The following is a 286,228-nucleotide window of genomic DNA, read 5'->3' as shown; positions in this document are numbered from 1 at the left end:
CCATCTTCTGGACCCAGAAGTGCTGTCTCTTTGACAAACACATGAAACTTTGATTAAAATTCTTAATATTTTTTTTAAAGATCTACAAAAATTTAAAATTTTCAGCAGTCTGAACAGTGAATCAAAGCCAGTTTTCACTGCAGGGAGTTCAGGGAGTGAATCGGGAAACATGTTTCCTCGTGAAAGCGTCTCGTACATATATTACACACATATTCATAATGCAGGACTGCCGCACTTTGTAAACTGTAAAAAAAAAAAAAGATGTCAACAAGTGTTTCTAGCAGGCCACTGATTATGTGTTACTAACCCCTGACTACATCAACTCAGGGAAAAAAGGGCCTCAGGGCTCGCTGCAATAAACTCGATCACATAGGCAACGAATCACCTCCAAAACAACACATCGGTGATTTGAATGACTTCCTCGGTAAATGGGTTTATTGTTGCTTATTTGCTTGCTACGGACAAAAGAACATTACTGTAGAACCTGAAGTGATTCTGCTCCTTTACCCGAAAAATTAACTTTTTGGATCAAGTCATTCACAAACAAAGCCTCATTCCCAGAAACACAAGCGGCATCATGGTTATTATTTGTCCTTCTGACATCCCTAATCCAATTTAGCCTTCCACAGTGGATGGATTTTGCTCGGTTGATGACATTTGAAGACTTCAATGCAGACTTTCACTGTGAAAAACATCCTGACATTAAGGCTGAAGTTAATAGGTCAGTGCTTTATATTTATGAGTGTCATATTAAATTTCATGTGCCGTGCTGAAGTTTGGAAACACAACAACAACAACAACAACAACAACAATAAAAACAACAGAGGAGTTACTGCTGCAGTAGTTTTCACTGGGATGGAAATGAATTATTAACACTAATTGGCAAAAGGTTGGTTTCATACATAAAAATAAGACTTCCTGTTCTATGTAGCCAGCATAGTTGGGTTTTTAACACACACACACACACACACACACACACACACACACACACACACACACACACACACACACACACACACACACACACACACACTTTAGTGTTGCATATGTAATAGCCATATCAATCTTTGCACACTCTGAGTTAACATAAGAACATTATCTATTTGTTTCTGAATAAAAGCCCAACTATTTTTCCTCCCACACTAAGTCGCAGTAACTTTTTTAACTAATTCCACTAAATCACCAATAAATCCAGATATATGGAACAAATCACAACTTCAAATCAGTTCAGAAAGAGCCTTATTAAGTGCATGCACTCAAATGTAACGGCACTCTTTCTTAATTTTCTTTGTAAATATCTGTGCATCCTTTATTTTGTGAATTAAGGAGGCTCTTGTAGGAGTCGAGGATTATTGACAGAACAGAAAATCTGGCATAAATATAATAAATGAAGCACTCTAAAAGCTTTCTATTAATCTTTTAAGGTTCGAAAGACATCTTAATTCCACTCTGGTAAAAAAAATGTAAAAAATTCAGCTCTCTGACTTTGAATATAACAGTTTTGGGTTTGTTTGTTTTTTTACCGCCCTTTCTTTCATTCTTTGTCTTATCTTAGAGTCGCACATGCTAGAGCCAAATCAACCGCCTGCTTCCAGAGCATCGGAGTGATGTTTCTTCCCTCTGACAGTTCTTACTTCCTCCCACATTAGTCCCTCATACTTTGAGGTGTGCGTGGAAAGCCATGTAGTTTTATGTGATTCACTGTGGCACTGCAGAGAGGATGTATGCTTTATTGCTACGCACACTGTTACACCATCTGTTCTTCAGAGCATCCGTCATGCTGTAGTACGTTTCTTAGCTCGTTATGTCGGGCTGTGTGCTCTTCTGTGCTCTGTCACTATTCTGTCTATTTGTCTGCCTGACACAAGACTTTGTCTGCAACAGACTGTCGAGCACCTGGGACTGCGGCAATATTGCGATACATCAGGTGTTGTATCTGCCTTTGTCTAGCACAAAAATACAGGGCCAGTGAGATGTACCTGTCGGAGGAGGTCATTAGTCACTCAGTGAGGTGCCCCCCCAGGGAGAAGGGCGATCATCAGGCCCGGTGATGCAGTCTCTCTGGATGTGCTGGAGAGGGGGTTGGGGTGTGGTGGGGAGACAGTGGTTAGCTTTAGAGGTGACATCAGCTGCTTCTGACGCCAGCACAGCAGCAGCTCTTACACAAAGAGATTTTAATCAGCAGCTTTCGTTCTTTCTCTTTTTTTCAATATGCCACATGGAAATCTTTTGACAGATCCCTCTGCTGCTTTCATATTTTTACCCTAAACTGAATTATTTTAATCTCTCATGACAGTCTCTCGGCCCAATTATGAAAGCATATTAAAACATGATTACGCATGTCATATCTGTAGACGTAAACCACATTAATGTCATTAATGTGTCCACAGCCACGGGAGATAATCCCTTTTTGCAGGGTCTTCTAAGCCGGTTTAATTGATTTTAGTTTATTTCCTTTCTTTCGGGTATTCAAATGAAATGTTATATAAAACTACACAAATAGTTTTGCGCAGTAGGTAAAAAAAACAACTTTTGGATGAACTGTCATGAAAAGTTTTTACAGACATTCATCATCCAGTGAATACATCCTACTCACTTTCCCCGGGGGCCACCATATAGCCTTATATTTGTTATTTTGAATGAAATTTTAGATGGATCACCATGAAATTTTAATCAGAATGTAGATTGTATATAAAAGTTGGATGTAGCCACTGGGTCTGAAAAAAGAAGTAAATGCAGAAGCGTTTTAAACCTGCAGACTAACGTGATGGATACAGAATCATGGCGAAAGTCATGTTTCTGGAGCCTTTTTTAGTTCTCATCATTTGCATTAGATGTCAAAGGTGAAGAGGGAAGATCTGACTGTGAAACCAAGGAGTGCTGCAATCTAATACAGGCATTGCTGTGCTGGAAAAACACACCAATAAAGTTCATTTGAAAGCGGCGCGCCATCAATGTGTCAATCCCCACATTCTCACATTGGACAACCATAAACTGTATATAAAAGATGGCAGTAAGCTCCAGGACTGAAAAGTAAGCATCTTAAACCTGAAATCTTTTTGATGACCAGCAGGTGGCGACTCTTCTCATTACAAAAAACTATCTATATTGCTGCTGTGAAATTACCTACTGTTTTGCAAAGTGCTGCAACTAAACCTTCCTTGTGATTGCTTCGGTTGGTTAGCATCTTTCCATGCTAATGTACCTGCAACCACTTGCAAAGTACTCATGTGGTAATAGTGAAACTGGGAAAAGGGAACCTATTAAAATGCTTTTATTTTAGTCTGAAAGCAAAAGTTCTCCATTACTGATTTGTGATGCACTTTTTGAAGTTTCATTATCACTTGGCCAGCTGTTGGTTAGTGTTTGCAGAAAAGTCAGCGTCTTCCATCCAAACTATGAGCAACTGTGGGAATCTTCTAGACCTGTGTGACTGAAGTTTTACCAGGTTAACGAGCATGCAGGTGTTCTCAGTTAAATAATAAATAGATATATCCATCTTTTATATATAGTCTGTGATTTTAACAAGGGAGTCTATGGGACTGACTCACTTTTGGAACTTTAGTTTCAGCCTTTAGCTTAGTGTGCCAGCCTCAAATAGCTGCTAGAGTCAACTTGTAAATGGTAAATGGCCTGCATTTGTATAGCGCTTTACTCAGTCCCTAAGGACCCCAAAGCGCTTTACACTACATTCAGTCATTCACACACACATTCACACACTGGTGACGGCAAGCTACATTGTAGCCACAGCTGCCCTGGGGCGCACTGACAGAGGCGAGGCTGCCGGACACTGGCGCCACCGGGCCCTCTGACCACCACCAGTAGGCAAACACGGGGTTAGTATCTTGCCCAAGGATATTTGGCATGCAGCCAGGAGGCAGCCTGGGATCGAACCACCGACCTTCTGGTTAGTGACTGACCTGCTCTGCCACCTGAGCTACAGCCACCCCAAACAAACAAACAAACCTTTGCTTTAATCTGTTAGTTGCAGGCATTTGCCGGCATCTGATACACCAACTGTTTAATCTGCACTGATGCTTAAAATGACAAGCTCATATGACGTCAGTGTCTGACCTGACATGACAGAAGGAATGAACCATCAGAAATGTCAGAGTGCATCAGCAAACACATCGTGTGTTAGTGCAAACAAAACAATGGGCTTTAAGTACCTCAGACAGGTGCCGTCGATGTGCGCACTGTAATAAGTAGGGCAACTGTTAAACAATAGGATGCTACACAACCACACGAAACAACAAACAACTCTGTAGTGTGAACTATTTCCTCAAGCCCGACCTAAATGCCTCACAGCCCCGGGATGATCACTTTTGATATATTATCTGCAGACTTGACCTGACATAACCCCCACGAGTGTGTCCAAAGAAAAGTCACATTATTATGCTCAGCTCATTGCAATTTAAGCTAGCAAAACAACAGAGACATTGTGGGAAATGGATTATGTTTATTATTACACTTTGAATCACCACCTCTAAATGAATGCACTGACACACTTGTGCAAAATGCCCACAAACTTTGCTTTGATGCTCATGTTCCTCATTTTATTTGACCGATAAACTAAGGAAGTTGTACATTTCCTAATGAGCCGTTTAGTATAACAACACCACCTTTGTTTGCTATATAGAAAAATAAATGTCTACACTGTCTGTCTTTAATGTCAGCCTATATGGCCAGTTATGTTCTGTATCCTCTTTATTCGACAATTAAGGAGAAGAGATGTGCAAAAACAACAATTTATTTCTGATTTCCACTGCTTTCTACTTTTGTCCAAAATATTTAAAAGTTCTCATGATATCTTTGTTCAGTCTGCTGTGTGGCAAAAACTGTCCTACAAAGTTATGTATAACTATGTATAACTGGTCATGGCATCACCGTGCAGGGCTGCTTTCAGGCAAGTTTGACCTAGTTAGTAACCAGCTTTTGCTTTGCCTGTTGAGGGCACACACGCACGCACGCACGCACAGATGCCTGCACACGTCAATGACTCTGACAACAAACACATATTCTCCTCCTCTCACATGATTCCAGTTTGAGAGGGGAATAAAACAACGACAGGAAGAAAAACAGCACTGCGGTAGGGGTGGGTTTTGATGATCGATTTAAATCGATTCTGGCTTGGATAATGTGATATCGATTCATTAAAATCCTGAATCGATTTTCTAATAGAAATTTATTTTGCCCAAAACGCCAGAATCTCAGGTTAAACCTCACAAAATTTCAACAACCACCAAATAGCTAAAACAGTAAATGAGAGCAGGTACACGGATTCTGCACAAAGACGTAAACACAAAGCGCGGACCTGCCGACGGATCAGAATCACCCGACGGCACGGACACGGTCGGGGCTGAAAACCGACAGCTCGCTGATTCTGATGTTTCGGTGGGTCCGCGCTTTGTGTTTATGCCCTTTTTGCGCTGATTCTAAAGCTGTTAGTTTTATCTCTCTCCAAACAATATTGACCGAACCATCAGCAAAAGAAGATCCAAAAAAAAATCACCTTCATGTTTTTCTGTGTTTTACCTTCAGCTACTTTTACACAAAGGCATCTGCTGTGACGCTTACACCTTTAATAAGGTCTTGCAAGTGTCAGCTTCCTTTTTATAGATATAAAAATATGCAAATGTACTGATCTGAATTATAATATTTCTGACTGTCTGAGGCAAAATTTCCCAGATTCAAATCGAATTGAATCGAACTGAAGCGAATTGTGGATCGAATCGATTCGGGACCTTGTGAATCGGAATCGAATAGAGTTTAGAAATCAGTGATGATACCCAGCCCTACACTGCGGGCCTGTACAGCTGACGATAATATAGCCTGGTGACGTTTTCCCAATGAGCACCTTTGACCCTGAGCTGCACTGTTGTGTTTTATTCTTATTTTATATCCTCCTCTCAAGCTCCCACAGAATTTAGAGTGGGTGATTAAAGACCACCGCAGCTGACGCCATACCCCCCTTAATTAAAACAATAAACACCATTTATGAGTCTGCAGCTGAGTTTTTGACACCCGCATGCACACTTGCGTTTGCTGCAAGACACTCGCAGGTTTAAGCCAGCATAGTCCAGTTTTAAACATGACATGACACCTGTTATAATCGCTCAGCCGTGTGCACTAAATGCCAAGGAGGATTATAGCAGATGTCATGTCGTGGATTACGAAGCTTTATGCATGTACGTGTGTGAATCTTTTCCTGTCACCTACGTGGAAATGCCACGGGCGACCACTTTAATCTCGTTTGTCTGTTTGCGTGTTGTGCACACGCATTGTAGAGCATATCACCATTTCTCCAGAAGCAAACACATAGCTCTCTGTAGTGTTTTTCTTTCCCAGTCCCAAAGCCTGTCTGGCTGACTCTCATAGTATTGCAGGGGGAGGGATGAACCACAGCTGCTGTCTGACGTAAATGCAGCACAAACGCTCTGTTTGTGCGGTCACAGCCCCTCTGACAGCTCTAACCAGTTAATGGGTTACCTCACACTCCCTTCCTCTCCCCTCCAACTCGCTTCTGCAGGGCTGCTTCTGCAGGCTTAGTCAAGCCTGAGCTGACGCTAAAAGCCCACTGGTGATAAAAAAGAAGCAAACCATAATCTGTCTGTAATGATGCAAGTTAAGGCCACTAAGTGCATGTTTAGCTTGAGATGTATGTGTAAAATCAGTATGCGTTGTCCTAGCCAAGTCACAGCAGGAGCTCAGTTTGGAGTACTATTCACTGTGTAAATATTACATGCATAGTACCTTTTTTGACAACTCGATGAATAACCTTAACGGCGTCATTAAATTTTCAGCACTACTCAGGTCAGTCAGTCCATCATTTTGGCAAAGAGTGAAATATCTTGACAACCAAGTGATGGATTAGCTTCCATTTGCTAGCATTTCTTATAGCACCTTTTTTTTCCTTTTTTTTTTCTTGGACTGGTTCGAGTACTTTTAATAAATGTAGGCATGCTAATATGTACTGAAACAAGAACTGCTAAATGCTGTGCCTTAATACGTTTGCTTACTCGTCTTAATCTAGCACGATAGACACTGGAAGGCATCAATTTTGAAATATATGAGTGACCTAACATGTCATATAACAACATTTCTAGAGTTCTACAGTAATTCAGTGATATAGAGACATGCATGGGGTTTTGAAGGTTTATATTTTAATTAGTAACTATTACTTTATTTACCTTTTTGGGGATTGTGGGTAAATAACAGCATAGCCATGTGTGAAAAAGAGTGAAAATGTAGCCATCCCTTCCTATTTCTACCCTCAGACTTAAAAGGGTAAGTACAAGCTGGGTGCTGCTGATCAAATATACTTGATTGGCGGTTCATCAGCGAGTGTGAGCACCTCTATAAATGCAGAGTTTTTGGCAGTTTGCAGATCTGGAACATTCAGGTTTTTTTTAACACAATGCCAAGTCTGGGAAGGGTTATAAGGTCATTTCCAAACAATGTGAAGTCCATCATTTTATATCATTCTAGTCTTAGCACATTCACTTTAATGTCAGACAGATGACACCAAAGAGCACCATGTTTGATGAAAACCAAAAACAGAATATCAGCACAAACAACTCAAACCAGCTGTCAAGCACGGTGGTGGAGGGGGAGGGTTTGGGTTAGTTTTACCGCCACAGGATCTGAGCACCTTGCAGTCAGTGAGGCGACCATGAACTGGTCTGTGTACCCTCAGTTTCTGTTAAATAAATAAATAAATGACACAATATAATGCATCATGTATTGGTTTTCATTTGAGATTATATTAAATCGTTTTAGATCCTGATTAGGAACGGATATTTTTAATTTTATTTTGTCCTTATATGTAAAACTTTAGCACTAATTTTGATTTTCACATGACTATAGGCTAACCAAAGTTTGCACCACACCCCACGCTCTTGTTTGTTTATTTTTCCACAAAAAAAAATTTTTTTTATTCATCTTAGCATCCCTCTTTATTTTCATTCTAGCCATGCACACCCAACTGCCCCACAGCAATGCCTGCCCCACAGTTTGAGAACCACCTAAATACATGAAATCACAAGCAATTAATAAAATAATGCAAAACAGCCCCAAATCAAATCATTTTCCCAGCAGACTGTCAAACATTTTCCTTGTTATTCATTACCACCTGCACATGTTTCGAGTCTGACGTGTCTTGTGCGACAGACTGCACACAGATAAGTCTGTGAGCATGACTTTATTCTGGCTGTAACATCAGCTGCTTTGTATCTAGTCAGTCTATTTACCTGCCTCACTGACGTATTTCACCCCTCCCTTTATCTCTCAACTTTCAAAGTAAGTCTTGCACGGCTGCATTGAGGTCAGTGTTTATGCTACTGTATAATGCAGTCAAATATAAATGCAAACCACAGTCTTGATGACTCATGTGACTGGAAGCCCAACACACCCAGTAACTCATCAACCCTACAATGAATCCTTAACAGGAAGCATTAGAGCTGTTCTGCAGCAAATTCAAATGAGGAGTTTATTTCTTTCTCACTAAAAGCCTGGAGGGAGGAATATGATGGATTCGCGCACGTCAAGAAGGCTTTAGTCACCTCCGCTGATCGAACACAAAACCCTCTATTGAGCCATTTCAAGGTTACACATAGTTCTTTCGTGTATATGTGCAAGTCTCTTGCTTGCACACAGGTGTGCCTGCATCCCCTTAGCTCGGGGTGCTGCACATTTGCATAGTGGCCACGCTTCTCGGTGAACTGAGTGATTGAACTGGAGGAGATAATTGACGTGCATAAACAAAGACACACTGCTAGCAGTGCAGATTTGATTAGTGCGCAATGATCTCGATGAAAGGCTCAGTTCGGTTAAGGGGATTGTAAACATGCCCCTGAGACTTTGACGCAGGCTGCTGACATCATTGCCCATACCTCCTTTTGACCAAGCAGTCTGTTCACCGCTCACGCCCATGGAGGAGGAGGAGGAGTGATAGTGAGGCTAATATCTACGAGGAAAAGGGGCTTGATTTGAAGGGATTAAAGGTAGAGGAATATGAAGAAACAGATGTGGCCTGTCAAATTTAGATGAAGGAAGAAAATTACTGGGATCGTGTGGCATTCAGCCGCCCACCTGACTCCTGTGACCAGATATTTATGTTGTCAGTCTTGCAGCAATATGATTCCATACCTGCAGAGCATCATTAAGATTGCAGAAATGTCACCGTGCACCTGACGGTAATTATTTATGCACAAGAAGTATCACACTGAGATAATGATATTTGGCTCAGAACGTAGGAGGCTGGGATATCATAAAAAAAAGTTTCCTGTGAAGTTGCAAACACTGCACATTATCTCATTGACGTCATTAATGCTATAGCTGGAGGTGGTGCTGCCCAGAAGAGGACAGAAGTGTATGCAAGCAAATGCTCAGGAAAGAACTCTATAATATAATAATAGTTTAGAGAGAACTGTGGTGAATCAGAGCCTAGGAGCTCTCTTATCTCTGCTGCTAAAATAGGCATATGGTTCGCTTTAAGCTGGGGGAGCAGATGCTGCTGCACAGTGTGGCAGGTGACTCCTCTGGCTGCTTTTCTTTCTTAGATATTCATTTCCCTGCCCTAAGTGGCTAGCATTTACTGGCGTGCAGAACAGGAAGAGGGAGAAGATAGATGGGGGACGGAAGAATGGCCGTGGGAGGGTGAACGATGATGAAAACAAGAAGGGGTCTTTGTGCCGCGGTTAATCTGAGGTTAATGATTATAGTGAGCGGTGGGTGGCTGGGTGTTGAGTGATGAGAGCAGGTCCGGCTGGACGAGGAACAAAGAGGGAACTGTGTCAAACTGCCTGTTGTGCTCTTTTATCTCGTGACAACCCTAGCAACTAAATAAAAACACAATACAATACACCCAAATGAGGAACGACTGGAAGGCTCCCTGCTCACTGGTATGGCCGACAAGATGTTAGGCAGCAAATACACACGCAGGACACAACCGGTGCAAATGTGAAGGTTTTGCAGCATTCAAAACTGCAACAACAGACGCTGAATCTTACCAAATCTTTCCTCGTCCCCACAGTGCGGCTGCCTAAGCAGATTTATGTCCACAAGTATTGCAAGTAGACACAGTTTCAGCAAACAGGGGTTGGCTGAATTGTTTTGCTTGTGATGAAATGGATTTCATACATGCGACAGCCTAAAGCTGAACCCGATAAAACTCATGTATAACACAAGTAAATCCATCAAAGCTCCACCAGACTGCAGGGCGGAGAAGGGGATAGGGGACTGAAGCTGTGAGAGCATTCAGGATTGAAAGGAACTGCATGGGAACAAATGGCCTCATGCTGTCTGTACCAGGTTGACTACCCAGTACCAGATATCATGCCGGAATATTCAGAAGGATTTGATACATTTTATTGAAAGAAAATCATCCAAAAAAACAAAAATGTCACTTCACAGCTATTTGCCAAATTTCACCTCAATACAGCCCAAAGTTATTTTATAATTATTGATGATTATATCAAGTACAGCAATAGTTGTATTTCTGTTTAGACTAAAGTCCTGAGTCCTGCTGCACTTATGCACTGTGCATTATCTCTGTCAAGACATGATTTTCCAGTATGACTTGGAAGTGACATTGCAACAGTCCAGATGGAAAGAAAGTTGCGAGTTTTATCCCTCCAGGTGGTGCTGCATCTTGTGCTCCTGATCTTTTTGCTAAATGTCCATATGGCCTCTCAGCTGGGCCCTAAAGCTGGATAATAGTCTTTAATCATCAAAGGAGAGTTGTAAGAGAAAGAGAGAAAGGAGAGAAGTAAACACAAAGATATAGAGAGAACTCAGTGAAATATTAACAGATGGCAACTATCAAACTGTTCATCTACTCGTAACACATATTGCCCCAGCTCGTGTGCATTTGCCTTAACCCCTCTCCCTTTGCCGGACTCTAATTTACTTTGCTCATTTCCTCATTTTCTTTGGGTAATTTCTCCCACCTGACCTCTGCCGTCTCATTTTGCAGCTGTCGCTTCAGAGCGGCAGGTTCAGAAAAAATGTGTTTGCGGGGAGTTTGAGCCGAGTCCGTCAGAGAAAAGAACAGCTAAACGAGGATTAGGAGACCTAAGCTGGGTGAAGGCGGGTGTCTAAGAGGCAGAAATGACGCCGAGGACGTGTATGTGTTTGTGGGCTCCAGCCATGTGAGCGCTGGAGCTTCCAGCCTGACGAGGCTACACGGGAGGGGAGGGGAGGGGAGAAGTGGAGATCTCCTTTTGCACCAAGGCCAAAAAAGGAAAGCCAGAGCTGATGTCCAAAGGTCAATCCTAAAGATTTGTAGGATGAGTGGTGATGTCTTCTAAATTTAATTTCTGACTAAATAACACCTGAAGCCGTTTTAAAGCAAGAAATCCTGGAATCAGGAAGCGGTTTAGGTGAGGGAGCATGAGAAAGACCACTTATCAGCCATTATATCAGCAAGTGAACATTATGTGCACGGACTTTGTACTTGCACGCCCGCAGGTTTAAAGACAGTTTAATATCTGATTTAGCTGTGTTGGGCAACAGGAAACAAACAGAGTTTTATTGACCCATCTATTGACCCATCTAGCCACCCCGAATGACTACAATCACTAAAGGTGTGTGTCATAATGAAAACTATGTGGCTGCATGATGTTTTTGTAGCTGTTCTTATGGAAGTGCAGTCTCACAAGATAATAACATTAGCAGGCAATTAAATTAGTGACTCATTTCTTCTAAATACCAAGTATTGTGCGTTCTTTTGTTTAAATTAACAATTATGATTAAGTTATTTGCTACAACTATTTTTGTATAATTGAAGCAGCCAAACAGAAAGTGATGCATGAACTTTGACTCTTAACAACGGTTTCATCTTCAGCTTCCTCATTATCTTCTTTGAAAACTTATGCAATCACTTGCGAGAAAATGCACACACACACACACACACACACACACACACACACACAGCAGCAGCGAGTGCAGAACATATTGCTTGTTTCTCTCTCGCCGGCTGACTCTCATGTGCTAGAACAATAAATCCGGAGAATGTTCCAGCTTCCCGTGGAGCTAGCTGGAGGAATGTGGGATCAGTGAAGCTTTGATATATATTTTTAATTTAATTTTGCTGCGCTATGCTCAGTGAGATTTCCCTGATTTAAAGGGACCAGATGTGTGTTGTTTGTAAGTTCTGACTGCGCACACGGCACATTTTTGTTAGAATACAAATTGTTTTTCACAGCCACAGAGTGGCACAAGTCCAGGTGGGGTAAATCATTCAATTTCAGGTTTATCGCTCATGAGTCTCGGGAGCGTGAAAAAGGGCAGAAAAGAAAGGGAAAATGAGAGTGATTCAGAGGACACACACATGGATAACACAGGGAGTTGTGTATGTATACACGGACAGCCCAAAAGGTGCAGCAAGGGAAGCAACTTTGATTAATGGAAAATCAATCAAAGTGCATGAAAACAATTCAATGTGAATGCCTGTGTGGTTTTTATATGTGACAATGCTGTGCTTGCTGCACAAAATCCTGCATGTGTGAATGAGCAGAGTGGTGAGAAACAAGACTAAAAGTGACCCAGACTCTCTCTTTGTTTTTTGTTTTTAATCCTTTCACTCTGTCATTTTTCGGAGCAGTCGAATAAGAGCATTACATCACCAAATCACTATGAAAGGTGCACTCTCCTGCTCCACTGAGTGCTGACCTCTTTCTAATGCTTTCCTCGTCGCGCTCTGTTTGCGTACCCTTTCCTCCCCGTGCCATCTCCCACTTCTTTGGTTAATGCTGTCGTTTACTTCCTGCTTTTACTCTTTTTAATTACATGCACTCGCTGACTGCCTGTCATCGTGCTTTATCTCCTCCTCTTGCCACTCTCTCTGCCAAGCATACTATCACCTGCCTGCACAGCCCCTAGCCCTCTTCTCCTGTCGCCTTCAGCTATGGATAATAGGCTGATCTGTGGTGTGACGCACATGGCTCCATCTCCAGAGGGGCTTCTGCGCACACAAGCATTCATACAGGATCTGTGTGGCCTGGTGAACAGATACAGGAACTGGCCAGGTATTTACATCTTGAGATAACTGTCACCACAGGATTACTGTATCAGCCTTACTTCTGTTAGCACAATACACTGCATTCTTTGGCAGAAAAAGGTTTTTGTTCCTGTCATATAAACAGATTATGTTAAAGCCACCAGACGTAAAGAATGGCGCTGAAGATCGTTTTGCTTTTCCCTGAGTTCCAAGTGTGATCTTTTATTTATTATTAATATATAACTGTTTGGCTACTATATGTCAGGAATGCTGGATGGAGTGGACTCAATGGCAGGACTCAGAGGGGTTTAGTGCATTTATTTACAGTGAAACGCCAGGGTGATATATACAGGTAGTACGAAGGGGGAACAGGGGATCCACACTGACTCAGCTCAAGCAGTCTCTCCAAGAACTCCAGGACAGGGAAAATCCAGGGAAGGTCTGTATACAAGAGGAAGAAGGATGAGATTAGTTGCGAGTTTATAAAGGCAAGGAAAAGACAAAAGAGCCACGGCTTTACTAACAGCACAGTTCAACGATCCAGAGAAGAATGAACCTCAGCCGCCCTCTTAAATAGTGCTTCTTAACGAGATCATCGAGAACAGGTGATTGATTGTTGCAGGTGTGTTCAGCCAGAGGCGGGAACCCACAATGAGTCCTTCCCATGAACATTGACACAGACACACAAGCACACAGAGAGGAGAGAGTGAAGGACAGAGAGAAGGCAAAGCCTGGAGCAGGCAGGACAGGAGGACTGAGGGACCAGGACACTGTACCTACCATTCAGGAACAACAACTAGAGAAACCTCAGCAAACCTGTGGTAAAACAGAGGAAGAGATCCATGTGTTTGGCTCCCACTCCACCCAGATGACTGAGCAGTGTGGCATTGTGACATGGAACAGTGGTCTAACAGATAAAAAGCAAATGAGGACAAACAGACTATCGCCATTGTCAAGCTGCTTACATGTGTTATTATTTGATTGATTGACTGTCCTCTCCAGTGTCCACTGCCCACTGCACTCACTAGAGTTGAGGCAGTGTCCAGCTGAAGATGGAAATGGAGTGTAATGAATTAGCAGATACATCTGATATCAGAATGTCTGTATTACATGGAAAACACCAGTACAATCATTTAATCTGAAATAAAAGGAATCATAAAAGAAGTCTTACCTCTGCCAAGGAGGTTATTTTTTTGTAATGTTGCTTACTTGCGATTCTGTCTGTAAACACAATAGCTTAAAAAAGTTTCAGTGAATTTTGATTAAACATTGTAGGGGTGTAGAGTGGAGTCATGGTAACAATCCATTAATCCGTACATGCACTAAGGTCTTCAAAGTCACTTTATTGATTAATTGAGTATTGATTGAAAATTGAACCTTATAACCTAAGGTTATAACTTAGTAACTATCAGTCTTACAAATGTTGTGTGTTTTCAACATCCAGAAAGTACCCTACAAAGATCAGAAAATATCATGTCACACTTGAACTCTTTCGAGTTTAATAGATTAATCTGAAGGTCAATGTGATAATAATGCTCTCAATAAACAATAAGAGGTTTCTGACAAGAACATGTGGGCATGGGATACTTTTTTGTGTATAGTTGTTTCATTTTATTATGGATTTATATACATTACAATAATAGGTTATAACAGTGTAAATATACAACAATTTGAATACATGCACCATGTTCCTGAATAAGTATTAGTTTTACTTTTTTCATTTTTTTTTTGATGCAGGGGATTTCCTCTTTTCACCTGATATTCATTAAACATTTAAACTAATTAAACAAACAGTAAAATGAATGCTACACATGTACACACATGTGCCCTCCCGCCCAAATGGAAATGGGTTTCAACAGGGGGGCAAATAACATAAACCTGCACTTAGCACTTGATTTAATGCACTACAAGCATCCTACAGTACATTTAAAAAGACCAAAGAAAACAAAATGATTAGATACAACACACAATAAATACACTATTGCATTCAAAGTAAATACTGTCAAGAGAGCGAGCTGCCTTGGTGGAGGTTCGTGCTCTCTGAGTGTTATCGTAGTACTTTACTCACTCTCAGTTTTGTTTACTTCCTCCGTGTTTGTTTAAAGATGTCTTGGCAACCATATCATCACCCATGTAAAGTTCTGTTTTGAAGGCTCAATTTTAGTATCTAAGCATCTCCAGCTTCCTTGTTTTGAAACCAAAGTTACCATGTTTGGATTAAAGGGCAGAGCGCTAAGTCACTCGCTAACACTAGCTAGCATGGTTAGCAAGCTGTATCTGCGCGTTATCTGGCTGAATTTTGATTCCCAGAATTAGCCTCAGACTACTTCTTCAAGTTGTGGTTACCTGTCTTTTTTGAAATTTTAATATCAGCTAATTTTTTTGTGTGTGTTAATTTATTAAAGGTCTTCTTTACTTTCCTTTACAGCGCTGCTTGTTTTTAGTCCTGCTTTTGGTTCCTCTTCCTTGAGCTAACTGAAACTAACACTGTTTGCTGAGAATTATAGTGTTGTAAAACTTCCTGTGATGAAAGAAGTGGCACTTTTAAGACTGCAGCAGAACTTATTTACCTAGCACACTGCTGCCACTGGACCAAAGAAACTAACTAAAACCACAGCTCTTACCTCTTACACAAACCTTTCGTTGGGTTTGCATGACAGCGATATGTGCAGATGGAAAAAAGGTGTATATTAATAAGGTTCCAATGCAGCTGCAGTAAACATCCCTAAACTCTGCAGTAATAAAAGCTTTAAAACGTTTTAATGACTTATAAACAATGACAAACATAATGAGCTACCCAGGATGCTCTCACAGGGCATTGCATCAGTTATCTAACCCCTTTTTCCTGACCCACAGTCCAGATACATATTGGTAAGTGGTTACCAAGGTTATTATAGTTAAAGTAAAAACTAAAACAAAGTGTTAAAAACATTTTTGTTAATCAAAATAAGAATAAAGCCATGCATTTAAAAACTGAATAAAAAAATCTAATGGAGATTAGATACTTATTTTGGTGAGGTTTGACCCTGAGGGGACTTTGACGCATTTGTTTATTGGGACTTGAGATGTAAGCATGACTGTGAGTCAACTGCCATAAAAACATGTTTGTGTTGTGTGTGTGTGAGTCTAAACTTCTTACTTCTTGCTGCTGGAAAATACTGATTCATAGTTCAACATAAAAAAAAATACTAGAACTAACATTGGAAAATGTAAAATAAACAAAAAAACAAAACCTACATTTTTTTAATCAATAAAAACTGAAATGAAATAAGGAAACTCACTCTGGAAACTACCTAACCAAACTGAATTGAAAACCACGACTAAAAACCAAAAGAGAAAGAAAAACTGACAAAAAATTGACAAAAATTGCTGTTCTTTTAGTCCTCTGGTCAATTTTAAATAAAAGACTGATGGTTACCCTTTACGGTTACTGCTAACATTACATTGTTGAATCACTAAACCTCAGTGAGCTGCATTGGGCAACTTTTCCCAGAAGTTGAATCCAGGTTTATGACAACACTTTATTGCCATGGTGAACTTGGTTAACACAAACTAATGTTCTATTAGCATGAATATTACTACCATTTGCTTTTTAATTGTCATTACGAAGCACTTGGAACTATTGGTTTTCCTGAACAGTAGTCATTAAACAATAATTATGCTATTAATGTGCTTGGGGTTACAGTGTGTGGTGAAGCTGTTTGCCCACTAATTCCATATGTTGGACTGCCTTAGGGAAAGACACTGAACAGCAAGTCTTTCATATGAGGCTAAATGATTAGATTAGATTAAATTATGTTATTTAAGTCCAGACCATTGCCCATTCATCTGTGTTCGGGATAAATAAATAAAGTATTTACATTTTTTAAGAATTTATAATACTGCCTTTGACAAATGGTCTATGTAATTGCCATGTAATTAAATGTAATTTCAAAGTATTTTATTGGAAATTAATAATTTAATTATATTTACCTACAAATACCTGAAGGCAGGTATGCTAGAGTAAGGGGGTAACAAGTCAGGAAACAAAGAAATAATTGGGAATAATTACCAGGGGAATTACGCCCTTAGTTATGGGTCATGTTATAAAGTGTTAACCTGACTATAAATGGTTTAATTACATGTAAATTTTCAATGTAATTTTATTTCATGAGCAAAATGTAACATGTTAAATTTAACAGAATCTGGAATCTTATACATCTCGAATTATGCAGTAATTTGAGGGCTATTGGGTGGAAACTCAATGTCCACACCACGTGGCAAATAAAGCCAAAACAGAACTGCAGTTTTTTCAGAGGCCACTCAAGACTTGTTCCAAAAAGACTCCCATGTTAAAATATAGCGTGGTGCCAAAAAACCCCAAAACAACAACAACAACAAAGAACCAGAGGTGCCACAAGAGGAACTGCAGTGTTTGTTACATCCGCATTGTCTTATTTTTTCAGCTCCAGAGGTTGATGTTTGTTCTAGTTTAGTGGTTACCTGTTGGTAATGTGCACGATGTTCAAAATGCACTTCAGTGAAAATATCTTCTTGTTAACTATGCTTCTCAGTTAGCTGTTCCCTCCTCACCATTCACAACCAGCAAATGCTTTAAGTATTACATTTAACCCTTGTGTGGTGTTCGTATTTTTGTTGACATATGAACAGCAAACATGGTTAATTTTTTCCCTTTACCTTTGTTAGATCACATTTATGAATTAATGTGCTTCTCGTTTTTCTTTTATATAAAATGTTATAAATAAATCAGTTATAATCAAGTGGAGTGAGTGGAAAGACACAACACATTTACACGTGAAAAAATAATTAATTGTTTAATTTTTCTTTTGAAAAAAACTGAACACGGGTCTCACAGACCCGAACACCATACAAGGGTTAAAAAAAAAAAGTTTGGCTATATTCGCCTGTATGATTGTTAATGCTGCAAAAGCCATTCGCATCAATCAAGCATTTTGTAGCTCCAGGCACCCTCGGGGCCTGTAACACTGAACTGCTGCTGTGGGAAAGTATCCAGCTGATTACCATAATATATTTACTATATAACAGATCACAAGTTGATGGGAAATTTTGAAGACAACTCTGTAATACTGAGAATATCTCCACCAAAATGAGAGGATTTTTCATTGTGAACTCGATTACTTCCAAATGGATAAACAACTCAAGCTCAAATTAATGATTTTTTCCCACATCATTTTTATGGGAATTACAACCACAAACTCTAAAATCAGAGAGAAATGTGGACTAATGCGTGATTTTGAGCGAGTCAGAGATCTGTAAGGCCCTCATCACTGAAACTGTTTGTTTGAGCAGAGCTAGTCCTGGACCTCCTGGATGATAGCTTGACGCACAAGCTCACGAGGACAGCCTCTGCCTGCCAAAGTCAACAAGCATAGACAGACCAGCGTTAATTGCCAAAGAAGAATGAAACCCCTGTGCTCCACAAGATACAATGACACCGAATGATCAGACAAAGAAGCTTTTCACAGACTGTTGAAGTTTGCAAAAACAAGGAGCCGAATAAATGAATAAATGGGTCAGGGTCAGCGAACAGCGCATCGGCTGTGGACGTCTGTCAGTGATGTGTGTGCGCACATGTATGTGTGTTTACACAGTTAAGCTTTCAAGTTATTGCGAACTCCCAAATGTTTTGCACATGTGCCTTAAGAACAGGCCTATTATTTCCTGTGGTTTTGCCATATTTATGAGAAAAGAGGCAGGACGATAAGAGCTGCATGTTTTAGCATCTAAGGCTATCAAAGACGAGATCTCACAGCAAACTTCAGCTAAACGGCTTCTGCTGCTTTTCCGACAGGTGTTGGCTCATACGTGTGACCGTAACACAAAAGCTAAAGAGTGTGTCTGTGGTGATTACGAAAGCCAGCTGCTGTTCAGTTCATGCCAGACGTTTGACATGGATGCAGGAGGCAGTTATTGAGAGCCACTCGAGGGGGCAGAAGGGGAGTGACCTGAGAGAAATTGAAAGCAATCAGGACGGCTACATTCAGAACAGCGCAGCGTGTGTTCTGTATTTTGATGAAATTTCACAGGGAGTGAAATTACAGTTTAAAGGTGTTTACATACCACTGTGCGCCATTTGTGACCACTGAGCATCAGTCGAAAAACAACAACGCCAACGGCCTTTCACTAATTTGTATGTCGTGCATGACATTTAACATGGAAACATTTCAGTGTAGCGATCACTTTGCGTGCAATGCATCTACTTCTCCTTTTTCTCCTTTTGTTCAATTTTTCCTTTTCTTCAAATCTAATTTATGAAGCAGCAGAAGGTCTGCTTTAGTTGCATCCTCACTGCTGTAAATACTCTTTTTGGTTTAGGCAGGGGTGCTGCTGTCTCATTGGAGCCTGCAAGTGGGAAGAAACGGGATGGCTGTTCATTTGCTGTAATATAACCTGCCCATTCCCACAAATTGGTGCAATGAGGCATCGCGCAGACTTTGTACTAGTGAACTGACAGGTTAACTACTGGTTATTTGGGTAGTCTGAAAAAGTCCTCACAGGATGAGTTATATGTACAGCCACAGACACGGCCAGCCTGTGGATTTGAAATCAGGACTTTCTTCCTGTGAGACAAGAGTGCTCACAACTGCACCACTAAGATGGTAAGCACACAGAAAAAGCAATACACTGTGAAATCACCCGAACTCCCTTACTGTGAAGCCATGCTGTTGTAATAGATGCACTTTAGCACTGACTTGCTCAAATATGCAAGGATGAAGAAGACAGCTTCTTGATGGGAACACATGTTAATCTAAAACCTGTATCTACCTTTCAAAGCTGATGGTGCCTTTCCAGATGAACATGCTGCCCAGCATAGGCACTAATGCATTCCTTATACCATTAGAGATGAGAGAGGCTTTTGAACTGAGAGCTGCTAATAAGTCAGGTGGTCTCTTTAGTCCGGTGTGGCTTTGAAAAAAGAATTTCAAATTTAAATTTGTCTGATCACAGAACAGTTTGTCACTTTGCCTCAGTCCACTTCAATCGAGCATAGGCTCGGGGAAGATGGCAGCATTTCTGGATCATCTTCACATATGGCTTTTTTTCTTTCTTTTTTGCATGATTGCACTTTAATCTGTATTTGTGGATGCCACAGTGAGCTGATTTCACAGGCAGTAATTTCTGGAAGTGTTCTTGAGTCCATGCAGTAATTACCACAACAGAGTCATGGCTGTTCTTAATGCAGTACTACCTGATGTTCAGCCGTGCCTCTTATACACGTAGACATTTATCCAGGCTATGAATCTTTCATAATATTATGTACTACAGATAATGAGATATTTAAAGTAATATAAATTTTGTATTGAAGATTTTGTTCTTATTCCACAGTTTGCTAATATTGTTTTTGCCGATGGGTGAACCAATAATTTTGAGTAGCTCTGCCTCTCAAAGATACTCTTTTGACAGATTACTGACCCGTTTCTAGTTCATCTAAATGTTAAAATTGGAGTACTTACTTTTCCAGCCTTCTGAACTGTGTTTGGGAGATGAAGCTGCCTTTAAATCAAAGTGAGTTAACGTTTTTCATGAAATAGTAAACTGTCTCAATTAAAACATTTCATATGTTTTGTATGCTGTATTGTGAATATAACAATGTTGTGCATTCTTATTTTTACACAGCATTAAAAAAAATTTCAGAACAGGGGTTGTAGAGAGACCCGACCAAAGACAACACCCTGCATCAACTCTAATAGTGACCATAACTTACAAAATAACCATCACACTGTATTCATTAAGACATGATTTCTCTGACGTCATCAAAGGCTGAAGGGTGATTTTCCCAACAGGCTGCTATGCTTTCCAGCATTTGCAGTCAGAGAAGTCACCCCCACCGGCCATTGGAAAGAATACAATTTTAAGGCACTTTGGTACATTGTCTTTTATATACAATCCATAGGTAGCGTGATAGCTCCCAAAATATCAGCATAGTTTAAATAGCATGGACCCCTGTGAGTAAATGCTATCTCAATAAGCTGTTAGCATAGCTTTAGACCTTTAGTCTTCAATAAAATACAACCTACTATATGCATTATCTTTAAATAGTTTACATGAAGTGGAGGAGAATAAAACAACAGCTTAAAAGTTTGGAAGAAAAACAGCACAAAGTAAAGGTACTTCTCATTCAAATGCAAATTGCAGTCTAAAACAACCTTGTTCTAAATTAGCTTTTGCTATCAATTGATTGCTTCCCTGTAGAATTGTGAGTATTTTCTTCTGTTTTTACACTTACGCTGTTTTGGAGCCAGACTGCCAGCCTAGAAAGCAAACCTGGGAAATCATGTAAAATTCGGAAAGGGCCGGGATAACTCTTTAGATGGGCAATGTGAGGTTCAAAACACATTTCTGTGAGCACCGTGTTACAGTTAGCTGTGATGTGTCACACTGAAGTCTCTGTGGTGTGTGGTGAGAGGTCTTTAAGGGGACAGTATACCCCATAGTAAAACTTTTAGAAAAGTGATTTCACAGCGAGATGTTCACTGGATGTTGAAGGTTTGAAAAAAGTAGTACCTGTGGCCTGTGTTCATATTTAATCATCCTGAAATATGTGTGGTTTGTTTTCTCCCCCAGCATTGGGCTTAATCTTATGATGTAGACACACACCTTGCTATCAGAGGATTTTCTGCTGTCTTGTGATCCTGACTTTGAAGACCACGCTGGACCTCGATATGTTTTATTTGAAGACAGCATCCGGGGACACTTCAACGTTATTAAATTTAGTTAGATGTGATGGCACGACAACCGATTAACAGAAGCAAATGTTTGATCTTCACTTTGAGGGAATCACATCTTTTACCTTCTTTGAAGTTCGCGTTCCTGCTGTTATTCACATTTTTCCGGTGATCTAGAGAGCACTTAGTGAGAGGGTGCAACCTAAATAACTCAGCATGCTGCAGAAGAGAAAATCCACGGGTTTGAAGCTGTGACTCACGACTTCCTGTCATACACCCCCTGTTTACCGTCAGTCCGCAATATTGAAATAAGTGCTAAAAGCAAGTGAAATATCCCTTCACCTTGACCTTTGCGCGCCCACCTTTGATTAAAGGGCAACAGGAGCACATGAGAAACCACCCAACTAAATTCGTGGCTCCTCATCTTTGCGGCAGCACACCATGCAGTGTAATGTGCCTGATTAGTCACCTGTTTCAGTATGTAACGATAACAGATATCACTGAGATAAAGAACCGATATCAGTAAGATAAAAGAAAATCATTAGTCAGTCAAACATATATGCGTCCTTTGCTGATATTTTGCAAACGACTGATAGCAGGAATTAAAACAAATTCTGTTGTGCACACACAGGAAATACCTCAACCTTAACAGCATCAATGTTGACACGATAAACACTCACACGCAAGCACAAAGCCACACTGATGAAAAAACAGCATGTGGACTGTGACAACTCAGATCATGAGAAACTTTGCAGTGTCTGTGTGTGTGTATTTGTGTGTGTGAAAGACAAAAAACGAGCCTCACGCGTGCAAAAGGGATCCCACTCACGTCATTTCCAGAAAGGGAAGTTGTTTCTCTTTGAGAACGTGCCAGTGGAAGTGGCAGCAAATAAAGGGCCTCACTTATGCTTATAGCAGCATATAGGAGGAACACTCACACAATGATTTCCATCATTAGCATGTAAATATATATGCACATTTACCTTACTTCTGCAATGCTGTTTCTTCTATGAATGCATGCACAATTATTCTCCTTTAAAGTCACTAAAGTTATATGCATATGGATGAACCCATTGCACCTTGACTCTACAAATAAGTGGGAAATTAGGAAAAAGTTGTAAGGTTTTACAATGACAGTTGTGTCAGGTGCAGCTTTCTTTCTGTTTTAACACCCTTTTTTTTTAGCCAGTCTGAACAGCAAACTAAAGTTAACTTGATCTGAATTGATCTAAATTAGACCTTTTGATTCAAATGCCAATCTCATCACTCTTATAAGGTCAAACCTTTCCTGACGTTGTGACTTGTGTGAGCCCAGAATCTCGACAAATAAAAAGGTGAATTTAATATACTGTCATGTGGCCACCGTTGTACGCGTATTAAATCCAAAAATTTCATGTGAAACATCAGGATGCGCTCAGACAAGGGAGCTCTGGCACCAGCACGACACAGTTTATATAACTGTGCCTGCCTGCTTTGCACACACTCAGGAAATACAACAACTGCAACATGCAAGTGAGGCGCACATTCAAATAACATCAGGTAGACATTTGGTTATGAAACTGGCGTGATGAGAAGCAGAGTGGGCTGTGTGGTTTTGTTGCAAGTGTGCATCAAAATATTGTGTGACCTTTCAGTTGGGACATTTTGCATGTGATTTGCATTCCTTTAACATTTCAGATTGCGTGAGCGAAGAGTCTACATCTCTACTGAATGCGATATTTGGTATTTTACACCGGCTTTTATTCTGAGCATACTATGCGGCGTTACATGTCCATTAATATAACATAGACTCTGCAGGTTTCTCCTTCTGTTTAAGTTCTGCCACTCTTTTTCTAACTTTGTCTTTGGCCATCATCTTGTATATGTTCTCGGTTTGACTGCTTGGTAATCAGGAGTACTTTGCATAGCAACAGCAGAAACACACTCAACCACAACATCTTTAACTTGCATTGGATGTAACCTGGATTTATACTAATGACCTCAGCTGTTTTCTTTTCCCCCCATGTTGACTGGCAAAAGTGCACGTCTGCAGGAAAATCCCTCAGTAAGCCTTAAGCTGCAACTCAAAGGGAAAAGGAAAGGAAGACACACACAGCTGCTCTGATTGCTGAAACTCGGCAGCACACATCCACTGGTCTGTGTCCATCATTTCCAGGGAAAGGCGATGTTTCACAAACAATCCAGAAGCAGAATAAATTGGGGGGGGGGGGGCTTAGCTTACCCCAAGATCCAGCGTGGCGTTCCTATCGGCCACCCACAAGTTCATAAAGAAAGAAAAAGCAAACAAAAAAAGCTTTACTTGTAGCTCACATAATCTGATTCATAGCAAATGAATAATTTCAAACTTTCAGAACCCATTACCATTTTTACTAATGGTTTACCAGCATTTTATGTGGATCATGCCACATGTAATGATCCATCACCTCAAACTATTTCTAAATTGTATTTAAATTCGATTAAATTTCCTTAACCTGCTAAGTCAAATGGTCAAAGTGTTGAGCAAAGGTTTTTATTATAACTGACTTTGCTTATTAAATGTACTTTACTATGTTATGGTTTGCACACACACACACACACACACACATATGTGTGTGTGTATAAATTCAGCCTAATCGGCTTACAGTAATTACTGTAAATTAAAATAACGCATTCAAAGTCTGACTGCATTATTTGAATTTACAATAATTACTGTAATGGCGCACTTATTGGCTCTGTGTTTGTATTTTCCGAGCCCAGCAGAGTCTAAAGTGCTCCGTGAGCAGCAGAGACCGCGCGGCTGACGAACACCAGTTGCTTTCTGTTTCTGTTCCTGTCGGAGCCGCGCGCGCAGCCGCTCTGTGGAGAGAGCCCGCGAGCTACGAGCCCGGCAGAGGGAAACATCACATGGTGACACATCTTTACGACTGACGTCACCGTCCCCATCTCCAAGCAACCCCTCCATCAGCACTCGCGTCACCGTGCGCCCGAGCCGCGCGGTTGCCCAGCAACCCTTTCCTTGCGCTCGGGTCCGGCCTTGCCTTGCACCCAGCTCGAAGCTCTGACGCGGGTGTGACGTTAATAAGGTGGGTATCAATTTGTTATGGTGGCGAGGAGAGGAGGGAGGAGGAGGAGGAGGAGTTCCCCCTGTGAGTGCCGAAGCCCTCAGCTCTGCATTCCGGCGGAGCTTACAGGCACACACACCGGCCGCAGCCTGGTCCCGGCCTCAAGACTTGTTGTAGAAAGTCAAAGGAAAAAGTTACCCCGCGCGTGTTGCCTGCAGTTTTTCCTTTTTGTCTCGTTGTTTATCCGGAGCTCTGTTTGTGGAATGGTTGACGTTTCGTCCGAGAGCTGCCTGAAGTGTGAGAGAAGGTGGTTATTATCGTTGTAAGGTAAGAATTACTCTCGATAACTCACATTTTACTGGCTCATTGTCACTTAATAGAAAAACTGGTAATTTTACAACTCAGCCAAAGTCTCTTTCTCTCTGCCTCTCTCTCGCTCTCTCTCTCTTTTTTAGTTTTCTACATGTATATATATACTATTTTTTTTTACGTATTATTCAGCCTCTTTTTCTTAATGGTCGTGAAAGTGTCGCTTTTTCTTATAGGTTAGTGAAACCTATTTGTGTAGATCTCTTTGTACCCAATGAATGAATATCAGCGGGCTTGTTTATATATATTACACGTATTTGTACACCTGTAACGAGATTGTAGTCGTATTTCCAGCTTAACTCGTTTATTACACCAACAATGTTTCGATAAAGTGATCATATAATAATTTTAATTCGTCTGTGTTTTCAAACAGTCAGGACCAAATGCTCGTTACACGCGGAACAAAAGCTTCTAGCAAGTGAATTTTTACACAAATGCAATAAAATGAGTAATGTGCACCGCTGTCTCTGCAGGTTCGTTTATCACAGTGCTGTAACCCCAGTCTGTTGGTACGCCATGGTAATCATGACAGAAACCAACCGGGGAGCTCAGTCGAGCCCTGCCCAGGGGAGGCCGCTGCAGGTCGGCTTCTATGAAATCATCCGGACCCTGGGGAAAGGGAACTTTGCAGTGGTGAAACTGGCCAGGCACAAAGTCACTAAAACACAGGTCAGCTGCTTTAATATCATTGTTAATATTATTAATTTCTACTTGCAGCTTTTTTTCTGGCCTTTCTTTTGAAATTTGCAATTTTTAACCACGATTCCCCCCCCCCCATTTTTAAGGTGGCAATCAAGATTATCGATAAAACCAGGTTGAATCCTTCCAACCTCGAAAAGATCTACAGAGAAGTGCAGATAATGAAGCTGTTGAACCACCCTCATATCATCAAGCTCTACCAGGTGTGTATTGTGGCTAACCTCTCTCTGCTCTCTGAAATGTCGTTGTGTGCAGTGCAGAATGCTGCGTGTGTAATTCAACCTGTGTTACGCCCTCACGGTAGCCAGACTGTATGCTGGTCTGCAGGGAGCTGGTCTAAATGCATGCATGAGCATTTGAGTAAAATGCTCTGGTGTGGAAGGAAGCCTTTGCAAATTGAGGAAAAAAATATTTTCCCTTAAACAGCACTGGTGCGCTGCAGAGCACTGCCTTTAAGGACCATTTGTTGCCTGGTTTTAACCAGCTTGCCGATTCTCAGAGTATACTGAGTCATAAGTACTGCAGAACAGCATTAGTGCAATCCCCTTTGACCTCCCTGTATGCGTATGTGTGCTTGTTAGAGAGAGAACAGTCATCGGTACCAGCCGCTGCTAAGAGCATTGCATTTCTAAGATTTCTTCAGTTGTTTGAAGGAAGAGGTGATGGCAGAGATATGGGAAACAGAGCAGGCAGGCGACTAATTACCAAAACATCCACAGGTCTGGACTTTAAGCCTAATTAGCACCTGTTTAAACCACTGCAATGTGTGTGCATGTCACGTGAAGGCTACCCCACAGCAAAGCGCTGCTTTACTGCTAATCAAATTGAAGACTTAGTCGAAAGAATCCGCTTTTCCCCCCTCAGCTGACCTCGCAAGCACCGCGGCACGCGTCTGGCAACAAACACACACCCATGCAAACAGACACACAATGCCCTTTCTCTGTTTTTTTTCATTCTGGATTTTTTTCTGCCTTTTGCTTTGTTCTCTGTTGTTTGCTACTTTTCAGGATTCGTTTGTATCTGGTTTTAAATGGCTGAGCAGCTCTTACCATGAAATCATGTCTAGACTGCAGAAACAAGGGGATAATATTATTCCTAGGAATTTCTATAAGAGAAAAAACGTAATAAAGAAATCGAACATCATAGATGTCCACTATTTTTTTTTATTTTTTATTTAGAAACCTCCTTCTATTCATCTCACAAGACCACACAGACATTTTTAATGCTTCACACTGATGGTACAAACAATTCAAAGAGGATATCAAAATTTTTCATATGTTAAAAAGAAAAAGAAACATCCAACCACTCAACAAATTAACCATAATGCAGACAGAAAAATGCATCACTTAAGATGTGTAAGCACAAATAAAATAGAAATTGAAATCCCCAGTACATGATCGTCTCTTCTGACACACACCAATATGCAAAATAGTTTAAAGGCATTCATGCTTTATACATTATTCAGATGCGTCAAGTGAGTGTAAAGACAGATTAACCATGAACGAAGCCTAACACTTCAGTTAGATTATGTGGAAAAAACATGAGATGGAATTCATTAATTTAAAAGATAGAATGATAATAAAAAAAACCAATTTTATTTAAAAGACCATTTTTGATCTGACAGTCTTTGTTTTGTGATAGAGCGAGATGATAATCTGTAGGTTTGTGGTGTTGTATCACTGCTGTGCTGTCTGTCCTCTGTCCCTTGTTAATTTCTTCCTGGCCTTGGGTTGTTCAAGGTGATGTTAGTCAGATGGTTGTTAGCAACCCTCGTCACCTCCTCTTTCTCCTTCCTGCACAAAGGGAGGGTACTGACATAAGACCATCTTGTGATCTGTAGATTACATCCTCTAGTATCCCTGCAGTTTATTGGGAGACCTCACGATAAATCAGCTGCTGCTTCCACTTTGTTTTTGTCTCACGGGAACCAAAACAATTCCTCTAAACTGAAAGGTCATTGAAGTCTCTCTCCCGCTCATTGTTTGTTTGCATAAACCTCCCGTCTTATCGCTTTAAATTCCACTGGAATCTCATGGATTTTTTTTCTTTTTTTAATTTTATGCTCCCATTATGCAGCTTTTAGCAACCTTAAATTGACCTTATGGAAAACGAGGAGTCCAATATGGATGTTAAAGGGTTTATCTTTATTCGGGGGTGACTAGGGGCCCTTGACGCGCCATGGCTGTTCTTCGCAACAGTGACGTCAGCTGCACCTCAAGGTGACAGGGAGCTGCCCTATCTCGCAGATAAAGACTTGTGCCCGCTTGGGGACCTTGGTGTATTGAATCACCGTTGTCTGGTTTTCTAAAGGACCCGGTGGCTGAAAAGAATTAAGCTCCGCCATTCACTGGAATTTGGTGACATTCAATTTAGGAGTTGGCCAGCAGCTTTATCCAGACAGGACTTTGTCATCTGACGATAATTGCTTTGTTGTGCAACCTTTTTAGCTCAACTGCTCTGTCCCTGAGGGCTCTCATGGGAAACGGAGGCCTTGTGTGAGCTCCAGGAAAGAACCGGGAATTACGTCTTTCCGTCCCACAAAGTGCATTGAGCTCTGAGTGATTGCACTTTGAGTGTTTCTGATACACCATGTGAACAGCCCATGTGAATGTGCCCCGCTCTGTTTTCATAGATATAAAGAGATAGGGGGAAGCTTGAAATTCAACACTAGCATCCACTGCCAGCTGGTATCAGCCTCAAGAAAAACATTCCCAAGCATTGGATCAGCTGGTTTGAGTCTGAATGTTACGCATTCCTTTTTGGGTCTGTATTGACGTGTGTAAACGGGTTTTAAGACATGAGGAAAATGCGCACGGGAAGTCACTGACGGTTTACTTATGCAACAGGGCATATAATGGAAAACAGGGTGTTGGTGTTTTTTTAATTTTATGTGTATGGAGACATTTGCAAATGAGGAATGTGGTGGTTATAAATGCTGGAATGTGCTACAATGAAACACTGGGAACAACTTGAACTTTGAAATATGGTTATCCATGACACAGTTACACTCATTGTTTTTTTCTCTTTTTCTCTCTTAGGTCATGGAGACCAAAGACATGCTGTATATTGTGACAGAGTATGCAAAGAATGGAGAGATGTTTGGTGAGTGAAGCCTTAAGCCTTTTCATTTGCATTCACAAAGGTACATAGCACACCCAGAAACACAGAGGTTAATTTTAACCCTCCATGACAATTAAAAGGCCACTGGCAAAATAAAAGCATGGAAAAAGGAAGTAACTTCATAATAGACCCTCCTAAGAGTCTGATCCTGATAGTCTGGATCCTCTCTCCCTGCAGACCACCTAACCTCAAATGGCCGCTTGAGTGAAGATGAAGCACGAAAGAAGTTCTGGCAGATCCTTGCCGCGGTGGACTACTGCCATCGGCACCACATCGTTCACCGTGACCTAAAAACTGAGAACCTGTTGCTGGATGCCAACATGAATATCAAACTGGCCGGTAGGTCGATCATATTCTTAGTGTTGGCTGGTGATAAGATGCAGTGTTAATGGTTTTTAATGCAACAACGTCCTTCTGTACCTACTTGCTGTTTCTGTATTCTGTTCAGTTTACGCCTGAAGAACGTATTTGGTGCTCTGGGATTCTAATTAAATCATTGTTGTGCCATCTATGTGCTAATTAAATGTTAATTATTCACCCATTTTACTAAGACAAGCATCAACCAGAGGAAATGAGCTCAGCACACAATCACACGCTTTTACATGAAGAAACTGTAGAGCCAAATTATCAGAAACAGGAAAACAGTCAGTCTTTTGTATGAGAAGATATGTTAACCCGAGCTTACTTTGAAGTGTTGATGAATATCTCATGATGATAAATTACGTAACACACCATGAACAGTACTAAATCTGCGCTATAGGGCCTGCAGCGCTTCAAGCTGGAATGGAAAGCAAACAAGTTTGATTAAAAAAAGTTGTTCTACACTTGTGTCTGTGTGCAGACTTTGGATTTGGAAACTTCTACAATGCAGGGGAGCCTCTGTCTACATGGTGTGGCAGCCCGCCTTATGCTGCCCCTGAAGTGTTTGAAGGGAAGGAGTATGAGGGGCCTCAGCTGGATATTTGGGTAAGCTCCGGGAATGTAATATGGCATTACTGACAGAGGAAGCGATGACATTTACATAATCGTGATTACATTCTCCTTTTTGCTCTTTGCTTCGCAGAGTCTCGGTGTCGTGCTTTATGTCCTCGTCTGCGGCTCTCTTCCATTCGACGGAGCCAGCCTTCCCGCGCTCCGGCAGAGAGTCACCGAGGGACGATTCAGAATCCCTTTCTTTATGTCACAAGGTATAAATTATCCCAACAACAGTTACCGCAAATTACTAAAACGGTGTAAACTACATACAGAGACTCATTCACTGTTTGCGTACTTTAGACTGTGAGAATCTGATCCGTAAAATGCTGGTGGTGGATCCAGCCAAAAGGATCAGCATTGCTCAGATCAAGCAACACCGCTGGATGATGGCGGATCCGTCAGCTGCCCACCAGATCCTCAGCCATCCCCTCACGGAGTACAATTCCAACCTGGGCGACTACAGCGAACCCGTGCTGGGCATCATGAACACACTGGGCATCGACCGTCAGAGGACTATCGAGGTGACTGAACAAGAATCAAAATGTGTTTAGTGGTTTTATGAAAGTATTGCAGTCACAGTAAAAATACTCAGTTTACGGATTTACAGGCAGCGGGTAGGCTGCAGCTAAGTTTTCATTCTCTCTTAAGTTGAACCTACATTGTATTCCTTCAAAGACCTTATTCTGTATTTAAATATAGATTTCTCACTCTGTCATCTCCAAATATATAAATGCAGATATATGCAGCTATATTTGTCTTTCCCTTAAAAGTTTTAAAGAGGTGCTAAAGAAAGCTATAAAGAGAGAGCACTGGTTATAAACTGTCATTACAAGCCACAGAAAGTAAACAAAATGGCAAAATGACTAATCTTCTGACCTTATCTTCAGTCTCTGCAGAGCAGCAGCTACAACCACTTCTCTGCCATCTACTACCTGCTACTGGAGCGAGTGCGGGAGCATCGTGCACAGCAGCTGAGCCGCCAGTGTGGAACATGGAGCCAGAGACCAAGGAGCACCTCCGACTCCACAAGCCCAGAGGTCAGCACTATAGCTGCATGTAGCTGACTATCAATCTCCATTCTTATTTGCATGAAGTTTAATAATCTCTGTGCTTTCTGCTTCCTTCTAGGTGATCATGGAGTCCACTGAGAGTTTTAGAACAACAGCGTTTTCACTTCCAACCAAAAACACCCCCCCTGTGTACTCAGAGGTAGAGTGTGACCAAGCTGGATTGTTTCAGGTAAATTTCTTAAATAGCACGCTCTCTTGCATCTATATTAATAGACCAAATGCAAAAGCTGCACCCTGCCCTGCTAGCAGTCAGTGGCTAACAGTCAACCTCCTTCCTTTTCAGCGTGTAGTGTTTCCAGTGGAGGCCAGTCTGAACAGATTGCTCTGGAACCGCTCCATTTCACCCAACAGCCTGCTGGAGACAAGCATCAGCGAAGAGGTGCGACCCAGAGACCTGGAGGAGGAGGAGGCGACGCAAACTCTTGGGCCCCTGCTCCCTCCAACCACCACCTCTCGCAGACACACTCTGGCTGAGGTCTCCGCCCGTTTCCACCAGTGCAACCCTCCATGTTAGTATAATATACATGCGCACGCATGTTCTTCATTCTTATAGCGATGCAGAGTCTTGACCTCTCCTGTTTCTTTAGGTATCGTGGTCAGCCCCTCAGACGGTGCCTCCTCTGACAGCTGCCTGAAGTCTTCTTCCAGTCCTGCCCCCACTTTGCAAGCTGCTGTAGGTGGGGTGGCAACACTTCGGGCCTCGGGGGCTGAGGGAGGAGCTCTGCTGTCTGCTGGAGCTCCCCTGGCTCTCTCTTCCCACCTCCTGCCCCAGGCCCAGGGCAGCCTGCCCCCTGCCAGCTTCCAGGAGGGTCGCAGAGCCTCTGACACCTCCCTCACACAAGGTACACACGCATGATCGTGAAATCATTTCCTGTATGCCACCTGCCTAAGCTGGTATTCAGGTTTTCTCACACGTACCATGTAGTAGGATCAACGCTGCATTGCATAACAGTTTCCCATGCCTTCACGCAGGCCTCAAAGCTTTCCGCCAGCAGCTGAGGAAAAACACGCGCACTAAAGGACTTCTGGGATTGAATAAGATCAAGGGTCTGACGAGGCAGGCTGCCCCATCACCCTCCTGTAACCGCGGTAGCCGGGGGTCACTGGGTCCAGCTCTCTCTGAGCACCGCAGCATGCTGGAGGAGGTGCTGCACCAGCAAAGGTGAGTCACATTATTGCAGGAGCACAAAGCATTATGGGATTGTTAATTTCATAAACTACAAACAATTGAACCCCAAGTCGAGCTGTTGATAACAAATCTCATCTCATTTCCCAGAATGCTGCAGATTAAGCACCAACCACAGCCTCAGGTCCAAGCCCCTCAGACAGGACCTCAACAGAAGCCCCTGCTCTTCTTGGCACACCAACAGTCACCATCTCCTCCGCCTACTACCGTGTTTGCTTCCTCCTCCATGTTTGACAACCCTGCTCAACCCGTCCTGCCTGCTCAGCAGGCTTCAGTGGGTCTGCAGCAGGGTCCCTGGCAACAGACCCTCGAGACCTCCGCCACAGGCTGCTCATCCTCACCCTGCTACTCCTCTTCTCTGTCCCCCGTGGCCTCTGCTGCCTACCTTCTCGAGGCACGTCTACACATCAGCCAGCAACCCCACCCTAACCACCACACTGGCCTCCGTCAACAGTCTGCAGCACAAGGCAATTTCCCCATCCTGTCCAAATCAGCCATGTGGAGGATGGGCTCGGTCTCTGGCACAGACCTCGACATGCAGGAGCTGGGTATGTCTGGACAGCAGCAGCAGCAGCTCAGCAGCTGTGTGATGGTGAAGTAAATCATCGGCCAAGCGAGACCGGCGAATGTTCTCTTGGTGGAAGAGCCAAAAAAGACTTGATGCTGAGCGCAGAAGAAAAGAGAGCAGAAGTGAAGAACAACAAAAAAAGCAGACGCAAGTGACGAATTTGTCTTTATGGGGTACACGTGAGAATGTGTCTGCACACGTGTTCGCTGTGTGTATGTGTTTTTTCTAATCGTATAAGCTAAAGACTAAGCAATAAACCAAACTCTGGATGAAGTGTTCGATTCGTAACAGCCAGAGAAGCAATAACAGACTGACAGACTCTCCTCGGCTCCGATGGACTCACTTGAATAGCTGACATTGCTGAGTCACTCTCATATTTTTATGCTGTCTAGATTTACTTTTTGATCTTTTTTTTAACAGGAAAGTTCGCTCTTCCATTTTTTCCTGTTTGTTTTTTTTTTTTTTTTTGCCACTTGTGTAAGCGCTCTCAGTGTTTTTCACTTGCCTGGACAGAAGACCAAAATTCATATTATTTTCAGTCTCCCCACTTTGTTCACCTTCCTGAAGAGACATTTCTCTGTAGCAGTGCAGTGAACACGCAGTATAGTAACCTAAGCTTACTCACACCGAAGGAGACGATTTTTATTTTTACTGAAACTGTGATTTTTTTTTTCCCCGTTTGTTTTTTCTGTGCAAGATTGTTAATTTTAGTGACGCAAAACGCTGCTTTTACCTCAAGCTGCAAAAAGACTGCTACACCCTCATCAGCCAAAACTGAGCGAAGACGGTGTTTCGCTGGTTGAGTTAAAGCACAGCAGGTACATCAGTCAGCCTGGTAGCACCCTACATGTGTGGATCCATACCCCTCCCTCTCCTTTGTCTGATAAGCACCTTTCTTTTTAGATGCTATTACTACCTCCTCAGGCAACAATTTGGAAAGGTTAAGAAAAACCTTTAAATGCTAATGAGCAAGTTGAATATCAGAGAAAGAGGGTTTTTCGTACGGAACAAAGACTGTGGGAACAGTGCAATATTTTACATGAAAGAAACCAATGGAAATGAGGCTTAACATAGGATGGTCAAAAACTCCACGTGTACTTGCCTGAGGTTTTGTGTTCGTCTTTCTTTTTTGTGTGTGTGTGTGTTTCATCTTGCCGTGCTAGCTAGCTGACTAGAAGAGGTACTTCTTATGATACTGTAGTGACTTAGAGAAGAGGCTCGAGGCATTTCAAAATGCTGTTTTGTTTTGTTTTTTTTGTTTTTTTGCTTTTTTTATTCACACAGCATGCTTGTAGATCCGAAAGGAAGAATTTGGGTTTTACCAAAGACTCAACAGCACAAGAAATAGAGGATCTGTCAAAAGACACACTACTGACTTTCCTCTTTGAATGCTGTCTCCAAGATGTAGCGTGGTGGTGTAGCGAACCAATTTCACACGATCTCCTTAGCCTTTTGCTGTGAGACAAAAGAAAAGAAAAGAAAAACTCCCGCTGCCACCAAATCCTAATGCTACGTGTATTGTGGGTATCTCTAGCTGTTACTATGAGGACCATGGTAGTGTTTGTTTTGTACTTTTCTAAAAAAAAAAAAAAGAAAGAAAGAAAAAAGAAGAAGAAGAAGAAAACAATCAGAACATAGCAATACCATAATGTGCAGGAAGTGGAACTTTCTTCAGTTGCTCAGTAGTAGCTTGAAATAGACACAGATGTCCTGCACTGAATTGCATGTGCAGGCAGTCGAGTTAAGGTGTTTGAAAGCTGTAACAGATGTGTATTAATGTGAGTGTAGTTAGCTGTCTCATGTCTGTGAAACATCTTGTAGGTGAGAGCTGTGTCTTTTCGAGCTCTTTTTTTGAAATTATATTGACCCCCCCCCCCTTCGGTTTATTGCACTCACTTCAACACCTGTGCCTTTGCCTGAACAAACTGCAGTCAGATTGCCCCACCCCCAGCCCCTCCTCTCTGATCCCCACATTGAAGAAAAAACGATCGATGGCTCCATTACAGGACATTTCCTCAGACGTCCCCTTTGATATTTTCTTTGACCTTTGAACTTGCTATCTAAACAAGCGAGATTTGCACTTTACTCATATTTCTTTTTTTTTTTTCTTTCGTTTTTTTCTCATGATGGGAAAAAAAATCACAAATCTTTTGAAACACTAAGACTTTCGATGCAAACCTGTAAAATTACCCTTGTGATAAACTTTGGATAAGAAGTATTTCATGTTTTTTTTGTTTTTTTCCTGATTTGTTACTTGACTGTGTGAGCATGAGCACGTCTTTGTGTGTATGGATGCATGCGTGTGGATGTGTGTGTGTGTGTGTGTGAGGTTATAAAGAGGAACAGAAGGAGGGAGGAAGGAAGGAGAAGAAATGTTAGTTGAAGAAAGTTGTTTATTTATGTGGCTATTTATTTAAATAAAGTTCACTTCCTAAACATTTTCTTTTGTGGTCTGACTTCTTGTTAAACCGCAGGATGTGTTTTTTAACCCCCTCTATACTGTTTACATTTCTGTAGATGACTAATTTTTTTATTTAGATCTCTTTGATTCAAGATTACAGCTTAAACTTTGAGGTTAAACTCTCAGAGATTCAGAAAACACCTTCAGGCCATCAGGATGGAGAATGAACGTCTCTAGATCTGTCGCATTGCCTTGGAATTAAGCAACATTTAGTGGCTGCACACTCACGTTCTAGCATTTCAATATTCATATACTAAACTAGAAGTGAAAAACAAACGTCTTAATCACAGAATCATTGACACTAAGATGCTTCACCCTCTTCCACTAACTGATGATGATGCATTAGCACCCCATCGTAATGGTGTGATGCACAGCGATGATGTCAACGATGACTGCATCGGGCCCTGATCAACCTCCTGCTGGTCGATTATTCATAAACATAAGACGGGATAGGGCTCTGATGTTTGACAGGAAGGGCTATGTGGGAGTCAAGCGACGAAACTGAAAAAGAGAAGCCAGAGCCTGCTGCCCGCCTCCACCCGTCCAGTCAAACCAGACAGAAACAAAACAGAAAAAGGGGAAATGCGTGGATTTGCGGCTCGCTTCATGTGCAGATTTACACCATCTGGGGTCACTCACATTTACACGTGTAGCATATGGTTGGACATTTGGCATTTTGACTGTCGGGGAGCTGCTCGTGAGGGCTCAGCCTGAAAGGAACTGGATGTCCAGCTGCTACAAACACATCCGTCATCAGCTGCTGCCTGCTGCACAAGTGACTTTGTCTAATAAAATTTTTGCAACATGTTCACAGCAACTGTGTGACCATCTGCAGCATTTATGACGTGCGACCTCTGACTGCTGCTGTCTGAACTGGAGAACAATATAATTGTACCGGTAGTCATCTTCACTGGAGGTCGTTTTTTTTGTGTTTTTTTTTTTATCTCAGGGCTCCGTCGTATCCAAACAAAGACATACTCAGTCTTGACATTAACTCTGATATTGTGCACTTACAGGGTTTCTTTGCACCGTTTATTCACCAGAGTCAAATTCCTCTTACCAGGAAGTGACACGACCGGCTTGAAAAGAATGAAACAGGTGGTTTGTGAAACAAAACCACTTATTGTTTTCTTTGCTGCTTCACTTGGGGCTTGATGAACAGGTTTAACCAGCCTGTTACAACAAATTGTTTGTATAGGTTTCTCTTTATCGATAGGAGTAAGTAAAAGTCTGATGAATGCCTCAACACGTGTTGAGTCAGGCTGTACTGCATTGTGATTTGTTATCACTGGATGTAGTAATAATCTCGCTGGTAAATCAAGGAATTTCTATCTACATGTACCTGTGTATGTGTATGTGTGTCTCTGTCCCTCACTGATCTCAACAGTACATCTCTGGTGCAGTATGCTTCTCTCTGCTGTATTTTCCCAGTCCCCAAAGAGACAAGTGTTTATGCCTTGGGTTTTTCCATGCTTATACATGCACGATCACATTGGTCAATAGAATAGTCCCAATATGTAATGTCATGTTAGTAAAACTGAATACATAAAGTCATATGAAAAAACAACGCTTCCACAGTACTGAGTGCAGTCCTGTGAAAAATACTTACTGCTTACGTGGGATTTAAAGGGATAAGTAGCAGCCAGATGCTGATAATCAGCTATTGATTACAATTGATTATTGCTGAGTGTGAGCACCTCAAACACAGCAGAAAATCTGCAACAGAATGGCTGAAAAAGAAAATCAAGATGGAGCAATGGTTCAGTCAAAGTCCAGACCTCAACCTGACTAAAAACACGTGACCTTAAAAAGCTGTGGATAGAAGAGTGGGCCAAAACTGTGTCACAACCAATAATCACTAAGTTTAGCTGTAGAAAAAGTCTACAGACATTGGATCGTGAAAACAGGAACTGTGGAAATCTCGACAGTTTACAAAGGAAATCACAACGACCAACACACCCAGGTAGTGTTTCTTCTTTGCAAGTCATGTAAAGAGCACTTGGATCTCAGCTGCCAGTGACTAAGCGGCTGTCGACAGCTGAATCCTGAGATATGATCACATATCACATAGGCAGGTTTGAGCAGAACAGCATGTCTGCTTTTTTGCAATTTGGGTCAGCATGTCATCTGATACAAAACAAAAAAAATATTACTCCAAATGTGGAAGTACTTACGTTTTACATGTTTTAAATGGCCTTTGAATTATTCACATGTTAACAACAATATTAACAACAACGAAACAATGAAATAATGACCATGACTGTAATGTTATGTGTATATTGGTGATAGAGGTTCAGTTATGTATAGTGAAACAAAGGCACAAAGGGGGGAAGCTGTCCATAGAGGGCAAAACCATAGTAGTACCAGTCTCTAAATGGTATTTATTGTCATCTAGTTGGATAGTTTAAAGATACCAGCACTGGTTTTACAGTCCATAGCTGCTTTGTACAATCATCAGCAGGCTGTTGGTGACCCTTGTTCAGGCTGCGGTTGGTGTGTTCAGCCTCTGCACGTGGAGAAGACAGGAATTATATTACACAAATAACTTCTTTAGAGTGAAGTGAAACTTGGTGTTAAAAATAATGAAAACCACCTCTCATGTTGCATTTTTGATCTTTGATGGGTGTTTTTCGTCTTCCTCTTTGTGGTGAATTCTGCTGTCACTTCCTTTTCTGTTCTAAATTTACAGACACCTGTACTCTGTCTACACATAATAGCCCTGCCATCAGGCTACACACACTTGGCTTTTTGGAGGGCAAACTCATTATTATTGACTCTGCATACAGTCATGTTAAAAAGAAAGTGCATCCTATTTCTATTGGAGCTAAACATCTCTGAAAACTAACTTGGTAGCATAAATTCCTGTTAACAAGGGAGTCTATGAGGATTTACTCGCTTTTGGATCCAGTATCGACTGGCCATGAGAGGAACTGCAGATTCAGGCACTTTGGTTTTGGCTTAATTAAAACTGGAATGGCCATCTGTCTGCCATCCAAACCTTGGCCAAACTGGTTCATGCAACAGGACAATGACCTCAAACACACCAATGAACACAATGGCCTAGTCAAAGTCCAGACCTCAACCCAATTGAAACACCATGGTGGGATCTTACTTGCTTTTGGATTCCAGTATCAGCAGGCCATGGGAGGAACTGTAGATTCTAGCACTTTGCTGTTGGCTTGATTTTTTTAATTGTTTGATCCACAGTCACATCTTGAGATGTAAACAGTCCTGGAGTTTCGGAAAGGCAGGAAGACAAAACATTTTTCCTCTCTTGTATACTATGTGACACATTTAGCAGTGACCTTCCACACAATCAGATTGAAATTTACAAGGAATTGTAGGAGAAGCACTTCAAGGAACATATCCAATGTCACCTCCTGCTTACTCAGAAACACACACATGCACACACACACACAGGCATTTTCTTGAGTAAGCCAGCTGTCAAAAGTCAAAGTACATGGAGCAAAAAGGTTTCCAAGAATCTGCATGGGTAGAAGCAGCAGGGCGGGCGGTTGTGGGTGGGGAAGGAGATGATACTGAAAAAGTGTAATCATACTAATGAAATGAGAAGTAACTTCCCATTCTAAGGATGAGCTACTGATAAGAGGGAAGGAAGTTTATCTCTGACTATTAAAGAGAAATTCATACTCAAAAGGTCAATGATACTAAAGTCGCAAAAAACACTCCATAAGAAACTATAAAGTTTAATGTTTGGTGTAAACAAAAAGCCCAGAACATGACGAAAAGCAAAGAAATATTGGTATGAAGGCAGCGTAAAAGCTTTAAGATCTCGCCCCTTGCTGAAAGATTAGCACACTCCTGATTATGTGTACGTGAGCGAGAAACTGTACACATGCGTCACTGCCAATACTTCAGCTCTCTGGCAGGACAAGCATGAACACCAGAGGATCTGTGGAACTCTTGGAAGCTCAGTGCAAGGTAAATAAACAACACAGGAAGTGCTCATCATGACTCTGCACAACAGAGTTGGCTGGACAGATCATTCAGCCTTTAATCAGGAAAAAGAGACAGTAACAAAAAACTTTTCAAGCTTAGCTTTGGGAATTTAAAACAATATGCTGAATTTATTTTATAAGCCTGAGTAGTAGTACGCACATGTTGACTGAGAAAGAAAAGAAACTACTGCAGATTTCTTCTGGGGAAAAAAAACTCATGACTAACTAACTCAAAACTAACGTAATGCAAAATAATCTGGAGGTCCAGGACAAGTTAGTCAGTGTTTATTTTTATTAACTGGTTTTCCAAGTCTTTGCAATCGGGGAACAAATAAAACAATAATTTCAACTTACACACATTGGAAATTATTTACATTTCTCACAAAAGGCAGTTTTAATTTTCTCCAAAAATACAGGATTGTCACCTATGATGAATATAAAATCGTACAATGTTAAATCACTGAAGTTCATCTAGTTGCTTGTGCTAGCTCTGTTTCTACAAATGTCCAGATGGTAACTGATCTCAGAGCAGTGAAACCAGGGCCAGCAGCAGCCTGTCTAGCCTGGTAGTCTACCATCAATCTCCTTAATGACAGAACACTGTTTGAGATGAAAGGAGAGAGATCACATTCACTTGAGTTTTAATAGTTGTCTGCTTTTAGAGTTCAGCGGGCAAGCACTGCCTGCCTTGCTTGCCCCCAGTGGAGTGCCACTGGTTCAGCAGTGGTAGTGTACTGGCAGTCTGCTGGCAGCTACAGACTTAGCAGATAGCAGATGGTCTTATCTGCTGCCAGATAGAAGTGTCTAAAGTATATAGTATAACTGGTTTGTGGGCTACTTTTGTTTGTGCTCCGGTAACCAGTCTCTGAGACGAATGAAGTTAAAGCATGCAAAATGCTAAAGTAAAACCAAGTGTTTAAACCAGGGGTCCCCAACTCCAGGCCTCGGGGGCCAGTGTCCTGCAGTTTTTAGATGTGTCCGTGATCCAAACCAGCTGATTCAAATGGCTAAATTAGCTCCTCAACATGTCTTGCAGTTCTCCAGAGGCCTGGTAATGAACTAATTTGATTCAGATGTGGTGACCCAGGGTGAGATCTAAAACCTGCAGGACACCGGGTTTCGAGGCCTGGAGTTGGGACCCCTGGTTTAAAACAACGAGAAGTATCCATTTCAGCCTCAGCCTGTACTTTTCATTCTGTATTTTTATTCTTTGATGTGGTGTTTCTTTTTCCCACTCTTGCAAAGTGCTTGGTTTGATTGGTGAGGTTTTTCTCTTAATATTGTAGGGTCTCTACATTCACCTTGAGGTGATTGTTGTTGTGATGTGATGCTGTGAAATATGAATTGAATATTGAATTTGAAATCAATTAAAGTGAATGAATTAATAAATTTTGATCTTTTTCCATTCCTGGTGAACTCCACTGTCGCTCCCTTTCCACTTTTCAACAAGTCAGCATTCTATCAACATGTCATCCACATCATGTATCACATCATTTAAACCCTTCTCCATAAGCTGTCCATATGTAATATATAATCAAATTATAAATTAAGAATAGTCAAGTCTTCATCCATAGAGATTTTACATTACAATGCACCAACTGCACTTGAATCACAGGCACCAGATTTCAAGTAGACTTCTTAGAAGTACATCAGGAATGACTGCTTGGCCATCGTGTCTCTTGCTGTCCATGTCTGTCAGCAACGGGGAATAATCAGGCTTTAGATGTTAGAGGGTTAATAGTCTTGTCTCTTTCATTTGGTTTACTTTTTATAGCTTCACTGAAGTGTATAGCCAATATCAACTCATTTTGTCGACCTCACAATAATGGTTGACACTTTCTCAAGCCTGAATGAGTTATAACATTGCTCTTTGAAGTTTTAATGATCCTCGTCAAACCTCAAACCAGGCATTTGATCCCATTCGCTGGTGGAGTATCTTATTTTCATTCCTTTAAAAAAAAGAGAGACTTTGTCAGATGTTGTTGATGGTGATGATGATTCCAGGCTGTAAAAACCGACTTGACCAGAATGAACAGGAGGAAGTGTATAACAAAGGCGAGGAAGGAACCCTCATGTCTGTTTTTGTTAACATGGACAGGTTGTTAATCATGAAGCGTGACAGCACAGAAGTTGCAGGGGGGTTTTATAGTTTACTTCTCTGTGTGTCATGTCACAGGCATAACACACAGAGAAGTATGTTTTGAAGCAACATTTCACAACAACACCTAAATGTCATTAAACTTGTAGTTTTTCAGTTGGATTTTTCAGTTACTGCCTGCAGCCGCAGCAAAAATGGTGAAGAAGTATAAACAGGTGATGAAGGAGGAACAGATGTCTTAACAGAAGTGTCACCTTAAACACGCACTGATCTATCAGAACAATCAAGATTCATTGTGTTGTGTTGGTATTGGTCGTATCCAGATAGGATGTCCTTGTGCCGTCAGAACTGCTTTAATTTCTTGTAGCATAAATTCAACAAGGTGCTGGAAAATGGGATTTTCAGACTTCAGTCTGGGATTTTGTTCTGCATATTTCATGATAACATCCCATACTTGCGCTACATAGATGATGCTTATCTCGTGTTGCTCCGCATTCCATGAGTAATCTATGGGATTAAGCTCTGCTGACTGTGGAGGGCACTTGAGTTCAGTCAACATATTGCCATGTTCAAGAAACAATTTTGAGAATATTTGTGCTATTTGATATGGCTGATTTGTACACTGAGGTCATAAGGGTATTGCTGTAGCTCAGGAGGTAGAACAGGACTACCTGTTAGACTCATGGATTAACTTTCCATGATTGGAAAGTTAGTACCGGTAGTTTGATCCCCAGCTGCTCCAGTCTGCATGCCAAAGGATTCTTGAGCAAGACACTGAACCCTAAGTTGTTTTCTGATCTAAATGATAATAGAAATGCTAAAAAGATATACACAAACTAGTCTATTTACATGAGGGGTCTCGAACTCCAGGCTTCAAGGGCCGGTGTCCTGCAGGTTTTAGATGTGTCCGTGATCCAACACAGCTGATTTAAATGGCTAAATGACCTCCTCAACATGTCTTGAAATTCTCCAGAGGCTGGTAACGAACTAATCATGTGATTCAGGTGTGTTGACCAAGGGTGAGATCTAAAACCTGCAGGGCACCGGCCCTCGAGGCCTGGAGTTGGACACCCCTGATTTACATGGTCAGCATCAATCCTCAGACTGTGATATTGTGAAATGATGTTCATTTGGTTCTAAGAGTACCAAGGTATAAATTTACTGGGGAGCCAGTGCAAAACCAGTTTCATATGGGACATTTAAGAGGAGAAGATGGCGAGTAGAATTCTGTACCCCTTTTGTAAGTGATGATTTGCTCAGGCAAACAATAATGACTTAGTATAACTTAGGTGTGATGGAATAAAAGCATGTAATGTATAATTTCCCTTTCACAGTGATACACAATATACTGCAAATAACAAAAACAAGACAATCACCGTGTTCAACAATACCTGTATCACCTTACAGTTGGGAGGAAAGAAGATCAAAGTCGGGATAGATCCATGATTTCATGGTGTTTTCATACCAAACTCTGACTCAGCTACCCAAATGTTGGAAATCAATGTACTATTGTTCCATTGTGGTGAACTTTTGTGAATTGTAGGCTCAGTTTCCTGTCCTCAGTTAACAGGAATGCCATCAGTGTGGTCTTCTGCTGCTGTAGCCCATCTGCTTCAAGGTTTGAGGTGTTGTGCATTCAGTGATGGATTCTGCATATCTTGGTTATTAGAGCTACTGTTTCCTTCCTATCAGCCTGAAGCGGTCTGGCCTTTCACTTCTGACCTCTGACATCATCAAGGCATTCTCACCCTGAGAACTGCTGCTCACCAGATGTTTCCTCTTTTTTGTATCATTTCCCATAAATGGTCTAATTGCGGAATCAGTCCACTGATTTTGCCAGATATTACTTTGCACATCAACGTTTTCTTTTTCCATTCAATGATTAATAAAGAACACACAAGGAGCTTAGTTTTCTGTAAAGATTTTGAGTCATATTATGGGAGAAGGTAAAGGTCTGACCTTTAAAACAACCCACACGATAAACCAGCTAACAGCTGTAGAAAGATTGTTATTAGTAGGATAATGCAATGGTTGCACCTGCCTTTGTGCCCTATTGTTCATCTGAAAAGGGAAGTTCTCAAATATTTTTGTCTTTTAATCCGCCTACATTCACCAATACATTTTTGGCTTTTGTATTACTCTTGGTACACTTTCCAGTACAAAGAACACTGAAATTCGCTTGCACCAGCTTGCACTGATGAATGTCTCCAGTGACTGGCTCAGACGACACGTATTCATCCATGTAGGTTCGAGACCAGTTGAAAAAATAACCAAATGGCTGTTCCAGTTGGGTAATGTCCATGTTCATTTTCACTCAGACTCCAAAAACAATATCTATTATGCTTAATGTGAACCGTTTTTTGCCAACCCACGAGGCACAATAGCCACATTAATGAGGAACTACTCTTTAAATGTCAACTTGTGCACAACTTCTCAAAATGTCTACTATAATAACTTGAATAGCTGCCTTCACTTTTTAGCTTTGAAAATCATCGTCATCATAATCACCCCACAAAGTCGAAAAAGGACCAGGAGCTATTATATCTTCAATGAGGCCTGAGGAACCAAAACACCACATAACTAATTGCCTTCTTTATCTCACACTCCATTCATAGCTCTAATCTTCCACGTAGCACTCACCCCGCGCATTACGTTAATGTGCAGCGCTGCCATTGTTCTCGTCACTATGGAGACGCCACCCAGTACTCTGATTTGGAGGCTCATACATCAGCACAAGACTGGTGTGACACTACAGTAGAGAGAGATTAAAGGGAAGAGCATAGCACACACACACCCAGTGAAAGAGACTGTCAGCTGTGAGAGCTATGACGCACGTCGGGCTCCGTTAATATTGTGCAGCAGGCTTTGGCGTCTGTGTGAGCATTCCATTACAGGCATTACATTCCAATACTGGCTCACACTGAGCTGTGTGCTGAATTAGCCTCTCTCCCAGTCACAAACACACACTCAGGTTGCTCAAGTTCTTTTATGCTTTGTATGGTTTTTAATTACCAAATCCCTCACATCAAACAGTAAACTGACCCAAGCTTGTATCTCTGCCAAAGACCTCTAATGTTTGTCTGTGCACATGTTAACAGAGGAAGTCTAAACTCATCGTGTTGACGTGCTTCACATGTACATTCACCATCTGAACTACTGTAGTAATCTGCAGGGGGTTAATGAAAAGCTTAGGTTTTTGCTAGCGTTTGTGCGTGTGTCATTCTTTCTGTGCGTAAACACAATAGCACACAATGCAAAGGCTTGAATCAACTCTGACCTCTCCTTCAAGATCAAGATCCAGGTGAAAATACAGTATTATAGATCCATTTAAATGAAGTTTCCTACTGTTTTTGCTTGCGTTTGCAACATAGAGATATATACGGGGATTCTAACTATCACGTTGCCTTGCACCTCTGACCTTTTCTTCAAGGTCAAATAAGGTCAAACATTCCTAAAATGTCTTTTATTTTAAAAACTATCATTGAACTTCCACTGCCTTTGTCAATACTGACAACAATTAAGAAATCATGCAGCTATGAGGGCATTATAGTGCATCCAAATACCATGTCACATTTGACCTCTGACCTCACTTTTGCATTTCTCATCTGGCTTTCTTTCAAGCTGACCCCAAAGTGTCTTACATCTTTATGGAAGGTATCGTTGAGAGAAAGAAGAAGCTGCCTATACTTAGAAATATACTGTAGTACAGGGGTGGGCAATTCCAGGCCTCGAGGGCCGGTGTCCTGCAAGTTTTAGATCTCACCTTGGGTCAACACACCTAAATCACATGATTAGTTTGTTACCAGGCCTCTGGAGAACTGCAGGATATGTTGAGGAGCTAATTTAGCCATTTAAATCAGCTGTGTTGGTTCAAGGACACATCTAAAACCTGCAGGGACACCGGCCCTCGAGGCCTGGAGTTGCCCACCCCTGCTGTAGTATAATAAGTTCCAGGTATTCATGTCCAGTTATCTACAAATCAATACCTGTTATTCATTACCTACTCCTACATAATGTTTGTGTAATCAGAGCAAACATCAGTCATGCTACCCTTATCTGATTTTGACTACACTGAAAACGTATTATGGTATGTTTGAAAACAAAACAAAAAGCAAAATAAATTCTGCTTCCTTAAAAGTAAATACTACCCAGAGAGTGAGCAGCCTGGGTGAAAGTTTGCACTTTCTTTAGTTTAGTTGTTAGTATTTGCTAACTAGAGCCTCAACACATGACATATTACTGTGTCCTTACTTATTAAACAAATCTGAGCCGAAACGCCAAATTGAAGCGCTTCCCGTGATTCAGTAGCTTGTAGAACCACCTTTAGCAGCAATGATTTGGAGTAATTGTTTTCTTTTTAAATTTATCGGTCTGTCATGTCATTGCAGAGGAATTTTGGCTCACTCTTCTTTGCGAAGTTGTTTCAGTTCATTGAGCTTTACAGGCATTCATTTAAGCACAGCTCTTTAAATGTCTAGCCACAGGACTGACTGGGCTGTTGCAACACCTTTATTCTTTTCTTTTTCAGCCATTCTGTTATAGTTTCTGCTGTGTTTTTGGATCATTGTCCTGTAGCTACACCTAGCTAAGCTTCTTCTGGCAAAAAGATGGCCTCACATCTCACATACGGTTGACTCAATGACTGCAATGTGCTCAGATCCTGTGCACAACGAACCCAAATCATCACTCTTCCAACCACTGTGCTGATAGTTGGGGTTTGCAGGCTCTCTGGGTTTTTTGCAGTTTCTCTGAGCATTGCACAATCTGACCCGGGGGTGACTTCACTGGGACGTCCTCTCCTGGGAGGGCAACTGTCTTGAATGTTTTCCACTTTCTGTAGAATGATGAATGATCTTATAACCCTTCCAATCGCTGCTGATGTCTTTCCCCAGTGACACTGAGTTTCCACACACCGGCCAGTAAACAAATAAAACTTTTAATCGACGTGCTCGCAATAGCTGATGATCACATAATCAAGTGCATTTGATTACCAGCACTCAGCTGCTACTTACCGGCCTATGAAAACAGTAAGTGTGGGCTTAGCTTTTCATGCACTGCTTTAAAATACTTTGCATTTTGGCTTAATTTGTGTTTAATAGAATACTGACACAGTGTAATATATATGACTTTTATTATGCTTTAACATATTAAACCTTAGTAGTGGGTGTACTTTCATTCTGTACACCTATTAACCACTTTACTATTGTAAAGCATATCAAACATTGCTAAACATTGGGGTGGCTGTAGCTCAGGTGGCAGAGCAGGTCGACTCAATGACTGCTCTGCCTTCTCTAATCAGAAGGTCGGTGGTTCGATCCCAGGCTGCCTCCTGGCTGCATGCTAAATATCCTTGGGCAAGATACTAACCCCATGTTTGCCTACTGGTGGTGGTCAGAGGGCCCGGTGGCGCCAGTGTCCGGCAGCCTCACCTCTGTCAGTGCGCCCCAGGGCAGCTGTGGCTACAATGTAGCTTGCTATCGCCTGTGTGTGAATGTGTGTGTGAATGGGTGAATGACTGAATGTAGTGTGAAGCGCTTTGGGGTCCTTAGGGACTAGAAAAGCGCTATACAAATGCGCAAATGCACCCAAAATGTCCTTAGGTGTCGGTATCACAGCAGTAATGTGGTCTTGTGTTGGAGTTTTTGAATCTTTTTTCCCAGTCAGTGTTTATTTTCACTTTCACTACCTCTTTGTTTACGGTGTGACCCATCAACCCTTTTCATTGAAAAAGAAAACTCATGAGAATACCCCAGGCTTCTAAATGTGGTCCCCCAAACAAATATGCTTGTGAGATGAATTGGTAATGACACCACAGTAAAGTGATAAATAGTGATTGTGATAAAACAGTCCCAGTAAAAACCACATGATGTGTTGTGCATCATGTGATTCACTGCATTCTTCGACCTTTTGTCCGGTTTATTTAATTCTCAATTGAGTAATTTCCTACTCCGGCAGTTTCGTCTTTCTCTGCAAGGACTTTACGTAAGAGAAACGATGAGGAAATTGATAAACAGAGTCACACTGACTTGCTGCACCTCGTGTTCATGTCATGACACAGGAGTGTCAGAAGTTGTGCTTCTGTGGAAACTTGGAGGACTTGAGGTCAGATAGCGAGTGCGTCAATGAGACTCCTGCTCCTGTTACACCTGGCGTGTAACACCAGAAGCATCGTAACGCATGTACGCATCATGGGTATCATCAATGCTTGTCACCTGCCATCCCCAGCGCCACACTGCTGCACAAAGAGGCCTGTCTGTAGTCTCTGAAGCGGTCAGACCAATAGGACTTATGATGGAATTAACCCTATAAACTCTATAAAGTGCAGCATAGTGGTGCCATGGAAGACGTTAGCATTGTTGCCTCACATCAGTAAGGTCTTGGTTTTGTGTGGAGTCTACATGTTCTCCCTGTACCTTGTAAGTCTGTAAGGTTAACTGGCAATGCCCATAAGTGTGAATGTCAGCAAGAATAGTTCTCTGGTGACCTGTACTCACCTAAGACACTGACAGCTGAGACAAACTTAAACTCAACCCCGAACCTGAATTTGTTGAGCAGAAGGAAATGGATGAATGTAAGCTGTCATAGTTCTGAAAAACTGTGTGCAAAAGGTTGCGCAATGGCCTCGGTTAGCATGTTAAGTTTTAACTTTCGTGACAGTACCACTCGAAAAACACTAAATAAGTATGGCTTGTTTGCGATGGTTACCAAGGGAAAACTTCTTCTACATACAAAGAATGTGGCAGCACAGCTTAGGCTTGGAAAAGTTACATTTGAACTCCTGACTTTTCCCCTAGTGACAGATTTGTATTTGTAACATGTCACTGTTGGATCATTTGTCTTGAAATTTAGTTCAAACAGCAATCTTTTACCCAGAATAATATTATAATGACTTTCTTCTTTTCTTGGAGTTCCTACCACATTTTAAAATTTTTATTATTTTGTCAAATTGTATATAAAATGTTATTTCTGTCAGTTCCTCTATTTCTTTTAGGATTTGTATCGGTGATTTGTTTTTTGAAGATAGTATTAATTAGCAAAGAAATATTACGTTTTACACATTAGCCATTTGCCACTGTGTACAAGGGCATAAAACTCAGAATCATTGTTTTGCACAGCCACAAAGAGCTGCTGTAGATGCTTATGTTCGTATACTTTCTTACATAGACTGGCTATGCGCATAAAGCCACGTGAAATGTGGTTCCTTCGAAGACCGAGAAGTGCGAGGCTGTGAAATGGGACGGTCTAGCCTTAAGATTTGCGTCACCAGTTTAATAAACTCAGCCGTCTGCTCCTTGCTCCCTAAAATATAGGGAGCATTTGTTTGTTTTCATTTGTTGTTTGAGTGCCTGTTTTCATTGTGGAAGAATGTCATATTTTCTATGGCCAGAGGTTCAATAAGTTTTAAATTTACACCAATTACAGGGGTGATAGTGCAGCAGTTGTGGATAAATGCAATTCTTTTCCAGTGTTAAATTAACACTGGAGAGTGTCTATATGGGTCCACACCTCTGAGTGTTAAATACAACACTGTTGTACCTGTTGAGTGTTAAATTAACACTTTTGACAGTGTTATATGTTTAACCCTTGTATGGTGTTCGGGTCTGTGAGACCCGTGTTCAGTTTTTTTCAAAAGAAAAATTAAACAATTAATTATTTTTTCACGTGTAAATGTGTTGTGTCTTTCCACTCACTCCACTTGATTATAACTGATTTATTTATAACATTTTATATAAAAGAAAAACGAGAAGCACATTAATTCATAAATGTGATCTAACAAAGGTAAAGGGAAAAAATTAACCATGTTTGCTGTTCATATGTCTTGTAATTGGGGTGAAGTAAACATCTGTTGAGTAATTTAACATAAAATTGTTTGATAGTGTTAATTTGGAAAGCCAAAACTCTAGCGGGTCCACCAGACCCATGAACACTGGCTGAGTAACAAAAATACGAACACCACACAAGGGTTAAAAGTAACCTAGTCAGTTTTGAAGATTAACAATGGCTAACACTGAGCAGTGCTGATTTTCTAACACTGGAAAATAACTCAAAATGTTAGAAATATTCCAGTGTTAGAAAATCAGCACTGCTCAGTGTTAGCCATTGTTAATCTTCAAAACTGACTAGGTTACTTTTAAACATATAACACTGTCAAAAGTGTTAATTTAACACTCAACAGTGTTGTATTTAACACTCAGAGGTGTGGACCCATATAGACACTCTCCAGTGTTAATTTAACACTGGAGATTTTGCTGTGTGTTGTCTTTTAAGTTTAAGACTTCACTAGCATTCCCCTTGCTCTTAGGGTGAACTATCCAAAAGTAGACTGTTTTAGCACATACTGTGAAATAAAAAAAGATGGAGATAATTTCTGAAATGTAAATCCAGAGCTAAAGTGCCTTAAACCCATATTCCAGGGATGTCAAACTCATTTTACATCACGGACCAGTTACAGCCCACTCTGATCTTAAGTGAGCCAGACCATTGAAGCTCCCTTTCTACAGCAGATTGTAAAAAAAACATGAACTTTTCCATTATTTAAATTTTTATCTATTACCTAATTACTTTGGGGCAGCATGAATGGCCATGTGTGAGGTCTTTATCAGTAAAAGTAAAGAGTTTCTACTTATGAAAATAGAAATAGTCCAAAATTTTCCTTTCAAATTTAGCTTTAGTTTAATTAATTTTTAATTTTTAATTAATTTAGCTTTCCTTCAAATTTAACAAAGCTTTCCAGAGGGTCTAGATTGCAGTCTTTCTTTGCTTCTAGGCCTCATCTGTTGAACCCCCACCATATTATTTCCAGTAGTAAGAGAGTCAATCATGGGGGGCGACTCCTGTAGATGAAAAAAGAAGTCACATTTCTACAGAGGTCGATGGAACCCCCCCCCCCCCCCCCCCCCCCGACCTTACACACACAACACAGACATCACATGGGGATACAGGTCGGAGATCGGTAGCGTTACAGAAAAAAACAACAACACTGAAATATGCACTACAATGGGAAAGTACAAGAGGAAAAAAGAGACCTCTACTCATGCTGGGCTCCTGGGAGGTCAGCATGAGAACAGGAAACAAAAAAACTCCTGTGCACAAAAAAGCACATAAATGTCCACAGCACAACATTATGGAACACGTGACAAGCCACAGGGTCGGGTGGGCGGTGAGGAGTAATCCGAAGCAAACACAGCAGCCATCCTGCCCAGCGCTACCATTCCAACGCGGGCTCAGACCCGCCGTGTTCCCCAGGAGGGAACAAGCATCGAAGGCGTTTGGAAAGGGAGGGGAGATGAGTGTGTGCATATCAGTGTATATGTATGTGTGTGCCTGTCCAGAGTTCAGCTGAGACAGTGTCCTTCGCCCTGCCAGGCTAAGTAAACAGCCTTCCAGCCAACCCAGGTGGCCTTGCACAGAATGGGAAGGAACAGACTAAACACAGTCGTTATCAGGGAGTTTTTGTTCGGCTCCAGCCTTGAGACCGCAGCTGGCGCTGAAAGGGTATCCGCATGAAGTGATGGTGCTTTTTACTTTAGTGCGAACAACTCATATGAATTTCAAAGCTGTTCTAACAGTCCAACACTGGTCTCTCAATCTCCCATTGGAGAGCCGTGAGCTTCTCCATGATGCTATCAAACTTGTGCTCTGTGATGTTGTCATTCTTGTGCTCAAAGAGCCGATTCTGAGAACTCACGACCACAATGAGCCTCCCAAGATGTAATCCAATTTGCACTCAGAGGTGTTATTCCGAGCGAGCCCTTCCAAGATGTAATCCAGTCTGCACTCAGAGATTTTATTCTGAGTATTCACAGCAGCCGTAGCCTCTCCAAGATCTTATCCGTGCTGCACTCAATGAACCCATTTTGAGAAACTCACGCCTCTGCCCATCGTTTCAATCCCAGCGGGCAGCCTTGTGGGGGTTTGAACAGCCGGTTCCGCTTTCTTAATTCTTCGATAAGTCAGGGCCAAGCCAGCTCCGATCAGCCAGAACCCTGTTACCATGGTTCCGAAAAGGTAGATATCTTCAGCACTCAGGCTCACCCAAGCCCAAACTTCTCGTTGAGAAAGGGGTGTCAATTGCATTCAGGGACCAGTTGATCAAATCCATAATTCCTCTTTTAGGTTTTAGAGAACAGAGAGTGTTCCAGGGAAAAGTAATACAAAAAACACGAGACTAGACAAGGACATAAGAGGCTAAGCAGGAAAGCTAAGGGAGAGGAGGAGGAGGAGAAAAGTGCGACCGCCTTCGTTAAGAGCAAGAGCAGAAATACTTCCTCAATAACTTTAGCAAACATTTTCCTAATGAGGTTAGGGACCAAATCACAAGTTTCAAGATGTGTTAAGTACAGCATAATGTACATTTTGTAAACTATGGTCCCATTAGAGTCAAATAAAGGACGGTAGGGCAGGGTACACTTTAAGGAAGGCCTACCTCTAATCTACAATCTGCATGTTTTGCTGTGGATTATTTGCCACGGTTTGTGCATCACAACACACTGAACCTTAATGCAGGTCATATTTAATGTTTCATATACTCTTCCCTCAACTTCAACCTCAAAACAAATTTGTGTGCTGGTGGAAGAACAATGTTTTTGATTAGAGCTCCCAGTAAGAAACACTTTAGCTCAAAGTGCATGCAGTAATCCTCACGTTTCACATGACTTTGTGCGTGCTACCGTGATTTTTGCTCTTTGTTGGTGCGTATTATAACAGTTTAATTATATATAATATAATATAATATAAAGCCACGCAAAAATGAGTATATGCTTGCTCCAAACCAAATAATTACAAATGAACTCCAACTATTTAGTTATTATTATCATGGAGCACAGTAGCCCGCCACGCACCCTCTCCACTCGTTGCCCGGCTGCTTGTGTGTCTTTGTGTGTCACCTTTCCGTCTTTCTGTCTGTCACCCCCTGGGCTGCAGCAAACGCATGAAGTCATCGTCCTGTGCTGACGTCAGCTACGCCAGCTTCACAATAGAGCCAACAGTCTGCAAGATGTTTACAAGTCTGCCTTTCATTTCTCAGAACTGTTGGTTATACAAGACTGCAGAGATTGTGTGTGTGCGTATGACACAGAGAGAGTGTGTGAGCCTCTTTAAATGGGTCATGTGTGTTTGTGCAGCCGCACAGAGGGCAGGGAGGTGGGTTGAGCACGGGGGCAAGGGTTGGCATTAGTGGAACTGATTGTTTGAGACAAAAAGCCCAGCAGTCATGAGGCTCTGTTGTATTTGTCAAGGTAATTAAGTCTGAGCTGAGAGATTTGAGGCATTTGCTTGTCTTTTTCCATTTGCTCCATTTTTTTTCATTTCCTCGTCGACCGCTGTATGTTCAGTGTCACATAGCCAGATCCTTGCAGAGGATTTTAAAGGTGACTGTGTGACACTTTTTTAAATCCTCTGCCTTGCTGTGCGCCTGTATTTAAAAAACTCAGCTCCCACCTCAGCTGGAGAAAGTTATTTCATGACATCAACCCCAGTGACAGGAGCGAGGGGAAGTGATCGCATATCCTGTTGATGTTCAGTTTGCGTTTCACTTAGTGGACAAAATCACAAATTAGTCCACGATTTCACTGGACAAACACCTGCCTGGAAAATGCCAGGTCCTTAACAAAGGAGAACAAGGAAGCTGGCAGGCTAGTCAGGAAGTTTACTCACCGTTTCCACTGAAGTTATTCTCTCTAGCCTGTACAAAAAACCACTGGGCTGTGAAAATGCAGGCCCGACAGCAGCTCCCGGGGGGCATCGAGCGGGAAAACCCTCTCACTCAGCCGCAGTCGGGAGGCATTGACGTAAGAGCGGAACGGACACATGGGAGGATGGGGGCTCCCAAAATGGAAAAAGCTCCCAAGTTTGAACAACAACGAGCATCTTCCTTGGCATCTAACACAAACCCACACAAACCTTTATTTACATGTACACACAGCTTTTGTGCAGGTATTTGTCTTTAATTTTTTCCCCACTGAGATCTAATATTTGCTGCATCAAATTAATTGTACGCCACGCAGCCTGCTGCACAGCTCCTGGCGTGTTTAATAGCGGTCCTGCATGAGAGCAGACACATGCTGCAGAGGGATCTCACTCAGGCGGAACCAAGCTTATAGATCCCTGCGTCTGAGCTGTGTTGGTGAAAACAGAAACCACTGACGTTACATAAGCCCGTGGTAGCCAAGGTGACTGATAGCAAGCGGCACAGAATGAGGTTACTGATAAACTTTAAGAGGCACTGCAGCCAGTATTTTTAGTGCCGGTCCTTCAAATGTCAGTGTTATGGGGTCAACGGCATGAGGAGGAAAAAAGGAATATAAAGAGCCTCTGATACTATCTGCAGTTTTTCACGGGTTTTCTTTTCTTTCTTTAGTCTTTGATGATCTTTAGGCGTTCTCTACACTTATTTACAAAAACATTATCTTCTATGGAGTGGAAGATATATGCATCCCGTTATTTAATTACAAAAAATATCTATATTTTCTGAGTAACAGCAAATGCTAACTACCAAGAGTTAAGAGGGCATGCTTCTAATGGGCACATTGAAAACAACAAGTAACTGGTTGTAAAAGTAAGGTTAGAATTAATTAAGAGAAGTCTACTGGTCTTTATTAACATGCAAGTAAAGCCTATGTTTGCACAGCTGCATCTGAATAAATCCTCAAGACTTCTGGAGGGATTAGACTAAAATGGAGATGTCAAAACGCATGGCACCACATTTGGTGAAAAACAACCACAGCATATCAGCACAAACACCTTGTACCAACTGTCAAGCACGGTGGAGGATGGGTGATGTCACTGAGGTGGCCACGAACTGCTGTACACCAAAGTCTTCTAGAGTCAAATGTGAAACCATCTGTCCCGCAGCTTAAGGTTGGCTGAAACTGGTTCATGCTTCTAACAAAACCTACAACAGAATAGTTACAAAAGCAAAAAATCAAAGTACTTAGTTTTTTACAGCACTGTGTAGAGTTATGGAAAGAGTTTTTCACATGACCGAGTAATTAGTGGCTGACCCTCTCTACAATCAGAGCTACAGACACTTTGATATATTAGAAAATCTACTTTCTGTATGCCTTGCAAGTTTCACTGAATTAACTACAAAACAAGCTAAAAATACATGTCAGGGAAATGGAAACGTAAAAGGAGTTCTGATGACAGTTTCATCCTAATCTTAAGTTTTATTTCTTATACCACAGAAAATCCAATAGGTCTGCCCACTTAACCCTAAATAAAAACTGATCAAGCAAAAACTGGGAGTGCCTCGGTTGATTCTGACCACACTGAGAGTTTATAAGAAATGTAGCTTAATCAGCTAACTGTAGTTTATGGAAATCTTTAAAAAGAATCAACAAGCTGCTGATCACACATGAATGCATTTTGCTCAGGAGGACAGCAAGCATGACGAAACTGCAGCGGTGACTGTAAATGAGCAATGGAAACCATTTATTTAAATAACAGGTAGAAACGAAGCTTAAAACTGACTAAAGCACATATTGCGAATATACACTCTGACGTAATGAGGGCTGAGAATAATCTGTTAATGGACGTTTGATTTAAACCCTTTTTTTTTTAAAAGAAAATTCTGGAGCACTGTGACCCTCCTATGAAGTGCTCCACTGCGTTACCTGACAGGCACGGCTGGCTTACAAAGATGTTTTTAATACTGGCCCTTGCATGTCATAAAGTATTGAAAAGCTGCAGCGACTACTGGCCCGAACTCTGGGTTTCGTAGCAGAAAAGCCTGTCCCCTGAGAGACACCTACACACAGCCCGGAGAGCAGTGTCTGTCTGGACGAGCTGACACGGCAGCAGCACAGGCTGACTCACAGCAGCTCTACGCTCCATCTAATGCACCACCTCTGCCTTTCACTGCACATCAGCATCAAACTCCTCTCAGAGGCACGGCGGGGTTTTTGTGCTCGCGTACGTGTGTGTCTCTGTGCCAGTGATCTTCTGCACTTGTGCTTCTTTGCCCCAGTAATCTTTTTCTTTAGATACTCTGTGCACTCTCGACACTGTTACATTAGAAGGAAAGAGAAAGCGCTGAAAGTGTTCCCACCCATCATTTTTACAATTCCACATTTAGCTTGGCAGGCAGATCATGGGTGTGTGTGTGCTCCAAGAACATGACTGTGCCGGTTTGTATCATCCCTCTTTTTAATAAAGATGCTGCTAAAACTACAACTGAGAGGGCCAGACCAGATTAAACACGGAGCTTCTTTGTGCATAAAGGTTACTGCACAATTGTTCATCAGTTTATTTTCTGGGTTTGTACTGCAAGGTAAGCCCTGCCCACTCTGCTGCCTCACCCCCTCAAATTCTTCCAAAGGGACATGAGGTGTCTCCAAGCCAGCTGTGAGACATAATCTCGCCAGCGTGTCCTGCGTCTGCCTCTGGGTCTCCTCCCAGTTAGACATGCCTGAACTACCTCACATGGGAGGCAACCTGAAGGCATCCTGTCAGATGTCCAAACCTCCTCAACTGACTCCTTTTGATGTGCAAGAGTTCCTCCCAAATGACTGAGCTCCTCACCCCGTCTCTAAGGGTCAGCCCAGAAACCCTTTAGAAGAAGCTCATTTCCCACGCTTGTATCTGCAATCGCATTCTTTCGGTCACTACGCACGGCTTGTGGCCACAGGCGAGGAGGGGAATGTAGATCAACCAGTTAATCAACAGCTTCATCTTTAGTGCAGCAGCTGCAATGATACCAGTCAGTCCGTTAATCTCTTGCCCCACTCGTGATCAACACCCAAACGAGGCGAGAACTCCCGAGCCCGGGGTGAAAAGGGTCACTCCACCTTTCTCAGGCTGTGAACCGTGACCTCAGACTTGGAAGCGTTAATTCTCAACCCAGCCACGTCGTATTCGGCTGCAAACCGAGCCAGTGCAACGTGAAGGTCAACATATCATCTTAAAAAAGCAAATATGTGATACTGAGACCACAGAACCGGATACCCTCCACCCCTCGGCCGCTCCTGGAAAATTCTGTACATAAAACTTATGAGCAGACGGCGACAAAGGACAGATCTACCTAAGGAACGGAAAGTGCTTGCAAATTATGATTATGGCGTAATGGTAATCTGGACCCACTTTACCAGCTTGTGGGCCAGATGTTGCTTATGCCAATCTTGCTATAGAGAACCATGTTTGTGCACCGAAGCCCTGAACTTTATAAGAGATCACCTGAACAGAGTTGCATGGAGAAATGTGCACAGTAGCTAATCTTTGACTTGTACAAGCTCCCTTGTACAAAGTGTGCTTTCCTCTAAAGCGCACAGAACAATAGGGAGAACAGATGAAGAAGAAGATTCCTGTTTTGTGCCACATTTCAATAATTTCCCACTTTGATTCTCCCATTTCTGTCTGGAGTTCGTGTGATAAAAACAAGTTAAGACTGACTTTGTGCATTTCTCTGGTTCACAGATAGGTCCGAGCTGTCGTGTCTGTTTCACCACTGCAGCTTTGTTTGGATTTTTATGAATTTATATCTTCTTGATTATACTTTAATCTTATGTATTAAGACCTAATTCTCTCCTTTACATGCTTTTAACAGCTTAAAGAATTATATATGTGCTGTAAATAAATGATATCAGGCATATTCAGTGTAGCAGGGATTCTTTAGCTTCTGGTTTATTCCCATCTTTGACGTCAGCACTCTGTATGCTATATCTGTGCTGTGATTCATTTCCCAAGGTAACATCCAGCCTTAAGAATTACTCCAAAAATGTCATTAATTACTCATTAAAGGTTACTCACTGAAAAACAAATGATATTACTAGTTACTCATAAGCAAAACCACCTAATTACACAAAGTCATCCTTTGTTAATCGCCCAGCAAACAGGTTCACGCATGTTCGTGCCAATTATGTGCAAAATAGGTGAGGCAAAGTGGGCGAAATAGGTGACTCCCAGCTTATTAACAGTGGCTAACGTCACCAACCAAGTTAAACATATTAAACCTTTTGTATCTTCAAACCCAGAGATTGAAGAGATGATGCAAATGAAGCCTATTTGCATGAGAATGGGGCTAAGTTTGGTACATGCACTGGACAGATCAGTCTGTACTACCATGATTAAAATGGATGCTGTATTTATTGTGTTTCCATGCTGCTTCTAATTTATTGCATTTGAGACTTTTAAGTCATTGTCCACCAGATGCTGTTCTGTTGTTTTCAATAAATTGCATGCGTAAAAAAATGTTTTGTCTCACTCCCATTTCTTCTTGTTGCATGTTGAAGCTCTACTTGGAACCTTGTTAAGATCCAACCATGCAAAATATGACTTTTTGCCATTTTTCAAGTGGTCTTAGACTTTTGATCAGGACTGCATTTTATTAATATCAAATTCAGGGTCACAGGGGCCTAAAGGGTCACAGGGGGCTATATATATATTGGGGTTCACAGTGGGTTCTCCCAGATGTTTGGGGATAGTGTTGTGTAAAAACAAATCTATATGGGTAGATGTGTGCAGCTTTTTATCTTTCGAGGTCATATTGGACTGTGATGCCCTCCAGGCACAGTGGTCATTAAGAACTTTAGGTTGTATTGATGTAAATGATTAAGAAATCTCAGTTCTTCAGGATTCAGCTGCTTGGAGAGAAATCACAGCATGAACAGCAGGTGAGGGATTCAACATTCAGTCTCTCCAAAGGGACTTTGTCAAAACATATGGGAAACAATAAACAGATTCTGGCAACCAGCACAACTGTAAACTGTATCCCTCCCAATAAAATGCAAAGGTTAGCCTCAAACTGCTACACTTTCCCTGAGGGGCCTGAGTGTGACGCACAACAGAAATCAGAGCAAACGGCTGCTCTACCCTCCATTCATTTGACTTTTTTTCCTCTCTTTGATTCAGTAATTCTTTGGCTATCTGCTTGTCAATCAGTATACATTCCAGCTGTGTGTGCAGGGCTAAAATACTTTAGCCACTACACAGTGTGGCAAAAGCACGACGAGTCGCAGCAGGGGTCTTTCGTCATTTCGTTGGACGACGAATTTCTGATTTATATGTTTTGACGGAGGAATGACGCAGAATGAGAAAGTTAAAACTAGGACATGGTTTCTTCCTGTCAGCTATGTCTGCTCTTACTTCGCAGTCTATAATAAAAACCTCTCACACTCTTTTCCACTGGGCTGCGTTCCTCCTGGCCAGAGTGGCATTTCCTAACAGGAATCCCGGGACTCCTTTTCTGAGAGGAAACTGAGCGTTCTTAAGGGGAAAAGTCACTTAAAGCAGGGACCAGAGTTGCTCTGCAGTCAGTCTGACCTTGGTGCAGTTACACAGAAGTATTACTCACTGCGTACAAAGGCAAAACGCTCAAGTGGAAAACCAGATGTTTCTGTTTAAGACTAGTTGTGTAAGTGCTGGTGATGGATGAGGCGGAGAGCTGTCAAGGTGGTAAAAAGATTAAAGCTGAACGGATCTTTCACTTTCATTTTCAAACCAAATTCTGTGCCAGCTGTCGTCACAAAGGATCCCAGCAAGAGAAACATTCAAGTAGGTTAAAAAAAGACAGGCTGTGCTCTATAACTACATTATAATGACAGATATATTGAATTAGAAGTGCATTTGGGCTAAAAAAAATGTGTTCAGTCATCCAAAAACATGCAATCTACAGCTGGCTTATTACTTCTCTGTGAGGCTTTACAATAATGCTGGACTGTAAGGGCATTTTTGTCAGATACAGAACAAAAGATGAGCCATGATGTTACCCACTGGTTAGTGTGATGATGATGATGCCTCAAAATGAGGGTTTTCATAGTCACCATCTTGAGGTTTTGAAGCACAGGGTGTTCCTCCTTTCTGACCCTAATCAATACCTCAGTTTAAGAAATGCACTTCATGCATACGACCTGAAGCTAACAAGTAAAACATAAGATCATCCAGAAAGTTGAGGTTTACTAACGTTAAAGAGGTTTTTTTTAGACTTCAGTGTAAAGCTAGATTTAGACTGCAAGAAATGCATGTCTTAACTTACGTGGTAACCAAACTACTTTTAACCCTATGTCGCAACCTTCCACGCCAATCAAGTCAGTATGCTGTGAGTCAACCCAACATGCAATTACATCATGTTACATAGAAGGTTGTGGCATTGGGTTAAAATGAGGTTCCATTTACGGCATAAGGTATGACGATCTAACGCAAAGTATAATTTAGGGCTGGGCGATATGGCCTAAAATCCATATCACGGTATAATTTGAGGCATGTGCGGTAACGATATATATCGCGATATATTCTTTTCTTCTGTATAACGTATTTTCCACACTATAAGGCACACTTAAAATTACAGGTATTACAGGTACTGCACTGCAGTGGTTTGTATCATATCTATCTAATAGACTCCAGGTTGTGCATGTAAATGGAGAGTCCTCTTCACACACTGAGGTTAATTATGGAGTTCCACAGGGTTCAGTGCTAGGACCAATTCTGTTTACATTATACATGCTTCCCTTAGGCAGTATCATTAGAAGACATAGCATACATTTTCACTGCTATGCAGATGACACCCAGCTCTATCTGTCCATGAAGCCAGATAACACACACCAATTAGTTAAACTGCAGGAATGTCTTAAAGACATAAAGACCTGGATGGCCGCTAACTTTCTGCTTTTTAATTCAGATAAAACTGAGGTTATTGTACTCGGCCCTGAAAAGCCTAGAAATATGGTATCTAACCAGATTCTTACTCTGGATGGCATTACCTTGGCCTCCAGTAACACTGTGAGGAACCTTGGAGTCATTTTTGACCAGGACATGTCCTTCAACGCACATATTAAACAAATATGTAAGACTGCGTTCTTCCATTTGCGCAACATCTCTAAAATTAGAAATATCCTGTCTCAGAGTGACGCTGAAAAACTAGTTCATGCATTTATTACTTCCAGGCTGGACTACTGTAATTCATTATTATCAGGATGTCCAAAAAATTCACTGAAAAGCCTTCAGCTAATCCAAAATGCTGCAGCAAGAGTACTGACAGGGACTAGAAAGAGAGAGCATATTTCTCCTGTTTTGGCTTCCCTTAATTGGCTTCCTGTTAAATCCAGATTTGAATTCAAAATCCTGCTCCTCACATACAAGGTCTTAAATAATCAGGCCCCATCTTATCTTAATGACCTTGTAGTACCATATCACCCTATTAGAGCACTTCGCTCTCGCTCTGCAGGCCTACTTGTTGTTCCTAGAGTATTTAAAAGTAGAATGGGAGGGAGAGCCTTCAGTTTTCAGGCCCCTCTTCTGTGGAACCAGCTTCCAGTTTGGATTCAGGAGACAGACACTATCTCTACTTTGAAGATTAGGCTTAAAACTTTCCTTTTTGCTAAAGCATATAGTTAGGGCTGCACCAGGTGACCCTGAATCCTCCCTTAGTTATGCTGCAATAGACATATAGTGGGGCAAAAAAGTATTTAGTCAGCCACCGATTGTGCAAGTTCCCCCACCTAAAATGATGACAGAGGTCAGTAATTTGTACCAGAGGTACACTTCAACTGTGAGAGACAGAATGTGAAAAAAAAATCCATGAATCCACATGGTAGGATTTGTAAAGAATTTATTCGTAAATCAGGGTGGAAAATAAGTATTTGGTCAATAACAAAAATACAACTCAATACTTTGTAACATAACCTTTGTTGGCAATAACAGAGGTCAAACGTTTACTATAGGTCTTTACCAGGTTTGCACACACAGTAGCTGGTATTTTGGCCCATTCCTCCATGCAGATCTTCTCGAGAGCAGTGATGTTTTGGGGCTGTCGCAGAGCAACACGGACTTTCAACTCCCGCCACAGATTTTCTATGGGGTTGAGGTCTGGAGACTGGCTAGGCCACTCCAGGACTTTCAAATGCTTCTTACGGAGCCACTCCTTTGTTGCCCGGGCGGTGTGTTTTGGATCATTGTCATGTTGGAAGACCCAGCCTCGTTTCATCTTCAAAGTTCTCACTGATGGAAGGAGGTTTTGGCTCAAAATCTCACGATACATGGCCCCATTCATTCTGTCCTTAACACGGATCAGTCGTCCTGTCCCCTTGGCAGAAAAACAGCCCTATAGCATGATGTTTCCACCCCCATGCTTCACAGTAGGTATGGTGTTCTTGGGATGCAACTCAGTATTCTTCGTCCTCCAAACACGACGAGTTGAGTTTATACCAAAAAGTTCTACTTTGGTTTCATCTGACCACATGACATTCTCCCAATCCTCTGCTGTATCATCCATGTGCTCTCTGGCAAACTTCAGACGGGCCTGGACATGCACTGGCTTCAGCAGCGGAACACGTCTGGCACTGCGGGATTTGATTCCCTGCCGTTGTAGTGTGTTACTGATGGTGACCTTTGTTACTTTGGTCCCAGCTCTCTGCAGGTCATTCACCAGGTCCCCCCGTGTGGTTCTGGGATCTTTGCTCACCGTTCTCATGATCATTTTGACCCCACGGGATGAGATCTTGCGTGGAGCCCCAGATCGAGGGAGATTATCAGTGGTCTTGTATGTCTTCCATTTTCTGATGATTGCTCCCACAGTTGATTTTTTCACACCAAGCTGCTTGCCTATTGTAGATTCACTCTTCCCAGTCTGGTGCAGGTCTACAATACTTTTCCTGGTGTCCTTCGAAAGCTCTTTGGTCTTGGCCATGGCGGAGTTTGGAGTCTGACTGTTTGAGGCTGTGGACAGGAGTCTTTTATACAGATGATGAGTTCAAACAGGTGCCATTCATACAGGTAACGAGTGGGGGACAGAAAAGCTTCTTACAGAAGACGTTACAGGTCTGTGAGAGCCAGAGATTTTCCTTGTTTGAGGTGACCAAATACTTATTTTCCACCCTAATTTACGAATAAATTCTTTACAAATCCTACCATGTGAATTCATGGATTTTTTTTTCACATTCTGTCTCTCACAGTTGAAGTGTACCTCTGGTGCAAATTACTGACCTCTGTCATCATTTTAAGTGGGGAAACTTGCACAATCGGTGGCTGACTAAATACTTTTTTGCCCCACTGTAGGCTGCCGGGGGATTCCCATGATGCATTGAGTTTTTCCTTTCCAGTCACCTTTCTCACTCACTATGTATTAACAGATCTCTCTGCATTGAATCATATCTGTTATTAACCTCTGTCTCTCTTCCACAGCATGTCTTTTATCCTGTCTTCCTTCTCTCACCCCAACCGGTCGCAGCAGATGGCCGCCCCTCCCTGAGCCTGGTTCTGCCGGAGGTTTCTTCCTGTTAAAAGGGAGTTTTTCCTTCCCACTGTTGCCAAAGTGCTTGCTCATAGGGGGTCATATGATTGTTGGGTTTTTCTCTGTATCTATGAAGCGCCTTGAGGCAACTTTTGTTGTGATTTGGCGCTATATAAATAAAATTGAATTGAATTGAATTAAAATCCTTTAATTTTCTCAAACATCGACAGTGTGCCTTATATATGAATTCTGGTTGTGCTTACTGACTTTGGACCGATTTTATGTAGTACACAGCGCGCAGAAATCTATCAAAAATGTTTTAGTACAACTTTGGAAAGCTATGAAGGTGCACCACTTGATGGATTGCCGGAGCATTACGGAGCCGCGTGGAGTAATCTGGTTCCAAAACTCCGTCCTCTTTAGGTCCCAAAGTCAAACGAACACTGCGGCACACTGAGAGTTAAAAACTGTCTAAATTCTTTCATCTTTAATAAAATGATCAGCGTTGCTGTTTTACCAGGTGTAACAATTAAGTTTAACATCCAGGCATCCATGAAAACAGAATTTATTAAATTCAACGGAGTTAGAAGTTTGCAGGAAGTTAGCTCGCTGGTTTCCACCTAAACATGATATGCCATGTTCTGACTGAGAGATTTCTGAAAAAATGAAAACGTACAGCTCTGCTATCACTTCCAACATGAATGAAGACAGAAAACTAAACAGCAGTGACTTTTGGAGGGTTACTGAAGTTGGACTAGCTGGTATATAATGATGTCCTACGTGATTGCTAGCAAAACAGCTATGTTAGCATAACATTAGCACAGTGAAGCTGAAGGATGAACGCCAACTTTTTTTCCACTCAATAAAAGTTGACGTGAGGGTTTCTAGTTGTTAGGGACAAATGCAATTGCATGGCAGGATGCTATACACGGGCCAAACTTCAGTCAGGAGAACAACTGAGATTATTCATCCACAATACGAGGTTAGTCATTAATATACTGCAACAACATGGGAATAGAGAGAGAATTCGGCATTAATGAATCAATGGTACGGAAGTGGAGAAAGCGCCGTTTTTGGCTTTCCCCATATTCCGAAAGTGCTTCATCTCTTTGCTATTAATTTTTTTTTTTTTTGCCTGTCCCGTTTGGTTCTTTTGCCATCAGAATTGTTGTCTAAAGGCAAAGAAAGATGCCCAACTGATTTACTTTACCAAATGGACCATCCCAGCCTTGCCGTATTGGTCTATTTGAGTCACCTTTCCTTTTATTGTTTATTTTATTTTCATTTGCTGAACACAGGACAGACTTGACTGGGGAAAAGAAAAGGGAGAAAGAAAGGGAAAGAAAAAGATCGGGGAAGAGGGGCGGTGATAAGGGGCAAAAACCAAAAACCAACAAAACAAACAGACAAAAAGTACATATATCAATCACCTGGATCACATGTTGAGAAACAAAAAAGAGAAAACAAGCAAAGAAAAAGAGAGCAATATAATAAACAACATCATCACGATGATCTATGTGAATATAACAGTAAATACTAAATATTAAACATTATTGTGCAGCACGCAAGATCGACAGCGCACAGTGTGCTTTTAGGTAGCAGCCAAAAAGGGTGTAGTTTGTGTGTACACCTGTGAGCATGAGCGCGCTTGTAGTTAAAAGGTTCCTTCATGTAATGATCTGCTAGAGGGTGTGGAGAGCCACAGCCCCGTCCTCCAGGGCATGAAGCAGGTATGGAGGAGATCAAAACTCCAGACATCCAGAGGCCCGGGCCCGGGAAACCGTGCCACTATCCCGGAAAGAGCAGCGGGGGAGCTGGCCCCCTCCCAGCTGACTCCAGTAGGCACCCCCACACGCTGCAACCCACCAGGGAAAGGGGTCCAGGCCCATCCGGACTGGGCGCAGTTCAGCAGCGCCGCCCAGCCACACAGAACCCGGGGCAGCCCACCCGACCCCACCACAGAGAAAACTGCACCCATCCACTTATCTTCCAGACTACACAAGACAATAGACACCCAGGCTGAGTATATCTCTCCCCACCTGCAGAGTCAGTTCCTGGAGAGAAGAGACCTCCTGCAAGATATAACAGCCTCCCCCACCAGCTGAAGAGCCCCCCAGGTGGCTCGATGCACCGGCGGCACCCTGCACCAGGGTTGAGCCAACCAGGACCCAAGCCCCCAAGACCCAGCCAGGGCCCCAGCCCTCTCTTTGCTATTACTGTTGCCCGGCATAATTTGCAGATGATATTGTTTGCCGCCGCTGCAATGCTTTTGACCAAAACAGGTGCCGCTTGATGACACCATCAACATGCGGTAGAGCGGTATAGTCAAAATCTCTACCGTTGACCAAATTTATATCGTTTATACTGCCCACCCCTAGTATAATTCATGTGTAACTCGAAGCCTTTGTGGCAAGAAATTCCAACAAAAAAAATGAATAGTTTGAAAATACAGAATTCAAACGTTCCATCCAACTTTTGCCTCTTACCTGAGTTCAGGTCGTGGGGATTCAGTGGAAATATTCAGTCACCTATATAATAAAAATTAACTTTGCCCTTTCTTTGCATTTACACATACAAAGAGACCACACAGTGTTTGTGTTACATGTGGATTTCAGTCCCCGTGGATGGCATTCACTGAACTTTAACAGTAATTGGACTAAATCGTCCTAAAGCCAAAAATGGTTTCTAGCTACCGCTGTCTGCTTCTCCTGCTTGGATCTCTTGACTCATACATTTGTGACACAGACAAAATTTACTTTTCAAGACTCTGGGAAAGTTTTCCAAACATACGTTTTCAGTGGATTAAATCAATGAATCATCATTGGTCTGGATTAAAATGCTGAATTTTATAGTTCTTTGTAAATCTCACATGAAACCCTTTTCACTGAATTTTCCTTAAAGTCCTTCAAGATTTATTTGTAATGTGCACTTGCAAACCTGTGGGGACTGAGCCAGAGTGCTGCACTAGCTCTCTGGACACGGTGTATTCTTCATCATTAAACATTTAACTGTGCTATTTTCAACTTTATTGATTTCCCAGAAAGGATTTGCAAGGTTGCACCATTTGCTGCACTGACGCAAGTGTAACTTTCTTGGCGAGGGGTCGTGACTGCAGGTGTGTGACCCGGTGACTTCACTCTACTGGGTTAGATAATGGTGGCCGGGAGGTGTGATGTGCTGTACCAGCAGGACTGTTAGTGGCACTGGCACTGAGGGATTTGAGTCCCGAATCTCACTAAGTGACATAACTGAAGGCAACAGGCCAGTGACGAGAGTCCTCCATCACTGCCGGTAGCTGTGCACCGGCTCGGAAATGATGAGATTCAATTTGGGCCACTTAGACAGAGACATGTCATTCACACCTCAGTGTGTGTTTTCCGTGTGTGTGTCACTGTCGAGCATGTGTTGACAAGCACATCGATTACGTCTTTCCTGCATATCTCAGCATCCTCCATCTGATTCCCTGCACACTAAACAGAGAGCAGACAGGCATTTTTTTCATAGCAGTACAATCTCTGAACTCAACTGCGAGAGATGATATGCTTTGTCATATATGGGGAAACAAAACTATGGAGCCATGTCTTGTATGCAGGTTATACAGCATAATATGTAACCTTGCACGGGTGAGAGCAGCGCTTATGCAGTCTAGGGTAGGGCTCTCTAACCTGCAACTGCAGGGCTGCATGAAGCTTCTGCTGTGGCTCTGATTAAAATCTAGATGAACAGGAATAATATATAAATTATAATTTTATTTATCATTGTAAGGAAGTCTAAATTTTCCAAGTGTTAAAGGGTGTAACCTCTGCAAGTTTTAAAAATAAAGTTAGTTTTTTTGTCAGCTTAAATGTGCCATTGCTTATGCCTATCACTTTATTTCATTAGTTTATCCGAACCCATGCACACACATAAATGGCTAGTCATGACTCCTGCTATTTAATTTTATCTGTTATGAAAATTTGAATATAAAGAATTTAATTGTGCATGAATTTAACTGTGCATCAACCAACCCTGCTGCTGTCCCATGTGCATGACCTGCAGCTGGACTTTGGTCAAATTAAACTGAAAGTGGCCTATGTTTTTTAAATTTTCATTATTTTTAAAACTATTGGGTTTTTGTGTGTTTTATTTCTTATCAGTAATTTTAATAGGACTCATTTGCACAAACACAGGTAGCATTCAAATTGACCAACACAGATTAATATCTACTCCGTTTTAAATTAGGCCTATGCAAGATAATTGTTTTTTTTCCCCCAATTTGAGAATTGTTCCATAAAAAAGGAAATAGCATTTTTCTTATTTTTAGTGTTTAATTTCATTTTCAAGAAAAACATGGTATTATTTAAAGGAATATCCAAACAGTCATAAGTAGCACAGCGTAGGCATAAGTGATTATAGATTTGAATGTTTACACCACTTATAATATTGATAGTCTGATTTAGACTTAACAGGCTGGATCACCTTTATTATAAGACTAATATATTCTGTGGCTCCATACCATACATATACACCATACATGGCACATCTGTGTTTAAGCTACAGGCTAACATTGCCTAAATTACATCTCTGTGTGGATTCCTCTCATAATACATGTATGTATTGTATGTATGTTTCATATTACATGCTAGAGCCCAACAGTATATTTGCCAATATGTCAGTGTTGGTATTTTTAAGGAAAATAATTTAATAAAAAGTGAAAAAGCTGTGGGAGAAACACCCTTCAGCCATGTTACCAGTGTTGTTGTTGGATATTTTGTCCACCAGGGGGCACCCTGCAGTTTTTGCAAACACACCAACCAGCTGATCTGAATAGAGCCAGATCGTCAAGGAGTCACTTGTTGTGAAGGTGAAACGACCTTATTATGAAAAGGCATTGTCTTATTAGCTCAGTAAGGACTCATGCTGGGGAAAACTCAATGTTTGTGTGTCTCCTCCTTTCTCCGGCTCCTTGCAGGGGTCTCCACAGCAGATGATCTGCATCCATCTTACCCTATCTGTAGCAGACGTCTCCTTTACATTAAAACATTTTTAATGTACCAAAAAGTACCAGCTGATGTATTGGATTTTTAAATGACCCCTTATTTTTCTCAATATTAGTCTTTAAAAAATATGTCAGTCGGCCTAAACCACATGCATCGTTTAATGGGATGTGTTGCACTTAACAGTAATGACAAACTCTACTGTCATGCTAGTTTCTTCATTTTGTGAGCTTTTGACTGCACATCTAATATTAAATTCTACATTCTTCTGTCTATAAGACTAACGTGATTAACTAGGTCCAAATGCTTGAAAGCAAACAAGCTCTTGGAGAAGATGTTGCCAAGTTAGGTGTAAAGTGTAAAAGTGATTTCAAAATATATTCACACTATTTACAGACACTTATGATGATGTGTTAGCTTCATGGTTTCTCACGGAAGACCTTTCAGTTTCTGACAGGAAGAAGCTGTGTGGCTCAGCTTATGAACAGTGGCAAGAGTAAAGGCGCTGTTTCTTTTAGTAAAAACAGAACCACATTAACAAACAAAACAAAAAAACAAGCAAAAAACAAAACAAAACATCATATTCCAGAAGTTTTAGAAATTAATAATACACTACGTAGCTAGCTAGTAAGTTGACGTCTGTGTTCTGGTTCTTGGTATATCTCCAAAACAAAAAACAAGCCATTGCAGAAGTGACTTAAACCTGCCTTCTTTCCAGCTGAGGTTTTGCAGTGGCATGACCACCAACCACATGACGTTAACTTGAGACTTAATGACAATGCAGGGCCAAGTGAATAAGGCATCAGTCACAGTCTTTAACCATCTGGGAACCAAGGGTCACAGGGTGAGGGTTAAAAGTACCAGCTGAGAGTCAGTGAGCGATAAGAGATGTGCAGGAACAATGGGCCCAAAATAATCAGTGAAATGTGTTTGTATGTATGTATGGAGGCATGGTACATGAGGTACACTATCAGTTTATATTGTTATATTAAGCACACCTAAATGAAGGAAAATGCAATCAGACTTTTGGTTGCAGTCTTCTTTACAGCTCATCTGGACTTTGGCTGGGTCAAAGTTGGTATGAGGTTTTCCAGACGTCTTGTTCAGATGCAGTTTTGGAAAACCTAATCCATGCTGCCGTGTTCTTTTAATGCGAAAGAGGCTTCCTCCTGGCAGCTTTTCCAAACACAGCATAAGTATTCAGACTTTTTAAGTGTAGTGTTGTGACCTTTAACATTTAACATGCTAACTGAGGCCTGTAGAGTCTGAGATGTAGCTCCTGGGTTTTTTGCAGTTTCTCTGTCTGGGTCTGAGGCTTGAGTGAATTTTCTTAGGAAGATTATAGCATTGCTCCAGAACAGAAAACTGTCAAAACTAATGCTTTTATTGAGGTGCTCACAGTTGATGATGGTCAGTTATTCAAGTGCATTAGATAAGAAACACATGGCTGTTGCTTACGCTCTTAATTCTTATGGATGCAATAAGGATATACTTAGTTTTCCCAGAACTGCATATGATAATGTGATTATAACAGTAATACTCTGCATTTGCAAATGTATCTCAAGTGAGCTTGTAAAGCGGTCAGCCTGCATGAGGGTCAGCCTCAGTGGTTTTGTGGCTGAGGGCTAACGACCAAATGGGGAAGATGCAGACGTGAGAAAGGCAGAGATGGCGAGTACCAAGATTGTAAAGTTGTATTTTCCAAACATGGAGGCATTTGAGTGAAGGTCACAGGCTGATTTAACATTTCTAATCATTATGAAGAAAATGTGTTTTTGCTCACTCTGAAAAGATTGTTGTCTTTAAGCTGTTTAAGTACAATGGCATATTAGGGCCACTGAAGAGAAAAGTGGCAAATTTGCCAGGAATAACTCAGAAAATATAATTATTTCATCAAGGCAACTCATCGCTTTGCACATCTCTTTGGTGTGCACTATGCCAACATTAGATGACCTAATTACATGAGGCTTTTCAACTGGATTTAGTAACAAAGAAATACTTGTGATTTTAGTGTGAATCACCCACTTTATCATGAACTGGGTCTATTCAGAAGAAAGCACCACACTGATTTGGATGAGGTCTTAGTGTTTGTGTACCAAGAACTACAGCACAATGGGCATTTGGCACTTTAAAGGTAAAAATCTTGTGTTCCCCCCTCCCCCCTCCCCTTTAGTGGCCCTGATAAGCCGTGATAAGGAAGTGACATATGGAGAGAGAAAAAAGAAATGACAGGAAAGGACACGTTCACGATTGCGCGTCTTCCTGCTCGTGCCTCACAAACAGCACCGCACAGACAACATCCTGTATGCACAGAATAAAGGGGGCAGTGCACCCGAGCGCTTGTGGAGTGCTGTGTGACATCATTTGTGTGCAATGACGTTTGTAATTACAGATAATGACGTATAATGTTATAGACAGCGTTAGTATTTAATTTTTCTCTGCGACCTCATATTAGTCACATTTACTCTATTCACGTCTTTATTTTTAAATGGCAAACATAAACATGTCTGAATGATTACAGTACACTTTCAGTCTCTTCATGTAGGTATTACCTACAGAGTAATACCATTTTATTTGAATATTTGTTGGTCTGCAAGACCCACTGAGGTTTAGTGATTGTGCACATGCCTATTGTAGCCAATTGTTCGCAAACCAAACCATGAACTGTGCAGCTAATTACCCGAAGCAAAGCTTTTCAGTCAGAGACATAAACGTCAGTTTGCTATTTTACGAGATCTTATCTCCCTTCCTGGCGTCTCAGTTGCCCGACAGCTGCTCCCAGCCAACAAGCGTCGCAGCACATAACAAATAACCACGCCCACAAGGCCACAGCGTGGAGTTTCTACACTTTATTTTTTGTACAAACAAGATAAAAATGTGTTCATTAGTGAGCTTTATAGATGCTTGTGGGAGCAATTTGTTATTGTTCAGCAAACAGTTTTCCACTCATTTGTAGGCTTTGCATGCTGGTTGTTGCATCATATCTGACATACAAATGCTTGAGTGGTATCACACTTCTTATCTACCTGTCATGAGCAAACCATACAGACCGCATATATATGATGCTCGTAGCTACCATCATGGGCATTTTAAAGCTTTAAGCCTGGTTCTTTTAGTCGTCATGGTTTATTTAAAACCGATCATCATGCTAACATAAAGGGGTACACAGCAATAAAAGACTACTGCAGACTTGTTGACCAGTGGGGATTAATAATATTTAGTGCAAAAACTGAAGTGGCTCCCCCTGAAAATGAGTTACTGCCTTTAAGCTGCATTGTTTTTACTGGCTCTTATACAGAGACATTATAAAAATGCTTTGAAACCAGATGTGATGAGAGAGGGGCGGTCGGACTGGGAAACGTGCTTACCAATTAGCTAATGACTTCACAGTTCATGAGCCAAGGAGCATATCTAGATAATCTGGAACATAGTATGACCACGATTTACCAAATGGACCAAAATTTCGGTCCAGCGCGACCCAAAATGTGCAACTGAACCCACAAACTCATGAGGAAAATGCTTACAAAGGTCAGGGCAGGACTGTTTTCCCCCACAGACTTCCATAGGACCAGAAGTGTTCTTCAACCACAGCTATTGCTCCCAGGTGGCCGTTGAAAAGAATGCAGAAGGCACCTTTAAGAACCAGAAGCTACAGTATGTCCATCTTTTGTATAGAACATGTTGTACAGATGTCTGTAGGGGAACAACCTACTGCCCCCTCGCTGTGTGACCTGTGTAAGCATGAACTCTAGTTTATAGAAGCATTTTGTTGATATTAAATGGAAAATGTGGTCAGTTTTGTAAGTTATGGTATTTGGATAACAACTTATCAATCTCAAGCCAGGTTGGTTGCATCCATCTTTTATTGACTGGCTTTTTAAGCCAGCCTCCTCAAGGATTCATTGTTTTTGGCGTCCGACTTTGGCTTCGGGTGCTGCTTGGTCTAAGTGCTATGCTAAGCTAGCAGGCTAATTTGTATTTTATGCATGGATGTAAGTCTGCCAGTGAACACGTCTATTCATTTTAATTTACTAAGACCTTTTTAAACTATTAGGAATTATAAAGGAGGCTTTGTAATTCCTGTCATTATTATTATTATTCAATAAAGAGCCATGTCAGAAAAAAGTCAAAGAAGGTAAACGTACTAGCTGGATATAGTGGATTACTAATTTTCCCAAGGGGCCACATGAGAACTGGAGGGCCTCAACAATAAGCTGAACTCCTTTTTTGCTCAATATTAATTTTTTGTCTTTTAGCTTATTGGTCTCGCTCCCCTAAAATTAAGGCATATTGTAATAGCCTTGAAAAGTAAACTGCAAACTCTCTCTACAGATGTATTGTACTAAGTCAGGTTCTGCGTTTAAGGTCATTTAAGTGTTCCAGAGCTCCCCTCTGTCTGTGGTGTAACATTAAAACTTTGATTGCTTTTAAAAGTCTGTTTTGTGACTTCAAACACGCCCTTCCTGATTAGTAGCTTCAAGCCTGCAGGCCCAGGGCAAATAATTAACCTCCAATTCTGCAATTATCCCAGCAGGCAAAAGAAGCATTGAAAGACAGAGAGGACCTGAGCTGGAAGTGCGTCATGCTTAATTTTCAAATGCGCCGACTGTTTTTAGTCGCCAGTCACACACTGGCAGCAATCTGCAGCACTTTGGATAACCTGTTGATTCTGAAAATGGTTTCATTTTCTCTTTACGTCAAAAACCAGCCGGATCTAAACAACCATCTTTCCAAACTAAATAGACCCACATCGGCATGCAGTAGTGTTATGTTAGAGTGGGTAAAGAAACTCAGCAGGGCTTTAAAGATTGAAGACATTTAAAACAAGGAAATGAAAGTGTGAAAGCCCGTCTGTCTGTGTGCCTCTGGCACTATAACTTACTAAAGTCAAAGTATGTGGTTTTATTCCTTATGCTTGATGATAAGAAGTTAAAATTATGTGTCTTTTACCATGAAAAACCACTTTCCATGTCATTTTAACCTACAAAATATTGTTATAGCTGCTTTAGAAGGCTTTTCTACACTCAGGGGGTCACTTAATCCAGTTGGAGTTTCTGGAAATCAACGTGTAAGCACATGGATACAGCCTGGTGTTAATGACAGAAAGAGACCAGCGTCATCATGGGATACTGCCTCTGCCTGCTGGTGATGACAGATCAGGCGAGGCTGTGATGTGCAGAGGACAGTCAGGGAGAGTGTGACAGTGGTTTTCCATCTGCTCTGATATTGGTTGTGCAATGACTAGTTTGGCTCTTTAGAGTGATGGTGTTAATGGTCATTTTGATGTGAGGGTCACCTTGTTAGTTTAAAAACGAAGTCTTTTACAAGACAGGAAATAATGGTGCAGTGACATGACAGATACATCACAGTGTGTTGCTTTTTAAATGTGGTGTGCTCCTTGACAACGACAGGTGAGAATGAAGGAAGGAAGCAGCAGACTTTCAGCACATTTCTCTTTGACCAGACTCGCTGCTGGAAAAAACACGGCTGAGAAAAATAAAAGCTTTGCAGAAGTCAACAATAAGTAGAAAGTTTAAATACGGCATGTTCCTTTATCCACTTTTGCATCTTTTTGTTTTAAATCAGCATTCAGACATGACTTTCATGTCATTTCCTTCTTATTTGGGTCTTTTTGCACTTTTATCTATGTACAATAAAAGCTTTCAAAACAAAAATAAAAATTAAATACAATAAAAACAATATAAAAAAGCTGCCATTTGGTCTCAGCTTTAATTGTTGTCAAGATAGTTTATTAAATCCAAGGCAGGGCATTAAGTTACACCTTGTTACACCTTGAATTATTGACATTACTGGCTGAAGGTCAGAAGGATGACGCTCCTACAATCTGTGTGTGTCCAGGAGGAACTGAATATACAGAGAGCTGCACAGCTGGTCTACCTGTGCCAATACTCCCTCCCTGTGGTTTAGTGAGTCATTACACTTCAACGCAGAGCAGTGAGTAAAATTAGGTTTATGCACAGAAGTGAGAGAAATGCTCAATTAAAAAAAAAGCACATGCCAGCATTTATGCATGTCTTCTATTTAAATCGACTATAGACAAAAATGAAATCTAGTGTCAGATTAAGCAGTAGAATAGAAACATCCTCAAACATGTTTTGGAGCACAAGAGGGACTTTAAAAAATAAGAAAATGAATAAAACAAAATCTGACATTGTCCCTTTTCTACTTTGTTCTAAGACATTTGAACTAATGTTTGAGCAACAAATGAAAAAAATAATTAATAAAATAAGTGTAACTTCTCTACTTTATCATTACACGCTAATAGCGCTGTATAAACAGCGGAAAAGGCCTCAAAGTATCTCTGCAGAAGAAGCCGATACCTTTTGTCTTTTCACTGCATGATGCCTACATTTCCCACGGTGCAACTTGACAAACAGATAATCAGGTGTCCTCACAGTATTTAATGTAAGCTTGAAATGCAAGCCCTTACCCTCAATAACAACGCCACAAGTGACAATTTAGCCAAAACGAAAAAAAAAGTTTGAAACGTTAAACTGAGGTTGTTTCCTCCTTTAAATGAAGTAAAATGTAGAAAGCAGCAACACCAGATCACAAACCCTGTTTTATGAGCTGTGCCGTAAACTTAGTTAAAGAGAAAAGTTGGACAACCTTGAAGCTCTATTCACTTTAATTACACTGCAAAAGCATTTTTTGTGCAACAAGCTTATAACTAAGCTTAACAAGTAAGTAAGTAAAACAGTGAGCTGAATTTATCATCACTTTCTGTTTTGCAGGTACCTGGTTTGAAGGTTTCTAGGTACCTGCTAGCTAAGAGGAAATACAGCAAATTAATAAAAACATGTCACAGAAAAGCAAAACAAACCAGAATCTGTAAGGCCCCACACTTTCCGTATGGCTGAAGTCTTTAATAGTAGGAGTAAAATGCAAAGAATATAAACACTGAACTATTCTGTAAGAAATGAGACTGTAGGCCTGCTTTCCACCATTCAAAGATTAAATGTAGATATCAGACCTAAGCCGGTCGCTGCATTATTGACGGTGAAGGGAACACATTCATTTCGCACAAGTCGGAGAAAAGAGTCAAAAAGCTCCAGAAAGATGATGGTAAAGTCCCTCATACAGCATTTAAAGCTGCAAGGTGAATACACTCAGATTACTTGTAACAACACTGACAGGATTAAAGTTAAAAAAAGATAATGTTATTTTCTATTTTGCTTCAACTGTCAACAAATCCCAAAAAACAATAACAACAACAGCTATAAATATAATTACAACTTCTCTGTCCTCTCTGCGACTGTATATCTTATAATTTCGGTGACACTGTAGGTGATTGTTTGCTGTGTCTCAGTAAAATCCACCTTAAACAGGACACAGTCACTGGGTTACACTGCCTGACTTTGATGGTTGCAGTCCTGCCTCTCGTGTGTGGTGATGTAGGAGAGAAGGTCAATCGATGTCACGACGGCAAATAAAATCTCCCTCTGGAGGGCCGACCCATCGACCCCGTCTGCACAGAGACACAAAACTGCTGATGGACACAGATCTGCTAATCTCATAAACACGTATTTTATTTACAATATAGAAAATATATCAGATCTTTAAACTGAGACACACCGTTACAATAATAATACAATGTTTAAAGCGTTAAATGTTGACTTCAGAATTTGATGGCAGCATCACGAAGGAAAACAACAAAGGAAAGCCAGAACTGCAGTTAAAAGAAGAGGGGATGTTACACAGTGTCGAACACGGCCGTGTCCCAACTTCATTCAGACATCAAATTTAAAATCAGTTCTATTGTGAATAAAATATCAGCTTTTTTTAGGGGGGGGAGTAATAATTCACTCATTTAACAGTTGATTAATCCAGCCTCTGGGTCTCTTTTGTGTGACTGTAATTCAACATCTTGTTAGGATGCCTGGGTCGTCGACCCAGGGTTTTTGAGTTTATGTTATTATTTATAATTTCTAGTTTTTGGTTTCTTTGAGTTCCGTCTTATGGCTTATGTCTCTGTCGTCTTTAGTTGCTCTGTCTCCCCTATCACCTGCATCCCCTTGTCTAGTTCGCGTCTATGTGTATCTTAAGTTCCTATATCCCCGTGTTCAGTCAGTGTTTGTGTCTGCCCTGTTCCCACGTCTGTTCCCTTTGTAGTGCCTGCATGTGAGTCTGTGTCTTTGTTCAGTCTGTGTTATGTGTTTCCTGTTTTACTTTGAAGGTCTCTGTCTTTTCTCAGTGTGTTCAGTTTATGCTTCTTTGGTCTCGTCAGTTCTGATTTGTCCCAGCTGTGTTTCCCTCCTGTTACCCATTCCCTGATTGCTCCCTCTGTGTTTTTAAGCCCTGTGTTTCTCTGTGTCCGTGTCGCGATCTACCGTTTACTTTGCTGTGTGTTTTGTCATTTTTCTAGTTTAAGTTTGTTTTGAGTTTTTTCAGTCATGTTATATTTTGAGTCTTAAATTAAAGCCTTTTTGAGTTCATGTCTGTCTCCAGAGTCTGCACCTTGGGTCCTATTCCTGCCTGCACACAGCCATACCTAACACATCTTTGGTTTTGGTCCATTAGTCAGTCAAAAAAGTGGAGCCCTCGCAGCTTTGTGAATGACATTTATCAACCATGCAATAAACAGCTCATTATAAAAATGATCTGCACATAAATGTCCTGCATAAACACTATTTAGGAAATTAATTTTCTCACATTGCGTTTGATTGTGAACCACCAGGGCAAAGTTATCAGTTTTGAGGATATGGGAAAGCTTCCCCAGGTCGTCTGTCAGGTGCACCTGAAAGCACAAGTGGAGGAAGATTAAACAAGCGTGTAAAAATGTTCATTATGTCATCAAAGGTCGCCATGAAGAGCTCTGCACTCTCTGACTGACCTGTTTGAAGGCTTTGAGGAGCACCGCGCTGACAGCAGCTGAAAGTTCAACCTTCCCCGCCAACAGAGAGGACAGAATGGTTTCCAGAGTCACCATTCCCAGGATGGCCCTGTGGAAATACACAAAACCCACAAACTCCCATCAGACTCAGGTGACGAGAAGACTAACCCATCATGTCTCTGTCTGCTTATTTCAACCAAATGTCAAGATTAAAAAATGGGTAACCAAACTAGAGATGGACCGATCCGATATTACGTATCGGTATCGGTCCGATACTGACCTAAATTACTGGATCGGATATCTGAGAAAAATAAAAAATGTAATCCGATCCATTAAATATCACGAAAGCACCTCACAAAACTTGCAACACGCCGTAACTCGCCTCAGAACGTCGGAGCAGTATGCATCACGTGATAGAGCGGCTGTGGCATGCGGGACCTGTTGGTGGTCTGGATAGCATTTGGAGCTTCGCTAGCAACCCGGCATTTCATCTCCGACAAAGTTATCCTGAGAGAAGTAAAGCAAGTGTGTAAGTCCATCTCTGAATGTTTGTAAAGCATTCCTGCGTTAAGCTTAACGAGCGACTGCCTCTCGCTCTCCGGCTGCTACTTCAATCATGAAACTGCTAATGATCAGCTGATCGGCTTTTCTGTCATGAGTCTCTCTTGTTTGTTTTTGGCCCACTTTGCGCCAGAAAGAGGAAACCAGCGGCTGAACAACAGCAGCACGTTTAAGCTTGATAAGCTGTTGTTAGAATGTATTTAATATTAGTTTCTACTCGAGGATCTTTTTCTACGTAGCTGACGCTGGTAACTGTGCAGGGGCGGATCTAGCAAAGTTTAGCCAGGGGGGCCGATAGGGCATTAACAGGGAAAAGGGGGCACAAAGACATACTTTTCTTTCTTATTCTCATTTAAAATGTCTAGCTTTTAATAAATAATTATCTGACACCCAAAGTTTTAATTTGATGTAAAATGAATAGAAGTCAATTACTGTATATAGTGACTATTAAGTCTAATATATATACCCTAGTAAGCTATAGTACATTTTCCTTTGGGAAGGTACCATCTGTGCAGTCTGCAATTTTGTTGAAGAAAGATGTTGAATCTATTTAATATTTCTTGAAAAATAATTGATTTCTGTGCATTTTTTTTCACACTGCATCAAATTAAGGTTGATTACGTTGATTAAGCATCATGAGGTGGAGCGTGAGGGGTGGTTCCCTATTTTTTATTTATTTATTTTTGTTGTTGCTGGGAGTTGGAACCCTATTAGTTAGGTTGCTTAATATTTACGCTAAGTACTCTTTAAAATACCAGAATAGGGAGGATGGTGTAGGTCTAAGTTTATTAGATTGATCAGTATTGCTGAACTATGAAATATTTTTTTTGTATACAGGTATAACAGAATAGCTTTAGTGTAGTTGTTGTTTTAAACTTGAGTATGAACTTGCAGACTTGCAAAATGCAGCAAGATATTTTAAAAAACAGTTTTGTTGATTAAAAAACACTATATCGGATTCATATCGGTATCGGCAGATATCCAAATTTATGATATCGGTATCGGTATCGGACATAAAAAAGTGGTATCGTGCCATCTCTAAACCAAACTGGACGATTAATCAATATAGTTTTTAACTAGAGTTTATCTTGAGACGAGATCCAACTTATATGGTTACACACTCAAATAAGGATACCTCACATGGGGATTTACACTGGAGGGACAGGGTTGTAATGTATGTGTATATACCCATCAGACGTCCAACTGCCCACACACGTCTTTAAACTACAACACACATCTTAGCAAGCTGAATCAATTGACCAGAGGCAATGAGTAGTTAAGTCCACTAGAGGGCAGTCATCCTGGCACAAGTCAAGGACAGGACCCCAGGCAACCAAGAACTGCCAAGTACCAACATTCACAGGAAGGCAGGAACTTGTCCCATGTCCCACAGGGACCAAGGCTCAGGAAGCCTCAGGCCTGGCATTTATAATACTAACCTGATATTGAGAAGAAGAGACATACCCTGACTCAGTGACGACTGGTGCCTGATCCAGTGAGTTCTCCTTTAGGATCTCAATGGTTTTCTGGCAGGACACAGAATATGTGACAGTGAGGGGGGCAGACAGGTGTAGACTCTGAACAGTCCGGTTCCACCACCTGCAAGACGGAAAAACAGAGGTTTTAACACCAACCTGCCCCGTCATACCTCCTCTGAGGGGTATAAGCTATAGCTGATTCGGGGTGTTTTGTTATTATGGTGTTTTTTACCAGGGTTTTGGGTCCATTTGAGCGTCCAAGCAGAGGAAGCCTTTCTCACACATCCACTGATTCGTCAGGAACTTTGGCCTGCAGGTAAAAATCGGTGAGTTTGAAGAAGTCTGCTGAGGTTTGGTCAGACTTCCACCTAAAACATGTCTGACTCTAGAAAATCTGTTTTGTAATGGTTGCAGCATTTCAGTTATGGACAGGAAAGACACGTGGCTGTAAAAAATAAAAATGAAAAAACATAACAGCTGAAAGCCATCTCTCATTTTCTCTCACCTTTGTCTTGTAGAAAAAAATCCACATAAAAAAGAAAGTGTGTTTGTGTACTGATGTCTAACTGCAGAGGTTACTGATTTTTCTTTAGCATGTTTAAAAGCAGTAACATCGGTTGAAATGTTTTATAAGTTAATAGCAAACTTGTGAAATGACCATTGAAAAGTCCTAACGTCACCCCTATTTAAAAAGTATTGATGTTCATGGGCATGATGAGTGCATGTAAACGTCTGCCCACAACTGTATTTTTGAAGGCATGAAGGCCTGTGAGCACTCCAGACTCTCACTGGATTCAAAGTGTATCTGCCATTGTGTCTCGTACATGTAGTTGCGGACAGAGTCAGGCAGGATGACCACGCAGCGCTGCCCCTCCTCCAGCTGCTGAGCCATCTTCACAGCTGCTGCCATCGCTGAGCCAGAGCTGCCACCTTCAGCAAAACAGGCAAATCGATCATTTAGAGCAAACTGAGGTTGCTCATAACATACCACAACTCACTGATATGAACTTACCGCACAAAAGACCCTCCTCTCTGATCAGTTTGCGGGACATAAGGAACGTTTCTGTGTCGGTTGATTTGTACCAGACATCCACAATCTGTGCAGATTCAACAGAGACGGGCGTTTAGCAAAAATACTCACTTTACAAATGTGCACGTTAACAAAAATACTCACAGATCTGTCCAGTACTGTGGGGATGAAGTCAAGGCCGATTCCCTCCACTTCAAATGGAAACTTTTTATTCTTCCCTTCTGAGCCTTCCAGAACAGAGCCTTCAGGATCCACACCGACTACCTAAAAACAGACATGAGGAATTGGGTAAGAGGCTGCAAACACTGCAGGGTTAAACAGTTATCAAGTAATGTTTGATGGAGCTGCCAATACATGCATTGCTTCACTGATGGATATGCATCAGTGTGAGTCAGAAATAATAATAAGAAGAATACAGTAAATAAAAACCATTCATTAAAGACTGTGGACTGATAGGTTGTGTGGTGCTCACTTTGACATTTGGACATCTTTCCTTTAACTTTCGAGCAACACCAGTGAGCGTGCCGCCTGTGCTGACTCCAGCCACCAACATGTCCAACTGACCTAAAACAAAAACACATTTTCTTTTTCAAGCTGTAAAAAAGTTTTTTTTTAATAATAATATAATTTCACATTCATGCCTAATAAGCTAATATGAACGATTAGAGGAATTTTCAAGGTTTAACAAAGAGGACAAGCTATATGCCTTCATATATTCGTGCAGTTTGATATACAGCTCAGTGTTTCAGGCATGTTTCTTGTATGATTAAAAGTAATTTAATACACTTGTGCAAATAATGTGGAATCTGTCCATAGGTTTACTGTTCGTCTCCTCCCAACCGTCGACATTTTGTCATGTTTTCATGAGAAACAGTGGGAACGGGAGTTAAATGTGCTGTTTCACACGCCTCCATGGGCAGATCAAATGTGCAAGTCTAACCTCAGTGCACAAAAAGATTACTTCTGATTGGATCACTTCCAAACTCGTCCCACCTCATGTCTCCAGAAATTCTCATTATACTTTGTTTTTTGTTGATGAAAGTGTCAAAACATAATTTTGACACTTTTTTTGTGCGTTCGTTTTTATTTGGTTATTGTCTTTTCTCGTTCTTGTTTTCATCAGGAAAAAAAATATGGTTGTTGAGAACAAAATTAACGCTGCTCCTCAGAGCCAGGCTCAGACTTTCTACTTCAATGAGTGAAGGGAGAGAAAGAAAAGACTTAGTGGCAGAGCCATGTGTTTCTTTTCATTACCCTCAAAATCAGTTGTTGAATTAAACATGTACAGCAAAAATTAGACTCAAGCTAGAAGATGCATCAAAAATCAGAGTTTCTATCAGCTCGAACCATCACACTGCTCCAGTATCTCCTCAGCCGTGGTGTCGTAGTGAGCCAGGGGGTTGCTTGAATTGCCATACTGGTTGAGGATGTGCGAGTTGGGGATCTCGTTCTTCAGACGCCAGGCCGTACGTATATGAGACTCTGGTGAATCAAAAGCTGCAGCTGTGCAGCAATTTCTGCCCCGAGAGCTCTCAGGACATGCACCTAGGACACAGGAGAGGATGAAACTTCAATGCATTCCTCCCACTGAAAAGAAGAAGAAGAAGAAACAGGGCTACTTACCTTCTCCATGCTCATCTTCTCAGGCATCACAATTATGCAATGGTAGCCTTTTACTGCAGCTATGAGGGCGAGGCCAATACCTGCACAAAGAGCAAGATTTATTTAAATGACCTTTTTCCTTCATCATGGAGCTACAATACTGCACTTCAGTTTGGTTTATGTTAAACCGTATCAAACACTGAGCCTTCAACCCATTTGTTCATTCACACTCATGTACCCGTGTTTCCAGAGGTGGGCTCGATGATGGTGTCTCCTGGTTTAAGGACCCCGGCTCTCTCGGCGTCCTCCACCATGCGCAAGGCGATCCTGTCTTTCACACTGCCTCCTGGATTGAAGAACTCACACTTGGCCACTAAAGACAGTCACCCGTTAAAAAGAATACTGTCATACTACACAGATAATGTGTAAAAACTGAAATTAAACTAACAGAAATGAATAAATAAACAGATAAAAGAAACGCATGAACAAGAGGAGCCTATAGAGAATTTATACTCTCATCTTGGAAAAGCTAAATGTGTTTGGCACATTGCGTTCGGATCATCAACGTAGGTTTGAAAAGATCAAAGAACCTGGATTTTGAGATGGGCCGCCAGTGTGAAACACAGGTGGCGCAAACAGTTTTCAGCTTTCCAGCTCAATTTAATTTACAGGTGTTTTTGTTCTTTCATCCAACAGAGAAAGAAAGTCTTTCAGTCTCACCTCTCCATCCAGGGAACGAGCTGCCTCCTCATACAAAACAACAACAGTCTCACAGTAGGAAACATGATACTTCAACGCTCCCTTCTCAGCTATTTTGCTTGTTCTACGGCTGTGCCACAGTCATTCAAGGCCCTGCTGTTTACTTCTCCCATTTAAACAAGCGAAGTTTCGTGCAGATTCATTCACATAATGAATCTGCACGAAATGCATAATAATCATTCTAATGTTTATTTGGAAGATTTTGCAGAAACTGAAAGTAAAAATAGTCAAAGTGATTGTGTGCAGAGAAGCTTATGGATTCTGCTTGTACTGATATCCAGGCATGTGTGGGTGTGTCACATTTTACATTCATACTCACAGATATCACACTTGATCCCAAACTCTTTTGGGATTTTGTTCAAGCGAACCAGAGGTGTGTGTCCAATTTTCTCAAGGATGCTGGAGAGGATGCCAGAGGGCTTGGTGCTGTAATGTACGAGATAACACACAATTAACAGTCATTACCATCTTGGAGATACCATACAGCATGTCATGTTCATTACATCTCGTGAGAATTTAATTTCAAAATACCAGAAATACCGTATCAGAAGTATCACTACAACATGCTCTAACTGGCCAATTTGTTAGGTACACGTTTTTATCATTGGGTTTAACGCCCTTTTTTCTTTCAGAAATGCCTTAATTCTTTATGGCATCAAATGGGTGACATGACCCATTTGGTGCTGCAGACCAGGTGCCTGACGTTCCACCAAATCCCAAAGATGCTCTACTGGATTGAGATCTGGTGACTGGAGGCCATTTGAGTGGAGTGGACTCATCATCATGTTCAAGAAACCAGTTTGAGTTGATTTGCGCGTTGCAGCACGGTGTCCTATCCTGCTAGAAGCAGGCATCAGAAGATGGGTACACTGTGGTCATAAAGTGATGGACATGGTCAGTAACAGTACTCAGGGAGGCTGTGGGGTTTAAATGATGCTCAGTTTATACTAAGGAACCCAAAGTGAGCCAAGAAGATACCCCCCAAATTATTATACCACCAGTAGTCTGAACCACTGACACAAGGCAGGATGGATCCATGCTTTTATGTTGATTATGCCAAATTCAGATCAGGTGAAGTTTTTCCAACCTTCTATTGTCCAGTTGTCCCTGTGAACTGTAGCCTCAGTTTCTGGTTTTTAGCTGTCAGGAGAGGCATCCAGTGTGGCCTGCTGCTGTAGCCCATCTGTTTTAGGTTTGATATGTTGATAACTTAGTTGTAACAAGTCTTTTCCCTCTAACTTCTGTCATCAACAAGGCATTTCCCCCCCAGAGAACTGGATATTATTGTCTTTGTTTGACCGTTTTCAGTAAAGCACAGAGATGATTGTGTGAGAAAATCTGAGTAGATCAGCAGTTTCTGATAGTTCTGAGTCAATTAAGTCACCGTTCTTCATTCTGGTGCTCAGTTTGAACTTCAGCAGGTCATCTTGATCATCTTGATCATCTCTACATGCATTGAGTTGTTGCTGTCTGGTTGACTATTTATATGTTTGCCCATGAGTGTATGTGTGACATCTGTTTGTGAATCAACATTCTTTTACAGCTGTAATAGAGTTTCATTATTTAAAGACTGAGCTTAAGCTCAGAGCATTCTCTCCTCTACACAGCAACCTCTTTATTTTTTCCAGACTCTTACCGTGCTGAGTGGCTATGAGGCGACTCTGACATGGGCGCGCCCAGCTTCCAAGTACATCTCCTGGGCAAATCAGGACGGATCCACTTCGTCTCATCAGGAGTCTCGTCTGTGTTCTCCAGCTGACTCTCAGTGAATGATTCATCCTTATCTTCATCATCAGCAGGTAACCTGTCACCACTGTTCACAGCTGCTGTAGCCTGACACACACTTGAAGATGCTTTAGCACAAGTGACTTCTGCATTTGTTGGGTTAGCTGCAAATGTGCAAGGAGAAGGAACTTCTTCCAAGGACTTTGTACCAAAATCAGTGGGCATGGTTCATCTGCAGCAAGATGGGACACACATTACACCACATTTACATCAAGCTTTCAAAAGTTACTGACAAGTTGGCAAGACCTTTTGTTTTAGTGGCCACTTAATTTGACTCATTCATCAATGACTTGTATCAGAAAAAGCTGCACTTTAACCTATCCCAGCTGTCTTAGGGGAGAGGCAGGGTACACGCACAGGTCGCCAGCCTGTCGCAGGGCTAAGACATAGACACAGACAAGCATTCACACTCACATTCACATATGCAGGCAACTTAGAGTTTCCAGTTAATCCCTACTAATTGCATGTCTCTGGAATTTGGGAGGAAGCTGGAGTACCCGGAGAGAACCCACACAAACACAGTGAGAACATGCAAACTCCACACAGAAAGACCCAGGCCTGATGGTGGAATTGAACTCAATAAATAAGCTACACATTATTTTATCTAACCTTAAATTAATTTAAAGCCAATTTGCATGACACAGTTTGATTGATGTCCTCCAGACATAATTTTAAGAATATGTTGCCCCTTCTGTGTCCACCCACACATTGTTTTGGCTGCCACTGGCCGACACAGGTCGCTGGTCCATTACGTGGCCAACACAGAGAAAAAGACAACCGCACACTATAACACCCCCACCTACAATTTAGAAGCATCAATTATCCTAGCAAGCACGTCTAATCAGTGGAAGGAAACCCACACAGACACAGTCTGGCCTCACAAACTTCACACAGACAGGCCCCGGCCAGACCGCAGTAGTAGTATGATCCTTTATTCTGTGCTGTTTTTCAGCTTTCTGGTTGTGGGGTTACGCTTACTTTCCTTGTGCTTGATATGATCCTGTGTTCTGTGCCTTTTGTCTCCTACTTGCCTGAGTTGCTAGGTTTGTTTATTTCATTTTTCCTCTGTTCCTTCTCTCTTTGTGTGTCTGTTCCCTCATTACCCTCTGTGTGTATATATATATTATCCCTGCCCTTTGTCTCTCTTGCATCGTAGCCTTGTTCCTGAGTCCTACGTTTAGGACCTTAGTCCTGCCTGACACACAGCCTAAAGAAGAAATACATATTCCGACTCCAGTTTCAAAAGACTTCCAAGAACGCCCAGCCCGCATAATAATAAAACCATTAATATATACAGTCACAATGTTACAGTCATCTGTGGCTATAGGGACCCAACATTTCTGCTTAATCTTCATAATAAATATAATGACAATTTCATTCACTTTGTAAACCATGGAATATGATTACATACTTTATTTTGTGAATTAAATCATATACTGCACTACTGAAAACACTGAACACTTAAAAAAACAACAACATAAAAGTACTAAAAGTACACAGCACAGATGTACTTCTGCATTTTAAGGATGACCCAGGTGAGGAAACCACACCCAACTCTCGCTGGCTGATACAGTTAGCTAAATCAGCTTAGCTAAAAACTTACTAAAACATTTACTCACCAAGACCATGAGAAAGTAGTTGGACATTATCAAGCTGGTACCACAATCACTTTTACTTTCATTCCTAAACAACAAGAAGAAGAAACAACAGGCTTTTTTTCCCACTCCTGTGTTGTTGCATTCAGGTTCAACCGGAGTGGGCGGGACTTGTTTCCTCCCTCCAATAGAATTTCAGTATATGCCCTAGGGGAATCCAAACTTCAGTAATACACAAATTAACCTAAGAGCTGGAGTTCTAAATCAGAATGTAAAATAAGACACACAGAGAGTTGCTGCTAGTGGGCTACATTGTAATAACATTGTAACAAGTGAACTCTGCTTTCTGCTGATAGCACACAGGTGAGTCCTAGTTTCAGCATAACCGCAGCCTGGAGATAAAAACAGGAATCAACATGTTTCTCTAACTGTGTACTGAAATGCTGAATTCCTACTAACTGCAGTTAAAGGAGTGGTGTGCAATAACATTCACAGAAAGGCATGGAGTGACGCCCACCTCCATACACATGAACGAATATATCTTCCTCCGCTGTTTAGAAATTCAAGATAAATTGAATCAGATTAAAACATACCATTTGCACTCCCTGTCTGCAGAAAGACACAAACCTGTGTGCTGGTAGTGTGTCAAAAACTGATTTCCAATATTTGCCATAAAGATGATTGTTGGAATTTAAACAGTTATAAATGATTGCTGGCATCTAAGATATGCCAAACATATAATATCAAGTCATTTTGACTCAGCGATAACAATTTTTTGTGTATTCACTGTTATATTTCCTTTTAATTTTAATGTCTCACCAACATTAAAAATGTTTTTATTCAAGAGTGATCCGGCCATGAGGGCAGCTGAAATAAAATAAAAAAATCCAATTTCTGTGAACACGCTGAGAGACCAAAAAGAACTAGATTGATTATACTGAGTCATAAAATGTTTGCAAAACAGGTTATTTCTTTATTTTCTATATAACCACATAATAAACCCCGTTCACTACAGTCTAATTACAACGTAAGTAAATATTAGACATAAAAGCACACGAGAACAGCAGAAATCATTGTTTGGCTTTTTTGGCACAACACCAACAACATCTGATATCTCCTATTGGTGCCGTTTCTGCATCATCATCATAATATTGGTCCATGATCAACATTGCAACTGACCAATAACATTGTCATGATGTTATATGCTTTGCATTGTGAGGTACACAGAAGAAACATAATATGCCTCTGTTTATATCATACTTCTGGACATAATTGTATCTATATTCATTTATACAACATAATAAACTATTTTATCAACGTAGGCTTCTCTTAGTCAAATTTAGGTTATGTTGGTTTGCTAGTTTTTAAATGTATAAACTAACTTCTTGGCTAATGCTAAGTGACTTACACGGAGCAAATAAAGCAAATTGATAAAAACATGTACAAAAAAAGAAAAAACACTAAACACAAAGGCACCACACTTAAAAAAGACATTATGTGTGGCAGGAAAAAAAGAAAGAATAGAAATATTTTTACTGTATTGTAAGAGAAAAGAGTCAGTTCCAGAAAGATGATGGTAACGTCCCTCCAAAAAAAAAACTAAGCTGCCCTTTAACTGGAGATTTTTCACTCATTACAAGATGCACAGTGTTTAAAAAAAGAACAAAGATAGCTCTGAATAGTGCTTTACAACTTCTCTGTCCTCTCTGGAGCTCTATTATTATTATCATCATCATTATTATTATGATTATTTCAGTGACACTACAGGTGATCGTTTGCTGTCCCTCAATGAACAGGAAGTAAAATCCATGTTAAACAGGACACAGTCACTGGGTTACACTGCCTGACTTTGATGGTTGCAGTCCTGCCCCTGGTGTCTGGTGATGTAGGAGAGAAGGTCAATCGCTGTCACGACAGCAAATAAAATCTCCCTCTGGAGGGCCGACCCATCGACCCCGTCTGCACAGAGACACAAAACTCCTGTTAAACACAGAAGACTGTTGTGGTTTGTTTACTGCACAGGCTCATGAACAAAGTTTCCCATGTCGTCCACAAATACAGGTTTTAGCTCAATGATGGAAAGAAAGAGCCATATGTGAACATGATCCAGGAGAATGCAAATGTGTGATTGTAAATCAGTGTCTTTGGGTGTCACAACCAAAATGAAGCTTTGTGAATGACATTTATCAACCATGCAATAAACAGCTCATTATAAAAATGATCTGCACATAAATGTCCTGCATAAACACTATTTAGGAAATGGATTTTCTCACATTGCGTTTGATTGTGAACCACCAGGGCAAAGTTATCAGTTTTGAGGATATGGGAAAGCTTCCCCAGGTCGTCTGTCAGGTGCACCTGAAAGCACAAGTGGAGGAAGATTAAACAAGCGTGTAAAAACGTTCATTATGTCATCAAAGGTCGCCATGAAGAGCTCTGCATTCTCTGACTGACCTGTTTGAAGGCTTTGAGGAGCACCGCGCTGACAGCCGCTGAAAGTTCAACCTTCCCCGCCAACAGAGAGGACAGAATGGTTTCCAGAGTCACCATTCCCAGGATGGCCCTGTGGAAATACACAAAACCCACAAACTCCCATCAGACTCAGGTGACGAGAAGACTAACCCTGTTGTGGCCATTTTTGTTGAATGTTTATAAAATGCAAAATGCAATTTGTATTCATTTTTGTTTTTTCTTTAAAGGTGTAAGAATATTCTGACCTGGTTTTGTTATGTAAATTTGTAATTAATTTTATTGGAGAAGCTTTTGGAAAGTGATTGGTTTATTAGCTTATGGACCCTCCCATTAATCAAGAGATTAAGAGCACCCTGGATGGGTGTGGTAAAGAGGTTTTTCGTTTTTTGTTTGCCAAATGTCAGATGGGAAGACGGGAGGGTTAGAAAATGATTTTTTGACCACTTTTGAAGTTGTTAAAGCAAATTAAATTAGCTTTCGTTTAATTTTAAGTTTTAAGAAGTTATTTGGTTGATTATTGTTTATAATTTTGCACGAAATAAACCACATATGATTTTTAAACAATGGAGTCAGAAGTGCGTTCTAAAACAAACCTCCCGTTGCCACCCACGGCCTTTTCTTGGACTTTTTTGGTGTTTGGAACGTAAAAGGCCGCGACATTTAAGTCAAAAAATCCTTTTGACTCGCTTGGATGTCAACTTGGAAGATGGAAAAGCTTGCAAGATTGGACTTGGAAGACTGGATCTTCGCAGAATGGACTGAAAAGAAATGACGCAAAGTTCGTGAGTAAAAGCGAAACTTTGTTTGGATCAACCGAGATGCTGAGCTGCAACTTGAAACATTTGTATTAAACAATTATCTTTTGGACCTTGTGAAACGAATTTTCTGGTTAAAATGGAGGAACAAGAAAGAGAGCTTTTTAATTTAATTAAAAAACGCAGAGCGAAGCTTGGCGTTCTGACAAGAAAACGAAATGACATTAATGCTCTCATTGATGCTGGAGAATCAAAAGCCTCCATAGATGAACACATGAGAACATTTAATGATTATTTGGGAGAGTTTATGGACTTACAGACTTCAGTTCAAAAATTGCTGAACGATGATGAAAAGGAAACAGATCACAGCGATTGGTATGAACCTAAGCTGAGCAGTTTTAAAGACTTTCTGCATGAAATCGACACTTGGATAAATGCAGACCCTGATCCACAAAAGGATGAAGTTGCAGCCTCTAATGTTGAATCAAAGGTAGCATCTCATGACAGTGACATTGCGCCGCATGATAGTGTCTCACAAGTAGCGCAAGAAGCGAGCGACAGGATTTCTGAACGAGTTGCTAAACCTGTCAGCAAGGGCTCTAGTAAAGCGCCCAGTAATGTTACTGCAGCCTTAAGTTTAAGGAGTAAAAGCTCGCGTGCGGCTTCAATGGCGCTGATGGAAGCTGAAGTGGAAAGAGCCGCTTTTTGTTTGCACTGAAGCACCGCAGCAATTTCCTAATGTTGTAAACCTGCTCAACATTTGGCAATAAACCCCATTCTGATTCTGATTCTGATTTAAAAGCGGAGGTGGACGCACTGCAAGAAAAACATGCGCTCGAACTGGAAGAAGTTCAATTAAAAGCAAGAAAAGAAGCATTGGCTCTAAGAACTAAGTTGGTTAAGGCTGATGCAAAAAGGCAAATTCTCACCTCTGCTCAGGATCGGCAGAGCCTTGCATCCAGGGCTGAGGTTGAATCAGAAGGCGGGATTACAGCGCCTTCTGGAACATCTACTGAGTTCATACCTGCTGCTACAGCTCGAAAGGCTCCAAGAACAAAGAAAGCCCCTTTAGTTCATTCTCCTTTGCCAATGCCCCTAGAGACACATGCACCTGCTAAGGTCAAACCAGAAGGGGAAAGCCCAAGGCCAATCTCTTCACAGGTTGATGTTCACAGCAGTGCCCTAATAGAGATTATGACAAAGCAAAATGAAATTACTCAGATGCTTGTAAACCAACAGAGGTTGTCACTGCTTCCAGCTATAGACATTCCTGTTTTTGGTGGTGATCCTTTGCGTTTTAGATCCTTTCTTAAGGCTTTTGAACAAGGAATAGAAACTAAAACTGATAATATGCAGGATAGGCTTTATTATTTAGAACAGTTTACTACAGGACAGCCCAGAATTTTAGTGAGAAGTTGTATGCACATGAGTCCACAGACAGCTTATGTTGAGGCAAAAAGGCAGCTTGAGTGGAACTTTGGTAACAGAGCAAAGATAACGTCTGCATTTATAGACAAGGCTCTTAACTGGTCAGTTTTAAAGTCTGATGATGCTTCAGCATTACGAGCTTACACATTCTTTCTAAGAAGCTGCTTCAACACAATGGATGAAGCTGGGTTTCTTGATGAGCTGGAAAATTCAACCAATATGAGGATTCTTGTTTCAAAGTTGCCTTTTAGACTTCGTGATAAATGGCGACTAATAATCGTTGATATAACAGAAAAGTGCGATCGCAGATTTTCTTGAAAAGCAAACAAGAGCTGCATTAGATCCTGTTTTTGGAGAAAGTCAAAACACAAAAGAAAAGATGGCTTCAAAACCATCAAAGACACCGCTTAAAACTAAAAGCAGTAGCTTTGCTACTTCTGTTGCTGTAGTTTCAGAACAGATCAATGACAAACACAAACCGGAACGGACTCAGATAAGCCATGAAGATAAAGGGTTAGATCAAACTCGGTGCTTGTTTTGTGACCAAACTCATTTTTTGGACGTATGTGACTCATTCAAACTAAAAGCCAACAAAGAAAAGGTGACATTCCTTAAGAGTAAAGGTTTATGCTTTGGTTGCTTAAAGAGAGGCCACATGAGTAAAGCTTGTCCACATCGTTTGACGTGCCACACCTGTAACAAAAATCACCCTACTGTTCTTCACATAGACTCAAAAGAACGGCAGTGGCAAGCAGCTAAAGCTGAATGTAAGGAATCATCAGTCTCAAATGCTCTTGTTTCTTTGAACTTTGGTAGCCATACTGGGGCCGGGGCTAATGAATGTGCCTTGTCAGTTGTTCCAGTAAAAGTGAAGTTGGAAAATGGGACGAAGGTTGTGGAGACGTACGCCTTTCTTGATCCCGGCAGCTCTGCAACTTTTTGCACTGAGGCGTTGATGATGCAGTTAAATGCATCTGGAAAAAAAGTGGAAATCATGTTAAAGACTATGGGTCAGGAAAGGCCAGTAAGTAGCTATAAACTTTTTGGTATGGAAGTAGCTGCTTTGAAACAGAATGAGTATTTGAGGTTGCCTGATGTGTACACTCAAAAGGTTATTCCTGTCACTAAAGAAAATATCCCTAAAGAAGAAAACTTAAGAAAATGGCCTTACTTAAAGGATGTTGAGTTGACACCGATAAATGCTGGCATTGGGCTGCTTATTGGTGTAAATTCTCCCAAAGCGCTGGAACCTTGGAGAATCATTAACAGTGAGGGTAATGGACCCTATGCTGTGCTAACTCGTCTCGGTTGGGTTGTCAATGGGCCACTCAATCAGGGTAGTGAAAAGGATGAGCATGATGCTAGTTTTGTTCAGGTAAACCGCATTTCTATAAGTAGTTTAGAGGAAATGCTGGTTAAGCAGTATAATCAAGATTTTGTGGAGAACCAGTGTAATGAGCGTGCAGAAATGTCTGTAGAAGATAAACAGTTCATGAACATAATGTCAGAGTCAGCTGTACTTAAGGATGGCCATTATTACTTGAAATTACCCTTTCATAAACCTGAAGTAAGAATGCCAAACAACAAGCAGGTGGCTCAGCAGAGGGCGCAATATCTGCTAAAACGGTTTCAGAAGGATCAGTTATTCTTTGAAGAATACAAAGAATTCATGCACAATGTTAGTATGGAGGGACATTCAGAAATCATACCACAAGAACAGTTGAAGAATGAGGAAGGGAAGGTGTGGTATATGCCTCATCATGGGGTCTACCACCCCCGCAAGAAAACACTGCGTGTTGTGTATGATTGTGCTTCAACATTTTCTGGAACATCACTGAACAAAGAGCTATTACAAGGCCCAGATCTGACTAGCACTTTATTAGGTGTGCTGATTCGCTTTCGGCAGGGTCCAATAGCACTTATGACAGACATTAAAGGGATGTTTCATCAGGTCAGAGTAGCTGAGGAACACGTAAACTTTTTACGTTTTCTCTGGTGGCCCGATGGTGACATCACAAAACAGCTGGTGGAACATAGAATGCTAGTCCACATTTTTGGTGCAGTATCCTCCCCCAGCTGTGCCACCTATGCACTACTAAAGACTGCTGATGACAACCAACATCTGTACCCAGAGGAGGTTATACATACAATCAGGCATAGTTTCTATGTAGATGACTGTCTTAAATCTACTCAGTCTGTTGAGCAGGCCATCTCACTTTATCAGCAGCTTACTGAAGTGTGTGCCAAGGGGGGATTTAAGCTCAATAAGTGGGTATGTAGTGATCGCTCTGTCCTCTGTCAGATCCCGGAGGAAAATAGAGCCACAGGTGTAAAGATGCTGGACCTTAGTCGGGATCAGCTACCCACAGAAAGAGCTCTCGGTGTGCAATGGGATGTTGAACGTGATGTTTTCACATTCAGTATTGCGAACAAGAACAAACCACTTACAAGACGTGGTATTCTGTCCAATGTCAGCTCCATTTACGACCCTTTGGGTTTCTTAGCTCCAGTCATTCTGCCTGCAAAACAAATTCTGCAACATCTATGTAAACTGAGGTTTGGCTGGGATGAGACAATACCAGCAGAAATGGCACAAACTTGGCAAAAATGGGTTGAGGATTTAGTTCTTCTTAACAAGTTTAGTATTAGTAGATGTGTCACACCCAAAGGATTTGTGGAGATAAAAAATGCACAGCTGCATCACTTTTGTGATGCCAGTGAAACTGGGTATGGTGCTGTATCATATCTTAGGCTATCTAATAGCAAGCAGGAAGTGTGTGTTTCCTTTATTATTGGTAAAGCAAGGGTGTCGCCGTTAAAACAAGTCACCATCCCACGTCTTGAGCTGGCTGCTGCAGTTTTAGCTGTGCGCTTGGACAAAATGCTATCAGTTGAACTCAATCTTAATCTGAGTGAGTCAGTCTTTTGGTCTGACAGCACAACTGTGCTACAGTACATTGCAAACACAACCACACGGTTCAAAACGTATGTAGCTAATAGAGTTTCCACCATTCATGCTTTGACAAAAGTTGAGCAGTGGAGGTACATCAGTTCAAAGCTGAATCCAGCTGATGCAGCCTCTCGAGGAATGACAGTTGGCTGTTTCCTGAAATCTTCCACCTGGATCAATGGTCCAGAATTTCTCAGTAAACCTGTTGTTCACTGGCCTGTAGGCATGAATTGTGTATCTGTCCATTTGGAAGCTGACCCAGAAGTAAAAGTGTTGTGTGCAGCTGTGCTGAAAGAAGATGTGTGTCCCACTACTAAGCTGCTGTTGTACTTCTCCAGCTGGACAAAATTAAAAAGGTGTGTGGCATGGATCCTGAAAGTAAAAGAAAGACTTAAACTGCAAACAAGGAAAAGACAGAAGTTGCTGGGCACGCACTGTGGAAGTCAAATATGTGTTAAGCAAGATGATAAATGGAACCCTCTGCTCAAAACTGAGGATTTGTCCAAGGCTGAGGAAGCTATAGTGAGCTTTGTGCAGAGAAAACGTTTTGCTGACGAAATGACTGCCCTAAACTCTGGCACTGTAAGGAAGTCAAGTCATCTGTATAAGCTTGATCCTGTAGTTGCTAATGGTGTCTTGAGAGTGGGTGGAAGACTGAGCAAAGCGGATTTACCTGAGGAAACAAAACATCCGGCAATTTTGCCAAAAGAAAGCCATGTTTCAAAGCTTATTCTTCAGCATATTCACGAAAAGATTGGTCACAGAGGAAGAAATCACATGCTTTCAACACTTCGCCGTCAGTACTGGATTCCTCATGCTAATTCAGCAGCTAGAAAAATAATCAAAGATTGCATAGTGTGTCAAAGACAACGGCAAAAGCCAGGTGAGCAGAAAATGTCTGATCTTCCTATTGACAGAATCTCAGCTGATCTTCCACCATTTACTTATGTTGGTGTTGATTATTTTGGACCAATGGAAGTAAAGAGAGGCAGGAGTCTTGTTAAGAGGTATGGAGTTCTCTTCACATGCCTAACCTGTCGTGCGATCCACCTTGAGGTGGCACATTCTCTTGATACAGGCTCCTGCATTAATGCCATCAGGAGATTCATCTGCCGTAGAGGACAGGTCAAAGAAATCCGGTCAGACAATGGAACCAACTTTGTCAGCTCGAATCGTGAGTTAAAACAAGCTATGTTAGAGCTAAACCAAAGTAAAATCCAAAAAGGCTTAGCACAGGATGGCATAAAGTGGACCTTTAACCCGCCCTATGGGGCCCATCATGGTGGAGTATGGGAGCGCTTGGTGCAAGAAATGAAGAGAATATTATGCTCTATCACAAACCAGCAAGTACTAGATGATGAAACCTTGCATACAGTTTTTTGTGAAGTGGAGGCTATACTGAATGACCGCCCAATCACACCTTCTTCTGACGATCCCAATGATGTAGAAGCTCTTACTCCAAATCACTTGCTCCAGTTAAAAGGCAAACCTGTGCTGCCACCAGGTTTATTTAAAAAAGAGGATCTGTATCTGCGAAGACGATGGAAACAAGCCCAGTATATTGTGGATCTATTCTGGAAAAGGTGGGTGAAAGAATACCTTCCTATGTTGCAGGAACGACAGAAATGGAACAAGATTCGTAGGAACTTTTGCATTGGTGATGTTGTGCTTGTTGTTGATGGAGCTGCACCAAGAAATTCTTGGCCCATTGGCCGCATCACTGAAACCATGGCTGATGCACACGGAGTAGTTCGCCGTGTTAGAGTTAAGACACGAACAAATGAGCTGGAGAGGCCAATCAACAAAATATGTCTCCTGGTGGAGGCCATCTAGAGGAAACAATGAATGTTTGCCTCCAACTGAGCCAAGTTCTGGAACCTCTGGCTCTACATTTACACTGACACTCACTTTGCTCTACACTCCATTATGCAACATACACCTTTTTTGAATACACACAAAGCAAACACATGAACAACAGAGACTTGAAATCATAGAACATTGACCTTTCCTTTTGTTTGGTTTTTAAGAAGACTTATACGGATGGACTACTGAAGAAAATTATTGGTATTGCATTTTGTGATGGCCACTTAGACAGATATAATTCATGTTACACAGGAATTAGGGGCCGGAATGTTGTGGCCATTTTTGTTGAATGTTTATAAAATGCAAAATGCAATTTGTATTCATTTTTGTTTTTTCTTTAAAGGTGTAAGAATATTCTGACCTGGTTTTGTTATGTAAATTTGTAATTAATTTTATTGGAGAAGCTTTTGGAAAGTGATTGGTTTATTAGCTTATGGACCCTCCCATTAATCAAGAGATTAAGAGCACCCTGGATGGGTGTGGTAAAGAGGTTTTTCGTTTTTTGTTTGCCAAATGTCAGATGGGAAGACGGGAGGGTTAGAAAATGATTTTTTGACCACTTTTGAAGTTGTTAAAGCAAATTAAATTAGCTTTCGTTTAATTTTAAGTTTTAAGAAGTTATTTGGTTGATTATTGTTTATAATTTTGCACGAAATAAACCACATATGATTTTTAAACAATGGAGTCAGAAGTGCGTTCTAAAACAAACCTCCCGTTGCCACCCACGGCCTTTTCTTGGACTTTTTTGGTGTTTGGAACGTAAAAGGCCGCGACAAACCCATTGTGTCTCTGCCTGCTTATGTCCACCAAATGTCAAGATTAAAAAATGGGTAACCAAACTGGACGATTAATCAATGTCGTTTTTAACTAGAGTTTATCTTGAGACGAGATCCAACTTATATGGTTACACACTCAAATAAAGCTACCTCACATGGGGATTTACACTGGAGGGACAGGGTTGTAATGTATGTGTATATACCCATCAGACGTCCAACTGCCCACACACATCTTTAAACTACATCCCTGCAAAGTTTAACATCTCTGACTACAAGTGAGCAACACTGCTGGAAGTGTTAATAAAAACATAAATAATCACTGAGGTTTTAAAAGCTGTGGGAAATACAAGCTTCACATGTTCATATTATTTATGTTTAAAAATATTTCAGTTGGGTAGTTATATAAAGATGAAAATAAGACAAAAAGATCAGACAAGACAAAGGTCACAGACAAAGTGTTAGAATCTCTTCCTGACACTGTGATGTCATCCCGAAATTCAATTTCCACCATCAACTCGAGAACAGAGCCACGTTTCAGTGTGAAATCCTGAGATCAAACTACTGTGGAACATCTGCCGAGCATTTAGCTGCTCTGCACGAGCGAAGATGACGATACAGAGGATGAGATCTGTTTCCCTGAAATCTCCATGGAGACCACTGTTTGTGTTTATGCTGGAAGTTCCTGTCCTCTTCCTGTTTATACAAGGTCATATCCAAACAGAGCATTTATAATACTAACCTGATATTGAGAAGAAGAGACATACCCTGACTCAGTGACGACTGGTGCCTGACCCAGTGAGTTCTCCTTTAGGATCTCAATGGTTTTCTGGCAGGACACAGAATGTGTGATGGTGAGGGGGGCAGACAGGTGTAGACTCTGAACAGTCCGGTTCCACCACCTGCAAGACGGAAAAACAGAGGTTTTAACACCAACCTGCCCCGTCATACCTCCTCTGAGGGGTATAAGCTATAGCTGATTTGCGGATTTTTGTTGTTTTTTACCAGGGTTTTGGGTCCATTTGAGCGTCCAAGCAGAGGAAGCCTTTCTCACACATCCACTGATCCCTCAGGAACTTTGACCTGCGGGAAGATACGGGTGAGTTTGAAGAAGTGTGCTAAAGTTCAGCCAGGGTTCCACCTAAAACACATCTGACTCTAGACAATCTGTTATTTATCAGCTGCATCACTGCTTTACGTCAGTTTTTCTTTTTTTAATGCTGACAGCTTTATTGTGGGATTTATTGGTTATTTTAGGGATAGGAAATGGCTGTAAAAATAAAAGAAAGAAAGAAAGCATCCTAGTTGAAACACATGTGTCTCTTTCTCTCTCATTTCCTGTCACTGCTGTTCTGTCCTTAATAATGGGAAAAACATCCACACAAAGGGTTTCAAAAGAAAGTGCTTTTATGTTAAATTCTTGTCTAACTAATGGCTGGTGGGAGCCACATGATTACTGCTTTTAGCCAGACATAGCTCAGAGGAAGAGAGTCCAACTCTTTGAAACCATGAAGATCTCTAAACTGTTCAATGGACTGAATCATTTCTACACACATTTACACATTTTTGAGGACAAAGCTAAAAACTGTTGGATGGTCTGTGGTTAAATTTGGTACATATGTTCATTCACTGGCTTTTAAAGATTTCATTAAAATGTTCTTTTTAAATGGGGAAAGATTATAAAGCATACATCTTTAATCATCTAAAAAAAAAACAAGAATGGAAGCAGAAATTTTAATACATTTTCTCTCTAATCCACGCAGGATCAAAAGTATACGTACCAGCCCCTGGCCCAAAATCAGCAGCTTCAAGTTCAACTGAAAAGAGCAGCTGCCCCACATAGACAAGCCAAATGCCTTCTGAAGCAACGTTTTATGATCAGAAGGGACAAAAACTGAGCTATTCGGCCAGTAACAAGAGGTGTATTTGTAGGAATAAAGCGGAGGCTTTCACAACAAAGAAGATTATAGCATCTGTTCATGCTCAAGGGTGTTTTGCGCCCAGTAGTGTGTATGGATGCACAAATAATGAAGAAGGAAAACTACCTCTAAATTCTGAAACTTTACATCAAATTAGCAGCTAGATAAACTTGACCTGATAAAACCTGGACACATTAAGGTGTTCCAGCAGGACACAAACACACATCCAAACTGGTTTTGGAATGGAAATAGCAAACTTGTGAAATGACCATTGAAAAGTCCTAACGTCACCCCTATTTAAAAAGTATTGATGTTCATGGGCATGATGAGTGCATGTAAACGTCTGCCCACAACTGTATTTTTGAAGGCATGAAGGCCTGTGAGCACTCCAGACTCTCACTGGATTCAAAGTGTATCTGCCATTGTGTCTCGTACATGTAGTTGCGGACAGAGTCAGGCAGGATGACCACGCAGCGCTGCCCCTCCTCCAGCTGCTGAGCCATCTTCACAGCTGCTGCCATCGCTGAGCCAGAGCTGCCACCTTCAGCAAAACAGGCAAATCGATCATTTAGAGCAAACTGAGGTTGCTCATAACATACCACAACTCACTGATATGAACTTACCGCACAAAAGACCCTCCTCTCTGATCAGTTTGCGGGACATAAGGAACGTTTCTGTGTCGGTTGATTTGTACCAGACATCCACAATCTGTGCAGATTCAACAGAGACGGGCGTTTAGCAAAAATACTCACTTTACAAATGTGCACGTTAACAAAAATACTCACAGATCTGTCCAGTACTGTGGGGATGAAGTCATATCCAATACCTTCCACTTCAAATGGAACCTTTTCACTTTTCTCCTCTGAGCCAACCAGAACAGAGCCTTCAGGATCCACACCGACTATCTAAAAAAACAGAGATGAGAACTGAGGAAAGAGGCTGCAAACGGTGCAGGGTTGGAGCTGCCAATATACGGATTGCTTCACTGATTAATATAAATTTCAGAAAAACAAAACTTTTATTTCAGATTCTAGATAAGTGGGTTGGGAATCTCGCCTTGACATTTGGACATCTTTCCTTTAACTTTCGAGCAACACCAGTGAGTGTGCCGCCCGTGCCGGCTCCGGCCACCAACATATCCAATTTACCTAAAAACAGAAACACATTTTCTTTTCCAAACTACAAAAAACATATATTTTTGGGATTCAAATAAACACCTGTTCCATGAGGATTCGCAGTTACAGGAAAAACTATTTACGCCTTCCTTCATTCATGTCAGTTTGACGTATAGATCTAAGTTCCAGGAAATATAAAATACACACCATGAAATTGTAGGCAAATCATCACTTGTTACAACTAAGGTCTGCAAAAGATCATCTCTGTTTGCACAAGACAAATCTTGTGCTACAGCAGCAGAAGACCACACTGGGTGTCACTGACAGGAGTGAATGGGAAACTTCTGCTGCCACATTCGAAGGGTAAGGTCAAAATTTGGCATAAAAGATAAGATCATCTTGTGTTAATGGTTTAAGGTGGTGGTGGTTTAATGGTGTGGGGGGTCATTTCTTGAAAAAATTCAACTTCAAGCTAGAAGATGCATCAAAAATCAGAGTTTCTATCAGCTCGAACCATCACACTGCCCCAGTATCTCCTCAGCCGTGGTGTCGTAGTGAGCCAGGGGGTTGCTTGCATTGCGATACTGGTCAAGGATGTGCGAGTTGGGGATCTCGTTCTTCAGACGCCAGGCCGTACGTATATGAGACTCTGGTGAATCAAAAGCTGCAGCTGTGGGTGTGCGGACAATTTCTGCCCCGAGAGCTTGCAGGACATGCACCTAGGACACAGGAGAGGATGAGACTTCAATACATTCCTCACATTGAAAAGAAGAAACAGAGCTACTTACCTTCTCCATGCTCATCTTCTCAGGCATCACAATGATGCAATGGTAGCCTTTTACTGCAGCTATGAGGGCGAGGCCAATACCTGCACAAAGAGCAAGATTTATTTAAATGACCTTTTTCCTTCATTATATAGTTATAATACAGCCGTCAGCTCATTCGCTCAAACTGATGTACCCGTGTTTCCAGAGGTGGGCTCGATGATGGTGTCTCCTGGTTTAAGGACCCCGGCTCTCTCGGCGTCCTCCACCATGCGCAGGGCGATCCTGTCTTTCACACTGCCTCCTGCATTGAAGAACTCACACTTGGCCACTAAACACAGTCACCCATTAAAAACAAAAAAAGATATATTGCATCAGGGAGTGTTCAAAGTTAATCCAAAAGGTTTGCATTAGATAATGCGTGACAAATTTAATATGCATTGTAAATAACTAGGACTGAACCAGTGCAGAGAGAAGAATAATAGTTAATCTATTAACCTTTACCAGGTCACTGACGACCCATCTATGGTTGGTAATTTGAGAGGAAACATCTTAAAGCTTTTGAAATAAAACCTCTATATAAAACTCTAAACTTAGATGGCTCCCCAATCACCCGCTAAAAGGTTAACAAGTATGAAAAGCATGCTTCTGTCATCTGTAACTAGATTCTGGTTCCCACGAGAATCTAGTTTTTACTTTGCTATTATTTGTCCTGCTGAAAGTGCGTGTCTATGCCAGTCCACCTCTTTTATTTCCACAGAGAACAGTTCATGTCAGATCTCCCTCTGTAATCCTGACTGACTGTGTTTGAAGGAATTAGGAAATTCAATTTGTGGAGTGTGAGATCTGGATCTGCTCTTTTGCAAACTCATAGCAACACAGGGATAATGACATGCCTGCCAGCTACTGCATCAGCAACAACATGTTGTTAAGGTACCGGAACAAATATAAACTCTATTATTTCTCAAGTTTAGAGCTGCATTTTATTTGCAAAGGTTTTCTTTTTACTCTGTTGGATGACAGAACAAAGAGTCTTTCAGTCTCACCTCTCCATCCAGGGGAGCGAGCTGCCCCCTCATACAAGAAAACAACAGTTGCACAGTGAAAAAACATAAGGCCACCAGCTACATGATACTTCAACGCTCCCTTTTTAACAGCTGAGCAGGAAGCCAAGAGGGACACACTGGGTTCAACAGCCCTAGATTAAACAACGGCACCTCTTCCACTCGGATGCATCAACTTAACAACATATCCCCTAAAAGACATTCTTTTACACAAATATGGTAAGCCAGGTGAGATGTCACTCTGTAATCTGCTGCTGCTCAACTACAGTCTCATCCAAGCAGAGGTTTTTTTCACCCCACTAAACACAGTAAACTTATCAGCTTTCTCGCTGCTTAGGAGGGAGAACAATAAAGCTGCTGTTAGGACATTTAAAGCATCTTCTATCCTGAAAATAAGAAGACTGCACTCCTGCTCATTTTCTTGCAAGGACATATCAACGTCATTTTGGGGTGAGCGAAGGGGACTATTCAGAGAGAAAACTTAACATTTCACATCCATAAATATCCATAAACCCATATCTTTTGGATTAAAGTTGTAGCTTTGCAGTACAAGTACATGGATAGCAGTCAGGTTAAGGATCATGTTATTTATTTATCAAGGTTAATGTCATGTTTTATATTCTAAAAGGTTAATTCTGTTTAAATCTGTTTTGTATAGTACTAAAACTTAAAGCATGAAAAATGTGAACCTTTCTCTAAGTTTCCTTTTCCTTTCTTTTTTACTTATTTATTTAATTAGCTTACCCTGTTGTGTAATATTCAAGCCTCTGCTTTTACAAGCAAACTTTCAATTAGACTTATTTGCTTGAATGCAGAATAATAATAAAGATTTTGCAAAACCGTAAGCAAAAATAAGTCTTTTTTTTTTAATCATCTTCTTACTTTTACATAATTTGTCACATCTTTTACTCACAGATATCACACTTGAGCCCAAACTCTTTGGGGATTTTGTTCAAGCGAACCAGAGGTGTGTGTCCAATTTTCTCAAGGATGCTGGAGAGGATGTCAGAGGGCTTGGTGCTGTAATGTAAGAGATAACACACACTAGGAGATACCATACAGGATTTCATGTATCTGATGAGAGTTTAACCAAAATTAGTGGAATTGTCAGAAATATCATCACATCATACACTCACTGGGCAATTTGTTAGGTACACCTTGCAAGCACTGGGTTGGTTTTCAAAACTGGCTTGAAAACCAACCCGGGAAACATTCCTCAGAGATTTTGACCCATGTCGACATGATACTATCACACAATTCAATCACCTCACAAAGATTTTCTTTTGGATTGAGATGTGGTGACCTGTGAGCTGAGATCATCTGAGCTTTACAAACACTAAAGAGGGAAAAGTGTAAAAAAAAAAAAAACCCTGTACACTAATCCACCAACACAAAGTGCCAGAACCACTGATACATGTGATACATGGCAAGATGGAGCCATGTTTTCATGTTGTTTACATCAAATTCTAACCCTGCCGTCTGAATGTGGTGGAAAAACATTACCATTTTCCCTCATTCTGATGCTTTGTTTGATCTTAAGCAGGTCATCTAGATCGTGTTTACATGCACTGAGTTGCTGCCATGTGATTGGCGGTTTACATATTTGCATTAACCAGCAGTTGAACAAGTGTACCTAATAAAGTGACACATCAGTGTATGTGTGACATCTGTTTGTCAAATCAGAATTAAATATTGCTGGTGACTCAACTCTGCTGCAAAAAGTAAGTAGACAGAGTCACTAGTTTTATTTAAAGACACAGCGACCTCTTTATTTCTCCAGACTCTTACCATGCTGAGTGGCTATGAGGCGACTCTGACATGGGCGCGCCCAGCTTCCAAGTACATCTGCTGGGCAAATCAGGACGGATCCACTTCGTCTCATCAGGAGTCTCGTCTGTGTTCTCCAGCTGACTCTCAGTGAATGATTCATCCTTATCTTCACCATCAGCAGATAACCTGTCACAACTGTTCACAGCTGCTGTAGCACAAGTGACTTCTGCATTTGTTGGGTTAGCTGCAGATGTGCAAGGAGAAGGAACTTCTTCCAAGGATGCAGCACCAGAAACAGAGGGCATGGCTGCAGTGGGATGAGACATATATTATCATCAAGCTGTATTTTTTATTTTATCTAACCATACATTAATTCAAAGACAACTAGCATTAAACAGTTGGGTTGATATCCTCCAATTATAATTTTAAGAATTTGTTGCTTCTTCTGTCTCTGTCTCCACATTCCATTTATCCAACTTTGTCTTTGGACAGTGGGAGAAAACCCACACTGGTACAGTCTGGCCACATACACGTCACACAGACAGGCCCAAGCAAGAAAGCAGGCTTGAACCTAAGCTGTGTTGCTGTGAGGCAGCAGCACTGACCCGCACAAAATATGTGTCTGGTACAATTTATTTATATGGGGGGGGGGGGTGTCCTACATAATTTTCTAGTGTTTAATCGGTTTTTATACTTTTTGCTCATTTATATCACAGCGCCACAGTCAGTGTTGGGGAGTAACGGAATACATGTACCGCCGTTATGTATTTAAAATACAAAATATGAGTATTTTACAATTGTGATGATCTCAGCGACATATTTTCAAGGCACAAAACAAAGAGTTCTTAAATTAGTGAAATCTGAAACAAACCATTTGGCCTTCAACAGGCGTCTCCTAAAAGATTAAGAAACTAATGTAGCTGAGGGAGTGATCTCTGTGGTATTTCAACCTTGTACCAGCCTGTGATTCTCACACATCAATTCTTGGGTCAAAGAGAAAAATAACTAAAACAAAGGGGCCTTATTGAATGACAGAGTTTTCCTGTATAATGTCACTATAAAACAATATCCAGTAAATGCTACCATGGTACTAAAATACCTAACAGTAACCTTCCCAACACTGTCCACAGTGCAGTGCTTTAGACATCTGGCTAACAAGCAAAAGCACATTTTTGCTCCAGAATCAAAATCAAAACATGAATATGAATTGGAAAAATTATGATACACATTCTCCCTGATTGGCATTTGCTTCAGTAAACAACAAATCGATTTATTTAATAATTTAAAAAGTGATAGCCATTCCTCGTTTCACATTATACAACTTCAGTTTTTGGGAATTACAAGCTAGACAATTAATAGATAAAAGGCCTTTAAATTTAATAGTGTCAATAGTGTCAAAATAGTGTCAAATATAGTTAAATGTGTTCATATTTTCTCCCGACATAACAATAGCTCACGACTAGCATAAAAAAACAACGTTGTAATAACGTCGTAACATCTCAGCAGGTAAACTTGGGCTCTGTTTTTCCTGATAACGCACAAGTGAGTTCAGGAAAGCCTGGAAATAAGAACAAAACCAGTCTTTCCACAGCTGTGCACCAGAGTACTGAATCTCTGCTGTGTTTAAAGCCATTCATATTGAGCAACACGAAAAGGGCAGTGCACTCACCTGTGTGCCGGACATGAACCCTTGCAGCTGTCAGATGGACACCTGAGTTCTCTGCGCTTTATTTTCAGGTCCCTATCCGCCAATCAGCGCACAGTGATTGGTCTTGCCCCTGAGCATTTATGTCCAATAGCATGCAGCGTGGACGCTTCTTACAATGAATGTTCAGCGATCGCAGGATGCTTTTTATAGAACTCTTTTTACTTCAAAATGTATCTATATTTTCTACCGTTACTATCCAAACATACAAAGAAGTCTCTCACACAGCAGGGTTTAGCAGTGGGCTTTCAGTTTCACGCTTATGTGGTTTTGACTGTTACAAAGAAGCCATTTCTGAGAACTTTCATGTATATAACTTCTTAATTTTCAAATTAACGTGTTTTTAATCTGTAATTTTACATCGATACAGATTTTAAGCCTCTGAAAATGGGGCATTCCTAATTTAAATGAATTTAAAGGTCCGGGCTTCAACCGCATAATGATTGTTTGATTTAAAATCACAAAAACTGCCACTCTCCTAAAATATATTGTGGCATGAAGAATATATACTACGTTTCTGGCATCATTGCTGTTCACAGTGCTGCTACCGTGCATCGTCAAAAAAAAAAAAAAAAAAAATCAGAGAATCTGGAGAAAGTTCTGTATGAAAATCTGTAGTGGATGCCCGTGATGTTTGGGTCTTTGAAATGCATTAAAAGCAGACATGGAAATAACTTTCTGTGAATGCAGTTCACTGTACCAACCACAAAAGCTCCATCGTGTAAAGAAAGTGCGTGAACGTGATCTAGAAATGCTGCTGTTTTCACTGAGCCAAAGATCGTTCAAAATGGACCGAGCCAAAGTGGAAAACTGTTCTGTGATCAGATGAGCACATGTCCCCCTCCTCTTCAGGGAAGGCCTTGCATATTTCAGCAAGACAATGCTAAACTTCATACAGCATCTATACAACAAGCATGGCTTCACAGTAGAAGAGTCCACGTGCTGAACTGGCCTGCAGTTCAGACCTTTCACCAAATGAAAACATCTGGAGCATTATGAAAAATAATGATGACGAATACAACAAAGAAGACCCGGGACTGTCGAGCAACTTATCCTCTATGAAACAACAATGGAACAACAGTCCTCTCCCAAAAGTCCAGCATCTGGGTCCTGGACAACGAAGCTAGCTCGCCACATTCGGTGATATCTTCACATTATCTGAATCAACTTACCTGTAACCTGCACAAATCAAATCAATGAGCGGCCACACGATCAACTCGATAGATTAACCCTGGGTTTCCCTGCGCGTTCACATGAAAGGGGTGGCGTTAGCAGAATCTGACCAATCACAAGCGGTGCGACTGACTTCAGAGAGATAAAACTATATTATAAGAGGTTAGAAGCACGGGGAAAGAGGTTAATAGAATTCAATATTGTTGAAATTACAACTCCATCGTAAAGTCGCGTTATGCTTTTAGGGATTATAATAAATATATATATATATTTTTAAATCTTTATGCATTTGTTGTTTAAAGCGGAACAAAATCCAGAATCTGGGCAAATTTGATGTCAGCAAACACAAATAAATGCTCTATTTTGACATCGTGTATTTATAGAGCGATAATACTTTAAATTATTTTCCAGAGAGCTGATTGGTCAGTAGGGTGATTTCATACCAGCGGATCTCTAATCTTAAAACTACAACCGGCTTCAGAGCAGGTTATGGTCACAGCATAGGTTTCCATGGAGACACTCCTCCTTCCCTTGGAGGCTCTTAAGGACATTTATTGTCTTTTGAATTTTTAGTTTTAAACCATTTTCACTGTGTTGAGTGGATTAAAGCCAAATTTGTCAAAGAATTTTTTTTTTACTTTTTTTGTTTAATTGTGGTGTAAATTCATTAAATTAGCCTAAAATGGCTAAGCTACAGCAATGCATCCACCTTTATCCCTTTGGACAAAAATTGTCCCATTGAAACCCATTATAAACGCTATTTTTCACGCCAGAAAAAATACGGTCAAAGGGAAAGTCAGGTCTCCAGCTTAGGTTTTGTTTTGGACTACAGGCCTTAGAGTTGTAATTTTTTTATTTGTCCACCGGGTGGCGCCCTTGCTTCACATTTGACCTCTGCTGGAAAACAGCGGGCTGCTTGGACAGACCTGCCGGAAATGACGCCTCTTTTCCGGCGTGCAGCAGCGGATTCGCCCGCTGATCGTGCGGACCAGTTTTTGGTCCCTAGGACCATGAGAGGGTGCATTTTTTTTTTTAGTCAACAGGAAATGACGTATTTGTTGTCACGTGGTATCGGACGTGTGGGCTGGAAAAAGCAGTCCCCGGTGATCGTGCCCCGGTGATCGTCGCGACTTACCCCGGCAACATGCACTTATTTCGGCCTAGAGGAGGAGCATTTGCCGCCTGGAGACCATTTTCTGGTCCTGAAAAAAAAAATAAAAGGCGATCGAAATGACTGTTTGTGCCAATCTTTAGTCCATCTAAAGGCCTAATTATAATAACAATCAAATATTACTTCAAATGTTTTTTTGGGAAAATATTTAGTTTTTTAGTTTTTTTTTTAGTTTTTTTGTGATTTAAAGGGTTAAAACAACGAAAATATAATTAAAACTTTATATGAATATTTCAGGGAGAAGTAGTTTTAAAAGACTGACCAATTTAAAGTTAAAAAAAAAAATTAATATTTAATATTTTTATTGCACTTTTTGGGCGTGGTCGATAGTGTGCATTTTATGAAATGCGCTCCTGGAAAAAAAATAAAAGGCGATCGAAATGACTCTTGGTGCCAATCTTTAGTCCATCTAAAGGCCTAATTATAATAACAATCAAATATTACTTCAAATGTTTTTTTTGGAAAATATTTAGTTTTTTTGTTTTTTGGGGCTAAAAAAACAGGGCGCTCATGTAATGAAACTGGGATTTAAAGGGTTAAAACAACGAAAATATTATTAAAACTTTATATGAATATTTCAGGGAGAAGTAGTTTTAAAAGACTGACCAATTTAAAGTGAAAAAAAATATGAATATATAAAGTTTTTATAGCACTTTTTGAGGAATGGACATTTATTGTCCTTAGGCACAAAGGTGGATGCATTTTTAAGGTACCTCCAAGGGTTAAGAAGTGAACCACCTTAAATGTGCAGGAAACGCAGAGTTAATCCTGAAATTAGCTGGATAAAACAAAAGTGCTTCATAGTATGGGCCTCTGGTCTCAGTTCCCCACGGAAGAGGATTAGGGCCAACAAAAAACAAAAACGTGGGCACATCTTTTCTTTTTTTTCTCCTTTTCCAGATTAAAGTCAGAATTCTGACTTTTTTCTCAGAATTCTGGAAAAGAAGAAAAAGGACATACCCATGTTTTTCCCCTCGGTGGCCCTAATCCTCAGTTGTAGTTTAAACATTCAGTTCTGTTCTACTGTGAAAAAACAAACAAACAAATAAATGTTCTCATGAGATTCGCAAATCATTGCATTGTTTTTATTTACATTTTACACAGCCGGATATTGTTTTATCCGCCTATGAAACAAATGATCCATTTTCTGTCTACAGCCTATATGAGATATAAAATCTTGAATCACATGTAATAGAAATGGAAGTAACTATGGCAGCAGAAATGAGTGGGCAAGAAAATCCTGTTTTTAAAATTTTTAAACTAAGAAATTATCCTAGATCATGAACTTCTTCACGACTAAGTTCAACAACACACTACATGTGAGGAATAATGACTCATCAGTGGCTATATCTGATTTTGAAATGAATGCTTACTATGAAATATGAAATGAGACTCAGTAATCATTATCGTTTGGTACAAATTTAAATTTAATGAAGTGAAAGTCATTTTCAGAAATCAAGAAAAACCAAACTCCTCAGTGGATTCACATCTTCGAAACAGCTACCTTTCAGTTAGTCCCAAAACAGATCTGCAAGGGTACAAACTTAAAAAAAGACAGGGATGAACACAGGGAGGGCAAGTAGTCACTGCTCGAAGTTCAGAATCGCCCCGAACGTTCTCTGTCTCTGGAGCGACGTCTCTCATGGTCACGGCCGCCTCCTCGACCCCTGTCCCTGTCTCTGTCCCTGTCCCTCGAGCGAGACCGCCTGTCTCTTGACCGAGACCGAGACCTGATGCGGCTGTAGGTGTGAGGAAGTAGAGGATTAGGAACCGTGACAAAATGTGAAACATCCGAAGGTTTAACGACGTGCCTGACATGCAAAGTTTGTACCTCTTCCTTCGACGGCCGTAGAGCTCTCTCCTCAGCTCACGTGAGATGGGTTTCAGATGCATGAAGTTACAGAAACCACCACGAGTGCATTCCCTGTGGAGAGAGCACACAAAGCATATGAAAACCAGGGCAGCAAGAATCAGAGAACCCAGAGGACATATTTCACCCATCTCTCTACTATACTGGCTTCTCTTCATTGGTCCCCTCTTGAATCAAGAATCTAATTTAAAATAATTCATATACAAGGTCTTGAATAATCAGGCCCCATCTCATCTTAAAGACCTCATAGTACCATATCACCCAAATAAAGCACTTCACTCTCAGACTGCTGGTTTACTTGTGGTTCCTGGAGTAGTTAAAAGTAAAATGGGAGGGAGAGCCTTCAGCTTTCAGGTCCCCTTCTCTGGAACCAGCTCCCAGTTTGGATTCGGGAGACAAGACACCTGCTCTACTTTTAGGATTGGGGTTAACACTTTTCTTTTTTGCTAAAGCATATAGTTAGGGCTGGATCAGGTGGCCCTGAATCCTCCCTTAGATATGCTGCAATAGCTGTAGGTTGCTGGGAGATTCCCATGATGCATTAAGTGTATCCTTTTCATTCCCCGTTCTTTCTCTCCAATCACTATGACTTTATACACCACTCTCCATTTAATCATTAGTTATTATTAATCTCTAGCTCTTCCATAGAATCTTCTAGAACCTGGTTTTGCTGGAGGTGTCTTCTCATTAAAAAGGAGTTTTTCCTTCCCACTCTCGCCAAACCACTTGCTCACAGGGAGTCATCTGATTGTTGAGTTTTCTCTGTATTATTTTAAGGACTTTACCTTACAATATAAAGCGCCTTGAGGCAACTATTGTTGTGATTTGGCGTTTTATAAATAAAAATTAATTTAATTACTTTTCCCAGGAACAAACAGAAGCTTCTAGTTAGAAACTTTACCTTGAACTTAAAAAAGAAGTACTCATGAGTGGACTGTGACAGTGACTTTCATTAGGCGCACCATGAATAGGATACCAAACACTGCTTTAAACTTTAAACCTCTAAAATGAATCAGCTAATTGGCAAATAGGTCTTACTTGTGCTGATTAAATGATCAGAAATTGCCGAACAGATCTGAGTTTCTGTTTCTCTCCAGCACTTTTTTTTTTTTTTTTTTTACAATAAATAAATAAATACATAAAACAAGGTAAAATAATCAAAACTGGCCAAACCTATACTGAACAAGAATTTCACCACTGCTAAACAATATCATATTTCTACCATCCTCACTTTAGTTCAATAAAACAAATACTGAACTACTGGAAACACATAGCTGGTTTTGCAAATGAACTTGATGTTGGAAAAAACAAAAAACAGTTTAGGACACAGTCTGAAGCTGTCCTTTATTACATGTGGTACACAACATTAAACAACTGGAAATACTGTGTTGGTTTTGGCTGAAGCAGCTGGCTAAACAGAGCGAATAATAATGCAACGGGGGGGGGAACAACACACACCAGGCATCTGCTCACTAGCTGTGAATTTACCAAACTATTATAATCTGACTCTGTATCAGAAAGCTGGCCCACCCTGACTGTGTTGGATATTCCTGTTCTGGACCCTCTGTAAGGCCTTTTGGGGTTAAATACAGCTTGTAAGCTGTTTCCTTTGATGTAAAACTCACCCGATCTCATACTGGCGACAGCAGGCTTCTCTAAAGTCTGTGACAGGAGACAGCTCAGCATGGATGGGCTGTCCATTAAACCACCGATTGTTTAGGTCTATCACAGCCTTCTCAGCGTCCTCCTCTTTACGAAACTACAAAGAGAGATGGCAGTCGAAGAGAAAAGTTATGTCAGTGGATCAAAGCCAAATTTCACTACATTTCAGGGAAAGTGGAAGCCTGACACTCACCTTCACATACACGTTTCCAACTAGGTGGTCACCGAGGTTGTCACATACGTTCATTTCCTCCACTTCGCCGTACTTTTCTTCCATCTCTGTGAACACCTCCTGTGAGGAAATGATAGAGAAGTCAAGTCTGATGTTATGTGCGCAGTGTTTGGGAGTAACGGAATACATGTACCGCCGTTACGTATTTAAAATACAAAATATGAGTAACTGTATTCCGTTACAGTTACCATTTAAAAAGGTGGTATTTAGAATACAGTTACTTTGTTGAAATAAATGGATTACACGGCGGTATTTTCCTGTTTCATATTGTCGTGGGTCAGGACTGTTTGGGTTTTGTTTGACAGCTAGGTTCCAGGTGGCAGCGTTATGGTTGCCATGGTTACAGACTCTCTGCGACTGTGTGTTTCCTGGGTGAGAGAGCGCCTTTTTGTTGTTGTTGTTGTGCTAAGCTACAGAATGCTACAGGCATAGCCCTAAAAAATGTAGCATCATGGGCAGTGTAGTCTGTGCTGCAGGAAGAATGGACTGCCATACACGTTATGTGTCTGTGAGCGTGAGGAGGGAGAAAAAGGAAGTAGAAAAGTACAAGCTGTCATCGAGTAGAAACGGGAGCTGGAAGCATGTAAATATAATAATAACCACTTCAGCCAAGAAGAGTGCCTGACGAGCCCAGTTGTAAGTAAGCTATTAAGACTCAATTGTACACTGTGTTCCTGTTTTCCTCCGAAACAATAAGTTCCGTTGGAGCAGCCTTTCAACCCTCTCTCTGTCTCTCGCAAGCAAAGTTGACTCACACGACAAAGTAAAGCTAGTTTTCGGCTATGAGCCCGACACAGAACCCGCCGTATCAGTCAGAGGTCCCTTTACTACGGTTCGGAGCTGCGGACCTTCAGTAATAGTAATAAATCACACAGCAATAGTACATTCATGCAGTTGTAAAAAACATGATAATATATTAAGTAATCCAAAGTATTCAGAATACATTACTCTCATTGAGTAACGTAACGTAATACGTTACAAAATACATTTATACATTTTCGGGCATGTATTCTGTAATCTGTAGTGGGATACATTTTAAAAGTAACCTTCCCAACACTGTGTGCGCATTGTGAGCATTGACTACAACAAATCAGTTAAGAGCCTGTTAAAGGAAAATATGCACGACTCCTTTCTCAGTGGGAAGCTGAAGAAGATATCTGAACCCACTCTTCTGTTTGTTCAGTGAATGTGCAACAGCAGCTATCAGTTAGTTAAGATACGCATGTAAAATCTTTGAAAGAGCACCAAAATAGATCTTTTTCCAAATCAATGAACACAACATTTAGCTGTTTTAACCCAAGCTGTTCCCCATATCCAGTATTTATCTTAGACTAAGCAAACTAACTGCTGGTTGACGTTCACCATACAGACATCAGAATGACATCAGTTGTCATCCAATTGCCCAACAAAAACTATATTTTGCATGATGTCACACCAATCCAACAACTTTGCATCTTTTATTTTTAGTTCTTGAGAATGGATCTTCATTAATTACCTCAAACACGGTTAGAAACAAATGCACCAGTGGAAAAGCGGTGCGGTCATGGTTTGAGGCAGAGAGGCACAACATGAGAAATACTTCACAAGGGAATGAATTACCTCAAAAAACTCATCATAGTGCTCCTGCATCTCCGTGTCACTGATGGTACCTAGTGGTTAAAGATAATTCACAGTTTCAGCAACAAACACTAAGTTGCATAAAATAATTGCTTGCAATGACATCAATGGTCAGTTCACATTAACTGCTCGTTTTCAGGTGGTAAACGTAATTAACGTGCAAATGCATTTCTTTAAATTAATAGGTGTGAGTTAGCATTCAAAATATCTGATAAATGAGACTTGAGAAACACCCTTAAACAGCGTCATGAGTGGCACTGGCAACCTATGCTTGGAGCAAGAAATTAGGAACTGATCTGAGCAGAGCCAGGGAAAGCTCGCATCTGTTTGGGAAATCTGTTTATACTTTATATGCTTGAAAGTAAATAAAACATATCCACAGATATATTTAAATATTTTAGATTTTAATATCAGCAAATGTCATTATCAGTATATCGGTCTTAAAATCCCTGTACGCAGAACGCTCTTTCAGAATAAACCTCAGACTCTAATGTCTAATTTGTCTGTGATCCAAACAACACAGGTTAAACCAAGCTAACCTTTAAATGTAACAAATGTCGAATAAGATTAAAAAACAGCTAACCAACAGTTTGTTATAAATAACAGAATAAATAAATCCAGTGAATAAGTGCTTAAGATGTAGACATGAATAATCTATACACAGTGTAATTGTTGCTATATTCCAGATAGAAGACACTTTTCAGTTGGCGTGTTTCTGTAAGTACAGCTAACACATTGATTTTAATTAACTATGTAAATAAAACCATTAGAAAGGGCTTGATAAGCTTCGCTTCATTGTGTCACTTTAAACCTCAACTGCTGTCTACTCGCAGCAGCACGGGTGGCAAACAGACACAACATGGGTAAAGGTCAATAAAAATAAATAACTTTTCAGACACTCACAGACCACATTTTTAATAATAGTAATATTTTAATATATAATAATAATGGTCTATTTTTTTTTTTTTTTACTTACAGGTCAGGCCGTCCACAGACTGGGCGCTGTTCTGGGGGTTCCGGTAAATGTTCAGGAGGGCAATCGTCTGAAGCACAAACGTTGATGATGATGAGCACTTATACACATTGGGTATCAAATTACAATATTTAGCAGATCAAGCCAATCCCAAAATCAAAAATTGTGATTGTAAAGTACACTTTTATTTTGTGCGCAGTTTATTAACTCTTATTTGCCATTTCTGTGAGGTCTGTGCTGCTCTTTTATCAATTTGAATACTAGAAATAAAACTCGAGGATCGGCAACTTACCTGGCTAAATGTCGGCTTATTGTGTAATCTGGAGCAGCGGTCACCATGTCGGCAGGCACCAATTTTAAAATAAAAAGAGCAGTTCACCCTGTAAAACAAAATATATTAAGAGCACTGAAAAATGGGAGGCTGTACTCTCAGGTGAGGTAAACATAAAAACAATGTTTATTAATATTTCTGAATACAAAAAAAAACAAACAAACTGATACCCTAAAAGATCTAGATGGGACTAGAAAACATGCAACACATAACAAATAACATTAAAAAGAACAAGTATGGAAAACCCTGTGAACTCCTGGTAGTTTACATGACTACTGACATTATTTCTTATTTCATTGTATCTTCTTCCAGCTGCTCCTACCTCAATCTGCCTTTCCTCCTTCACTACATTCATCAATTATCTGTTGTTTTCCTTGTTTCCCTCCTTCCTAGCAGCTCCATATTCAACATCCTTTGTCCAGTATTTTCACCACGTCCAAACCATCTGAACCTTGCTTCTCTATCGTTGTCTCCAAATCACTTGAGTCATCCTATTTTACATATATACTCATTTCTAATCCTGTCCATCAAGGTCATTCTCAATGTCAATCTAGCATATTCAACTGTTTTTTTGTCAGTGCCATTATCTCCAAACCATGCATCATAGCAGGTCTCACCCCTGACACTCCTGCCTGCACACTCTTCTTCAACTGTTGTTTCGGATGACTGTATGGCCCAATATTTCAGAATTGTTTATAATACTGAAAAAAGTACGTTTCCGTCACCTTCGAGTTGTACCATTTACTTAAATGGTAAATTTCAAAATTCTACTGTACAAAAAATCAGCTCAATTTCTTCATAATCGCCCTGCTCTAATACACCCAAACTACTGCTGGTTACACATTCCACTTTCACTTTACATGATCATTTTACTCAGTATTGAACCGTTTTCACTCAGTATTATTATTAAAAAAATTTTTAATAACAACCCATGAAGTTTTACACGTTTTCATTTCAATGTCTGCTTTACATTTCTACGAGGCTACGTTGCTTCATTGGGCATAAAACGCTTTTTTGTTGGCGGTTCAGCAAATTAACTGTTACAACCCGGAAAGAGGACAATAGAAAAAAAAGTGCAATGAATAAAATAGCGGTCTAGACAAATTACAAAGACGAAGTTCATTTACCTAAATGCGATTAATGAGCACTTCTAGTACGTTGGAGGTTTCCATTGTTTCAAACACGTGTGAGTTTTACAAAGTATGATATTTGTTAACGCCAATAAAGGGTCTAGTTTGTGCACCACTTACGCTCAACTTGGAATGTGAATTTACTATATTTTCATTTAAAGTTACCCGCTGTGATTGCTTTCTGACCAGCTCAGCACTGTTCATCACCCAGATGTTGCTAGCTAGCTTTTAGCACGCGCGGTTTTTCACTTGCGAAAGCTAGCATATCGCGCTAGCAGATAAAGCCACAGAAGCCTAGCCAGCTGCATGCTGTAAATACCACAAGACCAAATCCTGTCAGCAAAAAGTAGCCATAGGATAAACAGATGAAAATTAATACTGAAATTACCAAGTTAACATTAAATACTTACTTATCTTTTTCTGTCCCAAAAATGGATGCTAGGTACTCCGCCATCTTGGCTCGCTTGTAGCGTCAACAATTGTATTTCCGGTAAAGGGCCTCCAAAGTAAAAGCCTAACCTCTGTCTGCGCTAATAATAAAAAAAATTAACAGTTTATAAGGCACCCATTCATAGTATCTTTGTAAAATTATTTTTTTACCGGCATAGGGAACTGTCCTTTAAATTTAAAATGTAAAACGTGCTCAACTGCATAATGGTGGCATCATTAAGTTAAATTATCCCCTGTACAATGAACGGTTAAAATTTATTTATTTATGTGTGGCTCAAGAGTTAAAGTTTCTTTTGTTTCTTGCCCCTTTTTTTAAGATTAGAAACTCCCAAAATATTCCTCAACAGAGAAAAATCATTTATATTTGTACAAAAGCCCCATACTCTTACAGATTTTACATCTGATTATTTATTTTATATCCAGCTAATTCGACCCTTAATCTAGCAAATCTAGAGTTGACATATTTCAGAATTCACTAATCAACTTAAACTTGTTTTAAATTCTGATAAAATAAGGTCTATATTATACACATGCTTATTTAAAAGTATCCAGCCAGTCCATATTGAAACAAAATGAAACTACTGATTCTTATGGATGTTTAAGACTCTGCCTGGATGCTAGTCTCATTTTTAAGACCTATGTGGAACACCTGTGAAGAAAATCAAAAGGAAAGATTGGATTCATATTTTGAAACAAATTCTGTTTTTCAATCATTAGTCATCACATAGCTTTACAAGTCACAATTTTGTCTCTGTGTTATTATGGTAATATTGCTAATATACATGCTTCTGCATCCATCTTCAAGTTTCTTGATTCAGTCTCACAGTTGTAATTTATCAAAGCAGAATCTTTTCTTATTCAACCTTGCTATAATATGAAAAGATGTGATGGTAGCATTGTGTGATGTTTATTTCCAAAGTTATACTGCAAAGATTGCCTGATTACCTCTACTCTTTGATTACTATTAAATCAAAAATTAGATTTAAATGGAACAAGCAACAAGTCTCTGATTTCATTGGATCTGCATCTGAATCCCTGTATTCTTTTTCTTTCTGTACACAAATGTTTTTGAAAAGGAGATCTCATTCTCAGTGCATCAACCTGTTTAAATGAAGGATTTAACAATAGTTCACATGTACGTGTGTGTATTTGTTTTCCTTAGAAATGGTTTAATAATTTACCGATTTAGCTTTCTTGATTACATTTTCATATTACATCATTAAAAAAACAAAATGATAAATTACTGCAACATCCAACGCCTTGAAATACATGAAAGTGATACACAAAACCGACTTGCAATGTTTTACAAATAAAATAAGGAAACATGAATGCTATGGACTTCATCAGAAGATATTTATTTAGTAATCTCTATATTTTACATGTCAAAACATTACAGGGAATCAAAAGGAAACATAACCACATGTTTAGTGGATAGATTGGCTGGTCCATTGCATTATGTTTGCAGCTCCTTTATGAAAAAAAAAGAAAAGCAAAAACACATGTAGGGTCTATACCCATCAAAGTAAATGGTAAATGGCCTGTATTTGTATAGCGCTTTTCTATAAAACTTTAATGATTTAGCTTTCCTATTAGTTATAATCCCATCAGTGATAATAATGCACATCAATATAGGCATGGACAAAAAACTGAAACTAGACCCTGAAAAGTTTATATATTTACTTATAATGTAGCACTTTTCACAGACAGACAGTCACAGTGTTTTGTACAAAATAAAAAGTAGGAATAACCAGAAATAAAAATATAATAGCAACTTAAAATGAAGTTTAAAGCAAAAAACCCCAACATGTTAGAAAAGAGAACACCAAAAAAAATGCGAGAATAACATAATCTTAGTAGAAATCTGCTTTTTACAGAGGTGGTGTGTGTCAAAGGCGGAAAATTCAGCCTACTCCTAAAAGGAAAAAGAAGTTGAGATAGAGGATCATGTGGGGATGCACACAGCTCATTTCTTTGCCCAGAGGAACTGTTGCAAATATTTGAAATAGCCCAGTACAAAACTTTTGCTTTTCACATGCTTTTCAGTACTGAAAACAGTCTGTAGCATACATTAAGGAGAAAAACTAAAAATCAGTTACGGGAGGGCATGGTTGCAGTAAAACTGATTAAATTTATGGTAACATTTTCAAGAGACTACCTTTATATTTACAGTTGGTCCTATTAAAAGGCAGTTTTATTTAGCCATTAATGCTATCTAGTCAGGATACATCTGGACTAGACATTTGTTCCTAAATTGCCACAAAGTTGGAGCTGAGAAAGGCACGTCCAGCTACTATTGAAACATTTAGCTGGCGGTTTTTCCACTACACAGACTTTAAGGTAACTACAGTCTCTCCGGTTAGTCTCCGCCCCTCCTCAGATTGAGTGTAGTTGGCTAAAAACTTGCATGATATCTCTCGACTGTGTGCATTTTTTTGCCGATTATCTTCCACAATAGAACATCAACATCTCTGAAGGTCTAAATTTTAAGAGGTATGATTATTTCAGAGACATATATGCTTGTTGTGAGGAAAATGTACCACACCGTCGTCACGTTTGTTGTATCTGGGGTGTTCCCGCTATTTTATGTAGCTCAAGCAGCAAAGCTAACCTAGCTAGCGTGTTGTTGATTCCTAGTCAGCCTGCTGGGAAGAGGCCGCCCACCTACGAGGCAGAAACCCACATTAGCCAACTTCCACAAAGGCTAGGCTAACGCTGGCTCCCTCGGACTTTTGCTTCCTCTTCGGCTTGAAAATAGAAATAACGTTGGTTGTTATAGCAGTCGCTAGTTAGCTGTTTTGCTAACAGCACAGTGGAGAAGCTGCGTACTGTCGCGGTGCTGATTACCGTCCAACCACAAACTCAGGGTGGGTATAATTCCATACGCGGTGAAACAGATTTTTTTAGTTCTTTCTTCTCCTTATTATCCATTTACACGTCTAAACGAGCGTTGTTTCAGTGTATCTCGGTCGCTTTCCTCTAAAACTTGTCGTTGGATCGATCATCGCTGCTCTCGGAAGTCTTGCAACGCTGTAAAACCTTAGCCAGGATTTCCGGCTCCTTTCCATTTGCCCTATGCTGTTTTGTTTCCGTTTATTCTATTTCCGTTTTAAAAGTTTTCTACGTGCAGAGTTAAAGTGTGCTTTAACAAAGATTTGCTGAAGTTACGAAGCACTCGGAGTTTATAGGATATTTTCACGGTTGTTTAGCACGCCGGGATCGATGGTTGTGTAATGCAGCTGCCTCGCCCCGCGTTGCTATATTGAAGCTAACTTGTTTTTTGTAGGCCTGCTTCACTGTACACGTGTAGCCTAACGCATAAATTTGAGTTTGGTGAATTTTTCCAACACGTTTTTTGGACGTGTAGTTATACGTGGTTACTATTTTCTGTAACTACTGGCCTACTAGTTGGCCTTTAGAAGCCACAGCCTCGCCCTCGAGTTGGCTAACGTTAGCAGTCACTGAACTGTTGTAGACGGCCAATGAGGAGTCGAGGCTGAGAGGCCTTTATGGTAGAAAACCCCCATCAAAGTGCCCTGTTTTATTTAACAGGCACAGTATGCTCTTTAAGTAACACGACAGTGAAGTCGTTATTGTTATTTACACTGTAGTATGTATTAGTTGTTTGTATTACTTCGATTAAAGAAATTACAACAGAAAGGTGTTATTGTAGTGATATTGCCCTGTTAATACCTAGTTTCATATTTATTTTTAAACTTTTTTAAAGAACGTAATTATTCGTTTAATAATTTATTAGTTTAAAAGATCTATTAAATATCGTTTTTCAAGTATGTTTTATTTTAGGAATTTATTAGAAGATTACAAGCTATATCAAAACAACCACTTTTATGTTTATTTTCACTTTATTTTTACTTAAATATTTTTAAGAAAGTAAGTTTAGAAATTTAGTAGAAGAATAAAAGATCAATTAAATATCCACTTTTATTTAGTTCTTTTTAACTTTAAATTAGTATTTTAAATGATTATTAGTTCTATCAAAAATCAACTTTTTTATTTTTATTTTTTTACAATTTTAGGTAAAAAATATTACTTGATTTATTTATTAGTTGATTAAAAAGATAAATTTTGTTTAATGATTTCATACTGTATTTGTTATAATTTTGTTTTACAAAACCAAAATTTGCTTGCACCAACTTTGGCTGTTTAATATAATTTTTGTGATTTAAAAATAAATTTAATTAATATTAGTCTTTACAAATGGGTTAATTAAATTCTGATTAAAATATATTTTTGTTTATGGATTGTCTAAAAGTAACTAAGGTAACAAAGACTCTTTCCCCATATAAATATATGTGGACCAGTCCTTCTTACATGTGTAGTGACCCCCAGAGGCCTACTTTGGAAAAAAAAATAATGGTGCATCTCATGTTATAAAGTTATTCCAAAAAACCCAAAACAAAAGCACATGCATTGATAAGTCAGTGCAGCATGGTGTTGTGTTGGTTAGCACCATCACCTGGGTTGGACTCCCGCCCAGCTGTGAACGTAAACTGGATAAGCAAGAGGAGATGGATGGATGGAATGCCATTAATAATCACTACAAACATCAATTTGATGTGCTGGATAGATTTTTGGGTTTTCTAATTAAAATTAGCTGTTTAATTTAACAGTGAGGAGGAGGATAGAAGCTAATTATAGTTTTAGTTTAATTTTAGCATTTTTTAAGTGATTAATTAGGTAGTGTGACCAGCTACCTAATTAAGAGTTTATTGGTTCTTTTCTTTTATGCTGATTATCTGGTTGACAGTAATTTTTGTTTAATGTGTCACTTTATATTCGTGTTGGTAAAACGTTATCTCCCAGCAGAATGTCTAAAAGTGAGCCAGAAGAGATGATAGAGATCGAGATAGATGAACGGGAGAAACAGGCATGCCTGGAAGAAGGGTGAGAGAGATGATTGCATAAATAAAACAATTAATTTGTTCATGCAGCAGCTGTGTTTTTACATTTCTGTCTCATGTTATTTGATTTGTAGTGTTGAGGAGCAGACCATCACTGCGTCAGACTTGATTCAGCAAGATATCGACATAAACGAACCAATTGGTAATCTGAAGAAGCTTTTGGAGCCTCGTATCCAAATCTCATTGGATGCTTATGAAATTTGTTTGCAGGACATTCAGGTAAGAATTAGATAATGACACCTTTCATAATCTGTTCATGATTAAATGATTTTTGTTTGGTCCTGGGTTGAACTGTTTCTCACTGCTGTCTCGCTTTATCTGTTCTTTTCCTCTTAGCTCCACCCTGATCACAGTCTCTTCGATCAGGGAGTAAAGACCGATGGCACAGTGCAGCTCAGCCTGCAGATAATAACCAAACCAGGTACCAAAAGCGTGACACATTTCATATCAAGTACTCAAGTTAGTAAAGAGAGAGTACATTTTAAAATGCATTGTTTTTACTTTTGTTTCTAGGAGAGGAGAGGTTGAACATCTTGGAGATTGTAAAGCCAGTAGAAACAGTTGAAGTAGTGATTGATCCAGATGCAGCAGGGGAAGAGGGTGCTCTGGTGGAGGAGGGACAGCTTATTGCTGTAGAGCGGTCTTCCCTGTCTGATGAGACCTCAGAGCAGGTTACACGTTGGGCCGCAGCTCTCGAAGGCTACCGGAAAGAGCAAGTCCGCCTGGGCATACCGTACGGTGAGGAATACTTGAATGAACTACCTTATTGTAGTGGAAAACAATCATTATTGTGCTAACAAACAAAGACACAAACACGGTTGGTAATGTGTGAGGTTTCTCTCCTCAGACCCTATGCTCTGGTCTGCTGATCAGGTGATCCACTGGGCTGTGTGGGTAATGAAAGAGTTTAACATTGATGAGATGGAAATAGGAAGCATTCACATCCAGGGGCGAGACCTCTGCACTTTCACTCAGGAGGAGTTCCTTCAGAAAGTGCCCAATGGAGAGATACTCTGGAGTCACCTGGAACTCCTTCGCAAATGTAGGTCTGACTCAAATGTTTGTTTCAGCTGATGGAATAAAATGTGTTTTCATGCCAAAATGAAACTAATATTTTGTGCTAATTTCAGACGTGTTGGCCAGCCAGGATCAGTCTGGAGGAGACGCCACCGTCACGATTGATCAGCGTAAGTGTTAGCGTGAAAAATCATCCAAAAGACAATTAAAATAACTGTTTACCTTACACTGAAGAACTCAAATGGATGAGTGATGAACAAATGTTCCCTCTAAGCTGCGCGTGTGCGCAATTGCGCACTGCTGGCACGGTCTCTGCGCACAGAAAATCTGCGTTGCGCACAAAATAAAATCTAACCTGAATTGAAATTAAAATTAATACTCTGACAATTCTCTTTTGCAATGTTAGTCAGTAAGTGACTGTCTGCTCCCGTATGGAATTAGAACGATGTTCTGTAAATAGTTTGCAATGTTTATTTAAAAAAAAAAAAAAAAACCCCGCCTTGGCCGCATTTTTAGGTAAACAGCTGCAAAAAACTTTGTTTGCATAACTCTTTTTTGAAGAACTATATAATTAATTGCCCAACATTGGTCATTATATACTGTATTTTGCAGACAGAGTTACAGGACTCTGTCCCAGACCACTGACTCATAATACAAGTCAGCTTTATTAAAAAAAAAAAAGAAGAAAGAAAATTTTGTTTTCAAAATTGGAGTTCCAATAGTGTTAACATACTAAACAGGTCATGGACAAGATTTATTTATTAATTTTCATTGTAAGTGGGCTAAAGCAGTTAATTAAAACCAGTCTAACATAAATGTAAATGCTGTAATTTGATTATTTTAATAAACCATGTAACTTGGATGGATTCGATGCTGGCGTGACCACAGTGTACAAGTCTGCTGTTGCTCACAGTGGTCCAAGGGACCGCTCAGGGAGTTTGTGTGTTCGCTCAGACACGTGAAAAATTAGAGGGAACATTGTGTTTTCAGTGAGAGACATTTCATCACCAACATCCAGATAAAGATAATCAACTTTATTGTGCTATGTTTAAACTTTGTAAATTCCCTCGGTTGTTTGGGTTATCTTGTCTGATTATACATGACCATGCCCTCCACATAGTTCTGCTCGTTAAACTCTGGACAAAATCCATATATTTAACAGGAAGTTATTTATTAAATAGATTCAGATCCAAAACACATGTTAATGAAGAGTTTTCCCATCTGTTCCTCCAGCTGTGCAGATAATCCCAGCTCAAGTGAGCACACCCACTGCTATAAAGGTGTTGAAACAGAACCGTGGTCCCAGAGCACCTCGCATTTCAGGAGGGGAGGAGCGCAGCTCACCTGGGAACCGTACAGGTAGGACACACGCACACAGCCGCTCTCTAGGCAACTCACTTTTTGTAAAGTCAGAAAGTTTTCAAAAGTGTTCAGGGATAGTTTTGTCACCAATTTTAGGTTTTAGTTTTTAAATTTACAATCTGACCGTAATGTTGCTTTGCATTCAAACTGAAAATGCAACGTTTTTAGCCATTTTGTCTGACAAAACCTTCCTTAATGCGCTATTTTAGACTAAATAGTTGAATACATTTAGAATTGGCAGATTTAGTAATGGTACAAAATACTCCTATTACCATTTCTAATGTTATGTTCTAATCAGTTGTGGCTGTTAAATTGTCTTTTTATTACAGATACACACATTTTATTTGAATAATCTTTTTCAAATACTTTGTGTTGTTTTTCTGTTGTCAGGTAACAATGGTCAGATCCAGCTGTGGCAGTTTCTGCTCGAGCTGCTGACCGACAAGGACGCAAGAGACTGCATCTCCTGGGTAGGCGAGGAGGGAGAGTTCAAACTCAACCAGCCTGAGCTCGTGGCACAGAAATGGGGGCAACGCAAGAACAAGCCTACCATGAACTATGAGAAGCTCAGTCGAGCCCTCAGGTTTGTGTGTTTTTGTTTAATGGCAACTTTTTGTGGCACTCTATCTAAAGTTTGGAGCCAGACATAAGCCATTACCTCACAGGCACCGCAGACAAATGTCTGGTGCAGTGAGATTGACTTTAAACATGCTGCCAACTTTCCAGTACAAAGTCGATTTAGAGTGTAGCTGCAAGTTAGCAAGGCTTCCTCCTGCAGACGCAGACAGCAGTCTTCTTAAAACAGAATATTTCCAGTAGTAGGCCGATGATGCTGACTGTTTCCCTTATGTGGTAATAACAATAATAAAAACAATAGTACATTTTATTTTTTGGCGCCCTTCAAACACACCCTTTGCAAGCCTGAACATTACAGCTAAAAGGGGGATTTTCCTGTCAGTGTAGCTAGCCAAACAACGGAGAACCACTTACTGCTTAAGAGACAGAGTGAAAGTGGACAGTAGAGCCTTGATTTCTTAACAAAAATGTCATTGTTGCAGCCAGGGACAGCAGAAGAGTGATCCCCTTATTTTCAGTTTCAGTGCCCTTTTTTCTGACTGAGTTATTGGGTTTTTTTGGGGTTTTTTATTAGTTAGCTAAAATAAACTACTGTAAGTCTATTAGCAGTAATTAACCAATTAACCTGGAGATGACACATTCTGTACTGACACAAGATGGCGCTCAAAACTTTAAACACTTATCTTAAATCCAGCTTCACAGACAGCGTGACATCTGTCAGGTTTTTGAGAGCAGGGCACCATGGTGTAAATGAGCCTTTATACATGTAGTGCAACATGCCCACTTTATAAATGAAATGGTCGTAGCTTAGTTATAGCAGGGTTTTGAGGTGCGATTTGAACTGTGTCAAAGAATTTAGGCGATAAAAGTGAAGTGGAAGTAAATTCCAAAGACAAAGTGCATCACACCTAAAGGCTCTGGCACTCATCGCTCAGCAGGAGAGCAGCTCAAGCTGAGCAAAGGGAAGGGGTGTAAGGATGAAGGAGGTCTGAAAGATATGGGGCTGCCAAGTCACCGAGAAGGAAAATCTTGCATTGGATATGCTGAGGAATAGGGAGCCAATGAAGCTGGATGAGAATGGCTGTAATATGGTCAGAGTTCTGTACCGTCTGGAGCTGATTAAGGAGATTTTCTGGGAGACCAGAGAGAGTGGTATTGCAGGAATCCAAATGGGAGGCAACCAGGACTTGAGTGCTGTGTTGAGAAAGAAGTCTAGAAATCTTAAGTGGGTGGTAGTAGGCCGAATGTGATGTGGACGATAAAGAGTATTGTTCAAGATGACTTTAAGACTTTTGACGCTTTGGGAAGTGTGGACCTGACAACCATCTTTAGAGACAACAAAATGGTTTATTTTGTGAAGTCAGGATAAGTTTTATTGCCATTGATATTTAGCTGATTGACTGTCACCCTAGTAGTGATGGCCTGTAGGCAGGAGTGACGATCCAAGATAGGAGGATATGAAGAGGAAGAAGAGAGGTTCTTTCTGCTACTAAGAGAACTTAGAACAAACCTGATTATTCTGATATTTTAAAATGTAAAGCTGCTGTAATATAAAAGAACGGATACACTGATGTATTGTCCATTATTCATTTGTTGAAAGCCATCTGCATATCTGTTGTCTCTCATCAGTTGATATACTTTGGTGTGATTCTGAGTTTTGTATTTTCATTCAGATACTACTACGACGGGGACATGATCTGCAAGGTGCAGGGAAAGCGCTTTGTCTACAAGTTTGTGTGTGACCTGAGGACTCTGATTGGCTACAGCGCTGCTGAGCTCAACAGCCTGGTGACCGAGTGCGAGCAGAAGAAACTGGCTCGCATGCAGATGCACGGCATCGGGCAGCCGATCACTACAGTGACCCTGGCCACCACGACGCTAGACAAGGACAGCTGAAGGTCGTCACATTATAGCGCTTGTCAGGTGTTGCGGACAAAACGTGCGCTCCACTGCTGATAAAAAACGTCTCTCAGACACAGAAATGCAAAGCTGGTCTCTGATCAGCGTGGATTACCACCTTTATTATTGTCATTACAGTTTGATTCAAGTTAGACTGAGACAGGTGAAGTTTTTTTTAGCTTTTCTGTTACTCTAACCAAGAGAAGAGTGTTCAGGATGAAGGGAGAATGTCTTTCTGATTACTGATTGTTGCGTGCATGTCATTGAATGCTTGAGTGTGACTGAAAAATCCAGTTAAGAGCTTTGTGTTGTGTGTTCCTTGTCTGTAGTTAGGACCATTTCCACTGTATATACCGGTATTTCATGTTTTTGATAGCCACAAGGGCAAGTGTATTTTCATATTTTCCATTTATAGAGGACCCGTTTTGTATTTTATTTAGTGTTTGTTCCCTGAATTATTGGACCCTTTTTGTCCACTGGGGGAATAAAGTGGCAAGCATTTTCTTAATAGCTGTGTGAGAAGTTTCTCTTTTTAAGACTCACATTGACAGACACCCAAATGCTTCTATGTACATTCAAAATTTTATTGATGGTATAGTGAGTGTAGAAAGCTTTTTCTAAGCAAATTGTTCATTTAACTACACACAGAGAAAGGTCACTGAATCAATGAGCAGAGGGACAAAGAGTTTGTTTCATCACTAGGCTCCAAAGATACCCAGAGTGAGCATCAATACAAATTGAAACATTTGCCTGATTAAGAGCTTCAGTCAGTGTCTATCCACGTGTGGGTGCAATGTGCAGGTGATATGTGTTGTATTTCTCATAGAAATGCACAATATGTCACATTCATGGTTAATAATTTAGAGAGGGCCATGTTTCCTCCTAATAAGTTACAGATTCGACAGGAGCTGAAATATTGAGCACAGGACAAACAGAAGCGCTGTACACGTATACATTAGTGATGTAGAAAAATAGAATGTGACATTTGGTGGAGGAATGTGTCCAGAGAGGAGAAAATGTCTGATTTCCCCACGCCCAAACAGTCCTATTTATGAAATGCTCACATACGACGTCCCAAAGTGCCGCAATGTACAATATTGCTGACACAGCAAGAAGGAGAGGATAAACATGAGGGAAGGGGGGGTTGGGAAAGAAATGACTGGCAGTGGGAATGGAAGTGAAGGAAGGTGTCGTCATCTGAATTATTTACAGCAAAGACAGTGGAATGATAGGCTTTCATAAAAACTTTCCATCTTAAAAGGTTTGAACCTCGAGCCTCTTTCTAAGAAAAATCCAAAGTGCAGCGACAGTTGGCATCAGAGACTGTAACAGCAATATTTGGTGGCAATAATCAAAACTCCCAAAAATGACAAGAGTGCATAGAACGCAAACAAGTAACACAATCATCTTCCTTTCGGATACTATTACACTTCATATATTACATACATAGAGCTTTTTTTTCTGCCCATGCAGCTAACACAACAGTGAAGCATGGAGATGAGCAATAAAGAGCCAAGATTCAGTTAAAGCAAGTCTGTGACGACAAAGCAGACCGGATTCTGAATACTCGTTTTTTTCTTCATGTCACAAAGAAGACGCCAGAAATGTACAATCCTTCTAAAATATCTAGGGAGAGGACCCCCCCCTTCCCCTCCTCGTCCTGAGGACCTTCACATACAGTATACTTTTAATCAGTCATCAATATTGCCATGCACTACATATACTTACAGCTAATCTCTGTCTTAATATATTACACGTTTAAAAAAAAAATGTTTTTCCTGCTTTTACATATTTTTGATTGTATATATTTATGTATTTTTTTCTTCATTTTTTTCTCATTTTTTGAAAAATAAACCTGAAACACTATTCGTGCGACGGGTCGCTCTGAGAGCTCTCGTCGGACCGGTTTGAGGAGCAGTGAGGGAGTAATTGGTAAATTACAAGTTTCGGCTGTGGGTGTCTTACTGCCGTGATGTCGTATAAACAGTCGACGAGGGGTTTTCCAGTACAAATGCTATGAGAACTCCAGGGGCTGACTGAAATGTGTAGGTGTAACAGGATACCTTTGTCTAACCGGGCTGCTGGGTAATGCTTAGCTCTGTACAATCAAGGGATTTAAGGAGGCTTTGTTCCATATCAGTTTTCTTTGGCCCAAACCCCTGACAAAAATGTCTCCTTTCCTTACTTTCAAAGACACAAACCAGGCTATGCAGTCATCCTCGCACCCTTCACCTCCTGAACAGGGCGCTGAAGGTGCTGGGGCTGAGGGCAAAGGAGCTGAATGGAACAGAGCGCAGGCTGACACTGTGGGGGAAATGTTGTTGTGCAGCTTTTTAGTTCTGCATCTGCTCGAAGAATTTGTAGGTGGGATTCTCGTAGCCGTTCTGCTGCATCTTGGCCAGGTGACGCTCCTCTGGCGTCACAGCTGCATCCACCTTTGGACAAGAGGATGAGGAGTTACTAACACGCGAACCGTGTTTGATCTATGAGCACAAACTGGTGAGCCTTTTACCTCGATCACGCCGTGGTGAATTGAAGTGTACTGTTTCTTCCTCAGCATCACCAAGGTAATGACAATGACTGTTGCTATGACCACCCCACCAACCATCAGCCCGATAATGGCGCCTTTATTGGATCCAGCGTCATTAGCGAAAAACACCTGACATTAAAGAAAATAATAATAGTAAGTCAGTCATAAATCCCTGAAGGAGATGATATTTGATGACTGGGTTTGCTGGGTTTTCCTACCAGTTTTTCATGATAAACTTCATATCCAGCACTCTGCCTCTCTTCAGTGTCCATCCGCACTTCTGGCATCTCCTCCGGCTTCAGGGCAGACACTGAAACCACAGAATCAATCACCCAAATTAATCCCAGAAATCGAGCACATGGATTTCTGCATCTCTCCTAAAACAGAGAGAAACAGAAAATCATTTGCACCCACAGCCATCGACCGTTTAATTCTCATCCAAATAGCAGATGAGCTATTTAAGACATATGAATTTCCCTCTGGGATTTAAAAAAAAAAAAGATTCTTATCCTTAGTCTTATAGGAAATGAAGCAGTAGAAAGACATTTAGAGGTGAAATAAAACCCCAAACTGTCTTTTAATACACAAACAGCGGGAGGAGGTGATTTCATTTGACACTGTGGATTCCTGTAAAGTCCTCAGAGTACGTGGGATTATTTGCCCCCGTATTAATCCCTCAGTATGGAAGCCCCAAACGCAATTTCATTGTTCTTGACAATGACAATAAATAAATAAATACAAATACAATACAAATACAAAATCTATCAAGTAGTTGAACAATTTTTGGTGGATCAAAGGACACTTAAAAGAGTCTCATCGAAACCCAGGAGCCAACCACATCTCAAATGAATCTCGAAACTGGATATAGACCTGCCTTGTAATTTTGAGATGTTTTTATTTGGCATAAGTGTCAACTGCTATTATCCAATTATAATCATTAATCCTTCACCAACAGCAACTGATAGAAAACTTGCGTGTGATTCAAATACAAATCATTTACAGGAAAGGATTACAACAGCTTTGTGCAGATGTTGCAACACTTTGATATGGACATATGCACACCACTTATTAATGTAACATTGTAGAGTATTTCAATCACTTTACTGCCCAGTATCTTGTTTGTGTGTGTTTAGTGTTATGAGAACATGTGTGCAGTAAGACTGCAAAACCACAATCAGCACCACAGCATGTGAGTCATGGTCTACTCTGTCTCACCCTCTTTATGGGAAATATGAGTTACTACCATAATGTCAGGAGTACAGGGTACCACCTTTTTTAAAATTTCTCAGATATTCTTCTCACCTCATGATCCCACCATCATTAGGTGTGAGTCTCCTGTCACACTGTGGTGCTCCGATTCTTGGTGATGATGTCGCTGCCGTTATGGAGCTCACTTAAGTTTATCTATGAGACACTTCTCTATCAAACACTAAATGGTTTTTTTCCCAAAAGGATCAAAAAGGCTACAACCTAATATTAAAGAAAGCCTGAAAGCTTTAGTGGAATTATAAAGACTCAGGAAACTGTAATAACTTATTGCTGTCTTTCAGCTCTCCAACTAACAGTTTAAAATCACTCATTTAAGGTTAACTTTTCGCTCCTGATGCTTTTAGACGCCACTCTTCTTCCTCCTCTCATTTCCCTCATCCCCAAACCAATCGTGCCAGAACGCTTCCCCCTCCTTTAGCCTGGTTCTGCCAGAGGTCTCTTCATCATGTGTGTCCTCACAGGGGATTCTCTCTAATATATTAGGCTCTTTTTCATATAGTATAAAGCACCTTATAACAACTGTTGTTGAACTGGTGCTTATTAAATAACAGGAATTGAGTGAAACTGAATATAGCCAGTGTTATATTATGTTCATACTCCCTGAGGTTTCTCTCTTCAGTCTCCTTCTCTCATCTGCTTAAGAGGAGCACAAGTTGCACCTGTGCTGCTGTTTCGACTGACTCTTAGCATGAGGTCTGGCAAGTGCAATGTTAGAAACGACCTGAATTTTGAAACCTGTCCTTAATATGCAGTAAATGTATACGAGTGAGGATGTAAGTATGTACTTGTGTTTCCGTTTGGACTTCACATACATACCAGGCCGTGTGGGGAGTCCTCTGTCTGGAATTGGACGAGCATCGACGGGTTCAACTACAGAAATACAGCGTGTAACAAAAATATTCAATATCAAACCACATTTTTAAAAAGTTAATAAAATTCAATTTATGTCACAAAATGTAGTGTGTGTTACCATGGTTCTCTGTGTTGGGCTGATTGAAGCTCTCAGGGTGAATGAACCCCAGCCCATCCAGGCCAGGGTCCATAGGAGCCGAGCTGTAGGCCTGATCAGGCATCAGAGCGTCGTTGCCATAACTCACCCTGCCATCCATCTGCAAACACAGAGGAATGTTAATCAGGATACGTGGCGTTTGGGTGGCTTTTTATTTATAACCCGATCAAATTATGATGTCTATGTGGAAAAGATCACTAATAAAACCTCATTTAAACAGGCGCAGTATCACAACATCATTTTCTTTGTTAATCGCTTTAATTACACTACTCCCATCACGTCAGTGGTTACAGTGACTTTGTTTTGTCATGTCAGTCTATGTGATTCCAATATTTATGCCAGAATGTCCACGTTCACAAAGAAGACTTTGCATTTGTGAGTTGGTGCAACTTGACTCACCCGACCATCGCTCTGCAGTGAAGAGACTTGCTGAAACAGCTCCGCCTGAACTCGCTGCATTATAATTGCTACAAAGAAAAGGAACAAAATGAGAATGAAGCAGATGGTTAAGTGATGACAAATCCGAGAAAGGAATGTGGCGGTTAGAGGGAAAAGCAAATCAAGGCTACACAATAGCCTAAAGTGGTGAAAGTAATCATGGCGGAATGAAACTGCATTATCAGTGTTTTAGTGTCCTGTAATCAGTGGACTTCAAACACATGTTAAAAGCATCGCTTTAATTCACACTACAGGGAGTTAAAGGGTACTGAATAAGTGTGGTTTGGATGGTTGTTGCATAACACAGATTGTATAATCTCAAGTTTTCTATTTAATCAGGACAACATAAGATCTCAGAATCTCTTTTTACATATGCTGCCCAAAGTAGCAGCACATACATAACAACAGTTAAGTACATGCAATTAGAAAATAAACATACATAAAAACAGAGAAACAACCAAAATTTATAAACTTTGTTGTCAATAAAAAATGAATACCTCAGTAAAAGTAACTGGATAATGCTGGAAACAAAGGTAATAATACTCAGGCGAAACATTTGCATCCGAGGAATTTAAAAATTGCCTTAAATTCATGAAGTTAGAGCAGTCCCTCAAGTTTTAGTTGATTCTCACTTATTTCAGGAGGAAATTCCAAATTCCGCATGACCCTTTGGGACAGGTAGAGGGAATGAATCTTGGGACCTTGGGGCCTAAAAGACAAGCTTCCCACACTTTTTTTGATGAACGCAATTACACTTGTTTTCTTAATAACGGCCAAAACTGGTCTGATTCGATATGTAGCCATCTGTAGTGGACTACAACGGTGAAACAGGGGAACTGCAAAAAACCCGATGAAAGATGCAACATTTATTATCTGACTTTTTCCACTCTCTTTTATGAGCTGAGACTCTGTCCGTTGAATATTACTGTCACTGTGGCTGGACTTATGCTTTGCCCTACACTAATGTTGAAAGGCATATTCACATTTCTGCCATTGTCAAATACAGGCTTTTGCAGTTACATATAATCTGTAGGAGTTGGTACACACCTCATGCTGTAACTGGCATATCTACATGAGATCTCCTCTGCTTCACCTTTCTTGGTTAAAACGCAAATCAAAACTAAGCTATCAGTCTTTCGATGAACCATGCTCGCCTTTATTTCTTTTTAATATTACATTCTGTTCCAGCATGGTCCCTTTGACCCATGCCTGAACAGCATGCCTTAGGAACGAATTGAGAAAGACTTTCTCCCAGCAGGTAAACTGCCCCGTCAAACAAACCAAACAAACAAACAACATAAAATATAAGTGAAAAACTTTAGTCATCGGCTTTCACAACAATTAAACAAACATGCTATTATGGTAATGGTAAATGGCAAATGGCCTGTATTTATATAGCGCTGGAAGGTTTTTCCCATTCTGAAGGCAACAAAACAGCCATTTAATAGGACTGTCAAAATAATCCCTTTATGTCTGCTGAGCACTTGTACCTCTTGCTGAGTGAGCAATCGCGTTTAGCATGTGAATAAAACAACAAGAATACTTTCATAGATTTCGCAACCTATGACCTAATTTTAATACCAACTGCCTAAAACCAGTGAGGCACTGGAAGCTACAAATGACATTTGGATGAATTCTCAGTAATAGATGTTTCGGGGATTTACTGTGATGAGTGTCCTCAACCTTTGACTTTTAAGAATAAGACATGAATAAACACATACCGACTTGGTTTTGGATCTCATTTGCCACACTTGGCACCTTGTAGAGCAGACCCAACGACTGATTCATCCTCTCATCAATGACACGAAGATGAGTCAACACCTGGAGATGAGAAAAAAAACCCACTTTGTGATTGTGTCTATTTTAAAAGCCGTAACTTATTTTTATGATGCTTAAAGACTTTGACTGTTTGATCCAGATACCTGAGGGCGGATCTGAGCAGCCTTCTTGGGATCGACTGTGCGGACATGCTCATAATGCTTCAGCGTGTGCTGCCTGTCCTTTTGCTCTGCGCGGATGTACTTTTTCAGCAGGCTCAAAACTTGACGGGGCTGGTGGTGGCACAGGGTTATGTAATAAGTGGAATTATAACACGTTGGATACGCTTCTTAAACATGTGCGCCTTGCTGATAAACAACCTCAAAAGACTCATTGATCGAAACTGTTTGGCACCAATTTAGAGTATTAAATCAATGTAGCGTTCCTGTTATTAGGATGTTGTTAGGTGTGTGGGGACGTGCACGTACCCGTGGAGGATTGGCCTGCAGGGCGCTTAGGTAATTTTCGAGAGCCCGGCGTCGGCGGCTGTTCAGCAGAGCTTCCACCCGGGCCATGTGGGTTTCCACCAGCTGCTGCCTCTCCCCCGCTGCCTCCTGCTCCAAAGCCTCCACCTTTATCTGGAAGTGCTGCAGATACAGTACTTTTTACACAGTCGGTATATGAACAAATACCCACACTGCATTACGGTAGAAACATGTGTTTGGAAAGAAGAGGTCTGTCTTATTTCCACCATTAAATACAATGATACACTTTCAACCTCAGGCCTGACAGATATATTGGCTAACAAGTATCACAGGCTGATATTGGCCATCATCATTTATTTATCTGAAATGTATTCTACAGGGTTAAAAATACTGACGACCTCCAATGCTACTCCTCAGCCTTCTTGAGTTATCACATTTACAAGATTTTCAGAAGACTTGACATGTGGACCTTGAGGTCAAGTATTTTAGTAGATGCACATATGGTATCAATTTTCAAATTTTACGTTGCCTCATTCTTGAATTGTCTTGTTCATAAACTTGGATGTCCATGCTGCTCGCCCAGCCACCCATCGGGATGACGACAGCACCCCATCGTCCTTTTACTGCTCAAGTGTAAGTTTAACCTCTCGCTGACCCTTTTCAGAATATCAGCTGACACATCGTCAATTACAATTATTAAATCTTATTTTTAGCTCCCCATCGCAAACTCCATGGACATTTAAATCCATTCAATTCATTAGGGTTAATTAAGATATAATAACTCACTTAACTGGCTTTAAATGTAATCTCCCTTATAAATGCACCCGTAACCAAGAAACTCTAAATTCTATTTCTCTTCAACTTTTGCCAAATTTGTCCTGGATAATATAAATCTCAGTTATGTAATGTATATGTATGTAATGTAACTCTTTTTGGCAATTAGACATTTACAGCAGACACTGTGGCCTGATTCCTACCTGGATGACTGCTTTCTTGTCTGCACGAGGCAGATTCTTGGCCTGCCTCTCAGCCTCCTCCCACTCCTTCATAACCTGAAGTGTCAGATTGAAAGAAAAAGCAAGACGTTTAAGCTTCTGTCATGGTCTACATCAGCGGTCCCCAACCCCCGGGCCTCGGACCGGTCCGTGAGTCATTTGGTACCGGGCCGCGAGAGTTGAGGCTCAGGTGTGAAATGTATGGTTTTCAGGGTTTTAATCGGTTTTCAGCGTTATTTTGTTATCGTTTTTATCGTTAACTCGGTTTTCCTGGGTCTTTTTACGTGTGTCATCTTTTTTTTGTTTTTCGGTACCGGTACTAGTTTTATTTTGTTGTATTTATCCGCGACACCTTAAAGGCCGGTCCGTGAAAATATTGTCGGGCATAAACCGGTCCGTGGCGCGAAAAAAGGTTGGAGACCGCTGGTCTACATCACATTGAGAGGAATGCTTACGATAAGAAAACACACAAACACACACCTGGGACATCTTTTCACGGTGTTTGGCTTCCAGGCTTTCTTTGGCCTTCTGGAAGTCTGTGTGTTCGCTGTCGTCACCGGGTGATTCCAGGTAGCGATCCACAGCGTCTGGAGGACTGGGGGCCATTGTTGGTACTGGATGAGAGTACGGGGAGATGGGAATTAAACACAGAGCAGTTGAAAGCAAACTGAGGTGCAGAACAGAGATAGACAGATGTTTAAATGCAGGAAAAACACTGAAATCGGTCAGCTGGAAACCCACAATGCATTCAGTTATAAACAATTCCACTTGTTTGATGAAAGGGTGGGTTAGGGACTTGAGAGATTAGGTACACACAGAAAATTAATGGAAATTCTATGTAAATATTTACATAAGAGATAAGCAGGATTTCAGGGGACAGAAAGTGAAGTGTTTCCCACAGTTTTGTGTGTCTGTTGAATGTGGGACCATGGAGATAAGGACTGCTCAGTCAGGATGAGGGCCGACTGTATCGCTGATGATTTCGCCGTGAGGAAACGGAAACCAGCTTAAAACTTAAAAGAGTGCATTCCCTTTTTCCACACACACCACCAACACACATCTGGTTAAGACACACCGATGGAATCTTCACTACTACAGAGCTGCAGGCACAATTTTTTTTTTCTTTTACAAACACACACTGCAGTGTGAAGCATGCAGACACACACGGGTATAGAAACGCATGCAGACACAAGGTGGCATTCACCGTTGGGTCTTCACACTGTTATGACAGCGGTGCGGGTTAGAAATGATTCAATGAGTGATTAAATGGTTTGGAGGTGAACGACTGTGTCATGGCCACTCTGCACCATGGAAACTCTCCCGTTGGCCAGTAGGATTTAAAAAACTAAACTAAACTAAACAAAAACAAACAAACAAAAAAAACAAAAACAAAACACTGCTGGCACTGAGTCACGCACTAATAAAACTGCAGTTTATCTTCATTTAATCCCTCGTTTATCATTCTAATTAAGCAGAATTAACCCTGTTTTAGTGATTTGCTTAAACCCACAGTGTCCAGAGGTTTCAGGGAGTAATCAGCCTTTTTAAATAATGAAATTTATTTTTTTCATATTTCATATGTGGGTTTGACTTATAAGGGAGTTCTCATAAAGAGGTATCTGAATTGCAAAGAAGCAGTGAAATCACAGATCTGTGAAGCCTGCTGACACGTTAACAATATTACTTATATAATGTTAAAGTCACTTTTCAATGCAAATTAGTTTGATTTGTAGGATTTCACACATTAAAACTAACTAGGAAAATAGGATTTCCAAAAAAAAAAAAAAAAAAAAAAAAAAAAAATCTACATGCCACGTTATCTGTTGTTAACGCCAGCGAGGATGTATTTCAACATCAAGCTACCACAGGTGAGTACACTATTGTGCAAGCTACACCTGTTAAGAACACAAAAGAATGTTATTGAAAATTATGTAAACATTTGAGCTGCACTCTTAGCCAAAAACCCCACATGTGTTTGTTTAACGCTGTGTTTGAACCGTGTGTGCTACAGTGAAATCTATAACAAAGGCAGCAGCTAAACTCTCTCGAGGCAGGCGTTGCCGATTTGCAACTAACATTCTGATTACCCCACATACATATTTTATGAGTTTTTTTTACTCAGAAGTACCACTGCAGGACTTGGTTGTGCATTAGCAACAAAAGGTTTAATTTGAGCCTGAGAGGGTTAATGTTAGAGTTGGGGGGGGGGGGTTCTCTTTTTACCTAAAAAACAAAATGAGCAATATTCCCCAGAGTGTCAGCAGTTATTTGGTACACTGTATGTGTGCCACATTTTCACTTTTGACTTTTGAAAGACTTTTTTTTCTCCGGTAGAACTAACAATGATTTGGTCCTTTTGAACTAGGTTTGCTCACAGCCTTGTAATGTTGTGGCCCTCTTTTTTCTTCTTCTTGTGTCTACTTTTGCTTTCCAATTCAAAAATACAGTTTCTATCTTGATGGAAAAAATGATGAAATGAATGAAACTACAGCCAGTTGTCAGTGCTCTGAAAGGTTAACAGGCCTCAGACGGTAAGGTCAGTGAGAGACAGAAAGAACGAGCGAGCCAGAGAAACAGTCTGTAGCAGCCTGAGGACAGTAATCAGGCTCCTGATGTGGACACTTCAGGTTGTAGCTTCAGTCCTGGGACTTACACGAGCTGCTGCAGACAGCGAGGCAGTACTCCTCCGACTCAAAGTTATTCCTGTTGCCCCCACAGCCCCCAAACAAGAAGGGGGCGCAGCGGCCCGTCTCAGGCATGAAGTACCAACGCTCCAGCATGGCGTGACATGGGCCTGACTCAGCACGAGCCCAACAAACCGCTGAGACATGTACACATAGGCAAATTAAACATGAATGCAAAAGGTGAGGTTTGGAATTTTATGGGAGACAGAAGTAACTCAACATAGCGACACATGATGGAAATCAAACCATGAACAAAAAACAAACAAAAAAACTTAAGGAGAGTGAGAAGAGGGCAGAACTGCTTCATTTCTCACCTCTAACGACCTCTTCAACTGACTCAGTGGTGGTGGTTGTCGTTGTTGTCATGGCGATGTTAGCGTTGGGCTCATCGCCATCTCGGTCATCCGTCATATCGACTTCCTCGTCGTCTTCTTCTCCATCCCCGTTGTCATCCCTTTCAAACGTTTCCACCTCTTCTTCCACATCCTCGTCATCCTCCCTGGCGGCCAGCTGTATGTCCGTTGGGCGGGTCATGCTGCGGTCAGAACGGGTGGTTCAGCCTTTGTATCAACAGGCGTGCACAGAAACGAGTCAAAGTCCACCTGTGATCGTACCTGTTATCAGAGTATTCGCTCTCAGCTCCGCCCCACCACACATCGGATTCCTCCCCCTGAAGCTGTGCGCTGTCTGACTCCCGTTCAGCCCAGGCCGGGCAGCACACAAACTCCACCCCTCGAAAACGGTCTATACCACATGGCAGCAGCATCCCATAGTCGTGGAGATTCATGGAGCGGTCTCCACAGTACTAATTTTAACAGCACACAGCATCCAAAATCAAACACCATAATGTTCAATCGGTTTAATCCTTATGAGAGCTAATTGCGGCAAACCCAGAAACCTGAACTATGGCTTACTGAATATAAACAGCACAGAAAAGGACAAGAATAACTCAGAAGAAAGTGCCAGGGAAGGCTGACAGCACTGAGTCATACAGTGGCGCTACCACAGAAACAGAAGGACAATGAGGGAAGCAAACAGACACAAAAAGCCACCCTCCTCACCTCTTTGGCTACAGTGTGCCAGTACAGGTGGCTCTCGCATTGATCCATACGCTCCTGGTGCAGAAACTTACACTTGTCGGGAACGAGCAGGGCGTCACTCACAAACTCTCCTACTGCAACAGAAATACACCTTTTTGCATGTATTGTACACTTTTAAAGATGCAACCATGCATAAACACACTCAGTAACAAAGGGACTAAAAAAAGCTCACCCAGACAGCGGTGTGGCACCACAATATGTGCATGACTGCGGCATTGCCTGCGGTCCTTCTTGCACCAGTTGGAGATACTGACAGGCTGGTTGGCCTCCACAACATTTGTAATCTGCAGCTCTGGGTACACCTGTGCAAACATGGGAGATTTGAATGTTATTGCTGCAATACTTCATACCTCTCTCTCTCTGCAGTGCTGTTTTACTCGGTTGAAATACCTCCTGGCAGTACTGCAGGATGCCCTCCTTGGTGCCAATGCAGCTCTTGGTACCAGAAGGGTCGGACTCCCATTTGCCGCTCTGCACATTGATGTGCATGTTGAGCTTCCCGCAGAACATGGCCACCTGGGGCTCGGTTAGCAAACCCACCGAGTCATCATCTGGCACCTGGACAGAGAAAAAGTATAAAACAGAACAATAACGAAAACTACCAAACTCCCTAAAGTATAGCGTATCCATAAATATCTCATCATGCAGCTTATACTGTATGTACCAAGTTCCTCTGAAGTCATTCTACTGCATACTTCAAATATAAAGTAGTGAGATTAGTAAGTCATAAAGATGAATGCTTTTAAATTCCTCAACAATACTACTGCCATAGAACAGCACATTTTTTGTTTTCTTAATCTGTCTGTCAAGTCTGGCTTTACTCCATTAGTTAAAGTACAATGGGAGTGTTCAGAAGGGAAAATAAAAGTAATCTACAAGGTATTAAATTCTAGCTACGAAAAACCCCCCATAAGGTATAAATAATGTCTTTCCATAGAACCGGGTTTGGCAGTCGATTTCATAGGATACTGCTATCAGCATATTTTTCCATCCTTTTTGTTTGGGACACAATTGGTGGAAGTCTCTATGTGTTTTCGCCTTTGTGAGGCCTTGATTTTCTGGCAGATAACACAAAAAAGCTGATGGTGCACACTGACAAAACGCTAGCCTCTGAGCCAACTGTTGCCAATTATTAAATGACTAATTCTGACATTATGATGCGTTTGCCTGTGAATAACAGCACATAATTAGACTCCTGTGAATATGCATGTCATAACCCATTGTTTCTAGTAGCTGTTCTGCCTGGTCTGCATTATGTTACCCAATTACTCACTTATTTATATTTCTAATTACATCTTCTTGGGGCATATCAACTGAGGATGTGTGTGGTTTAATATCTGGTGAAGGGCACATCATTCCACTCATAGCTATTCACCCCATATACTAGGTGGGTGTCTCGCTCCAAATATCTGTAGCATCAATACTAACGCTGGTACTAGTATTGGATCGATACGAGCGCAATAGGATCGATACTTTGTTTCTACCCTCCGAGTTCAGTATACAGCCCACTGAATTGTGTTAAAAAAATATTTTCTTTTGGAAATGTAAGAATAAAGCTCAAATATTAATTTTAAAAAATGTCTGAAACTTTTTGTGTTGACTGTCACATTTACTTTATTCCAGCTTATAGCACGTTTAAACAACAGAAGTTCACCCAAAGCACTTCAGAGAGGGGCAGATGTGCATTCCAGGTCTCACCCCAAAAAAGCAGTCTCAAACTACATGAAAAGCTGAAAGCTGTGAAAATCATGATTTAGTGGTCATCAAAATGTGTTCAAAAACCTTCTTGTGTCCTCTGTAGTTAAACCTAGTTTTTACCAACTAGGTCTAATCTCTAAAGCCAAGCCATACTTACCACATGAGGATCTTGAAAAACATATTCATGCCTTTGTCACATCTAGATTAGACTACTGCAACTCCCTATACACTGGTCTCCAATCTGCCCTTCTACATAGACTGCAACTTTCTCAAAATGCTGCGGCACGCCTCTTAAATGGAACTGGTAGGTTTGAGTCTATTACCCCAATTCTCTTTGACCTACAATGGCTTCCCATTAAATATCGCATTGATTTTAAAATCTTATTGCTTACTTTTAAAATCATAAAAAATATTGCACCTAGCTACCTTACTGATCTTCTCAGCCTCTATATTCCCAGGAGAGCACTGAGATCAACAGGCTTATTGCTCTTGGTGCAACCTAGGTCACAGCTAAAGACCAGAGGTGACCGTGCTTTCGCTCCAGTTGCACCTAACATCTGGAACAATCTCCCACAAGCTATTTGCGTGTCTGATTCGATCCAGACTTTTAAATCTCAATTGAAAACGTATCTATTTGGTTTAGCCTTCCTGGCTATCTAGAGTACGCTTCTTGTAAGTATACTCTCATGGAACCCCCTTTCTTCTGTTTTGTTGAACAATGTTTTGTATTGATTTTACCTTTGAAGTTTTATTTTGATATCTGCTTACCTTGTATGCTTAATTAATCAATGCTTTCTACCTGCTAGCTTATTTGCATTTGTATTTTGCTACTACCGGTACTTTTACTGGATTTTGTGAAGCACTTTGGTGTACCTCTGATTTTAAATTTGCTATACACATAAAACTGTATTGCATTGTACAATTTGCAGATTGATGATGCTTTAGATCATAAAGCAACCTCTTCTCGGTGAGAAGCCGGGGCTTGGGAGAGCCCGATTGTCCTGCGGAGACGTTTCCCATAAGGCTGGCCAACATGATAAACAATGGGCAGGGCTGTGAGTACTCAGACTGTGTTTACTGAACGCAACATGGATAAGATCTTGGAGAAGCTCATGGCTCTGCAATATGGATAAGATCTTGAGGTGACACTGCATCGGGAATTGAGAGACCTGGTGGCCAGTGATGGACATTAGACCAACTGCAAAATTGGATGCAGTTTGTTCGCACTGACCAAAACAACTACCATCTCACCTCATTCTGCCCCCTGGCACCAGCTGGATGCTCAAGGCAAAAGCTGATAGGAATAACAAAATTCTCCCTTAGATGACAAAACTGTTTTTGTGACTTTCTCCCACCTCCTTCAAGGCCACCCGTGTTGACCAAAGATTGTGGACTTTTGCCTAATCGAGTAAAGGGAGACTTCCTCTCGGCTGAACACGGAGAAAACACACACACACGCATATGGGCTCAAATTGTGGTCATAAATATTTTGTACTTTTAAATCAGGATTTGTATATGTAAAAAGAATTTGTGCGTGCGTAAAAAAGATTTGTTTCAAGTTACAAGTACGAATTTTGACCCTATTTTTCTTCCTTTCATCTGGTTGGTCAATGTCATGTCAATCACAAATTTAACTATCCAATCAGAGAATAGATGGGTTTGTCTGTCAGAGGGGCACTTTTTTGAACTGCAGGTCCTTGAAGGGTAATACAGTTGGAAGCTAGAGGATCTCTATGTAAATATCCGATAGAAGCTAGGTCCCCTAACTTTCAGTAGCTGTTGAAAGGATCAAGTTGTGGTATATCAGTGGTTAGAAATACCATTATTACTTTAGGATGAGTTTAACACAAAGTCAGGGCTGACCCGGCTGCTGAGCTCTGTGGGTTTTTGCAGCAGCTCTACCTGTACTAGATGCACCTGCTCCTTGTCGTTTCTATCTCTGACTCTGACGCTGTTGAAAAGGCTCTGGAGGTCCCTGTATTAAGCACATAAACCTGTGACACAAAACTCGGACCACCACAGACTGTTTTCCTTCGTGGTGATGAAGGAAAACGCTGTGCTGCACTGCTGGCATGTAAAAGGGCATTTATTCCCTTCAAGGACCTGAAGCTCCATAAAGCACCCCTCCAATAGCCAAACCCATCTGTTCTCTGATTGGATAGTTAAATTTGTGATTGACATGACATTGGACAAACAGAAGAAAAATAGGGTCAAAATTCATACTTGTAACTTGCAACTTGAATGCAGTTTCACACATATTTTTTTGGCTAAGCCCACACACAAATCTTTTTTTACGCACACACAAATTCTTTTTACACATACAAATCCTGATTTACAAGTACAAAATATTTCTAACCACAATTTGAGCCCATACACGCACACGTACGCATGTACACTGACACAGACCCACCCCCCGCTTCCCGCCCCCTCCCTTCTCAAACTGATTTCCTGTTGGAGCTCAGTCTGGGGGGAGTTCTCCTCCTTCTGGGTCGCTGCTCGTGTGGTCGACCGGCCAGTCAGCTGAACAGTTTTGCGTTCTTAAACGTCATGCTGCTCTGTTGTATCTTAATTGCCCCTTGGGGATAAATAAAGTCTCTCTGACTCTGATAAATCATGACACACTGCCTTCCCTGGTTAAAAGTATAGGCAACACTGGCCCTTGATTTACTTGGTATCACATTGATATCAAATTTGCGTTATCACAGCACTACCATATACTCCATTACTTATTTATGTCTTTCAAAGTGACGCTGCCTGTTTTCATATTTAAGCCTCAACCAGTTTTTCATAAAGCCGCATGTTACTAGTAAACCAATCCAAGATTACCCTAAAATAACTTAATGTATTTTGGTGCTGCAGGGCTTGTATATCATTTTCACATTACGACAAAAAAAAAACAAAACAAACAAAACAAAAATAGAGAAAGCGAAATCACTACAGCATAATAGGCTTGTGTGTGCTGGGGTAAACTAAACTGGCAAGAGAGTAAAACAATCCTCGGTATGCTTACCGTGACAAACCTCGTGGAAAATTATAATCTCTATATCGCCGGAGGCTTGGTGCGTAAAAGGCAGCACAATGCTGATTTCAACGTTACAAAACAAATGCAGCTCAAATGTCACGACAGACACGGGTATGGTGTCGATAGTGTGTACCGCATAATTTTGCTGTGGAGACATTTTCACTGCACCACACACAGGGGCTGGTGAGCCTGCAGCGTGAAAAACAACCCCTTCGCCGTGAATGTAACGTGACAATGAGGAAAAATGCACTAATTGATTTACAGGTGCCCATTCATCCTTTTTTCCAGCTGTCCTGGGCAACATATTCCTCTGTGGTCCATCAGAGGAACACCAAGCTGCAGGCGCCATCTTGCTTGTGTGAAACTAATAAGGCTGCATCCTTTTTCCATTCTCCTCAGCAGTTTCACCGCCCCGCAGCTCCGCTGGACCAGGCGGCCCAGCGCGATATTATCTACGCTATATAAAAATAAATAAATAAATAAAAGGCTGGTGTCACCGGACACAGCTGGGTTATTTACACACAACCCTTCTTGTTTTTCTAGAATGGTACTGGGTTTAAATCCGTCCATGTATTTAACAGTGGACTTGACATTTACAGCTGTGTTGTCATTTTCTAGAAAAAAGCTAGCCACCGTTAGCTCCCTACACCCTTCTCGGTGCTATAACCCGGCGAAAGGCGTAGCGGTTAAACTGTTAATACTTCTCTTAACGTAAAAATCAAACATTAATGAGTAGTAGAAGAATGGGAAAAAAAAACACTCCGTGATTAATAACATCCGACATGACAGGGCCAAGATACCAACCACTGACATCTAACGGTAGGCCGCGGTAGCATTGCTGACATTCCTGGTTTGGTGGTTTATTTTGCGCAGCGACTCTGTGTGTGTACACTGCAGGTCTGCGATTAAGGTGGATTCACAGGGCATATTTTCACCTCTGTTAAAAACAGAGGACATCCATTTATAGGATTAAAGGCTGCGTGGGCCGCTCACAAGCCCTTACATCGCGTTATCTTTGGCAGCAGCACCTTCTAATAGCTCTTATGTCATCCATTAGCAGCCACGCCGTGTTGTTATGACTCCATCTAATCTGCATATGTTATTTTTTAATAGTCGTTATGAAGATTAAACACGGTGTGTGTATGGAGAGGGGGTGTCGGGGTTAGTGTTTGACAGCTACGGTGGCATAAGAGTCTGGCCCAGGTAACGGTTAGCCGCCACAGGCTGCGGTTTCTCCGCTAAACTCACCTCGGATGAAAGCGTCAAGGTCGCCGCGAGTAACAGCAGAAACGCCGCGTGCTCCCCCATACCGTCCTCCCGGTGTCCAGCAGCGCCGTTATGTTCACGATTTGTCCGTTTGCACAAAGAGAAATGTCGGAATATGCGTCGACGCAGTCCTGATCCTGCTGATCCAGCTCCCGGTGACGGCGCGAGGCTGGAGGATGTGTTTGGATTGGTGGGAGCGGGCGGAGGGAGCGCGTGTGTGTGTGCGCACGCGCTTACATGTCATTGAGAACCTTTACAATAACAACTACAACATCACCTATTTCAAATAAGATTGTGTTGCATACATTTATGCTGCAAGTCTCTAATGTCCAAACCCACGAGTGTTTTAATATTCTTTGTCCTCAGTAGGTGGCGAGACTTTCGCCGCGTTAGTGATTGATTTCCTTTTATAGGCGTAGTGTGACGGTATTCCGGAGAGGACTTTCATTTCCCAATAACACGACGTCTAAGTGGAGTGGTTTGGCTCGAGGCGCACAGAAGTTACAGAGCTCTCGAAAATGTAGCATCAGAAAGTGTTGTCAGAAGGAGCAGATCAGGACAGCAGACTAACACAGATTATCAATCGCAATCTGGGAAGTACAGATTACCTCTAGCAGCAGTCCACCCGTGGAGGAATTATGCGTTTTTTCCTGCTCTCCGCGTTTTTTGTGGTGTCCGCAGGTAAGTCTTCATGCCAAGCAAAACATTTAAATGCAAAGAGATTTATGTCGTTCTCTTCTCATAAAAAGGGTACACATCAGAAATGCCAGTGTTGATTCTTCAATGTTAGCAAATCAGCACGACTTAGTGTTAAATTTATAACGCTAAGACCGGTGTAGAAATATTATTGGCACTGCTCAGTGTTAATCAATTAAGTAGGTCAGTCAATCTTCAACTTCAAAAGTGTTGATTTAACACAAAAAATCTTCACGATGTTTCTTGAGTGTTAATTCTGCATTATATTTGCTGTAAATGCTTAAAAGACCTTCATCTGTTAATCGGTTGTCCGTTTCCAGGTCACACTTTCATGTCAGCTTTTAACACAAAAGTAAACTCTTGAACTTAAGAAGTTAAGACTTAATGCTAGTCGTGAGTTTTATGCTTCCCTCCCTGTTTCAGCTCATAGCTGGGTTCCCTTGACCCCTCTTGGAGGTATTCAGCAACACACTCCCAGTTTGCTTGTTTATTCTGAGTCGCATCAACGGTCCATTAAGACATCTTTGGTCAAGATGTTATGAGACTTATTCTTGGGTGGAGCAATTCTATCACACTTACAATGATAGTGCTCCACATGTTTGCTTTATGTGCAAAGATCCCCAGTTTGATTGCAGGAGCTCACTCTTGGCAGCCTGGATCAGAAAATCCAGTGAAGAATTTGTGCCAAATCAAACACAGATCCGTCCACCTGGGGAGTAGCCAAAAGTACTAATGTGTGAACTAGATGAAGTTAAGACCACATTCAATGAGTAACCAAATCATAAATAGTTTAAACAATTCAATTACATGTTCTGCTACAGCAATTAAAAATACCACAGTGTAAGAGCTGTTTGAAAAGCTGTTCTTTTATAATCAAAACTGGATTAAAAAAGCTCACACACATTTTTTTTGTACACACATTATCACCTTATGAAAACTACATCATACAATTTCTAATAGTCTTATTAAGACAGTTACATAATCATGTTAATTTTCGCACAGCTCTTACCTAAAAATCAGAAAGGTGAATCACTTGCGTGGGTAGAAATGCAAAGCAATAAAATCTGTAGTGCGTGACATCCTAAAAGACGTATCAAGTCAGTTCAACCTTGACTCATTCACCCAGATTCCCAGACGTGGATTAAAACTAACTCTGAACTAAAAGACTAAAACATTTCTAGTTCATGCCTTAATCTGTGAAACTTAAGTTTTAAGACTTATGAAAGCTTTAGCTCTTCCTTTATCAAAGACATTGCAATCATTTTTTGGTTTTTTAAATCATACTTTTAGCTATGAGCTAAAGTGGGAGTAACTACTGGGCTGCTGTGGTAAAGTCTATTAGATTACTTAAGGTTCACATCTTTTAACACTCATAAAAGTTACACTTTGTTTTCCTTTTTAGCAGTGAATGTTCATAGAAAGTTTTTTCACTAATGTCACGTGATTGGAAATGTGTTCTTCTTCAACCGTAAACCACTGTTAAAACAACAAGGTCAAGTTCAGGTCTAACCTGTATAGGAAGGCAATCATTTGTTTTTAGTTCTTTCATTTTAGTATTTGTTTTAATTCAGTTTGTACGTAAGATTAAACAATCAATAATAAAAATCAAATTATGTGCTAAATGTGGTACAATTACATGTAGTTATATATATAAAACTCATACATTTTTAGTATTTAGTAATGACTAAACCTAATGCGAATCCTCAGAGATGCAATTTGAATGCACATATATACATTCTCCCCAAAAAATCTGAAACCTTTCTCATCAGAATCGAGAAATACTTTGATTAAAAGAATTTGATTATTTATAGATACAGAAACAAACACGCCTACTTTGTAAAATCCAGTAAAAAGTCACAGAAGACCTTTGCCTTGACTGTTTTAATTATTTTAGTTTATTGGAGATGACCTGAACTGTCAGGTCAGAGCTGTCTGTTTACATCGTCTGGTTATCATCAGCTCTTTCAGCTCTTTTCTTTCGATGTCTTTTCTTTATTCAATCTGAAGAAATGCAAACAAATTGAGGCTCAAATCTCTAACAAGGAGTGGTTGTGCAATCATGTATAGTTTCATGCCTAGAACATGTTGCTAAATTCCATGTAGCAATTGGCACAATAGAAGGGATTATAATTTGAATATAGAAATATTTAGGCAGTTATCACTTGAAGTGCAAAAGAACAACAGATGGAAAACATGAAACACACAAACAACTGTGCAGATGTACTGGAGATTTATCAGAAAGTGAAACAAGAGCAACAAAAGCAAACATGAGTGATTGTGTGGATGGTAAATAAAAATGTGGCGTTCCCGGGTGGATTGTTTTAAATGTACAGTTGTTAAATATGATGATTGTTAATATTTCACAGGGAGGAATGTACTAAGCTAAACATTACACAAGAACTACATGAAAACAACTAGTTTTAACTAGTAGTTAGTTATTTAGTTCGTTATACTCACTATAGCCTACATAAATATAACACTTTATTAAGCTATAGGCACTTGACTTTCTGCTCTTTTTGTACTATTGATGAACCCAAATCACTGAATTGTATTTTTATGATTATGCCAGGTCTTTTAGAAGATAAAGCAAATCCTACATATCCTCACGAGAAATACTTTCATCTGAAATTGACTCTAACAGCAGAGCTGTAAAGCCCACAAGTTGTTCCTCAGTTTCTCTGTGATTATTGAACTTTTGTGAAGCAGCAAGTTCTGTTTTTTCCTATTTTGTCAAGTTTACTTTTGATAATTTAATGCAGCAGGAAAACTGACATTGTGATTCTCATAACTGGACTTATGATTGGTCATCTTTTCTGTTGCAGGTGAAGGCGTCACTGTTAAAGGCTTTGAGAAAGACGATGTGCTCCTGCCATGTGACTGCCCTAATAGAGATTTGAATAACGACTTCAAGTGGCAAGTGGAAGAAGATGAGGAGAGAGGGGTGGAGAGAAAATTGATCTTCAGATATAATGATGGGACCTTAGATTTTAAAGACAACCTGTCCCACCGATATGAAACATTTTTTCATAAGGACAGCAGTAATTGTTCTGTTCTATTAAAAAACATCACAAAAGAAGACCAGGGAAAATACAGTTGTCGTTTTTATTCTCCACAATACAAACGTTTTTATTCTCCACAATACAAACGTTTTTATGTGAATCTTGTGGTTTTTGGTAAGTCATCCATTGTGGATACCAACAGTATTTTAATACTCATGTAATTTCATAATTTTAACAAAAATCATCTCTCACCAGGGACACATATTTTTCAGCACAAGAAGACTCTTCCAAATGGCGAAGACGTTTACCAATGTGTTGTAAAGCTTGACAGCTACAAAGAGCCTAACATTCAGTGGACTTTGAATGGAACGTGTCTGTCAAATTCAACCACGACTAACATCTCTACCACATACAGCCTGGATGAAGAAACTGACGTCCACTATTTTCACAGTAGACTCGAGACTGAAAGCAACTTCCTCTCAGAGCCTAGATGTCAAGTCAATGTCACATGCCCATCTGGTAATTATTCATTTTAAATTGTTATTTCAGCAAAGATGGATCTGAGGTGTTGCCTGGTACTTTTAAAATAAAAGTGCTCTGATATTAAATGCAAAGATAGTAACACTTATTATACAGGTCACTGTGGAACATTTCATAATATCAATTATTATAATTTTTTTTATTTCCAGCGATGAGTTCAATGTCAGGTACCAGCAAAGACCCCAACCCAGACCCCTATTTCAGGATATTGTGTAAAGGGGTCCCTGTTGTGTTGGTGCTTGGATTTTTGCTGATTTGGTGCCGTCGTGGAACGTCTCACAGTGAGTTTCGTAACGCCACGTGAACTGCATTACTGGTTAAACCAGAATGACTCTGTTGCTCTTGCTGCAGCTTTTTATCAGCCACTAACAGTTTTGCTAGTGTTTGTTGACATTTGGCTTTGTTACTGTGTCTCTCCAATAATTTAATCTTTCATTTTCTCTTTGTTAAAGATTTTCCGGTGAGGGAAGATGTGTAAAATGGGTGTAAAATAGTGACTTCTCTCAGACGAGCTCCAAAGTGAAAATGGGAAAGTACTTTCTTCTGAGCCAAAGGAGGTGATTACTCACTGCTGATGCAATAGTGGCTGTTTGCGAAATCTAGTTTTCATCTTTTGTTCCTGCTCATGGAAAGTACATCTATTTTGGAAGCTAAAGGAGGAGGAGACTATTCCATTCATCAGATTTCCTTGTAAACTCTGAATTATATGCCATATTTACATATTTTATATATGTACCATAACTAGTTTACTCAACATTATTCTGACATTGCTGCACTAATCGGTTATGGGCTTTATTTTCCCTAAGTCTAATATTTGTACCAAAATATTTTCTTGTTGTTTATCTCAATGTACTTAAATACTAATTTGTTATGTATGAAATGTATATATTTTATTACCAAACGTAAGTTTCTGTGTAAAGGCTTCTTTTCTTTGATGACATGGAAAAATGTAATTTGTTCTTCTGTAACTGTCTTTTTGGTACATGGAGCACTGTGAATGTTTTTTTTTTAATACTTGTTTTTTTTTTCACTTTTATAAACAAGTAGGTTTAGGGTAATGTGTATAATGTATAGTTAATAGAAAAAAAACCCATTCAGGTGCCATGCAAGAAATTTGTAAATGATGTTGCTTAACTCAACTGTGAAACATCACTGTACTAAGTCGCCGTGCAGCTCTGGCTTTTTGGGAATTAGTTCATCAGCCTTGAAACTGTGACCGCAGTCAGGACAGTACGACAAAATTTGAAGAATGGAGTGTAATGAAATGTGAATGTGTGGCCTTTTTCAGCACCAAAAAGAAAAGTGTATAAACAAGAGTAAAATAAACATTTTTGTCTTGTTTTTTACAAAGTTGCTGATAATGTTTGTTTTTGTTTAACACCCTGTATAGTTTTGTATCCTGATATATTGACGTATGATTTTTAATGTCAATTCTAACATGTTTAATAACCACATACAATAAGGTTGAAGTGTTGTTCACACAATACTGACAATAGAAACTGAGTGTGATTTACATCCACACGATCTACCTGAGATCTGGTCAGATATTTTGCAACACCTTTCTATATTTTTTCAAGATTGATTTGTAAAATTAAATTCAGCAATAAAGTTTTTTAAAGTTGTTTTTTTTAAACTGCATGATGGGTAATTTTTGTCTATTTAAGAGCTTTCATTTCTCCTTTTTCTCTTTAATGAACACATGCACACCACATGCTTCTAGAAGAACACAGATCCTGTTTTTTTTTTTTTGTCCGGTGTAGCACACTTTCAGAGTACTCCATCACATGAAAGTCCTGCATGGAAAACTGCAGGATCCACTGAAAATTGTTCTAGTTGTGACAAAGAAACATCATGCAGTGGATGCCTGCTGTAGCTAATGTACAGTCATGTGACACAATCACATCAGGACATAATAAAAAAAAAAGATGGTTCTAAAATGAAGTAAATAAAACCTCAGATATTAAACCGTTTCATTTTTAAGTAGACACTAAGATTCAAAAGATTGTATAACCAGTTTATCATTGTGACTTTATCAGTCTCTCACATCATGAAGAAATATTTGACCGTCTGTTTGTTGAAAATTGTTTCCATTCATTGAGGTTTGCAGGGAGTCATTCGTCCATGGCTCTTTTGAGGTCCTGCCACAGCCAGTGAGTCGAGATGAGGGCGGAACTTTCGACTGAGCCATTACAACATATTTATTCTTTTCTTTTTAAACCACTCCTTTCTAGATTTCCTCTTGTGTTTGGAATCAGATGGCCTCACATTTGACTCTAGTATATGGAGGAGTTCAAGGTGCCCAGGTTCTGTGGGTGCAAAGCAAGCTGAATTGATTGTCCCTCCATCACTGTACTTTTCACTGAGTATGAGGCGGTCAAACGTCTTCACTTTGGTCTTATCTATCCAAAGGACATTCCTCCAGAAGTCTTGTGGTTTCTTCAGGTGTGTGTCTGAGCACACCTGAATGCTCCAGACCAGCAAATTGCTCTAGTCTTTGCTCTCGCTCTCTGAGGCTCAGTTAATCTGTAGATACCACACGTCTATAGGTAGACCGGATAGTTGTAACGTGGGTCAGTTGTAACACTTCCAATTTCTCCAATCAGGGAAACATCAAGTTTCAAATGATGTGATTCATTCTATACATGCCCAATTCAGTTCTTCTATCACATGTGAAAAATGAGCAAAGTTTGGCAAACACAGACAATTTAAGAAGAAGAAAAGTAATTTTTATGCCAAAAAGTAATTTTTAAAAAATGTATTTCAATTTCTAATAGCATTATCTACTTTGCAGTTAAACTCCATCCATTCCCTTCCGCTTGTCCTTTTCAGGGTCACAGGGGGCGCTGGAGCCTATCCCAGCTGTCATAGGGCGAGAGGCGGGGTACACCCTGGACAGGTCGCCAGTCTGTCGCAGGGCTAACACACAGAGACAGACAACCATTCGCGCTCACATTCACACCTAGTGGCAATTTGGATTAATCAATTAACCTATCCCCACAAGCTGCATGTCTTTGGACGGTGGGAGGAAGCCGGAGTACCCGGAGGGAACCCACGCAAACACAGGGAGAACATGCAAACTCTACACAGAAAACCCCAGCCTGATGATGGAATCGAACTCAGGACCTTCTATATGGTGATATATTCTGTGTAGGTCTTTAGTGCTAATGTTTTAGCAGTTGTCTGTAATATTAGTTAGTTCATGGCTATAGGAGTCTGGGTCAGCTGTAACAATAATGCAGATGTTACAACTTACCACACTATTACTTTAACTTATTTTAAACAAGTTAGGGCAATGACATCAGCAGAGAGAGGTTCACTGGTCACCTTTGTATATGCGGTTAATGCCATTGGCAACACAATTCCTCCAATGTTTGTGTTCCGACGCATACGTTATGCAGACCACTTTGTCAGAGATGGGCCAGTAGGAAGTACTGGTAGTGGAAATAAATCAGGGTGGATGCAAGAAACAGATTTCCTCATCTTTCTGAAGCACTTTGCAAACCACACCAATGTAAGCCATGAAAAAAAGTAATTCTTCTCATGGACATTGCAATGGAATTGCACAACTACACAAGTGATGCACAACTACATTTTTTCAGCTTCATTGTTATATTCAAAAGTTGGTGCAAGAGTTGTAGGTTACAATGCCCATTGAGCCAATGAGGCCAAACTCAAGGAAGACCAACCAAATTGAATGAAATATTCAATTGTTGAAAATTCCATAATTTGTCTTTTTTGGGGGTTGGAATATGTTCAAAAGCTAGATTTCTGCATTCTGACACACACACACACACACACACACACACACACACACACACACACACACACACACACACACACACACAGCTACATAAATAGTTCTAAGTGTATTCTGGTGTTGAATAAAAAAGGTTAGATGTTAAGATTTTGTCAGAACCCTTATTTCATTGTGTTACATTTCATCCCAGCATATGTTACAACTAACCCAGACTATGGGGTTAATTGTAACATTTCACTCTTTGTGTTTGAGACCACACCATGCAATAAGTAATTGTGCTGCAGAGAAAATAGCTGCACTATTTAATAGCAGAGACATGTAAATACTTTGCATTACATTTTGAATCCACACCTTAAAAGAGCTCCAAGCTACAACCAGAAATGTCAAAAATGTTACAACTATCCCCGGTCTCTCCTAAAGATCTGGCGGTACACACCGTTAAACCACATGCCAGTTACTACGTTTCAAGTGATGTAGAGAACACCAGGAAGTAGCACAAGCGGCTAAGTGGCTAGCATGTAGAAATGAAACCACATCTGGAAAAAGACTGACTTTCCACCCTGGGTAAGGCAGTTTGGACTGGGAAAGTGGTCAGATGCTTTTTAAGGTTAAATGCGAAAGGGCGTTTGTCGCCATGATTTAAACATAACAGGTGTAAGCTTCAGTGCATTTACGCTTTAGAGGAGTTTGCTACCTCACATCAGCAAATCTGTACAAGTGTTTTGATTCGGCTGGTGTTATGGGTAGGAGTAGGAAACTTATACACATGGCAGTACTCACAGTCTATGAGCTGATATGGCACACTGTGCAAACATGTATGTGATGATATTCAGACTGCGCTGCAAAGGTTACTTTGGATGAATATGATAAAAGCAAAAGGTTTCTTCATATTCGAACTTTTTTAAATGTTACATAAAATGCAAAAACTCAGCTACAAATCTTCTGCAAAGTTTCCGATGTGCGGTTTTGTTGACAGTGTTTGAGAAGTGTTGACGTGTGGTGAGATTATTGGGTGTTGATAATGTTTTGGCCGCCCTATCAATGAACAGCAACCATGGTTCAGGACAGGTGGGCCCTAGTGGGGATTTGTGACCTTTCAAGTGCTTCGAGGTGCACGGAGAAGAGGATAAAAGTTAGAAGAGCAGACTAACACACATATTATAAATCACATGCTGGGAAGTACAGACTACCTCGAGCATCAGTCTACCCGTGGAGGAATCATGCGTTTTTTCCTTCTCTTCGCGTTTTTTGCGGTGTCTGCAGGTATGCACGTCTCCATGTCAGTCAAATTATTTAAATGCAAAGAGATATATGTCTTTTCCTGAAAATGTGCACAGAAATGCCAGTGTTGATTTTTCAATGTTAGAAAATCAGGACTACTTAGTGTTAAATTTCTAACCCTAACACAGTTGTAGAATATTGTTGACACTGCTCAGTATAAATCAATAAAGTCAGTCAATCTTTAAGTCAGTGTACAGTAAAAACTTGTCTTCTGTGACACGTAAATAAGAGAGGTTTGCAGAGCTGCTGGATTAAAAATATCTCACACATATTTTTTTGTACACACATTATTATCCTATGAAAACCACATCCAACCAATGTCAAATAATCTCCTATTAGTCTTATTAAGACAGTTGCATAATTATATTAACTTTGCACAGCTCTTATCTAATAGTCAAAACATTAAACACTTGAATGGGTAGAAATGCAAAGGAATACATTTTGTAACAAATGACATCCTAAAAGCCGTATCAAGGTTAGTTCAACCTTGACTCGTTCACCCAGTTTCTCAGATGTAGATTAAAGCTAACCCTGGACTAAAAGACTAACAGAGCTTCATTGCAAAACATTTCTAGTCCACGCCTTATCTGTGATAAAAAAAAATGGACTCATAAAATTTGCAAAACACAGCAGTGCACATTCTTTTCCTTTTTAGTGGCAAAACTTTCTATAGACATTTACCGCTAATGTCTCGTGATTGGAAATGTGTTCTTCATCAACCATATCATTCCACTAAACCACTGTTTAAACAGCCTAGAGTGTTTGAAAAGAAAAAGAAAAAAGGTTGAGTTCAAGTCTAACCTATATAGGAAGGCAAAAATTTGTGTTTAGTTCTTTCATTTTATTTTATTCAATTTTTTTATTAGTATTGATTGTTTAATCTTATGTGTTAAATGTGGCAAAGTTATATTCAATTCAAACTCATAGGCTTTTAGTATTCATTAATGTCCAAACTCGAGGTGTCAAACTCATTTTACACTGCAGGCCACAAAAAGCCCACTTTGGTGTCAGCGGGCTGGATCGGTGAAGTTTCCTATTCTGTCAGTGTAAAGAAGTTGCATATTTAACTGTTTTTCAATATAAAGAAAAAGCTCCTGTAACAAAGAAAGAAATCTGTCAGCATGACTCTTTGGAGTTAAATTATAAGAAATGTGTAAAATTACGTAAAGTTGTTTTTTGTTTTTTTGTTTTTTTTTTAACTGTGAGTGAATTTTGGTCTGAGAGTGACGGAACCTGCAGCTTAGGAATCTGTCAGATGTCATCTTTCAGCACCCGACGGCATGTCTGTGTACGTGCCCTCAAGTGAACGGGGGATTTGCACTTTGTGTTCACATTTAATCTGCACACAAAGAACTGTGCAGATGTACTGGAGATTTATCAGAAAGTGAAACAAGAGTAACAAACACAAACATGAGTGATTGTGTGGATGGTAAATGAAAAATGTGGAGTTGCCGGATGATTGTTTGAAATGTACAGTTGTGAAATATGCTGATTGTTAATATTTCACAGGGAGGAATGTACTAAGCTAAACATTACACAAGAACTAGGTGAAAACAACTAGTACAGCTTTAACTATTAGATACTTACTTAGTTTATTATACTCACTATAACCTACATAAATATAACAAACCAGCTCTGTAGTGTCAAAGAAATAAACTCCAGAAGTGAAACAGTAACTGGCAACTTACAGCAGACTGATGGCATTAACTCAAACACAGTTGATATGAAATCACAACAAACTTTTATTTTACTTGATTTATTATCATTTACATAACTGAATAACTTATTTCCTGCATTCTTTCATTTATTCACTCTTTCCACACTCTTCAATGAAAGAAAACAATATAAAGATATGTTTCTTGTTCTCTTTATTGGTATCTTTACTATTTTCCCCAAATGTTTCTGCCCAGATTTTTCAATAAATAAAATCGATGGTTGCAAATAAGAGGTCGGCCACTTCAGAACACTTGACTTTGTGCTGTTTTTGTACTATTGATGAACTCAAATCACTGAATTGTGTTTTTATGATTATGCCAAGTCTTTTAGAAGATACAGCAAATCCTACATATAATGCACAGTGGAGAGTCACTGGTTGGATTCCCACGAGAAATACTTTCATCTGAAAATGACTCTAACAGCAGAGCTGTAAAGCCCACAAGTAGTTTCTCAGTTTCTCTGTGATTATTGAACTTTTGTGAAGCAGCAAGTTCTGTGTTTTCCTATTTTGTCAAGTTTACTTTTGATAATTTAATGCAGCAGGAAAACTGACATTGTGATTCTTATAACTGGACTTATGATTGGTCATCTTTTCTGTTGCAGGTGAAGGCGTCACTGTTAAAGGCTTTGAGAAAGACGATGTGCTCCTGCCATGTGACTGCCCTAATAGAGATTTGAATAAGGACTTCAAGTGGCAAGTGGAAGAAGATGAGGAGAGAGGGGTGGAGGCAAAATTGATCTTCAGATATAATGATGGGACCTTAGATTTTAAAGACAACCTGTCACACCGATATGAAACATTTTTTCATAAGGACAGCAGTAATTGTTCTGTTCTATTAAAAAACATCACAAAAGAAGACCAGGGAAAATACAGTTGTCGTTTTTATTCTCCACAATACAGACGTTTTGTTGTGAATCTTGTGGTTTTTGGTAAGTCATCCATTGTGAATACCAACAGTATTTTAATACTCATGTAATTTCATAACTTTAACAAAAATCGTCTCTCACCAGGGACACATATTTTTCAGCACAAGAAGACTCTTCCAAATGGCGAAGACGTTTACCAATGTGTTGTAAAGCTTGACAGCTACAAAGAGCCTAACATTCAGTGGACTTTGAACAATGGAACGTGTCTGTCAAATTCAACCACGACTAACATCTCTACCACATACAGCCTGGATGAAGAAACTGACGTCCACTATTTTCACAGTAGACTCGAGACTGAAAGCAACTTCCTCTCAGAGCCTAGATGTCAAGTCAATGTCACATGCCCATCTGGTAATTATTCATTTTAAATTGTTATTTCATCATCATTTCTGTCAAACGATGCTGTATGAAACGTTTCTCCCGGTTAGTATCATGGTTGCTAGGCAACCTGGGCAGCGCGACGAAGGCTAGACCGTCCCATTTCACAAGCCTCTCACTTCCGCACTTCTCGTACTTATAGTACACACCGTACTTCAAGCGTGCGGTCTCCACAGCCCTCGTCTCGGTAACAGCTTCGCCCCTTTGCTCTTTGCGGTCATCATCACTTCTGCTGTTATCAGTGTTATATCAGTGTTACCAGGCTTTCTATTTAAAGCTGGAGGCTGTGTGGGCTTAATGTGGTCAGACTTTTTATTCAAACGCTGCTACTAAATACGTTTCTATTGCAGGTCTGGTTTAAGTCGCAAATGTGGGTTTCCATGGTGACAGTGGCGCGCTACATCATCAAAGCAAAGAATTTGTGGCGATAATTTTTTTTTTTAATTATCGAATTCTTCGAAATACTCGATGAATGCTGCAGCCCTACTTTCTTTATTTAATCTGAAGAAATGCAAACAAAGTGAGGCTCAAATCTCTAACAAGGAGTGGTTGTGCAAACATATCTTTGTTTCATGCCTAAACCAGAACACGTTGCAAAATTCCATGCTGCAATTGTCACGATGGAAGGGATTATAATTTGAATATAGAAGTATTTAGGCAGTTATCACAGGAAGTGTAAAAGAATAACAGATGGAAAACATGAAGCACAAAGAACTGTGCAGATGTACTGGAGATTTATCAGAAAGTGAAACAAGAGTAACAAACACAAACATGAGTGATTGTGTGAATGGTAAATGAAAAATGTGGAGTTGCCGGATGATTGTTTGAAATGTACAGTTGTTAAATATGCTGATTGTTAATATTTCACAGGGAGGAATGTACTAAGCTAAACATTACACAAGAACTAGGTGAAAACAACTAGTACAGCTTTAACTATTAGTTACTTACTTAGTTTATTATACTCACTATAACCTACATAAATATAACAAACCAGCTCTGTAGTGTCAAAGAAATAAACTCCAGAAGTGAAACAGTAACTGGCAACTTACAGCAGACTGATGGCATTAACTCAAACACAGTTGATATGAAATCACAACAAACTTTTATTTTACTTGATTTATTATCATTTACATAACTGAATAACTTATTTCCTGCATTCTTTCATTTATTCACTCTTTCCACACTCTTCAATGAAAGAAAACAATATAAAGATATGTTTCTTGTTCTCTTTATTGGTATCTTTACTATTTTCCCCAAATGTTTCTGCCCAGATTTTTCAATAAATAAAATCGATGGTTGCAAATAAGAGGTCGGCCACTTCAGAACACTTGACTTTGTGCTGTTTTCAAGGTTCTTTATTTGTCACATGCATAGTTATACAAGTATAACACACAGTGAAATGTAGCCTGACACGCTCCTCGACATGTGGAAAAAAATTGGGGGGGGGGTGTAGGTGTAGGTGTAGTTTTTGTACTATTGATGAACTCAAATCACTGAATTGTGTTTTTATGATTATGCCAAGTCTTTTAGAAGATACAGCAAATCCTACATATAATGCACAGTGGAGAGTCACTGGTTGGATTCCCACGAGAAATACTTTCATCTGAAAATGACTCTAACAGCAGAGCTGTAAAGCCCACAAGTTGTTCCTCAGTTTCTCTGTGATTATTGAACTTTTGAGAAGCAGCAAGTTCTGTGTTTTCCTATTTTGTCAAGTTTACTTTTGATAATTTAATGCAGCAGGAAAACTGACATTGTGATTCTCATAACTGGACTTATGATTGGTCATCTTTTCTGTTGCAGGTGATGACATCACTGTCACTGTCAAAGGCTTTGAGAAAGACGATGTGCTCCTGCCATGTGACTGCCCTAATAGAGATTTGAATAAGGACTTCAAGTGGCAAGTGGAAAAAGATGAGGAGAGAGGGGTGGAGGCAAAATTGATCTTCAGATATAATGATGGGACCTTAGATTTTAAAGACAACCTGTCCCACCGATATGAAACATTTTTTCATAAGGACAGCAGTAATTGTTCTGTTCTATTAAAAAACATCACAAAAGAAGACCAGGGAAAATACAGTTGTCGTTTTTATTCTCCACTATACAGACGTTTTGTTGTGAATCTTGTGGTTTGTGGTAAGTTGTAATTTGTGATTACCAGCAATTTTTGAATACTCATGTAATTTCATAATTTTAACAAAAATCGTCTCTCACCAGGGACACATATTTGTCAGCACAGTGAGACTCGCCCAAATGGTGGAAACGTTTACCAATGTGTTGTAAAGCTTCACTGCTACAAAGAGCCTAACATTCAGTGGACTTTGAATGGAACGTGTCTGTCAAATTCAACCACGACTAACATCTCTACCACATACAGCCTGGATGAAGAAACTGACGTCCACTATTTTCACAGTAGACTCGAGACTGAAAGCAACTTCCTCTCAGAGCCTAGATGTCAAGTCAATGTCACATGCCCATCTGGTAATCATTCATTTTAAATTGTTATTTCAGCAAAGATTGATCTGAGGTGTTGCCTGGTACTTCTACTACAATAAATGTGCTGTGACATTAAATGCAAAGACGGTAATAGTCATGATACACACAACTGTGGAACATTTCATAATATCAGTTATTGTATTTTTTTTTCTTTTTCCAGGGAATTATCTATATTCATTAACCAGCCTGGACCCCCTTTTCAGGATATTATTTAAAGGGGTCCCTGTTGTGTTGGCGCTTGGATTTTTGCTGATTTGGTACTGTCGTGGAACGTCTCACAGTGAGTTTCCTTATGCTACATTTATTGCATTACTGGTTAAACCAGAGTGACTCTGTTGCTCTTGCTGCAGCTTTTTATCAGCCACTAACAGTTTTGCTAGTGTTTGTTGACATTTGACTTTGTTACTGTGTCTCTCCAATAATTTAATCTTTCATTTTCTCTTTGTGAAGGATTTCCCAGTGACAGAAATGTGCAAAATGGTGACTTCTCTCAGACAAAAACAAACTCAGACGAGCTTTAAGTGAGGATGTGAATGTACTTTATTCTGAACCAAAGGAGGTGATTAATCACTGCTGATGCAATAGTGGCTGTTTGCGAAATCTAGTTTTCATCTTTTGTTCCTGCTCATGGAAGCTACATCTATTTTGGAAGCTAAAGGGGGAGGAGTCTATTCTCTGTATGCCATTTATCAGATTTCCTTGTAAAGAGTAAAGTCTGAGCTTGCAAAAGTATTTGGCCCCCTTGAACTTTTCCACATTGTGTCACATTACAGCCACAAACATGAATCAATTTTATTGGAATTCCACGTGAAAGACCAACACAAAGTGGTGCACACGTGAGAAGTGGAACAAAAGTCATACATGATTCCAAACATTTTTTACAAATAAATAACTGCAAAGTGGGGTGTGCGTAATTATTCAGCCCCCTGAGTCAATACTTTGTAGAACCACCTTTTGCTGCAATTACAGCTGCCAGTCTTTTAGGGTATGTCTCTACCAGCTTTGCACATCTAGAGACTGAAATCCTTGCCCATTCTTCTTTGCAAAAGCCTTGAACATCCCACGGAGCACTGTTCAAGCCATCATTCAGAAATGGAAGGAGTATGGCACAACTGTAAACCTACCAAGACAAGGCCGCCCACCTAAACTCACAGGCCGAACAAGGAGAGCGCTGATCAAAAATGCAGTCAAGAGGTCTATGGTGACTCTGGACGAGCTGCAGAGATCTACAGCTCAGGTGGGGGAATCTGTCCATAGGACAACTATTAGTCATGCACTGCACAAAGTTGGCCTTTATGGAAGAGTGGCAAGAAGAAAGCCATTGTTAACAGAAAACCATAAGAAGTCCCGTTTGCAGTTTGGCACAAGCCACGTGGGGGACACAGCAAACCTGTGGAAGACAGTGCTCTGGTCAGATGAGACCAGAATGGAACTTTTTGGCCAAAGTGCAAAACGCTATGTGTGGCGGAAAACTAACACTGCACATCACTCTGAACACACCATCCCCACTGTCAAATATGGTGGTGGCAGCATCATGCTCTGGGGGTGCTTCTCTTCAGCAGGGACAGGGAAGCTGGTCAGAGTTGATGGGAAGATGGATGGAGCCAAATACAGGGCAATCTTGGAAGAAAACCTCTTGGAGTCTGCAAAAGACTTGAGACTGGGGCGGAGGTTCACCTTCCAGCAGGACAACGACCCTAAACATAAAGCCAGAGCAACAATGGAACGGTTTAAAACAAAACATATCCATGTGTTAGAATGGCCCAGTCAAAGTCCAGATCTAAATCCAATCGAGAATCTGTGGCAAGATCTGAAAACTGCTGTTCACAAACGCTGTCCATCTAATCTGACTGAGCTGGAGCTGTTTTGCAAAGAAGAATGGGCAAGGATTTCAGTCTCTAGATGTGCAAAGCTGGTAGAGACATACCCTAAAAGACTGGCAGCTGTAATTGCAGCAAAAGGTGGTTCTACAAAGTATTGACTCAGGGAGCTGAATAATTACGCACACCCCACTTTTCAGTTATTTATTTGTAAAAAATGTTTGGAATCATGTATGATTTTCATTCCACTTCTCACGTGTGCACCACTTTGTACTGGTCTTTCACGTGGAATTCCAATAAAATTGACTCATGTTTGTGGCTGTAATGTGACAAAATGTGGAAAAGTTCAAGGGAGCCGAATACTTTTGCAAGCTACTGTATATATCAGATGCCAGGTTTTGTTTTTTGTTCTTGTTTTTTTTAACCTAACTTAAATAAGTAGGTTTAGGGTAATGTGTGTATAGGAAAAAACATTCCAAGTAAGAAATTTGCAAATGATGTTGCTTAACTGTGAAACATCACTGTACTACGTAGCCATGCAGCTCTGGTCCCTTTTTGGGAATTAGGTCAGCAGCTTTGAATCTGTGACTGCAGTCAGGACAGTATGCCAAAATTTGACGAATGGAGAAGTGTAATGAAATGTAAATGTGTGGCCCTTTTCTGCACCAAAAAGAAAATTATATCTAAAAAAAAAAAGAGAGAGAGAGTAAAACAAACATTTTGTTCAGCAATAAAGTGTTTTTAAACTGCATGATTGGTAACTTTTATTTCCTTGTCAGATATTTCATTTCTCTTTAAAGAACCATGAACACTTGCACACCACATGCTTCAAGAAGAACACAGATCCTGTTTTTGCGTTGTTGTTGTTTTTTTGTCAAGTGTAGCACACTTTCAGTACTCCATCACATAAGAGTGATGCAAAACTGCAGTATCAACAAAAATGTTTTTGTTGTGACAAAGTAACAACATGCAGTAGATCTCTGCTGTAACTAATGTACAGTCATGCAACACAGGACATAATTTGAATGAAAAATGAAGTAAATAAAACCTCAGATATTACCTCAGTGTCATTTTTTATTGATTAAAAAATAAGCCAAATACAAAAGCATGTATATTAAATCAAGTACACACTATGATTCAAAAGATTGTATAGCCAGTTTTACTATTGTGGCTTTATCAGTCTTTCACATCACTGTGGAGAAATATTTGACCATCTGTTTCCATTCACTGAGGTTTGCAGTCATTCGTGTGTGACTCTTTTGAGGTTCTGCCACAGCCAGTGAGTCGAGATGAGGGCTGAACTTTCTACTGTGCCATTACAACATATTTATTCTTTTCTTTTTAAGCCACTCGTTACTAGATTTTTCCTGATTCTTCACATACCAACCTGGTTTTGGATCACTGCTTCAGTCTGTCATTTGTATCAGTGTTTTGTATTTCACAGAATTTTATATATTTAAGGAAAATATTGCAAAACCTTAATTGTAAAGGCTTAGTCTATAAACAGCCGTAATTTAAGTTACCAGTTGATAATGCTGTGGAATAAAAGTGTGTAAGTAAATCGTCCCCATTACTTCACTTTATTGTGTGACTTTAACAATATTAAAACAACAACAGCAACAAAGCACAAAAAACATGCATGGTGATAATTTCTGGATTTAGCATTCGCACTTAAAGACGTTTATAACAAGTAAGTATGAAAGAAAAACGAATCTTAACCTTTGGTTTTATTTTACTTGTAAAAAAAAACAAAACCCTCAAAGTTTAAATGTCACATATAGTTTCACTTCCTTGCAGCATACGTCAGCTACCACGTTCCCAGTGACGTAGAAAACACCAGGAAGTAACACAGGCGGCTAAGTGGCTAGCTCGGGGCTAGCATGTAGAAATGAAATCAAATCTGGAAAAAGACTGACTTTCCACCCACGGTAAGGCAGGTTGGACTGTGAAAGCGGTTCGCTGCGATGCTTGTTAAGGTTAAATGCGAAGAGGTGTTTGTCTCCATGACGTTTATACATAATGCGAACAAGTGTAAAGCCTAAATGCACTGGAGCTTAGAGGAGTTTGCTACCTCACATCAGCAAATCCGTTCAAGTGTTTTATTTCGGTTTGTGTTAATGGGTAGAAGTAGGGAACTTATAGACATGGCAGTACTCTCGGTTTGGGGTTGTCTGTGAGCTGATATCGAACCTCCACACACTGTGCAAACATGTATGTGATGATATGGATACAAGCCTATTCAGACTGCGCTGCAAAGGTTACTTTGGATGACAATGACCAAGGCAAAGGGTCAAAAGGTTTCTTCTTTATTCCTACTTTTTAAATGTTAAATAAAATTGAACATCTCTGCTACAAATCGGCTGCAAAGTTTTAATGTGCGGCTTTGTTGACACTGTCAGAGAGGTGTCGACGTGTAGTGGTGAGATTTTTGTGTGTTTCTAATAAAAACAATGGAATCACATTTCAGGACAGGTGGACCCAGCAAAGTTTTCTGCCCTTACAAGTGTTTCCAAGGTGCAGGTAGAAGAGGATAAAAACTCAAGAAGTTAAAGCCACAGCAACACTTGCAGGTCAAAGACCAGTGTCAGAATGCCCATATTACTTTAGGCTTTGAACGTACCATGATTTTTAAAAAAATTATAAATATCAGTAGACTATACAATAGAATGCTTATAAAAAAATATATTATCAATTGACCCCTCTATCCGTTTTCTTAACAACTTATCCAATTCAAGGTCACAGGACGCTGGTGCCCTTCAGTGAGTGAGAATCTGGGTGCTCATGTAATAATATATCTATCGCCCTTTTTTTGTTAATATATTACTTTATAATACTTTTTTTCACCAACAATTCAGCTGATTCAGGTCAAATATATTTACTTTGAAAAATGATTAGCTTAAAAAGTCACTGATGGGAAGCCTCTTTTTTTTCCCAGTATTTTTTTTAATTATTAATCCTTTATTTATCCAGGTAAAAATCTCATTGAGATTCAAATCTCCTTTCCAAGACTTGGCATCATGGCAGCAAAAGTCAAAACCCATACAACACATAATCCATTAGAATTATACTTATTGTTAACTATTAACTATTTCTTTCAGCACTGATCAAGTACAGAGACACTCAAGAAGCATACCATGGGTCAGCGCCGGAAAGTGGCAGCAGGGAATAACCCTTCATCTCAGAGAAACTCTGGAGTTTCTGCACAGGCTGCCAGGGTCCACAGCAGGAAGCACAACATCTGCATGGTGTCTGACTTTTTCTATCCAAACATGGGAGGAGTAGAAAGTCACATTTACCAACTCTCCCAGTGCCTGATTGAAAAGGGGCACAAGGTGGTAATTGTCACTCACGCCTACGGCAGGAGGAAGGGTGTCCGGTACCTGACCAATGGCCTGAAGGTATACTACCTGCCCCTGCAAGTGATGTACAACCAGTCCACAGCCACCACCTGCTTCCACAGTCTCCCGCTGATGCGCTGTGTGTTTGTCAGGGAGCGCATCACCGTCGTGCATGCACACAGCTCCTTTTCTGCCATGGCCCATGATGCATTGTTCCACGCTAAGACCATGGGTCTTAACACAGTAGGTGATTCAGGTAATTTCCCGTGTTTCTAACATGATGCTGTTTAAATCGCTAAAGAGTGTTTGTCATTTGCAGGTTTTCACTGACCACTCGCTCTTTGGCTTTGCTGACCTCAGCTCTGTCCTGACCAACAAGCTCCTGACTGTGTCGCTGTGTGACACCAACCACATTGTGTGTGTGTCCTACACAAGTAAGGAGAACACAGTTCTACGCGCAGCACTCGACCCAGAGATAGTGTCCGTTATTCCCAACGCTGTCGATCCTACAGACTTCACACCAGACCCCTCCCAGCGACAAGATGACAGGATCACAATTGTTGTCATCAGCCGTCTCGTCTATCGGAAAGGTACTGAGAAATTTGTTTTAGACGCTGTTGCATCTACTTGAAGCAGCAAGGTGCTATGCTGAATAGGTCACAGTCCTTTGTTCAGGCCCTCACCCTAAAACAAGTAAAAAACACATTTTTGCTATAAATTCAGTTAATTTTAGTTCGTTTTGTGAACACTCATTACAGTTTTAGTTAGTTTTCCTTTTTTTGTTTTTATTTTTATTTCCGTTAACGAAAATGTTTTTTCACTTCTAGTTTTCGTTATTTCGTTAGTTTTCGTTAACGATAATAACCTTGGAGCCACCCAACTTTATTTTTCAAGTAGCTTAAAACTTAGGATATCTTGGTATGGTGTGTAGTGTGTCCTTACATTTGAGGAAACTGGAGAAGTGGAGGACAAAAGAATAAGTGACAGTCTTTAAAAATCTGTCTACAGCAGATGAAGAGTACCTGAAAGTGATGTGCTTAAGAAACAGGAAAAAATCCAACAGATCTGATACAGTAAGAGAGAGATGCACCTGGACCATCAGCTGATCCATGTACCTACCATTCACTGAAAACTTAATCAAAAATAATGTCAGTGGAAGAGTACCAAATTACACAAGAACTGGACTGCAAATGAGTGTCAGCAGCTCTTATGGGTGAAGGATCCAAATTTGACATTTTTAGTTAAAATCATTGTTATTATGTGTGAAGACGATCGTGGCTCAAGAGTTGGGAGGTCGCCTTGTTATCGGAAGGTTGCCGGTTCGAGCCCCGGCTTGGACAGTCTCGGTCGTTGTGTCCTTGGGCAAGACACTTCACCCGTTGCCTACTGGTGGTGGTCAGAGGGCCCGGTGGCGCCAGTGTCCGGCAGCCTCGCCTCTGTCAGTGCGCCCCAGGGTGGCTGTGGCTACAATGTAGCTTGCCATCACCAGTGTGTGAATGTGTGTGTGAATGGGTGGATGACTGGATATGTAAAGCGCTTTGGGGTCCTTAGGGACTAGTAAAGCGCTATATAAATACAGGCCATTTACCATTTACCAAGACGGGCAGGAGAGAGAAACAGTCATTTGTAAAACATGCTGGAAGCTCTGCTAGTTCAGGAAAAGCATCCCTGGAAAGAAAAATGTGCAATCAAACCTGGGCTTAAAGGGCACAGTATATGTAGCTCTGTTTCACTTAATAGTTTTAGAGCTACAGAAATAAAAATTCAAGTGGGGTTCCTCAAGGATCAGTTCTCGGTCCATTACTCTTTAATTCTTAGTGCTCCCACTTGGCACTTTCATAAAAAATCATAATACATCCTGTCAGTCTTGCATAGATGATACAGTTGCTCCTATCATTTACTTCTGTTCATAAACCAGTGAGCTTCGTTGATGACATTAACTTCTGGATTTCTCAAAATGTTTTAGAACTGAACAGAGACGAATCAGAATCAGGCTGCAGATGTGGCCGCGCCAAAAAGAAAACAGTGAAAGTATACACGTCAGGGACAAGGGGAGGAAAAAAAAGAGCTCTACTCAAACTGGGCTCCTTACTGGGAGACCAGTTTGAGGACAGTAAAAAAACACCAGCACAAAAAAGCACATGAATATTCACATCTTACACCATGTAAAAGGACGTGACATGCAACGGGGGAGGGTATGGGGTAAGGAATGATCCGGTGCAGACAGCAGTCGTCTTGTCCTGCAGTCGCTGGACAGACCTGCTGTCTACATCAGGTGGGTAGCAAGCATCTGGGGTGTCTGGAATGGTGTAGGGTAATGAGTGTACATCTGTGTCAGTGTACGTGTGTGTGTGTGTGTGTGTGTGCGTATCCTGTGTTCACCCGCTTAAGCAAAAGTCAACAGTCTAAACACAGTCCCGTCATCAGGGAAGAATTTGTTGTTCCGGAGCGGCATGAGTAAGCCAGATGGTTGTTTGGGTTAATGTGAACAACTGCATCCAATTTTAATGCAGAATTACCTGAAAAATCCTTTTATTGGTTCATAAAACTCACACTGGTTTGGCCTCCCAGTGCAATAAGTTACACTACACCTAGACCTCTCAGGTTATCAGGCGTAGATCTTTTAACTGTTCTCAGAAGAAGATCAAAGCATGCCAAGAAAACTTACCGTTACTGTAGATGTGTTCTTTGGAACAAGGTGCCTGCTGACCCAAGATGGCTTGCATCTGTGCCGACAAACAAAAGCACGGGCTTATTGTGTGTGTGTGTGTGTGTGTGTGTGTGTGTGTGTGTGTGTGTGTGTGTGAGAAACTTGGACTTTATCTCTTTGTAAAGTTTGTTGTTTTCACTGTCTTAAGACATAGACTTACTCTTATTTTGATGTATTTACCTTCTATGTTAAGAACCTCAAGGTTACATGTAATGAAATGTACTATGTAACTAAAATAGCCATTGCCTTTGCTTTCCATATGAAGTTCAGTAGAGAACTGCATCACTCTAATAGTGGAAGGAAGTCTTCACTTTCTTTCCTTCTTTGCAGGAATTGATCTTCTTGGTGGAATAATCCCGGAGCTTTGTCTCAAACATCCTTACCTCCACTTCCTGATTGGCGGAGAGGGACCAAAGAGAATTGTTCTGGAGGAAGTGAGGGAGAAATACCAACTACATGACAGGTACTGCTGGATGCGCTTATTTCCTGAGATAATGATGTCGGCATCTTTCAGGATCTATTAAAGCATGTCTAAGTATTTGTATATTAAATCGTGTCTGTGTTACAGCTTTAGTTTACTTTTCTTACCACAGGAGCAAATCTCATATAAAGAAACTTTCTGTAGTATATTAAAGAACCAACACTGTTATAGAATTTAATTAACTGGAATTTACTGCCATTGTTTTGTGTTTCCTTTACGTTTATTCAACACCTGGAAATGATTGTAGATTAGTAGATAAACCCAGGGTCAATCACTGGGTTCCTGAGTAAAGGTGCTACCACTGTGTTTTGATCTGCACAGGGTACGTCTGCTGGGCGCTCTGGAGCACAAAGATGTGCGTGGGGTTTTGGTTCAAGGCCACATCTTCCTCAACACGTCGCTCACTGAAGCGTTCTGCATGGCCATTGTGGAAGGAGCCAGCTGTGGACTGCAGGTTTGCTGCAGTTTCTGTTCCTCCAGCCATAAACCACGTTAAGTTCCACTGTGATGGGGTTAGCTGCTGTCTGACAGATCTGTCATTGATACACAAGGTCAATGATATGAAGTCCGGTAGCAGTGACTCTCGGTGTCAGGATTTCCTTATTTCACTTTAAGTGAAACAGCTTTTTTGAGATAAACACACCAAACATTTGAGAATATTTCTTTAATACAAATGGGAGAGGGCACATCTTGCTGCTACAAACATGCCACAACCTGAAGGATGGTTTAACCAGATTAGCTACATGATGTTATTAGATTGTGGGGGTAAACTTGTACATGCTTGTCATTACATGGTGCAATATTTCCCTCTAGCTTTATCATAGTATCAATTTTAACATCTTGTTTACTTACCATTTAGCGTGCCAATCTCTTAAGATAATGACATCTTCTGATGCACAACCAGTCATTTTATTGGAAACAGGCCAATATTTGACCTAAGTTGCCCCCAGTAGTCATCCGAGGGGCGACAGATCTAACACTGAATCTTTAGACCTTAAGCTCAGTTCATGTCACAAATCTAAGCAAAGAAAATGCAGATAAACTTTTAGTTTTTTATAGAATATATAATAATGTAATAATGAAAATTAGACTTTATCAAGACGAGGCACTTTCAGATCACAGAAGCAGCTCTGTGAAAGCCCATTCGGCCAAGCGGAGCCGGCACAACTCAGTTGAAGATGCTGAAGTGTTCTTGTGGCAGATTCGCCGTGGGCGTGTGCAGCTCATCTCATACCGCTGCTTAAAAAAAACTGAAGTACATGAGGGAGACGTGGGAGAGGGAGGATAGACCTTTATGTAAGAGCGGCAAATGCCAGACAGCAGCTAACCGCATCACAGTGGAACTTAATGTGGTTTATCGCTGGAGGAACAGAAACTGGAAATGTCATTCTTGTTATTTCGTGACGTTAGACCTACAGATGGAAAAAAGTAACCTGAGAATCCATGAGAGAATCCTCTTACCTCCAGGTTATTTCCAAAAGAAATTACATTGGGAGCTTAATTTCTTTTGGGATGAAAATGCCTTCGAGCTAACAAACAGGCCCGTTTGTTATTCTTTCCTACTAGAGGGAATCCTCAGGTTTCATAACTATGGGGAAAAAAACGGGGAAACACACGCAGGTGGCATTTAATAACGTAATTTCTTCTTACTTTCTTAGTCAGACTGTATGATGAGTTATACCCTTTTCTGCAGATTCTTACACAGATATGCGTACAGAGATTACACAAAAAATAATTGCTTATGGGAAGACGCAATGAGTAACCACTCTTTATCTGTGATTTATTGGGACACGTAGGTTGGACATAAAGTTGAACATAAGTTGAACTGTGCCATAACACAGGGCAAGAAAGGAGACAAGCACAATGCAGCAACTTATAGTGTAAAGTGTGAATGCTGTTGGAAGAAGAAGACCAGACACCAGCGAGGGAGGATAAGAAGGACAGACGCAACAACATTGTCATCCCCTATGTAGCCGGTGTATCAGAAAAACTCAGGAGAGTTTTCTCCAAGCATGACATCCCGGTGCATTTCAGACCCAGCAACACGCTCAGACAGAAACTGGTTCACCCGAAAGACAAAACGCCAAAACACAGACTTAACAATGTGGTGTATGCTGTACAGTGCAGCGAGGAATGCCCAGACCTCTACATTGGAGAGACCAAACAGCCACTTCACAAGCGCATGGCACAACACAGAAGAGCCACCTCCACAGGACAAGACTCAGCAGTCCATCTGCATCTTAAGGATAAAGGACACTCTTTCGAGGATGCCAATGTTCACATTTTGGACAGAGAGGACAGATGGTTTGAAAGAGGAGTGAAAGAAGCCATCTATGTCCACTGTGAGCGACCATCTTTGAACAGAGGCGGTGGTTTACGACACCAACTCTCTGCCATCTATAATCCAGTTTTGAGATCCCTTCCCAGACGCCTTAATGCCCACTCACATCCTGGGCCATCTGATCTCAGGAATTCGCATGATAAGGTGGGGCCAGGTTTCACAATGAACACACCCGAAACTCTGGCTGGGACCCACACCCAGTTTCACACCTTGGCTCAGGCGATTAGAGGATCATCAGGGGGTCCTTTTGTCCCTCTGTGGGGGGGTTACTCCCACTAGGTTTATATCTGGGACTCTCCACCATTTGACCTTAGAACTGAAGAAGCCTCTCGGATGAGAGGTGAAACGTCTTCAAGCAACTTAAAGAAGTCCAGACGCTTTTCTTTGCAAGCTCCTTTGACTACGATGACCTGGATGACTGAGAACCTTCACAGACAATGCTGTTGGATGTGTATATTTACAAAAATACCTATATACACATTTATCTTTAACACCTTGAGCTCAATCAATAATTAATCTATCAATAAAAATGTTTTTAAAGACAATTCAGTTTGTAAACATGGAATTCTTTACTCTAACTTTATTTTGTTAGTAATATTCCAGTAAAGTGGAGTTTATTTGGGAAGCTTTTGGATGTTGATTGCTGTCATATAAACTTACCAGACACTTTATTAGGTACACCTCGCAGGTACAGGGTTAGACACTGTTTTGCCTTCAGAACTGCCTAAATTCTTCATGGCACAGAAATGGATGGTGGACGTGCAGCTGTCATGATAGCATCACACAGCTGGACATCCACAACGGGAACCTCCCTTTTCTTCAAATCTCAAAGCTCAGTCCACTTGAGCTAATTGTGATGTTCAAGAAACCAGTTCGAGATGATTTGAGCTTTGTGATACTGTGTGTTATCCTACTGGAAGCACCCATGATAAGGTGGGCATGCTGTGGTCATGAAGTAATTGACATGATTACCAACAGTACTCAGTTAAGATCAGTGCTCAGCTGGTCCTCAGGGGCCAAGAAAATACCCCGACATTAGTCTGCACTGTTGATGCAAGGCAGGATAGAGGTTCTCTGACCTCTGGCATCAACAAGGCATTTTCTCCCGGAGAACTCCAGAGCACGGAATATTTTCCTCTTTTTGGCTGATCAGATATTTGCTATAACAAGCAGCTGAACAGGTGTACCTAATAAAGTGGCTAGCATTTCATTTTCCATGACTCCTAATCTTTATAACTTTGTACAGCTTTGACTGAAATTGTCACGTTACCATAGTGATATGAAAGTGGGTACACCCTGACATCACTGTTTGAGGTTCCAGGTACAGCAGAGCTTCCTTTTTCAGGTGTCCACAGAGCTGTGGTGCTAGTTTTAGCTTGAGGCCAAACACACACAGTGGAATTTTGCTAATAATCATTCCATGACATATTTTATACTTCAGGAAAACTTCTGTTTTTCTGTTCTCTCTTTTTTGCGTGTGTGTATGTGTTTGTCAGCATCTGTTTTTTGTCTCTGTTTTCTTAGGTGGTTAGCACTCGTGTGGGAGGCATTCCAGAGGTGTTACCTGAGGGTTTGATTACCCTGTGTGAACCCACCGTCCGTTCATTGTGCGCCGGTCTGGAAGCGGTCATCGCTCGGCAACGATTGGGCAACGTCCCGTCGCCTGCTTCCAATCACATGCGTGTGCGAAACCTCTACACCTGGAGGAATGTTGCGGAGAGGACCGAGAAAGTAGGTTCCCCAAAGACACCCACACTGGACCGTGTGCATGTAACAGCTTGTTTTACATTTTTGAAGAAAATGCTATCAAAGCATAACATTTTATTGTGGAAAATAAAAGACACAGGTGTGCCCTTTCATCACAAGGACATTTTCATAAATTGAAAACAGCAACTACTCTGAATCTTGATCAGATAACTCATTGGACGACTGCACCATCAGATAAGGCGTCCAGATTACCAGACTTTGCGTAAACATGTTTTCTCTAAACATTTCCCACAGTATCTGATTTCCAAAAAACTCTCTCTCTTGCATCATGCTTAGAAACTTGTGAGGTAAGAGATCAAAAGCTGAGGCACATCAAATTTATCTTGAGTGTCCTTTTTTTCTTTAATTGTACAACATGCTCAAACACATCTAACCTGGAGACGAGCTTTGCTCATTCATTATTTCTTATGGTTATTTTTGTGCCGGTGCAACTACGCTACCAAATATGCTCTTGAAAGGTACAGGAAAACCTCTGCTGTATGCAAATTCCTGTATGAAACTCTCTCTCTTTCTCAAGCTTGACAGTCATGCAAGGCAGCTAGACCTGACAGTTGTGTTTAGTTTTTTGGTATTTTCTAAGTGCTTGGCATTGCTCCATGGCTCTGTTAAACAATGGCATACCTTTAAAAAAAAAAAAAGCTAGCAGTGTGTTAAAGTGCACTCTGAAGTCAATGTCAGTTTGTAAGCAGAGCCCGGCCTGTGAAACATCGCGGCACATTCAGGTACAACCTGTGAACTCTCAAAACTTGTATTCAAATAGCCAGAAATGTTTTTAACATACAGAAGTTTCTGCAATCAGCCATTTTTTCTTCTTCTTTCACAGCATTTTTAAAAAATAAACACAGCAAAACAACAACAACAAAAGTCTATATCAGTATTTAGAATTTCTAAAACAAATCCAAATCTAATCCTAAAAAATGTATTCCAGTTTATGTCTAGGTGGTGGTTTTTACATGTTTAACTACTGAAGGACACTCAGGTGATCAATGTGTTTTTTCCCTGTCAGGTGTACGACAGGGTGGTCGGAGAGGAAGTTCTTCCCCTGGACAGACGGTTACGGAGGCTGAGGGCTCACTGCGGCCCCGTCGCTGGCTCCATCTTTGCGTTTGTGGCCGTGCTGGACTTCCTCTTCCTGCTGCTCCTGCAGTGGCTGATGCCTGATGGGGTCATGGATCTCGCCGTCGACGCCACAGGCCCTCAGCGACAGTGGAGACAGGAAAAGAGCCATAAAAATGAGGCTTACTCCTGATGTGCCACAGAGAGCAACAGAAACAGAAAGTTGATGACAGTGACCTCTCAGCACCTCTGCCTCTCTTCAAACTGCTTATATAAGTTTCCTATGTGATCTTCATGGTGCGGGCTAACATTTTGTTTACATTTACTCACCAAAAGGGAGTTGGTGGAAGAGACTTTTTTAAATAACTGGAATTTGTTGCACACCTTGCGAATTTATAAGCACTTTTTGAAAATGTAAAGATGACATTGAACAGAGAGGGTAAAGGGCTGGCTGCTTGTAAGCTCACAGGGAAACAAAGCTACTGTAACTTATCGAGAGACCTCAAAGTTTGTTTTTTAAATAAAATCCACTGTTTTGTGAAGCGTGTCAGAGCATGTTTGAATGCCGTAGTGCAGCGGTGTACACGCTCCTATCTACTGCGGTACATTTGTGAATGAGGAAGCGTCTAAAAGTAGCTTTCATGATTGACACTCCTTTGAAACCTGCAAGCTTTTTTTTCTTTTCTTCAAATGATAAGTAAACTTTCAGAAAACCCAACGTGGGAACCAAAGTGTACTTTCTAATATATATGGCATGTGCTATGTTCTCACATGTAATTTTTGCAGATCCTGGAGAGGCATCAAACAAATATTTGTTTTGTAGATGAATCTGATTGTAAGGAAGAGTGCCAAAAAAAATCACACTTGTGAAAAAGGAGCTGATAAATAGGTGTCGCTCTTCAGGGTCAGCGACGGGGATTTGCAAGACAGAAACAAACATCATATCAAGAAGTTCAGCATGTGTTCAATGTTAAGACAACATGTTCCTGTTGGAGCTAGGGACTTTTTTTGTTAGTTTAAGGCATTTCATTTAGTTCATGTGGCAGTAATATATTTAAGGGTCTTATGGGGCTTGTCCTGGTCTGTGTGTCTTTAAGTGCTTTGTTGAAGACACCTCATGATCATTCTAGCAGCTATTGTAATGTAATGCATATACCGTTAACTCTGGCCATTCACTGGGGTGAGAGTGGGTGGAAGGTGGTAATGTGGGGGAGGTGACCAAGGGCCCAGATAAGAGAGTGAGGAAGGCCGGATTCAGGTTTGTGTATCTGGCTGGGTGAAGGAGGTGAAGGAATCTGCTGCTGTTTCGTTTTCACCATGGCTGCTGTGCAAACAGACGTTTCCCTGTGGTCGCAACCTTGGGAGAGGCCTTTGTCCATCTACGGAGGGTTGGTGTGTAACTCGCTGATGGCCGGTGAGTTTAATGTTTGTATGGTTTTTTTGCATCAGTGTTTCCAGGCCTAAAAGCTGTCCATGTGAAGTCTGATGCTGCTGTAGACAATAAAATCTGGGATGAAACCGGTTTAGCATTTTAGGGTTGGGGGTCATGTTGAGAAACCAGAAGTCATAGCTGGAGTGGCTAGCTGGATCAGTCCAGGCAGTCCAGGTGGGCCGATGGTAATTTTTGGTTTAAATGGGCCGATGTTTTGTTGTTGTTGTCTCCCCCCCCCCCCCTAACCGTGTAAACAGTGACAGGTGGCGGATTGGATAGATGCTGGCAGACGTGTAAAAATAGCTCAATTGTTTGGTAGTGGCTATGGTGGAGCTTTCACAGATTCAGTAAAATTAGCAAGTGGTGGAAGCCAGCAGGTGGATGGGGGGGAAGGGGAGGTGGAGAGACCCAAGGCGGCTGTCAGGTGAAATGAGCTTCAGGTAAGAAGTTATGACCTGCAGTCTGTCTGGGTCAGATATAAACCAAGTTTAGGTGCAGTTTATTTTTGTTGTGCTAACTTTTTACAGTCAGTGACGATAACTCGTACTGTGTACTAGCTAGCATGACGGAGTTTCTATACAGTTGGGTGGGTGCTATGATGTTACTGATAGTGAACTTTATTTTATTCAAGGTTAGTTAGTAGAGTTGCCTACCGTCCTGTAAAAAAACGGAATCCTCTGGTATTCAGAGTTAATATTACATGTTTTGTATTGAGCTGAAAATAAACGCGATTTGTCCCGTACTTCAGCTACAATAAAAAAAGAGCCGCCTCTTCTTCTCTCATTCTCCCCCTCCCTCTCTCTCCTGCTGCTACTTCAATCATGAAACTGATCAATGATCAGCTGATCTGCTTTTCTCTCTTGCTTGTTTATCTCCCGCTTTGCGCCAGAAAGAGGAAACTAGCGGGGGTCGCGTTAAACAGCAGAAGCGCCTTTAAACTTGATCAGCTGTTGTTAGAATTTATTTAATATTACTTTCTAGTATCAGCTGATGTTTGTTGGAGCCACAGCAGTAAAAGCTGCTGGTCATGATGTCGGTTTGGTTATCTGGTGAGAGGGAAACATGAAGATGAAACCAGGAGATGTCCTTACTGAATCATCAGAGCTGTCAACAGGTTTACCTTTTAGGTGACATGAATGGGTTGAAGGAAAGCTATGAACTGTTTCTGAGAGACAAATAACACCAGGATCCTTTTTTTATGTAGCTGACAGCTGGTAACTGTGCAGGGGCTTTTGCCATGGGGCCAGGTAGGGCATTAACAGGGAAAGGGGGGCACAAAGAAATACTTTTCTTTGTTATTCTCATTTAAAATTTCTAGCTTTTAACAAATAATTATCCGAATCTTACAACCAAAGTTTTCATCTGATGTCAAATTTATAGAAATCCATTATTGTACGCAGTAAGTTTTTTTTCAGGGTCCCAACACAATTTCCTCAGAAGAAAGTACTGTACATGATGCCAATATTTTCCCACATTTTCTAGATACTGTACTAGTACTTTGTGTAAAATGCCATCAAAAAGTCAGTTAAGTTTTATTCTTTCTCACTTGTCTTTCTGTCTCCTTTCACTTTTAAAAGGTTGCCATGTTAGAAAGAATATTTTGCCCTGCCATGCTGTTTATTGATGTGGTAAATAAATAGTTTATGAAAATATCACTAAATCTGTCATTTATTATTTTTAATATTCAGTAATGGTCATGTCTCACCTCTAGTCTTCTCTGTCTTAATTTCAGGTTTCCACCATATGTTGTAGATAGTTCAGGAAGTTAACTCAACCAAGCAGTCTTTGGGTTTCGGCTAAGTACTGTTTAGAATACCAGAATAAGGAGGATGGTGTAGGTTTAAGTTTATTAGATTGATACATATATACCAACAAGACTGTGTACATCACTGTCACAACAACGTTTGTTTTCATTCAAAGGCTTTATGGTTTTTCCTATAATACCTGGTGGGCCGGTCTCTAGTCAAAATGCCTGGGCTGATTTTTTTTTTTTTTTTTTTGTCCCAGTCCAGCCCTGCCAGAAGTGTGTATGTATGTGGATGAGGTTACAGTGGTCTTGGTCTTTGTGCTTTCTGAATGTGGAAACATAACTAATTTGATTCTCTGTGTCTCAGACTTCTGGTCTGACAGAACTCCGCTCCATGAAGCGGCCTTTCAGGGCAGACTCCTCCACCTCAGGGCCCTTATCGCTCAGGTAATCTTAAATCTTGATTTGTACGTCGAGTACTTACAGTCTACAACCCGAAGACTTCTTGAAAAGAAGTCAAATGAAAATCCTCTGATCTCTCCCTGCAGGGCTTCCATGTTGACACAGTCACCATGGACGGGGTCACGCCGCTCCACGAGGCTTGCCTCGGGGCTCGTTACGCTTGTGCCAAGTTTCTTCTGGATAATGGAGCAAATGTAAGAAGGAACAGATACATTTTTCTGTCATCAAAGAAACCCACAAGTTTTATTTTGCTTATCCTTTTTGAACTTGATGCTTGATGGAGATTATAGATCATTTGGCTATTGCCCAAAACAAATGTGAGGCCAGGCATACATTTGATTTATGTGACGTGAGATAATTAGGTCATCGCTCACTCTTGGTATTTCTTTCTTAGACAAACAAAGACTTGGAAAATGATTCTGTTTAACTTGTCTAGCATTAAGGTTTCATCAAAAGGAAAAACCCACAGAAGTATAAGAACGTCATATCGTAAACCCTCCTTTGTTGTGCTAGCATGGTCTCAAACACGTTTCAGAACCTCAAAACTTTGAAATTATGTACAGATGCACCCTAAAGAGGTTACAGAAAAGGCTACATTTTTAAAAAATATATTAAATTAAGAGCATTTGGGTTGGAATGCAGGCATTTAAAGTCTTTTTTTCCAAATAAAGATTATTTTTGCACTCATAAGATGAATTACTTTATCTGATATTTTGTATTTAGTGATAAGAATTTATGTACCGTCTCATTGCTTTGATCATACATGAAAGTGGATCCCTTCACTTTTGGTTTGAAAAGTATTTGATGGATTGAAACTCAATCCTAAACTTCACATACACTAATAAAACACTGGGGGTTGGGGGAATCTAACAATTCGTTTTATCATTGTTAAGTTGATATAAAAGACTTTGGCTTGTGTCACAAGAGAGCAAACCCAGCAAATGGACTTTAGGCCTTCATGTATTAAAAACAACCCCTATATTTAAAATTATATTAGCTTGTCCAGCTAAATAATCAGAATATTAGTGAGGGCTTATGTGTAAGTGCCCCAATAACCTCATGGATGGATGGATGTTATAAAAATGGCTGTAATTTTTAAATAGTTAATGCAGTTCTTTTGGTAAACCAATTAATTTACAGCTGAAAAAATCTGCACCTCAGTTGCTTGATTTGATTGGTTTGAGCATCGTACTCACTTTCCTGTAAATTTCACTACAGGATGCCTGAAATTGTGCAGTTCAAAAAGAGCTGAGCTCATTTGCGAACTCACAGATTCTTCCGCTTTAACACAGATTTTTGTTTTCACACGTTTTAAACCACATCTGGTGTTGTTGCTGAAGAGTTTAGATTTTACTGGAGAAAGGTCAGAGCTGAAATCTGCATGCAAAGAGGCCTTCAGTTGTTGGTTGTCTCGTGTGTTTGCTCTGTTTGAGCATTTGTGTATGTTTGTGTCACTGTTACGTTTCGGTGTTGTCAGTGTGTTGTTTTTGGCGTGACTGTTATGTGTTTCCTGTTTACTTTGAAAGTCTGTGTTATCTTAGTGTTTTCAGTTTACGTTTCCCTGTCTCGTCAGTTCTAATTTTTCTTTATTTTTACTTTTTTTCGTGTTGCACTCCGGTTGCCTAGGCCGGGGTGTAACAGTCACATGCATGAATAAATAAATGAGGTACACTCCGTTCTTTTGGATGCATTTCCTCACAAACATCATTCTCAAGGCAATGGCAGTGTCAACAGATGGCGCCACACCTCTCTTCAATTCCTGCAGCAGCGGGAGCGCTGCCTGCCTCAAGCTCATCCTGCAGCACAGTGCCTCCATCCACACCACCTACCAGCTGGCATCTCCAATCCATGAGGCTGCCAAGAAAGGTACACAAAGGTATCCATTTACAAGAAATTTCTGGTTATGAATGTGGACTACATGTCAGCATTTGTCATCTTCTCCTCCAGATCACAGAGAGTGCCTGGAGCTGCTGCTGGCCCGTGGAGCTCAGATTGATCTGGAGCTGCCTGACGTTGGGACGCCACTCTACTCTGCCTGCATGGCCCGGGCTGCAGCCTGCGTAGAGGTGCTGCTGTATTCAGGTAATATAAGTCAGGAATAATCACCAGTCACACCTTTGCTTTTTGTTTGTTTCAGTCATGAAAATTAAGGCACTTCAAGGCCCAGTCTGTATAATAGTCTGAAGTTTTTTTTAATGAAAAACTCCACTCTTTTAATTACACAAACCAGTCTATCAAACAGTTGTTTCAGCAAACACAGTAACAGCTCTTTTATTCGCTGTATACAGTTGTAAAAGAAAGAAAGAATCAGATTTTAAAAAAACAACTTCTTGATTCTTAAACTGAGTCAGAGGTGCAATGATTAGTTAATTATTTCATTTAGTGTTTTCTCAAACGAGAGGATTTCTTCCTTTGACATAACTTAGTTGTGAAGCTTTTCTTCTGTGCCGCCTTTCATCTTTGGGACTTAAATGCTCAAACTAGACTGCATATCTTCGAGTTTGGCTCTGCTTATCAGACAAACCGAGGCACTTGAAGGTGTCAGTTGACATTTAACACGTCTGTCTTGGATTTTGCACATTTGAAACGATAATCGCCGAGCAAAGGTGAACCAACAGGACAGAACCGTTCGTTCCAGCCATATAATATTTAAATACAGCTGACATTTTTTGTTTCTGCTGGGCTCTGAGTTACTTTTAGTGGCACGCTCTGCAGTTTCTCTCTATCGCTTTCCATCGAAGCAGAAACTCGGTGTCACAGTTCACATCAGCACACGTTTAAAAGCTTTTCTAATCAATCCAACCTGTCAGACGTAACAGCCAGTCTCAAAACTATTCAGAGCTGTGCTTTGGATTTATTTTTGAAAACTTTTTTATTAGTAGCTAATATATAACGACGTGCTGCTTTAACAATAAATCACTTACAACACACGGATGGGTTTTAATCAGAATTGTGTGATTTGCGTGCTGTTATGTGTTGAACTCTGTTTGCATGTTTGAGCAGGAGCAGATGTTCAGATCGGATGCGGGCCGGACAGTCCTCTGCATGCTGCAGTTTTGGGGGGAGGAGCTGACGTTGTGCATCTTCTCCTGGACTTTGGAGCTGATGGGTGTCGCAGGAACGCCGAGGCGAAGACTCCTCTTGATCTGTCGAAGCCAAACAGCTCAGTGAGAGCTGCACTGCTGAGCAGAGGTGTGTTATTGTCCTGTCATTATTTCATATTGTTATTATTGTTTTACATTGTTTCTTTTTAATGGTATTTTTATATTGTTAAGCACTTTGTGCAGCATCGTCTGTGTGGAAATGTCCTATATAAATAACTTTGACCTTGACCTTTGACCTTTTTGCACTTACATAGAGGACCCTCACTTCCTTTTATTAACAGCTGTGATCTGCCTCCTGTTCCCAGGTCCCTGCTCTCTGTCTCAGCTCTGTCGCTTACGTATTCGTCGAAGTCTCGGAAAGAGTCGTCTGCACAGGGCCTCGAGCCTCTTTGTCCCTCACAGTATCAAGGACTTCCTCCTCTACCAATGACACATCTCTGCCGTCCTTTGCTTTTTTTTTTTTTTTCTTTTTTTTGCTTCGCCATTCAAGAAGAAAGGATAAAAGGCGTCCACATTCAGAGAGTTTTCATCCATAGCTTCATAATTCAGATGCTTTTAGTATTATAATAACAGCTTTCTGAGAACTGCTCAATGAAATCTTTTGGATACAAGGGAGGGACGCTTCAGGATAAGCTCTGTTCATCCTGCAGGGACTTTAATGTATCAGGTTTTTGTATTTTTGTACTTTCTTTTCAGCGCTCATGAATTTTACATGATTCCAAAGTGTTTTTAAAGTTGAACATCGCCAATTTTACACATCAAAGTCTTTTATGTTTGGGAGTACTTGTGCATATATTAAAAATAAGTTGTATAAAAACTAGCTCCACAGGAAGCTTTGTGGATGTCATTTGAATAAGCATCAGCTGGGGGTGAAAACTGCAGATCAGACCTTTTTGTAGCAACCACAGACTGTGTGCCTATGAGTACAACACAGGAGAATTCACACCACTAATGTTAGAGAGTTGCATTCTGGGTAATGCAGGTGGCAAGTTTTGGAAAAAAACAAAAAACAAAATCTTATGTTAAAATTCTTTTTCTCATAAATGTTTCTAATGGTTTTGTAAACTTTGAATGTGGCCTGTTTTGTTCACATTTCTGTGTTTTTATTTGTGGAATCTTTCGTATTGCCGTTAGTACACGGGCCGAGGTGGTCATCACACATCGTCTCTCTGACATCACACAGAGTAAGACTGAGGGTTTCTGAGCACCTCACAGGATGCTTTATAACTGCTTTAATTCTTCGTGATGCTGATTCAAAAAGGCGCCTGAAACATTCCTCATACAGTTTGGTCAGTGTTGATATGACAGCATCACACAGCTGCTGCTGATGCTTCGACTGCGCATCCATGACATAAGTCTTGCGTTACACCACATCCCATAGGTGCTCTGCTGGATTGCGATCTGGTGACTGTAGAAACTGTTTGGTCACAGTGAACCTGTTGTCATGTTCAAAAAACTAGTCTGAGATGATCTGAGCTTTGTGATATGGAGCATTAGGACAGTAACTAACTGAACTAAATCAAATAATACAATATATTACAAGGTTACAAAATAGCCCGAATAAACACAAAACACTGTATATACATTTTCCAGTATATTACACATAATTAAATAGTTGAAGTTGAGGTGCTTCATATCATGTTGGCTTTATTTCTTCTGTAGAGGATGTGCTGCGGTGTGTATTTGTGTGCTTTAGATGGAGGAATTGTACTGCAAGTTAGCCACAGGCAGAAATGATTTCCTTTGTCGGTCAGTGGTGCATTTAGGGTAATCCAAGTCTTTCACTGACTGTGCTCCTGTGACTGGACCTCATGGAGTGGCTGGGAGGTACTGTCTGGCATTGTCCTTATCTTGGACAACAATACTCAGATATGCTGCAGTACGGTGGCCCCTAGAGACAAAGCACGTACAAAATACAAAACACATGCAAAATACAAAACACTTGCAAAAGAGAAAACACATGCAAAATACAAAACACTTGCAAAATACAAAACACTTGCAAAATACAAAACACATGCAAAAGAGAAAACACATGCAAAATACAAAACACATGCAAAATCCAAAGCACAACGGAAGTGCTCCAGGACGCTAGGGGCAGTGTTGAGCTAGATTTGCAAAATAAACGGCAATTTTGTTGAAAACACAGGGAGATGGATACCAGCGGAAAACACCATCAAGGATAGTCACCACGCCTCATAATAAAGGTAATGTGCAAACTGTTGTTAGTTTGATTGTTTGTTTTTATTAATATGAACGCTTGGTTTATGCTTTGCTCATAGACAACTGGTTTTAAAAAATGGATAAAAGTATGAAAACGTAATGTTTTAGCGATTTCTGTCCTTTGCTAAACATCCAAAGTAGCATGCTGTGCACTTTATATACATATATATAATGAAAGTTAAGATAAAATATGTAATCTCCTGTGCATTCAGGAGTCTTAATGTAAGATGTGAAATACTTGTATTTTCTGTGGGTTGTAGTGAATCTTAATTTTGTAAAACATTTGATGGGGTCATTTTTACAGATGTACTGTCCCTTCTGTGGACACCTCTTGGCAGACAGTCCTGCCTTTTGTAATTTATGTGGTAAAAACATCAAGTTTTTAAAGGACATCACCAGCACTGTGTCGAGAAATCCTGCCCTTAGTGAAGAGGCAGCAGCTCTTCCATCTACCAGTTCCAGCATCCTGACTGGCACAACTATACAGTCTACACAGGGTAAAAAACATATTTGTATTAAATAAATCTTGTTAACTGTCCCTTCCCTAAAATTATAACTTTTTTTTTCTGTTTATAGCTGGGAAATCATTAGTGGAGTCATTCATAAAATTTCGGGATGTGAAAGAAAGGGAAAGAAAGGCATTTTTTTCAAAGAAACACCAGGAACAGAAGGAACAGAAACCAGTGAAGGTATGTCATAAACTTGAACGTGGAAGTTGACCACTTTTGTTGCTAATACAAAATCCAAATTACCTTTAGCACTGCCAAGGCATCACTGTAAACTTCCATATGCATATGAAAGGAACTGTATATATTGCAAGGGTGGCTAACTATGTCCTCTACAGCTATGGACCCCCCCGTACTATCTCTGTTTAATTTACTTTCAGGCTGATTGCTGTTCATTGCCTGTATATGGTGTGTTCAGCTAATCACAACCTTGGACATTAGTGTTGCTCGGGGAACGTCGAGTTGCCGCTCTTGGGGGTTGTAGTTCACCACTGATACAGGGCTTACAATTTTTAACCTGATCTGAATTTCTTAATTGTCAGCCTTTGGTCAACAGTCCTTCAATAATATATGCCCCCTGTTAAAACTATATTTAGTCGCTAATGTTGTCTTTTGAGTCATAGCACAGCTGGAGCACAACTACAGATCAGAAATAAAATGGAAGACCATGTAGGAACAAAGATGTAAAAACATGTTATTGTTAATCTCATTTCTAGATACAGATTGGCATCATGAGAAGGACCAGTGATGGTATAAGACCTGTTCGAGGAAAGTCACTTCCGGTTGATGTTCATTCTCACTGGTCAACTGAGCAAATCTTGTCTGCCAGCGTGAAAAAACATAAGGACTTTAACCAGGCCATGGCCGATGGACCCTATGTACTGCTATACCCTGATGCAAGGGAAGTTAGCACAATTCCTGGAACCAACACCCCTTTCACCATCCAAAAATACAAGGATGCCATAGGGAAGGCCTATCAAAGAGTAACTCTCTACATTTGTAACCATGATGACTTCTTTAATACTGGTAAGTGATTTTGATAAAGCAGTGACAATCATAAAGTTTAGATATTAAAAATAATTCAAGATTTTTCCAAAAAATGTTAATCAGAGAGTGACATGATTTTGCCACAGATTTTAAATATATTTAATTTGTGCTGCATAGCCAAAGTGTTGTATATGTTTGCTAATTGTTAGATATACCTTTCAATACATACATATATTTAAATTAGACTGTATTTTTTGAATCATTGAATATTTGCAGATTGCAACACAGAGTGTGAATCTGAAGAGGACAATGAAGTTCAAGTAAAAGTAGTAGAAAGCCCACTGTCGGACACTGTGGTTAGTCTTTTTTTTTTTTTAACGGTGTTTTGTGTGTGTGTGTGTGTGTGTGTGTGTGTGGGTGGGTGGGTGTGTGTGTGTGTGTGTTTGTATACACCAATATAATCAAGAAAAGTTTAAAGTTTTAAAAAGTGCTGTTAATCTTATTTTACTACTTATCAGGTATGGGATTTTCCAGATAATCACAGCACGCCGGAAAGAGCACCTTCAAGAAATAGGTAAGTTTTGTATTGTGGAGAATACAGTGCGGCGACCGTGAATAGGGTGGAGCCAAAATACATTCTTGTGTATTATATTGTAAATTCTGAAATAATTTAAATTCTTTACAGGGGGTCAAACTTGCAAACTTCTTCTGAAGTAAGACTCTGAAAAATGTCATTAATAATTATCATACAGGCTACAAACATAAATTATATTAACTGTTCATATATTTTTGATATTTAGACTCAAGGTCCCTGCTACAGGTATGTTTTGGACACAGAAATTTGTGTATTGACACACTAGACCAGTGGTTCTTAACCTTGTTGGAGGTACCGAACCCCACCAGTTTCAGATGCGCATTCACTGAACCCCTCTTTAGTGAAAAAAAAAATAAATTCAAATTCAAGACATAGATATGTTTTTATTGGTGCACAAAATGAGCCGTGCATGTCATGGTGGAGGCTCTGCCGAACCCCTGAGACCGACTCACCGAACCCCTAGGGTTTGATCGAACCCAGGTTAAGAACCACTGCACTAGACCAATAAAATATTAGTTAACTTTAGATTTTAAGAAATGTTCTACTTTGCCCACTAAATGTTTTTCATTGCAGCACATACACAAGTGTTTATGCACCGATTGTAATTGATAGTGACTCAGACAAAGAAGTTCTCATCGAAAAGGATGAGAGTGAAACACAAAGGTAAGTATACATTTAAATGTGAGAATGTAAATATGATAAAAGTGAGTAATAACATCCTCATTTTATGTGATATTTAATAATTTTTTTATGTTCTAGTACAAATGGCCTGTCTGCTGCAGAAGTACTCGAAGAGCTGGCGTCTAAGACAATAAAAAAATCTGTCAGCAGATTTAATATAAACAGGGCAAATGTTTGGGATGGAGCATCTCGGGGCTTTAGACGTGTGTCTTACAACCCAACTGATGATATACTTGTGAAGTTCAGCGATGATGCAGGACAGCGTGAAGATGGAATGGATAATGGTGGTCCTAAACGTGAATTTTTGACATTATTAATGAAATGCCTTAGATCGCGACGAATCTTTGATGGACCTGAGGACAGCAAATTTCTTACATTTGACAGCGCTGGTGAGAAATTTATACCATCTGACTATAAAATTAAATTAATACATTCTGAAGTTAAGCTTGGATGATTAATTTTTTATTAAAATAAAAAGGCATATAATTTAAAGCATTATTTTAGCATAACTAACTAAATAAATCCATTACCAGCTGCAAGAGAGGATGAATATTTCCTTACTGGCAGAATGATTGCCACATCATTGGTACATGGTGGTCCAGGGCCTGCCTTCCTCTCCAAGACACTCTACCAGCATCTGATTGGGACAACAAAGTCTGATGTGGTGGAGGTCACGATTGAAGATGTAACTGATGAAGCTACAAAAGCTTTTCTGTTGGAAGTATGTTGATTTAAATATTCGATTGTAAAACTACAATTTCCTTTGTTATCACAAAGCTTGATGTGTTAATTGCACATTGGACTGTAACGCTGTGCTCCATAGTAGTTGTAATTTTAATCAACATGCTAAGTGTACCAATGTTTGTTAATTATGAACAAAGATAAATGTTTGACTTTAAGTAGAGGAGTAGAAAACAATACCAGAATAACATGCTTTAAAATATAGACCAAACATTGAAGTGCACTAGTAATTATATTTAAAATGATTTTGATGTGAACGTCATGGACAACAACCTTGTGATACTGCAATTTTCTTTTTTTTATTATGTAAACACTAGATATCCAATGCTGCAACGCTGAAGGAACTCCATGGGTGCATTGAAATGCATTGCAGCTTATTGCAGACAGCTGGCTGCTATGTATTTCCGGACTCTTTAGATGGTAAAGGCAACATCATTAAGGACTACCTTAAGTGGTACATCATATACCGCAACCACTTCTCAATCCAAAGGTAACATATTTGTAAGTATTTGGACTGATAGTAAATAATGGGGCAATGTAGCTACAGTATTTTAATAATAGTTTTTTAACAAAATTGTTTTTTAAACCATAAGCAACACTATAATGAATTGATAACAAACCACAGCTACAGAAGCCGCCTATTCTTTTGACCAAATTTTTTTTCGAATAATATGTATGTTTCTGCTTAATTTTACAGTTTTGCATCTTCCCTTTTTACTTATAGTTTCCATGGCTAATTATACTTTGAGCCTAATGTTTGCAAAAAGTTTTTGAGTTATCATGCATGTGCTTTACTCAGTATGGAAAAAATCATGTGAAGCTGCGAGGACAGAGATCAAATTTCAAACTTTTAAACACTTATTCTATTAGAATTCTTGTTACTTATCAGTCCCCGCATAAAACTGGATAAAGCTGCAAACACAAGTTCAGCCAGTGACCATGTTTAGGCAGGTACTTTAAAAAAATGCAGTGCAAATTTGATTTTTGCAGGTGGTTTGATCTTTTACATTATTGATTTTATTGAGAATAAACCGTACTGTAACGTTCACAAGAACCAGACGGTTGGGGTCTCAGTTTGTCCGTTTATTCGGCACATAAGCCAGCGGGTTGTTAACTCAGGGGGAAGCGCTCTCGAACTACACCTCTCTTCAGCCTGGCACACACACAGAACAACCAGGTCACCCCACCCCTTCCTGTACACCACCCTCACTACTTCCTGCAGCCCAACCAAACATGAATCTTAAAGGAACAACAACAGTGTGCAGAGAAAACCAACATGTCACTGTCCAGTAACACTTAACCATCGTTACAGTACTGTACTGACTGAAAATGCATTTGCAACATTGTGGCTGAAGTAACTTAAGCTCCAGTTTCCAACATTCACTTGCTGATGAATAGAAATGCAGATGGTAAAATATAAATTCGGAAGGTGGCATGGTGGAGCAATGGATAAAACATCAGACTGGGATTCAGAAGGTAGCACGTTCGATGAGAGCCCACACACCAGGTGTGTCCTTGAGTAAGACAGCCAGCACTAACTCACTGCTCACCCCAAGGGTGATGGGTTAAATGCTGAGATCTAATTTCCCCCTAGGATCAATAAAGTCTGTAAGAGCCAAAGTCAATGTTTATGTTTTTCCTTTTTTGTTTTGGTGGCACAGGTGTATAGCTTTACCTGCGTCTCAGGTGATGGTATGTGGGTGTGGTCACAGTCTATTTACCTGATGTCGGTGTTCGCAGCAGGTGTGTTGGGTGAGTGGTTTGTGGGCAAACTTTTCTGTTGACCGTCATTTTTTGGCACACCAGTTAATCCATGCGCTAGTTGGAAATTGATTGAAAGCGCAAATGTTTGTTCTTGTTTTGTTCTTAAAATAAATGCGCAAAGTACAAGTTCGACTCATTATGGATTATTGGAGGCGCGTCACAGGGACACAACCAACTCAGCCGGCCGCGGCTTTATTTACGGATGAAAGTCGCAACAAAGTCTGTAAAATTCATTGTGCTTTCGGAATAATTAAAATAAAACATTCAAAAAGTGTTTTTCATTTTTTTATTGTAGTGCTGATGACAATTTTCCCCTTATAGATTTAAGGATGGCCTCGCAACACTTGGTGTAATCCATGCCCTGCAGCAGCATCCTTTGTTGTTCCAACCCTTCATGTGCTCAAGACCAGAGCCGCTGACATCTGATTTTTTAGAGGACATGTTTGCTGTGGTCCTGAGCGAACCTGGCAGTTCAAGACGGCAGGAAGAAACCAGGGTGCTTGGATTCTGGCGAGACTATCTGATAGACGCTGAAGGTTTGTTTAATACAAAACTTGTACTGCAAACAAATTTCTACGATCAGTGAAAACCAATAAAGCAGCTCTTTCATGAATATTACTTTTATGATATATATTTTTTAAGTTTAAACTGTCAGGTGATATTTCTGCTATAGAACAGAAGCACTTTTTTTGTCTTTTAGCAGTTGAATCTCATCCCTTGGGGGATGAATGTGCTGCCAGCAGTGGCTATTGGGGAGCTACCTAGCATGAACAAAACAATAATAACAGAGTCAAATTATCACCTTTACAGTTTCTGTTTAAAATGGAAAAATTGTACCGCAATAGTAAGTCACCACAGAGCTGCTGTTTTATATATTTTTTTATATTGAACTGGTATGGGTGTTTGTGCTATTAATCTTGGAAAAACAGTAAAAACATAACACTTTGGAACATTTGAGGATCCAAGTTTCTGATATTCTGCTTTGTATTTGGAATTATTATAAAATAAAGAATTATCTTTAGCTACATTCTATTTAATTATAGATACCAAAACAGTAGTCTCCCTACAAGACATCCTGATGTTTGCCACGGGCCTAAACAGCATTCCACCAGCTGGAATGGAACCAAGACCAAGATTGCTGTTTGGTGATGCATCACGTTTCCCAATTGGGAAAACATGTGCAAACACCATTGTGATACCAATGGCTCAGTCATATAAGCAGTTCCAGGATGATATGGACTTTGGAATATTAAACTCTCCTGGTTTTGGTCTGTATTGATCGACTTACAGTTTGATCCTCACACTGTAATATAGTCCTCATTTCAACTGTGTTTTTGTTCTTATACAAAAAGGTTTGTTTAAAGAAATTGGCTAGATATCTGTTGGGCCAAGGCCTTTGTTTTAGTTACAATGCTAAAGTAAATGTCTGTGATTTGAAAGGATTACTTTTTAGTACCCTTAGCTTTAGAATTCCCTTTACTACTATCCAGCATTTAGAAAAGATATATTCATAGATATTGTACATTTTACACAATTTCTATTTCAGTGCAAAGTGTAATTTGCCTTGTTAACGTTAACAATAAATCTTATTACTTAGAGTGTTTTTACTCCTTTATTTTATATCAACCTGTATTAATAAAGCTAATAATACCAACACGTGTCTTGCATTTAAGGTGGAGGTTAAGAGAGTCTTCACAATATCATCTGTTAGGATAAATAATTTATTTGATCTCATCGTCACAACTGATATTCTTATTTGGAAAAACACAAAGGCTATTTTTTTAAGTGACTATAAACTGATGAACTATAATTGTGATCTACTTGAAGCAAAAAACATTTTTTTTTGCCTTAACAAAAGTGCAGGTGGTGCATTATTATAACCACAAAGTGGAATCCACAGTTCTGGGATGTGTGGGAACCTTGGCATTACAACCCAGCAAGTCCTTTTAGTCTGATGTAGTTCTCCACACAAGATTCCAATGTCTGTGATGAACTGAAGCCACTGTTTAGTCCTTCAAAATATTCCTGTAGGTGAGGGTCTCCACAGAAATCGGGAGTTGAACTCATCCTGAACTGGCTCAGCTCTTGATGTCCAACTGCAAGGCCACAGTCGCGTCCACCAAACCTAAAAGTTTGTACAAGGAAAATTTTTACTATTAAAATACTAAGAAAACGCTACAACATCCTTGTCTCTGTAGGGGGGGGGGGGGAATTATGCTTAAAGTGAACATATGCTTTTACTTAAGACCACTGGCTGTATTATGGCATTGAATAGACTAGAAGGTGGTCAGAGTTCCTGTAACTACCTGTCTTGAACAATTGACTTGCTGAAAACATTGGCAGATTTTTGTCATGTATTTAAGGAGATAATATAAAACGGCTTTTCATAAATTTTAGCACTGGAATCAACATGTGAAAAAAGTAGACCTATTTAGTCCAAATTTTGGGTGGTACAAACACTGTGGTGTCTGTTTTTTATGACCATACAGTAAAAGAAGACTATATGATCAAGTGCATAGATCAGTGCGCCCCAGGGTGACTGTGGCTACAATGTAGCTTGCCATCACCAGTGTGTGAATGTGTGTGTGAATGGGTGGATGACTGTTTGTGTAAAGCGCTTTGGGGTCCTTAGGGACTAGTAAAGCGCTATACAAATACAGGACATTTACCATTTAGAGATTAAAAGGTGCTAAAAAAAATGTCATTTTTGTGATTTCTACTTAAATTACAGACTTTTGATTTTTCACATTTTAAATTGACAAGAGTGATACAAACCTATGAGGCAGGTAATACATCACATCCGGTTTACCAGATGGACAGCGTGACTGGCTAACTGGACGGATCAGGTGCGTGTTCCACTTTCTTTTGCATTCATCCAGATCCCTCTGAAGCACAGCCATGAAAATGAAGCGCACCAAGCACATGTGTTCATGACTACCATTAAAGAGGTGCATTTCCTTCATGTCACTCAAAAGGTCCATCCAGAACTGTGTTCTAGAAGAGACAAAAACATACCATCAGTTCAAAATCACTATCCTTCAAAGCCTCACTATTTCTTACGTTTATGAAACTGTTTCTTGAGTTGATGTAAAGTGCGTGCATTTTGGATTTCTATTCATCTCACTTTCTTTATTGACAGTTTAAATTTTCTATCTTATACTTGGCTACACATTGAAGCTATAAAGGAAAGGTGGTGTAATACAAATCAAGGCTTCTGCATCACAGACTATATATTACAGCCACACTTTTATTTGCTTAATATAGTTGTTTCTTGAAAAATTTTAAAACCTACCGCTGTTTTCTGAAGTACGACCACCAGCTTTCAATTCTTTGATTTGTTATTGAAGATCCATACATATGACTGGCAGCTCCTGCAAAAAAATCCTGATGAGATTGACCGTAAGGCACAATGCATTGCTGCCATCGTCCCATTTTCAGTGCCGCAGTATGTGCGAAGTCGCACTGGTATGACTCCAAACTCTGAAGCACACTGAACGTAGTGTTGAGCTATGACTTCTGGGTTGCTGTTAGTTGCTCCGCAAACCAACCATAATATCTTCCGCGAATAGCCATCAATACAACCACTGATAGTCAAACCATATGGCTTTAATTTGTCATATCCATCAACATGCCAAGTGTGGTTTGGTCCAGGTGAATCGTAAACTCTTCGTAAAAACTTTTTCTTTGAGCGCTTTTGGACTCCAGATGGGTCGAGCTCTGCCATCATCACCATTACATCATGCCTTTTCACAGAAAGATGGTGTTTCTGACGCAGTGTCTGCCACATTGAACGGTATCCATAATGTTGACCAGGTCCCTTCAGCTCTTCTATTATTGCAGCACAAATCAAGGCCTGAGTTGAGTAATGTTTTTTGCGGGACAGTGATAAACTTCTTAATCTACTTTTAAGTGTGGTCAGACTGATCTTCTGTTTATGTTTTGAGGCCAAAATGTCCAATGTTTCATTATAGGAGTAACCGTCTCTGAAATATTTCTGAATGAGGTCTTCAATGGAAATGTTTTCTTGAATTGATCCTTATAAACAAAAAAAAAAATAAGATGGGAAATGGTAAAATAGATCATCAGACAAGAAATGTGCAGTTTTAAATAACAATGACATTTAAAAACCAATGTATTGTCTCATTATTAAACGAAATTAATATGTTGCTTCTTTGGGCCTCAGTAAATTCAAGACAAATAAAGTCTACAACTATAACCCTAACCTGGACGACTAAGAATCTTCACAGATATATACCTTACTGGTTTAAATGATTGCAAAATAATGTGTATGCAATTTATATAACATAAAAATAATATAGTAAATAAGGACTGCATTCAAATGTAAATAAACTGTAAACAGCCAAATGGCAGCTTTGTGAACTGGTTCAGACAACCTTTTTTATATATGTTATTTGTGAAATACTTACTGTTGTTGACAAACGCCAAAAACTCAATATGTTTGCCACATGAACCGCAGAACTTGACAACTTCTCTCACGTTATGGCCACAATATGGACAAAACATTCTTACCCTGAAACAAACAGCATTTTTCTTTTAAAATGGAGTATTAAAACGGAAAAGGGCAGACCTAAGCTAAAGTGTATATACACAGACGCATTTCCAACACAACAGCTACGTTGCTAGCGTAAAACTGAACTTCCAAAACACAACTACCTAGATAACTTAAATTACACAATTGAGAGCATATGTGTATTAGTTGTTGATTTATACACAAACACTAATATATATTCAAATAATTTAAAAAAAAAGGTTCATTTACCTTTTACTGCCACACACCAAATCCGGTCATTAGAAACTTCATGGCTTATGTAGCCACTAGGTAACAAAAACTCAACACTGCCCCTAGCGTCCTGGAGCACTTCCGTTGTGCTTTGTATTTTGCATGTGTTTTGTCTTTTGCATGTGCTTTGGATTTTGTATGTGTTTTGTATTTTGCATGTGTTTTGTATTTTGCATGTGTTTTGTATTTTGCATGTGTTTTGTATTTTGCATGTGTTTTGTATTTTGTATGTGTTTTGTATTTTGCATGTGTTTTGTCTTTTGCATGTGTTTTGTATTTTGCATGTGTTTTGTATTTTGTATGTGTTTTGTCTTTTGCATGTGTTTTGTATTTTGCATGTGTTTTGTCTTTTGCATGTGTTTTGTATTTTGCATGTGTTTTGTATTTTGTAAGTGTTTTGTATTTTGCATGTGCTATGGGTTTTGCATGTGCTTTGGATTTTGCATGTGTTTTGTATTTTGTACGTGCTTTGTCTCTAGGGGCCACCGTACTGCAGGATGTTGGTACCAACAAGCCCAAGAAAATATCCGCGCACCAATAATCCCCAGCAGCCTTAATCAATGATACATCATCTGAATGTTGCAGCAGAATTCCCATCAGTCCAGGAAACATTTTTTAAATCTTCTGTTGTCCAGTTTTGATGATCTTGAGTCAATTCTAGCTTGATGTGTTCTCCTGCTGCTGTTGCTCGTCTGCTACATTTCACTGTGGATTCAAGGATGTTCTGCATTTCTTTGTCTTCTCTGAGTCACTGTTGCCTTCCTATCAGCTTGAAACTGTCTGATTATTCACCTCTGAAATCACCGAGACATTTTCCCCAAGAGAACTGCTGCTCCGTGGATATTTTATCCTTTTCATTCAATTCTCTCAGCTGGAAATTCAACACAGCATCTTGACCATTCCTACATGGATAAATGTACTGATTTGCTGCAATGTGACTGGCTCATTAGATATTTCTGTTAAAGAGCAGTTGAAAATAAAGTGGGCGGTGAGTGTATTTATGTCACAAGACGCACCTCAGACACCATCCTGAAGAGAACTAAGCTTCTGGAGACAAACTGTTTTATGCTTGATTACGACTGAGCTGCGTGTGAATGATACATTTGTGTACTTGCACGTGCTGTGGCTCAAAATAAGAGTTTAATAATGAGGGGCAGAAAAATAAAAACAAAATATACTGAAGGAAAACAGCAGCTGCAGTAAAGGATCCAAATAACTGAGGGTTAGAGTGTGTTTTGTGGCGGATGTTGCTCAGGGGGAATTAATTTTCTGACTTCAAATGTCACTCTGAAAGGTCACCTCTGCAAAGACCTGAAAGAACTTGTTGGAACAGATTTAACTTGACGTGTCTTCACCGAGACGGCAAAGAAAAACCTCAGCCTTCAGAAAAGGCTTTGTAAGGGCTGTATATAGCATGTACCGCTCATTTGTAAAGGTGTGTATTATAATGAGTCTCCTGCTGCTCAGTTTGAAACTCAGCACTTACCATCAAACTCCTGATATAAAATTAGGCCTTAATTCATTGCTGATTCATTCAGAGATTACAAAAAACCTCAATCGGGCAATTAAATAAAATTATTACCAACAAGATGATTTTATGTTTCAGTTCTGAGCTCCGTTCGGTCGAGTCGCTCGTTAGGAAAAGGTCACACAAGCAGCTCAGGGAAAGACTTTGTACTGCGATACAGACGAACTCATCCCCAGGTTTTATATGTATTTAGGTTTAATGAAATGCAAAAAAAAGGTTGCTTAAAAAGGAGAACTGGAGATATTAATACAGCAAAATGTTGAGAAACAAGGCATCCGTTATTTCTAAGTTGATGCTGGACTAATAAGGCCATTTTATGTTTGTTTATTCTTCACATTTTTACCACAGTACATTAATTTTTGTTGGGATTGACATTCTTACCCCGACAAAGGACGACACAGAGCAGTTGAGGTTATATTTCGTGACTAAAAATTAGTCACAAAATAAAAATTTAATTGAATATTCGTCCAAATAAAAGAAATGAAACAACAACTTCTGGTTGCTTTAAATGGCTGCAGCATTACATTAAAAGAAAAAGAAGGCTGTTGGGTTCATCTTCAAACACGTTACTCTGAAGCAACAAATATCTGCTGAATGTAACTGATACACTGCACAGCTGTACACAAGCAATCAACACTTCACTACCTCACATTACTGCACACACAATGTGTGATATCTCACAGTTTTAATAATGGGATTAAAAAAAACAGCCAATAAATGTGGCTTAATGTTTCTCTGCAGTACACTGAAGCGCACAAGTTACTGCGTTCAGCTTGAAGATTTTTACAGCTTATGAACTTTCAAATGTCACAGGCGATCGCTCCTCCGCTGACATTTTTCCTTAAAAATGGCATACTGTAGATATAAACAAACAACAAAATAAATATTGAGCCATTTCATGCATGGTTCACAACGCAAGTGGGAGTGGAACACGTCATTTAATGCAACAGAAAACTATACAATATACAACAACGCCCAGTTTTATTTCGCATGGTTTGTGGTTTTACATCTGCAAAGATTTGAGATAAACATCTGCATCATGTTTTTAAAGAAGACTTCATATAACTTTTTTATATTATAGGTTGACAGATGTTCATATTCAAATGCACTCATTGACCACCTTATTAAGGGTTCACAAATATCTAATTAGCCCATCACATGGAAGTGACTCGATGCATTTAGGGATGTAGATATGATCAAGACGACCTCCTTAAGTTCAAACCGAGCATCTCAATGTGGAAGAGATGTGATTTAAGTGACTTTGAACGTGATATTGTTTGTTTCAAAAAATGCTGATCTCCTTGGATTTATTCCCATTAAACTCTCTTAAGGGTTTACAGAGAATGGTCTGAAAAATAAAAAATATCCAACGAGCTGCAGTTCTCTGGGTGAAAATGTCTTATTGATTTCAGGGGTCAAAGGAGAATAGTCAGGCTCATTTAAGTTAATAGGAAGGCATTATTAATTCAAATAACTCATTACAGCCCAGGTCTGCAGAAGAGCATCTCTGGATAGGCTACAGCAGCAGAAGACCACACTAGGTGCCACTCCTGTCAGCTAAGGACAGGAAACTGAGGCTGGTTCAATGGGTTCTAATTTCTGCTGGACCCTTTGACTAGTAGGGTCAGAAATTGGCATAAACATGAGCATAAGAATGCATCCTGTGTTGTATCAATTGTTCAGGCTGCTGGTGGTTTAATGGCGTGGGCGATTTTTCCCTTAAAACCACCAGGGCATCATTTAAACACTCAAGCCTACCTGAGTATTGTTGCTTAACATGTCAATCCTATTATGACACCATGTATCTATCACTGATGGCTGCTTCCAGCAGGATAGCACACCATGTCACAAAGCTCAGATCATCTCAGGTGTTTTCTTGAACATGACAATGAGATCACGGTACTCACATGGCCTCCACAGTCACCAGATCTTAATCCAGCAGCTTTGGGATGTGTTAGAACATCATGGATGTGCACCTGATCTGCAGCAACTCTGTGATGTTGTTGTATCATTGTGAAGAGAAATCTCTGAAAATTCTTACTAGTATCTTTTTCCATCAAACTTGGTTTAACTCAGTACTAGTATGGTGTACATAACAAAGTTGCTCGTGAGTGTATGTTTTTTTTTTGCCTTTCTATTTTTGTGCAGCGCTGAGATCAACTCATCATACATTTCCTCATACAGTAACATATGGCAGGCACAGCCTGCAACACTAAGCAGTGGTTTTAGTTTATCCATAACATCTGCTTGTATTTTAACAGATATGATTTATACAGTTACATTTTGGTAACCCTGACCACATGTAAGGCCAAAACAAAAGTTTTCAAAGTTTTGAAACTTGAAAAGTTTTAAATGTGTTCTTTGTTTTCTGATTGTCTAGAATTGGGAGAACAATGTATGAAGAACCAAAATTACATATTCTGACTGTTCAGACTTTGGTTTGGGGTCATCACGACAACTTAGACCTCAGAGGATCTTTAATTCATTAAATTCAGGTACTATTATGATATAATAATTTTCTATCATGTTACTGAACTTAAAAGTGGCTCAAATCCTGCCAAAGCATGGGCGTGAAGTTCATGAACACCGATTGGTTCAGACGGTCGTTACATTTGTGCTCCTGCTGCTCTGGCTGCGCAGCTCTGTGGGAGCGGAGCAGCACAGAAGCTGCTTTTTGAAGTGTTTCCTGAAGCGTTTGCTCATCAGGTACAGAGCAAATGGGTTCACACAGGAGTTGGTGAAGGCCAAGATGCGAGCGCACACGCTGGCGATGAAGTGGCCCAGCGACGTGTCCACCTGGTTGTAGTGGTAGGAGCGGTACAGGTAGATCACATGACTCGGGAGCCAGCAGAACGCAAACAAGCCGACAAACACAAGCACAGTTTTAGCCAGACGCTTCCTGGACCTGATCTGACAGGAGAGGAGAGAGAGGAAACAGTAAGTTCTGCATCAAATGGATGGATGGGTGGAGCTTTAGGTCTGAAAAGTAGAGCCAAATGATTCTATGCAATGGCCAGCAGGGGGCGACTCCTCTGGTTTAAAAGAGAAGTTTGCCTGTATAGAAGTCTGTGAGGAGATTACCTAACTTTGCCCTGAAATTATAACCTCGGTGAACACTTTCCTGATAAAGTTTTGGCCTCAGTCACTTGTTTAAGGTGTTTTTGAGTCTTTCATGATATATACTTTATAAATGAGGATCTAATTTAGAGTAAAAGAAGCAATAAAGCAAGGTGTGCTGTAGAGAATCATTTGGCATTAACAGTTTGACTTGTGGAGAAATTATTGTTCAGTGAAGCTATCACATTCGCAGTATGTGCGTGGCCTGTCTACATGCAGAAACTGTATGTTGTCATATGGGCACAGTGTCAGAAATATGTGGTGCAGCTGGTCTGTAGATACTCCAGGTTGTGCTGCTGCTGGTCCATCAGTCGGCTGAGGAGAAGAGTGAAAGACAAAGTGTTCACTCCTGCCTCTGTCTCTGTTTTCATGCTGTATTTTGTTTGACTGCATCACAGCAAGACGGTCCTGGGTTTGAATCCACCATCTGGTCGGGACCTTTCTGTGTGGAGTGGGGAGAACCCACGCAGACATGAGACACAGTTTATCCCTGTGTCTGCGTGGGTTCTCACAGGTACTCCTGCTTCCTCTCACAGTCCAAAGACATGCAGTTAGTGAGGTTGGTTTACTTGGTGATTCTAAATTGCTCATAAGAGTGAATGTGAGAGTGAATGGTTGTCTGTCTCTCAGGCCGGTGATCTGTCCAGGGTGTACCCCGCCCCTCGCCCTATAGTATCAGGGATAGACTGCAGCACCCTGGTAGAGTAAGAACTTGATCAACACAAGCCTGAATAGAAAAAAAATATTTTGTTCACATTTCTGGTGAACTCTGCTGTTGCTCCCATCCCTGTCACCCCGATATGTTGACTAATCACAGCATCATCCATGCTGAGCAACATTTGGGATTTTTGAGTACATTTGCGTTGGTTGAAAACCCTCTGAATAGGCTCTATGTACGCAAATACATATGAATATTGGACACAGTCACTGTAGCATAAATGGATCATGAATGTGAAGTTGTCACACTTGGTTTCACAAAACTAGGATGGCAAAGGCCAGAACTTTTAAATTGAAGCTTCAAAACAGGACTTTACTAAGCAATTAACCCAGTGTGTAACACCATTACAAAGGCCTCATTAGACATAAAAGTCTACAGTCCAAGGTTGTGTTTGTGTTTTTGTGAACTGAAGGGAAGTTTTCACTTTGGCAGATAAAAAAGTGAATTTCTTTTTCTTTTTCTAAATTTGCACTAAACCTTAATTTTCAACTATAATTTGCAGTTAATCAGGGGTTCAGGGACTCCTTTACTGGGAGACGTTACCAGGCAACCAGATGAGTAAAAGAAGAAAAAACCTTAAAATGTGCCAATTAAAGTGAATTAAGACTTTGGATACAGCTGTTACCCCTGCACCCAGTGGTAAGCTAATTAATTGTGTGAAGCCCTGTGAGTCCCATGTCTAATCTTCTCAGATCAGAACAGAATGATCCTCAAAAAGAAAATAAAAAACAGCAAAAAGATGAATCTATTCTGCATTTCAGAGCAGAATAAGAAGAGCTCGGGGTCTGACCTGCTTCTGAAAGTGCAGGTGTCCCTCGGCGGGGATGTCCGCGGAGCTTCTGACCAGACTGCGAGCGATGAAGCAGTAGTAGACAGATATGATGAAGAGGGGCATGATGTAGAAGATGAGGAATGAGGCGGTGGAGTGGATCTTCGGGTGGAGCTCCCCCGCGTGAGGGTAAGGGGCGCAGGTCACAAACGTCTCATTGGTGTGGCTGGTGGTGAAGGTGTGCAGGTCGGAGAAGACGGCTTCGGGCACAGCCAGAGTCACCGAGAGCAGCCAGATCATCCCTGCGCGTAAACCGATGCTCAGAGCAGCACTGGACTTGTTGATGTCCAGCGGTTTGACGATAGCCTTGTACCTAGAGGAAGAAACAGCATTTGTGAATGAAGACGAGCTCAGTGCAGTTTCTTCATTACGCATGCAATCAAAAACAACCACAAAAAAAAAAAAAGAGAAACGATTATCTCATGGCTGATTTTTAACAGCAGGCACGGTTGATTTTTTTCTAATCAAACCAGATTATCTCTCTGTGGCAGAGAAAATTAAAGCAGGCTTTGAATGAAAGGAAGCAGAAGATGAGAAAAGCTCCTGTGGCGGAAGTCAGAATGCTAATTACAGCTGGTGTTAAATACTCTAACTGTGGCTCAGTGTTTTCCTACAAGATATCTTAATAGCAGCAAAGCAGTGAACAAACAGAAAAACACTTTGATGGCTACGCTGCAATCAGCTTGATTAACTGTCACGATCTTCCTGTGTCTTTATTAAATTTGCAGGATAATTAAACACACTGGAAACTAAAAGCGTCCTCGACATATTTTCAGACATTTGCTTCACTTCAATTTTCACCCGGAACCCGTTTTTGATCTTAGTTCAGCACAGTGACTAATAATCCTCGGACGTGGACTCATCTATGCACGTGTGAAGTCAATATCTCAAAAAACAACAACAAAAAAACAAACAAAAAAACCAAACAAAAAAACCAAACAAAGTAAACCCTTTTGGCAACTACAGGAGAATGAAATAATATTTTTTAATGATTGGTTTAACCAACAAGAAAATGTTTTCTTTGTACTGAATTCATGATTTTCTGGGGCAACAAAGTCATTGTTTAATTCTCAAAGATCTGAGAAGAGTCTGACAGACAGATATTTTTCCATTTTTCTGCTCAGATCATTCTTTTTTCTTTTTCGCCTCTGACTCTGTGCAGGGGTACGGGCCCCCAAGTGTGAAGCTTTATTTATATTTAATCAATCTATACAAATAATAGCGCACTTAGTATTCCAACAAGAGCCTGATGTTTATCGGGTTCCTCTAAAATCTCATTTAAACCAACAGAACCGATTCTTCATTTAACCCAGAGGATTCAGAGACACTGCAGTGGTGCATGCTTGTTGTTGCATGTGGGAAAATATGAACACTGAGCGTGAGATTAATAGAGATTAGCTCAGGTTGCTTTCTAAATATAGATTTGTTTTTTCAAATATGTTAAACCATATACTGTTTTCATTTATTAAACAAATTGTTATTTATAAAATTCCTGCAGCATTTTAAAACATAAATCGAAAGAAAAAAAAACATCTGCCTGGCACTGATTCTAAGAGCTATTTACAAAGAGGAGTTAACTGAACTACACAAACAGTCAAATAATCAAAATATTTTTTTGGAAGCAATTTGACTGTTTTAAAATTAGACTTTCTACATCTTGTGTCTACGATGCTGGAGCCATGCGTAAAAGCGCATTTCCCTCCATCATTTGTAAGCATATTATCCTGCCGTTAACACAACAGCACAAAGAGTTATAGTAGCTCAGACTGGCTGTGTGACAAGTACCGGTCAGCGGAGAGAGCAGTGAGAGTGAACACGGAGACTCCCACAGAGGTGAGCTGGATGAAAGGGATCAGTTTGCATCCGACGCGGCCGAAGAGCCACTCGTCCACCAAGTACCGGCTGGCGTCCACCGGCGCGCAGGTCACCAGTAGCAGCAGGTCCCCCAGAGCCAGACTGGATAGGAATAAGTTGGGCACCGTCCGCATGGACCTCACCAACAGACACGTCTTCATTAAAGTGACATTTCCAATCAGCCCCACGATGATGATGATCCCGTAGATAGCAGCGATGCCGATACCAGGGAGCCAGATGCTGAAGTGGTGCTGCTGCTCTCCTGCGGACTCCCAAAATACCCTGGAAACATTCAGGAGCAGAAGTGTGCTGTCCTCTGGGGTTAACAAGAACGACTCCTCCAGCGACATATCGGTGGTCTTCAGTCTACTATTTCAGTCCTAATAATCATGCCTTTGTTGGCTGCTTTTATAAACGATACCTCCCTGCTCACGCGTGCGTCACAGGCTTAAAGAATGGTGGGTATAGTGTGATCTGACAGAACACTTGTGTTAAAGGCACTTAAAATCAACATATTCCTCCCTCAGAGGCTGGGAGGGCTATTTACATGTTTACATACACATGCTTTCTAAGTAGGAATCCAAGAATATGATTGATATGAAGGAATCAGCCTTTCAGTGAAGGCTGACACCAAAGGAGTGCGTAAAATTGAGGTTACGCTGCGCATTTGGTAACAGAATGATATCAAGATGCCTTAAAGATCAGTATAACTCACGACTTAACATCAACATAAAGAGATTTCACATATGCCATCAAGTGGATTTTTTCTAATCATACTGGTTAACAATTGACTTCTATTGGATGTGCTGTGGAATTCAATATGAAGCTATTAAAAACGTTAGGTTGGACAGCACTTGTAAAAGGAAAATGAATTATGTAGCTCAGCTACACAATATTTCGCCATTTTGTACTCAGCATAAATGATCTTTATTGAACATAACATGCTCTGTATATTGCCTATGTTCATGTGTGATGTTTTTCAGGAGGCGGCGATGTATGCCAATAACTCATACACCTACGTCTCAACAGCTTCTTGTCACTTGGTCACTGTTTACATTATTTATCAAAAGACTGCTTCCTGATACAATCTGTACAACATTCCTCTCTTTTTCTTTGGATGGTGTTTTCTTGTCAAGCTGCAAACAAAACACGGTTAAATATTTAAACAGTTATTTTCTTCTGGAGATACATCAAAGTTGGTCAAAGTCCAGCTTCTGGATTGTCATATTGGCTTCATTTCGGCTTCTTAAATAGGGAGATAACACGTATACTTATGACAAAATGTCACCATATATCATCCAGTATGTCTCGCTTTTAAGACCTATGCAGTGCCTCTATCTGGCTCTGAACCAGGCCTTATATTTCATGCTGCTGAAATCATCAGTTACATATTCACGTGTTACTGATGACTCAGCAGCTTTATGGTCTCCTCAGTGTAGGAGGAGAGCTGTTAATTTGACCAGCTAGTGAAGGTCACATCTTTCAAAGTTTTCTGTTCCCCCTTATTTTCCAGGTAACTTTTCATCATCACTATTGTGATGGAGATTTTTATGATTCTGCTTTTTCTCTGTGTCAAACTGACCTCCCTGAGTGAAACTCAATAATCTTTCAGATATATCACGCTGATGTACGAGGTAGCGTTTGCACACAATATTCTGAGTGTGCTATCTGACCATGACAGATTGAAAGGTTTTCCCTATATTATGACTTTACAGAGGTGTGCACAGAGTGCTGTCAGGCTGTGTGTACTGTTGTTTGAGCCTTTTACAAATGTAAAGAAAACTCATAAAGCTGACTGTGCAAAAGTCTTAAAATTGCACCCCAGGGCAGCTGTGGTTACAATGTAGCTTGCCATCACCAGTGTGTGAATGTGTGTGTAAATGGGTGGATGACTGAATGTAGTGTAAAGCGCTTTAGGGTCCATAGGGACTAAGTAAAGCGCTATACAAATACAGGCCATTTACCATTTACCATTTAAAATAGATGTTCTAGCACCAACTGCCACAGAAATTACTCTTTTCATTGGTTGTATCTCGCTTAGAAATGTCTTTCTGCGTGCAAATCCTCCACCAGTCTTCTTCAGCAGGGCTCTCTCTGCTGAAGCTCTGCATGTGCCACTGCTGTACATGCTCTGTGACACAATCTTTTATGCAGTGTGAGCAGGTGTCGAGAATCTTTGACTAAGGTGTAGATAGGAAAAGTACTTCAAAATAAAAGCATGCAAAATATATACAAACACACATGAAAGCATACTATAAAGCTAAATCAATAAAAGACGCAATAAAGCAGTAAAACTACTTATATTCTGTAACAAAGGCAACCTGGCTGTGTGCACTGAGATTTATTTCAAATTTCCACAACAAATGCGATGACAGAACTGGGATCCCATCTGGAGTCTGAGATGGGCAGTGACTGGTTATTCTGGAAAAGCTTTGTGAGCCTCTGCCTTGGAAAGTTAAGAGATGAAGAGATCTTACCTTTTTTTTTTAACCCCAGACCAGCTCCACAAGGATCTCCAGGAATGGACTGTGTTGTTCTCAGAGGTGAGATATCTGAAAATAATTGCTGTAATTATTTAAAATATATATTTTCTTAGGTCGCCCTAAGGTTTACTGCTGTTGTGACTGTTTCTCTTGGTTGAGAGTCTAGATTTGTGTTGAAAACACTGTAGTAGAGATGAAGACCAGACTAGGAATTTGTGAGCAGGGGAAATAAGTATGGTAAAGAAAAGCCAGTGGATTACATGGCTCCAAATGTGGTTTCATGTGCAGGAATAATATGGAGATGGAGCAGTGCTATACATGTTCGGTTAAAACATTTTAGGTTTCCACAAGGAGAAACATTTAGCAGGACATATCTAATAGGTTCTTAAATGACCTGGCCACAGCAGACCACTTTGGCTACGACATTTAGTGTTGTGAGTCTGTCTATACTGACAAGTTACAAAAAAGGGGGAAAAAGGGAAATGAAAGTACAGTTTACAGACCGATAAAGGCACCATTGATGTACCATTTGATGCCAAAAACATTAAATGGGAGAATCAAAGTCACAATACTGATTTAGGCTTTAATGATGGTGCTGAACCATTCTTTCAAAAAAGGACTAAAACCATATAATCATATCCCTGGATCTGAACTCTATATAGTCTGAAGAAGCTTTTAAAAAGTGGCTTTTATCAGGTAAAGCTCGATACGGACCAGAGTATGAACACAAGAAATGTGCGAATGCAAGATTTAAATGTGCAGGGTGCTTTATTAAAAGAAACGAGCATGCCATGAGGGCAAACTCCATGCACAAAAAGCTGCTGCAGAATAATTTGTATGAATTTTGGAAAGAGGCTGTTAACAATAGTAAGAGGCCTCTGGCAGCCAGTCCTGATGGGATTTCTGGGGCTGAAAATGTTGTTGAAATGTGGAGAAAAGCTTTGTAGGGAATTTCCTAACTGTGTTAAAAGCGATAAGTTTAATGTTGGTGAGGTTTCTAACAATGAGTGTGTTGTTAGGCGGGATGAAGTGTGCTGTGCTGTTGAGAACTTGGCAGGGAACAAAGCATGGAGCCCTGATCTGTGCAGAAGAATCTCAGCATTACTCACATTGTATTGTTAATGCGTGGCGTCCTACCAGACTACATGTTAACTGTTCTGTTGGTACCAAATAGAACATTTTCACAGACAAAACTGGTTAAGTAAAATCCAGCCCAGAAAACTACAGGCCAGTTGCTCTGACTAGCATGCTGTCAAGGCTTCGAGAATATAAAACCACTAATATTCAGCTTGGTTTCAAAAATAAACACAGCACTGATGTGTGCATACAGGCTCTGAAAGAAGTTCTTCTAATACACAGCAGCTAAGACAGCACTATTGATTCAATTAAAAGCATTTTGTTGTATTATTCATGGTAAACTAATACCAGTTACAAGGATGCTACTTACATCAAACTAAGCAAATCTGATGGGGTTAGAAAACTCTGGGGTTCATTGAGGTGGGATATTGTCTGTCAGCTGTTCAGTTCAGCTTATTTAGAGATGATCTTTCTAAAACACCAAACAAGCAGGATACTGGATCGTGATGGAAGAGAGCCTTTTTAATCATTTGATGTTTGCTGATCTCCTTGACGGCTTGCAGCAGCTGCAGTTTGATTTTGAATTCAACCCTTAAAAATAATGTAGTAATGATCGCTTCAGCTAAGGTGGACTGGAGGCAAATATTCAGTGAGGTGACTAAAGTTAGATATTTGGGTCACATCATCAGGGATGATCTCCGTGATGATGATGATGATGATGATGATGATGATGATGATGATGATGATGATGATGATGATGCACCCTTGTGGTATGCATATGCAGCAGGAAATGCACTAGTCTGTAAATTCCATATGATGGATGATGTTTTTAGAGCACATACTCATACAGTGCAAATAAATGATATGAAAGTTGATGGGTGGCATATAATGATGCATTCAGGATCTTGGTTGTTGTGCTCAGAGGTCACATTTGACAAGTGTAACCTAAATGTGATACGAATGTTCCCTTTCATGGGTTGCTTACAAATCTTACACAGAAATTTACATGTCGGTTAATTCAGTGCGTTTTGTCCTCATGTCGTCTTTTATTAATTTTCCGTTCTTTTATATTCAAATGGACTACAGTGTCTGAAATAAAGTTTCTCTAATGTAGTTGGAAGGGAAAAAACATAATAGAATACAGGAGATAAAAGCCAAGAAAAATATGAAAGATTTTATTGAAATGCAAAATCACCTGAAGACATTAAGTGTGTGGAAATGTGACGCAGGGACAGAGAGAAATCTAAAGAAGAGCTCAGGAAAAGAGAAAAGAGGAAAGGATGAAACCTATAAATTCTGGTCACGGCTCTCCTCGGGCTAGTCAGAATGGTCACACTGAGGCTCTGAGGAAAGTCTTGACCTCCACTGCCTCCACCACCACCATACAACAAAAGATGGACAACTCACAGCGGCAGCAGACTCTTCCAGTGATTCTTTACTGACCACAGCCCACCAGCAACGAGCCCTCATTGGAATGCACGACAACCACACCAGTGTTGAGTCCACCACACCAGACAACAACAAGTAGACCCTCCAGCTGCCCTACAAAAGTCCACAGTAGTCTTTGGCCCTGGTCAGAAGCTCAGATGAAAGAAGTCATGGCTCACGACTCGTTTCCCAAAAAAGACATCAGCACACAGTCTGGTTTGGGATGATGATGACAGGGAGGTGTACAGAGAGGTCATGTGAGGTCAGACAACATTCACCTTGAAAATAACCTCAGAGCAGAAGAAAGTGGACAAAGAGATCCACATGTAGGCCCTCGCTTTTGTTAAGGTCCTGGGTCTCTTACCCAATCCTTTTGGGCTTTTTGGACTTTTTCCTAGTGTCCCACCTTTTTGTGTAAAGCCTCCATCAGTGATGTTATTTCCTCTTTTTATTTTGGTGACCTGTGTCTAGTGTGTTTGGCATTTAGTTACTCTTACCTCATTACTTCATGCATTTATTGTCATTGTCATTGTCTCCCCTCGCCCTTTGTCAAATCATCCCACTAGGTGTGCTGTCCCTAGTGTTTTTCCTGTTTCACCTGTTTCTGGACTGCCTGTGACTTGTTCTTTTCTTGGAATAAATCCTAAACTTTATGTTCAACCTTCATCTACCTCATCCGTCATTAGAGCCCTGGCGTGCAGCTATTTACACATGTAATACCAGCTGCTCCCCACCTTGAAGACAAATTGACAGTTTCTAAGTCCCGTGTGTTCAACAACCTGCGGAGTTCACCCCGTCAGGGCATCAGGACAAGTGGTGAGAGAAAGTTTTACAGTGATGATAAACTTTGAACATGTACTTTTACCGTCTTCTTGTTGCCAATTAATCTATTAAAACCAGATAGATGTTTAAGAAAGTTATTAAAGTAAAAATAAAAATTTACGCTACAGTTTAGAGAAAAACTCAGTGAAATGATTTTATGAATTTAGAAAACTAACTAATATAAAATAAAAAAAACAATACATACCTACACCTACGAGAACGTCCGTCCACTGCTTTCAAATGCTCTGTGTTTTTATTATATTACCTGTACTAAGTTTCCTAAATCCTGCCTGCAGTGCATGTCCTCCATAAAATTATATTTAAAAGGACCAAAGCTAAACATTTTCAAACAATAAAAAATACACTGAACGTTTTCTAGAAACTAACTAAAAAAAACAACAACACGTAGACTGTCTCTTTGCACATACCTCTGGATGTACAAGGACAACTTCAGAAACAAATGCCTCGATATCACAAGCTCCTTGTAGTCAAAACATAAATGTGCAGCTCACATTTCAGCCTGTTTAGTGCACCAAGTCTGCTCCCTATGGGTCGCTGTCAAAGCATGACAGTGACAGATGGGAGGATTTTGGCTCGTTTACACGTGTTTGGTCAAATACAATGCAGTTCTGTGAAGCACTGCAGTGTTTAAATCCATGCATGTTGCTGCCCGTTGCTGTTGAAGTGGAAGAACATAAATGTGTTGCTATATTAAATGGGCTGTGCTCACCTCACCTCCCAGACGATTAGAGATGTGTGTAGGCCCCCAAGCAACCATTGTGAGATCAACGTGTTGAAATACTGCAAAACTAATCTTACTGTGTTTTCCCAAAACACACATGATGTGACCCCCACACTGGGTGAACATCACATTTACGGGGAGAGCAGACGGGGAGAAGTAAAGTGCTCTCTTCCACCAAACACCAGGTCAGGGAGGAAAGTCTAAACTCCCATTGGCAAGGGAGACGTGCCAAGTGAGCTCTGCCTGCACTCTGAGCTCCAGCCATTGGCCCACTTTAGGGCTATAAAGCAGTAAGGTGTGATGGACTGACTTATCTGTGCTCTGACATGTCTTATTATTTCTCTCCATACATCAGTGTGACAAATGCACACCAAACCAGAGATGAAGGACATGCAAACTCAGGATCTTAAGGGAGATTTAGTCACCTCTATGAACTGAATATGGTGCCTCATTATGTTTGTCATTCAAAGTTTTTTGTCCTCTGTTCCGTTGATCGCTCGCCTCCCGCCCACTTAAACAAAAACACCTGACATGTGCCTGACCGGATCCCAACTTCTCATCTAGGCTGAGATACGGAATCTGATGTTTCAGAGCCTGCCTTCGTTTCTCCTTAGAGATCGCTACGCCTCAAGGAATGTCTGTGCCATACACAAAACCACCAACGTGCTTCCTGTGACCCACACACACACACACACACACACACACACACACACACACACACACACACACACACACACACACACACAGTGATGACCTACATTGAACCTGCCTGGATTTTTAGGTCTGTTGCTTGTGCCGTATTTGTGTAACAGTGTGATTAGTGAATGATGGAAATGGAGGAGTGTGTTGGATTTTTTTGAAAAAGTCCAGGTGACCTTCATGAACAAAAATCTCCATATTATAATCTTTCAGATTACGACATGCTGATGTGCAAGTTATCTTTTGCACTCCATGTTATGACTGTATCCTGTGACCATGCCAGACAGATAACTTGTCTTCATAAAAATTCCAAGTTTACAGCCTGTCTTTGTCCTAGAAGCATCCGGACTGCTGTCATGCTGTCTGTGCTGTTGTTTGACCCCTCTGCAAAAGTGCACCGCGATTTGTTTCTGATTTCCGCAGCGCTATCCGAGGCCTCTGTCTCTCGCGCTGGAGACATAGAGGGAGGCATCACTTTCTGGGGCATCAGATGGGGCCATGTTGAGCCCCAAATAATTTTCTAATATAAATGCAAATTGAGTTGTCTTGTATCAATGCAGCAGATAAGACAGATGAAAATATGCTTCTCTGAGCACGACTCGAGCCACTTTAATTTTCCAGAACTTTACTAAAAATTGCCTCAAATGTTTTTTTCAAAGAACAAAATGGCTGCAGTGTTTGGTAATTCTCCAAATTACCCCCCTTTCCGCCCAACCACAACTTCCACCCCCAGTGTGTGCATACGTTTCTGCTATTTGGAAAATGGCCATCAAAGTGCACTTGCAGTTGAACCGGGCTTTTATCTGAACTCCCAGAGAGAAACTCGCTCCAAGAAGCTGACATTAATTCCACCGCCGTAATAACTAGCTCGACCAAAAACAACGTTTTCTAAGCGCTGAGTGCAGCTGCATCCACTTTTGTTTTCTCTTGATGTTAAAGCAATCTCTTCTCCCGTGCGCCGTTTTAGGATAAATGCCCATAAAAAGCTTTGCCTTTGCTTAATTTGGATTTATTTCACTTCTACTTTGTCTTTTTTGGGGGGTAGAAAAGTGAAATTTAGTGGTGAAAATTTGGAATTAGTTCTATATTCATAAGATGGCCTTTACTTCCAAATTCATATCTCCTTGGCCTTCATCCTCTTTTTTTTTTATCTCTTTGCATGCAAATGGTGGCAAAAAAGAGTCTGGTTTCAAATTAGAACGCTCAAAGCTTTTCACCATCACAATCTCGACTCTGATAAATACTCGAATCATCTTGGAAATGGCACACAGAGGGACAAAGCTGTAATGAACAGAGTGTGTGCCTAACACCTGTGACAGCCCTGAACATTTCACATATTTCTTGTAGGTTGAATAGAGCAGATTAAAAAAGCAACAGTGCAGATTTCTTTTAAGTCTGCATTTGCTGGGATTGCAGAAGAGTAAAAAGTGTGATAATACAGTAAATCGTGTTTTGGTAGTTTACTGCTGCAGGGCTGTTTTCCACCTCTGAACACTCACGCTGTCACTGAGAGTTAAATTGAACCTGTTGTGCTCATTTCCAACTCTGTATTTTGATTCTTAGACTCTACAGTGGCTCTGCATGACACCTGGATCAAAATAATCTTTCTGGCACTTGGACTTGACGCAGCCCCCTTGGTTAATCTTCTGAGTGAAACAAGAGGTTTTAGCTCCTGAACCTTTAAGCCAGCCTCGGTCTGATTGGCCAAACAGAAGGCGATGATGTCTACTCTCACAGATAACCGCCTGATACTGAGTGTTTGGTTTAGTATGAAGTCTTTGGATCTGTGCAGCCACACAGCTATGAAGTCAATAACTGCATGCACCCTCGCTTTTATACAGTTTATCTGAATTTCACTTCATACAGTGCACACAGAAACAAAAATAATGACACGTAAATCTTGAGTTTAAATATCATACTCATATTTACTGTTGGAACACATGAACCCTGTTTGTAGTATGCATATTTAGTTAATTTTTGTGTATTATATTCAAATTTCTTAAATTATTTCTATTCTTTCACCAGCGTTAGGGGTACCAGTTAGCTGTTGAGGTGAACTGGCATCCATAACTCTGAACTGGATAAGCAGAAGAAGATGGATGGATGGATGGATGGATGGATGGATGGATGGATGGATGGATGGATGGATGGATGGATGGATGGATGGATGGGCTACACCAAGCATCACAGGAGGGTGGGTAATTAATCCATTCATCTTTATAATTTAGCTTAGGTATGTAACCAGTTGTGTCTGATTATAAGTTTGAAGTAACTGTTTTTGCGTCTTTGTTTGTTTGTTTGTATTTGTTTCACCTTGTGGGTCTGAGTGGTCAAATCAGCCAGTGTTTAAGTTCCCTTTGTCTCATGTTCTTAAATTAAAGAGAAGAAGGAACAGCTCACGCCCCAATCCCACATCATCCATCAGACATTTAGGAGGCAGTTTTATGGCATGGCTGTGTATGGCTGTGAGTGGAACCAGCCTATTAGAGCTTATTGATGATGTGACTGCCGACGGAAACAGCAGGATGATGTCTGAAATGTACAGTGCAATAGTCTCTGTTCAGATTGAGCCAAATGCTGCTAAATCTCTCTGGCCAAGTGCATAGTGATGCACAGCAATGTACAAAAGCAAATCAAGGCAAAGAAATGGGATATTCTTCAATCACTAAGTCAGTTGACTGGTCTCTGCCCGACAGAGGATGCGCCACAAACAAGCTACAGCTGAAGGTGGGTGAAATCAAGATCTAGCAGAGTATCTGAACTTCAAAAATATTTGTAATTCCCAAACATTTAATGCAACATTTTTCTTAAACCCTCGAAATTACAGCTGAAAGTCTGCACTTCGATTACATCTCGATTGTTTGATTTAAATTCCACTGTGGTGACGTGTGATAGGAAAACACAACAGGTCCTCTTGAATGTTCACAAGATTGTTTTGTTAAAACTTTGGCTCTCGCTGCCAATAAAAGCTAACTAAGCAAAACTTTATTTACATTGTATTTGACTACAGACTTTGTCAGAAAAGGAATGCAATTATTCGGATAATAACATAACAAACACCTCAAAGAATTTTTTAATTGAAATTGAGAGAACTCAATCAGTGTTTGCAGAAGCACTCAGACTCTTTACTGAAGGAAAAGTACAACAATGCATTTTATATATTAACATTTTCCACCATGATCTGCTAAAAAAAAAAGATTTTCTTCCTAATTAAACCAAGTGTAGCTCATTAAAAAGAAGACATTTTTCACACCAACTAGTTTTCCTTTGTATGCTGGATATTTGAATTCTTACAGAGGTTATAAATTTGTGCTCCCTCACTAATAAGCTAGTGTTCCTCCTATTTTAAATTGTGGTGTGGGTGTGAAATTTCCAGCTGGTGTGCCATTTGATTTTCTCACCTTTGTTTTGTAGAAAGTGAGCAAATGCAGTGAAATCTCTCTGTTAATTTCTGTCTTTTAATTGCTCTTTTGTGTTGTTGTTGTTTTTTCTGATCTTTTTGTATTCATTTTGTTTCTTTTGGACTTTTTCCCATACACCCTCTTGACTTTGGTTTGTTTCTCTGTGTGCATTTTGAGTCTCTGTGTAGTCACTTGGCGCCCATTATTGTGTTTGTATAATTCTGTTAGTTGATTTTACCAACCAATTCAATCTGAAGTGATTGGTGAAGCGAAGCTCCTGACCCAGTTAAGTAATCCTCTGCTCAGTGAACTCTCTGTCACAATTAACAGCGCCATGCGTCCTTCAGCACCATGGATAGCAGCCAGAGTGAGCCTGCGGGCTTTTGTCGCCACCTGCTGGTCAATATGATTAAGTGACATGAATGAGTTCACGTTGATGAACAGCAGAAGATGTTAATATTAGTTATATTGACAAACATGGAAGCAGAACACATTATGCCTCATTCCTGTACCAACCAGCATACTGGATATTTCCCAGTGGCCCCCAGGATTACAGGCCTGTGGCACTGACTTTCCATGTCATGAAGACCCTGGAAAGACTCATCCTTGACCAGTTCTGACCTATAGTCAGGCCACATCAGGATCCCCTTCAGTTCACTTACCAGCCCCACCTTGGAGATCAGGACCTGCTACGCCCATCTGGACCAGCAGGCAAGCACTTCGAGGGTCGTGTTATTTTTTTTTTTACTTTTCCAGCGCATTTAATACCATCAGGTCGATCCTCCTGGGTGATAAGCTGACAGCGATGCAGGTGGATGCCCCGTTTGTGTCCAGGATTGTTGATTACCTGACAGGAAGACCACAATAGGTGCATCTCCAACACTATGTTTTTGACAAGGTGATCAACAACACAGGGACACCAAAAGGGACCGTCCTCTTCCCTTCCCTCTTCACCCTCTACACCACAGACTTCAGCCACTGCACATCTTCAGATGTTTTCTCATGACTCAGCGTAGCTGTGGTTGACTCCTTTGTCACATGGTGCAAGCAGAATCATCTCCAGCTCAACGTGACAAAGACCAAAGAATTGATTGTGGACTTTATGAGGACCAGGAAACCTCTGACCTCTGTTTCAATCCACAGGGTCAACGTAGACATTGTGGAGGACTATAAATATCTCGGATTACACATAGATAATAACCTGGACTGGGTTAAAACAGCTCTGCACTTTACAGGAAGGGCCAGAGTCATCTCTGTTTTCTGAGACGGCTGTCTTTTAACATCTGTCAGTCAATGCTCAGGATTTTTTATGGGGCTGTTGTGGCCAGTGCCATCCTCTATGCTGTTACATGCTGGGGCAGCAGGTTGAGAATCGATGCCACAAGACCCAATAAACTGATCCACAAGGCCAGTAATGTTGTGGGGACAGAGCTGGACTCCTTGAGGTGGTGTCAGGGAGGCAGATGTTGTCCAACATAAGGACAATGCTAGATAATACCTCCCACCTACAATACGACATGCTAGCCAGTCACAGGAACACGTTCAGTGAGAGACTGGTATTACCCATAATGCACCACTGAACAACACAGGAAATTATTCCTGCCTGTGGCTGTCACAGTCTGGCGAGGGCAGACTGTATGAATTGAGAAAAGGACCCAAAACGCAGACTCCAAGGAACAGGGAACAAAACTTGAATGTTAACAAAAGGCGAGCCGTTTAATATGGCTGGTAGAAAAGGTACAAACAAAGGGCAAGGCAAACTGAAGCAAAATTAACACAAACCTAAACTGGGGAATCTAAACAAACAATAAGAAAAACCTAGACAAGAAACTTGGAAGCATGGCATGGCATCAGAAACATGGTGTGGACAACAGATGACCTGACAATCACACACTGAAAACAGAGGACTTAAATACACAGGAGGTGATTAGGGGAAGTGGAGACACATGAGGAAACAGCTGACTAGGATAAACATAATGATGCACAGGCAAGAGTAAAACTAACCGCATGAGCACAGAACACAAGACCCCTTTTCAAAATAAAACAGGAAACATGCAGACTTAGACACGACAACCAGAACTTGACAATGTAAGACACAGACATGAAACGCATGAAGAGCAGGGGAGATTTAACATGGTTGGAAACGGAGGGGGAAATAATAAGAACTAGAAACACTTAGGCATGATAATACAAACTTGATAACATAAGACACGCAGCATGAAACACGAAGGGTGAGGGGAAGCTTAAATACAGGGGAAGAAAACACAAGGAGTCTAATAACCAAATGAACTTAGATAACCTAATGAACAAAATAAACTCAAACTTAAAACGCTGGGTCAAAAGACCCAGGACCATGACAGTGGCTCTCTCCTCCATCTAATGTACAGGACACAGTGCAGCAGTTAAACCCTTTTGCACATCCTCTAGAGTGAAATAACAAATAACATGTTTTACAGGTTAGAATAAAAATGTCAATCATATATACTCCACCTCTGCAATATTCTGGATATAATAACTGAGCTATTTTTACATTTCGGAAACTTTGTAATATAACTGTGTTATTTCGTTTAGTTCAGTCTGTTACTGTTCTTATTGTTTGGGAGCAACTGTGACCACATCATTTCCTTAGGGATTAGTAAAGTTTCCTCTTTGGAGCAATGATCCGTTCCAGATTCAGGTTTGTCATACAAAATAAATTCACAGAATATGATGGCAAATCTCTAACTGCCCAACAACATACAGCACAAAGGGTTATAGTACAATTGTATGCGCAACATGAAGCAAGCTGTTGTTTCAAAAAACTAGTTGAATTTGATCAGCTTTAACATAAGAAATTAAAATTTTACTTTTCTTTTACATATCGAGCTTGTTTATTTTATTTTATGTTACTTTGTAACTGAGATTCTGTCTTCTGTGTGGTTTTCCCTTACTGGGTTACTTTATTTTGCCATATTGTTTTGTATTCTATTGATGTATTCTACTTTATTTAAGTTTAATTATTGGTTGTGTTTATTGTAACACTTGGAAGCACCCGCAGTTATCTTAATAGGAGGAAATGCACGGGCTGCATGAAGGGTAAACTGTCTCAGAGTGGTTGATGTTCATGACCATTCAGGACTTGTGCAGACTACTAACCAATAAATACACACCTGAATGAATTTTACTGCATAGTTTCCCATTAAAATGCATCTTTAGCCTGTTTTTGTTGTGATTTACTGTTAAAAGAGGCCAAACCATTCTCTATGCTTGTTGTGGCTGTTTGCGACTCTGCTACTTCTAGAAGGACTGCTGAGAGGGTGCAAGCTGGAGGCTGACAGGCTCAGGTCCTTCCAGCCAATATGAGGCTGAGCCATCACTGCTCGCGTCCAATCAGCTGAGACCTGATGGGATTGGATTAAAGTGTTTCTCCTCTTGGATACTTTGAGTAGCTGACACGGATCTGCGTTATCAGTGGGTCCTGCGTGCACGTCGTGCTGTCTCTATCGGCTTTTCGTCGGTGATGGAAAACACTCGCTGCTTTGCCAACCGTTTCTCCGACTACAAAGGTGCGCTGCTCCCGGGCCAGGGCGCCGAAGCTGCCGTGCCCGTCGTGGTCGCCAGCATAGATAAAATCCTTCAAACTGTTCCCATCGACCTCAGCGACTGCGACGGAGGGCTATACGATGGGCCGGCCGGGGTGGCTTACATGCTGTATCACGTCAGCGAGTTCCCGCTGTTCTCTGAGTACCGGGATGTCTACCTGAAGACGGCCAAGCAGATCATCGACATGTCGGTCAGATACGTGGATGCGGAGCCGGACAAAAACATGCGTGCCGCCTTCCTGCTCGGCGGGGCGGGCATCTACGCTGTGGCCGCTATGATCTACAAGTCCCTGGGCTTGGCTGATTTCGTGAAGCCGCTGACTAAATTCCGTAACCTGTGGGAGGTGTGCGCTCCCATCCATTTTCTGGAGTGCGGCTCGGATGAGCTGTTTGTAGGGCGGGCTGGGTACCTGTGCGCCGCCCTGGTCCTCAAACAGAAGCTGGGCATAGAGGTGAGCGCACAACAACAGCATGGCGCACTTTAAAATGATAAATCCCTCTCCGAGAATAAACTTCAGCTGCCGGAGCTGCCACTAACGAAAAACAGGTCTAAGTGTGGACTAGATTAGATAAATACGTATTCCTAATCTGAATCCAAAAGCTTGTTTACGTCAGTTTTTTCTGCAAAGGTTATTTTATAGACCGAGATTTTAAAAACACAAGTGATTCCAATTTTTATTTCGAAGCTCAAGGTGCTGTCATAACTTCCATTTCATATTGCAGTTCATTGATTTAAATACTTCTTATTAGTTTACTGATTATAAATTTTGTATGAAAATCTCTGTGGGAAAATCTCAAATTCCCACAGAAATCTTAACATTTTCCTCGGACAGTAACTAACTGGATAAATCCATCATCTCGATGAATGCTGATAAAGATTTTCTCACTAAATAAATTGTCCGATTCTTCTCACACCATTAATTATACAAAATAAAGATAAAAGCAGATAACACCACAGGGAGTCTGGGTACAAGTTTTAGGGCGTTGTGTTGAAGCGCTGTTTACGCCCACTGCTGGACAAATTGTGTGATGCACAATTTCCAAATTCCTCCAAGGTGGGGAAAAATGAGGGCGTATATAAAACTAATGTTGGCCTTGGTTCAGCGCTGGTGACTGGTCATTGCAAGTGACCAGTCACATTGTTATTAAGTCATAGCTTGACAAAAAAAATAAATAAAATATATATATACTATTCAGCCAATAACATGGCAGCAACTCAGTGCAATTAGGCAAAGTAGACAAGGTCAAAATGACCTGCTGAAGCTCAAACCAAGCATCAGAATGGGATGATGGTATGACTACTTCAGCTGCTGATTCACTGGGATTTTCCCACACTATCATCTTTGAATGATTCCCCCCCCCCCCCACATGTTGTTGATCAGAACTCAGAGAAGAATGGCCAGTCTACCTCAAACTCAGGAGAAGACAGAAGTAACTCAGATAACCACTTGTTAAAAATGTGTTCACATTTTCAGGTTGGATAAATTTAGGATTATGTTAGGAAGGGCATCCAGCATAAGAATCTTTCAAATGAAAGGTAACACCTTGTGACAAGGGAACAGTGGAAAGTAGCTTCATAAGGTGTCGCTGTTCCCCCTGTGAGACGTTTGGGTTACATGCCCTGAGACTGCTGAAAGAGCAGCTGTATGGGTTTCACACCTTTATCCATTAACAGGGAATTCAAGTGTGGAAAAAAGAGATGTAAAAAAAAACCTTTAGTGATTTCAGAGAGAGATCTGTGAGACCAGACAGACTGGTTCAAGTGATGTCACTGGAGTCAGCACCACATGGATGTTTGAAAATGGAAAAAAAAGGTTGTTATGGAGTAGAAAAAAGTGAGTTTCCCAGACATCTGTGGCTCACTGTAGTGGATGTCTGCCTGAAGCTAACAGGTCTTAAACTTTTCGTCGTCTCAAAGTCAGTTTTTTAAACGTGTCAAAGACCTTTACATAAAATAAGTAAGTAATCGCACCACTCGTGAATTCTAATGCTTGTTGAGTGCCCCAGAGATGGTGGTTACTAACAGCTGTCTAAATGAAGCTCTTGAGCAGCAGCTAGAAATTATGCAACCATGGTGCAGTTTGCAAACAGCCCTATGTTGATGCTTTGCATTTCAAAATTTCTAAAAGTGTTAGTCTGTGAGTCTTTCTCAATAAAACATTTTGGAATCATAAGCTTTTATTTCACACAGAACTCATCCCTGCAGCACTTTGTCAGCATAATATAACCAAATGTTGTGAGTCACTGGAGTTACACTGAACATGTTGTTGGTTTTGACATAAAAAGATAACAGATGAATAATCTATGTTAAACATTAAGCCTGCTTCTGCTTTAAAAGTTTTTATTCTTGTCATTATTCCTTTAAACATTCATCACGAGTCAGTCAGTGTCATTATTTTGCATGATTAGACCTGTACTTGGAAATGTTTGGGGCTGGCTTTGCTGGGGGAGGAATAGCAGCACAGGAAGCCTTTTCACTGAGCCACTGTGCATTATCAGATGCTGGGCCTGCCTGGACTGAATCAATACAACCATCATGTTTTTAATTACACCTGTGCTTCAAAATATTAAAATGTCTCCTGGGAGAAAGGTCAGTTTGCAGTGTGGGTGTGCACAACCATTAAAATGTTTAATATTTTAACGCTGCACAATGTATTTCCAATTGAGTTTTTATCTGTGTTAACTGCAGTGTGTCATTTGCTCTGCAGATTCTGAGCAAAGATCAAATCAAATCTATTTGCCAGGCCATCATCGAGTCAGGAAAACAGTATGCCAGGAAGAAGAGAAAGCCTTTCCCCCTCATGTACTCGTACTATGGAACAGAGTACCTCGGTAAGAACCACCAGCTTCGTGCAACGTTCAGTGCCCTTGTTATAAAGGTAGTGTAAATGCACAGATATCAGGATTTTTCACAGTTTCAGTCCTCTGACCACAGCAGGAGCTTCTGTTGTCACAGGACTGGTGTGTTCATGTGTGTAAAACTAACTGTCCTTTTCCTTGATGGGCATCAGAGGAAGAGACCCCTCAGGGTTGAAGTAACTTTCACATCAACAGAGTTCATAGTAAGCATAGCCCTGCTGGCCACTTTTGCATGGATACAGCAACATCTTTGAGGATGACGAGGAAGTGGAACAGTTATATTTTGAGAGATCTGTAGATTAGAAATACCTGGATGAAAATATATGCTGAAGATCCTGCATGTGTTCTCAGTTTGCCTGTCATGAGAGGTTTGCTATTGGAGGAGTTTCTTGATCGATTTGCGGTGGGCTGGGCTGCCTCAGAGAGTCTTGGTTTCCTGCATGTGTTTAGCATTATTTAGGAAGTCTCGCTCCAGGATCCCAACGAATTACATCCATGTTTGATGATTCTGTAACTTACGATTCTCATCCAACGCCAGTGCAGGAGGAAGACATTTCTTTGGTGGAGTCTGGGGTGGTGGATGGTTGGAGACAGGAGCTATGGGCCTATGATAAATGCTTTCCTACGGTAACTGATTCAGTCATGTTCACAGTGTTTTTTCACGTCATTTAAACATTATATGAAAACCTGAATATTCAGTACAAAAGCGCAACAGTGCAAAAGTCTTGAGCCACCCCTCATTTCCTTATATTTATCGATTAATATGGGAAACAGCTGCAGTGATTTATTGAAACATGTGCAAACATACATGGAAATACAGTTTAAACAGCAAAAACAGATTCTGTTTAATTCTGTTAAACTTGAAAGTCAATATTTGCGATGATCACCTTTATTCTCCAGCACAGCCTGAACTCTCTCTGGAAAGCTTTCTTCTATTTTCTTTACGCAGTTTTCAGGAATAGTGCTCCGGGCTTCTTACAGGATGGATCTTGGTTCCCTTTTGTTCCATTTTCTGTCAAGATGATCCCACACAGCCATTGCCACTTTCCAGATGGTATCACACTTCAGTGTCGTGTCTTTTTATGCTTGAATGATTTATAGGTCAGTATTTAGTGGCTTATTTAAAAAAACAAGTCCTCTGAAAATGTCCAGGTACAAAGACTGGATTGAATTTGAGTGAAAAAGCAGCCAATGTCCAAAAAAGAAACCCAAACTTTTGAAAGACCTTCAGAAAGCCTAGAAAACTACTACTAAAGACCATTTTGATAATGACAAAGTCTGGCTCTTTAGAAGCAAAACAAAAAGAAATTATGAGTGACTCAAGACATTTGTACGTTACCATAGTTACTACCGTATTTTGAGTATTATGTAGTTGTTACCTATAATGTGAGAGTTTGGAAATATTGTCACTGGATGTGGAAAGCAGTTAAACTTGATGCGAATCTAAAAATGTGCAGAATCATCCAGCTATGATGTTCTTGTCAGGAGATAATCTTCTTGGATGGTTGCAAGGCTACAAAGGGTTACTCTTCTATCTCTTGTTATTTCCAGCGTCAAGCATGTCCGTATACTTGTAATTAGATCAGTGTGTAGACGTGTGTGTCTATTGTTCAGACTAGAGGACCTCCGGACAACACATGTGTTCAGATAGTCTGAAGCCTAATTACTCTATATTACTGGATCCCTTCAGTGTCTTTTTAGCTCTTTAGTACAGGTGCTGCATTCCTGCATCATGTACAGTAAATACTGTCCTGACGAAGTGATCTCTAGTTTTGAAGCATTCTATTTGTGGGCCAGATGTCATGTAGCTGACGGACACTTCCCTGTTCTTGCATCAAGTTCGGGCTGCTGATGTATTTCCTCAGTGCTGGAAAATAGGACTTTATGTCACCTATCAAAACTGTCAAATATGTACAGTGAGCTCCGGATTAGAATGGAACAAAAACAAGTCCTCCCGTTGTGCTCTGTGAGCGTTTGCGCTTTTGTGCTCTGGGTGGTGTCCGTCTGTGTGCCTGGCATGGTGTTTTCCTGCATGCCTGATTTTGTTTGTGCATGTGCGACCCTCCCCACACACCTCGCCCTCCCTCCTCTGTCAGGCGCAGCCCACGGCCTTTCATCTGTGCTGCAGATGCTGTTGAGCTACCAAGACATGCTCAGTGGGGCTGAAAAGGATCTGGTGTGGCAGAGTGTTGATTTCCTCATGAACCAGGAGCAAAACTGTAACTGGCCTGCAGAGCTGGGAGCCATCATCGAAAGGGAGAACGAGTTGGTGCACTGGTGCCACGGAGCCCCGGGTAAGCTCAGAGCTGTTAATGCCCATCATCCTGTTCCTGTCCCGTGGTTTAGAGCCCCACTGCTACACTGTCCTGTCTCTTACAGGTGTGGCGTACCTTTTCGCAAAAGCCTATCTGATCAATAAGAAGCCACAGTACTTGGATAAATGCATTAGAAGTGGAGAACTCGTATGGCAGAAAGGTCTGCTGAAGAAAGGTCCTGGGATTTGTCACGGAGTTGCAGGCAGCGCATATGTCTTCCTCCTGCTTTATCGGCTCACAGGCAACTCCAAATACATCTACCGTGCTCAGAGGCAAGAAAGCCCTCCTTTTCTGGGGAGCTGCAACAACCCAGCAAACATTTTGATATTGAATAACTGTTTTTTGTCAACATCAAGTTCGAATAAATACACTCAACAAAAATATAAACGCAACACCTTTGTTACTGCTCCCATTCCCCATGGGATGGACGTAGAGACCTAAAGCGTGTACCAGTTCCCACAAATATCCAACAACCTCGCACAGCCATTGAAGTGGAGTGGACCAACATTCCACAGGCCACAATTGACAATCTGATAGACTCCATGCGACGATGTGTTGCACTGCATGAGGCAAATGGTGGTCACACCAGATACTGACCGGTTCTGGGTCCCCAGACCCCCAATAGCGCAAAAAACTGCACATTCCAGGGTGGCCTTTTGTTGTGGGCAGTCTGAGGTACACCTGTGCACTACTCATGATGTCAGATCAGCATCCTGATGTGGCACACCTGTGAGGTGGGATGGATTATCTCAATATAGCAGATGTGCCCACTACCACACATTTGGACTGATTTGTGACCACTGTTTGGGAGGGATGGTTATATTGTGTATCTGGAATGAATTTTAGGTCTCTACGTCCATCCCATGGGGAATGGGAGCAGTAACAAAGGTGTTGCGTTTATATTTTTGTTGAGTGTAGTTTCAAAATGACAGCTGACCTGACATTGGTTTGAGGTACTTCAAACCATCAAGGCAGCTTATGTGAGAGCAGTGTGTAATTCAGGGTTTGGTAACATTAACATCTAACCATCTACAGTTTGGTTTCTGCAGGTCTACTGCATCCAGTTTCTACCAGGAAGATGATGCCAGGGTTTCAACCATGTCTGCTATTAAGAAGTGTAACATAAATGTGATTAATGGCTTTGTAAAACCAAAATAGTGGGAATATTCAGGCTGTATTCAGCATTATCTGGTGTGTGTAAAATTGCTGGTAATTTAAAGGAAATGCTTAAAATTTTGAGAACTTTTGCTTGTCAAGAATTAGATGAGTAAATTGACACAGTGGTCCTGTCTTCGTGTCTATTTGAAGCTGACCGAAGACAGTTAGCATAATGTAGCACAGAGCTACATGGGAGGAACCAGCTAGCCTGGCCATTAAACAGTGAACTGTCATTTTTACACTTTGATTTTTGGACACATTTCAAGGGCTTTAGGGGTCCTGGCATGTGAATTATTTCACCTTTATTATATTACCTTATCAAAGCCAAGCTGTCTGCTTTGGTTTATTTGCAGTGCTAATGCTAAGCTAGGCTTCCTGGCTTTTGCTACATGTATAACACAAGGAGTGCGGCATCAATCTTTTCTAACTCTTAAATGTTTGAAAAAAACACATTGGGCATAACAAGAATCACAAAAACTGTTTCATCACAAAAGCTTCATACATGTGGGTCATGTTTTTACATTAGCAGCAGTGACAAACACGCATTATCTACATCTACAGCAGCCGTTGTCATGTGACTTTTACACTATATGCATATCAGGTCTGTGACTTTACATGATCTGCTTGCCCTTTGCAGCAATAACATTTACAGTTGATTGTGGAATATCTTGGTAGGAAGAAATTTCACAAGACTTGTTGCAATGATGACATCCTGTTAGAGCACCATGCTTCAATGTCATGACCTCTTTTGAAACAACCTACTCTTTTACAAATGTTTGTTTAAGTTGTACTGCGTGGCTAAGTGCTTGATTTTATACACCTGTGGCACTGAAAACACCTGAAATCAAAGATTAAGAGGTGTGGCCCAATGCTTTTATCCACATTGTGTACATTTATTGTCTTAAAAGGAGGTTCAGAAACTTCAGGTGCACTCCTGATCTCTACAAGAAGTTATAGCTCAGTTCTGGACATGCTGCTTTCACATTGTGTTTTTATGTGTCTCCATTCTTGTTTTGTCCACACAGGTTTGCAGAGTTCCTCTTCACTGAGGAATTCAAGGCAGGCTCTCGCTCAGTTACCAGGATCTACAGTCTGTTCGAAGGCCTGTCGGGGACCGTTTGTTTCCTGGTCGACCTCCTGCAGCCAGACCAGTCAGAGTTCCCTCTGTTCAGTGTCTTTGTGTGAATGGACTGAAAGGTTACTGCTGTTCACTGACCTGAACAGACCCCGCCCCTTTCCCAGTGAAATCGCTAAACAACTTATAGAAACTTTAGAGTCAGGATTGATATTGTGATCAGAACGAGAGTGGAGGGATGAATGTTTTTTGTTTGGGCTTTAGATCAATATCACACAGAGGAAAGTTGCTGTAGAAAAATTGTCTTTTTTCTGTTTGAATGTTGAGCTTTGAGGCTTTATCCGATGCATCGCACTCACAAAAACATTGTCCATAGTTGTCACTAGTAATGGAGGTCTATATGAGATGTCCGTTGGGCGTATACATCAATAAATCTGTTTGGGGACAAATAACAAAAAACAAAGATGCTTCTTGTAACTCCAGATTCGTCTGGGAATCATCAAGTTTGCTTCTGTATCGTAAAAGTAATGCAGTGATAGTCGTGAATGCATCCATGGGTACAGTGCAATATTTTTAATGGTGTAAACAAATGTAGGCTAAAAACAACGCGGCCACAACTAACTCACTGACTCCGCTAACACTAAGCTGTACTTCTTGTTTACATCACCCAAAGCGCCCAGATTGTTCCGTCTGTGTTGTCGTCTGCTTTATCAGGGTCACTCTAAGAAAGGAGCCCAGCACTAAAGTACAGAGATGAGAAACTGAGATATTCTTCCAAGATGCTGCTCTCAGGTCAGAAACACACAAGCTACTTACACATAAAAGTAAAAGGCAATCACACCCCAGTCACACACACAAAAAAGCTGCAAACAGAAAAACGAGTGTCACATAAATGCCTTTAAAATTTTTCTACCAGTTCACCAGCTCAGCGTCACATATCGCAGACCTTTGAGTTCATGTCTTTACATAATCGCAAACTATAAAGATCATCAAAGCTGGGTGGGGAGGTACAGAAGGGATGTAACTGTTTATCGACATAAAAGTAACACTTTGTTTCCGCTGTGCTGTTCTCACCCGCTGAAGCTGAGGTTACGCCTTGTACCAGTGTGACAGCCATTTGTGTTTATTAATATTTCAAAACTATGTTAGCTACTGTGTGGGTACTTTCAAAGTGATCAATATGTTGTGATTGGTTTCAACTTTTACCCTACAGATAAACAATAAGTTAGCCTGTACCTTTGTGATGGAGACGGAGGAGAAAAGAACAAAGTGTGCTGCCGATGTGAGAATTTCACTTTTCGTCCAACTCAGTCCGTTTCTTGAGGCGACTCTTTCTGTGGTGAATTTCTTGAGCTAAATGCGCAAATGAGGCTTTACAAACAAATGTCTAGCTTTCAGATATGATATCACATCTCTCAGAGAATAAGAAGGCAGAGAATACAGGAAACTGAAGATGCTTTGGGAAGCTTATATGAACATGTGGCTCATGTTGATTAAAAAAAACTGCCTGCGAATAACAGCAAACCAAAGCAGTTTCCCAACTTTAACTGAGCCGGTTGTGAAACATTTACAAGCTGTACATGTGTGCTGCTGTTTTTCATTTGCAATCCAAGCTGTTTAAAACAATACCTGCTACTGGATTATTGATACCAATAAAGTGTCCAGATGACAAAATAATAGAGATGACTGGTGTTTTATTCAAGGGAGAGGCCTTGCAGGAAAACACACTCAATACATGAAAACACAGAACCGAAGCGTCCACTGGTGATTGATGAGGATCTGTTATTGGAGACTGCATAAAAACTGATGACTTTTAATTGCTGTAATATTTTATCAGCTTTTCAATGCCGCTTTATGAACAATGTGACAGAGAAAAAAAATCCCCATGTGAGTGGATCAGTACTCGCAATAGAAAAATATTACACTTTTTCAAATGTATTTTTATGCTTTTCAGAGCTGGAACCATCGAGCTTGGATGTGCTGGTCCACAACCGCACAACAGCCGTCAGTGAGGTTCATATAGATAAATAAATGATGCTGTACATACTTGTTTTACAACATTTTAACAGTATTTTATAGGTATATGCAAGTATGTATAGGTTGCACTAATTATATTTCAGTTTTGGGGGGTTCTTTTATCAACCTGGCTCCTGCTGCAGTCTTTAAGGTTAGAGCAAAAGTGGAGGTTGAAGATGGAGCTAGTTTAAGTCCAAAGGTGAAACAAATAGACTTAACCATCTTCTATGACCACATGGGGGGGTAACAGGTTTTTTTGTGTTTTTTTTACAAAATTAAATTTAGTTTTTGTTCCTGTTGTTTCTCCTTTTGCATTTAAAATTGTTTACTCAGTTAATATATACATTCAGCTGATTTAATTTTGTTAGCCATTATTTTTTGGTGCCGTTGTATTTAGCTGAACCTCTCAGTGCCCATTTATTTCTTAAAATGGCTTATTTATGTGATTGTGCATATCTGACATTATTTTTGTTGTTTGTGGGGTAAAATAAAACCCACATTTTGGAAATCATTACACTTGTGCCTGTATGTTAATGGCTGCTTAGTCCCTGATATTGGTAGAGGCACTGAACAGTTGGCTTTTAGAGCGTAAGAGGAGAAGGACGCTTCGCTTTGTTGCAGCCTATAAACATTTGTAATTTAATGGAAGCTGCGTATTCTGAGCAGATAAAAACTACACTATTACATCTTTTATTTTATATTTTACCTTTATTTTAATCCATTATAGGAGTGTTGAAGACAATGTGAAGATATTAATACTTAACGTGGGTTAGAGGCTCTTAATGTCGTCTAGAACAGAGTCTCAATAAAATGTCTGAACCTTTCTCATCAGTATTAAACTCCAGCACTACAGGCTATTTAGAGGTGAGTATTTGGTCCAGCTGCGGCCAACACATGTAGTGGGCCACAGCTGTTACGTGGGTGAGCTCAGCTGCCTCAGTGCAAGAACATTTTCACCTTACATGGGCCAGATGTCAAGTCACACCTGTTCCTGCCAGGACTTTAACTGAGCTGTAAGTGCCAAAAACAACATAGGTCTCATCTTGGTCATATCCCACATACATGTACACTCTCTGGCCACTTTATTAGGTACACCTTGCTAATATTGGACCCTATTTTGACTTCAGATCCAACAAGATGTTGAAAACAGTCCTCGGAGATTATGGTCCATATTGACATGATAATATCGCACACTTTCTGCAGATTTGTCAGCTGCACATCCATAATGTGATTCTCACATTGCAACACATGCCAAAGGACTGTGGAGGCCATTTGAGTGCAGTGAACTGTCCCGTTCAAGAAACTAGTGTGAGATAATTTAAACTGTGCAACATGGTGCGCTATACTGCTGTAAGCAGCCATCAGAACATTGATTCACTGAAACTGTCATGGTCCGTGGAAGTGTCTGGGGATTTTCCAGCCTGAGTTAGTGTGTTTCCTGCGCGGAGGTGGTGTCCCACTTGTGTCGTTTCCACGACTAATCAGCAGGTTCTTTAGGTCAGCGCTGTCTGAATGAAACCCTTTCAAAAAATTTGGACCAGCTTGCTGGTGACAGGAGACACCGAGAATGTGTACAGTGTCAGGTTTATTTAAAGCTGACTTATGTGTTCCTTATTTTTCTCATATACAGTTACAGTAGTGTGTGTGCTCGTACAGTTTCAAATGTTTTTAGCCTCTGTCACAACTTCACTGCAGCAGAGGAACATTTGTTATGATTTGGGGGCGTCAAAGCAGCTTTGCGACTGTGTTACGTAGAGACAGTTTCCTGTGTCACGTTTGAATTGTAAGCTTTTCCTTCCTCACAGACTAGTCATAGCTCATGGTTGTTGTTTATTTGTTTGTTTTATGTTTAATTTTACGTGACATTAGTATTTGGGCTTTCTGGCTCCATGATGGATAGATTAGTAGGCCTGTGAAATTGTCCAAAAAATGAGTAAGCTGGTTATTGAATTGTAATTGAAACTCTTAGCCTCATGGCCCTGCAGATGTTTGCACCACCATTGTAACATCAGTCTTCGGGGCGTTATTGTCTCGTTGACTGGCGCTTCAGTGCGCACTGGAGAGCGCAGCGCTTCTTGCGCCCCCAGCAGTCTCTCCCCGGGACAACACTTGGCTGTGAACCTGTCCCGCCTGCCTCACATATCGCAGACAAGCTGCTGCTCCTGCGGCGGCGTTCCTCCAACACTCCAACCGACGACTCGGTGGTTTCGTTATGGACGTGCAGACTCTGAGCGAAGCAGCGCGCCGCATTCCCCAAATGGCGGAGTGAGTGAGGATGCGATTCCCCAGTTCCATCTTTGTGTCGGTGTCTCTGTTCACGGCCGAGACCACGGCAGCGCTGTACCTCAGCTCCACGTACCGCTCCGCCGGAGACCAGATCTGGCAGGGGCTCACGCTCCTCTTCACGCTCGTACCGTCCGTGCTCGTGCAGCTCACCCTCACCTTCATCCACCGGGACCTGAGCAGAGACAGACCGCTCATTCTGCTGTTGCACATCTTGCAGCTCGGTCCCATCGTCAGGTCAGTGCTGACATGTTTACCTCCGTTTGTCAAACAGGAGCTTGGATCCCATTGTATCCACAGTGTCCACTGTGTTCTGCCGAGGGCATGTCTCTTACCTCCCACAGGTGTCGTGCCCACGGATGTTTTTTTTCCTCTTAAAAACATGCCAGGCCTGCCAGCGCATAAGCTGCTTACAGATGGTGCGATGAATGCATTGCGCACATGCTGTTGTTTTCATTTTCTCTCGCCTTTTGTCTGGTTGGCTCCATACATACTGGCGCATGATGTGCTGTATGTCCGTGTTGTTCAGCTCGGAAGCAAAAGGCTGATCAATGTTGCCACTGTTGATCGATATATGTTACATATATACACAGCTGGCAGGCTGCTGAGCCAAAGCACTTACAGTACAATAAGGTCTTCTACCAGTTTGATCACCTTCAGCCATGATCGTTCGGGCAAAGCTGATTTATGACTGTTCTGACTGAAAGGACATTAAATCATCGTTATGAAGCCTAACTGGAGTCGCTCCACACTCACGGAGAAACCTTTAAATCATAATAGGCCCGGTCTTCCTCTTTGTATAAGCCTGAGCCCAATCCTGTACATAGAAAGCATCCCTGCTGTACACACAGAGATGAAACTGCTATCAAACATACAAACAGCAGGAAATCTGACTCTGGTAAACTCATTAAAACCCACTCATGGTTTGCAGTTGGTTGATTAATTCATTTCCAGATGGACAGAAGAGTGATTTACAGACTATGTGTGTGATTCAGTGATGAAATGGGAAGACTTGCTCTTGTCTTAGTTCAAAGTTGGTTATGTTATGGGTTGGTACATTTCTCTTTTAAGATCGGTTATTTGAGCAGTTGATTAAACTCATGGGTGTTTTTCTAATCTTCCTCATTCAATTCAAGCTTTTGCTATTTTCCAAAATTAATAGACCATATTAATAACAACTGTGACAGGCAATCCTGACAATCTAAACAACCAGTATTTGCAGCCACACATACGGTAATTATGCCTCCTCATGATTCAGCTCGTGAATAGAGTCGTACTGAGCAGCACAGCCTCCCTACCCTCCCGACTGCATTCAAATGATTACTGTTCAGACCTCTACATCCTTCCTCGGTGAAGACCAGATCTAAGAATAGCACATGTCACTGCTGGCTCCTTATCTCTGACAGCAGACCGGGGAATGTCTCTCTCTTTCTCTGCTGCAGACAGCACAGCAGCACTTCCTCCTCTTGACTTCCCAAAACAACACCTCTGATATTTTGATGTGTGTCACCATCAGAGAAAGTATTCAAATCTCTCACAAGTCTGCGTTGGGTGTAATCATTTCTTCTGTTGTCGCCCTAAAGAGAAGTGCTCTTTAATCTATTTAACACTAAAGTGTTGCTGAAGAGTAGTTTGTCAAAATAACAGAAGTCTACTTCCGCCTTTTCTGCAACTCGAAATAATTTAAAGCTCATGTACAACTTAAACAAGTGCAAAAGCTTCAAAAAATTGCATAGATGTGGGATTTTTAAATGGGCGTATGCAAAATTATTAAACAAATTATCCTTAAGATGTATTTAAACCTCCAATAACATTTTTTTTAAATACTCGTGACTCTGCAGTAATGTTACAGGTCAAAAATCTAAATGTTGCTAGATGAATGGGAACAGAGGCCTCATAGGCTAAAGGGACAAATACGCAGAGCTGATCTGGGAGTGAAATGACCTTTTAACTCTTGAAAGCTTATTTGGAGAAATCTTGTTTTTTTCTTTTGTGAAGTGAGCAGTTTCTGTGGTATTTCAGGCCTGCTTGTAGAGCAAAATGACTGGATGTGCATCAGAAGTCTTTATAAAGTGACGTGTCCCAACCTGCCATCGGGGATATAAAAATAGTGGTTATAACTGCTATATTTCGTAGCAAGAAACGTGAAATAACCAAGTGAACTGGGTCACTTGTAATATGAATCCAAAGCAGATGTTTTCCTCGCGAGCTGGTGGAGACCAAAGACGAGCAAAAGAGAGCAAATGCTGATTTCAAATACACACGAGTGACTGAAGCATATGACTATCATTCTGCCAGCAGTTCATCATATGACCTGGAGTGTTGTAAACAGCTGTTTACATGATCCTGTTACATAAGTTCATGAGTTTTGTCAGCTAAAGGATCCTGTTCTACGACGTCTTTAAGCTGTTCTACAGGATTCAGATCTGGTAGCTTGACAGACATTTTACTAAACTCATCATGATGTTCATAATGAATCCAGGTTGCTTTTGCTCTGTGACAGGCTGGGAGCAGCCATAAAAACATGCTGAACTCTAAAGGGCTGCACATGTCCAGTAATAACACTAAAATAGGCTGTGGCATTGAAACAATTGCTAATTTATATTAATGAGCCCAAAGTGTGCCAAGATGACAAGACAACACCACCCCTCCCCCAACAGAAAAGCCACAGCTTTTTTGTATTCAGCTGACATCTTCAGCTTCAGTCTCAGGATCGGACTCATTTTTCACTGCAAGATGCTGTTCTGCTCAGCAGTTAAGAGTGGTTATCTAAGTCACCGTAACCTTTTTCTTATCTCCATCCAGCCCGACCGTTTTGGCATCACCGTCTGCAGCACTGCTGCTGACACGATGGGTTTTTTGGTTGTTTTTTACTCAGATGTCTCTGAGTAAACTCTAGAGACATCTGCGGTGAAAATCCCAGGAGAGTTACAGTTTTAAAAATAGTGAAATCGAGCCATCTGGCGCTGTGATCACATTTTTTTCACAATTCTGTTGTTTAATGAAAACATCTGCAGGATTTTGCATCACCAGTAGTCGAATAGTTACATGGGATTGCAGGTGTTCAGGTATTCCCGACAACATGCTTTGCTCTGCAGAGACAGAGCGCGAGACTGATATTCACCCTTGAATGACGTCGTTTATTTTTACTAACTCAGTGAGGCGTTCACTAAGCACGTCTGTTCAGTGTAAGTCATGCTGATAAACGGTGTGTCCCTGAGCACTCCTGTGGCTAAATCCTTGGGACTTGCTGTTTACCAGCTGTGCATCAGCACTGCTTGACAAGGACAACGCTGCCTCAACCTTTGGCGCTTTGCCCGCTCTATGCACCTCAGTGTTTTTAGAGTCGCACTTGCCAATACATGACTCTGTCCTGTCATTGAGGCCTCATTTGACACAGATAATGGATAGCCAAATGAGGATCATATGAAAATTACCCCTGGCTCTTTGGGCTTCTGTAGCTGCTCATAATTCTGAGCAACAAGCATTGAATTAATATGCAGAATAAGCTATATGTATTCTTCAGCTATACTTATTATAAACAGTAATAAACTTTATGTTACATCAAATTTAAGCTCTGCATAATAGCATTTTTCCTGTAAAGTACAACCTCACATAAACTCACAAGACTACATAATCAGCAAGCAGAGAAATGGACTAAATCGGCCTTAGAAGGAAAATGAGTCCTTTCCTTAAAGAGCTGTTATGGCCATTAAAAGATAAGCACAGTTCATTTGCCTTATGCTGGTCAGTGTTTCTAAATTAAATAAAGAGAACTACCTTTACAACACTGTGCTGAATTATTAGATTAGAGGGTTGTTAATGAGACAGTACAATATATCCAACTTTCATCAGGTGGATGAAATCCGATGCACACGCTCATCTCCTCTCCTGTTTCAGGTGTCTGGAGGCCTTCTGCATCTACGGCAGCGTGGGCCGCGTGGAGGAGCCTTATGTCAGCATCACGAGAAAGAAGCAGATGCCCCGCAGGGGTCAGGCAGAGGAGGTGGAGCGGCAGGTTGGGCAGGCAGAGGGGAAACTGTTTACGCACCGAGCGGCCTTTGCCCGCACCTCTGTCATTCAGGCCTTCCTGGGATCAGCCCCCCAGCTCACGCTGCAGCTCTACATCTGCGTCCTGCAACAAGGGGTGTCCATCGGAAGAGGTGAGGGGAGCACGTATGACGTAAGCGTGTGTTTGTGTGGGACCGGACAGTTTTATGGATCATCCACCCATCCGGCTCTGCTAAGAGTCCGTCACAGGTCCTCTACAATGTGGGCTGATCAGCTAAGTGCGATATTGGAAATGAGAGAATGGATGTTTTCATGAGTCAAAGTGGTGTTATGTAACCGCCTCTCTGATACTAAAGATGGAAAATGGTGATTCTGTTTGCCAACAGGGAGCCAGGCTGTGTGTGTTTCTGTGTATGTGGAGTGGGGGGGTGAGCAGGTCTATTCCTGAGTATTCCTGGGAGAAATCGAGTAAAGGGTTCAAACAGTCAAACTAGGACATCTGGTCTTTGAATTGGGTCAAAATAAAAGATTTTATAAATATCTCAGTCTTATTTTGTGTCATAGCCCGAACATGAAAATCTTAAATTACATATTTTAAATCTGTCCTAAAATAATGGTCCCATATTGCTATAGTCATTTATACTCATACCGCCAATTTAAGATCCCATCTTTATTTTCTTGCGAGTGTAAATTGTTCACTTACATGGAAAGCACAAACAGCTTTTTGTTTTGTTTTTTAAAATCTTTCTGAAATCGATCTGTGAACACATGAAGAAACAACCGTCTAACTTCACTCATAATTTGTATATAAACCAACTAAAGTAACTGAAGTGTTGTTACGACCCCCTCTGCTAGGCGACAGGAGGGGAGAAACATACACCAGCCCTCTCACAAAATCTGAGTAAATAAGGGGTTTTAGAACAGAAAAGAACAGGCAAGAGTAAAAGCTTAGGGTTAACTAAGGCAAGCCAGCATCACAAAACTCTAATGAAACTAAGTTCAGCTGTATACCAGGTTTAAACAAAGAGCAACACAGCAAACAGGTTTAACAAACAAGCTTCACATGCAAAGCAGACGAGGAGGCCACTGCATGTTCACCTCAGAGCAGCAGTTCACCATAGTGTGAAGGATCTTCAGCCTTTTATACTCCCCGGTGCAGACAATCAGCCAGTCAATTGGTCATGGAGTGGTCATGGGATCTCCAGGCAGCCAATCGTCCGCGAGGTCTGGCACACTGTGATCTGCATAAGCACAAAAGGGTAGTCTCACTCTCTCCAAGGCCCAGGGCCGTAACAAGTGTTAAATGCGATGTTAATGGCTCAGCATGTGTAAAATATTTTATGAAAGAAAACTAGTTTGTATAAAATTATGTTGCATGTAATTAAACTGTGATATGTTGTTCTTCTTTTAACCTTTTTGGGTTTATAAATAGAGAAATAACCTAAAACTTTAGGCCTGTATGTATTTAGAGGCCTATCTCTGCTTTGTGCCTTGTTACTTTAATACTGTGTACCTAGGGGAGAAAGCTTTAACTACACCTTCAGTCTGCTTTTGATTTGTTTCAATTAGCAATCTCTAATCACAGATTAGTTTCACGTGCAGAAAATGCCAAGTTAATGGTATCATGTCTGTGAAGGTTCATCCACTTCTCCCTGTGATTCAGTCTATCCTGTAATAAACTAAAAATGTCAGCCTTATTACTGTTCTCGAATATTACAGAAAACATAGTAATTTTGACAGCAGAAATTTAAACTCATACCAAGCTTCTTTTATATGCACAGGACGTCTGTTTTCTTCCAGCTGTGAAATGAGTCTGCAGTGGCCTGTCATATCTGTCTTTGAGTGAGACGTTCTGTCAGTGCTCCAACGTCACTGCAGTGATAACACTGTGTGACAGCTTTCATAGTCATCAGTGGATATTTTCTTATTTTCATTCTCTGTAAACCCTGGAGACAGTTGTTAGAAAATCCCAGTAGATTAGCGGTTTCTGAAAAACGAACGCAAACATCCTTCTTCTCCATTCTGATGCTTAGTTTAACTTCAGCAGGTTGCTTTGATCGTGTACGAATGCCTAAATTGAGTTGCTGCATGCGACAGCTGAACTATGGACACGCGCACACATACACTTAGACTTACACTGATAGGCACTCACTCATCCCCCCTCCCTTTCCAACGCCTTCGATGCTTGTTTCCTGCGAGGGAACACGGCGGGTCTGTGTGCCGCGCTGGAATGGTAGCGCTGTGCAGGGCGGCTGCTGTGTTCGCTTCGGATTACTCCTCACCCCCCACCCACCCCTGTGGCTTGTCATGTCTTCACAATGTTGTGCTGTGGACATTTATGTGCTTTTTTGTGCAGAGGAGTTTTTTTGTTTCCTGTTCTCATGCTGTCCTACCATGGAAGCATAGCATGAGTTGGGGTCTCTTTTTTTCCTCTTGTACTTTCCCCATTGTAGTGTACATTTCAATGTTTTTTCTCTGATTCTACCAATCTCCGACCTGTATGTTTGCATGTAATGTTTGTGCTATATGTGTAAGGTCGGGGGGGGGGGGGGGGGGGGGGGGGTCCCATTTCACTGCAGGGCAACCTGCATGTGACGAATAAAGCTTTGATTGATTGATTGATTGATTGAGATATTTATCTTAATTACCAGTTAAGCAGATGTACCTTACAAAGTAGATGGTGAGTTTAAAGCTCTATTATCATATTTTTTCTCTCAGAAATCTGGCAACGCAGTACTTCATGTACACACTCACCTTGGTAGAAGAGTTTTTCAGGAACGAAGCAGTGTTTACATGGAATGAGCTGCAAAGTATCCTAAACTGGAGACGTGCTTTCACTGATTTATAGGCAGATTTGTTTGTTTTATTTTTTCCAACTTTTTTAAAAAAAATGACTCTGTCTCTATCTGCATGTCAGGCACACTGATGGTGATCTCCCTCCTGTCCATTGTGTATGGAGCCCTGCGCTGCAACATATTGGCCATCAAGATCAAATATGATGACTATGAAGTGGACGTCCGGCCTATGGCTTATGTTTGCATATTCCTGTGGCGAAGCTTTGAGATCGCCACTCGCGTTGTGGTTTTGGTCCTGTTCAGTTCGGTGCTCCAGCTTTGGATCCTGCCCGTGGTTCTGCTGAACTTCCTCGTTTTCTTCCTCTACCCCTGGATCCTGTTCTGGCAGAGCCACTCCCCTTTCCCTGAGAATATAGAAAAAACTCTGACCAGAGTGGGAACCACCATCGTGCTTTGCATGCTCACGTTCCTCTACGCTGGCATCAACATGTTCTGCTGGTCTGCCGTGCAGGTGAAACTCAGTGACCCAGACCTCATCAACAAGTCCCAGAACTGGTATCGCATGGCCGTGTACTACATGTTGCGTTTTGTGGAAAATGCCTCGCTGCTCTTGCTCTGGTACATCTATAAAACAGACATCTACAAGTTCATCTGTGCCCCGCTGCTGGTGCTGCAGCTGCTGGTAGCCTACGCCATCGCCATCTTTTTCATGCTGGTCTTCTACCAATTCTGCCACCCATGTCGGAGGCTCTTCTCCTCCAGCATGACCCAGGGCCTTTGGGATTGCTCCTCACTTCTCTGCCTGATGTGCAGCTCTGGCTCTCCACAGAACCGGCCCATGAGGAAGGAGGCCCCGACCCCATCTGCGCCAAAAGAGCCAGCCACACAGCGGCCCCACGACACAGCCAGCGACAGCACAGACGACATGCCTAACGACACGACGTATGACATGCTCAATGACACCACCTTCGACACGCCGAACGAAATGGACAGCAACATAGGAGGTGGAATAAATGGCGACATTAGACACGGTGTACCCTGCACCGTTTAACGCATCAGAATTATTCTTACGTGCCATTAAGAGGACATTATCTAACCTTCTTTAATCTTTTTAAGTGCCACATGGATCCCTCATACATCCATTGCAATTCTACATGAAGCAAATGTGTCCTTAACGTGAGAGCTATCCTTGCTGTAAACGCGCAGCCTGTCTTATCAGACTACATGCCAACAATTCATCCTGCAGCCTTTAAAACCAAGAAAAAACCCACAGGCACCATCACCTCACTCTCTTCTTTAGGTTCGGAGACCGTGTCCACGTATATGCTGCATTTACTGATCACAAGGAGCCAATGCATTTGAAGTGATTGTATTTAGTGTCTCTTTGGCATGGAGGCGTGCATGTGTGGAGCCTCAGACGAGGTGTAACTGGTTACTCTGCAGAGGAGGGGGAGAGCCGGCCCCGTGCTAGTTTTTTTGGCCACAATTATGCTTTTGTACTCCTTAATAAGAGCTTTAAGATTAATACGCGCTGCTTTCGTGATGTGCTCGTGTTTGATGATGAGATGTTAATCGCCACACGTTGTAAAAGAGCCTGTTCCATCGCCAGACATACTGTTACTGTAAAGCACGGACATTCCCAATGGCTTTTGCACGTTTACACAAAAAAAGAAAGGACTTTGGTGGTTTGGTTCATTTTTTGAGCAGCAGCAGCTGTAGTGATGTGCTTTGTTTGGATGTATTTGCATTTTCCTTTTCTTATTTTCGCCTATTATGTCTGTCAACTGTGTTTCTGTCTGTCTGTCTCTTTAGTTGGAAAATTTACACTGAGTGCACGCGAAACATTTACTGTATCTAACTGAAAAAGAGTCTGTGTTTTGAACTGTTAAAAGTATTTATTCTTATTTCAACCTTTAATGTACTAAGAAAGCAAGAGATAGAGAGAGAATGTGATTGTGGTTGTTTTTGCACTAACTACTTTTTGCAACGTGTCTGCAGAGAGATGATGACCTCGGGAATCACATGAATGCTTCTTATGTTTGTACAAATAAGAAAAGCACTGTTTAAGCCAAAAAAAATTAATATACACATCAAACATATAGAGACACAAAAGGAGGCACTGAAAATATGAAGTCGTACTTTAAAAAAAAAAGAAATTAAATTTATATTTATATGTGAATATTGTCTTGCATTATTTTGATCTGTCACGCAATGTGAATCTGTGCTGACCTCTAGTGGTTGATCAGTGAAACTGCCTGTTTTAGCAAATCCTCGTTTGCAGATGACTAGTGAATTTTGCTCTATCCTGACTTACTGAAGTGACCTGGGAGGGATCTGTGTGGCTAGTGGGATGCTCTAAATGCAAATTAAAGGCACCCACTGTTTACTTAATTATCTACTTTAGCAAAGGTGCATTGGCACACCCTTTATAAAAGACTTCTTTTCAGTGGGTTGGAGGTGGACACAGAGAAAATCAGGATATTTAATCAGAAATAAAAATAAATTTGACGTAAATGTTGAGAATAACTTGTGTTTCAGTTAAAAAGTGTGTGGCAGCATTGTGCACCAGCTGAAGATGAGACAGGGAGGACTGGCTAACACCAACATACAAAGAATTACAGTAATCCCATGGTAAAGATGTGGATTATGGTTTTAAAATTAGATTTCAACAATGTTTTTTTTTTTGTTTTTTTTAATCTTCACCAACTGTCTCACCTGAAAGAAGCTGGATTTCACCACTGCACTGATCTGACCATCCAGTCTAAAGCCGCTGTCCATCCTAAAACAAAAGTTTGTGACAGTAGGCTATCCATACTGTGCCATAGGGTAAGTCCCACTGGTGACATCAGAAACAAAAACAATCACCTCTTAAAATTTAAGACTTAGGCTTAAGATTTAGAGCCATGCAAGCTTTTAGTTTCTCAAGACACTCAATTCAAATTTGAATAAAGCAGTCATCCTTCCCAATAGCAGAGGCCCAAGTATTGAGCCCTGTGGAACCCCACATGACTAATATGAAAAGTTCTCTGAGCCAGGTACGCTCTGAATCACTCCAGAGCAGTGCCAGAAATGCATACACAATGCTCCAAGTGGTATACAAAAATATGCTACACTGAGTTGAAGGCAAGTTTAAGCAAATGTGGTGCTATGAAGAGACCAGAAACTAGAGTGAAAAACCAAGTACGCTGTACTCCAACACTGGTTAAATCCATCCTCTCATCCAAAGGTGTTGGCCTTCAGCTTCTTTATCAGTGCTCACGAAAACACACAGTGGAACATCTTTAAGGACTTTATTGGACAAAATTCAACAAAAACAGTCTTGAACTCAACAGTAATACAGAAGATCTTAAAAAAAAAAAAGAAAAGAAAAAAAATCCTGGTTACAGGGACTGACCATTAAATGCATCACAGGAAAAACACTGTTGTTTTGTCTAAACATTTCAATAACTTATTAAAATATTAATATAGACTAGTAGAAATACAGTATATTGTAGTGATTACTTAAACAGAGCTTCTCTAACATACAAAGCTTCTTATAGTCATAGTTCAGTTTCTATTAAGGGAACATAGTGAAGGAGACAAAGTTGCAAACATGCTAACATTTTCTAATTAGCAGCACAAAGCACAGTTGAGACTGAAGGAATGTCATCAATTAAAATTAAAAATTAAAATAGTTTTTCCTGAGGGATGAATATCAGTGCTAAATTTAATAAGAAACAATCCAATGAATGTTCAGATATTTCAGTCAAAAATACAAATGTAAACTTCCTGCTGCACACAAAGAGCAGTCATCTGTTTTTACACAACAGGAAAAAAAAATACAGTCAACATGTGGTACTTCTGGGCCAAAGAAAACACCTGAGCATGTTTGAAAAGTACTTTCCAAACAGGTCTGTTTGCAGATCATGACTCCAGTCCAGACCAAACAACATGTTGTCACTGTCAGACCTGCACGTATTCACAGGCTGCCAACTCACAAACCAAAACTGTTGTTCCTGCCTGCAAGGAGAAATAGATACTTGTAGGTCAGCGTCTATCAGAGGGTATATAATCAGAGGATCTTCAGTGTCATTCAAGCAAAGTTTGAGACATGACAGTGTTCGAAGATGGAGAGGTGGGCGCAGGGCTGTCACAGCGCCACAGCTACAGCAAACACACTGACCACACAGTACATGGTGCGGTTCTCCCACCTGACAGTACAGCTCCCTGAAAACCCACAGACAAGCAGAGGAAATTACTCCAAATCATACATGAAATACATGTTTTTATGATTCCATTTATAAACCAGTTTTGTGGGCAAGTTATTCAATAGATCAAAAAAAAAACAAAACTGACCAACAACCATGGCACCATGCATCAACATAAGGGAGGCAAATCTGGTCTGAGTGTTGGGGGGTGTTACAACCCACCTCTCATAAATTAATTAACCCGGTTTAATCCAAAATGTAACATCAGTGTCATATGTAAAATGCAAACACGGATATTAACTATTATTATTGTTATTTCCACAATTATAGCTCCAAGTTGGCAGCACAGTGGTGTGGTGGTTAGCACTGTTGCCTTATAGCAAGGAGGTCCTGGGTTTGAATTCACCCCCTCTCTGGGTGCTCTCTGAGCCTGTGTGGGTTCTCCAGCTTCTGTGTATGTTAGGTTAAATGGAGATTCTGCATTATAGCAAGAAAATGTGATTTATTCTAACATTTGAAAACAAAAAACAGAAAGGAGGTTTCTGGCACAACTTCACCAACTTCTAAGCTACATAGAGAAAAGAATAAAAGATCAGTCTCTCCAGTCTATTTAAGCCTAGTCCTTGACTAAAAACTTCTTTCAATGGCAATCATAATCAAAGTTTTCTAAGATTAGGCTTAATCCATGTGTGGGAAACTGAGCCTTTAACTTATCCTCTTCTCCATGAACCTTGGTCGTGGGTGAAGCAGTCCCAGAAACTTCTTTAGGAGCACTCCCTGTCGACAGGGACGTTTCAGTTTTAATGAAAGTCTGAAAAAATTAGAAGTCCAGTAACTGGTGACGAAGTCCAGAGTGTAGATCAAACAGTTAAGTTGTTCCATGTGCTGAAAATATTTTTTTGGAGTTTTAATTTCCTCCATGGGATTAATAATTACAAGAACACGTTTAGGTTTCATTATGATTTCATCTGCTTGCAGGCAGGTCTGTGCTGGTCCGGCCATCTACTTATATTTTTATTATAAGATCATTCCTCTATTTTATGCTGTGGGTGATTGAGTACCTCTGTATTTTGACTGTTGTGGTTATTTTTTGTTTGTTTTAAATCAGTAAAAAAAAAAAAATCACTAGATAAAACAGATTATTTTCTCCTCTTGGATGTGGAGGAGAAAAAGTGGCACATCACTCTAATGTGTTATCATTTGTGCCACTTCCAATTAAAAATATTGGATTTAAATGATTTTGAAATAATCTTTGTTTGTTTTTTTGAGTGTCTCACCATCAGTGGCTGTGTCCCAGTAGCAGGAGTTGGCTGTGTGGAGCCCAGCGCCGCTCTTCTGCATGATCGTACAGTTCACTGGGACAGATCAGAGAGCGGCTTTACAACAAACACATGCTTACCTTCACACACAAGCGCTACAAATAAGCTTGATGTCCTTGAAGCTCACGTTATCGAACACAGGGACTTGCTCACCTATGTATTTGAACGCCCGACCTTGTTTCACCAGGTGAGTGAGTGAATGCTCCACTATACTGGCCGTCCACTGGTTGACTTTACTCTGGTTATAATCTGTTCCACCGATGACGCCTTCAACGCACTGAGATTAAATCAGTAAACAGGAAGTCATCCATCCATCTGATTGCATTTAAAATACTGTTTATTATGAATGTTTCCAAAGATTAGAGAACATACCTCTTTTACCGAGACACTGATCTCATCGGGATTAAAGCCGACCTGCAGGATCAGTTTTAAAAGAAGCACAAAGAGGATCCGGATTATTCCATGAATGTTCAATCACTGCCTCCACCTGAATCCCTCAACATCAACAGATTTTGTGTGCGGTCATTTTCGTATATTTAATCAAGTGATGCGAAATCTGATGTTCATGCTACAAAAATAGTCCTCATTACAGGTCCTTGAAGTACACAGGGCAGGCTGAAATTTGGCCCTTTTTAATTCATCATATTTTTCCCAGTACACGAGATTAAAAACAAGTGAGAATTTCAAACCAAAATCTGTTTTACAGGCAACTTTGACACCAATATCATAGGATACGTCATAGTTTCAACTGCACAAATGAACTCCTATGACACAGAGGAACAGAGACGTGCATTTGTATCCTGGATGTTTTATTTGTTTTCTGACAATTCACTGGCGAAAACTTCAAAAAGTACATTTTGATTAAACCTGGTGATGTCATAGGCGGCTGGTTTAAAAAGAAAGTTAAAGACTTCATTTTAATCTGAGTAAAAATAATCTGAACTGGAAATCATCCTAAATAAATCACATAAAAATCCAAGTCCATGTTTCATTTGTTTTGTTTTTAAATGCACGCTTCGGTAATTTTATATGCGTGTGTATTTTCTCTAAAATAACGTGCCCATAAACGCACCACTGAACTCTCATTAAGGTCGACATTCTGCTTTGAAATTAAAGTTGCATGAATTACATTTTTGAATCACAGTTAAACTAAGTATTACTAAATGAGTCAGCTTGCCCTCACCTCTGCAAGTAACTAATAACCATTTTATTTTATTTTTAATGAGAGCAGGAAGTTCTTGTCCTACTGCGCTTCCTGTTTGTATAGCAGAGGATTTATTGCTTTGTATAATGGAGATTTGAGACCAAACCACAGAAGTGTCCAACTCCAGGCCTCAAAGACCAGTGTCCTGCAGGTTTTAGATATCAATGATTTATTCATTACCAGCCACTAAAGAATTTCGAGACATGTTGAGGAGGAAATTTAGTCATTTAAATCAGCTGTGTTGGATCAAGGACAAATCTAACACCTGCAGGACACCGGCCCTTGAGGCCTGGAGTTGGACACCCCTGAAGGCTTTTCTCATTTCTCCAATTTGTGCCTCCTCGTCTCCTATCCCTGTGACCTGGAAAGCAATGTCAGTGCACCACAATGAAGGATGTTTGCATCAGGAGGATAGAGAAAGCTGTATTATTTGTTATTAATATTAATATCAGATGATTAACTGCATGATCACATTTTCCCTTCATTGTATTTGAGGCTGGGTTAAATTAAAACAAATGTTATCGCCTTAAATAAATCTGATAACAGGACCACACCTAGCTAACAGGCTAAGCTAGCAGCTAGGTAATTTAGCTGTAAGTTTACTGCTGGCTGCGGACCTTTGGATGAACTTCGCTCATAAAGAAAGCCGTACCTCCTCTCCAGAGTTATACTCCTCCATCGCTGCCGTCACAGATAACACTGCTGCCTGCCCTCTTTGTGGTCTCCGGTGTGTCGGCTGTTATTGTTCCTGTTCACTTCCTCTTGTTCGCGGATGACGAGCGACGAGAAGAGCTGGACCCGCAGCCTGAAGCGGGACTCTGTTTTCTCTGTATCGCCTCTCAGTGGCTCAGTTCAGACATTACAAAAGCGTTTTAGCACAGAAGCGCCACACAGAAAGAAATATACTGAGAAACACAAGAGGAGAAAACATTTGTGAAACCTTTAGGATGACTAAGATTCATCAAATATGTTAGAAAAATGACTATACTTATTATATTACTATTCTTTTTTGGGGGGATAAACATGGTCAGCAACAACACTCAGGTAAGCTGTGGTGTTTAAATGATGCTCCGGTCCAAAGGGCTGAAAATATCCCACACACCATTACACATTTCACTCTCTACTCACGTCCTCTGATGCAAACAAGCTGCCAAATGTTGCCCATAAATGAAGTGAAATGGATTTAAACAGCATTTATAAAGGATGACTGGCAGGAAGCCCTGGTCAAACCTATCTCTACATTTAATAGACTGAGAGAGACTCAGTATAAGATTTGTTATGGACTACACATCACTGTTGTTTTGCACAAGACAAATCTCTCTCTCTCTCTCTCATCTGTGCATTAAGTGCCATTCTGATAGGGAGGAAGCATCAATTGATTTCCAAGTTCTGGACAATGATTTCCAAAGAACATAATGAGATATTTAAAATAAAGATAAAATGTTAAAATCCTGGCGTTTTCCTCTTAAGCCTCCCCTCCCCAACCACAGCGCATTAAAGCCTTCTGGAGAAGTTCCTTGTAATTGCCAGAAAGTGTATTTTACACAGTTGGATCAATGCTTCTGAGCCAAGTGTTACCCTTTGTTACCGGGAATGAAAAGACTACACACAACTTTGTTTTGTGTGTGTGTGTTAAACTGTTTGGTGTTCATTGATAAAACTTAAGAACAAGTATTGGGGGAGAAACAAAGAAGATTGCACAAAAGCCAAATGATCTAATTGATTAGAACAATTATTAGACTGATCATTTTTTACTTTTACATATAGGATTTTGCTGTAGCCTACTTGTAAAACAATCATACTGCATTATTTTCATTTGCTTAATGGTATGATGGCTAAGCATCCATCCATTATCTTCCTCTTATCTGACCTTGGGTCATTTTTTGCAGCAGGGTAAACAGGATGTTGTTGACGCCCTTCTTCAGCAACACTTTCCAGTTCCTCCTGCAGGATTCCGAGGGGTTCCAGTGCCAGATGAGATAAATGACCTTCCCAGTCGGTTCTAGATCTAACCCAGAGTTTCTTTCAGGTTGGGCAAATATCTGAAAAACCTCCAGAGGGAACCACCTCAAGCAGCTCCTTCTGAGCCAAATGAGCAGCGACTCTACTCGGCGCCATCTCTAAGGCTGAGCCTAGCAATGAAGGCTGGGCTGTGGGTAAAGGTGGGTGTCTGACCCCCAGCTTCACAGACTGGCAAAAAGCATTTGTTAATTTTTTCAGATTTGTTGCAACATTTTTAATTTGATTAAATTATTATTCAGTCATATCTCTAACCCTTCAAATGATCCCAGTAGGTGTTCTGTTTTTTTAACGAGTTACTATATTAAAGAGTTCACTTCCATTTTGCGGCTGATTGCTCAGTGTGTTGAACAAAAACAGACAAATACAGCTGCTTGGTGTGTGGATGGATGAGTCAGATTGTGTTTGACATTTTAAATGTAACCAGAAATCCTTTTTATTTCAGACTCCTGCACTGTTTACCAAAAGGTGTGCGGCACACAGACATAAACAAGTTGTGTGCCTTGTTAATATTGATTTGTGTGTTTTATCCAAAGATAATCAACCCTCCCAGTCCTTCGTGAGACTAGTAAATAAACAGTCACTCTACAGCAGGCATCTCCTGCGGCCATTACCACAGAAATACAGACTCCCAGAGGATGCCAGCAGGGAAATCCATAATACATAATGTAGCAGTGACAAGTGGGAGTTTCCTTCAGCCTAGATCTGCACTGCAGTGTGCGCTTTATGAACCGACTTGCCCTTTAAAGTTTAATTTATACGGACAATAAGAAGAAAAAGAATGAATGTCGCATTGTCAGAAAAGAGCCATTTCTCTCTGTCTCTCTTTCTCTCTGGCTCTCTCATTCACACACACACACACACACACACACACACACCACGCCCCCTCCTGTCGGGAACACCCTGGCTGTGGATCTCTGCCTTCAGACGGTGCTGAGGCGCACCGACAGGCTCTCACACGGTTCATGATTCTCGGGCTGACTCCGCAGCCGGCCGTGCTCACCCCCCTCCGGACCCTCACCGTGAAAGGCGAGCACACCAGGTAAGACACCGCCGCTCTGCAGGTCAGCCGGCAGCGCTCCGGGACGCTGAAACACCGGCGCGTTGCATACGGCACATATGGTCAGCAGTGCAGCTTGTTCGCAGTTCCTGATGTTTTATTTGTGCCTTTTCCTTGTTTTGCGGGGACGAAAGAGGAGGGGAGGGGGCTCTCTCCGTCCACCATCACGACCACGACCTCAGAGGACTCAGCACACATCAGTGGGTCCAGACAGCCCCGCTTCTTACCTAAAGTTAGGCGCGTTTGGGCAGGTGCATTGCAGCAGAAAGCTGGTATTTCCCTTCTTGCCTCCGCTGATTTCGACGGTAGATTTACCTGTTCGTTAATTTAATAACCTGTTGAGAATGTGTTGCACTGCTGAACTTGTTCCAGCAGACCGAAGAGCTGTTAAAGATGATGTGAAACATAAATAAAGCACAAACAATGCGTGTTTAGATCAAGTGATCTGAGCTGGGTTTGATGTGACAAGAAGTGACCGTGTAACAAGGCTGTTTCATCCTATTCTTATAATAAACCGAGTTTTAGCCTAATTAGTGATGACCTTGTCCGCGGAGTCACCAGGATATCCCACCAGGTCTTTTCATGGGGATTTCACCGTAAAGGTGACAGGCGCACAGCAGTGGCCTCGGGATGCTGCTGAATGTATGGAGGCTGGGCTGGTTGTGTGACACAGTGCTCATTGTACTCTGGCTGCGCTGATAAAGAAACAGGCTGACCTCATTCTGCTGTTCAGAGGTGGGTTTTGCTTCAGATGAGCAGAGGTGCATGTGGGTGATTCAGAAATGAGAAGTTCTTCTTCCATTTGGTGGTTGAAATGTTGTCAGCTGCAGGATGTAAAAAAAACCTCTGCTCAGCTACCAACAGGAAAACATGATGTATGCAGGATTTATTTATTAATATTTTATGCTTGGTTGGCTTTCCATCAATTTGGGGCCTCAGCCGTGGAGAATAAGTAATCATCGGTGACTCAAATGCATATTTGTGTGTTTTTGTTTCGGGATACAAAATGACAGAAAATTGAGGAAAAAGTGGCAAAAAGGATGTTTTCTGATTGCCTTGTTTTGTCTGAATCAACAGCGTAATAGTGAGCTTTCACTCAAGAATAGTTCATTTTTTCATCAGTGATTTAGGCTCCAGAGTGAATTATTTGTTTGTAGATGGGTTTTTTTTTTTTAAGTGCTAAATAATTTTTGATTTAGAGAGGATGAAGTTGAATACTTTTTGAAATATCCAAGCAACAAGAAATCACCTAATGATATTTACACAACTGGTGAAAAAAACCCTTTTAATTTCTTTCTCATGTAATCAAAATAACAGTTTTTTCTTTCTTTTTCTTTTTTAATTTGTCACTTGTTTGAATTTGCAATATTTGATTTAAAAAAAAAAATATTTGAAGCACCGATTGAAATGAGGAGCAAGTTTGCTCCTTAGGTCAGACATGTGGGCTGATCCATAATTAAATTGTATTTACTTTTCTTATTTGGCCTCAAGTGTTACATCTTAACAGCCAGTATAATGTGAAAATAGAAAAGCCCAATTCAACTTTCCCAAGTGGCTCTTAGACCTCAGACAGGGTTGGCTGCTGTCCAGAGTGGCTACTTAACACTGACAAAGTAGATTCAGACGAGAACTGGCAACGTTTTCATCTGTCAGCCCCGTCCACTGAGTAGATTTAAACAACACTGCTGAGCTAATGAGCTCATATATTGCATAATTTTTATTATGAACCCCTAAAGGCCAATGTGAAAGATCCAAAATGTACACTGCTGTTTCCTTCATAAACAACAAGCCATTGCAGTGTAAGAAATTATCCTGCCGTACTGTAATTTGTCATACTGACGCTTCCCTAAATTGGTTCATTCGGCTCCTCTAAGCAATAGGTGCGGTTATCATTTGAGGCTGTTGTATCGTAGTCTCGAGCAGGGTACCTCGGTGATGATAACCGAACCTTCATGCAGCACACCCGCTGTGGGGGTTGTGAGGGGAACAAATGGGCAAATAAAGAATGAGAGAAGCAAGCGAATGTAGGGATTCCCTGATGTCTTAACACAAAGGCAGGGGAGCTCATCCAGTAGTGCAGAAAGAATCCCTGGGTATTGCAGTCACACAGCATTAGAGGTCTCCGGGATCTGCCGGCACAGGATAGAGGAGTGTGTGCGTGCATTTGTATGTGTGCACATACATTTGCTCGTACATGCATTCTTGTGACAGACACTGCAGGCTGCAGCCAAATGTGCCAGACTGATACTTGTGTGCTGCAAATCCAAAACCTCTGCTTAAAGTTTGAGTCATGGTGTGGCTCTTTGTATCAGATTGACTTGAGACAAAACTATTATACCACAAATATGTCATACTTTCTACAAAGTCGTATTTCAAAAAGCAAACTAGACAGCTGCACCACCTTTCTGTAGCTGTCTAGATTGCAGTATCTGACTAGCTCATGCTGCGCTTGTGGTTGATGCTCGCAGCGTTGTCGTGAGCTGTGAGATCTTGTTGTTGTTACAGATAAAGAAGGTGAAGCTTCTTTGGGAAGATGGTAAAATGTTGCTCAGTGCAGCATTTAAAGCCTCAATCTAAACTTGGTGTGCTCATAATCATTTCTATTTTTTTTACATGAGAAAATATGTGAAGATATTTTCTGGAGTCTGAGAGCCAAAGTCCTCTGATTTCTTACGCTTCCTTCCATTCTTGTCTGCCTAACCGATTCAGGGTCCTGAGGGAGTGGAGGGAGGGTTTTTGGAGACTATCCCAGCTACCATAGTTCGAATCAAGGGGTACACCCTGTACAGGTTGTTAGCCTGTCGCAGAGCTAACACAGAGAGACAGACAACCATTCACATTCACACCAATGGGCAATTAAAAATCACCAGTTAAACTAACGTCACTAACTACATGTCTTTGAACTGTGGGAGTAAGCTGGAGTAAGGATTTCTTAGGCTGTATGATAAAATGTTCAAGTTGAAGGTTATAGTGCTGGATAAAAGAAGAGTAGCTAAGCCTCACACCTGACTTGCTGTATCCATAAAATATTTAATTCATTCCCATGGCTTTGTCCATAAACTGTATATAAAAGATGGCCATGGCTTCTGTCTTCAGAAAGTGTCTTAAACAAACATTCATGTTTATGTCTGTGGGTGAAAAACAACATGTGGTGATCTCTAGGCTGTGTCGTCATATAGTCCCTTTCATGTGATCACCAGTAACTGATACGGTTGTCACTGGGGCAGGTAAGTGGAACGGGTTAATGTATACTAGTTAATGGAACTATATCCACCCACCATAATGCATACTGCACACCAGCGAGTTTATTTCCTCCATTTATCTCCTTCACAAAGCGACCAGCAGATGAGCCTTGTTTAGACTGCATCGAGCGATTGGAAGTACCGTAATTAGTGACCTTAAGTGGATGGATATGAGCTCAGCAGTTAAAGCAATGTTAACCTTTGTGTGACTTTTGTTTTCCTTAAAATTTCCTCTTTAGGACTAAATTTATAGTAATGTGTTCAAGACTTTCTTTGTGAAATGGCTTCCTGTCGCTTCTCCCTCTTCACCCTGCCCTCCCTTTACAGCAACACGCACACAAAGCTCTAGTGAAACCAGAAGTTTAGGAGAGGACATAAAGTCAATGTCTCTTCAAATGGTCAGTTTTATTCACCTCTGTTTTAATATAATGGATTTAATTTAAGTGGAGTGCAGAACATAGATTTGGAAGATGGTGGCATGAAGCTTTAGGAAGGCAAAATAAACTTGATATGAGCCGAGTAATAACAATATGTCATGCATTAATATTCTTCACCCTCACATGTCTGACTTAACAGTTATTTTTTAAATATTTGAATATTCTCTTAACACAATGGGCCTAAAATCACACAAAAGACATAAAATCTGGCTAAATAAAGTCTATAGTTTTGTTCTTTGTAACAGCTTTTTACCATATTGAAACAGATTTAAACAAACAATGAACTGATTTCTTGCAGAAGGGTTAGTGATAGATTTTATTTTGATACAGTCTTTTCTTGTAATTTTACCAGTTTGGAAATATCTCATACTTGCAGTCCCTAATATTTCAAGCTTCATCTCTCTGTTAATGAGACATATGAATGAGCTGGGGCTAAAAATACATAATGTGCTTGCAGTTTCCTAGAAAGCCTGGAAACTTGAAATCCTTTTTTTTTAGTTGTTATTCTCCGCCTCTGTAGGGAACCCTCTTTGCCTCTTAAACAACGTCTCTCTGCATTGTTCATTTACTCATATTTTCACAGATGTCTTAAAGAATTATGGAGATTCACACATCAAACTGTCGTCCTTTAAAGCGCGAGTCATATTGTGTTTAAGATTGGTGCACAATTACATTCAGATTAACTGCTGATGCCTGAGGTGCTGAAACAAAGCTCCTCCATGCTGCTGCACTGAATGTCTGATCTCTGTAGTGCAGTGTTGTGCGGGGTTTCCCTCCCTCCCACTCACTGATGGCGCTCTCATCCAAAGCTCTCCAAACGCATGCTGCTTGCCCGTTTGGTATGCAGCCTATAGCCCCGCGTGGCCTCAGAGATGCACCGCATCCTTGTTCAATCACAGCAGCAGCAAGGCAATCAGTAGGCAACCTGTCCAAACAACAACCCCGCGGATGTGGGAGGGGAGGGGAAAAGCATCTCGACAGCAGAAATGTAATTTGGAGGCAGTGCTGAGGGAAAGGGCTCAGTTGAGTAATAGATTGCTGGTCAGGGAGTGATGCCTCACTGTCGCCCTCCATAAACCTTGAATGTGTGGACACATGCCTCTGTGGGCGCTGCAGTGGGATGATGGGACACTTGAACCTAAACACAGAGTACAAACACTGAAAATGCCCCTTTTTTATTTAAAGTTGTATCCTTATCTTAGTGTTTCACAGCACTCAGCATGCTGACCGGGATGTGCCAGTGAAGAAAATCCACCCAGCACGGTGTACATGTAACACAGGCATTAATTAAATTCATTGTTGACATTTCGTGCACATTACGGTGTTTAATCATAACTATTTTAACCAGCTGCAGTGACGTGAATGGATGTGAGGAATTAATGGAAATGTGCAATAAACCTGGGCTGTGAAATGACTGCAGAGTTATGAATGCTGAATGGAAAACTACTGATTAAAAAGCGCTATATGTTTGAAAACCAACAAATGGGGTATTACAGAGTTGAATGACTGTTATTTATCATTTAATTATTTGGCATTTTGCTTCTAAAATGTGTTCTAGTTAAATGGAAATCAACTGGATTTGAGCTTTAGAGTTAAATCTTGATATTTGGATGCTAGGAGTCGACTTAATCTTCCTAAAATCGATGTGACATGCTGTTAAACTCTATTAGTAAAGTAACTTTTTGACAATGGAGCCAATAATCAAAAGAATTGGGACTCCTAATAAAGGCTAGCTGCTAAGCTCTAAGCGAATAGACTTTTGTTTCCAGTAAGCGCAGGTTTGGAAAACATAAAGCTGAATCTGAAGTCAATGTTTACCTGCTGCTGAAGAAAAAGGCGAGGTTTTATATTTCATCTGGTCAACAAGGACTTTTATCAGAATGAGACAGGAGGTCACTGCCTTTATGTCGTCATAACAGACGGAGACTCACAGGTGTAGGATTATAACATAGTCCTCGTTGCTGTGTACATTTGAATCATGTAATCCTGAACATTAATCAGAAGTTTCGGTTAAATTTTCCGCCGACCTCACCCATATTTGTCGACAAGGGCAAAGTCCGTATTGGTTTTGTTGGTTCTGAGAAATGCAGTTGTGTTTTTGTTTTGTGTCTTTAGTAGTCCTCTTCTTACATTAAGGTCAGATCATGTTGGAGTTTTTAATTCATTTGAGCTCATTAATTAGCTGTTTTAGTTCCTCCAATGACGTTACAGTTCATTGACTCACATTTTTATATGTCGCAACACATCCAGTGCAGCGTGATTTCGAAAGTTGCATAAGTTAGAGATTATTGAAGATTTATAAATATTTGACTAATAATTTGTAGACTTCAGAGATCATTTGCTAACACATAGTTAACCTTGGCTCACTTTCAAATCCATGCAGCTGGAGATTTACGTGGGTGTGAATGTTGGTTTGTCTACTGAATTAAATACAGAAATAGTTCTTCATAGACCCTCCTGATATAATACTGGAAATGTGTTGGTGAGCAGGCTTTGAAAGGCTTCTAGTTGTTCTTCAAGCTGCCTGCTAATTACAGTAGCCTGCTTATGAGCAGAACCTAGCTCACATTAGGTTAGTATGCTGGGCCCTGATCACACATGCCTAGAGACTGGTTGGCAACCACCTGGCAACCACTTGTTGCTAGGATAAAAACAGTATTCCAATCCTTCCTGACTGATGTCAGTCGCTGTTAAATTGACTGCTAAAGCCCTAATTGTGTAGGCTCTAGAGACCAGTTTGTGAACCACTACTAACCATGGGACACTAGAAAAAAGTTGCATTTCCCAATCTGTAGTTGGCAAGTGTTTGCTGGAGGTTGCTGGCAGTTAGGCGAAATTTTCACAAAAGGCTAAATGGCGGTACACCAAAAATCTACTTGTGATTGCTTTGGTTGCTGGCAGATTGCCGTCATCACCTGTAGTTTGTATAGAAAACGCCAACTACTCTCCAACCAATCGCTAAGTGCTAGTGCAATGCGAACCTGAAATGACAGTTTGCAGTTAAAGTAAAAGTTACATGTTTGGAAATGCGTTCATTTTAAGTGAAAGCACAGCTCGAGTCTTTGTTTCCAGTTTACGTATCAAGTTTTGTTACTGCTTGGTCTTTACAGCTGTTTGCAGGCAAATTGCCATCTTCCATGCAAATTACAGGCGACTGTGGGAGTCTGTTAGTGACCACAGCAATCACAAAGATTTTTCTCTTTGTGCCCTGTTTCACCTAGCAACAGACAGTAACCTCTAGGGACCGCTTTCCAACAAGTCGAGGACTACACTTTTTCCCACGTAACTGAGGCTTTAGACCTTGAGAACTTTGAGTGACTGTAAATCTATAATCTATAAGAAGTCTTCTAATAGAAGATCCCCAGTCCAAACCAAGAAGGAAAACGAAACTCTTTGGGGTTGCATCAGCAAGTTTAGCTGCTGTTAAAAATCTGCCAAATCAAAGTTCCCAGTCTTGTGTCTTGAATTTTTGTACTAATTTGAAGTCTCCCATTCCTTCTGGCAGCTTTAGTCTTGCTTTATAAGAGTGCAAAGTGATGTTTCACAACATGACACCCTTTCGTAAAAATGACTAATCCACAAATTAAGCACAATTAAAGCAATATAAGGCATGAACAAACCTGTTAGCTGCTTCTTTGGTAACGCTTTCTAATTGCGAGTTGGAGGGGCATCTTTGAACTTCAAAACAAAACCTTTTTCCAGCCTATGTGAGAAATCAGTAATTGTCTGTGGTTGCTCTGAAATGCAGAGCAGGATGCCCTTTCTGTCAAAACGTCCTGTGCTCTAAATATTGGTTGCTGAATGCTAATTATTTTGCAGAAGCAGTTGTTTTGGCTCCTAGCCTGGATTTTCCACAAGCATGTGGGATGCCAGGAGCTGGCATATAGAACAGAAAATGTTTTGTTCCATTTCAGATGAATGTATGTCATGGCCATTAACAACATAATCCTTAGGAAAATTATAAATGCATGCTCTAACACGTTATGGGGATAAATAACATCCAGAAGTGCTTTAAATCCGGAGGATTCAGGTCCCACCTGTCTGTCTAAACAGCAGTTTGTCTTTGCTAGAAGATCTTTATTCATCGATCTGCTGTGGAGGCTCTGCCAGCCCAGACGCTTAACACTGAATTTCATTGTGCATCTGTCTAGATTTTCCAGCTATGCTAATGTACCAGCATACAGCGCAATAAAGCCGAAATGATGCAGGGCTTATCATACGAATTTTCATAATCCATTAGCATCTGCCCAGCCTTAAATTACACATGCTGTTCAGTTGTTACGCTGTGATTAATACTAATGCTGCTATGAACATGTACGCACGCATGCATGCAGAGGATCTCCCTTCTGTCCATTAGCTTGTAGTGTCTTGAAAAGATGAAGGAAAGTACAATTTGGTTGGACTGGAGTGTTATGAAATAGTCAACCATGTTAGTGAAGGGAGCTGGTTTAACCCGAACATTTCTCTCACTCCTCTCCTCTCGAAGAAGAAGCAGCAGTGGCAGCAGAAACTGGGTTAATGAGATCCTGCCTCAATCTAAAAGCTCTTGTCTCTTGTTCTTTAAGTGTTTGCGCACTGGCAGCATGCAAATCTATTACATATCTGACTATGTAAAGTTTTCTCGAAACATAAAGACAACATTTTTAAATCTTAGTTTAATCTGTTCTTTAAAATCTGCCTCCCCTCATCAGAGGGTATGATGGCAAAGAGTAAAAGATTTCAGACTCTCTGCAGTGAAAATCTTTGTTTATCCAACAAACAGACTTCCTGCACTTGAACCGTCTCACAGTTTCTAAACAGTGCCAGATTTGAGGAACAGGCGCCAGACTGTGGCTTCAGTTCTGGACAATTTTACTGCTGCTTTTCAGTCCTGCCAGAATAAACTGGCAGCTTTCACACTGCAGAAATGAGAGCAGCTGATCATACTGAAGACTGAAGGACCAAATGGCATCTCTGTCACTGGCCACGCAGAATCTAAGGAAACAAATGTAATAATACAGGTTAAATCATTATTTTGATTTACATCAGAGGCCTGTCTTATTTCAGCAGGTGTTTTACACGTCTGCTGGTGTAGTTGTGAGAACCATTTTCTAAATTAAGTCTTGTAAGTGGGTATACATTTTGTCATCATGCACTTTTATAAAGCAAGAGAAGTACAAACAGATCAATTTGCAGATGTAATTCAGTGTTGTAGGCTTTGCAGTGTTTGCAGCTGTTGGTTCTTGGTTTTACCCTTAAAAAACATCATATCTTGTTGATTTCAGTCACTCTGAGGTCATTCTAGGGGAAAGCTGAATTCTTTTTGTCAATGTGATGCTGCAGATTGATTCAGACCTGGCAGTAACAATTTCAATTACAATGTGAGATTCTTGTCAGAGTTTCATTCTGAGTCTGTGCTGCTCATATAACATCTTCCATTGTTCATATGGGCTGTCTTCTGTAATATGACTGCTAGCTGCATTGTCTTGACACGGTGTATTATTGCTTACAGTGCATTGTGTGCAGCCCACACACTATAAACCAACCCTTTTCCCTCTCGTCTTGTTGTTTACCTTCAAATGTCTTAACTGTTCAGTACACCGTTCACTGTAAACATGACAGCTCTTTTTGTATCCTCTTGTATAAGACAAGACCTCAAAACCCATATCAGCTTCAGTGTAGATTACCAAACAAAACTGCAGTTACTCCAACAATTACAAAGCACTCCATCTTCGTTCCTGCATGAATCAGATGGAGGAAGTGAGTCATCAAGCTGAACGAGAATTCCTATTGGGTTTGGTTGGCCTGTGGGACTCCAGATGCAGTGCGGCGCTGGCCGAACAGCTGAAGCAAAAACCTAGCTGTGGTAGGCCAGTGTCAGCCTAAAAGCAAATCTGGCAAACCATAAGGTGACTTGGGAGGGGAACATGATACAGTGTACAGTGGAATACTTTGAGGATTCCCAGGAAAAGGGGATGGCTTGCACATCACTGGGGAAAATCTCACTGAGGTAGTTAAACCACTCCTCATAGCAGGGCCCCCTGGGGCCTGAAGTTCTAGATGCTGTGGTCTGTCTGCATGGAGGTCTGAGGTGGTGGTGCCTATTTTTAACAAGTGGTGCTGGAGGTATGGTAGAATTACAGAGGGGGCCATACTCCTCAGCCTCCCTGGAAAGGAAGGCCAGGGTATTGGGTAGGAGAGTCTGTCCATTAGTCAAACCTTGGATCAGGAGGAACAATATGGTTTCTTGTCCTGATTGCCAAACGCTGGAGGAGCTCTTAGTTTTAGGCAACAGTAATCACAATGCTGAGGAGATGAGGAGAAGAAAGGTCCTTTGTTTTAGTTTGATTTGTATTTCTCTCACAAACCGCTGTGTTTTAAGGCATTCTGTACTCCAAACAAGGCTTTTGGGGTCAGAACACTTGGTGTGCATTAAAGGTAAAAACCTGGTGTACGTATCTTTCCCTTTGAAGTCCAGATGGGCTTTTCTCTTCCTGGAAGTCTTTTATTTTACCAGCAACACCTAACAGCACAGCACAATAATCACGACCAATTTTCTGGCTCTGTCTCTTCTGCAGTTTCTCTGCTGGTTTGTTTTGGAGGATAAACAGCCTTTTCCTGAGCTCACGCTGCCCTTTTCCTCTTAATTAGCAGGTGAAATGACACAAGCAACCTTTCAGCACAAGGACAAGCAGCCTTCAGATAAGAGTGATGCCCGAGAGTTCAGTGAAGGTGAAAAGAAGAAAAAAAATGGAAGGAGTGCAGGGAGATTAAGAGAGCACAGCTAACGGGGGTTGAGAGAGGGGGTGGGATAAGACTTTTTTTTTTTTTTTTTTTTTAGAGGAACTGTCTATGCTGGTTTGTTTTTCCTATTTTCTGCTCCATTGAGCCTGGCAGGGAACTGTGGAGGCCTGCAGGCTTGATAGGTCATTACAGAGGACGGCTCTGCTGCGAGTGTAATGTTACAGCGGCTGTGACATGTGTGCTTCATGGCTGTAAGGGCAGCACTTTAAATGTTGGTCAAGGCTTGGTAGCAAATGTGTTAAACATCGGTGGCTTGTATCTTAACTGTGAAAGACAGCCATGGAGGAAATCTCTTTTTTTCTTTTCAGTAACTCAAGAAAGGAATTTTTTTTCCAAATATTATTCACAAAAAAATCTGAAATATCAAAAATCTAAATTTCAAACTCAAGTTTTTCTTTTATTATCTGTATATTTTATGCATTCTAGGTAGCGTTTTAGCAATTTAGCTGGTGTCTACTAACATAATGTAATATATAAACTATACACATTTCTGACATGCTCTCACTCAAAGCTTAAGCTGTTAAATGAAGGATGGAAAAACATCATAACAAAAAGTAAGCTTACCACTTCTTTAAAAAAAAAAATGTAATATGACTTGTCCTGCTGGTATTTGAACCACAAAATGGACTTCTCGTTTGTCTGTTTGAACAAAATGCTGCCACAATGTCAATTTCCTTCTTAAGTGTCATTGAGTTTGGAGCTGACTCAGAGTAAACATTCACTAAGCTAACAGTCACTTTAAGTTTGAGTGAACTCTGGTTTCTCAGCAGTAGTTTGTTCCTCCTGCTGCCAAAGATAATGGCTGAGTCCTGAAAGACAATTGATGTTGGGTTAGCTCTTCTTACCCAAGTAACTCTGACAGCAGTCGGATCAAAGAGAAATTGGTCAGAGAGTAAACATTAGAGCAGGTAACCGTTCATCTCCAGCCCTAGTATAAAGCGGCAGAAGATGGAAAATCTCATATAAACTCTATAAACACTAGACAACTTTATTAGCTATACCTTGCTAGTACTCAGTCAGACCCCATTTTGCCTTCAGAGCTGTCCTAAATCTTTGTGATACAGATTCAACACGGTCCTGGAAACACTTCTCAGAGACTTTGGTCTATAGTGACATCATAGCATCACACACTGGCTGCAGATTTGTCTGCTGCACATCCATTACTTGATGTCAGGTCAAAGATGCTTTACTGAATTGAGATCTGCTACTAAATGGAGGCTATTTGAGTAAAATGAACTCATTTTTATGTCCAAGAAACCAATTTTAGATGATCTGAGCTTTGTGACATGGTGCGTTATCCTGCTGGAAGCAGTCATCAGAAAATGGGTACGCTGTGGTCATAAAAGAAACAATCGCACACACCATTACATCACCACCAGCTTGAACCATCGATACAAGGCAGGATTGAGCTATGCTTTTTTTTTTTTTGTTGTTGTTTTTGAAAACTTCTTACCCTATCTGCCCCTTCTCACTCTACCAGCACTTAACACTACAATCTACCTCAAGGTTCAGAAATGATCTTCTTCATCTACGTTGTAATGCGTGGTTATTCGAGTTACTGTCAGCTTGAAGTCATCTGGCAAATCTCCTCTTATCCTTGGCATCAACAAGGCATTTTCTCCTCGAGAACTACAGCTCACTAGATATTTTCTGTTTTTCAAACCATTCACTGTAAACTTCAGAGACGCTTGTGTGGAAAATCCCAACAGATCAGCAGTTTATGAAATAATCAGATCAGCTCATCTGTCACCAATAAAGTCAATTAAATCAACTTTCTTCCCCATTCTTATGCTCAGTTTGAACTTCAGGGGGTTACTTTTACCATACAATGATACATACATTGAGTTACTGCCATGTGATTGGTTGATTAGATATTTGTGAAGCAGGTGAACATGTGCACCTAACAAACTGGCTATTGAGTGTTTGTACCCGCTTTAAACATCCTCCTCTCCCACAAATCCAAAATAATATTTGGAAGGTTGCAGGTATCAGGTTCTTTGAAGTGAACTACTTTTTACAATACATTTTTGATGAGGTCTTAATCAACAAGCGTTTATAATTGTTCCAAACTGTGCAAACGTGGAGGGGAGAGGGGTTGTTCCCCATTTATAGGAAAAATGTTACAAATTTTGGGACGTGAGTATAAGAGAGATTTATCCAACTGCTATTACAAACAAAATATCCTGAGCAAAAACCTCCTGAGTGTCTATAGCTCAGGAGGGTAGAGCAGGTTGTGTACTAATTGGAAGGTCAATGCTTGATCCTTGGCTCCTCCACCAGTGACAATGTTAGAAAACCCTGAGGCGAGATACTGAACCCTAAGTCACTCCTGTTGCATATGTCGGATGTACGAGTGTGTGAATATTAGCTTAAAGCTAAGAAGAAAGTGCTTGTATGAATGTAGATGAATGAGGCATCTAGTAAAAGACTCTCTGTGTGCTCAAATTGAGTAGAAAACTGCTATATAAGCACCAGTCCATTTACCATTTACAGATGTTCTTACTGGGACACTAAGTGTGGATTAATTAACCACTATCTTATTGGCAGGTTCTTGACATATTGCTCACACTGCATGGTAACAAGCTGCCAAGGCCTTTAACAGCTTACTGAGATACAGTGTCAAGGGCAGTGATTTTTTTTCCCTCCAACATTTATCACTGGAAAAGCGCTGGAAAAACGTCTGCAAAGCCAACATTAGTGGAAACAGACTGCTGCAAACATGTAACAACAAAACAAACAAATTAAGTATTTCGCCTGGTGTGACGGTGGGGTTATCCGTGGGCGGGGGAGCTATCTTGGAATAATGAAGCTTGAACAAATGAGTTTTTCTAAAGCTTTTCCTCAGCAGGCAGCTTTGAATGCTCTCACACAGGGCGAGACGCAGTGATCGGATAGCTCAGCTAGCAGTCATCCTTTCTTTGAAGACGTTTGTTAGACTGCACTCAGCAGCCAACAAGAAGTTCAAACAAAACCCGTTTTTTTTTTCTCTCAGACACAGGTGGTCACAACTTTTAGGGATGTTGCAGGAATCCTTTAAAGTTACTCCCCCCAGTTCTGTTTTTGGGAAGGTGCTTATAGTATTTGGGGATGGAAAGAGGCTGGAGATGAAAGCAAATGTGAAAAGCACCTCATTTGAAGCAAACTGGCAGCTTGCATCCAACAGTCTTCTGAAACAGCCAGACTCGAACAATTATGATCACACAGCGGTTGACTGGCTGTTTGGAGATGAGACACTAAAACTCCCTCGTGGTTCCACAGAGCTACTTCTGCCACACTTTGTGGTTGTAGACTAGTGTAATGTTTGTTTGTTTTTTATTCCTTTTTTTTAAACGATCATCATGTGTCACCTCTCTGTGATTGCAGCTTTGACTGTGGTGGTTTGAAGCACCTTTAAAGCACTTTTGCCTTCAGATACGTGAACAAAGTCACCCCACTCTAATCTTCCGTCCAGGAAAGATGACTCGTAGACAGCCAATCGAGGAAAGATATCGCAAAGTTTGGCTGCCGTTCTCCTATATATGTCTTTCTGCTGCATGTTGGCATCACCTTCTTCGCAGACAAAAGGCCAAATCAGGCGACGACAGAGTGTTAGTCACTGTTATGCAAAGTGTCAGGCTTGATGGAGGTGGGTTATTCATATCGGCACCTAATGCTGCTTCATTACCTTTAAGCCAACCAAGTAATTAAGGTTTTAAATTGGATTCCAGTTGACAAACCGTGGTGAGCCGTGTTTCGGGAGAGTTATTGATATGCAGGGAGTTCAGGGAATGAATTGATGAGCGAGGAGTGAAGGAAATTCACGCTGACAGCAGGTTTTCGCTGATTGGCAGTGACACGAACAGTGTGTCTGACAGACCTCCAGGCTGAGAGAAAGGGTCATTAGTGCACTGCAGATATATTATCCACCCTGAGGTGTGTGTGTGTTAGAGTCTAAGCAAGAGACTAAAAAAGAGAAATCTACGAATGCTTTCCAGTCGGACAAACACGTCATGTATTGTTGCTGGTGTGATTTTTGTCCTCACCCAAATCCACCTCACATCTCTTCCCAGAAACCTCTCCACTCTGCTCCAGCGTGCCACATCTCATCTCGAGCTTTCCGGTGAAGACGCAGCCTGCCTATTGATTTCACCCCACTGTGAACACTGGTTCACATCCGATAGCAGGAAGTAGATTACATGGTGGGGAGATGCACGGCTGAGATAGCAGGATAAATCTTATTTCCGCCCTCAGATAAGATGGTTGAGCTGGAAACCATTCTGAACATGCTTATGGATTGTTGTCTGTATCTGCACAGCAGAAAGCAATAAAGTAAGAGTCTGTGCGCTAACTGCTTTATAAAGAGCTTCTCAGTCTGAAGACTCTCCGCTGGTAAATTATGTTGTCCTGAGCCTGGCTTTTATGTGCAGTCGTCTATCTCAAGAGGTTTGTGCTTCATCTCATTCTGACGCTTAGAGAAGTAATTGAATTTTATGTCTGAGTGTAGATTTGTCATCATTGTGAGATCGGTTGTAAAAGTATGTGGGTTAAAAAAAACTGTTTGACTCACAGGTGCAAAAGATCAGAAGCAAACGGTGTACAGGAAGCAGGCTGAGGCAGAATCCAAAGCACATGCAAGATTAAAGAAACACAAGAGCTGAGGCACAGAGTCGGTCTGATCAGGCTACTAAAACTAGAAGAGCCTTTGTAAAGTATTAAGGAATTATCCAAAAACCTACAGGTTTCTTTCTTAGCACAAAATCAGTTTGATAGTTTTTGTCCTGCTGACACTGTAAAGATTTATCCAGCAAGACACAAGTCAACATCGTGGCATCAATTTTATTTTTATTTTTTTTAAATAAATAAAAGTATCTGAGCATTTTAAATGGAACCACAGCAAGCCCATTTGAGTCATACCTTCAATTTGTAGTTGTACTTAGATGGATGTGTGTGGCAGTGCCGAGAATTGCTTTCCTGTTAAAATGCTCCAGCTCTGGTTGAGCAACACGTTTTGGACATTATCTTCAAGCACTCTCTTTATATGATGCAGTATTTATTGTTAAATCGATGACTGGAAGCAGGCCCGAGGCAGTGAAGTAGCCCCAAACCGCATTCTGATCACCGTGCTTCAAGGCTGGTTGGAGGCTCTCCTGAAAAGCTTTCTTTGGTTTGCACGAAACACGTCTGCACTAACTGTGCAAAAACAAAAAAACAACTCTGTGTCCATAGCACATTACTCTAATAGAGCTGCTCTTTGTCTTCATGGTCATTGGCCAATAGTCTTTTATGCACTGATGTTTGCTCTAATACCAGATGCTTTTTGTCTGGCACACCTCCCATATAGGATCTGATTTTACACGTGATGACTATTGTTGCGTCTTTACCTTACAAGATAAAACACACCTTGAGGGGTTTGTTTTTAGTAACATCATTTTTGCACCAAATGGCCTGTTCCTATTGGTTGGCAGCTGTTCAAAATTAGATGAGCATATTGCAGTAAAATATTTTATTTCATGTTATTAGGAGATCTTTTCAAATCCCCTGCTAGGATCATATTCATTCCCAACCTTTTCTTCTAAAGGCGTCTGAGAATCCTTTTAATTTGATCTGACCCTACGTGACCTTTTTCATAATCACTCAAGACTTTTGTACAGTGCTGTGATTTAATGGATGTGAAGTTGTGATAAATGTGACTAATTACCAAGATGACGTTGAAGTTTAATTTTAAGCGTAAGTTGTTTATCGTGCTCATCTGTTAGCACTTTATCAAAAGGATCTTTGATTATCTAAATATGCTCAACAGACGCGTGCCGACTGTAAAGATTTCCACTCTGAAAACAAAAGCGTTTGAATGATGGCAATAAATTGAGAATCTATCAATAATCTGTCGGTTAAATGGGGTGTAATTACATTCTGTATTTGTTTGCTCTTTCAAGCAGGTCTGCTGTATTGGTGCAGTCTGCATGGTAACATAAGCAGCGTTTATGAGTCAGAAATGTGTTTTTGCAGTACTGTCAATATAACACGAACATGACAAACGCGCAAGTGAGGGGTGGTGATTAAAAATGTGTGCGTAAACAGGTGTACTGTACCTGGGGGAAAGAGGCACTTGCTATCCAAAGAAAACAGGAATTTGCTCTGTCATATTCTCTGGTGTTTGCAGTGGCAAGGCGTAAGCAGCTGTGAAGTGTGTTATTATTGACCTTGGATGGTGAATAATTGATGCTTCCTACACTTAGAGGAAGTCTGCCCTTGTGTGTTTGTGTTTGCTCCACATAAAGACCCCGTGTTGTTTGTCTGAATCCGGCAGAAGGTGGTCTGCGGCTGTGTCAAGCGACCCGCTGTTTAATGGTCATCAGGGATGATCTCTGTTATTCATCATCACTACCGAGTCCGACTGCATTAATGATTCAGCATCCTGTGAATCGCCGCAGGAGGATTCAGAAGCTATACATTAAAACAAAAGAGTTGAGCCACAGTACAATCTGCCAGTTTTTATCCTGGGGAGAACTTCCCCGACTGACTGACTGTTATAAATGAAGCTGTCTGATACATAGAGCTGGAAATCTTTAAACTTTATTAGGTGATACAGACTCTCAGTTCTTGTAAACACTTCTTTGGGCGATATATATTGCTGTGCCTGGGGACGTTATCTAGAAAAACCTGTGCCTCCCAGGAGATGAAGAATCTGCTGATTAAAGGTGAAGGGATAACTCTTTAAGGAAAAACTGATCTCTCGAGTCAAAGATCTAAGCTGCTTCTTGCTGCAATAACATGTCTAACGCTGTCGAAGCCGGTGAATTTTCAGTTTGAAGAAGTCAGCGTGACCCACATTTTCTACATAAACACACTATATAATGTTCTCACAACCTCACTCATCCCGCTAGAACTCTCTCACAGAAATGCTTTGTGCAAGGCTTTCAAGGTTTATAATCCAATATGATTTATCGAATTGCAGCAAAACCTTATATCCATCTAACGCATATCTGGCATTGAGAGCTATAATTAAAAATATACTGCAGTGAACAGTAGCTAATGCTATTTCTGTGGTGCTGACATTAAGGACTCTGCTGCGCTACTGTTTTCGTTTCACACCTTCTCTCCATAGAAGTCAGACTCTATGTGCTGTCTGATGAAAGGACGGCAGTGTTTTATTTTGTTATTTCCGTATTTTATTTGTTTGCTGTTTTAAAGAAAATCCACTGGTTTATTGTTTTTTTTTTATCCTTAGTGACAACGCCAGCTGTGTTTGTTAATGTTGGGGAGTTTAATTGGCTATGATGGATGGAACATAACAGTTAAGCTGAAGCAAAATGCTCCCTTGGAGTCATTCTGAGCTGCTGCATCATTATTTCACAAGTAACAGAGATGAATGAACTGTACATCAGTGCCTTCTTTCCTTGTCAGACTCCAGGGTGGGGGGGCACACATAAAATATTACAGAGGGCTGCTCCTGGTCTTTGGGATGCACTGAACCCTAGTTGTAAGGTTAACTGTCTGTAGCACATGACCATGTAAAGAAAATTGGAAAGCTAGCATTTGGCTCAATTTGTGGCAGTGATTGCTTTTATGTACACCCACCTGACATTATATTAGGTACACCTTTCTAATACCAGGTTGAATCCCCTTTTTTGCTTTCAGAACTGCAGAGTTCGTCATAGCACAGATGCAACAGGTTGCACGAAACATTCCTCAGGGATTTTGGATTTCATCGTCATGCTCAAGAAACCAGTTTGAGGTGATTTGAGGTTTGAGACATGGCTATTGTTGCGTTTTCAGTTTCACCCCAGTTCTTTTTATTCCTCAGTTCTCCAGAGACGACACCGGAACTTAGTAGTTATTTCACAAAACCTTTATCTTCAGTCACTCATGCACCTTCCAGAAGTGGAGAGAATTCCTCTGCAGATCTCAACTTCTTTGTCTGGTACAACGAGTTTTATACAAGCGACCCCCCACACCCCCCATCGTAAAACCCACACGGTGTGTTGTAAACCTAAAACACTGTGTTTGTGTATGTATGTGCGAGCAAGTGAGTGCCTGCGTGTCCTCGTACCTCTGTGTGTTGTGTGTGTGTGAATGTGTGTGTGGGTGTGTGTGTTTTAACAGTGTGTGTCTGTATATGTGACTTCCTGCTGGTCATAAAGTCATCTCCTCCCACCCCCAAGTCACAGCAAACTAAGATCCCCACTCGGGTATCCCTTGGGGAATCTCCACTGAGCTGTTGGCTTCTTGTTGTCTTACTCTTACAGCTAAGGATGAGGAGGGTCTCCTGCAAACCTACTTCTAAGTTGTGACAGTTATGAGCCTTTATTACATTCAGGGACAAAGGTAACAGAGTTTTCCTCTCTTTCCTATCTGTTCCATATAGTCCTAGCATCCCCCAACTGTGGCTTCCTATTTCCTTTTATGACTGGCAGATCAAATTCTGATCCTACCATTTGAATGTCACAGCAGGAATCAAGAGTTATCAGACCAGTTTTCCAATGCTAGTGAGCCTGTGTGAGTTGCGGCCTCAGATTCCTGTTCTTAGGTGACAGGAGCAGCGCCTGGTGTGGTCTTCTGTTATTGTAGCCCATCTGTTTCAAGTTTCAACATGTGGTGCTCAGACCAGCCTGTCTGGCACTAACAACCACATCATGGTCAAAGGTTCTTTTTCTTCATTCTGATGCTCAGTTTTAACTTCAGCAGGTTGTCTTGATCATGCCTACAGGCCCAAATTCATTGAGCTGCCTTCATGTTATTGGCTAATTAGATTAGCCAGCAAACCAACGGCGGTTTTCTTCTTGAACTCATGGGAGACTGGGCCATTTTTGCCCAGTCTCTTTCTTATTGTTGAATCATGAACTCTGACCTTAACTGAAACATGTAAGTGGTTTTTTAATGTTTTTCTGGGTTCGTTTTTTTGACTTCCTGGATGAGTCGTCCATGTGCTCTTAAAGTAATTTCTTTAGGCCGGCAGCTCCTGTGAAGCATTACCACTTTTCCAAATTTTCTCCATTTGTGGAAAATGGCTGTCATTGTGGTTCAGTTTAGTCCCAAAGCCTTAGAAATGGCTTGTAACCCTTTCCAGACTGGCTTTTTTTTCTCAGGTGTTTCCGTTTTGTTTTGTTTTTTTATGAGTGAAGTAAAAAGTGTTTGTTAAAGAAGATCATTACTGTAATTAAATGTAGAAAATAATGAGCATCTCTAACCTGACTGCAAGATTATTGGATATGACTAATGTTTGGCTTATTTCTGCCACATCAGTTTGATTATAATTTGATGATTTTGCATATAGATTTATTCTGTTGTTTATAAACTGCAATAACGATTTCAACCACATTAGCAGTCAGTATTAAATAATCGCATATGTATTTTTTCCCATCATTTCCTGAGTGTGCAGAGTTGAATGCCTCCCTCACTAACTGCTTTATGAGTAAGCACTGATGTGGGTGTACCCGGTGAAATATTGTGTTGTTTGCAACATGCAGTAATGCTCAAATAACAAAATAATAGTCATGAAGTCTTCCAGTTAAACCAGTCACGGTGTGTGTATAGAGTTTCATTCAGCAGCATATTGGAGCTCGAGACTACTTGAATTTAGTTCAGTTTTTATTTATTTTTTCTGCAAATCTTAAAGTGCTAAACAACTGGGGAGAACAGATGTTTATTTTAATCAGAGCAGCAAAACAATGTGAGCAGAGGGTACAGCAACCATTACAAACAAAACATGAAAGACACGAGGGAGATGGTGACTGATATTTCATATTTCATCCCCGTCTTCTCTCCGGACCCAAGATGACTGGATCTCAGTGTGGGGGGGGGAGGAAAAGAAAGTTCAGAGGCATTTAGAATCATTTATTTAAAAGCCACACAGCAGCAGGATGTGACGCTGAATCAAGTTGAGCTACAGTGCCTGTACTCCTCACAGTGAAGAAACAGTGCAGCAATGCAGCTCATTGATGTGTTTTTAATTGTCTTTAGGCTCTGTTACATATGAATGTATTAAAGGACTCTGGATAAAAGCGTAGCACGGGTACCGAGGATCACTCAGTGTTGGTTTTGGTCTTTAGAGGGGAATCTGTGACAGTAAGGAAAATATAACACATCAACAATATCAACAAGCCCATCGTTCAGAGGCTGACAGACATACTGTGTCTGACTCATCCTGTTTTTCCCCTTGGAAGGTTTCCTTTCTGAGAGAAAAGAGCTGAAATTAAAATACCGACGCTTTTCTACCAGCGTCCTGTGGCCTTGGACTTTGAATTATTCCATCCGGCCGCTGAATGCTCAGTTCATGTTTGTTGCATGTTCATTTCTCACTCATATCTATTTTGCTCTTCTGCCAAGTGGAGCCCACCTGCGACCTTTAATTGGCAGATTGATTCTGCTATTTGTAAGCTCGACCACCTGCAGAAAAGACCAGACTGACAGCTGGTGAAATGCCACAGAGTTGCAAAACACAAGGAAGACCGCAGTGTGGCTTTGTGGCCAGATGTCCTTGATAGAGCACAGAGTCGGTGACAAACAATCCATTACATGCTTGGATTGTGAACAGTGCAAAATATGAAAACCACCGCTGTGCAGCGAGTGATCGAAACAGTGAGTCACCGTACTTTCCTCGAAGCAACGTTTATTAGCGCAGAGCTGAGCAGCCAGTGTGTTTCTTCCACTCGGATCCCAGAGTTTCACTGCCTCCTCACTCGTGTTTACTCAGGGCAGAGCGGTAGCGGGAATGTGTGTTGTGTGTACTCAGGGAGGGCTGCATCAGGATACCAGCCCTACAGTAGCACACACAAGCGGACACACAGTGCAGTGCCTGTGACTATAACATGACAGGAGCTTAGATAAATATTAGTTTTGCTTTATTTATCTTGTTGACCAACTATTGTTCGTGAGTGGACTGTACGTCAGAAGGGTCATGTGACATAGGCTGTGTTGTTCTGCTCCGTATTTTTTTTATCTGATGCACAAAACTAAACCCAAACACTACCACAATCATAACAGAAATTTTCAGTATTTGCAAAATTATTGTGTTGATTTAAAAACAAGCAAGATCCCTTGGCAACAATGATGATTATGACCTTTATGAGTTTTTTTTTTCTTTTTTCATTTTTTAATGGCCCGTAATAATCCCCTTGTAACTGCATCTTATTTTCTGTTCTTGCTTCTATCCATGCAGAAGTAGAAATCCTTGTAATTTTCATTAGATCAGTCAGTTAGAGGATCACATGAAGTGTGAATTAGCTGATGCAGAGATAAAACGTCTTCTGCTAGTTTCCAGATTTTCCACTTTCATGCCACCAGAAGCTACAAGCTAACATATATTTTGTCAACCCTGTAATGCCAAGTGTATCATGAATTCTTGTGAGTTGTTGAGGCTGAAATGCTGAATATAGCAAATATGATACAAAATAAAACTAGTACATGTATAAGAATATTTTTTTATTATTTTAAATATAAATGTAAATAATAATAAGTAAATAATCCAACATGTATTGAATAGATAAGGAAGTAGAAACATGTAATTATACAGCAGATTTTAAATCAAAGTGTGTAAAGTTAAAAATAAAAGTACATTTAAAAAAGTTCTTAAAAAGCTTAGACCTCAGGATGGTCGAGTGATTGGGAAGCGACGATCTTGAGGGAGTTTATGGCTAGAGGTTATCTACCACATGCACGTGAAAAACATTTAAAGGCTTTAAATTCAAACTGTACCAGTTTACACTGGATTCTGTCATACCCAGGGAACCAGTGCAAGGCTGCTGTATTGTCCTTTTTGGTAATCAGTTATTGGACTAATTGTATATGTAGGAAATGACTGACTGACTCCAATATACAGTGCATTCACATCAGACATTTCTAGATGTAAAAAAGCATGAATAACCTTTTGCAGATCAGAAGGTTTTAAAAGAGAATTTAGTCTGGATGTTGTTCTGAGCTTTAAGAAGAAGCCCACTGAATCTCACAACGCTTCTTGATTCTCAGGCGTTTTCTTCAGCTTCAACTTGAGGATGAATATCTCGGCAGCTGTTATTCGTCCTTTCTCGTCTCATTGAGCCGTATCACAAGGTCACGTCTCTGCTTTAGGACCAGATACAATGAAAGACCTATGTTATTCCTGCCATCTTCAGATGTACTACATTAGCATGCTAACATCCCCAAATTAAACAATAAGCATGCTAATGCTTGTTCTTCCTTGGCTTTAAGCACAAGCTAGAAGTATGGCTGCAGAGGCTCAACCCAATCCAGGATTTCTGGGACAGATACCCATTTTTGGCAAGTAAAAGATCTCATATGGAAGCTTGTTTCCACCACTGAAAAACGAAAAAGTGGGGGTTTATCTCAAAATTGTAAAATCAGTAACTCAAAATACGTCAGAATTTTAAAGTATTCTCCCAATATCTAATTATTTACTGCGATTTTTACATTAGTAAGTTGAAATTTTGACTTATGGATAGTAAAGCTTTTTACTATTTACCATTTTTATTTAATTATTTATTTTCCCAGTGACAGAAACAAGCTTCCATACATTCTTGATATATCTGAGCCAACTTTGACTTTTCATCACTAGCTGCTTAGCTGCATTTGCTCCAAACAGCAGAGTTGTAGCATAGACACTATGTGTCAAGCTGTCCTAAACATATTTTTCTTCATCATATTCACTATAAAACTGCTGCTCTAATGTCTGCACTGATATTGTTATCAGTATCACTGACAGGTTCATATCATCCTAAAATATTTGCCAGCCCATATATGAGCAGTTTTTCTTGTTCCAAGTGAAATCACACATTAAGTTAATAGCTGATAAAAGGCAAATCTGAATTCAACTGCTTGAATCATTTAAATTCTAAGGTATCTTTTATTATTCTCTTTATCAAATCCCCAGCTGACGTCTAAAAGGTGAAGCAGTATCTCTTCACAGGTTACAATGCAGCTGGAGTTCAGCTTAAAATGCCATAATTGCTGATGTCAAGATGTGCCTTTGGCTGCAAATGAAGCTGTGATGAAGTCTGCCGGTTCATTAGTGCTAATTCATGTAAAGTGAAAGGAAGAGGGAAGAGAAGAAAGGACGAGGATGAAAGAGACAGTAATGAGTAAGGACTGAAGGAGACTGGTGTGGGCCTGGGCGGATCTCTCCAAGCCGTCAAATTTGGTTTCCCGACTTAATTCACGCAAGCACAGACAGAATTTTGTCCTCATTCCACCCCATATACATTAGTATGTCATCTTTGTGGTTGCTTTTATTGTGCACAATATTCTTAGCAGTTTATTTGATCAGGCACTGCAGCGAGACGGAGAATATTCTCTGTGTGTTCAGATACTTTCAGACACATCAGAAGAAATCAAAGCCACTCAGGGTTTCCTTAGCACAGGAAGGATTGGCATTTTCACTCATTTACACTTTTCCTTGTGGACCTCTTATCATAATCAGGACTGCTTTAGCTCAGATGGTGCAGCTATTAGTTGTAGGGTTAGTGGTTTGTTTCCTAGCTCCTCCTCATCATCTTCCTGTCTGTCTGTAAGTCTTCAGCTTTTTTTTCCCCGGTTGTTTTTCTGATTAAAAATTCAAAAACTTCAAAGCACAGATCAAAACAACATACGAGGGAGACTAGATAAAAGAGCTAAATTATATAAAAGTGTTGGAACAAGACACTGCTAAACTCCAACCTGCTGCTCTTTGAGGCTGCACCAACAAACACAAATGTTTTAAACGAAATAATAGTATCAGCGTGTGCAAATGCAAACCATGAAAGAGATGATGTTTGGTCATTTCAGCTTTTTGATTTGGTCTGGTTTTGGTAGGATGTTACCATGGTAATATTTACTGATGGGATTGTAGCACAGAGGGCCAATCATGTGAGAGGGTAATCACGGGCAGCAGGAGAGGAGAGGGCAGGTTGATCACACAGACTGAAATTGTTTCATATTCCTGTAGCTTTGTAGCATCAACCTTCTTTTATTTATATTTTTAAAGTTGTTGTTGTACTTTTTGAGTGCCTTAGGTGTTTTTATTTATTAATATAGTGGCTCTGCTAGAACTTTTATTGTAGGTTTAAGAGCTGCGGAGATGAATAACCGTTAGCTGCTGCAGAAGAATGCAGTGAACTGTATTGATTTTAAATACAGTTCACTGCAAATGATCGGTCCTGCCTTTTAGCAAGTTTATAACACTGCAGAGTTGGTTTGCAGACAGATTGTTTTGGTTAATGTTTGGCTTTCAGTATTGGGTATTTCAGTCTTTTGTAAAACTGATTATAGTTTAGCAATTCTGACTCTGTTTTTAGTGCTGTGGCTGGTTGTGTCCTCTGGTGATGTTCCCTTATGTTCGGTGCTGATATTGTCTGTGCTGCTGCATTTAATTAGTGTCATTTGAAGAGTAATTTGGTTTACATTTCACGAAGACGATAATCCCAGTGCTCCATCACTGGGTAGTTAGCTTCCAGCCTTTAGGATGGTTTTGTTTCTTCTTCTTTTTTCTTAATGCCTTAACAAATGGTGGTTTTGTGGCTGATGACCCACACTGACTGCTGCGACCTTTTCATGGAAGCCCTTATGTCTTGATTCACCTGTGATACAAAAAAGTGCTTATTACTGCCGGTACAAAAGCAAGCTGCCTCGTGACGGTGCTAGAGGTTAAAATAAAGTTGTGCTAATTAAAGCAATATATTCAATAACTGTTGAAACATGTCAGTAAAAAACATAAATGTGGAAGTTTATGTTTAAAATATTTAACAGTACCAACATTACAATTTATGTATGGACAAGAAAGTCACCCATCTGCACATGGACTGCACAAGGGTCCAGATCTGTTGTTGAGAAATCTCTCTCCAGTCCTGAGTGAGTGCATTGATAATTGATGAACGTGTCCCAGGTATGTTGCGCAGGACACATATCGGGACTAAATGGTGGCTGACAAAGTGTCTGGATATGCTCCTGATCCAGAGAGACCTGCACTGCTCTGTCAGCAGGGAGGGCAGCTATTGTTCTGGTGAAACAGCCGCAGGGTGGGTGCTGCTGCAAGAATAGCACAAGTACAGGTTGGAGCACCTGATCTCAGCACCTCTGTGCACTCAGATTTCCACCAAGAATAATCACATCATACATGGTGCTCTCGTGGACATGCAAGGCTGCAGCAGCACCTCAGAAACATCACCATGTGAGCTCCTTTGTGTTCAGTAGACAAATTTATCAAAGGCACTGTTGACTCAAACCAATCAACCTTATCAGAAAACTACTCACAGAGTCTATTTTTGTTTCTGTAAGATTAGATTAAATGATATCCTGAGAAATGACTTTACAGTACAACAAAGATTTGAAAGCTTATTTCACAAAATAACACTTATAACACCTGTATGTACTATAGTGTATATAATCCTGTGTGTATGATTGTTCCCATCTGCGTTATAGATATCTGCATTTCTTAGCAGACTGAGCAATACTGCCATCTCTGTGGCTGTGTCAGGTTATATAAAAGCCGTTGCCATGAAGCTAGGTGGTTTGGTTTGCAGGTGTGCAGATAATTAGTACAAGTCTTGTCGGGAATTTCACGGAAAGATAGAGCTTTGCTAATGTAAGCTCAGCAGCAGCGCTCTGAATGTCAGGCTCAGCTCCTAATTGGGAGGTTGTTAAGCTGCTGTGGAGCCGTCAAATGTCTACCAATTACTTGTGCTTCCACTTGTAATACAGAAAATCATTGTCTTATTTTAATTAATGCTTTTCAAACTGGTCTGAAGACAGGTATATTAACCAGGATCAAACAGGACTTTTTACCTCGAAGCCGTGATGATTTATAAAGTTATTATTGCCAGATGTATGTTAGTGACTTTTCTTTGTGTCTGCTTGACCTTGTCTAGGTCTCCAGGGAGTTCCAGCTTTCCCTCCCCCCAAAATAAAATCAAATAAAAGAAGAAGTTCTGGAGAGACCCTGGGAGCTTTGAATTCATACCTTTCCAGCACTAAAAGAACAAGATGAACACCGCAGGATGATGTAGTTCTTGCTGACGCCCTCCATGCAACGTATTCCCCTGGCTGACATAACTGGATAACTGGTGACCGTGGGATCAATGGAGCAATCTGGGAAGGATCTGAACCTCTCCTTTCTGCTGGAACATGAACGAGAAATGATCCTGAAGGTGCTGCAGAAAGACGAGAAGCTGAGGAAAAGAGAGGAGAAGAGGATTCGGTGAGGACTTCCACGTCACCATTTAAACTCACCGTCATCACGTTTATTTTTCTTAGTGTCCTGTGACATTCTTGTGTTTCTGTCCCGCAGGAGGCTGAAGAATGAGCTGCTGGAGGTCAAACAAAAGGGTTTCATCCGGCCACATGATTTGGGAGCCCGACAGTGCACTCGCTGCCTCAAGACTCTGGGCCTGATCTTCGACCGGGGCGATCTCTGCGAGGAGTGCCAGTCTCGAATCTGCAGCAGCTGCCGTATTGTGAACCCCAGAACACGCGAGTGGAGATGTACCTTCTGTGACAAGCTCACGTAAGTGTGACATCTGAAGGGGGACCAGAGCAGCGTTCAAGCTTTTCTTTGTACTAAAGATGATTAATTGCACCACATCTGCCTCCATTCATCTGTGAGGGTGCCCTGGGGTTTCACTGCTGTGATCTACAGGGCTTAAAAGAGAAAAAAGCACTGCTGGTCTGTGTAGATCTATCATGTTCAAAAGTTAAATGAGCTAACATGTGAGGACTAAACAGATACAACATTATGCAACATCTTTCTCTGACACTTACCTTTTCTTTCTAATCAGGATTGTCCTTAGTTTCTCTTGAACTTACCCTGCACTATTGCCACATTTAGAGTTTTTCTGGCCTCTAAAATTTGCAGGGTTTTTGTTTATTTGTTTGTTTTTAGCTGTAAAGCCTCGTTTTTCAGCTGGTTGTTTTACTGTAGTGTGATTGATCAGGTGCTGTGAGCTCTGTTTGGAACCATAAATCTTCCCATCTCTGCTCTGACAAGCCACTGTCCCTGACTGTCGCACACCTGGACAGTGAAAAAAGCCAGCAACCGTGAGCCGTCACCAGCCTTGGCTCCTGTGTAGTGATATTTTGAATCAGGGATTTTTAAACTGGTACCGTACGTACAACATTTGAAAGGTGCATTTAATGCAAATATCCCCAGTTTCTGTGTGACAAAGCGTCTCGACGCACTAGTATTCGAAACAAATGTAGTCTAATGAGCACTCGAAGGTTTCCAGTAATTCTCCCCGCCTGCTGATGGAGGGCTAAATAACAGAAACACCTCCCTGTGCAGTTCATTAGTGTCACAGCAGCTTAATAACTGTGCTTTTAAATAGGCTATGCTCTAAAACAGTTTCAGCAATAACTCAACATTATAACCCTCATGAATAAAGGTGTTATTTTTAACGCTGAACTGAATTAGCTTCGGTGTCAGATAAATAGTGTGACCGAGTGTGTTAGGATATCTTCAAACCTCGTTTCTTTGAACCTTTGGGTGCTCCTGGTGGGCGTAATTGTCCAAAGGCTTTTTAATGCCACTTTTGATTGTATCCTGACATTAAAACCTGCTTTAATCTGCTTTAGCTTTAAGCTCCAAGCTTCCAACTACCTGTGCGTGGTGGCTCCGAGCTAACTAAACATTCACATTTAAAAAAAGGTTTCTGAGAAATAAAGACGCAGGTTTTCCACTGCTTAGTCTGAATAATTATGCTGAGGCCAGAAGATCATGTCTGCAAGAAGTAAAACTTTTCTCAGCTCACGCCCACACGTGTAGCGAAAAGGTTTACATGCAGAAGATCACAATCCGAACCAGGAGGAAGGAAAAATGGATTTTGCCTACGGGTGCCGGATTAATTTCAGAAGTTAGGAGGGTAAAAGGGAGAGAGAGAAGTAAATGCCCACCACTGTATTCAATAGTTTTTATGCTTTGTGCTGGATCTGTTCTCAATGGTGATTGAAAATGCAAAAAGCGTGACATAAAAGTGTCGAGCTATGATTTACAACTCGTGTTTAGTGTTAGTTAATGAGACTGAGATGCAATCGCTGGCCAGTATTGCAGAGATGTAATATTGCAACAGCAACACTTTCAGAGAAATATATTTTTCTATGTGCAAAGTATTACCAAAGCTAAAATTCAAATGTTTTTCTCATTTTTGCCTGCTTCATTTACCCGGAGTTCTTTGAGTCGCTATTGATGATTAAATTGAGAATTCAGAGACTTAGAAATAATGTGCGACATGGGAGAATAGAGCACTTTCATTCCTTCTTGTTTCCTCTGATTTTACTTTTACTACATGTGCTGTCTTGAGGTGTTGATTCCCCTTTAATGTCTTTGTACGACAGGGAGCTTAAGGTGTCGAGCGGAGAGTGGTTCCTGGAGGAGAGGTCTAAGCGCTTTGAGCGGGGGCAGTTGAGCAGTGAGGTTGTCAAACAGACGATCCTGAGCACCCCGCTGAGTGAGTCCGACTGCTTGTGTTCTTCAAACCAGAATGATTACAGTTGAAAAGACATGTTAACGGTGCAACAGAGAAGCAAATGTGCTGATTTCAATACTCACTGGCTGATGCGTTTGTTCCCGAAGGCCCAGAAGTAAAAAAGGCCGCCCCTTCAAAGCAGGAGAAACCTGAGCCTGCAGTATCCAACAGATTAACTGTACTCAATGGTGCCAGGAGAAAAGGGTAAGCAGATAACACAGAGCTTTAACAGCTGTTTAGCTTCATACAAACACATACTGACCTTAATGAATTAAACAACATGAATGTTTAATGCATGCAGGACATGCAGCACATAGACAGGATAAAATCATCAGAGAGTAAATGTTCAATGTGTTGAGTGTGCACCTCAGTGTGAAAGCATTAGAAAAGATCATATGTATGTATATGTATATATGTATGTGTGTATGTATGTGAAGGCAGCACTGAGAGGCATACAGACAGAAAGCAGAGCAAATGATAAACAATAGACGATAGAGATTTACTTTCAGCATTTCATGGAGTCGCAGTTATTTTATCACTTGATGAAATAACTAGTTTTGTCCAAGCTAACAGACCAGCACCTCCAAGTTGGCTAAAAGTTGGTTCTACTCCATTACATCTTTATTTTCTGTTTTTGCTTAAGAATACAAGCAATAAGTAAAACAAAGTTAATCTGAAATATTTTCAGCATCCAAAGCGCTTAAGAAGCAAAGCTGAAGCAGTTGCCATTTCTGGAACTGCCTTCAGTGTTAAACTCTGGATTAGATGCTGTTATTCAGCTGACCTCTGTGTTTTTTCAGGGGTGGTGCAGAGGGTATGGAGTCCATGGCATCCAAAAACCTACGTCCCCGGTCTCTGGACAGATCGTCCCATCTTGATGCTAATCGGAGGGTCAGGGTCAGCAATCGATGCACACAAACAGCAGCGCACTGGGGAAAGTTGGAAAGTTTTTACATTTGGGGTGGAAAGCGTATTTTAAAGGTTTGCGTGGTTTTGTTTGTTTGTTTGTTTGTTTGTTTTTTAATGCAGCCTGAAGGAGCAGAGAGTGACGACCCTGAGGGCGCACCTGAGAAGAAACCTTCTGGCCCGAGCATTTCTGTATCCAGGCCCTCAGTTTCATCAGGTATTTTAATTTTTGTCCCTGCACAACGAGGTGATGTGAATCCTGCCACCGTCTCACAGCTTCATAGCTCTCACACAAGCATTTTGATAATTCACAAGCTATCGAAACAAGTCACACTTTCAAGAACATCACCTTTGAGGGTTGATGCAAAAGCACTCGTCTCCACTTCAACTCAGACTGTAGCTCACAAAAGATAAAATTATTCCTTCCTTTTGGAGAAAATGTCACATCTGCACGAATTAGACTATTAACTTCTACACTCCAAAGTGCCGAACCTCTTCATCTCTTTCAGAGCACTTGCCTATGCTCCTATCTGCTGGCTCTGTAACTTTATCAAGGTTTTTTAAAATGGTTCTGATGAGGGTTTTGGTTCAAACAAAGCTGAATCTCTACTCAAAGCCAGTTGTCAGACCAAAGCAGTAAAAAAATAGTTGTTTTGGTCTTAGTATTTTTCTGTGCCTGATTATATAAGAACTATTCACAGCTTATTTTTCTTTCTGAGACTTTTTTAAGCTGCCTGAGGCTCATTTAAGGCCACAGCTCTAAACAGTGAGAAAGGCAAAAGGGTGTAGTTTGGAAAAGGCTTCACTCTCAGTTCCCAGGCCTGGCAGTTTTTCCAGCATAAAAAGAGAGAGGAAGGACGCAGAAATGAGCTCTTAAAGTTTTTTTTGTGCTGGCACTCAACAGCCGACGGGCTCCTCCAGGAAACTGACTGAAAATATAAAAACTTGATGTGAGATATGAAAAAAGACCCCTCAGCTTTCAGTTTCTACTCTCCAGAATTTAATTTAGAAACATTTCAGGAGATATTTTTGGAAGTCAAAACAAGATCTGGAGAAAAGAAGAAAACATTGAGTGAGCGGAGGGAATGCGCACTTTCTAATTAGAGAGGCTCTGCATAACCCCCTCATATGACTGCAGAGTACCTGCAGGAAGGTTTAGCTGACGCGGGGATTATGGTAAAGTGCTGAAGCACAAACAGGGTCTACACAGCAGAGATATTGGAAGGAAGCTTTACCTGCAATCTAATTAGAAAAGTCAGATGGAAATGACTAAGAGAATCCCAGAAAGTTGACGGTGCTCATCTGGACGAGTGGTAAAACGTTTCTCCTGCTGAAAACGCTACGCACGATGAACGGAATCAACCTTCTGAGGTCTAACAAATCTGCAAGACGATTTTATGGGATAAGTTCTTTGGGAGCAAGTGGCATGGAGTTCAGATGGAGCTGTTTGGCCGCAATCCAAGGTTTCAAATGTTCAGAGAGAAAAGGGGAGAAGTAAAAGCGCCTTGCTTTAGCTGATGGATCAGGAAGATTGGATTTCCACAAATGTCACTTAACTCTGAAAGCAAATATCACTGTGCCATTGAGAGCATCCTCACTGGATGCATCACCACCTGGTATGGCAACAGCACCGCCTACAACTGCAAAGCTCTCCAGCGAGTAGTGCGGTGCTCTGAACGGATAATTGGAGGTGAGCTTCCCTCCCTCCAAGACATCTACAGGAAGCGCTGCCTGAGGAAAGCGGGGAGGATCATCAAGGACTCCAGTCACCCCAGCCATAAACTGTTCAGACTGCTTCCATCAGGAAGGAGGTTCTGCAGCATCCGGTCCCGTACCAGCAGACTGAGAGACAGCTTTTTCCATCAGGCCATCAGACTGCTGAACACTTCATAGACACCTCAGCTTCACTACTGGAACTTCAACATTATGCACTCCACACTGTATATAAATGCCACTTGTTTTGCACATATTCAACTCTGTATATTTTATATATTTTATTATTATTATTATTATTATTTTATTTTTTTTACTATTTAATTTGTAAAAATGTGTATACACACACACACACACACACACACACACACACACACACACACGTAGGAAAATATTTAGTATACACATCCAGAAATGCATACACTATTATATATTGTACATATATTTATTAGTTTCAGGTTGGCCATTCTTGTATTTTGCTCGTTTGTGTTGTTGTGTTTGCACATCTCTGTTGCTTGTGGGGCTCGCACACAAGAATTTCACTCGCATGTGCTGTGCCAGTGTGCCTGCACATGTGATGTGACAATAAAAAGTGATTTGATTTGATTTGATTTGAAATAGCATGCAGCTAAGAAGTGAAACTGAAATAAGCAGCCTTCTACAACAAGACAAGGATCCTAAATGGACCTCTGTCTCTTGCATCTTTCTGAAAAAATTTTTTTCAGTAAACTGTGTTTTTTAGACCTATTTTAGGAACATGAATTAATTTCACTCCAACCAGTCGCAGCAGATGGCCCCGCCCCTCCCTGAGCCTGGTTCTGCTGGAGGTTTCTTCCTGTTAAAAGGGAGTTTTTCCTTCCCACTGTCTTTAAAGTGCTTGCTCATAGGGGATCACATGATTGTTGGGTTTTCCTCTGTATTTGTTATTATAAGCACCTTGAGGCGACTGTTGTTGTGATTTGGCGCTAGATAAATAAAACTGAATTGAATTTAAAGCAACAAACAGTTGGAAAAGAAATCCTACATCATAACAAGAAGATTTATCTGCTGCAGACGGCACGATTGAGCAAATAGGAAGTTAATAAGTTTCCAAATCTGACCAGAAGTCCGCTGCTGTCTGCCTATATTTCTCAGTGTTTACGTTACAGCACTGCACCTTCAGAACAGTTTTCCTTATTTCTCTTGCCTTCTTCCCTCTCTTCCTTCATCAGATCACAGTCGATCAGAGTGTGACCTGTTATCTCCCGGCTCTGAACCCAGTGACAGTGCCCTCTCTGTCAAAAGCCGCTCAGTCCCCGGCCTCAACGAAACGGTAAGCGCCATCATCCCACCCCCACTCCTCCTTCACACTCATCACACATTTGATTTTTCAAACAAACTCATAAATCTCTGAGTGGGAAATTGCCGCACCTAGATTTTTTTTTCCCTCTGTTGCGCATTTATACATGATGTGGTTACACACTACAGTAAGCTCGGGATCCGTGGGCCGATGAACTCGACACGATGCGTCAGATGTGGGACTGAATGTTAATTTCACTTCAGAGCTCACTTCAAAGAGCATGACAGGCATCTAAACAGATATAGGCCAAAAGCAGGTGGAGGATGTGATGGTCAGTGTCGGGCTGCTTTGTTTGTTTTTCAGCGAGCAGCAAACAGAAAAACTCTCAAATGTTTTTTTTTTCTTTACCTACTCATCCATTCATGCACTGTTCATTGTAAAAACAACCACAGTGTGGTTTTGCTCGTGAAAATTTAATTACCGCTCTCTGTCCGGTCCTGTCTGATTAAATTTATGGAAGCTGCCTGCATCCACCCACACAGCTGCCGCATGGAAAACTGCACAGAGCACAAAGACGCTCTGGCCGGCTTCTCGCGTGTCATCTCCCGTGTCATCTCCCTTCTGACTGAATCCGCTGTCATCCACAGGAGTTTTCTGACGACGACGAGGACATCGATGCCCTGATGTCAGCCCACAGCAAGATTACGAGCAGACGCCTCAGCAACGCCGTGTCAACGGTAACACCCGTGCTAGATCACTCACAAAATCAAATAGTAATAGGAGTTCCCATGTGGTCAAACAGGTACACGATTATGCTCCGTATGCACACTTACCGTGCGCTCACCGCCAGATGTGTGACTCAGATGTGTGCGTTCTAGTGTTGACTGTGCAAACACAGACTCAGCTGTGTCACGAACACCTCCTGTAATAGGAAAGCTTAACCCTGTTTCCGTAAACTAAGTAGTCGTATGGAGGGAAGGGTCACTGCTTTGAGGCGTGCAAGTGTGTTTATGTAGGTTAATGATGTGCGCTTTGCGGGAAATATGTCATCCATATGTAAATACTGAAAAGTGGAGATGTGTGTTTATATGAAAAGCTAAGATTTGAAGCTGCACCCATCTATATTTCAAACTAACAATGGAAGTAATGTGAGGCCTCTAATGAACTCTGAGGAATGATCTCAATCTGCAGTCCTGCAGAAGCATTTCGAGATGATCGTTTTGTGGAAGTGGAACGGCGCTCATAACACGACATTAGCATAAAAATGGCTCCCCTGTGAGTTCTGAGGCATGATGACTGATTGTTTAATCATGTGTAGTTTATCAAAGTTCCAATAAAGAGACTAAGGTGTCAGATTTTTTGCATTTTCTCACTCGTCATGTCCGTCACGTTGTCCATTTCAAGCCCAAACAAGATACACTATAATCACCAAAAACGGAAAGGGAAACTAAAAGACGCGCAGCCTCTGCTGTCCTCTAGATACGAGCTGCAGCTGTTTTTCTTTTTTTCAAGCTTTATTGAAAACAAGACAGCCATATCTCACTCTGTCTATTTACACTGCAGTTGATCCATAGCACCTATCTCACAGGTGTGGGATGACACCAGCCTATACGTCGTCTGTCATCTGTCAGCAAGAATATAACATCATAATTACCTGATGTAGCCCAGCAACTGTTTTATCAGACTACTACTGTGTAGTCTGATAAAATGGAGTTATTATATTTTGTTTTCTTTAATTCGTTTTCAAATTTCTCTTTACCTTTTAGTTTTTCTTTCAGTTTCGTTTTTATTGTTTGAAGATGTTTCGTTTTAGTTCAGTTTTTATTGGTTTTAGTCTTTTGAAATAAAATGTCACGAGTACAATTTAGGAAAATCACTTCAGGTATTACAATAAAAACAACTATTTAAAAGCAGTTGACTGTCAGTCTCATAGACATCCAGAGTCTCAACAATCACGTGCATCAGAGCGTCATCATGTAAATTGTAATAAAGTTTTTGCCACTCTAACGAATCTACAAACAAAGAATATTACCTTTAAATTATATTTTCATTTTCCCAATTTAAACTTTTTGTTTTGTTTTGTTTTGTTTTTTCAGTTAACCGAAATGTTTTTTCACATCCAGTTTTAGTTTTTAGTTTAAAATAACTTTGGTCTGAATCTGTTTTTCGTCCACCTGTTTTCAACCAAAAGCCTTTGAACTGAAGAAGAGAGAGTGGGCTCTTAGAGAGGGCTGAGGCCTGGAGCTAATGTTACGTTTTTCAGACAGAGGCCGGACCGACTGGCTGCTAACAGGCAGACTGAGACAAAGAAGCATCTCTTTTCTCCAGATCATGCAGATCTGCTGTAGTCAAGCCCCAGAATACAAATACAGAGTTAAGTTTCATTTAATATCAAAGCGATAGTGTTTTTTTTACTTAATTGCTCATACATTTACTTGATTCAGATATGCATATTAACTTCTTCAGGGGAATCAGTCACAGCCAGCTCTAAACTACTTTGGCAGAAAAGCAGTTATTTAAATGTCGAGATAACAATCTTATTCATGACTCACTGCGCTCTGCTCGTCTCCTTTGTGAGCGTGTTTAGTTTGAGAGCTGGGTAGGTAAATGGATGATATGGCCAGCCTGTTTGACAGTCGATCTTTCTGTTACAGTAGCAGTCACTGAGCTGCTGTTGGCAGTATGAATGGAAGTAGAAGGTGGTGATGAGATGTGATGCAGATAGTTCGCTGTCACTGACTCGAGCTCTAATATACTCTGCCCACTGCTGTGATTCACTGCACAGAGGGCTTTTGTGGATAATGAAGGCACAATGAGCTACTATTAGAGGCATTTAATGGTTCCCATGATCTATGACATGTTTTTTTTCCTTTTTTTCGGTTTTAACGAAACCTTTTTATTTTCTGGTGAGGTAGGGGGTAAAGGCGATGTGTATAAATATCATAAATATCAACTAAACTATACGTTTATTAGACTTTTAAGGAAATAGTAGTGGTTTTTTTCATGACTGTAGCAAACTAAAAAGCTAGCCAAGTGCGTACATGTGTATGACACAGATACCCGCTGATCAGTGCTGAGGGACATTAGAGTAAAATACTGTTATTGCACTCATTAGAACTGAAATACAGGGGTTTTTTGTATTGTCATTATTTTCACTCTAATGGTTGATATTCACTCATCTGCCACTTTATTAGGTACACTGTGCTAGTCTTTTGACTTCAGAGCTGCTTTGATTCAACAAGGTGCTGGAAACATCCTCAGAGAGTATGGTCCATGCTGACATGATAGCATCACACAGCTTCTACAGATTTGTCTGCTGCACATCCAACTAAAACGAAGCCAAACTAATATGAGCAGTGCTAATGAGCAGTTATTGAAAAGTTAAATATTTAAATCTGCAACGATTTTTAAAAAGATGGTTAATAGTTTAAAGGGTTATGTCCCATTTCTTTCTCGTAGCAGCTGTCTATCCGTTGCATATTTTCAGATTTCACAGCTGGACGAGTTGGTAAATCTGTGATTTCTAACACATCAGAGAGCTCAGTACTCACTCTTTCCTCTTCTATCTTTCTTCATATATGTTTCTGCCTCTTTTATAAATAGTCTTCTACTCCTGGATCAGAAAGAAGGTGGGGGTACCTCAATGTCCCCGACTCAGATGCTGAGACTGTAAGCCTCTCCTTTGGTAGTTGTGCATGCTTTTATTGCACATTCACACAGTAAAGGTGCCGTAGCAAAGCACCAGAACCTAAATATTACATGCAGGTTTCAATAATATATAGAGAATTTTCATGAATATACCATAAGATGATATTCTGAGTGTAACTGCATGCTCACTGCATGGTTTTGCTCGTACTTTTCCTTTTTTCTGTTGGTGCTTTAATTTGGTGCCCCTTGCATTTAACAAAGCCATTTGTCATGCTGACTTCCTGCAGGAAATAAATGAGTAAGACTTTACAGTAGAGGTGGGGTGAGAGAGCCAACGTGGCTCAATTCTGGCTTCTGGAGTCTTTTGCTCCCTGGATAGCAATATTATTATCAGTGGATTATGCCAGTTTTATCCTGTCTGGAGCTACAGCAGTCATGCTTTTAAAGACATGTTCCAGACATAATTACCTGCTGTGATTGCAAATATTTTTTTTCCTCAGAGAAATAGGTTTGGCAAGAGTTCAGTGTGAGGGGGAAAATTGTGATGGTGAATGTGGCATAAAAATGTTACTGTTTAATTTGATGGGCAAACAGTGAAAATTCAGGAGGAGCAGCCACCCAAGTCAGAATTTTACCGCTTTTTAACTTTAAAAAAAAAAAGTTCACTTTTATTATATTACATGTTTGCTAATGTGGCTTTTATTTGATGGAGCAGACCTAATTTCTATGACAGTTATAACCCTGTGGATCTGACTATTTAAGCTGACGACCAACAGCAACAAGTGTTCTTCAAGCAAAGTCACATCTCTCTACACTCTCAGTTGACACAGTTTGCTGCATTCACAGGTCTGATGTGACTGTGGACTCGACATCTTTAATGTTCAGTCTCTGAAATTTCCAAAAATGGCAACAAATGCCGGTTAAACTTCTAAAAGATTGGCCAAGTGACAAATTCTACAAAGTCTACACGCTGCTACATGTCACGCATCCTTACATATGTCTTGACATTTCCAGACAGAATATAAATGCTTTTTCTCATTTATACCCCCTGAAAGCTTCACGTTTTGCACTTCCCTCAAACTTCCAGTGACAGCAATGATTGACGTGAGCCTCAGTCTGCAGATTTTCCTCCTCTTTTGTTCATCGTGTTTTGTTTCCACTGTATTTCATCACTTCTCTTGCGTCACATGCTCCCCTGTCTCCCTTCTCCCCTCCTTTATCGTCGCCGTCTCATATCTACGCCTTTATCTCTCACCTTGGCCTCGTAGAGCAGTATAAACAGCACGATGAGCATGTACAGCGAGACCGGTGACTATGGCAACGCAAAGGTGAGCGGCGAGATCCTGCTCAATGTCAGCTACAGCTACAAGACCGGCGCTCTCAGTGTCCTTGTGAAAGAATGTCACAACCTGGCAGTAGGAGATGAGAGGAGGCAGCGCACAGATGCGTAAGAGAGCACGCACGCACACACAATGGCGTAAGAGGACTCCGTTATAACCTGCTGTGTGTTCTTGTGGCAGGTATGTGAAGACTTACCTGTTGCCAGATAAGTCCCGACAGAGCAAGAGGAAGACGAGCATCAAGGCCAACACCATTAACCCTGTTTTCAACGAGACTCTGCGGGTGTGTGAGAGGAAAACTCAATGAGAGCTAGAGAGCAATGAATTAATACGTTACATCATAAAACGACATTCAGTTGATCTTCTCTTGTGGGATTTTTTTTTTTTTTTTGAACTTCCTCTCTCTCAGTATGTGATCAGCCACTCGCAGCTGGAGACACGAACCCTGCAGGTGTCCATATGGCACCACGACCGGTTTGGACGCAACAGCTTCCTGGGAGAAGTGGAGCTGGCCTTTGACGCCTGGAAATTCGATTGCCACATAGAGGAGTGGTACACACTGCAGCCCAAGGTGGCAGCCTGAATCAGCACATATAGTGTTTTTCAGCTACCTCGTATAAATATGAGCATCTGGTTTATTAGTGTGTGTGTGTGTGTGTAGGTGGAGGGCAGTATAGACGCAATGCTCCAGTATAAAGGAGAACTAACTGTTGTGTTGAAGTACATCCCTGAAGGAAAGAACGTCACACCGACTGCGGACCAAGTACAAGGTATGTTCATGGCTGTCATCACCATTAAACTTTACAGTATGATATACTGTATATAATAAGATTTCTTGACATCTGGAGTACATTGCTGCAGATGTTCTGTCAGTCTGTGTTGGCAAGTGTGCTGTTCTATGCAGCAGTCTGCTGAGAACGCAGCATCAGAAACAAGGATGCAAGGAGACTGGACAAACTAGTGAAGAAAGCTAGCTCTGTAATCGGAGCCAGACTGGACATGCTGGGGGAGGTGGTGGAAAGATGCACACGAAAGACGTTAAAAGCCATCCTAAATAACTTTGATCTCCTCCTTTACAACACCTTTATGAAACCAAAAACCATCAGTACTGGAAGACTCTGCTCTCTCTGTTGTAAAACAGCAAGATATAGAAAATCATTCGCACCCACAGCCATCAGGGTTTCAGTTCTCATACAAACCGCAGATGAGCTGTCAGACATTTGAATTTCCCTCGGGGATCAACAGAGTTATTCTTCTTCTTCTTCTTTGCTCCTTATTAGTGACATTTTAAACCACAAAATCAAAAACATGTTTGTTATATTTAAAACTTTGAAGTTCTGAGGGTCTGAATAATGTTTGACTGCACAACATGAGTTTGTGATAATGAGTGACCTACCAGTGAGTTGTTGATTTGCTAATGAGGATAAATATATATTTGCCCAACCCTCTTGGATCTAAATAAAATCCTTCTTATCCCCGTCTGACCTGAAAACATTGTTTTTCGCTACTTTCAGACGTTCCCTGGTTTTTATCCCCAATTACTGCAGCGCGACTGCTCGACTGCTGCCCAAATGATTAGAAAACAGAAACTGACCTCCTGTTTGTGACTAGTGAAAAATATTCCTAGACATCTATAAAGCACTGCATGGTTTTGTAGAGCAAGTGGTGTTGTTAAGGTTGGTGCAAGCAGAGGATTGTCACAGGGGTCAGGGCTGAAGGAAATTCTTTGATATTTTTTTTTCTATATGACCCTTTTTAATCATACAGACGTGTACAGACACACGCCCCCACACACACACGCACACACACACTCTCCAAAACTAATACTTGTCTTAACCAGATGCATGTATGGATCAGGTCTGGTAAATCTGAGAAGGAAGGAATGCAGTGGGCTAAATCACAGCTCTAAACTAGGGGCTGAAGTCCAATGTGCACAATAGCTGCTATAGCTGAGACTTTTTGGGGGGGATTAGTGTGTTCTTTTCTTGTGAAAATCCTGATAAGATGACCACCTGACCACCAGATTTTATCACTACAGTACACAACATCTGTTTGCTTGCAACCAGGTACATCTTAGGCTCCTGAAGGTACTCATCTATATCGTGGAGTGTCATTATGTTGCCTAGCAGCCACCTACCAACAGATAAAGAGGCCCATTTGTAATTTATGCTCCTGTAATGTCTTATAAAAGCATTGTATCATTTTAATTTCACAACATCTAATTGATTTCAAATGCAAAACTTTAATTATGCAAGCTATTTTGTGTTGAGATTGCATTGCCTAGCAACCACCTAACACCTGACAAAAATTACAAACCAAACAATACTGCATCATGAGCATGCAGTAGTTATTTAAAATGCGAAAAATGCAAATGTCCAAAATATTGAACAGAAATGGAAAAACTACGTTTGTGTTCTTACACCAAAAATATCCACTATGCTGTCTGCAACAGATGATGCTTGTGTGGATTTCATCACACTAAGTAACATAAAAACTGGTTAACATAGGTCTTCATTTTAAAGGTGGGTTTAAATTGAGGCTTCCATCATCTTTCACTGACCACATCTCAGAAGAGATACGAAACACTTCCTTTGTGAAACTTTTGCTCTTTGCTGGCTTATATTTATAATAATAAAGCATGTAACTATGGTAACTGACGTGGTCATGTGTGACATGTGGCTGCATGGTTTTCATTGCTGTGGTTTGCATGAATTAAATTTGTATCGTGAAATTCCTGAATAAATAAAACATGAAGGGCCATATGCTTTACAAGCATGAGTCACTACTTTGTAGCTAGTAGGGATAGATATTATTGAACTTAATGCCTTTATTGATTCTGCAAAAAGGTGCAATTTATTTATTGATTTTTTTTGTGTAAGTCAGTGTGCACAGGTCATTGATATCTCTTTCTTACTGTTGTGACTGATTTTATTTAATTTTGTATCTAATGTTACATATACATTATAAACTTTCGCTTGCACATGGATTCATTTGTCTGCTTTTCCTACCAACGCAGTGAAAAAGAGTTTTCTGAAGGGCAAAAAGACGAGCCCTTTAACTCTGCCTGAAGGGGGCATGGTTGAGCTGCTGGTCAAAGGAGCCAAAAATCTCACTGCTGTCAAGTCTGGAGGCTACTCGGATCCTTTTGTGAAAGGGTGAGACACTGGTTTATGAATTTGAATGAGGTAATGAGGTTTTACGTCAGAGTAGGCACAGCTTTTATGAAGCACACATATAACTTACAAATGTAAATGATCTAAATGATATTTGACGTCTCATTTCAGAAAATGTAATCTATTTTGGCATTTACAGTGTGTTATTCTTCAGTTTAAAATCTGGCACTAGTTGTAAATCCAAATCATGAAGTTACATGGACACAGTTTAAGACAACAGGACTAATTTTTCTGCCTCTGTAGTCACTTTTTTACTACTTCTGAAGCTGTTTCATCTCTTTGGGTCAGTCTTGCATCTCTTGGAGCATCTCATGTCTTTTTTTTTGTCGTCCTCTGATTTCTTTTCAGTGACCGAATTTTATTTATTTATTTATTTATACCATTTTCCCCTACCAGTATATTGATGCAGTATGGAAAATGAATGATAGTGGACTAAATTGTGATTTCTTAAAAAACACAGCTTGAGTATATGCTAAGTAACTTCTATCCTTTTTCTTAGATACCTCCTCCCTGATAGCAACAAGTCAACCAAGCACAAGACCGTGGTGGAGCGACACACCGTGAACCCACAGTGGAACCACACCTTCACCTACTGCGGCCTGCAGCCGGGAGACCTCAACAACGTCTGCCTGGAGCTGACTGTGTGGGACAAAGAAACTGTGTCCAGCAACGTTTTCCTGGGAGGGGTGAGGCTGGGAGCTGGCACAGGTAAGACTGTGTGGCAGGAAAACAAAATAATCTGGTTAGCCAGTGTTATGAGAGAAGGAATTTCCATGTATTTTTTCTGTTACAGTCAAAATGTTGCAGAAAATGTTTTATTATTTTTTAAACAACTCATATGTTGTATATCTGCTTAAATGGATGCTTTTATTTATCACATTAATTAAAATTTTCCTGTGAGCCAAAGTCAGACGTATTTATATTTATTCATAATTTTGCTACAGTCCTGTCACATCCACAGTGTAACAGACATTTTCCCACTTCAGCCTACATTTTAGATTTCCCACACTTATAAATATACTTTTTTGTTTTTCGGACTATGTCCGAGATTAGAGTCACAGGCATTATTTCGACATATACTGACATCACTATTTTAAACTCTGCTCGAATTAAATGTAAACATCCATATGTCTGTACAAAAATAAGGACAGATATTATTGGTGTATGAGGAAAAGAAAACTGCCTCATGCAAACCTTACTCTAGTAGTTCTCTTCAAGCACATGCACGGTTTGCACATTAAGCAAAAATCATAAAGCATATGGAAATCCTATTAACTGTGGGCTGTCTAGTTCTAACAAAGTAAAACAAATGTGTGTGTTTCTCTCTGCTCCCATCAGGGGAAAGCTATGGGAAGGAGGTCGACTGGATGGACTCGTATGGGGAGGAAAAGCGGCTGTGGCAACGAATGATTGAAAATCCTGAAGTCCCTCATGAGTGCACTCTGATGCTGCGATCCAGCATGTGCAAGCACAATACATGAACCCAAACGAAGCACAGCTAGAGAAAAGACTGAGACTGGAAGGGAGAAGGGAAAGAAGTCGTCTGAAGGTGTGAGGAGGAGCTAGAAAAGCGGAGCGGTCAAGGGGTAAAAAAAGAAGGCAGTGAAGGGGTCAGGACTCAGAATAGGAACAAAGCCCATGCCTCTCCCTGCTTCTTTTCTCTTCAGATCCCTTCTCCCATCCACAGGAGCCAGTCATGCCTTACAAATTCATTCACATGTGCCCCTCAGCCCTCAAAAGCATCTAGTCTTGACCAAACACTGCTGTTTATGGAAAACCAAGTGCTGTATTTAACATACTGTACCTTCTGAATAAGCACAGGGTGACTCCCAATATGTCCGCCTGTGTCTCTGTGAGTCATTTCTGCATGTAGCGGCTGGAGACCATTCACAAGGCATTAGACGAGGCACCGATCAGTTATAAATAAATGTGAACACTCCCCTTATAAACAGCAAAGCTGAATCCTGTTTTGAAGCACATGGGATGTTGAGTTCATCCCCTCAAACAGCTGCGTACAGGTGTAGAAAGTGACTCACTCTTACTACTGTGCTGCTCAAGTACTCAAGAAGTACTTTCACTTGAATTTACTTCTTCATAGGCTTTCTTTTAGATTAAAGAAAAGATTAGCAACAGAACACTTGGAGAGATTTAAATTACATATGCATACATATAATTTAATAAAATGAGAAATAAAATGAAATTTACTTAGTTGACATTGAAATAGAAGAGCAGGAAAAAAGTCACTTTTGAGAAGCTGGGTGTAGCTGGGTAATTTTTCCATGGATAGTATAGCAATAGAAGGATGTTGTGAATCCTGTACGTTCATTGTCCCCATAGGATGTACCCTCAGGATGATAATGATTCCCTAATATTCCCTTGGGCTTTGCCTGCTGGAGGAAGGTTTCACTTATCCTGTAAAGTGGTTATATCAGTGTTCAAAACTGCTGTGCTGGTGAATCATGAATAGTTCCTGGTTGGCGCATCCTAGTGAACCCAACTTTCTCAATCAGCCGCTCAAGGGTCGCATTTGAATTTTGAATACAATATCTTCAACCTATAAATTGTGTGAACAAAATGTTATGGCATTCATAACCCTCTTAGAATTCTCTTTTAATAACTCTTGCAATCTGAACATTTGTTTAGTGCCCCCATCTGGTCAGAACAAAGTGCTAATTTGCAAATGTTAGCATGCTAACACAGTAAAGCTAAACATCACACTATCGGTATGCTAACTGTAGCGTTTAGGTTTGCTGCTTGCATGGCTGTTGTCCTTTTAAAGTGCATCTGCACGGGAAGCGGTTTGCAGTAAAATGCTACAGCAAGTCAATGACATTTGGCAACTTTAAGCTACCATGGGTGGAGGAGGGGGAAAACACTGCCACAAAGTTGATGGGTACTGAGACAAGCTTTCCTCAACTTCAAGGCAAGTGGCTTAAGCAAGTACTAAGTAAATTAGAGGGTTAACTAGTAACCACATATAACCCTAACCCTTACCCTGGAATTTATGCGTCGTTTACCAAAACGATGGGTCAAGCAAATCGCTCCCTGTGTGTATGCAGCTTTATGCTAGGTTCAGACGACACTATGGCCTTTGAGATTACGCCGTTATAGACTGAAATTATTTGACCAGTAATAGAGGTAATTTGTGCACATTGCTTGAGTTGTCCGTCATATTGAATGTCATGCAACCACCGATCATGAGTAAAATCTGTATTCCCCAACTGGTTTGCAAGTGGTTGCTGGATGTTGCTGGGTAAAGTCTCAAAGAGGCTGCTGCACCAAAAACCTTGCAATTGCCTTGGCTGTTAGCAGGGTGTCAAGTTTGGCTGTAATTTGTGTGAAAGATGCCTTCTTGCCTAGAAACACTCATTAACAACTAGCGAAGTGCTAAATAAACTTTAGAAAATGCAAGGCAAATGGAAAACCCAGAAAAGTCAAAGGTGCAACTGTTGTGGTTATTATCGCACTTTTCACAATGGCGCTACCACTCAGTGAGTAGCTGGCGCGTCTCTGACAATAACTACAACCTGAACAGTCTGTTAGCAACCAAGGCAACAAACACAAATACATGTTCTTAAACAGGTCAAGGATTTTTGCTGTCAACTGGTAAGTGCCATCAGTCTCTATGGCTGTGTGACTCGGGCCTTATTCACTTGACCCTACATTGTCGCACGAACAAAACAGCAGATGTAACATGATTTGGAAAATGTCACTAGCCAGTAGTTTGCATTCTTTCATGACCTGTGTGATGCGCACAATGCTTGTCTTCTACCCCAACCCCTGACACCTTTCTGCTGTTTTGTAGTCCAAACCTGACGTAGTCCTATTCTTTGAGGGGGAAAAAGAAAGTTGCTTTGTTTTGTTTTTTTTTGTTTTGATTGACTAAATAATTACAGATTACCCAGCTTAGACTAGCTTTGATGTAAATTGCTTAACACTGTATCAGTGTGATAATAGAAAATGCATGGTATTAGAGAAAAAGAAAAGATTATATAAAGCACTGACATTGTCACTTTACTCCTAGAAAACAGTTATTTGAAGTGCGTTCCCAGCAACCCCTGAGAAGGAGGCTGTTTGCTAAGAGTGAGTCAGCACTGAGGCGAGCGCCTCCATCTCAGTAATGAGCCGGTGACAGTCGGTGACCTTGCCCCTGTCGCCCGGAGCTCTGTGGTCCACCGTCATGCGTTGAAACGCACAGTTAACAAAAACTCATCTCAAGATAAACTCCGTAGAGCAATTCTTTATGTGGAATGCCAATTTTGTCTGCTTGTCCTCTGAAAACGTCCGCTCTCAGCTCCCAGTTTGACACCCAGTTATAGTAATAATACATGTGTTAACTGTCCAGCATACATGACAAGTCGTGCAATACCCAATTACTGAGAAAACTCTTGATGTACAGCATGTACTCTCTGTTGTCTGGTTTCCATGCATCAGATTCACTGTTTGAAAGCCTATTTCATCCCAAATGTGTTACGAGAATATTTTGAATTAAACACTCTTTCCATACACTGTACCCATTTTAGTCTTGATTTTACTTTGGCTCAGTCTTAAAAACGTGTTCATTTATACGTTCAGTCATTGTTTGACTCATTTTACCGCAGATTCCTGCATCAGTGCAGTGTGCCATGAAGGCACTCGGCTTGTGGCACTGCTTACGTGTTTCCTGAGATCTGGTTCAGGTGAGTTTGGTCAATCAAGTGCAATGACAATATGGTCAGCAAACCATTTGGTGGCAGTTTAGGCACTGTGGGATGATAAGACCTGTTTGAAAGGGAAATCAGCATCTACGTACAGCTGGAAACATGAAGTGCTTTCCAATCTCCTTTTTGATGGCTGCATCGATTTTCATCCACTTTGTTTTATCACGTTCAACCAACACCAGCAGATGACCTGGAAACTTCACACTGGACTTTATAAACACTTTATAAACACTTGTTTTCAGAATGCTTCTGTACGTGCAGCTATCAAACAACATATCCAATAAAGAGCTCAACATCGTAACAGGTTTAATTCTGTGGCCTTAAGGTCACCTAGAAAGTGGAAAAATATCCCCATAGCTGGGTCTGGGTGCAGTTTCCCCCTCCAGGGGCAAGGGTACCTAGACCCGGGGCTTAGAGTACGCTTGGGGAGTGTGAT

At 40.7% G+C, this 286,228-nt stretch overlaps 14 protein-coding genes, 1 long non-coding RNA gene and 1 pseudogene across 28 annotated transcripts; 9 read left to right on the top strand and 7 right to left on the bottom strand.

The window, feature by feature from the left end:
* The first annotated feature begins 24,776 nt into the window (after positions 1-24,776).
* On the top strand, positions 24,777-35,155 carry sik1 (salt-inducible kinase 1). The gene is made up of 14 exons (XM_085249254.1): positions 24,777-25,055; positions 25,571-25,766; positions 25,883-25,999; positions 28,835-28,898; positions 29,094-29,255; positions 29,758-29,882; positions 29,980-30,103; positions 30,192-30,412; positions 30,779-30,928; positions 31,020-31,130; positions 31,245-31,470; positions 31,549-31,803; positions 31,934-32,123; positions 32,238-35,155. The coding sequence occupies exons 2-14, from the start codon at positions 25,614-25,616 to the stop codon at positions 32,746-32,748; spliced, it is 2,409 nt and encodes an 802-aa protein (XP_085105380.1). The 5' UTR covers positions 24,777-25,055; positions 25,571-25,613; the 3' UTR covers positions 32,749-35,155.
* Positions 35,156-74,722: 39,567 nt separating this feature from the next.
* On the bottom strand, positions 74,723-85,188 carry LOC146556624 (cystathionine beta-synthase-like; annotated as a pseudogene). Its single transcript, XR_014888879.1, has 14 exons — positions 85,058-85,188; positions 83,290-83,610; positions 81,973-82,079; positions 81,133-81,267; positions 80,916-80,995; positions 80,640-80,837; positions 79,765-79,856; positions 79,437-79,556; positions 79,275-79,359; positions 79,087-79,192; positions 78,495-78,572; positions 78,249-78,383; positions 76,224-76,332; positions 74,723-76,127 (listed from the first exon to the last, which is right to left on the bottom strand). The product of XR_014888879.1 is annotated as a cystathionine beta-synthase-like (transcript).
* A 768-nt stretch (positions 85,189-85,956) lies between these two features.
* LOC146556623 (cystathionine beta-synthase-like) lies at positions 85,957-104,814 on the bottom strand. Its single transcript, XM_085248501.1, has 15 exons — positions 104,784-104,814; positions 101,925-102,213; positions 101,050-101,156; positions 99,269-99,403; positions 99,097-99,176; positions 98,823-99,027; positions 98,250-98,341; positions 97,979-98,098; positions 97,817-97,901; positions 97,629-97,734; positions 96,280-96,357; positions 96,042-96,176; positions 87,488-87,596; positions 87,307-87,391; positions 85,957-86,992 (listed from the first exon to the last, which is right to left on the bottom strand). Exons 2-15 carry the CDS (start codon positions 102,209-102,211, stop codon positions 86,868-86,870), a joined length of 1,749 nt encoding a protein of 582 aa, XP_085104627.1. The 5' UTR covers positions 102,212-102,213; positions 104,784-104,814; the 3' UTR covers positions 85,957-86,867.
* Positions 104,815-107,364: 2,550 nt separating this feature from the next.
* u2af1 (U2 small nuclear RNA auxiliary factor 1) lies at positions 107,365-114,278 on the bottom strand. The gene is made up of 8 exons (XM_085249787.1): positions 114,181-114,278; positions 112,602-112,689; positions 112,313-112,379; positions 111,319-111,368; positions 109,681-109,779; positions 109,451-109,584; positions 107,787-107,879; positions 107,365-107,694 (listed from the first exon to the last, which is right to left on the bottom strand). Exons 1-8 carry the CDS (start codon positions 114,222-114,224, stop codon positions 107,553-107,555), a joined length of 717 nt encoding a protein of 238 aa, XP_085105913.1. The 5' UTR covers positions 114,225-114,278; the 3' UTR covers positions 107,365-107,552.
* A 2,286-nt stretch (positions 114,279-116,564) lies between these two features.
* On the top strand, positions 116,565-124,501 carry gabpa (GA binding protein transcription factor subunit alpha). Of its 3 annotated transcripts, none has more exons than XM_085250148.1 (10): positions 116,565-116,710; positions 119,045-119,122; positions 119,214-119,358; positions 119,476-119,560; positions 119,653-119,877; positions 119,987-120,181; positions 120,270-120,326; positions 121,390-121,515; positions 121,909-122,101; positions 123,768-124,501. In XM_085250148.1, the coding sequence occupies exons 2-10, from the start codon at positions 119,046-119,048 to the stop codon at positions 123,988-123,990; spliced, it is 1,326 nt and encodes a 441-aa protein (XP_085106274.1). In that variant the 5' UTR covers positions 116,565-116,710; position 119,045; the 3' UTR covers positions 123,991-124,501. The 3 variants fall into 3 exon arrangements, with proteins under 3 accessions (XP_085106274.1, XP_085106275.1, XP_085106276.1); XM_085250149.1 differs by having other exon boundaries at positions 116,586-116,710; positions 119,042-119,122; XM_085250150.1 differs by having other exon boundaries at positions 116,620-117,084.
* Positions 124,502-124,556: 55 nt separating this feature from the next.
* On the bottom strand, positions 124,557-142,547 carry LOC146556620 (amyloid-beta A4 protein-like). 2 transcript variants are annotated; one of them, XM_085250146.1, is made up of 18 exons: positions 142,230-142,547; positions 136,652-136,819; positions 136,434-136,563; positions 136,223-136,335; positions 135,776-135,966; positions 135,476-135,696; positions 135,131-135,298; positions 132,958-133,091; positions 132,460-132,534; positions 131,486-131,644; positions 131,162-131,290; positions 130,961-131,060; positions 129,201-129,268; positions 128,763-128,901; positions 128,609-128,662; positions 126,742-126,833; positions 126,506-126,652; positions 124,557-126,428 (listed from the first exon to the last, which is right to left on the bottom strand). In XM_085250146.1, the coding sequence occupies exons 1-18, from the start codon at positions 142,287-142,289 to the stop codon at positions 126,327-126,329; spliced, it is 2,250 nt and encodes a 749-aa protein (XP_085106272.1). In that variant the 5' UTR covers positions 142,290-142,547; the 3' UTR covers positions 124,557-126,326. The 2 variants fall into 2 exon arrangements, with proteins under 2 accessions (XP_085106272.1, XP_085106273.1); XM_085250147.1 differs by lacking the exon at positions 135,131-135,298 and having other exon boundaries at positions 142,230-142,542.
* Positions 142,514-157,808, top strand: LOC146556619 (uncharacterized). The gene is made up of 9 exons (XM_085250151.1): positions 142,514-142,928; positions 145,766-146,116; positions 146,198-146,461; positions 153,840-154,166; positions 154,248-154,514; positions 156,345-156,677; positions 156,759-157,022; positions 157,198-157,317; positions 157,488-157,808. The coding sequence occupies exons 1-9, from the start codon at positions 142,886-142,888 to the stop codon at positions 157,556-157,558; spliced, it is 2,040 nt and encodes a 679-aa protein (XP_085106277.1). The 5' UTR covers positions 142,514-142,885; the 3' UTR covers positions 157,559-157,808.
* A 2,863-nt stretch (positions 157,809-160,671) lies between these two features.
* piga (phosphatidylinositol glycan anchor biosynthesis, class A) lies at positions 160,672-171,092 on the top strand. 2 transcript variants are annotated; one of them, XM_085249447.1, is made up of 8 exons: positions 160,672-160,785; positions 161,956-162,438; positions 162,515-162,629; positions 162,708-162,785; positions 165,236-165,368; positions 165,708-165,840; positions 169,252-169,458; positions 170,501-171,092. In XM_085249447.1, the coding sequence occupies exons 2-8, from the start codon at positions 161,992-161,994 to the stop codon at positions 170,741-170,743; spliced, it is 1,356 nt and encodes a 451-aa protein (XP_085105573.1). In that variant the 5' UTR covers positions 160,672-160,785; positions 161,956-161,991; the 3' UTR covers positions 170,744-171,092. The 2 variants fall into 2 exon arrangements, with proteins under 2 accessions (XP_085105573.1, XP_085105572.1); XM_085249446.1 differs by having other exon boundaries at positions 162,515-162,785.
* Positions 171,093-171,242: 150 nt separating this feature from the next.
* On the top strand, positions 171,243-178,777 carry asb11 (ankyrin repeat and SOCS box containing 11). The gene is made up of 7 exons (XM_085249448.1): positions 171,243-171,964; positions 174,097-174,176; positions 174,278-174,385; positions 175,907-176,057; positions 176,139-176,273; positions 177,195-177,383; positions 177,601-178,777. Exons 1-7 carry the CDS (start codon positions 171,868-171,870, stop codon positions 177,723-177,725), a joined length of 885 nt encoding a protein of 294 aa, XP_085105574.1. The 5' UTR covers positions 171,243-171,867; the 3' UTR covers positions 177,726-178,777.
* A 643-nt stretch (positions 178,778-179,420) lies between these two features.
* Positions 179,421-186,547, top strand: LOC146556616 (G2/M phase-specific E3 ubiquitin-protein ligase-like). 4 transcript variants are annotated; one of them, XR_014888977.1, is made up of 14 exons: positions 179,421-179,499; positions 179,820-180,012; positions 180,092-180,204; positions 180,738-181,047; positions 181,285-181,364; positions 181,527-181,582; positions 181,694-181,721; positions 181,809-181,828; positions 182,177-182,266; positions 182,363-182,673; positions 182,818-183,005; positions 183,343-183,515; positions 184,687-185,008; positions 185,111-185,241. XR_014888977.1 is itself a non-coding variant. In XM_085249706.1 (14 exons), the coding sequence occupies exons 2-14, from the start codon at positions 179,820-179,822 to the stop codon at positions 186,066-186,068; spliced, it is 2,013 nt and encodes a 670-aa protein (XP_085105832.1). In that variant the 5' UTR covers positions 179,421-179,499; the 3' UTR covers positions 186,069-186,547. The 4 variants fall into 4 exon arrangements, 3 of the variants coding, with proteins under 3 accessions (XP_085105832.1, XP_085105833.1, XP_085105834.1); XM_085249706.1 differs by lacking the exon at positions 184,687-185,008 and adding an exon at positions 185,833-186,547 and having other exon boundaries at positions 185,111-185,325; XM_085249707.1 differs by having other exon boundaries at positions 184,687-185,247.
* On the bottom strand, positions 186,470-189,854 carry LOC146556615 (uncharacterized). Its single transcript, XR_014888978.1, has 5 exons — positions 189,570-189,854; positions 189,217-189,320; positions 188,082-188,824; positions 187,565-187,783; positions 186,470-186,914 (listed from the first exon to the last, which is right to left on the bottom strand). It is a non-coding gene; the product is annotated as an uncharacterized LOC146556615 (long non-coding RNA).
* Positions 189,855-191,524: 1,670 nt separating this feature from the next.
* Positions 191,525-197,986, bottom strand: LOC146556614 (gastrin-releasing peptide receptor-like). Its single transcript, XM_085249155.1, has 3 exons — positions 197,568-197,986; positions 195,744-196,095; positions 191,525-194,028 (listed from the first exon to the last, which is right to left on the bottom strand). Exons 1-3 carry the CDS (start codon positions 197,984-197,986, stop codon positions 193,714-193,716), a joined length of 1,086 nt encoding a protein of 361 aa, XP_085105281.1. The 3' UTR covers positions 191,525-193,713.
* Positions 197,987-211,686: 13,700 nt separating this feature from the next.
* On the top strand, positions 211,687-220,953 carry LOC146556613 (lanC-like protein 3). Of its 4 annotated transcripts, none has more exons than XM_085249613.1 (6): positions 211,688-212,321; positions 214,578-214,701; positions 215,267-215,355; positions 216,857-217,022; positions 217,108-217,315; positions 219,227-220,953. In XM_085249613.1, the coding sequence occupies exons 1-6, from the start codon at positions 211,788-211,790 to the stop codon at positions 219,384-219,386; spliced, it is 1,281 nt and encodes a 426-aa protein (XP_085105739.1). In that variant the 5' UTR covers positions 211,688-211,787; the 3' UTR covers positions 219,387-220,953. The 4 variants fall into 4 exon arrangements, with proteins under 4 accessions (XP_085105740.1, XP_085105739.1, XP_085105738.1 ...); XM_085249612.1 differs by lacking the exon at positions 215,267-215,355 and adding an exon at positions 214,881-214,931 and having other exon boundaries at positions 214,578-214,748; XM_085249615.1 differs by lacking the exon at positions 215,267-215,355 and having other exon boundaries at positions 211,690-212,321; positions 216,825-217,022.
* A 2,441-nt stretch (positions 220,954-223,394) lies between these two features.
* xk (X-linked Kx blood group (McLeod syndrome)) lies at positions 223,395-232,560 on the top strand. The gene is made up of 3 exons (XM_085249006.1): positions 223,395-223,812; positions 227,476-227,738; positions 230,504-232,560. The coding sequence occupies exons 1-3, from the start codon at positions 223,568-223,570 to the stop codon at positions 231,430-231,432; spliced, it is 1,437 nt and encodes a 478-aa protein (XP_085105132.1). The 5' UTR covers positions 223,395-223,567; the 3' UTR covers positions 231,433-232,560.
* A 1,097-nt stretch (positions 232,561-233,657) lies between these two features.
* On the bottom strand, positions 233,658-237,930 carry LOC146556611 (dynein light chain Tctex-type 3-like). The gene is made up of 5 exons (XM_085249007.1): positions 237,744-237,930; positions 236,260-236,301; positions 236,041-236,164; positions 235,846-235,923; positions 233,658-234,587 (listed from the first exon to the last, which is right to left on the bottom strand). The coding sequence occupies exons 1-5, from the start codon at positions 237,768-237,770 to the stop codon at positions 234,511-234,513; spliced, it is 348 nt and encodes a 115-aa protein (XP_085105133.1). The 5' UTR covers positions 237,771-237,930; the 3' UTR covers positions 233,658-234,510.
* A 2,075-nt stretch (positions 237,931-240,005) lies between these two features.
* On the top strand, positions 240,006-285,602 carry sytl5 (synaptotagmin-like 5). 3 transcript variants are annotated; one of them, XM_085249722.1, is made up of 17 exons: positions 240,006-240,152; positions 266,445-266,773; positions 266,864-267,079; positions 268,903-269,015; positions 269,141-269,237; positions 269,834-269,924; positions 270,063-270,156; positions 272,864-272,964; positions 273,579-273,668; positions 276,535-276,600; positions 277,848-278,026; positions 278,100-278,202; positions 278,329-278,490; positions 278,581-278,689; positions 280,936-281,074; positions 281,592-281,800; positions 282,431-285,602. In XM_085249722.1, exons 2-17 carry the CDS (start codon positions 266,655-266,657, stop codon positions 282,571-282,573), a joined length of 2,031 nt encoding a protein of 676 aa, XP_085105848.1. In that variant the 5' UTR covers positions 240,006-240,152; positions 266,445-266,654; the 3' UTR covers positions 282,574-285,602. The 3 variants fall into 3 exon arrangements, with proteins under 3 accessions (XP_085105848.1, XP_085105847.1, XP_085105849.1); XM_085249721.1 differs by having other exon boundaries at positions 269,834-269,930; XM_085249723.1 differs by lacking the exon at positions 276,535-276,600 and having other exon boundaries at positions 269,834-269,930.
* Positions 285,603-286,228: the final 626 nt, after the last annotated feature.

The sequence above is a fragment of the Mchenga conophoros genome, linkage group LG16, assembly GCF_057382185.1.
Source record: "Mchenga conophoros isolate Kocher_MC1m ecotype Shallow Benthic linkage group LG16, M_conophoros_male_GT1.1, whole genome shotgun sequence".
NCBI classification, from domain to species: Eukaryota; Metazoa; Chordata; class Actinopteri; order Cichliformes; family Cichlidae; genus Mchenga; species Mchenga conophoros.
This window is presented reverse-complemented; position numbering and strand designations above follow the sequence as displayed.

Excerpts from the sequence above, each read along its gene's own strand:
- sytl5 (XM_085249721.1), top strand. The coding sequence starts at position 266,655 with ATGGAGCAATCTGGGAAGGATCTGAACCTCTCCTTTCTGCTGGAACAT. Across the intron at positions 269,931-270,062 it reads ATGCTAATCGGAGGGTCAGG|CCTGAAGGAGCAGAGAGTGA; the intron begins GTCAGCAATCGA and ends TTTTTAATGCAG. Across the intron at positions 278,027-278,099 it reads AGGAGGCAGCGCACAGATGC|GTATGTGAAGACTTACCTGT; the intron begins GTAAGAGAGCAC and ends TTCTTGTGGCAG.
- gabpa (XM_085250148.1), top strand. The coding sequence starts at position 119,046 with ATGTCTAAAAGTGAGCCAGAAGAGATGATAGAGATCGAGATAGATGAA. Across the intron at positions 119,561-119,652 it reads GCAGATAATAACCAAACCAG|GAGAGGAGAGGTTGAACATC; the intron begins GTACCAAAAGCG and ends TTTTGTTTCTAG. Across the intron at positions 120,327-121,389 it reads CACCGTCACGATTGATCAGC|CTGTGCAGATAATCCCAGCT; the intron begins GTAAGTGTTAGC and ends CTGTTCCTCCAG.
- LOC146556611 (XM_085249007.1), bottom strand. The coding sequence starts at position 237,770 with ATGGAGGAGTATAACTCTGGAGAGGAG. Across the intron at positions 235,924-236,040 it reads TCGGGCGTTCAAATACATAG|TGAACTGTACGATCATGCAG; the intron begins GTGAGCAAGTCC and ends GATCTGTCCCAG. Across the intron at positions 234,588-235,845 it reads CTGGGACACAGCCACTGATG|GGAGCTGTACTGTCAGGTGG; the intron begins GTGAGACACTCA and ends GTGGGTTTTCAG.
- u2af1 (XM_085249787.1), bottom strand. The coding sequence starts at position 114,224 with ATGGCGGAGTACCTAGCATCCATTTTTGGGACAGAAAAAGATAA. Across the intron at positions 112,690-114,180 it reads TTTGGGACAGAAAAAGATAA|GGTGAACTGCTCTTTTTATT; the intron begins GTAAGTATTTAA and ends TTTGTTTTACAG. Across the intron at positions 109,780-111,318 it reads ACTATGATGAGTTTTTTGAG|GAGGTGTTCACAGAGATGGA; the intron begins GTAATTCATTCC and ends ATTTCCTCACAG.
- LOC146556623 (XM_085248501.1), bottom strand. The coding sequence starts at position 102,211 with ATGCCCTCTGTTTCTGGTGCTGCATCCTTGGAAGAAGTTCCTTCTCCT. Across the intron at positions 101,157-101,924 it reads CCTCATAGCCACTCAGCATG|CACCAAGCCCTCTGACATCC; the intron begins GTAAGAGTCTGG and ends CTTACATTACAG. Across the intron at positions 86,993-87,306 it reads GGTTCACAATCAAACGCAAT|ACGGGGTCGATGGGTCGGCC; the intron begins GTGAGAAAATCC and ends GTCTCTGTGCAG.
- LOC146556619 (XM_085250151.1), top strand. The coding sequence starts at position 142,886 with ATGCGTTTTTTCCTGCTCTCCGCGTTTTTTGTGGTGTCCGCAG. Across the intron at positions 156,678-156,758 it reads TGTGAATCTTGTGGTTTGTG|GGACACATATTTGTCAGCAC; the intron begins GTAAGTTGTAAT and ends GTCTCTCACCAG. Across the intron at positions 157,318-157,487 it reads CTGTCGTGGAACGTCTCACA|GATTTCCCAGTGACAGAAAT; the intron begins GTGAGTTTCCTT and ends CTCTTTGTGAAG.
- piga (XM_085249446.1), top strand. The coding sequence starts at position 161,992 with ATGGGTCAGCGCCGGAAAGTGGCAGCAGGGAATAACCCTTCATCTCAG. Across the intron at positions 165,841-169,251 it reads GAGCCAGCTGTGGACTGCAG|GTGGTTAGCACTCGTGTGGG; the intron begins GTTTGCTGCAGT and ends CTGTTTTCTTAG. Across the intron at positions 169,459-170,500 it reads TTGCGGAGAGGACCGAGAAA|GTGTACGACAGGGTGGTCGG; the intron begins GTAGGTTCCCCA and ends TTTCCCTGTCAG.
- LOC146556613 (XM_085249612.1), top strand. The coding sequence starts at position 211,788 with ATGGAAAACACTCGCTGCTTTGCCAACCGTTTCTCCGACTACAAAGGT. Across the intron at positions 214,932-216,856 it reads TCACATCAACAGAGTTCATA|ATGCTGTTGAGCTACCAAGA; the intron begins GTAAGCATAGCC and ends TCTGTGCTGCAG. Across the intron at positions 217,023-217,107 it reads CTGGTGCCACGGAGCCCCGG|GTGTGGCGTACCTTTTCGCA; the intron begins GTAAGCTCAGAG and ends TGTCTCTTACAG.
- xk (XM_085249006.1), top strand. The coding sequence starts at position 223,568 with ATGCGATTCCCCAGTTCCATCTTTGTGTCGGTGTCTCTGTTCACGGCC. Across the intron at positions 223,813-227,475 it reads CAGCTCGGTCCCATCGTCAG|GTGTCTGGAGGCCTTCTGCA; the intron begins GTCAGTGCTGAC and ends CTCCTGTTTCAG. Across the intron at positions 227,739-230,503 it reads AGGGGTGTCCATCGGAAGAG|GCACACTGATGGTGATCTCC; the intron begins GTGAGGGGAGCA and ends TCTGCATGTCAG.
- asb11 (XM_085249448.1), top strand. The coding sequence starts at position 171,868 with ATGGCTGCTGTGCAAACAGACGTTTCCCTGTGGTCGCAACCTTGGGAG. Across the intron at positions 171,965-174,096 it reads GTGTAACTCGCTGATGGCCG|ACTTCTGGTCTGACAGAACT; the intron begins GTGAGTTTAATG and ends TCTGTGTCTCAG. Across the intron at positions 176,058-176,138 it reads CCATGAGGCTGCCAAGAAAG|ATCACAGAGAGTGCCTGGAG; the intron begins GTACACAAAGGT and ends CTTCTCCTCCAG.
- LOC146556620 (XM_085250146.1), bottom strand. The coding sequence starts at position 142,289 with ATGGGGGAGCACGCGGCGTTTCTGCTGTTACTCGCGGCGACCTTGACG. Across the intron at positions 126,834-128,608 it reads AGGACTCCCCACACGGCCTG|TGTCTGCCCTGAAGCCGGAG; the intron begins GTATGTATGTGA and ends CTGTGGTTTCAG. Across the intron at positions 126,653-126,741 it reads AAGTTTATCATGAAAAACTG|GTGTTTTTCGCTAATGACGC; the intron begins GTAGGAAAACCC and ends CTTTAATGTCAG.
- sik1 (XM_085249254.1), top strand. The coding sequence starts at position 25,614 with ATGGTAATCATGACAGAAACCAACCGGGGAGCTCAGTCGAGCCCTGCC. Across the intron at positions 28,899-29,093 it reads AAAGAATGGAGAGATGTTTG|ACCACCTAACCTCAAATGGC; the intron begins GTGAGTGAAGCC and ends CTCTCCCTGCAG. Across the intron at positions 31,471-31,548 it reads CCACCAGTGCAACCCTCCAT|GTATCGTGGTCAGCCCCTCA; the intron begins GTTAGTATAATA and ends CTGTTTCTTTAG.
- LOC146556614 (XM_085249155.1), bottom strand. The coding sequence starts at position 197,986 with ATGTCGCTGGAGGAGTCGTTCTTGTTAACCCCAGAGGACAGCACACTT. Across the intron at positions 196,096-197,567 it reads ACTGCTCTCTCCGCTGACCG|GTACAAGGCTATCGTCAAAC; the intron begins GTACTTGTCACA and ends TTCTTCCTCTAG. Across the intron at positions 194,029-195,743 it reads ACCTGCACTTTCAGAAGCAG|ATCAGGTCCAGGAAGCGTCT; the intron begins GTCAGACCCCGA and ends CTCTCCTGTCAG.
- LOC146556616 (XM_085249706.1), top strand. The coding sequence starts at position 179,820 with ATGTACTGTCCCTTCTGTGGACACCTCTTGGCAGACAGTCCTGCCTTT. Across the intron at positions 180,013-180,091 it reads AACTATACAGTCTACACAGG|CTGGGAAATCATTAGTGGAG; the intron begins GTAAAAAACATA and ends TTCTGTTTATAG. Across the intron at positions 182,267-182,362 it reads GATGAGAGTGAAACACAAAG|TACAAATGGCCTGTCTGCTG; the intron begins GTAAGTATACAT and ends TTTATGTTCTAG.